Genomic DNA, 247306 nt, shown 5'->3' with positions numbered 1-247306 from the left:
GCCTTCGGAGAAGGGGGGCGGGGTGGGGGAGGGGCTGCGAGGGCCCGCCCCCACCTCGCCCCAGGGCTCAGAGTAAACAGGGACACCCGCGGGGACACGCCGGAGCTTGTCCGCCCGCGTAGGGCTGGGGATGGAGCCCACCTTAGTACCCGCCCCGCCCTGCTCGCCTGGCACCGGGCGCGGGAGGGGCAAGCCCTGGTTTGGAGGGAGGTGAGTCACCAACGGGTGGGGTTGAGAAAGGGCCACCCCCCTTCGCCCCAAGAGGTCTGGGTTCATTTATGTTTGGTTTGGTGTTTTGTTTTGTTTTTTATACCTTCTGGCTGACTTCCCACGAAGTTGGGGTTTTAAATTCCGAGCAACAGGGATTTGGGATAAGATGAGGGACTCTGGACCCCTGCTTCCAGGCCTCGAGGTCTAAGGTGTCTGCTGAGTGCCGGACCTTTGTCCCGGCCCCGAGACCACACGGGAATGCTACTTTGAGTCCTGAAGGCGCCGGGCGGTTCCCAGAGCCCGGTGAATGTGCTTCTGGCCACTGCCCCCTTCTGGGCGGTGTTTTAAGGTTGTACCTTGGGTGTCTGAAAGTCAGAGTTCAGGGACGCAGCAGGCAACGTCTTGGGCTGCCAGAAATTGACGTTAGAGATGAGAGAGGGTTGCACCACCATTCTCACTTTTTAAATTCTGGTGGAGGAATGAATGGGAAGGGCTCCAAGTGCTCACACCAGTCCGTCCCTGGCAGGAAAGGGACCAGCATGGAGGACTTGTCCCATTGATGGCAAGGAGAGTGAGAAGAATCCGGAAAGCACTGGACCTTTTCACCAAACCAGAGCTTCCTCTGGGCTCACTTTGCTCAGAGCCAAGTCCACCTGCTTTTAGTCTCCTAAGCTAGAAACTTCAGACATTTTGCCAATTCCTCATCGGCCTTTCTCTCCTATATCCAATCTTGTAAGCCTGTGCTCAAGGCCTGTCATTTCTCCCTCTGAAATATAGCTCAGATTTCCTCCATTTCCACTGCCAGAGAGTTTCTCTGGACAGGGGTGGGGTCGTGTTCATCTTTTTATCCAGCCCTCATGGGCTAATGCAGTGATAGGCACATTGCAAGGACTCGCTGTTTTTGTTTTGTTTTGTTTTAATTAATTAATTGGTTTTTTAAATGTTTATTTGATTTTGAGACAGAGCAAGCGGGGGAGGGGCAGAGAGAGAGGGAGACACAATCTGAAGCAGGCTCCAGGCTCTAAGCTGTCAGCACAGAGCCGGACACAGGAACCGCAAGATCACGACCTGAGCCAAAGTCCGACGCTTAACCAACTGAACCACCCAGGCGTCCCTGTTTTGGTTTTTTAAAAGTAGGCTTCACACCTAGCGCAAAGCCCAACACAGGGCTTGAACTCATGACCCTGAGATCAAGACCTGAGCTGAGACTGAGTCAGATGTTTAACAGACGGAGTCACCCTGGCGCCCCACTAACTTTTTAATGAATGCCTAGGTTGGTTCCTTCCTTACCTAGGACCCTGCTCCTAATACTGTGGTCCAGGTGAAATCAGGTGAAGCCGACTTCAGGCAGTTCTGAAAGGAAAGAGCTATCTGGAGTGACCATATGTATAGCCCAAGAGAGCTGTGAGGGGCATCTCATTCCTTCTTTCATAAAGGAATCTTCCTAAAATTGCTTTCCCTATGTTTCTTCCTGGCTGGTGAACCTCTCTGCTCAGTATCTGTAGACAACCGAATCAAATGTGAATTCTTTACATTGTGAAACATGGTAATACTTAGTTAAAAAAAAAACAAACTCAAAGAGTATAGAAAAGTACAGAAAGAATATAAGAAGTATAGGAAGGTGGGGGCGTTAAGCATCCAACTTCAGCTCAGGTCATGATCTCATGGTCTGTGGGTTCAAGCTCTGCATCTGGCTCTGTGCTGACAGCTCAGAGCCTGGTGCCTGCTTTGGATTCTGTCTCCCTCTCTCTCTGCCCTTCCCCTGTTCATGCTTTGTCTCTCTCTCAAAAATAAATAAACATTAAAAAAAAAAAAGCCTAGGAAGGTGAAAGTAAACTTGCCATGCTCCAACATCTTATTCTTTAGTCCTGCTCTCACAGTAACCACTACCAAGAGTTTCTTGGGCTTCCTTTGGAAGGTTTAAAAAATTTTTTTATTGACAAAAAAATATAGATAGACATCCTTTAAAACCACAAATGAGCTCATACACTATATACTGTTCTGTAACTTGCTTTTTTCAATTAACTAATTTTGATCCCTTTCCACATTAAACATACACATCTAGCTCACTCTTTATATTGGCTGGTTGGAATCTCCTTGCTTGATTACTTCACAATCTACTGGGATTGTTGGGCTCTTGGGTTATTTCCAGTATGTGAACTGCTGAGGGTGTCTCTGTAAGATGAGAGAATGCATATTTCTACCTGAGCCTTTAATTATACTGTTCTCGCAGCTCCTCCCTACCCTCTTCAGAAAAGCTCTCCTGTCCTCTTCCAAGCTTGCACTCAACATAGCCTCAATACCTAGAATTTAGCACTCAATTTTGGGAGGTCTGTGCCCACCACCAGACCATAAACTCCTTAAGGGCAAGGATCATGTCTGTTACTTCTTTGCATCCACCCAATATGAGGAACTCTTGACTGGAGGAGGCTAACAGGACTGTTAAAACTAGGGGCGCCTACTCAAGGAAAGGAGACAGCCTAACCACTGTCAAATGAGATATGACTATTAACATCTTCTTTCCTGTATTTCTCCTATTGCACTCATTATTCAGTCCTTCTCTGCTTCAGCTTCTTTTCACCCCACTCTTATGCTTAAAAAAAAATTATATTCAAGTAATCTGTACTTCCAACGTGGGGCTCGAACTTACAACCCCGAGAGATCTAGAGTGTCATGCTATACCGACTGAGACAGCCAGGCGTCCCACCCCACTTTTATTATTAAGACGTTTCTTCCATCTTTAAATCCTTGTGTTGGAATTATAACCCAAATATGGGAAATCAAGGAGGAATTCTCTGCAATTCATGATTGGGATACCTAGAATGGTGGCAGTAGGCAAAAAAGTTGGTGTGTAAAGAGGATATCTTCCTTTTGCATCTCCCAGCAAGTTATTAAATATCTCCTTTTCCTGCCTAAGATGGGGTATTAAAGAAGGCAGCTCTGGGACTGAATGTCAGGCCAGAGACTGACGCCACCTAGTGGTCAGTTAAAGAAGGTTAAAGAAGTGTGAATAGGAAGGGTGTCTCTGAAGGGTCTGGTGGAAGGTAGGAAGAGAACCAAGATTTACTGAGCACTTACCATGTACCAAGCCCACTCAATGTATTTTACATGGATTAAGTCACTTCTATCTCAGAACCACCTGTGGCATAGGTGTTATTTCCAGTTTGTAGATAGATATGGCGTTAGAGGCTCAAGGAGATTAAGAAATCTGCCCCAAATCACATGCAGATTGGAGCCCAGTTCTCATTCATTTAATCAACATTTATTAGGTACCTTATTTGTGCTGGACACATTTCTAGGTGTGCACAAGGGACAAGAGATGAAAGCACACAATCTCAGCCTTCAAGAAGTGCACAATTTAGTGGGGTTGCTCAACCTGATGATTGATAATCACAGCACAGTGCCTAATGCCTGTGATAAAGGAAAACACAGAGGGAACCAGAGCCAGATAACTATTCCAAATAAAGAGATCAAAGCAGAGCTGGGCGTATGATGCCAAACTACATGTTGAAGAGAGAGGAAGAAGATGACAAGCAATGACAAGAGATGCATGTTTTAGGCTGAAGGACAGGAAAAGGCATAGAGACATGAAGAAGTTTAAAACACAAATGGCCAATATGGTATGGCTGAAGTTCAAGATACTTGTTGGGCAAGGTAATGGAAGAGGTATCAGGGAACCTAATCACAAAGGGTGGTTTTGGCCACATGAAGTACTTAGAACTTTTTTCCTAAAAGTAGTGGGGAGCCAGGCAAGAAATTGATGAAGTCCTAATGTATCAGCCATAGAACTGAGGAGGAAGAGGACTCCAGACTAAGAAGACAGGATCAAGTATGTTAGTTGATTTATCATGTCAGCCTAGAGAATAGTGACAGAAAGCGAGGACTGGAAACTTTGGATCACATTAGAATGTTCTCAAAGTTCTCATATCTAGACTGCACAATAGAATAACCTGAAGAGCTTTTAAAATTCCAATGCTAGAAGACTTATATCACTTGGCTTCAAGACTTGTAAGCTACAGTAATCAAGACAGTGTGGTACTGGCATTAAGGGTCGACAAACAGATCCATGAAACAGAATAAGAGGGGTCAGAAATAGACTCACACTTAAAGGTCACTTGATTTTTGACAAAGGTGTCAAAGCAATCCACTGGGGAAAGGAATAGCTTTTCAACAAATGATGCAGAGAAAACTGAATACCTATAAGGAAGAAATAAGTGAAACTTGACCCCTCCTTCGTACTATATGCAAAAATTAATTCAAAATGGATCAAAAGGCTAAGGCATACGAACTAAAATGATAAACTTTTAGGTGAAAACATAGAATGACTTCATGACTTGGCGGTAAAAAAATTCTTAAGTTATAGAAAGCAATAACTATAACAGAAATATCAAGATTTAGGGGTGCCTGGGTGGCTCAAATGGTTAAGCCTCTGACTTTGACTCAGGTCATGATCTCACAGTTCATGAGCTCAAGCCCTGCATCCGACTCTGTGCTAACAGTTCAGAGCTTGCAGCCTGCTTCAGATTCTGTGTCTCCCTCTCTCGCTGCCCCTCCCTGCTCACACTCTGTCTCTCTCTCAAAAATAAATAAATATTAAAAAAACAAAAAAGAAATATCAAGAATTAAAACTTTTGTTTATCACAAGACGCCATTAAGAAAATGAACAAATAAGCCAAATAGGTAAGGAAAATACTGATCTGACAAAGGACTGGTATCCAGGATAGGTTAAAAAAAAAATCTATAACACAGTAATAAAAAGACAACTTTTTAAAAAATGGACAAAAGATTTGAACAGATACTTCACAAAAGAACATGTATGAATGGACAATAAGCACATGAAAAGTGTTCAGCATCTTTAGTCATCAAGAAAATGCAAGTTAAAACCACAATGGAAAATTTTCCACACTCATCAAAATGGTTAAACTTTTAAAAACTCACAATACCAAATGTTAGTGAGAAGTAGACCAACTGGAACTCACACACAGTGTTGAGAATGTAAAATGTACTATCGGTTTGGAACAATATGTAACATTTCTTATAAAAGTGAGCATATACCTATGACCCAAAAATTATACTCCTAGTTATTTATTCAAGAGAAATGAAAATGTATACAAACAGATTTGAAGAAGAATGCACACAGCAGTTTTCTTCATAATAGGCAAAAACTGGCTACAGCCAGGTATTTGTCATTTTTTAAAAAATGATAGACTACAATGAGATGCTACCCAGTAATGGACAAACTATGTTGTGTTACACACAACAACATGGGTGAGTCTCAGAACATTCACCAGTGAGTAAAAGAAACCAGACGTATAAAAGCACATCCCATTTTACTCCATTTATATGAGTTCCAGAAAATAAAATCAGAACAGTGGGGATGGGGTAGGGATTATGATCTATATCTTGAGAGGGGTTTAGATGTCACACAGAGGTGGAGTGGTATGGCAGGGATTTGAACCCAGGTGCCCTAGCCCCAGAGGCTATGGTTTAAGCCACCATATTACATTGCTTTGCTGCTGGGATGCTTTAGCCTTGGGTCTGGATGAGATTACACAGGAAGAGTAGCCTTGTGAAGGCGGGACTGAGAAGGAGCACCTAGAGACATAGAGGGAGGACTAGGAGAGAGGAAGCAGGAAAACCAACAAGGGGAGGGCTTAGTCAAGAATGGCTAACGGTGTTGAATACTGCTGAGGGGTCCAGCAAAGACGGGGGTGGGCCAGTGTCCCGAGTACATAGGTAGGCAAAAATGACATGGGCCTGAACAGTTTCATTGGACTGGTGGGGGCAGCCACCGGTTGGCAGTGTCCTGAGGAGGTGGGGAAGGGAAGACCATGAATGTGAATAACTTTCCCAAGAAGCTTGGCTACACAGGGGAAGAGAGAGAGATAAGACAGTAGGTAAAGGACCAGTTAGAGGCCTGGGATTTCCTTGCAGAGGCTCAATCCTGACCACAGTTGGCTCCGTCCAGGGATGCTCGCCCACCCACCAAGGTTGCCACTTTTTCTTCTGTGAGGTGAAGATCTATTGGCCACAGTAAGCCTCTGACAGCCCCAGGGCTCTATTTGGAAACTTGAGATCAGCTGACCCTACCATTGCTCACATCCTGTCATCCTTGGCAAGCCTCAATGGGCGTCTACCCTTCTCCACTTAATCCAGTGCTTCCTCTTCCTGACCACCCTTGCACTGCTCCCCATACCCCTCCTTGTACAAAGCCTGAAGCCACACTTGGCTCAGATTGTCCTTGCCCCTCTTTGCTTGTCTGAAACCTGCTTCTTCCCTGAGGACATTCTTCTTTTAATGAGCTATCACTTATTCTCCCAGGTGCATAAGATGGGTGGTATGGAAACATGGGCATTCAGATGTTCTGGGCTCTCCATTTCCAACAGTCACCTGGCTCCACTGAGGTCTCAGTTAGGGATACATCTAGAAGCAAGTAACACAAGACCCAATTAAAGTAAATGGAACAAGGTGGAGTTCTAGAGCAGATCCAGGGCTGGTTTGACAGTTTTCTACCTCTTCACACTGCTTCTCTATCCTAAGTGCTCTCCTTGGTCGCAACTGTTTCAGTCCTCACATATGGACTTAGCTTTGAAGAAGAACAGAATCTTTCCCAAGAACCCCCTAAGGTCCTAGTGGCCAGGGGAATGGGATTGGCTAGACTAATGAGATTCATCCCCTGAATGCATGGGAGGGGAACACCTGTACAAAATGCAGACTTCGCCAGCAAGGCAGAAGGGCTTGCTACTGAGGCGCTACCATAAGTGCTCACCTTGATAGTCCTATAAATCCCTCTACATTTTAAGGGCCAACAATTCCACCTTCCACTGAGAAGACGTGTAGCATACTGCTCCCGGGCAACAGTCATCACACCAGACTGACTGGGTCCAAATCCCAGCTCTCTCACTTGCCAGGCCTTTGGCTTTAGGCAGGATACTTAACCTTTCCACACTGCAGTTTCCTCATCTGTAAAATGAGGGCTATCAACGCTATCCGGTAGAACTTTCTGTGATGATGGTAATGTCCCATGTCTGTGCTAATATAGTAGCCATTAGCCATATGTGGCTATTGAGCGTTTGAAATGTGGCTAGTGTATCTGAGGAATTTATTTATTTGTTTATTTATTTATTTATTTACTTACTTATTTACTTATTTATTTACTTATTTTTGAGAGAGAGAGAGAGAGAGAGAGAGAGAGAGAGATGGAATGAGGGGAACAGAGGATCAAAAGCAGGCTCTGTTCTGAGAGCAGCGAGCCAGGCTCAAACTCATCAACCGCAAGAACATGACCTGACCTGAAGTCGGACGCTCAGCAGACTAAGCCACCCAGGTGCCTTATTTATTTATTTTGAGAGAGAGAGAGAGAGGGAGAGAGAGAATCCCAAGCAGGCCACACACTGTCAGCGCAGAGCCGCACGTAGGGCTTGAACCCATGAATCATGAGTTCATGACCTGAGCCCAAACCAAGAGTTGGACACTTAACTGGCTGAGCCACCTAGGCACCCCAGGAATTGAATTTTTAAATTAAAATTAAATAGCCACATGTGGTGAGTGGTTACCATCTTGGGCACATAGTTCTATCTCACAGTATTGTTGTAGGATAAAATGTACAGTGTTTAGAATTTTAGGTAGGAATTGAAGTGACACATAAGCTCTCGCTAAAGGTTAGTTCTTGTTATTTTTGCTGTCATCCACTGATGATGTCACGATCACTTTTGCCCACACTCCCTGAAGACTTTGGCATCTGACCTACTGTATTCCTATCCACCTCAGGTCTTTGCAAACCCAGATGGCTTCAACTATGCATGCGGGTAGTCCAGCCAGCACCCTGGCTTCTTGGTTCCTTGCCCTCCTCAACTCCAATGACTCATCAACCATCATGTTGCCATAGCCACTCAGTCCTGGAGCCATGACCTACACAGTGTCCTCCTAGGAGAGCTGGCCTGAAATCTCATCCCCTTGTCTCCAACTGCAACACTCCAGGCCTCTAACTCGTTTTTCCTTTGCTCCCAGTAAGGCTACTCTTTAGGTCTGTTGAGACTTCCAGTTCCTTGACTCTGTTCTTTCCTTACCCACCAGTTCCTCGTGTCTTTATTTCTCTTCCTACCCAGCCTTGATTCTACAATGCTTCACTTCTACTCCTCCATGAAACGGTCTCCTCCTCCATTATTAGTAACCTTCTGAACTGTTCTGTCTTCAGACTTACACTTCAAATCCATTCTCTACACTGTAGCGGGTGGTCTTTCTGAGAAACCTCACCATATTACTCACCTGCCCAAATCTTCTAATGCTCCCCATTGCCAACTACCACCACTTTCCAGAAGGTACCATGCTCCCACAGTATCCATACTTTTACACACGCTAGATTCTCTTCCTGGTTTAACTCTCCTTTTGTTCTTTGCTTGAATAATTCCTATTTTTCCTTCAAGATTTAGTTCAGGCATCACCTCCTACAGGGAGCTCCCTGATCTCTCCTATCTGCTATCTAGTGTAGATGCCCCTCCTATGTGTCCCCATAGCACCCTGTGATTCACTGGATTCACAGCCCTGATTATCCTATAATATCACTGTTTGCTAACTGATCTGACTCCCCCTGTCGGCTGTAAGAACCTGAGAACAGACACCAACAATTTTTACTGACTTAACTAAATACACATTCCAAGCATTGTCTTATATGTTTGCTATCAGTTCAATTTTACCTTTTTAAAGAAGGGGGGTGTTAAATATGTTGGTATATATGCTCAGAGTAAAGAGCTGTAATAATTAGAGAATGAAGTTGGAGATTTGGAGGATCAAAGAGACAATGAATGGAACAGTGCCTGAGGAGACAGAGGGGGTTCCTGAGGAGAAGCATACCTCAGGGAAGAGTAGGGACAGGGACAGGGGCTCCTTGTCCTCTGAGCCTATGGGGAAGGTGCAGTTGCTGATGAATATATGTGTTGGTTGACAGAAGGAAACTGGGGGAGTTTCCAATTTATAGTCTCTGTTTCATCTAATCTAAGTGTTGAGGTGATATCAAGGTGGATGAAAAGTTGGGGAGAATGGCAAAGGCCTGAGAGACAGAGGTGACTAAGTGTCCACAGCAGATTCCCATACTTCTTCTGTGACTTTTTCCTTCTTTCCCTCAATCCTCCACAAATCCCAGGACACTACCCAGTGCTCCGGAACACGGCAGCCACTCATCTTATCTGTGAAATGCACTGAGCTCCTGCCATCAATACATGACTAAGTGTAGTCCTTCTATAAGAGAGTATCTGTAAAACATTTAGCCCAGCACCAGGTACCTAGTAAAGACTCAGTAAACAATAGTCCTTGTCTTCATTAGCAAGAATGCATGTTGTCTTTTCTAGCTGCATAGGAATGTGTAAGTATATGAATCCCCACCCTCTGGGAGCTTCTGTTCTTGTCAGAGAAGAAGGATATACCCCTAAAATAACTAAAAAGCAATGCAAAGTGATACATGATGTTTACCAACATCCAAATAGTGCTTTGATCTGTGATCCCAGTCTGCAATAAAAATTATCTTTTATATCAAGACCTGTAACTCAGATACTTATATAAAACTGAAACAAAAGTTTCATTAAATACTTACCCTTACTTTGTGTGATGCATTCTGATATTTTCTGTTCTATTTTATCCTACTTTGTTTTTAGAAAGTGAAGGGCGCCTGGGTGGCTCAGTCAGTTAAGTGTCCAACTTCAGCTCAGGTCATGATTTCACAGTTTGGGTCATGAGTTCAAGCCCTGTGTTGGGCTCTCTGCTGTTAGCGCAGAGCTCGCTTCAGATCCTGTCTCTCTCTGTCCCTCCCCTGCTCTCTGTCTCTCTCAAAAATAAATAAACATTTTTAAAAAGTGATGGTCAAGGCTCACTATGATGGATTGAACTGTGTCTCTCAAAGATTCATATTTTCAGGGGCACCTGGGTGGCTCAGTCAGTGGAGCATGCAACTCTTGATCTCAGGGTTGTGAGTTTGAGCCCCATGTAAGGCATAGAGCTTACTTTAATTAAGTTTTTTAAATTCATATTTTCATATTGAATTCATATGTCCCTCAAATATTCATATTCATTTGAGGTTTGCCCAGTACCTCAGAATGTAACCTTATTTAGGGATATGGACTTTACAGAGGTAATCAAGTTAAAATGAAGTCATTAAGGGTGTTCCCTAAGCCAATATGACGGGTGTTCTTATGTAAAGGGGAAATTTGGAGACAGGCTCAAATATAGGGGGAACACCATATGAACTTGAAGATGGCCATCTACAAGCCAAGGAGAGATACCTCGAACAGATTTTTCCCTCCCAGCTCTCTGAAGGGACCAACCCTGCCAACATCTTGATCTGAGACTTCTAGCCTCCAAAATTGTGAGACAAGAAATTTGGTGTTTAAGCCAAGCCAGCTTGTGATGGTTTGTTAGGGTAGCCTTAACAAACTAAAACAGTCTTCAGATTGCTTTTGTGACTCACTATTGGCTTGCAAACCGCCCTTTACAGACCACAAAGTTCCTTTTTCCTATGCTTTCTCTCATGTAATCTTTATGACCACTTGGTGGAATGGCAGGGCTTATGGGTGAAGCAAGCAAGGTACCCAGTCCCAGGGTCATGCAAGTGGGGTGCCATTACTGAAAGTCTAGCAGACCCTACAACTGTGCAACCTGAAGATGAGTGCCTCCTTAAATTTTTCTGAACTGTTGTCTCCGTTTGAGGGGTTGACACACAGTCACGAAGCTCTTAAGTGGTGTCGTACCCAAGCCGGATTGGCCTCTAAATTCTGGGTTCTTAAAAATCAGTTAATTAATTAATTAACTCTGGCTTATTCCCATGACACCACAGTGTCCCCATTGGTGCAATCAGTTAGAGAGGATGACAAAAAATATTGTTTCCCTACCAGTACTTGCTCCTGCCTTTCTACCCTGCAAAAGGACCCAAAGTTAGAGACTGCGTTCAATCCTCCCCTTCTCTTGCCAAAATTCGGGGAAACTTGGACCTTCTGAGACCCTTAGGAATTCAGCCACTGTCTGTGGATGTCTGCGGGCAGAGTGGGGACCTGGGAGCATGTGTCTTGAGCACCTATGTGCATACACTGCAGTCCCAGCATTGCTGGTCATACAAACCCACGGACAGATTCCCTACCTGCCATCTCCACCCATACCATCTCCTCAGTTCACTGCCTTCCAGACACAGTCAACACATAAGCACACACACCTCCAATATTTCTGTCTTTGTGGCAGTATTATTACCCCCAAACCTGGGGACCCCTATATAGGAGGGAAGCCCTTCTGCCTTCCTCACACCTGGCTTATTCTGGACCATAAAAAGAGTGCCTAATATTTACTATGTGCCAGGCATTGTTTTAAGCCTTCACATATATTATTGCATCTCACTCCCACAACCTTCTGAGTTAAGACGATCATTTGCTCCATTTTACAGATGGCAAACTGTAACACAAAGAGTAACTTGCCCAGAGTTGTGCAGTTCAGTTAGCAGTGTCGGAGGGATTTGAACCCAAGCAGCCTGTCTCCAGAGTCCCAGTTCTTTGTTTTTTTTTTTTAATTAAATTTTTTTTCTAATGTTTATTTCTGAGAGAGAGAGACAGACGGACAGAGTGCAAGCGGGGGAGGGACAGAGAGAGAGGGAGACACAGAATCTGAAGGAGGCTCCAGGCTCTGAGCTGTCAGCACAGAGCCCAATGTGGGGCTCGAACCCAAGAACTATGAGATCGTTACCTGAGCCAAAGTCAGACGCTTAACCGACTGAGCCACCCAGGCGCCCCTCCAGAGTCCCAGTTCTTAACTGCTACCCTCTGCTGCCTGGCTGGGACCTCCATGTACATGTGCACTCTTGCACACACATGATCATCCACATGGGACAGGACAGGGAGGAGCTGGGCTCTGAGAATCAGTTTAAGCACCAGGGGGCAGCATAGGCCTAGCTTTGGCCCCTCAGCCCAGCCCTGTCTAGGGGAAGAGGAAGGGAGTTGAAACCTCCCATCTCCCACCATCCCCCAGAGACCACTCTTTCTATACACCTTGTCTCTCAGGTTTGGGGGCATGGAGACCTCTCTGGGTCCCTTGGCCTCCTTCGGCTCCTCCTCCAGCAAAAGCTGCAAAAAACAGCCACCAGTTGTGACGATGACTCAGAAGCTGAGCCAGCGTTGTGTATGTGCGTGTCTTATTGTGACTTGCTTGTTGCTCTGAGGGCTAACGTGTCTGTGAGCCTGCCCGCACATGTGTAAGCATGTGTGTGTGTGTGTGCGCGCGCGCGTGTGTGTGCGCGCGCGCGTGCGCGTGTGGTCTTATGGCCAAGGAAATTGTACATGTATGTGTTTGTTTCTGGGTGTGTCTCAGTGTTTACCACAGAAACAGGAACTTTGCCAAGGCTGCACGGCAGATTCCTATTCAAACTTGTCCCTTGGGAATGTGCAGGCAGCAACTCTAGCTTGTGTCGTTTCCCACAAGGGTCTGAAGTGTAGTGCCCTGTAAGGAGGGGGCTGAGATGATTTTCAGTGCATGAGACTCCTCTGGAGTCTTCCAGAATTCTGAGCTCTGGGGTCCCCTCCCCCACTCCCTCCCATCAGTAATCACGCGACCTCTAAGGCGCACCCCGCCAAGAAGGGAGGAGGACTTAGGAGTTCCAGACAGCACCCTGGCTGCTTTTCAGGGTCCTCCACTGGAGGGAGCGCAGAGCCCAGAGGGATTTGCTTTTCCAGAGGCCCTGGGGTGCCCAGTCCCTCCTGAGCCTAAACCGCGGGCCCCTTCACAAGTTTGGGTATGGGAGAGGCAGTTTAGGGCCGCAGGTTGCTGCTTGGTATTATTATTAGGTGACTTTCTGGAGAAGAGTTGATCGCTTTTGAGGGGGTATAATAAGTGGGGATCAGGCTCCCCTCCAGTCTGGCTCTAGGGCTCTGAGCCCCAGTCCTGGCTCCCTGGACACCGTGCTCCCCCACCCGGCACAGGAGGCACACACGCTCACCCCACTTTCTTCCTCTTCCTCCTCCAGCCCACTTTCTCTTCTCTGTGTCGTCAGAGCTCCAGGGAGGGACCTGGTTAGACGGAGAAGCCGGAAACAGCGGGCTGGGGCAGCCACTGCTTACACTGAGGAGGAAGGACAGGAGAGGTTGTGTGTGTGTGTGTGTGTGTGTGTGTGTGTGTGTGTGTGCTCTTTTCGGTGGTGGTGGTGGTGGTGGTGGTGGATGTGGGGGGGTGCCAGCAGAGCCAGCCCTGAACTCGCTGGACAGAGCTACAGACCCATGGGGCCTGGCAGTGCCCGCTGAGAGGGAGAAGACCGCAGAGGGGTTGCCAAGGTGAGGGGATGCCTCGGAGGAGGGGGAGGGGGGAACTCTGATTTGGAGTGTGTGTGTGGGGGGGTGGATTAGCGGGGGTCCTCTCGGGACCCTCCCCTGGGCGGGGTGTATGGTCCCTGAGAAATTGTTTCAGTTGGTTTTGGTAGCTGGTGGTCCTGGGTTTGGGCAGGTTTAAATTCTCACAGAAATCTGGTATGGGTAAGGCCCAGAACTCCCACCTTCCCGCGCGGGTCACTTTTTCCACACCCCCCGCCCCCGCACCTCCAGGGGCAAGTAAAGGCACGGAAAGGAGGGCAAGGAGGTGCCCCTCTGCCCTGGGGGGAGGAGAGGTGGCTGCCCCTCCCTAGAGGGTTGATGCCAGAGGGAGGTGGGTCCTTGACAAGCCCCTATCCTGTCCCCCCCCAAAGGTTGCTGCTGTTCAAGGGTGTGGCTGGGGGTGAGCGAGCCCCAGATGTAGACCTCATGGTGCCCCAGAGGAGGGGGAATTTCCCCCCTCAAAAGTGCTCCACGCTTGGCTGCTGTAGACGCCGAGATTTCCCGGTGGCGGCGCGGAGTTAACCCTCCTCGTGCTGAACTGGCTCCACCTCCCCGCCCCCACCGCCACAAACACATATTGGGCAACTCAGAGAAGCTCTTTTGACTTTTGATCCTGTGGTCCCACGGTCAGAGGGCTGGAGAATGTAGGGATAGAGGTGATCGGGTTTAGGCCACGAAGCAGGCTGCCGCATATCGTGGACGTCCGGGCTCGCCTTCCCGGTTGGGAAGTGTTGGGGAACACTGGCCCCGCCCCCTCGCGCCATGGCTCCTCCTCCCGACGCGTCTTCAGGGGGATTAAAGCTTCAAGTGCCTGAAGTCAGGGCAGGCACACCTAACCTGCTTTTTTGTAGGGTGGGGTAGGGGAAAGTGTGGCCTGCCTAATGCCTGGGGATGGAGTAGGGGAGGAGATTTAAGGTCAGGGCCTTGCTGGGAGGCTGGTCACTCAACGAGGGTTTGTAGAGGAAAGCGGAAGGGGGGTGGGGGGGAGGGGAGTGGGGGGTGGGGGGGCTGCCTTCTGCTTAAAGATTACCTCAGTCCCCAGTTGGGGTTAAAGGTGTGAGCACCATGAGAAACAGGAGAGGAAGAGAGAAGAGAGGAATGGAGCCCTCCCTTGAATTTGAAACACAGACCTAAAGGTGCTTCACTCCAGGGTGGGAGGTGGTAGAGAAAGGCCTATTGGAAGACCCTGAGTGAGGGAGGATACTGCCTTTGAGAGAAAAAAGCTAGAGAGGATAGAAGCTGGGGAGCACGGGGTATGGGGAACAAGAGGGCTTTGGAGCTAGAGTCTCTAAAAAAACGGCCCCTCTGTTCTCTATCCCTTTAGCGGTCTTGGGAGAGAGGAGAGGCTAAAAGCCCACCAGGAGAGCTTGGGGGTACTGGGTTGGGGGAGCCTCGGGGAGTTTCCATGCTCATCTTCTCTCATCTCTAGGAGAGGGGCATTATGGGAAACATGTGCTGAGAGACCCTTGGGAAAACACCAGTTGAACCTCCCCACCCTGCAGCCCACCCAGAAATGGGGATGCACCTCTCCCCCCTACTTCTCCCATCTCCTCCTTCCCTCTCTCCATCTTTTCTCCTCTGCCCTTTGACTCCAGCCCAGCCTCTAGCTTCCTCTCCCCAACTTCTAGGCTCTTCACTCCAGGCTTACTAACCCCACTTTTTCTCCAATCTCTCCCAACCCTCCCAAGTTCCCTCTGCTTTCCCCTTTCCTCCATCTCCACTTCTTCAGCTCTCCTCCCACAGCCCCTCCTCCTTGGATGATGGGATCTGGATCTGGAAGGGGCCCTCACAGCTCGATGTCGGTTACCCCTTGTATTCAAATCCTGATTTCTGAACTCACTTGCTCAGTGGCCTTGGCAAGTTAGAGAGCCTCTTTTAGACTCAGTTGCTTCATCTATGAAAGGGTGTAATCACTTATTTTAAAAATTATTGCAAAACTCTAATGGGATTATGAGCTTTGTGTACTGTCTCATACACAGTAACTGCTTAATAAATGGTAACTGTTATTGGTCTTCCATTCTCTTCTTCATCCATCCTGGTAGTTTTCAGATTATCTCATGGATGCCTGGGATTTTGAAACCTTTGGGTTTCTTCAGGAACACCTTTGGAGTCAGGAGGCTGGGAGAGGAAAGTGGAAGCAGTGGAGTTCCAGGCCAACCGCACCCGCTTTCAAGAGTGAAACTCCAATTTTATACCTTTTATTTATATAATTGCGATTCCACAGATTTAAAACCAAAATTGTTTACTACTTTAAACAATGTTGGAAAGTTCTGCACTTATCCAAGCCTCCTATTTTATGAGATGAGAAGGTCAAGGCTCACAGTGGGGAGGTTCCTTGCCTACAGAACCAGAGCAAGCTCAGAGCTGCAACCTGAGTCCTCTGCCTTCTCTCAGAGAGCTTTCTCTGTCCTCTCCACCTCCCCTGTCCTCCTCTGCCCGCCCCTTCGCCCCTTTGTCTACCACTGAAGGGATGACCTTGTTTCAGACTTTGACCAAAGATGTCCCTGGTTTGAGGTGGTCTGGCTGTGAGTGGTAGTGGCGATGGTCTCTGGGAGGGCCATCTGCAGGAGGTTGCTGGCTGCCCCCAAAACTTAGGCATAGGCCAGCTTTCTTGGGCACCTCTCAGAGTGGCCTTGTTCCTATCCAGCAGGCACCCTCCAAACCCCAGATCATGTCTCTGTGGGGTCTGGTCTCCAAGATGCCTCCGGAAAAACTGCAACGGCTCTATGTTGACTTTCCCCAACACCTGCGACATCTCCTGGGTGACTGGCTAGAGAACCAGCCCTGGTGAGTCCTAGCTGCCCTATGCTGGTCCTCCCAGGTCCTCCCCCCCCCCATTAGATTTTCTCTGTCCCATTTTGGGACTTGAGACCCGTTATCTAGAGTGGTGGCCTAGATTTAACGGACAGTCTGTGCCACACCAACCAGATTATGCACGTTGACACAAGGAGTCCTCTGCCCCCTGAGGGGGCTGAGCTATAGAGGAAGGCGGTCAGGGCTGGAGCAAGGACACTTCCCACAGCAACCGGAAAATTGGGGAACAAAGGGCACAAGGATGAAACTGCAGAGGGCCTGGATGGAGAATAGAACTGGGAAGGAGCCACTGAGCTGTGTGCTGAGGGGTGGAAGGTCAGTAGAGCGAAAGAGGCCCTGACCTGAGGCCTCCTCATCCTGATCTTCCCACAGGGAGTTCCTGGTCGGCTCAGACACCTTCTGCTGCAACATGGCTAGCGCTCTACTTTCGGCCACTGTCCAGCGCCTTCAGGCCTCAGCGGGAAAGCAGGGGGAGGGGAGCACCATCTTGCAACACATCAGCACCCTGGAGGTGGGGGCAGGAGGAAAGGGGACAAGGCTGGGGTGGGGCTGGAGTGGAGCTGGGATGAGCATTGAACATTGGAAGAAATTGGACACTGGAAGCAAATTGGTGTTCCTGTAGTTAGTTGTTAGCTAGTATGCAAATTAGGTTTTAAAAGCATGCAAATGCATGAAAACTTCTGGAGTCTGCAGCTGTGCTGCCTTTTCAGTGTGTGTGCGCGCGCGCGCGTGGATGGAGGCGGGTGGCGTGGATTGGAGGGGGAGAACAACATGGGTAAGAGCCAGGCTAACCTAGTCCACCACTCTTCGTTTCTATAGAGCATATATCAAAGGGACCCCCTGAAGCTGGTGGCCACTTTTAAACAAATACTTCAAGGGGAGAAAAAAGCTGTTATGGAACAGGTATTGTCAATACCCCCGCCTCCCACCCCAACTCAACTCCCTGGAACTTCAGCCTGAGCCATGAGAAACCAGAAGGAATTTGAACTTGAGGAAAAGCTCAACGTTTTAGGCCCTGGATGACCAAAGGAGGTTCCCGGGGTCAGAGTGCACCCCAAGCCAATCTCAGGGAAGCTTTAAAATGAGGGACTGAGGGTAGTGAGGTCCAGGGAGGAGAGAGCAAGGGGTGAGAAGCTGATTCTGCCAAGAGAGAGGGCTTATTCCCGGGAGATTCCAAAAGGTCAGGGAGACCCATCAAAAGAGAAAGGGAGCTAGACAAGAGAAGTAGTTTGTCTCCTTTTTGCAGAGCATAGCAGCAGGCACCTCTTTAGGGAGCCGAGGCCTAGTGTAGAGGGATGGACAGAGTATCTCACCTCTTGGCGTCTGTCCTGCCTGTGCAGTTCCGCCACCTGCCAATGCCCTTCCACTGGAAGCAGGAGGAGCTGAAGTTTAACACAGCCCTGCAAAGGCTACAGCACCGGGTGGGGGAAACTCGCCTTCTCCGAGAAGCTCTGCAGCCCAGTGCCGAGGCTGGCCAAGGTAAGAGGTTGGCCTGGCACCTTAAGAGTGTTCTGGGAAGTGTGTGGAGTGATCCCCTCGTGGACCTCACCCTTGACTCAAATCTGTCTGTAACCCTGATTTATGCCCTCACCCTCAGTGTCTCTGCGCAACTTGATAGATGCTCCTGCCAGTGGAACTGGGCAAAGCGAGGTCAGTGACGGACTGGGAGGTGGAGTTTGAGCTCAAAGTGCAGTTCTTGAGGGATCTCAGTTCTGTGAAGGGATGGAGATTAGGCATCAGAGAGTCACACATGGTGGTGGGGTAGGGGAATGCCCGAGAGGTGAGAAACAGAGCCCTTCCCTCAGGGGCTGGGTGAGGAGACAGGGTGTCCCTGGCTCAGGCCTCCCCTGCCCGCAGGCCCTGGCCACGTTGCTGCAGGAGACTGTCGGGGAGCTGGAGGCCACCCAGGCCCTGGTGCTGAAGAGAATCCAGATTTGGAAGCGGCAGCAGCAGCTGGCAGGGAATGGTGCACCCTTTGAGGAGAGCCTGGCACCACTACAGGAGAGGTTGGGGCAGGGCTGATGGGATAGGAGGGCGGGCTGGGGGTGGGTGTCTGCTGTCCCTGCTGGAGGACCCACAGGTAGGAGAGAAAAACCAGGCAAGCAGGTCCTGGCATGGGCCGAGACTCAGAGAAGCCAGTTCCAGCAGAACTGTTCACACTGTTGTCAGGCGGCATCCTAAACAAGTATGCCCAGCGATGCTTTTCTTTTCAAGCCCTTGCCCAGAGGAATGGGAAGCCTTTTCCTATTAGGTCTATTGGGCGGAGGCACCTTTCAGTTTGTGCAAAAGTACCGTACATGCTGGCAGCTGACCTGGGTACCAGAGTCCTGGGGAAGAGGCAGCTGGGTTTCCACAGGGGTCCAGGTACAGAGAAAGAACCTCCAACCCAGAGTCAAGGCAGGTCCCACAGCCCTTTCAGCCCTGGTGCCTTGTAGCAAGACCCCCTGCCCATCCCACCCCTCCACACACACTATCCTGCTTTCTTTCTGGGTTTAGGGCTAGAGGGGTTAGGCTGGAGCGGGCAGCCTGAATCCTGTGCCCCCTGACCACTGTCCTGGCCCCAGGTGCGAGAACCTGGTGGACATTTATTCCCAGCTGCAGCAGGAGGTGGGGGCGGCTAGTGGGGAGCTTGAGCCCAAGGCCCGGGCAGTGCTGATTAGCCGGCTGGATGAAGTCCTGCGAACCCTCGTCACCAGGTATGCCTCCGTAACCCCCCAGCCTGGCCTAGAGCAGACCCCCAGGGAAGGGAGAGGGTTGGAGCTGTGGGAAGGGTACCAGGAGGGACCCAGCCACTAACTGCCCTGTGTCTTCACTCCTCCCAGCTCTTTCCTGGTAGAGAAGCAGCCCCCCCAGGTTCTGAAGACTCAGACCAAGTTCCAGGCTGGGGTTCGATTCCTGCTGGGCCTACGGTTCCTGGGGGCCCCGGCCAAGCCTCCACTGGTCAGGGCTGACATGGTGACTGAGAAGCAAGCAAGGGAGCTGAGCATGCCCCAGGGCCCCGGGGCTGGAGCGTAAGCTGGGGCTGGAGAAGGCCTGATGGGGTGGTGGAGGCCAGAGGGGCCTGGGGAACTGGTACCGCAAAGAACCAGGTGATGAGGAAGGGGGACCGTGGGGTGTGTGGACCCTGAATGGTCAAGGCAGAGGAAGGCGAGGGACCTAACAGGGCTGGAATGGGATGGGGAATCATGATTTGGCCAAGATGGGAACCCTCCTTAAGAACCCGAGCAGGGAGATGCAGATTTAGGGCCAGTAGTCCACGCCATTCACCCATGGACTGGCCCAGCTGGAATGCGCCCACTCACTCTCTGACCTCCCCTGGCAGAGAAAGCACTGGGGAGATCATCAACAACACCGTGGCCCTGGAGAACAGCATTCCTGGGAACTGCTGCTCTGCCCTGTTCAAGAACCTGGTGAGGGCTTTAGGGAGCAGTGGCGGAGAGGGGGGCAGGGGTCCTCAGACTCAGGGACTGTCCTCAGAGAGGATGTCGGGAATCCAGGAGAAGCCATCTCTGTCCTCACCCCTGCTCTCCTTCACCCCACCCTGCAGCTTCTGAAGAAAATCAAGCGCTGTGAGCGGAAGGGCACTGAGTCTGTCACCGAGGAGAAGTGTGCCGTGCTCTTCTCCACCAGCTTCACACTTGGCCCCAACAAACTCCCCATCCAGCTCCAGGTGAACTGAACCTCAGGCTGCCCAAGCTGGGGCCCCAGGTCCCCTCCATGCCACACTCTGGGGCCCTGAATCCTCACCCCTCACGATAGCTCCATACTTTGTGTGTCCGGTATTCGGGTGCACTGGGGCAAGGGTGAGTGGGAGGAGCAAGAGTGCACATGCCAGGGAATCGTGGTGTGACAGCGACTAGCATTTATTACACATTTTTTTGTAGACCAGGGCACTATTTTAAGTCACACACACACAGTTTTCACAATAACGTTATGAGCTAAGTACTATTATTAGCCCCATTTTACAGATGAATCCATTGAGACACAGAGAGAGATTCAGTAATTTGCCCAGGTCACACAGCTACTAAGTGTTGGAGCTGGCACTGGAGACCTGGAGGTCTGCTTCCATAGCACTGACTTGTAACCACTTCTCTACAGTGAGGCCCTAATCGAGCTTCAGAAAGCATTTGGTAAATCACCGGGAACTTTTAACTATGTTGTGTGAATCCAGTAGCTTCCCTGCACTCTCAGAGATAGCTCCCCGAGGAAGCCCCTTGCTCCAGTAAGAAGATCCCCCTTCTCACCCCTGCCAGGCTCTGTCTCTGCCCCTGGTGGTCATTGTCCATGGCAACCAAGACAACAATGCGAAAGCCACCATCCTGTGGGATAATGCCTTCTCTGAGATGGTGAGGAAAGACCTGGAATGGTGGTGGAGGGGAAGAACAGAGGCACGGTAGGCTCTAACATGGCAGGAAGGGCCGGAGTCAGACATGTTCCAACGGGAGTGGCCTTCACTCCCTCTCGCGGACTTTTTCTGTCTCCTTCATACTCTCTAACCTCATGGTTTTGTACTTCTGACCTCTTTTCATGCGAGTCTTAACAGCTATCATGTTGTAGTACCCTAAACTACTCTTGGAAAAGCACCATCTTTGTGAGCAAGCTGAGGGGGACAATGGCTGGGAAGGGCAGTCTTGGGGAGGTGGGAGGGATGAAGGCCCCTCCTGAGGATGAACGAGGATGATAGCCTAAAGTGCCCTATCCTTCCCGCTTCACACCAGGACCGTGTGCCCTTTGTGGTGGCTGAGCGGGTGCCCTGGGAGAAGATGTGTGAAACTCTGAACCTCAAGTTCATGGCTGAAGTGGGGACCAATCGGGGGCTACTCCCAGAGCACTTCCTCTTCCTAGCCCAGAAGATCTTCAATGACAACAGCCTCAGCATGGAGGCCTTCCAGCATCGTTCTGTGTCCTGGTCACAGTTCAACAAGGTCATTCCCCTGCTCTTCGGACCTCACACCCCTAAGCTATTCATCCCTGAGGCACTCAGGACCTCCCCAACCTCTGTCCAGAGACTGACCACTGGGGTCTTCGCGATGCCCCCTTATGCCCATCAAGGAAGCCTCTGTCACAGCCCAAACTGGAAAACCCTCAGCCCGGGGGGTAAGCCCAGAGGATGCATTCTCTGGCATGCCTCGTGTTTTGGTCTGGGGGCCCTCCGTCCTCCCTCTTTCCCAGTGATTTGCATGACTCATCTAGATTGTGTGTAAACACAGATTCAAAATGACTTTGACCCATTGGGAAAATAGTTCCTATTGCAAAAACCAGGATGAAATCCCACAGGGACATGCTCAGTAATACCAGCTACCATGTACAGCTGACTATATGCCAGGCACTATGTTTAGCACTTTATGTATGTTATCTCCCTTACTCCTCCCAACATCCCTTTGAGGTAGGTACTATTATTATCCCCATTTTACAGACAAGGAGCCTGATGCTCAGAGGGGTTAAGTAGTTTGTCCAACGCCTCACAGCAGGTGAGTGGCATGGCTGGGATGGAACCCCATATTTCTTGCTCTTAGTTAGCTACTACTATATTTTACCACCTCCAGATGAGGTGGCTCGGGACTGGATCTGTTATAAGAACAGGGGAAAAGATCTGGGTGTCTTTCTTGATGACCAGCTGGGTAAATGCAGTTATGTACTGCTCTCTTAGCAAAAAAGAAAGAGAAGTCTACATGACCAGAGAATGTGTTAGCAAAGGGAACAGGACACTCACACCTAGCAAAGACACCTTCTCTGGACTCAGCTTCCACCAGGCCTAATTAAGGACAGGTGGAGCACAGTGGTTATGATGGATCCTGGCCCAGACTTCCTGGGCTACATCCCGGCTCTGCCTCTCACCAGCTGTATAGACCTGGGCAAGTTATTTGACCTTTCTGGGCTTTCATTTCTTCATCTGTAAGTGGGGTACGTATAGGACATACTTCCATAGGGTTGTAAAGATCAGATAAGTTAATTTGTGGAAAGGGCTTGGAATACTGCCTGGCACATGGCAAATGTGAGGATTGGCTATTGTCATCGATGAGATCTCAGATCCAGTTTGGTTCTTCAGCCCTGTGACTCTGCTGTGTGGGCACTCATGGCCCAGTGTCTATCCTAACCAGGCTCTAACTCCGGCCCTCCTGTGTTCACATTAGCTCCCCCCCTGTTCCCCAGGAGATCCTGCTGGGTCGTGGCTTCACCTTTTGGCAGTGGTTCGATGGTGTCCTGGACCTCACCAAACGCTGTCTCCGGAGCTACTGGTCTGATCGGTGAGTCTCTGCCCCAGTGACCTGAGTAGCTGTACCTCTAGCTTCTTCTCCACAGCCAGTGCCTCTACCCCCATCCTCTCCTTCATCCTGGCCAGGCTGATCATTGGCTTCATCAGCAAACAGTACGTCACTAGTCTTCTTCTCAACGAGCCTGATGGAACATTCCTCCTTCGCTTCAGCGACTCAGAGATTGGGGGCATCACCATTGCCCATGTCATCCGGGGCCAGGATGGTGAGGTCACCCCAAGCCAGTCCTCTGTCTCCGTACCTGTGCCCTTTGGGGTTTCTTCTGGAACGGAAATGTCTTGGCCTTCCTTGGTGCCAACCCTGGTCTTCAGGAAGTTCTTCCTTAGATCCAACTTCTCTCCTCCCTTCTGCAGTCTGCCTTCTCACTGTGAGGTCTGTGAGAATGGAGACTGGTGGGTTCTCTCTCCCTCAGGGCCCCCACCCTCATTCTTCTCCCCCTTGCCTTGGTAGATTAAGAATGAGTCCTCTGGTGGAGCTGGGTAGGGGAAAGAGTGTCTGGACAGAGAGGACTCAGGGTCTCATTCCTATTGTAGGCTCCCCACAGATAGAGAACATCCAGCCATTCTCTGCCAAAGACCTATCCATTCGTTCACTGGGGGACCGAATCCGGGACCTTGCTCAGCTCAAAAACCTCTACCCCAAGAAACCCAAGGATGAAGCTTTCCGGAGCCACTACAAGCGTGAGCTGAAGCTGGCAGTTCTGAATCCTTCCTTTGCCCCTCTTTTCCGTACTCCCATTGCCCCTCTCCAGGCACACTGTATGTCATCTCTGACTTACCTCTCCATTTTTGAAGCCCCATTTCTCCTACTTGCCCATCAACTATGCCCACCTTTTCCACATCCCTTTCTCTCCAATCCTGGGGCACTCCATGGTTCTCCTTTTCTTCCCCACAACAGCTGAACAGATGGGTAAGGATGGCAGGGGATACGTCCCAGCTACCATCAAGATGACTGTGGAAAGGTAAGTGTGGGGCTGTGGATGATAGCGGGGGCCCGGTACTACTTGCAGGAACAAGTGGTGGCATCAACTCTTGGTCAGTCACACATACCTCCTTCCCTCCTCTAGGGACCAGCCACTTCCTACCCTGGAGCCCCAAATGCCTACCATGGTGCCCACTTATGATCTTGGAATGGCCCCTGATTCCTCCATGAATATGCAGCTCAGCCCAGATATGGTGTAAGGAGCTTGAGGGACAGGAATGGGAGTGGTCTGTGCAGACAGGCGTTCAGCATGGGCAGCTGGGAAAGCTGGCATTGGGGGCTGAAGTAGAGAATTTTCCTTTCCATAAAAGGGATTCCCTATCTTGAGGGAGGGGCTAGGAGTGTCCGGGAGAAGGGCTGGCATCAGAAGGGTCTGCTTTCTTTCCCCAGGTCCCATGTGTACCCACCACACTCTCACTCCATCCCCTCATACCAAGCCCTCTCCCGGGAAGACGTGTTGCCAGCCTTCCAGGAGTAAGTGGAAGAACCTCTTGGGGTTGGGGCGAGTATATCCACCTGCAAGGGTGATGGGTATTTGCATTTGTTAGGAGAGGCTCCTCTGTGAGAAAGGGCAGCAAAAATCTAACACTCTGTCTCTTCTGTCCACTCCATTGAGGTATTAGCAGTTAAGATCCAGACTTAGCTAGGTTTGAATTCCAGCTCCACCATTTACTGACTTTGGGCAAGTTGCCTAGGTCTGGTGCCTCATCTCTAAAATAGGGAATACTGATAATAATACTAATGCTAATACTAATACTACCTTCCTCATAGGATTATTTTGAAGGTTGAGTTAGTAATACCTGTAAAGCTCATAGCAAGGGCTGTGTTTAGTATTAATATTACCTCTCTTGTCCTTGAAACCCACTGTCATTTATCTGCTGTCTTGATTTTTAGTTATTCATCTGTTGATGAAGTGGCCTAGACATTTTTGCTCCCCAAGTAACACTCTTATTATAATAATTGCAGGTGATTATTAACTTTAAAAAATTTTTTTTTAACGTTTTTTATTTTCTTTTTGAGAGAGACAGAGACAAGAGTGAGAACTGGGGAGGGGCAGAGAGAGAGGGAGACACAGAATCCGAAGCAGGCTCCAGGCTCTGAGCTGTCAGCACAGAGTCTGATGCGGGGCTCGAATCCATGAACCGTGAGATCATGACCTGAGCTGAAGTCGGCCAGTTAACCGACTGAGGCACCCAGGCGCCCCTGGTGCTTATTAACTCTTAGTCAAGGCAGGACATCTCCCCTCCTGGGAGTTGAGGTAGGGTGGAGACTGGGGGTGTTAGAACCACCAGAGTCCAAAGAAACATTAGACATTAGCTAATTCAGTCCTTTCTCCTACCCCCACCCCAATACCCAACACATACACATTTTACAGAAGAGAAGACTGAGCTCACGGCTTACCTAAGACTATGCAGTCAGGAAAAGGGGCTGGAAATTGTTTCCTCATTCAGTGATCTTGACTTTGCAACACCATGTCCTTGCCTAGCCTTCCTTTCTCTGACTCTGCCTTCCTTCCTGTTTCTAGACCTCACCTGCAGATGCCCCCCAACCTGAGCCAGATAAACCTGTCCTTTGACCAACCTCACCCACAGTAAGTGGCAGCACTCCCTCCTGATCCCGTACTCTCCATTCATTTCCAGCCTTACCCACCCCTCTTATTTACTTTTCTGGTCTTGGCAGGGGCCTGCTCCCATGCCCGTCTCAGGAGCATGCCGTGTCCACCCCTGAGCCCCTGCTCTGCTCAGATGTGACCATGGCAGAAGAGAGCTGCCTGAGCCAGCCAATACGAGGGTTCCCTCAGGGCACCTGGTGAGTGGCAACCTGGGGGTGTTGGCTGGGTGGAGGTTAGAGGAGTGGGTGCCATACCTACCCTACTGTTTCTCTGTTTCCTCCTTGCAGGGTCGGTGAAGACATGTTCCCACCCTTGCTGCCTCCTACCGAACAGGACCTCACCAAGCTTCTTCTGGAGGGGCAAGGGGAATCAGGGGGAGGGTCCATGGGAACCCAGCCCCTCCTGCAGCCCTCTCACTATGGGCAGTCTGGGATCTCACTGTCCCACCTGGACCTACGGGCCAATCCTAGTTGGTGATCCCACCTGGAAGGGGAACCCAGAGAGACAGCTCTTCTACCCCCACGGACCTGCTCTGGACACCTGCCCATGCTCCTGCCAAGTAGCAGATGGGAAGGGTGTTCTCCTATCCCCACCTACTCCCTGGTCAGGAGGAAAAGACTGCCAGGAAAATGCACAGTGGGTGGAGCCTATCCACTCCTTCCCTCCTACCACACACCCCTGTCCTCCCCCTTCCAGTGCTGGAAGGGAAATTCAGGTTCCAAAGTGAGACACGCCCCAACACGCCTGCATACGCAGAACACACACACACAGCTCTCCCTGGAAGATGGGGCCGAGTAGGAAGGAGGCCGGTCAAGAGCACAGGTTAGGGCACGGATGACTTCTCTGCCCACTTCGAGCCAGGGCCCAGGACACCCGTGTAGAAATACGCAGACACGTGCACACCTTTGTACTAGAGTCTGGGGACTGAGGGATGGGCTTGGGTCCCAGCTCTGGGCAGGTGGAGAAGCAGTTCAGGAGATCCTAGCGGGGAGAAGGTGGGGGAATCTGTACACCTGGGTTACAGATGTGGGTTATGCTCAGATTAAAAAACAAATTTCAAACAGCCCCAAATTCCTCAGATGGAGGCTTTTGGCTACGTGTAGGAGATTGTGCACAAGAGGGCTGCGTTTCACATACAGCTGTGTGAAAGCGTGCGTACCTGAGACATGTTAATCCACGGATGTCACACACATTAGTTGTTGTGTCCACAAAGAACATGTATCTATCTGACCTTGCCTGTGTCACGACACAAGTTTGGAAGTTTGAGACACTGCACAAAAGACACCAGCAGATGTGCTGGCTTCTCTGATACATGCTAATCTGAATGTACTCAGCTTTAGTATGTCTGTGGCCCCAGTGGGTCTATGTGGCTGTGACATCTGTATGTGGCTCTAGCTTTGGTGGTTCAACATGGCCAATCCTGCCCAGAGGCAGGGGGTGAGTCTGGGACCCAGGCGTGTGGTCCTCTGAGCGTATTAGGGGGCCCTACCTGCTGCTTTTCTACTTCCCCATCCACTGCCAGCCTCCCTTCACTCCCCCATTCCCATGCCACCCTTCTTCCCTCTTAGGGGCCATCGATCCTAAGCCATAAAATAAATTTTATTCCAAAATAACAAAATAAATAATCTACTGTACACGATCTGAAAAGAAAGACGCTCTAACTGCTCAGACAGGTGCTGCGGTCCAGCCCCCAGTTGAGGGAGACCCTGAGTCCAACCCAGGCCTCCTGAGGGGGCCGGTGAAGGGGACCCCACATCCACCCTCCCCCCCAACCCCCATGAGGGCAGGAAGGAAAAAGTTGCTGAGGACTTGGGGGAAAGATGGGGATGGGTGGGCAAACTGCAGCACTTGTTAAATTAAAGAAACAAACTAGAAGCACAAAAATGGGGGAGGAGAGGGGAGAAGGAGCAGGTCCAGTGTTCCCAGGCCCCCAGTTCTGGGGGGAAGCATTGCTTTTAGATGTTGGACCTTACCAGGGAATTTCCCCTTTCCCCCATGTCCAAACTGAATCCAACTGTTCATACCACTGGTTCAAGCTACAGAGAATGGGAGTGTGTTGTGTAAGGGAGGGGAGAACCCCAAATGCCCTGGAGGCAGAGTCCTTGCCCCCTTGCTCTAGGCAAGGGTGAAGGGGCACCACGCACCCTCCTTGTGTCCTCTTGCCAGGCCCCTGCTCGTTATTGCTTGAAGCCCCATAGTTCAATGTCCATGGAGCAGGTGGGGAGGCAGGAGAAGGGCAGCGGAAGGATCCAGGGTCGTGACTAGATGCCAGGGATGGAGAACATAGGAGTCTGTATGAGCCAGAAGTCTGAGTCCCAGGTCTGAGGACACCAGGGTGCCCCTCACTGCCGGCTGGCCTCAGCCTCCACTTTTACACTATTCCTGCGACCTTCCACCAGAGCGGGATGAGGTCCTGGGGCAGGGCATCGGTCCAGCAGCCCTTCCTCGAACTCTGCCGGGAGAAGAGGTAGGTTAGGAGGCTGTGGGGTGAACGATGCAGAGAGGTGGCTGGACGGGAGACAGGAGTAGAGAAGACTGCAGAGGGGCTAGATTTGTTGAATTACTGCCTCCTGCCCGCCACACGTTTACAGGTGTGTGGGGGGGGGGTTCCACACCCAAGTGTGTGTGCCCCCCCTCCCCTTTCTGGCCTTGTGTAGCTCTCTCTCTGTATGTGTCTCTCTCCTTCTCTGTCTCTCCCGCCTCCGTTCTGCTGGAATTTCTGGTTCTGTCAGGAGCTGTGGGGGTGGCTTGGCTCTGACCTCTCCCCCTCCCCCCCCAGGCTCCGCTGCCCCCACTCCTCCCTGGCCCCCTCCCAGGCCCCACCTACCCTCCCATGCCCCTCAAGTTTCTTAGAAGCCAAATCAAGGGGAACACAGGAAGCCAGCCTCCCAGCTCCTCCCCCAAGAAGAGCCCCCCTTCAAGTCCCCGCCCCCACTTCCCACCCACGCACAGTTTAAAAATACCAAGCCAGGGTTGGTGGCTTTGTCTGCTGCATCACTCTCAGCCCAGCCGCTTGGCCCTCTGGCGGACTCCTCCCTTCCCCCAGCCACACACAAAGCATCCCCCTTTGGGCTCCTCTGCTTCCAAGCTGGGCAACCCCACCCTGACTCCTAGCCTGCTGTACCCTCCCACCTAGGTGGCAGTTCTATCTCTGCTTCCCTTCTTGGTTCCTGTTCCCCTAGTCCCCCACTCTCTGTCCCTTTGTTCACCCCAGCTCCCCCTTCACAGATCTCCATTAGGGTCAGACCCTCCCCCGTGGGAACAGCCCTGCCAGATCCTCCCTTCCTCAACCCAAGGCCTGGTTGGCTAGAGCCCAACCATCCTACTGCCGGCCCCCTCTGGCGACTACATCCCTCTTCCTCCCACCTGGCCCCAGGACACCAGGATTGCTGGGTGGGGCCTGGGTGGTAGGGGTGCTTGGGGACAGCACTGCTGCTGCCTCACCTGCGAGAGGCGGCTTCGCAGGCACACAGGGGCTGAGGCGGCCCACGCGGTCGTGGGAGACGAGGCGGGCTAGCCGCAGCCCCTCATCCATCAGTGTCTGCTGCAGGATGTGGCGGCTCCACAGCCCATGGGCTGGCAATGCCAGAGGCAGGTCAGCAGGGGGCGGCGTCAGCCTTGGGCATGACCCCACAGCTGTGGGCATGGGCATGGATCAGGTAAGGGACTACAGTCAACGGAACCCCCACCCTCAACCGCAGAGCAGACCCATAGGCCCAGGCCCCTTTGCCCCCATCCAGCCAGGCCTCCCAACCCTGTTCCAGGCAGTTGCCTCCTGGCTCCTTCCTCCCACCTACTCCACCCCCACAGCGAGGAGAAAAGTGTTCTGATGCACACTCACCCTGCAAGTGTCCATCCAGACTCTCCCCAGACAGGCTGGCGCTGTCTTCCTCCAGGCTGGGGCGGTAAGGGGGTGCATAGGACTCAGGGCCTGGGGGAGGCTGCTGGAGTTCAGAATGACTTTGCTCTCCAACCTGCGGATGCCCCAAATGGGGAAATGAGGACCTAGCAAGAGAGGGGGCTGGGGGAGACTGCACTAACCCCCTACATCCACCCTGGAAAACCTACCTCCTGTTTTAACTTCTTCAGCGGAGGACCTCCTAATTCTTCAGGGTGAAGCCTGCAAAGACAAGAGAACTAAGGAGGGAGGGATACACGATGGGAAAACACAGAATCTGGTGAGAAGCATGCATTACTTTAAGACTCTAGAAAGACGCTGGCTGAGCAAGAGTCTCCAGCTCAGGTACTACTGTTGGCGGGGGATCAGAGAGGACCTGAGACAGATAGGAGGAGGAACCAGACTGCAGACAAGCGGACTTGGCGCAAAGCAGGACATGCGGGTGGACAGGAAGCAGGCCTACATGTACCTGAACTGGAGGTTAGGCCATGACCCAGCTCCTTGGCAGGATTCTAATTTAGAAAGAACCTGGGAGAAGGGAGTCTCACCTGGAGCCCTTCAAGGAAGACAGGTAGGTGCTCTCTCGGGCCACTTGGCGAGACAGAGAGAAGAGCTCCACCCTCCGCAGTAAGAGCGTGTTGTCCCTCATGCAAAACTGGGCAGCAGCCTCATTGATGGTCAGCTGTGGAGGGGGCCACCAAAGCGGTCAGAATCCTAACTCCTCACTGCCTTGCCCAGACCACCTCACACCCCTACACCATCAGACAAATGAAGCCCATCCATTAGATGCCTGCTTAGGATTTGACACTATACAGCTTTCTGAAGGAGGAAGACAGAGGTCAGCACCCACAGCTTCCTGGGAATGCCTGGAGCCTCCTCCACCTGTGGGGTCCTGAGCAGTGTAGAGCAGGACACCTGGGCTCCTGCCTATATCTCTGCTTCCCCCTCAAATGGGGAGGAAAGCATTGCAGCGGCTGGGATTGGGGTGTATGGGGCCTGGGGTCTTGGTCAAGGGGCAATGAAACAGACCTGGGGAGTATGAAGATTCTCCAAAGTCAGTAGGTTGAGGCCTGGGAGCCAAGTGCAACGCTAGGAGAATGGGGTCCTCACCTCATGCAGGCTGAGCTGCTTGCCCTCCCGCCGCTTGGAGTCAAAGCGGCCATAAATGATGCTGTATTTGCGGATCTCCTCCTCCTTCTGGCTGTCATTATCGTCCATCTCAAAAATGTGCCCCACGCTCCGTGCCAGCTTCTTGTTCAGCTTCAGCAGGGACGTTACCTCCCCAGCATCTCCCCTTGGGAAGCTCCGGAAGATCCTCTCCACGCTCTCCACCACCATGCGTACCATCTCTGGCTCCAGTCGATCCGGACCACCCCCAGCTCCAGCTGCTGCCAGTCCCCCAGCCCCAGTCCCCTCAGGGACTCCTCCCGCTGCAGGTGGGGAGAAGGGGGGTGATCCTGCCTCCTCTTCTCCTCCCGCCCCAACGTCAGACTCTGGAGTGCTCCGTCCTGGCCAGATCCGGGGGTCCCCTGCCCCAGGTCCCCCAGGCAGTGGTGACAGCTTCTCTCCAAGTTCAAGGGGGCTCTTGGGGCTAAAACTGCGGGTACTGCCTGCCTTTTCCCCTGGGCTGCTGTGCCCATTGCTCATGCTCCCTTTCCGGGTGCCTGCAGTCTCGGAGATCTTGAAAAGTGGAATACTGGAGACAGGCACAGCAGGCACAGGCTGGCTGAAGAGCCCTGGATTGGTGGCCCATTCTCTCAGTGCCTTCTGCAGGCGCCGGACATGGAGGGGCTTGGTGGCCATGCCCACAAGTGCCATGATCTCCAGGAACTCCTCCTCACCGGCCTCACACAGTTGCTGCACGTCGTCCCCTCCCTGCTGGATGAAGGTCTCATAGTAGGAAAGGAGATTGGCGCGCTGTAGGACCCGGTACAGCTGCAGCTCCCCCAGTGTCCGAGGCAGTGCCATGGCTCGGGCACCGGGCCTGGGAAGGAGGAGCGCAGTAGAGAGAAAGGAAGGCAGTCAGTACAAGTCCCCCTGCTGGGTACCAGCCCACACTCGCAATTGTCCTCTCTTTCCTGCCTGCTTCTCTTCCCCTCCTCTGAAGGCACCCTCTGCCCAGTACCCAAGCCTGCGCACAGACTATGAGAATCAGGCATTACCCAGAGGCATAAACATGCCAGTGCCATCCCAGCCTGGCCACAAGTACCAAAAGCCAGCCCAGTATCTGCTGAAGTCAAAGGCTCTTCACCACCATTCTCAGCTTTTACTTTTCTGGACTAGGGCAAGGAGACCTTGAGCACTGAGGCCAGCCAGCACACCCCTACCATGGCTGGACCTCCTCACCCAGGACAGTCTTCACCCTCCACCCTACACACCCAGCAGTCTCAGCATTATTCAAGGTGACTTTCCACACTGAGGTGAATGTAAGACCCCCTGTCCTGCCCACAGTGGACACTTGGGACCACTGCTAGCCAGTTTCACTCCCTGGTGGCATCCTATCCAGGTGGCTGAGAGGGAGGGGTGTGGTCCTTTCCCACTCAGCAAGCCAGGTGGACTCCTGCTCTGCTCAGCTCCCCTGAGCTGTTCCCAAGGGCCTCCCCTCTCCTCGAGGACCTCCCCTCTCTTCCAGACTGTCCAGTGCCCCTTAGTTGGCTCCTCTCCCAGCAGTGACCTTCCCCACCTGCTGAGTAGGTAGGCCAGTCCCTCCAGCTCAAGCAGAAGGAGGAAGGAGTGCCTCAATTGTTCTGCTCTGGGGCCCGTTCCACCCACACACACTCCCACAGTAGCAGCGTCAGTGGGCGAAAACCGCCCCAGGGGCTCCCGCCTACCCTCCTCTCCCTCATTTTCCACCCACACCTCTAAGTGGAGCGGAGGCGCGGCTCAAGGCCCCTTGAGGGAGGGGCTGCACACCGAAACTCCCCTCCGCCGCGTGCTGCAAATAAAGCTACAGAAAGGAGAGGGACGCCTAAGGCTTGCCCTGCTTTTCCACAGCCCTGCTGATGCGCTTCCTTGGCTTGAAGGCGCCGGCTTCTCCCGGACCCTGGGGCCCGCGTACTCCTTACCAACGTTAGATAGAACCAGGGCAGCGGCCCTCCCCAGCCCTGTTACCAGCCAGAGTCCAGGGCTTCCCCTGGCTCTTGGGGGGACCCCATATTCTTTGCAGGGGGCTCACATGCCGGGTCACGCCGGCAGAGTAAACGGGGGATGGAGAATTAGGTCCTACTCTTTCATATCCAGCTTCATCCGCTCCGTACCTGCTCCCAGGGCCCCCTAATTCGAAGACGCACCCCCTTTTCCATCAGTCTCCACCCTCCACCCCCGTCCCGCTTCCCCTCGTTCTCTCCTCGACCTCCGCCCTCCGGACCCCTTTCCCGAGTCCAGCTCCACCCATCTCCACTCCCCGCCGCTTCCCTCTGCCCACTAACTTGGGTCTGGGCTGCGGGGTCCGGCGGGCGCAGTCTCCTCCGCCCGGCGGCTGCTCGGCTGTGGGGGAGGGCGCTCTGTGCATGGACGGCCAGAGGCCACAGGGGCTGCCCCTCTCGGTGCCCAGCCCTCGGCGCCTGGCGGGCGCTGCCGTGTCCGCCGCTGTCCGGGCTCCGTCCCTCCCTCCACGTCTCCTCTCTCCAAGCCTCCGCGCCTCTGTCTGTGCCTCTGCCCCCCCCTCCCCGGCTGCGCTTGCCGCCTCTCCGCGCCGCCGCCCCCGCAGGACGCACGGGGAGCGAGGCCCGGCGCAGCGCTGGCTGCCGGGCGGGCGGAGGGCGTGGGCAGCGCCGGGGGCGGGGGCCGGGGGCGGGGGGCGGGCGCCCGGGCCTCCGGGCCGGCGGTGAAGACGCCGAGGCTGAGCGACGGAGAGAGGCGGAGACTGGGGGGGGAGGGGGCGTGGAGCAGGCGGCGGGGGCGGGGACTCGGGAGCGGCGGCGCCGAGCCGGGGACTGAGGTGACCGAGGCCGAGCTGTGGAGGGCGGGCTTGGGGACCCAGCGGGCGGGGCGAGGTCGCTCCGTGCCGCCCACGCCGGATGCACAGCCGGCCCTCTCCGCGCCCACGTACCCACGTGAGCGCCCAGCCGGCGACATTCCTACTCCCCCCACCACCCGCTCCTACCCCACAGAGCGGAGAGCCGAGTTTCACAACCACGCACGGGTACACAAAAACACGGAGAAGCGCACGAACGTGCACACGCGCCCCAACAACTACGCGGACGCCCGCTGCCCACACTCCGGCCTCGCGGTGCTGTACGTGTGACTGCTTGGAGTGAGCCGGGAAAAGTTGGCGGAGTCTCGGGGTGCGCGGCTCCTCTGGGGCGTGCATTCCCCTGTCCTAGAGTGTGCACTTAGGGCAGGTCTGTGAGCGTGGGGCTCTGCAGGAATTCCTTGGATATCCCAGCGCTCTTACCCTGCTGCAAAAGGAGTAATCTGAAGGGTCATTTCTCGGAAACCCAAGCCTCCATTCCTGCCTCGAGTCTCTGCCGAAGTTTGGGGTACAGGAATGGGCAGGTTATGCTAGAAACTACCGCGAAGATCAGTCGCGTCGGGTTGTCAGAGCATAGGTCAAGCAGGGATGGGAGGGGTACCCATCCTTCCTCTACTGGTCGCACTCTATTTGCTGAGGATGGGGGATCTGCTGGGTATTCTGTGTGGCCAAAGCTGGGATAGGAAGAATATCGCTTCTGCGGACGTTCGAGAGAGCCTAATGGAAGATGGGCAGAAGGCCGGGAGCGTCCGACGTGGCTCCCTACGGAGGAGTAGGAGGGAGGAGCTCCTTCAAGGAGCCTAGCCCCCCTCCGCAACCCAGCCCCCCCCCCCCCCGTTTGTTTCTCCTAGCCCCATCTGGTTCCCATTACACTCCCGCCCACGGCTGGGAGGGCTGGAGTTGGGGCGGGGCGGGGGGGGGGTGGCAGGCAGGGGCTCTGAAGGCCCGGTCCAGCAGCTCCAGACCCTGACAAAATGAAGGCTGGGTAGAAGGGAAGCGAGCGGACCGGGAGGAAGGTTCTCCCCGAAGTCTGAAACCTCAGTCCCGCCCCGCCATTCCGCACTTCTGAGTGGCTCGGGGCCTGGCAGGGCGTGGGCGGCGGGGGCGGGGGCTGGTTCTACATTCCGGCTCGGTGAGGGGACCTTTCCATCTCCGGTGGGGACAGGAGAGGGGGAGGGCATCACTGGGTGGGATTTCGGTAGCTAACATTCTCCTCTCCTTCCCTTGAAGCCCCGAACACAGTGAGGGGGTTCATAGGAACGAGCAGAAATCCCCTTCCCAATCCCCAGTCTTGCAACTGAGGGGCGCGGCTAGACGGGCTCCCTCGGGGTACTCTCCCCGACCCCCTCTGAAATGTGTGGGCGCCCCCTCCCCCACTCTCCTCTGGTTATTTTGGAGCCTGGGCTGCCAGCCGCTGGCCCCGGGTTTCCACGTGCCTCCTCCCTCCCCCTGCCCACGCTCCCCGTGACGCACATCCTCCGCCCACACAGCCTCTGTTCCAGGCGCCCCCCTCACTCCCACCCGGGCCCCTTTGAGGCAGCGCTGAGCCCCCGGTCCGGAGACGCAGGCCCCGGGAAGAGGGCGGGGTAGGGAGTGAAGCCAGCGAGGGGCAACCAACTGGGCTCCGGGCGATTGGGTCCTAGCGCGAAAGAGGACGAAGGAGGAGCCGATTCTATGGCCTCCACTCTTCGGACCTGGGGCGGGTATTCGGCCGGAGAGGGAGGAAGGGAGACCAATCCCGAGGCCTAGGCTTGCCCATTCCACTAGGAGAGTCGGAAGGGGTCTCTGGGTGCGAACCTGTGTGGTAGAGTGAAACTCCCCAGTGTTTGTATCATTGTTTTTTCAGGGTTGTCGTGAGGTTCAAATGAGAGGATGTAAATGAAAACTCTGTAAAGTGCCAAGCAAATTTAAGACGTTATTGCCAGTTTGTGTCTATGTATCCTGAGATAATGTAGTTATATGTTTCTTTACATCGACTTGTGTATCTGTGGCTCTGTCTCTATCTAGGTTTGTATGTGAGCCCCTATGTGTGGATTTAAAAATACATACATTTAAAAAATCATTGACTTGTGAAGCCCCGCCAGAGGCCCAGAGCGCCCCCGCAGCCGGAGCTGCTGAGATGTCTGTTCTTCGCTTCCCTCCCACTCCTGCCACCCCCAACTCTCCTCCTACTCCCTTCCGTTGAGAACTAGGAATTTCCAGCCTTTTGCAAATGGAGAGACAGAGACAAAGAGACTGAGACTATGAGAAGCTATAGAAAACAAAGATAAAAGATTGATGGGGGGGGGGGGATGATAAAAAAGAGGGTAGCACAACTACAAAAATCTTAATTTCTTCTCTTTTTCTCTGTTGAGCCCCATTCTCCTCAATGTGTCTCGGGACCACTTCCGTACTTGACTCACCTGCTTCCCTTCTCCCCCACCTGAGTGTTCTCAGAGGCACACAAAGAGCACGGCAACGGATTCCATTTGATGGAGGATTAATATATTGTCTACACTGGTCCCTTCCAGGAAGGGAAACAGTATTCCGAGTCCCAATTTTCCAAGAACAGGGGAAACGATTGTGAAGAAAGTGGGTGGAAGAGGAGTGAGGAAATTGCTAACCAGAAGGATTGTCATTCCTGGGCACGTGTAGATTTTCATCTAGCAGACTAAACTGCTCACATTCCCCTCTGCTCCTTTTCTACCGGGCCAAATCCAGCTCATGCAGTGAGGACTGGCTCAAATGTCACTTTCCTGAACCCCCTCCAGGCAGAATTAATTCCTTGCATCCATCAGTGGCCTTGTGGCCCTTTGTACACATTTCAATTATAGTTGCTTGTCTCACCCTCAGCCCAAGACTTCTCCAGGTTAGGTCTAGTATCTGGTGGGCCATCTGAAATGAATGTGTTGATGATGCTATTTCCCGGTCTGAACAATCTTGAAAAGGGCGATTCAGACATTTTACTCCCAAAGGGGCTGAACCTGGGCAAAACTGTTAGGTGGAGAGGTCTCCATTTTTGAAGTTTCCAGTGAGTCTCCCAAGTCTGGCTCTTTGGCCTTCTAAAACGTCCACTGTTGTGGGCGTCTGGCTGGGTTAGTCAGTAGAGCATTCAATTCTTGAGGCGGGGGGCATGAGTTTGAGGCCCACATTGGGCAGAGTTTACTTAAATCAAAAAATTAAAATAAAATGGCTAGTTTCTGGTAAATTAATTCATACCCAAATGTCCAGATGTGAAAGGTAGAAGGCTGCAATCCTTGCTAGTAACAGAAAAATATGAATATAAAATAATGATTCTTCTTTCCTCTTTGTAACATGTTACAATTAAATAGTCTAAAGAGTGTTGTCCTTCAGTTTAGTCATTTTAGAAGAGATGCTTCACCTCGCGAAGACAAATAATCCTAACCTCTGCCTTTAAGGAAGTAGGGATAGTGCAATAATAGGGGTGCAAATAATGACAGAAATATAGGGGGCAAGTGGTGTTTTCTGCCTCTGGTAGAAGTAGGAAACCAGTTTAGACGGGCATCCAAAGGACGTGATGACGTAGCCTAGGATTCTGATGAATGAATAGATTTTCAGAAAAAAGGGACAGTCAAGTCAGGAGAGCAGAATGTAAACTTACACGGAAGTATGAAACATAATGATAATGTTTCCAAAACTAGAAATTATTTGTTATTGCTGGATAGGCTGTGGTGGTGGTTAAAAACCAGCCCAGGGAGGTGTACGAGGCCATTTTATTAAGTGTATTATAGACCATCACTTTTCTATATAGTAAAAGACCAATTCAAAAAATATCAACCTGGGGCACCTGGGTGGCTCAGTCAGTTAAGCATCTGACTTCGGCTCATGTCACCATCTCACAGTTGGTGGATTCGAACCCCGCATTGGGCTCTGTGCTGACAGCTCAGAGCCTGGAGCCTGCTTTGGATTCTGTGTGTGTGTGTCTCTCTCTCTCTGCCCCTCCCCTGCTCGCACTCTGTCTCTCTCTCAAAAATAAATGAACATTAAAAAAAATTTTTTTTTTATAAAATTAAAAAAAATTTCAATCTAGTGGCACCTGGCTGGCTCAGTCAGTAGAGCATGCGACTCTTGATCTTGGGGTTGTGAGTGCAAACCCCACGTTGGGTGTAGAGATTACTTAAAAAATAAAATCTTTAAAAAAAAATTCTAATCTATTGTCCCCTACTTTTATAAAATACTCTACATGTGAATTATTAGAAAAGGGAAATAAAATCTGTATTTTTATTAGATTCATTAAATACAAAAATTTTCTGTTGAATTGCTGGAAAAGTTTCTAAATGCTTACATTTAACTTTGAAATGCTTTCATTACAGATTGGTAACAACCTTTGAATAGCATTGTTGTAGTTAGTTTCTTTACATCTGTGTTTTAGATCATACTAGGAACCCTGGGCTTCATCACCTGAGATGCTATGGAATCATAAAGACTTTATAACATGGGAGAGACATAGGCAGATCTGCATTTAAAAGTAGGATGGGTGAAGGGTTTTAGGGCTGCAAAAACAGCAGGGAAACCAGCTTGGAGTAACCCAAAGTGGTCGATGTGAGAGGTGGCAAGGTGCTAGATTACATGGCTGGCATGGGATGGAAAGGACACATTCACAAGAAAGGAAGTAAACTAAGTAGGACTTGATGATTGGCGAAGGGGTTGAGGGGGAAGAGAAGTTTAGGGTAACTCTTGGACTTCTAGCTTGGGTGACTGAGTAGATGGAATGGAGTGTCTTCATGAAATATTAATTGTCTGCAATCCTCTTCCTAAAATTAAGAAATTATGAAAACCAAAACTCTTTCATAACTCATTTGATACCAAAACCTAATCTGACCTAAACTTATTTTGTGGCGGACCTCTTAAACTTACAGGTTATTTATAGTTTCATTTATCCCTCTTTCATTTATCCCAATACGGATATTTATGTCTCATTGCAGAAAAATTAATTTGTTTGATTACAGGGTGCTGTCCCAGGGCCCATTGGGATTGTTGCTTTATGTGTTCTATATGCACCATATTACCTTTCTAAAAGCCAAAAATATTCTGAAGCACATTTACTCTCCAGATTGTCCACCCCATTTACTCAACAGTCTTGGCCTGAGTTCTTTTGGCTATTTGCATAAATCAGATCCACCTGCAGATAATGAATATTCATTGCATTGTGTGCTATAGCCTCTGAAGATGGTTGTTTTTTTTTTTTTTAATTTTATTTTTAAGTAATCTCTACACCTAATGTGGGCTCAAATTTACAACCCCAAGATCAAGAGTCGCATGCTCTACCAACTGAGCCAGGCTGGCACCCCCTGAAGATGATTCTTAAAGTGTTTTGAGCAGTGTCCTCGTGATTAAAATAAGACTAAAAGCTTCTTCAGTGACTACCTTGAAGTGACAGAACTTATTTGGATGTTAACGTGTAATGTGTTTATGGACAGTAAAGTTTCATTATTGTATACCTCCTTTGCACATGTTTTTGTTTTTTTAATTTTTTTTAAGTTTATTCATTTATTTTGAGAGGGGGAAAGGGACTGAGAGAGGGAGAGAGAGAATTCCAAACAGGTTCCACGCTGTCAGTGCAGGGCCTGACGAGAGGCTCAATCTCACAAACTGTGACCTAAGCCAAAATCCAGAGTCCAGCGCCTAACTGACTGAGCCACCCAGGAGACCCCTCCTTTGCACATGTTAAAAGTTAGTGGTCAGTGATCTACTGGCATTAGTTCCCAAATCTGGAATTAGTTCCTTTGTTCTCTGGCCTTTATTCAAAACCAAAGAGTGAACTCTGCATGGTGGGAATTTGGGGCCTGGTAGAAGTGAGAGTGCGTGCATGTGCACATGTGTGTGTGTGCACGTATACCTTTGCACATGTGTGTGCAAGTTTATTTTTTAAAACTTTTGGATTTACAGAAAAATTGAGAAGATAGTATAGAGAGTTCCCATATACCCCACATCCAGTTTCCACTATCATTGCCTTATATCAGTATGCTGCATTTGCTGCTATTAATGAACCAATATTCATACATTATTGTTTAAAATTTTTTGATGTTTTTATTTATTTTTGAGACAGAGAGAAAGCAGGAACTGGGGAGGAGCAGAGAGAGACAGAGACAGGAACTGAAGAGGGCTCTGCGCTGACAGCAGAGAGCCTGACACAGGGTTCAAACCCATGCATGAGCTGTGAGATCGTGACCTGAGCCGAAGTTGGACACTCAGTGGACTGAGCCACCCAGGCATCCCCATACATTATTATTAATTAAAAGTCTACAGTTATTCAGATATTCTGGGTTTTCAACTAATTTTTTTTTTTCTATTCCAGGATCCCATCCATGATACCATGTTACATTTCGTTCTTGTCTCCTTAGGCTCTTCTGGACTGTTAGGCTCTTTCTTTGTTTTTGATGATCTTGGTAATTTTGAGGAGCATTAGTCAGGTATTTTGTAGTTTGCCCCTATATTGAAATTTATTTAATGCTCTTTTCATGATTAGGTTAGTTTTATGGGTTTGGGGAGAGGAAAACCATAGACATAAAATGCCATTTTCATCGCATGACATCAAGTATACATAGTATCAATGTGATTTATTACTGTTGATATTGACCTCTCCAGATCAGCCAAGGGAATGTGTGTGACACAGATACAGGGTTACTATTGCAGCAGCAATAGCCTAGACTTTTCTTTTTGAAGATGCAATTTCTTGTTTTGCCCATAGCTGAGACCCATTTTGACTTTTTTTTTAAGTTTATTTATTTATTTCTGAGAGAGAGAGAGAGAGGGAGAGAGGGAGAGAGAGAATGGGGTAGGGGCAGAGAGAGAAGGGAGAGAGAGAATCCCAAGCAGGCTCTGCACTGTCAGCACAGAACCCAATGCAGGGCTCGAACTCATGAATTGTGAGATCATGACCCGAGCCAAAATCAAGAGTTGGACACTCAACCAACTGAGCCACCCAGGCATCCCGACCCATATTGACTTTTTAAAAATACCTTGTTTGGGGACACATCTCTATCTCTATCTCTATCTCTATCTCTATCTCTATCTCTATCTCTATCTATAGATAGGTATCTATATCTTGGTTTGAAAGCTTGAAACTTCCCCTGAAGTAACCTCCTTTCCTGAATTTCCTCTCCACTCACTAGACTCCATCATCTCTAGTGTTCCTACCCACCACTATCAGATCCTCTAAAAAAATTAATTGCTTCAATTTCTAGTAACATTAACTGAATACCTGTTTATGTGCCAGGCACTCTTCTAGGTCCTTACACTGTGTTAAATCACGTAATGGGAAGCAGCTTGATGCATAGAAAGAACTCAGTCTTTGGGTAAGACTTGGGTTGAAACCGCAGCCCAGCCCAAATAACTAGGCAATCTTGGGCAGGTTCTTTGTATTAGCCTTGGCTTCTTCAATGGAGATATTTGTCTCACAAGACGCTGTAAGGAATAAAAAACTTTCCCTTAATCCTCACATTCATTTGACTTCCAACTGCCATGGGCGCCTAGCTGGCTTAGTCTAAAGAGCAGGCGACTCTAGATCTCAGGGTCCAGGTTGAGCCCTATGTTGAAGGTAGAGATTATTAAACAAACAGGCAAACAACTTTTAAAAAAACCTCAAAAGCCTCTGCCTACATTTTATTTTATCTTATTTTATTTTTTAAAGTTTATTTATTTATTGGGGCGCCTGGGTGGCTCAGTCGGTTGAGCGTCTGACTTTGGCTCAAGTCGCGATCTCAGAGTTGGTGGGGTTTGAGCCCGACATCAGGCTTTGCACGGCCAGTATGGAGCCTGCTTTGGATTCTCTGTCTCCCTCGCTCCCTGTCTCTACCCCACTTGCGCACTCTCTCTCTCTCAAAAATAAATAAACATTTTTATTTAATGTTAAAAATAAAAAATTTTTAAGGTTTATTTATTTTTGGGGGTGTCTGGGTGGCTCAGTCAGTTGGGTGACTGACTTTGATTCAGGTCTTGATCTCCTGGTTCATGCGTTCGAGCCCTGCATCAGGCTTTGCGCTGACAGCTCAGAGCGTGGAGCCTGCTTCAGATTCTGTTTCCTTTTTTTTCTCTCTCTCTCTCTGCCCCACCCCTGCTTGTGTTCTCTCTCTCTCTCTTTCTCTCTCTCAGAAATAAAATAAAAATAAACATTAAAAAATTTTTTAAATAAAAAGTTTATTTTCGTAATCTCTACACCCAATGTGGGGCTGAAACTCATCACCCAGAGATCGAGCCTCTTGCTCTTCGCTGTTTGGACTGAGCCAGCCAGGCACTCCCCCCCCCCCCCCCCCCCCCCCCGCCTCCCTCCGATTTTTAAGTGCTACAAAAATGCCTACATTTTTAAGCGCTGGTGTTTATTCCCATAAAATACTGACATACATTTTTTTTTTTTTTTTTTTTTTTGGTGACTTGTTTTAAATCACCTAGGGCTTTGGGAGACACATTGTCTTACTTAAAAAAAAAAAAAATCGTCCGTCAGAACCCTACTTATAAAGCGTTTCAAGAGTAAGTTACCCATAACAAAAAGATCATGTAAAAAGGAAAGAAAGATGGGGTATCTAGGTGGCCCTAGTCAGTTAAGCTTCCGACTTCGGCTCTGGTCATGATCTCCCACGTTCGTGGGTTCCGGCCCCGCTCAGGCTTTGCGCGGACAGCACGGACCCTGGAGCCTGCTTCAAATTCTGTGTCTACCTCCCTCTCTGTCCCTCCCCCATTGTGCTCTGTCTCTCTCTCCCAAAAGTAAATAAACATGAAAAAAAAAATTTTTTTTAAGTAAAGAAAGAGGACAGACAATTCTGACAGTTTCGAGGTTAATATCAAATTTGGTAGAGGCCTCGCCCATTCTGATTTTCTATTGGTTAAACTTACCATCAATTGCACCAGTTGTAAATAAAGTGGAGACGGAAGCATGTTGTTAAGGGGTGGGACCTTCCTGTCGCCATTGCTAAGGTGAGGGTCCGTTTTCTAATAGGCTGAAAGCTGCTTTTCCCGCCCTCTCGCAGCAGTTGCTAAGAGGCGGGATTATGGAGTCCGTAAAGGACTGAGTGCTCGAGGCTCCGCCCATCCTATTGGATGGTAGGGGGCAGGTCTTGAAGTGGATAGGCTGCTGGCCCTGCCTGTTCCGGCTAGTTGCTGGGGAGAGGCACGTGAAGAGGAGGCGGCGTGAGGCGACCACGGCGGGAGGAATGAAAGTGGCGGTCTCACCGGCAGTTGGTGCCGGGCCGGGGGGCTGGAAGGCTGGGGGCAATGGGGGCGGTGGGGCAGTGCGGCTGCTCCTGGTCCTCTCCGGCTGCTTGGCCTGCGGCTCAGGTACCGCCGGGGGCAGCAGCTGTCGTGGGGGCGGGTGTTGAGGGGATTATATTTAGAAAAGTGGGGAGTGTCCCCAGGGTGCGGACCGTTATTCTGCAGTGGGGCGCGGGCGTGGTGCCGGGGAAGCAGCTTCGTCTGCAGTGAGGGGTTAGGGCCCTGGGGAGGCCTGGGGGAGCTACCCAGAGTGGGGAGGAGTCTGGAGTCTTTTGGCAGAGACAGGAAGGGAGGCCTGGGCTGGGTGAGAAGCGGTCCTGGGGGCTGCGTCGCGCTGAACAGGCCTCGATTTTCCTGATGAAAAGTCAGGGGCCCCGAGTACCATTCCTGGTAGGCTGAGCTGCCACTGGAAAGGGGGGGATCCCATTCATTCAGGAAATTAGCAACACCTTCTGAGCGTGTGCTCTGTCAGGGCACGGGTTGCTGAATGGATCATTTTCATTCAGTGAAATGGAGTGATTTCTGTGTAATGTCTTCTGTCCTTGTAAGATCTGGCCCCTACCGGCCTTATAGCAAGGACCTGGCGCCGTTAAACTCGCGTTTCCAAAAAGTAAAAAGATACAAATAACATTCACCATCAGATATGTTTCTTTTGGAGACTTGTTCACTTTTGAAGCAAACATTGATATCTACCTATTGCTGGATAATTGGCTTTGGACTCAAATGAAACTGTTTCCCTTTTCCCGCTGTAACTCATAAAACCTAGACTGTTTCTAAAGAACCTCCTTCTACCCTTATCAAATGCATAACAGAAAAATAAGTGAGGTTTCCAAGTTCCACTGGAGACCGTTGAAAGTCACAGGGTTAAGGATAATCATATCTTGTAAACACATTATGCTCTCACCTCTCCCTTCCTTTGCTGCCTATCTCATGCTGTCACTTACAATTATCCTTAGCTGCAGCTTTAAGATTGTCTCAGGATCCGTTGACGTAGTGCCAAATTGTAACGTCCTCCTGAAATGTTTTTTGGGGGGAGACGGTAGGTATCCAGGAAAGTACTTTTCCAGAGCAGGGGCCCAGAGTAACATTACTACTACTACTACTACTACTACTACTACTACTATTACTACTACTTATTATTATTATTATTTTAAGTTTTAAGAGTGTAGTGGGTTTTTTAAAATGTTTACTACTTGTGAGAGAGAGAGTGAGCAGGAGAGGGGGACGGAAGATTTGACAGGGCTCTGCTCTGACAGCTCATGAGCTGTGAGATCGTGACCTGAGCCCAAGTCTGACGCTCAACAGACTGAGCCACCCAGGTGCCCTGAAGCTACCTATGATCTGAATGAACTTGGGTCAGATGGTTAACCTCTAAAATGGGGTTGTGGACTGTGGCTATGAAAGAAAAAATATATGAAAAAAATGTTCCTACCTAGTCAGCACTCAAACAGCAGACACTTTTTCCTTAATGAGAGGAACAGGGGCTTCTTAGCTTCGAGAAGGGTGAACTTGGGATGATATTCTGTGTGGCCTGGTAGATCATGTGTGTGGCAGCTACAAAGACACAATCATGTTATAGAGAAGAACTTTCTAAAAGCCAGAGGCGGGGCACCTGGGTGGCTCAGTTGGTTAAGCTGCCGACTTCGGCTCAGGTCATGATCTCGTGGTCTGTGAGTTCGAGCCCCACGTCCGGCTCTGTGCTGACAGCTCAGAGCCTGGAGCCTGTTTCAGATTCTGTGTCTCCCTCTCTGACCCTCCCTGGTTCATGCTCTGTCTCTCTCTGTCTCAAAAATAAATAAACGTTAAAAAAAAAAATAAAAGCCAGAGGCACCTAAAGATAAAATACAGTACTTCAAAAGGTAGGAAGTTTTTTCTCATTGGAAGTGTTTGATTAAAAAAATAATGTCAGTTGATTTTAGACTATTTGGCAAGAGCAATTAAAGTATAAAGAAGTAGAAAAAAACCTTCACTGTTTATTCCATTCAGAGGCAATCCATTTTAGCAGACTTTCTCCTGGTCTTTTTCCACATTTTTTTTTTTTTTTAATAAAATTTTGGAGGCACCTGGCTGGCTCAGTCCGTAGAGCATGTGACTCTTGATCTCAGGGTTGCGAGTTTGAGCCCCACGTTGGGTGTAGAGATTACTTAAAATCTTTTTAAAAGTTTTTTTGAATTGATAATATATTCATACACCTGTCAACAATCCAGTTCTTTTTCCTGGATCCAACTAGTTACTACTAGAGATAGTTTTTGGTTTTTAAAAAAATTTTTTAATGTTTATTTATTTTTGACAGAGAGAGAGAGAGAGAGACAGAGCATGAGTGGGGGAGGGGCAGAGAGAGAGGGAGACACAGAATCCGAAGCAGGCTCCAGGCTGTGAGCTGTTGGCACAGAGACCGACGCGGGGCTCGAACTCACAGACCTCAAGATCACGACCTGAGCCAAAGTTGGATGCTCAACCGACTGAGCCATCCAGGTGCCCCTAGAGATAGTTTTCTTAATTGATTTTGTAGCATAAACATTTTTTATACCATTTAAAATTCGTCATAATTATTTTTATTTGTATTCTACTCTTTGGACAGATCATTCACTTAATGTTTTTGAACTAAACATTTGGTTGGATATTTGTGGTGTTTCTAGTTTTTCATCGTTGTAGATAACACTTTGTGAACATTTTTGCATATAAATTTTTTACTGATTATATTTTTAGGATAGATTCTCAGATTTATTAGATCAAATGCTAAAACATATTTAAGGCCCTTGAAACATCTTGCTGAAATATTTTCCTGAAAAGGTATTCTGGTTTACACCACTAGCAACACTATTTGCTTATGACCCATATGCTTGCCAGCTTTGGATATTCTAGACTATAACATCTTTGTTAATTTGATAGATCAAAAGTAGTGTCGGGGCACCTGGGTGACTCAGTCGGTTGAGCATCTGATTTAGTGTCCGTCTCTTGATTTCGGCTGAAGTCTTGATCTCACGATTCCTGAGATCAAGCCCTGCATCAGGCTCTGTGCTGGGACATGGAGCCTGCTTGAGATTCTCTTTCCCTTTCTCTCTGTCCCTCCTCCCTTCAAAATAAGTAAATAAACATTAAAATTAAAAAGTAGTCATGCCCCAGAAAAAGACAAAATATTAATAAAAGAAAGTAGTGTCTTAATTTAGTTTGCATTTCTTTTTTTTTTTTAAGTTTATTTATTTATTTTGAGAGAGAGAGAGGATGCATGGGAGGGGCAGGAGAGGGAGAGGGAGAGAGGGAATCCCAAGCAGGCTCTGTACCATCAGTGGGGAGCCCCACGCAGTACTTGAACCCAGGAACCCTGAGATCATGACCTGAGCTGAAATCAAGAATAAGACACTTTACCGACTGAGCCACCCAGGTGCCCCAAGAATATATACATTTTTATAATCTATTTACTTGTTGAAAAATTTTCTTTAATTTGCTTGCTTTTAGTTTTTTTATTGAAGTATAGTTGTCATACAATGTTATATTAGTTTCAAGAATACAACATAGAAGGGCACCTGGGTGGCTCAGTTGGTTAAACATCTGATTCTTGATTTTGGCTTAGGTCATGATCTCAGGGTTCGTGAGTTCAAGCTGTGCATCAGGCTCTGTGCTACAGAGTGGAGTCTGCTTGGGATTTCCCTCTCCCTCTCTCTGCCCCTTCACAGCTTGCTCTCTCTCAAAAAAAAATACATGAATAAACATTAGAAAAATACAACATAGTGATTTGGCAAATCTGTACATTACACAATGTTCACTACAATAAATGTAGATCCCTTTTACCTTTTTAAATAGATTTGTATTTTTATGTAGTCGCTTGATTTTATTCCTCAGACTTATTTCCATTGCATTTATGCTTAAAGAGTCCTCCAAAACTGAACTTATATCATTTTTATGGTATATTTTAAATTTTTTTATTTTACTTTTTAATCTATAATTAATGTCAGCATTTGGTATAAGGTGAGGTGAGAATCTAGATAGATTTTATTTTCCAAATAACCAGTTGTCCCAACATCCCATTGAATGATTCTTTCCTAAGTGCACTGTTTAAGATGCTTGTTTTCAGTAAGGCTTTAAGTACAAACTAAGTTATCTCTTGAAAGAAATGAACAGAGGCTATTTAAGAAATTGTTTTTCATGACTTTTTTGGGTCTATTCCAGTCCTCACATATTATGAATCATTTTCACTGATTCTGCCTGTGGATGTTAAGTGATCAGTGCTGTTGATTAAAGTTTGTAATGATTGTAAGCAAGTATGAAGTTATTAACCTTTGAATACCTGCTTTATGGATAAATGCAATAAGCAACTAATGATTCACTACTTTCCATGAAGGCATTTTCCAAAATCTTTGGGCTCAAAGGCATTTTCCTGAATGTTTAGTTCATTCTACTTTTTAACATTCTGGCTAACTCACTTTAGGGGGGAGGGAGAAAGGTGGTGTATATCCTTTTGCTACAGGAAGCACAAAATTTTAAATGCGTATTCTGACAACTTACATGTGTTTAAGGTCGTTTGGTTTAGTTTTGTGTTCCTAACAGTTTAAGCTACAGTTGGAGTAGTGGTTGTTCCACAAATTATCCCTTTTGGCTGAATTGGTGTAGTTCACCTCTCAATGAGTTTACAGAGATGTGGCTGGCCAAGGTGCTGATTTCCATAGGAGGTTGCTATTAAAGACATTTATTTATTTATTTATTTATTTATTTATTTATTTATTTATTTAAAATCCTTTCCCTTGAGTGTTATGTAACTTGGGAAAAGGAAGAACTAGATTTTAAAAGATGTTGCTTGTTATAAAACCATTTTATTTCTTTAGGAAAATGGCATCAGAGAATTTTAAAATTAGTTTCAAAACAATAATGCCTTTTCTTGGCATTAAGTTTTTCAAATGCCCTCTGCTATTGACATTATTTGTATCTTACTATCTTCTTGAAAATAATAGTGGGCTTAAAAAGGTATAGTGGTGGGGCACCTGGGTGGCTCAGTTGGTTAAGGGTCCGACTTTGGCTCAGGTCATGATCTCATGGTCCGTGGGTTCTAGCCCCTTGTCGGGCTCTGTGCTGACAGCTCAGAGCATAGAGCCTGCTTTGAATTCTGTGTCTCCCTCTGTCTCTGCCCCTACCCCACTCACGCTCTGTCTCTCAAAAAATGAATACACATTAAAAAAATTTTTTTTGTTAAAAAAATAAAAAGGTGTAGTGTTCTATTACTTGGTGCTGTGGGAGAGAAGGGGTTAACAAGTGTGACTCTTGTTTTTGTTTTTTATTGGACAGGTGCATGTTTCTACTTCAGGCTTTGTACATAGACTGGATATTCTTTTAAGGAAGTGATAGGTTCTTGTTCAACAACTTTTTTTTTTAATGCTGCCCAATGTTTTTGCATACCTCAATGAATTTCTCAATACAGTAGTTTTAGCATTCACATAACCTCACTCACTTATACTCTCCAGAAGAAAGTAAACTTTTTTTTTTTAAGTTTAATGTATTTATATAATCTCTACACCCAACATGGGGCTCAAATTCACAACCCCAAGATCAGGAGTGCATGCTCTTCTGACTGAGCCAGCTAGACTCTGCAAGAAAATAAACCATATTTGTGAGTGGATATTCTTTCAGTACATTTGTGTGCTTGCTAGTGAGACAGATGTCAACAGGATTTTGAAAAGGTTTCACTTTATGAAAGATAGGCTAGGAGGAAATCCCAATTACTACTGGATTAAACCATAGTGAGAAGCTGATAGATGGGGGTTCAGGGCATGCTACCCCAAGATGTAGCATCTTGGCATATTATATATTTTAAGCTGAGGGAGTTTAAGAAAGCATCAGGAGCAGGAAGGTCTCTTTGACCTCCCCATCTTACCCTTCTCTGAAACAGACCATAAAATCTTGTGAGAGTTGCCTTCCCTCCCTCCCTCCCTATACCTTGAGGAATTTAAGACAAAGGGATATTGAGAGGAATCTAAGCAAACAGGCCTTGCTTGCTCTGTTTCCCCCTAGTTTACTACAATTGCCACATACTCTTTACCGTATCATATTCCTTCACAGCTGTCCACTCTTCCTCAAACGTAGCATAAAAGTACGTAGCTCTAACTGTTTCTTTGGGTCTTCATTTCCTTATGAAGTCTTTCGTGTCACGTAAAACTTTTATTAAATGTGTATGCTTTTCTGTTGTTAGTCTATCTTTGTCAGTTTAAAATTTCAGACTCAGCCAGGGACCCTAAGAGGATCAAGGAAAAATTTTTCCTCCCTTACAATATTAAGAGTGAATTTTTTAAAAAATTGAGATGTAATTCATGTATAATAAAATTCACCCTTTCAGTGGTTTTTAGTATATTCACAAGGTCGTGCATCCATCATCTCTGAATTCTTGAATTACCAGAATATTTTCATCACTCCAAAATGGAACCCCATACATCTTAGCAGTCACTCCCCATTCACTTTTCCCAGATCCTGGCAACCACTAACATCTACTTTCTGTCTCTGTGGATTTGCCTGTTCTGGACATTTCATACAAGTGGAATCATATGATATATGCTCTTTTTGGTCTGGCTTCTTTCCTTCAGAATAATGTTTTCAGGGTTCATCCATCTTGTAGTATGTATCAGTACTCCCTTTTATGGTTGAATAATATTACACTTATAGGTGGATCTATCACATTTTGTTTTATCCATCAGTTCATAAGTTGATGGACATTTGTTTGTTTTCACTTTTTAGTTATTATGGATATTGCTGCTGTGAACATTCATGTATGAGTTTTTGAGTGAACATATGTTTTCAGTTTTCTTGGGTATATACATAGGAGTGGAATTACTGGATCATAGAGTAACTCTATGTTTAACTTCTTGAGAAACTGCCAAACTTTTCCAGAGAGGATGCACCATTTTACATTCCCAGCAACAATGTTTGAGTGTTCTTGTTTCTCACATCCTGGCCAACCCTGCTTACTGTCTTCTTTTTGATTTTAGCCTTCCTAATGAGTATAAAGTGATATTTCATTGTGGTTTTGATTTGTATTTCCCTGATGGCTAATGGTGTTGAGTGTCTTTTCATATGCTTATTGGCCATTTTTATATCTTTGGAGAAATGTCTATTCAGATCCTTTGCCCATTTTTACAATTGGGTTATTTCTCTTTTTCTTGTTGAGTTGTAGTTCTTTATATATTATGGGTAGTAGACCTTTGTCAGATATGTGATTTGCAAATATTTTCTCCCATTTTGTGCATTAATCTGTTTACTTTCTTGATAAGGTGCTTTGAAATACAAAAGTTTTAAATTTTTATGCACTCTGATTCATCTGTTTTTTCTTTGGTTGCTTATGCTTCCATGTCGTATCTAAGAAACCATTGCCTGGCATGGTCATGAAGATCCACCCCTGAGTTTTCTTCTAAGTGTTTTATAGTTTTTGTTCTTATGTTTAGGTTTAAGAAGAAATTTAACTTCAAAATTGGTCTTAGCTTCACCATAAAACCATTTTGGACTGGCAGGCATCATTGCCTTTTTTTGTGTGTGTAACTTTGCTTTCTTAAAGTTTTGTTTTGTTTTTTAGTTTATTTAAATCTATCCATCTTTGTACCTAGACCAGAGTGATAACTGCATTTCCACTTAGAGTAGCACTTGATAAGTTGGTAAGTACAATATAGAACCCAAGGAAAAAGTTATTTAACTGTTTTGTGGTAAAGAAGGTAGCTGGTACAAACTTGGGTGGGAAGATATGAGAAAGTGGTCGCTTTTAAGCCTTGAATTGGCTGAGATTGAATACAAACTTCTGAATGGAGAATCTTCTGTCTTGGCTGAATGAAAGGGACTGCGTATGTTAATTGACTGCTCTTAAAACTTGAAACAAGACAGTTGGAAAAAACGATTTTGTGATCTTTTAGCATCTTCTTAAAGTACTATATATACAAAAACATTGTCAAGTCTGTTTATCCTATTCAGGAGAAAGAGAAAATAAGTAGATGGGGTTACTTTAGCTCTGCCTTTATAAGGGAAGCAGGACCTGGGTGTGAATGTCAGTTAAGCTATTCACTGGTTGTATGACTCTGGGCAAATTACTTAATCCTTCTAAGCATCAGTTTTCTATTTGTGAAATAGCGATTATGAGAGTGCTTGACTCATAGCATCGTTGGAGAGTTAAATGATAGACAGCATACTATCTTAATAAACACTTAATAGTAGTTTCTATTACTGCCTTTTCTGGGTTAGTTGCTATTTATAACATTTAAATGATTATATTTAATGGAAATAAGACTGCCTTGTTTCTCCTCTTGTTTCAGTTTTCTCTTTTTTTTATTAATTTTTATAATGTTTATTTTTGAGAGAGAGAGAGAGAGCACGCGTGCGTGCGCACAAGTAGGGGAGGGGCAGAGAGAGAGAGAGAGAGGGAGACACAGAATCCAAAGCAGGCTCCAAGCTTCGAGCTGTCAGCACAGAACCTGACATGGGTCTCCAACCCATGAACTTTGAGATCATGACCTGAGCCGAAGTCAGCCACCCAACCAATTGAGTCACCCAGGCACCCCTCTTTCAGTTTTTCTTGTTTCTCAGTCACTGACATTTTAACCCTAGCTTTAAAAAAGTGGTCCGTTTCAATGGTATTGTAATAGCATCATAGGGTAACAGGTGGTAGCTACACTTGTGGTGAGCATAGGTAAGGGATAGGCTCCTGGAATCACTGTATTGTACACCTGATGCTAATGTAACATTGTATGTCAACTATACTTCAATGAAAAAAAAGTGGTTGGTTTAATTCTTTTTATGTAATAGGTTGTAGTTATTAGCTTGTCCTGTTGTCTTAATCCTTATTTCCTTTCTTTGCATAAAGCTGGAATTGACATAAACGTGGTCATGCTTCAGGAATCCCAAGTTTATAATATGAGTGACAGGCAACAGTTCTGTTATAAAAATGTACTTATCCCAAAGTGGCATGATGTGTGGACACGGATACAGGTAATAATTTGGAGGCCCCTGGCTGGGGCGGCTTCTGTGAATATCTGTCTGTGATCAGTGAATACTTTGACACATTTTCCCCCTTCACACACAATTGGAAAAAAAAAAGTATTGTCAACAACCTTGTTAGGGCTCAGATTATCCTGAATTGTGTTTTCCTCAGTACGCATTTATGCTTACTTTGCATTCTTTTCTCTGTTCCCTTAAGTAACTTATAATACTTGACCCTGAGGTAACCTTCCTTCCTCTTTTTCCCAAAGAATCTTCCTTCTCTTCCTTCCTCTCCTTTTCGTATACATACACGTATGCACTCGCACGCGCGCACACCCCCCCCCCCCCCCCTTTCATTTAAAGGCCTTATGCCTTCTTCAGCCAGGAAACTGTTGCGTGCCTGTCAGGATGTAAACTCTTTTGCCTTGCTGTTCCTCTTCTATTTTGATTCTACACGAAATATTTCATAAGCCCCCTGCCTGAAGTTTCCCTTTGATAGGATGACTTTCATTTCATTCATTTCATAACACTATTAAGCCACCTGGCAAGCAAGAATGTCTGGCCGTAATAATGATTGAACAAAATGAGTCCTTTTGGAAAAGCTGCTCCTGCTATAAGCATAGTTACTGATAAGGGCATTGTTGTCCACATCATAAACATAAGGGTGGGCTTGTGGGGTTTTTAAATTTTCTTTTTTTTATTGTCTGATATAAAGATCATATTCCATCTGAGACACATTATAACCAACATTTACCCATAATCAGTGATTTGTGACAGAGGGTTGACCTTCTCATCCTGTCATTATGGGAAACATTTTCAGTTTTCTGGCGTGGCTTTTGCCTGACAATTCTCTCTCTCTCTCTCTCTCTCTCTCTCTCTTTCTTCCTTTCTGGCTTGGCAATTTTCTTAATATTCTGGATCCTTGTTTTGTATGCTTTCTCATAAATAGCTCTAGTGCTAACCCTTTCAGCTTGGAAGTCTTTTTCCCCCCCTGTGTTGTTCTGCCTTAATAGTAGATTCAGCTCATGTTAACAAGACATTCTAACAGCTGCCTGTCTGTACCATGTGCAATATTATTTGCTCAATGATGTTTTAGTTCCTGTATCTCTATATTTCTTATAAGCCTTGTGGAAAACTGGCACTACTACTGATATCTACTCTAGAGTTATTTACTCTAAAGTTTTTTTAAATTGTATTTATGAGAATTTAAAATTTCTACTTCTTTCTGATCCTGATTTCACTTGTGTTACAGATCCGGGTAAATAGTTCCAAGCTGGTACGTGTCACCCAGGTGGAGAATGAAGAGAAACTGAAGGAGTTAGAGCAGTTTAGTATCTGGAACTTTTTTTCCTCCTTTTTAAAAGAGAAATTGAACGATACCTATGTTAACGTGGGTCTATACAGCACAAAAACATGCCTCAAAGTTGAGATTATAGAGGAAGACACCAAGTACAGTGTCACTGTGACCCGGAGTAAGTCTTATCTGTTTTTCTGTGGATTTTATAGTGAAACGGGACTGAGCTTTGGAGAGTGTAACTAGTGAGACAGGGAAGTCAGCCCAAGACAACTAACTCCCTTTTGGTTCTGATTATAACCTGAGTATACCACTGCTCCAGACAGTTGAGAGACCCTCTCCCACATAAAAGCCTTTAGGCCTAGGATAGAGATTTCACCTTGGGTCATTCTGAATATTTCCTTACGGACATTTGTGAAGACTTATGTTCCCTATACTCCCAGTGGCCCTGAACTGATCCGCTTAGTGTTCTTCAGAGTAAGATAGGTTTATTCCTGCCCTCTGGGCACTTCTAGACAAAGTTAGATGTCCTGAAATGTATAAGCCTACATTTGAAGACATGAATGGTATAAATAATAAAAACTGAAGAAAGGTAGAACTGAATATTAATGCTTCAGAAGTAAAAAGATTTGTGGAATCATAAGTCACTATGAAGATCACTCAGTTTATTTAAGGCTTATTCAGTGGAACTGGAAAAGTTTTCCCTTTTCTGAATGTGTCTAAGAACGTTTCACAGAGAACTGGAATCGTCATCCTGTTTTATTTTCTTACTTTTGGTCTCTCCTTGGGTACTACCCATGATTTTTGGATGTTGTGAATAGCAGAAACATTCCTGGGTTTTGCTACAAAGCCCTAGCGTTCCATAGGTGGTTTTTTTTTTTGTTGTTGTTGTTGTTAGTTTTTTTTTTTTGGTTGTATAGGATTTGCCTTTTTTGGGGGGAATGGGGGTATTCCTTTTACATGTACTGATTCCTCTTGCTCCTATTCTGTTTGTGGACCTCCCCTAGACTTAGAGCTCTTGAATGTGAATGCTGTGGGAGTATCTGGTATGCCACTGAGGGGCCTCCACTTGGGCCCCCTGGTCCTGGGTGAGATGTGTTTGAGTGTAGGCTTTTCCAACACAGTGCTTGTGTACCAGAGGGAAGTAGGTGGTGTTGGGCAAGAAAAGCAGCCAGTTAGAGAACAACAGAGGGCCTGGACCCAAAGTTCTAGGCAAATCTGCTGAATCCGAACCCATGAGTGATTTAAGGCATGAAAACCAGAATGGTAGAGACCCCTTGTGGGCAATTACATGAAGCACCGATGGTGTTATGCCTGGCTCCCTCCAAAGCAAAGCTTAGTTTCTTTTAGCTTTAGCATAGGTAACCAAAATAAAAATAAGATCTCCAGAAAAGTACAGGTTAGAGAGACCTACTTATATTTTCTATTTGGAAGGGTTCCCAGGCTTTGTGTGGAATTTACAATGCTGTTTAGGTGGGTTGTTTGCATTTACAGGGGTTGGGGTGCTGGCTGATTTACCCCTTCCCTCCCAGTTGAAAATCTGCATATAACTTTTGATTCCCCAAAACTTAATTTCTAATGGCCTACTGTTGACTGAAAGACTTACTGATAACTTAAACAGTTGATTAACACACATTTTGTATGTTATATGTATTATATGCTGTGTTCTCACTATACAGTAAGCTAGAGAAAAGAAAATGTTATTAAAAAAATCATGGGAAGAGAAAATACATTTATAGTACTGTGATGTATTGTCAGAAAAAGTCTGCATATAAGTGGAACGGGGCAATTCAAACCCATGTTGTTCAAGGGTCAACTATATTTTATTAGCTGACCAATAATGCCAACATTGCCCTTTATTCTATAAAGCGTTAAACTGTTTGTTTTCCTATTAAACAGAAGTCTTTATTTATTTCAGGATTTGACCCCAAACTCTTCTTCATTTTCCTGCTTGGACTTGTGCTATTTTTTTGTGGAGATTTGTTGAGCAGGTAGGTTCCCAGGCTAGAGTGCAGAATGGTGAGGCTTAGACCCACTCTGCTTGGCTTTTATCATGAAGACTTTAAGTACTGCTCTTTCCTCTTCCATGAGCTTTATGGCCAGGCCATTGCCTGCTTGGAAAATATTTTTAAATACTTTAGTAGGTGTTAGGATTTTTGCTATTTTCTTACATTGAATAAGATTGGCAAGAATGAAATTCTCCCATGAGGTTGAGCCATCATGGGCTGGGATTTAGTCAATATATCACCACCCTTTCCATCATTGGAAATAACGTGTTAAGTCCTCATTTTTACAGGGCCATGAGTTTGTTGGTGAGTTTTATACCAATCAGGGGTAAAAAAAAAACCCACAAATACCAACCACTTATTCATTTCCTGCCTTTAGGAACCTACTAGCTAAGCTAAGTGTAACTGACATGTACAACTATAAAGAAAACATACAGATAACTAAACAAACATTGAACAAAGGTAGAATCAACATTAACTTTGCACACAAGTGAAAAGAATATTTCTGGAATAATGAATGAAAGCTTAACAATTGGAGTTTGAAGTTAGGCTGGAGTGAGATTGATAGAACTTGTTCCTAATTTGGGGGGGTCCTGAGAGAAACTCACGGTGGGGGAGGAAAGTCTGGTGCAAAGAGCCTGGAATAGGAGCAGGAGCTCTCTCTTTTCCAGGCCCTGTGTCTGGTTATCTTTCTGGGTAATCAGTTCAGTTCCAGTTTTCTGTCTCCTCTAGGACAGTATCCTTGCACCTTCCTTTTCCCCAGTGAAGCTGTGCAGTTCTTCTGAAGAAAGACTCTCATTAAAAATTGGATTAGGGGAGATGCTGCAATGGGAGTGTGTGACTAAGCAGAGGTTTATTGTTGGGACGTATTTGAGGGCCCTCACTGATACCAGTCCTCATAATCTGGCAGCAGTTACATTGTACCAGTCCCATCAGTGTTGGCAAGTTTTAAACAAATACCTGCTTTAGTCTGAGATTTTTTTTTTCTGTTTTTTGGCTGGGATAGTTGTTCTAGTTCGAATGGTGCCATATAGGAAGAATACACACATAGTCATGAAATAATGTTTCTCTCTGCAGAAGCCAAATCTTCTACTATTCCACTGGGATGAGTGTGGGAATTGCGGCCTCTCTGCTAATCATCATTTTCATACTGTCCAAGTTTATGCCCAAGGTAAGTAGTGGAATCTTCAAATGCAGTCAGGACAAGCTTGGATAGTTAGTTGAGGGACTATTTTGTTGAATAATACAGCACTGAAAATTTGCATTGGTGGTTGATAAGTATATGTCCTACTTTTTCCTTGATTCAGGAGGGTACTTTCCATGATGGAACTTGGAGTCTGATTACATACAAACTCCCCCTTTTATTTAAAATCCTGTGCACAGTGGGGAGTTAAAGTCTCCTTCCTGTTTGCTAATCACATAGCCAGGCTTTTAAGTTACTCAGCACCTCATTTTCCTAGTGTTCTTTGCAGACTATACCATTTTAAATATAAAGGATGTCTTCTTAAGAGATGTGGTTTTTGTGTATTTTAGTAGGTTGAGTTTTTTTAAATCATAGTTCCATTTTGTTTCTTTTATGTATGGAAAGCCTGTTGTAACTTTGTTTTCACTTCTACTCTGTTTTAGAAAAGTCCCATTTACGTCATACTGGTGGGAGGCTGGTCCTTTTCTCTGTACCTCATTCAGCTAGTTTTAAAAAATTTACAAGAGATCTGGAGGTGTTACTGGCAGTATCTTTTAAGTAAGTGTTGTCGGTTTTGCTTTCCTTTTTATATGTTTATGGGTTGTTTTAGTTCATTTGATCATGAAAAGGTGTTGGCTGCTTACAGGAGCTAATAGTTCATGCCATTTTATTAATTTTTAAGAATTGTAGTTCTTTATTTCTAACGCTTTGCAGTTGTCACTTTAAATGAAAATGGTGCTGCCAGGGAGAAAACTTTATTTGGTTGGTGTTTATAAGTATACCTCTCTTTACACAATAGGCATTTTCCTGAAAAACTATACATTGACTATATTAATATAATTGTATTTTAAATACAGTTGAAGACCTTAAGTAAAGGACTCTACATGAATCTTTCTGTAAGGTGAAGATCCTTTGGTTTTACAGATGGTAACCCTTAATCTATCTTTTGAGAGGTAATTAATCTGGATTATCATATGTTAGGCTTTTTTATTTAAAAAAAAAATGTTTTTAATGTTTATTTTTGAGAGAGAGAGCATGAGCAAGGAAGGGGCAGTGAGAGGGGACACAGAATCTGAGGCAGGCTCCAGGCTCTGAGCTGTCCGCACCAAGCCTGATGCGGGGCTCAAACTCATGGACTGTGAGATCATGACCTGGACCAAAGTTGGACGCTTAACTGACTGAGCCACCAGGCGCCCCTAGGCTTTTTTAAACAGACAGTTCTAGTGTTGTTCAACATGTAGCTTTAATCTTCCATTTGAACCAAATAAACTTGGGAGCAACAGAAAGGGTAGAAACTTAAAGAGATAAATATATTTGAGTAATGAAAAAAGTGTGAATAATTGAGGAAAGATCTTGTCCATTTTCCTAATTGAATAGGTGCTATATAGTGAATGTATTGCTGCTCCCTGCACAAATTATTTTTACCAGTTATAGATGAAAAAGAACGTTTTCTGATAACTCTTCTCATAGGCTATGTCCTCACAGTTGGATTCATGAGTTTTGCAGTCTGTTACAAGTATGGGCCCTTGGAGAATGAACGAAGTATCAACCTGCTGACCTGGACCTTGCAGTTGATGGGCCTATTTTTCATGTATTCCGGTATCCAGATACCACACATTGCCCTTGCCATTATCGTCATTGCACTGTGTACTAAGAACCTGGAGTACCCTATTCAGTGGCTGTACATCACCTACAGGTGACTGAAAGGCAATATAACTTTGTAATGAAACATGCAATGTGGGATGTAGTTGTGGCAAAAGGGTACAGAGGTGTTGACCTGGGAACCTCTTTGTTAATGGAGATTTAATGTATTATGCTTCTTCTTTTGTTCCTTCCAAGTCTTTCTTTTTAGACTGTCTATAGGCATTTTTTATAATTTTATTCTAGCCATTTTATATAAAATAAAAGCATCCAGTAAAGTGTCATGTGTTCCTGTGACCACTAGGTGGTGCAGAGTATATCACTTTTATACCACATGCCTCAGGTCACCAGGTTTCAGATTATTTCACATTGGCTCTCAGATCGCTTTGGGAGTTCTAGTGTTCAGATGTATTTGAAAGCATGCTATCATCTTGCATAGTGAACATGGAATGGTCATAGGTTCTGAGGTTATCAGTGGCTGTTTTATTAGATAGTCAAGGTGATGCCTTCAGTTTGGGGAATCCAAGTTAATGGACCACAATGTTATATCATCATTTTCTTGTCGTTTTTCCACTTATTGGAAAATAAATATTTTGTCTATCATTTATTGGGAAATAAGTGAATTTATCCACATTAGTGAATAATATTGATTACTCTGACGTCTTATTCCTAGTCTAACATGTCAGGAGTATATTACAAGTCAAGGTGTCTATAGAAGAAAGGTGGGAATGATGACTCATAATGTCCAGGCTCTCTGCTGTATACTTGGCTCACTGAAGCGAGCTAGAGGGCAGGCTGGATAAAAATTACTGATTAATGATTCATGATGTTATTTTGGTGAGCACAGAAAGATGTGTAAAGCAACAGAAAAGACTGTCCCCCCTCGTCTCCTGACAGAAGAAGAATATCGGATACAAGGAGAGGTGGAGACCCGAAAGGCTTTAGAGGAGCTTCGAGAATATTGTAACAGTCCAGACTGCTCTGCTTGGAAGACTGTCTCTCGAATCCAGTCTCCAAAGAGGTAAACCCTTGGCCAGCTGTGCTAAGCAGCTATCAGGGTAATTGTGACCTTGAGTTTTAACAGAGATCATACTTCTAGATAATCATTTTGTATTGGTGGCTATGTTTTCCTGTTCACCTAGGAGTAGTTGACAGAAAGATACATGTATCATCATATGTTAAGCAGTAGCCTGTTTTCTGCTGCCTCAAGGAACTGTCTACTCTAGATTTGATTGTAGCACTGAGAGGAGAAGACCATATTAAGTTTCCCCTGTGATAGTTTTGCATTGCTCTCCGAGTCTGATTATTTTTTGGGGGGAAGGGTCCTTTTTATTTGGGAGCAATTGTACCAATAAGTATATGAAGCTTCAATTTGGAATCTTGATGGCATACAGTTCATAGAGCCATAAACATGAATAAATGTGTAATGCCCCCTTAATCTTCTCTTATCAGGATTACAGATGACTAAAAGAACCTTGGCACTTTCCTAACTAAAAAAAAAAAAAAAAAAAAAAAAGGGGATAGGCTAGTGCTTATTAAGCAGGATGCCTGGCATTTCAGGAGATATTGTCTTATGATCCCATCTTTCCCTTTCTCTTTATTTCTTGCTTTAGTCTACTTGCCTGCCAGAATAAGGTTAGACTTATTATAATTTGAGTTGTAAGTGTATCAGATGTTTCAGTTCTTATTTTGAAAGGAAACCAGAAAGGGCAGAAGGCAGGTTCTTAAAGAGTATTATCTTCTTTTTTCCAGATTTGCTGACTTTGTGGAAGGTTCTTCTCACCTCACACCAAATGAAGTTTCTGTCCATGAGCAGGAATATGGATTAGGGAGCATTATTGCCCAGGATGAACTCTATGAAGAAACATCCACTGAGGAGGAGGAGGACTCAGATTCTCGGTACCCTACTGTCACACAGCAGATCAACTCCTGACTTAGGTGGTGGTCGGTTATTTTTATGTGGACTGGCTTGGGACCTCGATGGTCCATGTTGTATGTGTGTGCAGCTGCTTCTCAGCTCTTTGAAACGGGGTGAGATAGTACAGAAATTCTCCCACTGAAATTAGAGGTCTGAGCAGGCCTCCCTCTGGCAATGGTCCTGGTGGTCTCTGTGGGATCCCTGAGGAAGGAGATTGGATAAAATATTGAATGCTTCCCAAAGCTTCCCATTGGTTGTGGGCCCACCTTTATGTTTCAAAAACCAAAACCAAAAAAACAAAACAAAACAAAACCCCAAAAACAACCAACCAAACAAAAAAACCTGGATGGCCACAGCTAGCACAGCATTCTAGCTCTTCTTAAAAGTTCGTTTGGTGGTGGCATTTCTGCCACCATAGCTGGCACTCAAAAGTGAGAACTATTATATGTGTGCAGTAATGCTTTCAGATCACAGGCTGCATCTTCCAGAGAGAACTCCACGCATCTGAGCCTCCTTCACTTCTGTTTTTATTTGTCTCATTTTTTAAATGAATATATATTTTTAAATGTAACAGATTCATGTTCCAGAACCAGCAAGTGCTCCAGATTGACAAGCCCATAGGCCCCTATGTTTATTAATATGGATTATCCGTTAAAGCCCCAGAATTGTTGTGTTGAACTTTGAATTAGTTCTCAAAATATGATATTCTAAGTCATGCTTGCTCTTGGGAACATGCCTGTAAACTCTTCTGTATGGGAGGTCTGCAGGCTTTTTATTATATCCCAACTTTTAATTGTATCTTAAAAAGACGTTTGCATTCTTTTCTTCCCATTCCTCCTTGCCCCCTTTGCCCTTTCAGGAAGTGTCTATTTCCTCAACTGTGAAGTATGTACAATTTAGAGTTTGTTTCATTTCTTATATTCTCTCCCTCTTGGTTTGTAGCATTATATCTGCTAGTTGGGAGAAGTGATCGTTTTTAGAGAATTTAAATGCTTTTTACAGGTTCTTCATTTTTCCTGTCAGTGGGACACATATCTTTGAGTTGCTGTGGAACCAAGAAACTTTCCTTTTCCTTTCTCTTCCTTTGTCTGCCCATTCTGCCTATTCCTTTCAGCCTTTCCTTAGCCCCTGTACACCCCCCATCTCCCAATTTGGCTAATTTGTAAGCTCTGAAACTTGTCTGTGAAGTTTCCTTGATACAACATATAAATTGCAGCTATGTAGCTGCCACAATTTGCATTGCCAGGAAACCGACCTCCAGGTAACCTTCATGCCTCTGGATGTTCATTCACCCATCAGGATCAGACACATTTTTCCATGAACTTAGTATATTTATTTGCAGTTCCATTTCTGGCTAGAGATTCATGCTGCCTTTTATTACATTGGCATTAGTTTCACATTCTTTTGCCATTGGAAAGTACCCTTATAAACCAGCAATGTCATTTATGAGGGAACAAATTCCCAAGTCTCTGTCATTTGCTTGGTTCTGTCTTTATGATCTTCACCCTCGTACCTTGTAAGAAGCTATAATTACTCTAGCCAGGAAGCTAGGCACTGAAGTCAGGAGCATAGCATCAGACTCACTGTTTACCATGATCATGGAGAAGGCAGATGAATTTTTAAAAAGCTGCAATGACTCCTTCAGACCAGCCACTCAGCAGATAATCTTGAAAGACCTGGGCTCATTACTGACTTCTAAAATGTCAGCGCTGAGACTCCCCCCACCCCAGGTGGCCAGTTGACTATTACCACCAGTGTTTCCCACAGCTTTACACTGTCCTAGAGTGACAACTACCTCAATTGGCAGCAAATGTACATAGAGTAGAAAGTGAAAAAGCAGTATTTGGGCAGCTGCTGTGGGTTAAAGTTGCAGGGCAAAGGAATTTTATATCAGGAAACCTTTATGCCTTTGTAAATTAAGTACATGGTAAAATTTTATTTCTGTGTGAAGAGCTGTTAAGACCTCTGGGATATATTCTTTTTTGCTCTATTTATAGAGATCAAGATCTAGCATATTTGAGCATAAGTTAATTTGAAAAAAATAGTTCATCAGTACAAGTGGTCTCAGGATTACCTGGAGACTTTGGTGCCTTCCCTCAAATAGCTCCTTAAGGAGGTGGTAGCTTGCCTCCAGGGTAACTTTTCCTGACTCTTTATTTCACTGAGAAAGCACTGTGAAGCAGGGAAAGAGTCTCCTCTTTTTCTGTTTAGTTAAACTCCTGTGAAATATAGTTTCCATCTCCAGACCAGTTTTTTCACCGTGTTTGAATTTGGGGTAAGCTCAAACTCAGTTTATTACTCCATGTCTGGTCGTCGGAGAACTGAGCTGTAGGCAGTGGAGGTGACAGCAGATCCCACAGCATGAGAGCTGCTCTCAGACAGTGAAGGACGGTGCCCAGTGCCTTTGGCGTGCTGTGTGTCCTTGCCCTGCCTGCCTATATGGCTCTGCCCCAGATGCTTCAGAGCCTCTGTGTGCCTGAAGATTGTTTGACTCCATAAACCTTCTCCAGGAACTTCTGTTGTCTCTCTCTTGGCCACTTAGTCTGCTGGCTCAGTCACTACTTGAAGCCCCCATTTAATTTTCTCTGGCAGTTACAGCTCTTGCAATTCAGCATAGTCTCATCTCTCAGACTGATCTCATCAAGAAGGATTGAAGGGATAACCATGGAGTGAGCTGGACATTGGAGCCACGTCTGCTGCCGCGTCAGCGTTTTGCTTGCAAATATCAAGCTGTAAATTGGCCCTCTTTAGGGCCAGGGTCTCTTTAGCATCGGAAATCTATCGCCTCTAATTGGTCTGACCAAGTTATGTAGAGTATGACTGCCATTAATGGGAATATGAAAGCCAGCTGGCCTAAAACATTTCCCCTTCACTTTCCCTCTCAGATTGCTTTCTCGAGACCAATGGAACCAGTCACCAAAAATGAGGACAGTTTAGCAACTTGGATGTCTTCTAATAAGAAAGTCCTATCAGCCACTTCATCCCACCAAAACTAGTTTATTTCCTTTTTTTTTAATTAAAAAAAATATTTCTGTCAGCGCAGAGCCTGTTGTGGGGCTCGAACTCACGAACCACGAGATCATGACCTGAGCCAAAACCAAGAGTCAGACGCTTAACCGACTGAGCCACCCAGGTGCCCCAAAGCTAGTTTATTTCTCTCCCCAAATTCATGACTTTTTGTCTGTTACAAAGGGGATTTTGCTGATCATAGTGTTCGGGCCCCAGTGTTCTATTTTGTGCTGTTACATCCCATTCAAAACCTAGCCCTCTCCTTACTGATGGTGTTCCCTTCAATCCAATTCCCACCTGGCACTTATGTTAGAGAGTTGATGAATGAAAGGGCCCAAATAGGCCAGATAGTCCTCCCTGGCTCTGACATCCATAAAAAGCTTGGGAATGGATTATGCAATTGGCCTCAATCTTTTTGTTCCAGAAAAAAAGACGGGCTCAGATGGATGCCTGCGTAAAAATGGTTCTTAGCTGTGTACTCATAACTTTTCTCTGAATTGAGTAGTGAAAGTTGAAGTAGGAGGAAAGGAAATTAAATGTCCTTCTAGTATTCCTTTGGACTCAGGTCTGACATATGAGATAATAACCTATATTGAAATGCCAAGAACTTTATCTTAACCAAGGAGAGGGCAGTTTGACAGATTTATTATGCCTTCATGTTACATAGGCACTGAAACTAAGTAATAAACACATAAAATAGCCATTTGCACAAGACAAAGGCACCTAAAACCTTTTATGTTTTGATGTAGCAGAAATTGATTATAATTTTTAGAGAAACCTATGCAATTATGGTGATCCAGTGGTGTCTCTTGGTAACTTAGCTTATGGTTTCAGTTGCTGTGGAGTTGGATTCTAGATGGTCACTACCTTGAAAAGGGTGTTTGGTGCCTTATGTGTTGGGAGCCAGAGCCTGCCGGAAATAAAAGTAGATTCATGTCGACATCAACACACACCTTTAGTGGGGGTGGGAATGGCACACAGCCTCCCCCAAATTGGGGACTTGGGCTCCCACATCCCTGCCCATGTGTGTCATCTTCCTCTTTACACTCTTGACAGTAACTTGAAAATGGTGAAATCATCTTCTCTGAACTTTCCTATAGTATGGGCGACATTCTTATCATGTTAACATAATAGATAGCTCATAATGTGAGTGTTAGAACTGTTACAGCCTGCAGTTGCCTCAGTTTCCCATGTTTCTAGAATTGATGGTGAAATAGCAGGGGTAAGGAATTACTCGGTAAGTTTTAGCCTGTGGGTAATGCCTTAGTGTTATTTAAAAGATTTGTCATTTATATTTAAAATAAATGTTCACGAATGTTTGAAAGGAACAAAACGATCAGGGATGGCTCTTTGCCATGGGTCTCATTTTCCCTCTTTTCTGTAAGAAAAAATAACAGTGTCTTATTATATATTTTTTCATTTTTATTGTACAAGTTTGTAAGTAATCCAAATTTTAATAAAGTTTTATAGACTATAGTGGTTTCTCTTAATGAACATGTACTTTTCTTATTTGGATCTTTTGAAACAATTAGCTTCTAAGTTCCATCTTTCTGATGAAGTGGTGGTGATGCCATCTATTTCCTTTCTTTCTTCACCACCACTGCCCAACCTGGGTCTGTCTTGGTCTATTTCCATCCTGGGACTGGGTGATTTGCCAGAATGCCAGATCTCTAAGGGGTATTCTTGCAGGAGGCACAGGTTGTACTACCATGTTGTCTCACAGAAAAAAAAAAAAAAAGTATAGGTTATTCCTAATCCTTGTACTTTAGTTCTTTATTTTTAATGGCATAAAATATCTCTTGTTTTTCCACTGGGGTGAGGGGAAGACCTGTGCATCCAGCTGTGGATATCTGCCAAGAGCTTTGTGTAGGGCGAGAGAGGGAGCAGGGCTGTAGTGCGTATCAGGGGCCATGGAATAAAAACTTCAGTTATGTCTAGGCCCAGCTTCAGTAGGAGAAGGCTGGTACTTTCCACCTTCTTTTATGTTTTAGCTACTTTTCTTTGCTCTGTGGATCCGTTATGGCATTTGCATTAATTCTGTGCCTGTGTCCTCTCTTCTCAGTTATTTAGACTACATGGAAATCTATTGTCCATTTTTCAGACCAGTCATTGAGAGGAAGAATCGGGATGTAGACCATATGTAAATTTATGTAGATTAATGCACACTAATGGCGTCTTTTCTCCTCTCCCCCATCTTTTTTAAAATTTATTTATTTATTTTGAGAGAACACGCACGAGTGGGAAGTGGCAGAGAGAGAGGAAGAGAGAATCCCAAGCAGGCTCCACACTGTTAGCATAGAGCCTGATGCAGGGCTCCATCTCACGAACCATGAGATCATGACCAGAGCCAAGGTCAATAGTCGGAGGCTTAATGGACTGAACGACCCAGGTGCCCCTCTCCTGTCCCTTCTATAACTATACTAGGTAAATAAGAGACACTGAATTAATAAAAACTTAAGGCATAAGTGCTAGATGTGCAACATTGTAGGGTTTTAATGAGGACAAAAAGAGATAAAGTGTGGGGCGCCGGGCTGGCTCAGAAGAACATGTAGCTCTTGATCTCGGGGTCATGAGTTTGAACCCCACATTGGGTGTGGAGATTACTTAAATAAAACTTAAAAAAGGTAAAGTGTGTAAAGGCGTTCTTCTCAAACTTGAACATGCTTAGGAATCACCTAGGAAGCTTGTTAAAATGTAGACTTCTGATTCAGTAAGTCTGGGTTGAGGCCCAAGATTCTGCATTTCTGATAAACTCCCACATGATTCCGATGTGGGGTGTGGACCTCACTTTGAATAGCAAAGATGTGAAACACTTAGCTTGCTTGCCTGGTACACAGTGAGTACTTGATCAATATTGTTACTAATTAACAGCAAATAATTTATGAGAGTCAAGAAGACCCTCTACCACCAAGCATCTTCACCAAATCTGAAAACTTCTGCATTTTTATTGTGTGGCATTTTTAAAAAAGGAATATCCTTGGGAGGACTTCTGCATGTGAATTAGTTTAATCAGATTACTGCCTTCCCAACTATGTTAAAAATCAACACTAAAGGATCTAGAATTGTTTGTTTGTTTGTTTATTTTGAGAGAGCAAGAGAGAATGAGAATCCCAAGCAGGCTTCACACTGCCAGCAAGAAGCCCAATGTGGGACTTGAACTCATGAACCATGAGATAATGACTTAAGGTGAGATCAAGAGTCAGACGCATGTTTAACCAACTGAGCCACCCAGGCCCCCCTAGAATTGTTTCTTCTTCTCCTCTTCTCCTCCTCCTCCTCCTCCTCCTCCTCTTCCTCCTCCTCCTCCTCCTCCTCCTTCTACTTTTTTTTGGCCAGCTGTTTCAAAGTATAATTTATATACAATAAAATTTATTTTAAGTTTTGCCCAGTTTTGACAAATGGAGTTGATTGACACTTGTGTAACCACTACCACAGTCTGATAAAGAGCATTTCCATCACGCCCAAAGTTCCCTCATGCCCCTTATGCAGACTAGAAATGTTAGTGGGGAGAAGAGGAAGGGGGTTTCAGAATCACAGTGGAGGAAGACCAATAAGCTCAAGTTACTTCAGTTTTGCCTGGGGATCAGAAGATCACAGTCTTGCATCCTCCCTGCCTCCTCCCTCCCCACCCAGGAATGCTTTGCCAGACCTTAAAATCCCCACTGACTTGGATGTGTGCTTGTAGCTCATTAATTCAGAGTGACCATTCATCCCAGTTTGCCCAGAATCTTCCCAGTTTTAGTATCCCAAGTTCCCGTGTTCAGACATCTCACCCCAGGTCCCAGACAAACCAGGATGGTACGTTGCCCTAGCTGTGATGTTTATGCCACTGTTTCTCAGTCTGAGGTTGCCATCTCATTTTTTAGAATCATTTTTCTTGTGTGAGCACATAGAAGGCACTCAGTAAATGAGTGTGTGGGTGGACACACAGATAAACCCCAAGCTGTAGGCAGCTGTGGATTCCTGGCCTGGAGAACAGGAGACCTGGGTTCTGGTTCCAGCTTTGCCGAGTTTGCAGTCATGTGATCCTGGGAAAGTGGCTTCTCACCCCAGGTCTGTTTTCTCCATGTAAGATAGGGGATCTGTAGCCCTTTCTGCCTCTGACACAGATACTGCTTCCATTTGTACATGGGGTTGTGTGCCAATGGCACTTCCACTCAGCTTGCTCGCTCTCTCCTTTCCTTGCCTTTTTTCTCCCTTCAGATATATATAGTAGATCAATAAATCATGTAAGGGCAGGTTGATAATGGAGCTGCTGATGGGTCAGGCGTATGCAGGCGTATGCAGAGTGCTTCTGCGAGAGCAGTAGAGTTTGGACCTTGAACCAAGCAGCTGTGGCCGGTAGTTGGAGGATCGAGTCTATCTTCAGCTAAGTGTGTGTAATGACCCGATTCGCTCTTTGTGCATGCCTGGGAGAGAGGATGGTGGGCAGAGGGAGCCTCTTGTTTAGGAATTTTCCTGGGTGGGTGAGGGGATGCCCTGGAAAATAGGATAGTATAAGTTTCTTATCTATTGGAGGCATCTATTTCTAGCTGTGCCCAGGAAGCAGCGTCTCGGGGTCTCATTCAGGTTTCTCGCACAGAAGGATTAAAATCAGAAATACCAAGACTTGGGCTGAAACCTATGGCTGACTTAGAGTCAGGAAGCTGCATTCTGTTTCTGGTTCTGCCATATACCGTCTGTGCAACCTCTCTGAGCCTCAGTATTTGCCTCTAATTTTCCTTTTCAATGGAGTGAGTAGCTGCACTGCCTAGCTCACAGGGTGTTGTGATTCAGTGAGATGATACAGGTGGGAGTCAATGAAACTGACATCTATACAGATGCCAGGTGGTATTACTAACTTTAGTCTTTGGGTCTGTTTGTGGGGGCTGACTTATGGGGGGAGGGAATTTGGGGATTTTGTCTGCTTAGTTCTCCAAATAATGTCATTAATACCCTCTGACTCTCAATGAGATAGGAAGGTTTGAGGGAAGTACTGTTTCTTTCCTAGGAAGACACTCCAGCCTACCTCCCTTTTTGACAAAATTCCTGACTTTTTGGAAAGCTTTTCCTTAGCTATAAATTCCACTCCTGCTCTTACTTCCAAATTTTGGGGGCAGTGGAGCAAGAACTCTACCTGAGCCTCTCAGCTAAGCCCAGCCAGATACCCTTTCCTACCTAGAGTGGACTTTCTCATGTAACCGAGCATCTCCCTCTGGGCCTTCAGGCCTGTGAAGGGTTAAGTGAGCCACACCCTTAACAGGAACAGCCTCGGACTTTGTGCTGAGCAGCCGTCTCTGGCCTCTCTTGGCTTGACTGGCACAGGGAGCCTGAGCTGGAGGAGGCAGCACAGTGGAAGGTCAGAAGAGTGGACACTGGCAAGAGGAGGGCAACCTCTTTCCTGGCCTGCCCGACACCATGGACAGCTCCCAATAACGAAGGCATCTCTCCACCCTTGGTGCCTTGGAACTCCTATGCCCCCTTCCTGTCAAATTGGGATTTCATCCACCATTTTACAAGGGACACTGAAGTTACACCCTAGTTTGTTCCAGTGTTGGGTGAGTCTTGCCTTGACCTGTCCCTGTTCTGCATCTTTTGGGGTGCCCTATCTGGGAGCTGCTTTGTTTTTCCCTTTCTCACCTCCAACCAATCACATTCCCACTCCCCTCAAATCCAAATCCAAAGAAGATGGCTTCTTCCAGCCCTATTTCTGTTTCTCACCCTTGCCTGCCAAGTTACTTAAAAGTTTAACTTCTGTTTTTTAATCTGGAGCATGTGGAATAGTAATAGTTTCTACTTTGTGAGGATACTGTTTGTAAGCATCAAATGAATTAGTATATGTAGTGTTTAGAGCTCTGCCTGGCCCATGGCACCTGATTGTTTGCGATTGCTACTGTCAGTATTCTTATTGCTTCCTCAGTTGTGTCCTTCCAGGAAGTGACAAGTGCTCTCATTTTCTGGAACTTGGGGGAGGCATAGTGAAGGCTGAAGGCAGCCTGTGTTCCCCTCTTGCCCCACCTTCAGTTCCTGCTTCCCTCCCCTCCCCCGCCCAGGTTCAGCATTGCTGGAGACTAGGAGGATGTGGCTCTTTTATTCCTGTTAGGGAGTAGCCCTGACCATTGTACTAATAATTCTGTCCTGCTCCAGGCCACCCCACCTACTCGGTCCCACAGGCAAGACTGAGTAGGGCTGGGCTTCCTCCTTCGGTTACACCTGCCATGTGCCCACTGCGCAGGGGATGAGCCCCACAATAACTCTGTTCCTCCTTGCCCACTCCCACCAGCTGCTAAAAAGCTGGGTGTGTCCCTATGGGGCAAAGTCCGTGCCGGAAGGTTACAGCAATGGGTATAAAAACTGGAGATAGAAAAATAGATACATCCAGAGATCCTGACAGCTACTTGATGTTGGAGAAACCAAACTTTTATTCTCTTCAGGGTATTCTAATCTTTTATGGAGGAACTTCTGCCTCTGTTCCTCTAACTCATCAACTTATCCCATTTAAAAGATGAATCTTGATGTGGCAATGAGAGGGATCTTTGGAAGAGCTTTTGCAATGGTTCTGGGTGGACTGGGTGACTGAAATAGAAGCTGTGAGAGATAGAGAGTTGAGAAGGAGAACTGGGGGCAGAGGGTCAGGGAGTCTGGACCCTGGCCAGGGCCTCAGCGCAGGACAGAGCAAGTTTTCAGAGTTAACCTTTCCTCTCCAGCCCTCTCTCCTGCAAGCACAACTGTGCTTCCCCAGGTGCTACCTGCTGGGTGCCTTCCTTACCCTGGTCAAAGGCAGATGGTCCTGTCCCACCCCTGCCCCTCCCCGCTGGGGAGAGTTTCTGCAGCCTCCCACAGTTAGCTTTGACTAGTCCAGAGGACCCCTAGATTGAGGATTGTCTCTAGGGCCCAGAGTTGGAGAAGGCTCTTTAAGTCCTTCTGCCCTCCTTACACACCCCTGCCCCCCCCCCCCCCACACACACACAGTTACTGGCCCCTAAAGCAGAGCAGACTTCAGCGAACTGACCTCCTTACTCCCAGGACCAGCAGAACCTCTGGACATGACTCTCATGGAAGACTCTGTGGGGGTGGGGGACCTTGTGCTCCTGGAACCCCTGGAGGAGGAGCCTCTGCTCAAGAACCTCCAGCTGCGCTATGAAAACAAGGAGATTTATGTGAGTGCATATGCGTGCCCCCGGCTCTGGGTATGTGGTCAGAGAGTTCATGTGCTCCCACTCCCTTCTCCCCTCTCAGCCTCCCCTAACCCCACCGCTGCTCATTCTCTTTACCTTTTTTGGCTCCAGACCTACATTGGGAATGTGTTGATCTCCATGAATCCCTACCAGCAGCTGCCCATCTATGGTCCAGAGTTCATTGCCAAATACCGGGACTATACCTTCTATGAGCTGAAGCCCCATATGTAAGTAAAGGAACTGAGGGAAGGCTGATAGGGCCCTAACTTCTGACAGTGAGACACCCTAATTTCCTCGATCCTTTCTCCTGAAGGAAGTTCTCCAGCTTCCCCTTCCCCACCGGCCCCAGGAAGACCCTTCCTAGGCCTATCACTTACCTCAGTCTAGTCCAAGTGAGGAGGGTGGATGACTCTGGAGGCTGGAGATTGAGTGGAAGGTAGTGTCTTGGATTAGCCCCACATCAGTCTTCACCTGCTTCCTCCTCCCAAGCTATGCTTTGGCAAATGTGGCATACCAGTCACTGAGGGACCGGGACCGAGACCAGTGTATCCTCATAACGGGCGAGAGCGGAGCCGGCAAGACTGGTGAGGTGCCTGGCTTGGGGAGGCTGTGCAGTCACTGCTGGAACCACCCCCTCATCTCTTTCCGAGCCAGACCTGGTCTTGCCCCACCCCAGAAATTCCTTCCCACTTTTTCTGATTCTGAGGGGTATGGTGCTGGAATGACAGGAGTTAAGGAGAGTGGTGGGGATCCATGTGAAGGTTTCTCTTGCACAGAGGCCAGTAAGCTGGTGATGTCTTATGTGGCGGCTGTCTGTGGGAAAGGGGAGCAGGTGAACTCTGTGAAGGAGCAACTGCTTCAGTCAAACCCGGTGCTGGAGGGTGAGTATCCCAGTCTCTGCCCTCTCCACCCTCCACCCTGCTGGCCCAGAGACACTCAGCCCTACACCCTCTTACCCTGTTCTTGTTCAGCTTGAAAACTCTGAGATTGGCCTGATGACTAGAAGACGTCCTTCCTTCCCCTTCTCTCGAGCCCCTCTTCTTCCCTCAGTTACCTCACCTTCTCTCTCATCTCTGCAGCTTTTGGCAATGCCAAGACCATTCGCAACAACAACTCCTCTCGATTTGTGAGTGACCATCTCCCTGGCCTGGGAGGAGAGGGTGTGGGGGCTTTAGAAGGAGGAATGCAGCACAGACCCCTCCTGGGTGGGGTGGTAAGAAGAAGAGGAAGCAAAATCTCTTTCTCTCTCTGGTCTCTGTAGGGAAAATACATGGATATTGAGTTTGACTTCAAAGGATCGCCCCTTGGTGGAGTCATCACAAACTGTACGTGTCTCCCCATTCTGCTTACCACCTCTCTCTTCTCCCCATCCCACAGTGTCCCTTTCTGGTGATTTGAAACCGTAGGAAGGAATAGTAGGCTACCAGGAGGCTTCCCTACTAGTAGGAACACCAGCGAAGAGGGCAGGCTTAGAGGGAAGCCGTGGAATCTCCCTGAGCTCTAGGACATTATTTTCTAATTCCCTGCCAGACCTGCTTGAGAAATCCCGAGTGGTGAAGCAGCTCGAAGGAGAAAGGAACTTCCACATCTTCTATCAGCTACTGGCCGGAGCAGATGCACACCTGCTGGGTACGTGCCTGCCCAGACACATGGAAGAAGGTCCCCAACCTCCATTTAATCCCTAGAACCTTTGGGCCCCTCTGCACCCCTGCAGCCCTCTTTCCCTGAGCCCTCAGGCTCCTTCTTCCTACATTCCTCACACTGAATTTCATCCACTCATTGTTGGAAACAATCCCCTGACCTCTGTGTTCTCCTCTTTTTTCTGGGATTGTATTGCTAGGAATAAACCTTCTTGTCTCTTGACCTGCTCTTATTCCTCTGTCCTGCTTGGGTTCCTCTTTTCCCAGGCTGGCTTCAGAAATGGGACACTTATTTCCACCTACCATTCTTTCCTATCTTCAATTTAAGGGACTTAATCACTAGCTCAGCAGAAAATCAGACAGGATATTTAAGTGTTAAAGAAATTTTGATGAGCAGTAGTTGAAGTTGTTCTGGGTCTACATCTGCCTCACCCAGCCCCTGTCCTTGATTTCTTCTTCTTAGATGGCTTGATGGAGGTTTCATGTATTCATTCATCAAATATCTCTTGAACACCTACTATTATCAAACATTGTGCTAGCCTCTAGCAATGCAGAGTTGAATAAGATAACATGGCTCTTGTCCTCGAAGAACTTAAGGTCTTCTAGGGATGACAGATATGTTCAATAGGCCTGTGTGGGTGGCTGTAGGAGCAGAAGGCATGGAGACCTCTGCCTTGTCCTGGGGAGCCCTGGGTGCTGGATGGGCCTGAGGTGGTTCTGGGTGGGCATCACTGCAGAGTCTGGTGGGACTTCGGGCCCTGCCAGAGTTTGCCTCCCAATGCCCCCTCTAGCTGTGAGCAGTGTGGGTGTATGGCCCCCAAGGACCTGTCCTTTTGGTTCCTGGTTATTCTCTGCTGGACTTGTGCCTATCTCTTTTCCCCTCCTAGGGATCTCCATGGTTCAAGAGCCCCCACAGGTCTCATTATTCCTTCCTAGCTCAGTAGTCTTGGTTGTGCTCAATTTGTTCGAATCATAGGCACCAGTATCTTATTCTGTCTGACTGTTACCTATTGGCTTAAGCTAAGTCTGGACAGGGCCTCCCTGGTGTCATCATCCCAGGGCCTTTCTGACTCATTCTTTGTCCAGACACCTTTCTTTAGCAGGTTCCTCTTTCAAAATCTGTGTCTCAGGGGAAGCTATCATTAAACTCTAGTTTGAGGGACTTTCCCTGATTCTCAGATCATTTGAATAACAGGTCATTGATATCCCTCAAGCTCCATGCTTAACCTACTTCTTCCCATCTCAGGTGAACAGCTTGGATCATAACCTTGACTCATTTATTAAAAAGAAAAAAGTTTATGTATGCCAAGCAGGCACACAGAAAACAAAGATGAAAAACACAGTCCCAATGTGTTGTTCATTTGTGGGAGAGACAGAAAAAACAAAACCTAGCCCATGTGTTATAGACTGGGATAGAGATCCACCATGGGGGAACACAAGAGAGCCTTCTGGCTCAGCCCCACAATGTCCAAGGAAAGTTTCCAGGAGAGGGGTCAGGATTAGGGAACATAGTACCTGCAACTTTGTTGGTGCTTACTGAACAAATAATGAATGAGCCAATCCAGGCCTAGGGTGAGGTGTTGAGGCTCTGGGTGGGTGGGAGATATGTGCTCACCCGTCTTTCCTCTCTGAGCCACTGAGAACTGAGTAGGATGGAGGGTTGGCTTGTTTGTTTTTATTGTTGAGAACCCTGAGGATGGGAAGAAGAGCAGAATGAGTCTTTTCTTTCATCAAAGTTAGGAAAACCCCCACAATTAAGAATACCCAAACTCTAAATACTGCTTGAAAATTTAGTCTATTATAATGGGAATTAATGATCCCAAAACAAAGGAGGCAGGGGACGAACCGAAAACAAAAATGCCTCCTTCGAATAAATGAGTAAACCAAGCTAGGGCAAGGGCTGTGAGAGTCAAGGCCGGAGGACTCCTGAGAGCCTGGGTACTAACCCTCCTCCCAAGCACTTTAACGTTTTCTAGTTGCCAAAGGATATAAAGTACATGATTAAATGCTAACTCCCCATGAAATCATTGCCTTCCACATTCAGCACAGGGATCCAAGCCTGCTTTGTTTGATGGGAAAGGCCACTACAATTTACTGGTCATTTAAAAGTAGAATTTCTGTTGCCTATAAGAATTAGAGGGAGGTTTATACCCTATGATGCATATAGACAAAAAACCTATCAAAATTCATTATAACTAGTTTGTGAAAATAAAATGAAAGCACATAGTTAGAGTTGGTGACTTTAAAAAGATTGAATGTTGAATCAGATTCTCATACTGACCCTTGCAGAGGCCCTGAAGCTCGAGCGGGACACAAGTCATTATGCCTATCTGAACCAGAAAGTGTCTAGAGTTGACGGCATGGACGATGCCTCCAACTTCAAGTCTGTACAGGTGGGTGCCCAGGGTGGGCCTTAGGCTACCCCCTGAGCCCAGGCTTTGGCTTTGAGAAGGGAGGCATTGAGCTGGCACCACAGTTCAACTTCTCATTTCTGCTATCTCCTCCAGAATGCAATGACTGTGATTGGGTTCTCGGAGGTAGAGATTCAACAGGTGCTAGAGGTGACGGCCCTGGTGCTGAAGCTGGGGAACGTGGAGCTAGCAGATGAGTCCCAGGCCAATGGGACATCAGCAAGTGGCATCCGTGATGGGAGAGGTCTGCACCGCCCTGCTGGTACCCTCTAAGCCGCTCCCTGAATCTCCTACTACAATTTCTGTTCGTCCACCATCTGCTGAGTAACTGACTTCATTCCAATTCAGTCCCACTCAGCCATTCCTGAGTTCTACCCCAAACACACTCATTAAGAATTCCTAGTGAGGCATTTTGGAGTGAGGTTATGAAGTTAGACCTTGGTTCTGGCACATCTCTGAGTCTGAGTGGAGTCTTTGCAAAGAATTTCAGGAGATTCTCCTATTGAAGTAGATAATGCAGGGCACTTGGGTGGGTCAGTCAGTTAAGTGTCTGACTCTTGATTTCAGCTCAGGTCTTGATGTCAGAGTTGTGAGTTCAAGCCCCACGTTGGGCTCCACTTTGGGTGTGAAGCCTACTCAAAAATAAAATAAAGTAGATAATGCATTTAAAGTGTCCGCAGCTCCCTCTCCTCTCCCCAGAGTTTCCTCTTGGGCCATGTTATGGATGGGCTGCAAGGATATCCCCAAGACCTTGGGAGACCAGTCTCCTAGCAGTGTCACTTCTCAGCCCTCCCTCCCTAGGAGATAGCTCTCTTTCAGGCCATGTTGTATTTCCTCATCACTCCAGGAGTCCAGGAGATTGGGAAAATGATAGGTTTGAATTCAGAGGAACTAGAGAAAGCTTTGTGCTCAAGGACCATGAAAACAGCCAAAGAGGAGGTGGTCACTACACTGAACTTCACCCAGGTAAGGGCCTTATGGGAGGGGGCTGATTTTGAGACTATTCTGTGGCTGCCATCCTAACCAGCTGGCTCTGCCTGACAGGCTCAGTATGCTCGGGATGCTCTGGCTAAGAACATCTACAGCCGCCTTTTCAACTGGATAGTGAATCGAATCAATGAGAGTATCAAGGTGAGAGATTGCTCTCCTCCCCCAACACTCTCCTGTCTGCCTCACTTTTCTTGTCCCGGTCACCATCCCTATACTTCGGGTTCTGAGATGAAGAGAGTAAGAAGGATGAAGGGTAAGGTACAGTTCCTTCCAATAGTGTGTTGTTGTGGAAGCATCTCTGGTTTTTGAGTTTGACTGTCTGGATCCCCTGCTTACCAGCTGTGTGGCCTTTTAGTTTCACAGAGATTCTGAGCCTCAGTTTCCTGATTTGGAAAATTGGATGCTAATGCCTACCTCCTTCATAGTGAGGATCAGATAAAATTATGGACATGGTTACCATATAACCCAGAAATTCCACTCCAGATATAGATCCAAGAGAATTGAAAACAGATGTTCACGTAAAAACCTGTACCCAAATGTTCATAGAGGCATTACCCATAATAGCCAAAAAGTGGAAACAACTCAAATGTCCATCAGTTGATGAATGGGTAAATAAAAGTGGTATATCCATACAATGGGATATAAATAAATAAATAGGCCATAAAAAGGAATGAAGTACTGATACATGCTCAACACAGACAAATCGTGAAAACATTCAAGTGGAAGCAGCCAGACACAAAAGGTGATTCCATTTATATGAAATGTAATAGGCAAATCTATGGAGAGGGTGGTAGATTAATGGTTAGCAGGGGCTTGGAGTGGAGGGAGAGGGGAAGGTGGAATGACAGCTAATGGGTATGAGTACAAGATTTCTTTGGGAGATCATGAAAATGCTCTGGAATTAGGTAGTGGTGATGGTCATACACTTTTTTTTTTTTTTTAAGTTTATTTTGAGAGAGTGGGGGAGGAGCAGAGAGAAAGAGGAAGAGAGAGAGAATCTTAAGCAGGGCCTGCGCTGTCGGCGTAGAGCCTAATGCAGGGCTTGAACTCATGAACTGTGAGATCATGACCTGAGCTAAAACCAAGAGTTGGACACTTACCCGATTGAGCCACCTAGGCACCCCCATATGCATTTTGAATATACTGAAAAATCACTGAATTGTATACCTTTAAAGGGTAAATTTTATAGAATGTGAATTAGATAAAAATAGAGGTATTATTTAAAAAATTTTGTGCATGAGGGGTGCCTGGGTGGCTCAGTCGATTAAGCATCCGACTTAGGCTCAGCTCATGATCTCACGGTTTGTGGGTTCGAGTCCCACGTCAGGCTCTGTGCTGTCAGCTCAGAGCCTGGAACCTGCTTCCGATTCTGTCACTCCCTCTTTCTCTGCCCCTCCCCCACTTGCAGTCTGCCTCGCTCTCTCAAAAAAAAAAATAAACATTAAAAAAATTTTTTTTTAATTTTGTACATGAAAATGCCTTCAATTCAGAAGCTACTATGGAAAGGCAACAGGGGAAAATGGGATTTAAAAATGCTTAGCCCCTTTGGAATTTGATCTGTCCATCTGTAAAATGAGAATTATCACACCATATAGGGTTATCATGAGATTTAATGAAGTAAGAACATAGAATTTTTTCTAAATTGCTCTACAAATGTACGAGATGGTTATTTTCCTCAGAAGATTTTAAAGTCTTTCTACCTCGTCCCCTGGGAGCACCATCCTGGAATCTGCTTACATCTCCCTCCTCCTCTCCTCCCTCTGCTTGGCCCCTAGTGTGTAGAGGAGGAAGGAGAATAAAATCACAACTGGTCAAGCTCACCCGAGTTCTGTTTGCCCTCTGCTCCAATCACATCCGCCCCAGAAGGGCCTGGCCTGGTGTGCAGAGGGGGCCCGTCCTCAGATTTATCTTTCCCTCCTCTTCAGGTGGGCAGCGGGGAGAAAAAGAAGGTAATGGGGGTCCTGGATATCTACGGCTTTGAAATTTTAGAGGTGAGAGAGCTTCCCCCAACCGCAGCCACCCTGCATCCCTAGGGTTCGGGTGCGGAGGCTCAAAGGGAGGGGCTTGCGAGGCGTGGGGCTGAGAGGGAGGAAGGGTCTTGGACTGAGCTGCTCTCTCTCTAACCTGGGTCCCCTCCTTCAGGACAATAGCTTTGAGCAGTTTGTGATCAACTACTGCAATGAGAAGCTGCAGCAGGTGTTCATCGAGATGACGCTGAAAGAGGAGCAGGAGGAATATAAGAGAGAGGTGCGCGGAGCCTTCCCCCACAGCCCCTCTCCAAAGTGACGCTGGTGTGCGCGCCACGTCTGTCTTTCTCCTCAATCCCGGTTTCCTCTCACTCGTGCCCAGATGGGAACACAAAGGACAAAAAGTTCCCCTTTCACTGCTCAACAGTGCAGCATTACCAAGAAGCCCTAGTTTTTGCTCTCCACCCCCCAGTCCCCTGCTCCCACCCCAGGCCGTGCCAGCAAGGGGCAGACTGATGGAAGGCTGTGTGGGGGGAGTCCTCACAAGGGTGAAGTGACAGCTGTGCGTGGCCTGCAGCACACTGTGAGCCTGATTTAGAAGGGACATTTCTCCCAGGCTTGTCACCCCACCACATCCATTTTGGTGCTCTTCTCTGACACCTCACAATTCTTTGTCTCCTCGGGCCCTGGCTGATGTCACCATCTCCTCATGTAGCACCCTGATCCCAGACTTCCTCCCCAGAAGTTCCCCATGGCTCAACATTTCCACACTCCTTCCCCTGTTCAGCAAGAAGGCTTGCTTTCTATGGCTAGGTGTTAGAAAAGCTATCTGATTGAGCTAATTCCCCCCAAAGTGTGAATGGCTGAGAGTCTCACTCATCAAAACGCTGCCAGGGATGCTGCCCGTGAGCCCTTGGGAATCTGCTGCAGCAGAATTTCAGACAATGTGGTCACAATGTGTGGGAAAGGTTTTTTTTTTAAGTTGTTTTTCATGTTTTTATCTTAAAATTTTAAATGATCAATACATTCCCAAATGTACACTCCCAAATGAGAATACATTCCCATGCCTCAAAATTCAAAAAGCTTAAAAAGGCATATAAAGAAAGGGCTCTCTCCCAGCCTCTTCCCAGCCTCTTAGTTCTCCAACCATCTAGAGGCAACTAAAGTGTCCCTCTTTTCAGAGGTCTTTTATGTGTAATCAGGCAAATGTAGAAGTTTATTTTCCCACAGAATTTTTTTCAAATGGCAGTGAATATGCTCTGCTCTACCCCTTGCTTTCATCAATTAATGAGATCTTTCCATATCGTATATAAAGATGCATCTTTACAGCTACACAGGGTTGTAAGGATATCATACTTCATTTAACTAGTTGGGGAAAGTGTTTTGGGGATGAAATGGGAAGGCAACTACTTAATTCCACTCTACATTCCCTGAAGATCTGTGAGGGGGTGTGAGAGTGTTCCCCAGCCACACCCCCACACCTGGGAATGGTCTGAGTCTGGGAGGGCTGGCCCTTGGGTGGGATCAGAAGCTATCCTGTCTACGGCTACCCCTAAGTGGGGAACTATTGTCTTTGGGTCTCCTTCTGTACCATTCTTGCTTAAAACAAAAACAAAAACAAAAACAAAAACTATACAGTCCCAAAGTATCAGGTAGATTAGTAGTTCTTAAAGTGTGGTCCTGGACCAGCAGCATCCCTGGAAAGGTGTTAGAAAGGCAGATTCCTAGGCTCTATCCCAGACATGCTGAATCAGAAACCCTGGGGATGGGGCCTAGCAGTCTGTTTTTACAAGCCCTCTAGCTGACTGCCATGCAAGTTTGAAAAGCACTGATGTAGGTCTTTGAAGATGTATCAAGTTAGGTTTGTTGCTTGATGAAATTCACTCATGTGCTTTGGTTTTATTGGTCGTTGCCAGAACAGTGTGGCCTTTGCTCTTGCACACGCTCAAGGATCCTTCCTCACTCCACAGTGGGGCAATCCCTACCCCGATCTTCACCCCACACCACCTACAGGGCTCTCTTCAGCATCTCCCCCTCTCTCACAGCTGCTCTGGGTCCTTTCACGTGTCTCCCACCCCACAAATTCTCCATCAACCTGGAGGGATGGGAACCTAAACAGAAGCCACACCAAGGACTCCTCTTAATTATAGGGCTTTCTGAGTCCTTTGTGGGTTGGGTGAGAGGGAGCCTGAGTCTGGTGAGGTCTTTGGAGACTTGTCTTGGACCTGCTCTTGTAACCTGTCATGCCTCTTCTTGCCAGGGCATACCGTGGACAAAGGTGGACTACTTTGATAATGGCATTATCTGTAACCTCATTGAGCACGTGAGTTATCTTTATGTTATCTCTGAGACCTCCTCTTGCAGACTGCCTGAATATCCTTGTCCTTCCCCCTCCCCTTGCCCCACTTGGTAAGGATGGTGAAGTGGGCAAAGGATGAAGGGGCAGAGGGACAGCAGTGAGGATGTGGACATCTTGGAGGATCAGGTCTAAGTTGGGCTGATCTTGTTCCCCTGACCAGAATCAGCAAGGCATCCTGGCCATGCTGGATGAGGAGTGCCTACGGCCTGGGGTGGTCAGTGACTCCACCTTCCTAGCGAAGCTGAACCAGGTCTTCTCCAAGCATGGTTACTATGAGAGCAAAGTCACCCAGAATGCCCAGCGCCAGTATGACCACACCATGGGCCTCAGCTGCTTTCGCATCTGCCACTATGCGGGCAAGGTGACATGCAGGGCTGGAGGGTAGAAATGGGCCTGGGCATGGGTGGAAGGCAATGGGGGAGGACCTGCGGGGAGATGAGATCTGGGAATACTTCACAATGAGATTGGGAGTGCCAAGTGCTGGGACAAGGTCGTAGACCCTCCAGACCCATAGCTATTCCTCTACAGGTGACTTACAACGTGAACGGCTTCATTGATAAGAACAATGACCTACTCTTCCGGGACTTGTCCCAGGCCATGTGGAAGGCCCAGCACCCCCTCCTTCAGTCCTTGTTCCCTGAAGGAGTTCCCACACAGACATCTCTCAAGCGCCCCCCAACTGCTGGAGCCCAATTCAAGAGTTCTGTGGCCATACTCATGAAGAACTTATATTCCAAAAACCCCAACTACATCAGGTAACATGCTGGGTACATGGGGAAATGCAGCATATGTGATGGCAGATGCAGGGTCCAGCACTATAGAACCTGTCCATTGTTGGGGGGAGGGTGTCTCTGGAATAAGAGTATCAGAAGGCCCTTCCCTCATAAAAAATGAGGAACTGAGAATCCTGTGGCAGGAAGAGCATCAGACTTTAGTAGGAACCACACTATAGTGAGTGAAGCTGGGAAGGCCAGTGTGTTCACTTCCTCTGAAAATAACCCTCCAGAATAGGGTTATAGAGACCAGGATGGTTCACACTTGCAAAGGTGAAGCTCCTCATGCCTGTGCCTTGCACCTCTCCCCCCACCCCAAGGTGTATAAAGCCCAATGAGCATCAGCAGCGAGGTCAGTTCTCGTCAGAGCTGGTGGCCGTCCAGACTCGGTACCTGGGACTGCTAGAGAATGTGCGGGTGCGTCGGGCGGGCTATGCCTACCGCCAGAGGTATGGGCCCTTCCTGGAAAGGTACCGATTGTTGGGGCGGAGCACGTGGCCTCGCTGGAATGGGGGAGACAGGTAAGACTCCTGGGGGAGATGGGGGAGCAGGGAAGGGCAGTGCAGGGAACATCTGGGTGGTGGGGAGAACAGACAGTGCCATGTAAATTGCCAAAACTCCATGAATGGATACTTGGGGAAATGAACTGATCACTTTGCAGAGGCTCTGAAGTCTGTTCAAGCCCTGAACTCCTCTCCCTGGGTATAAGAGGTTGGGGAAAGGTGAAAGAGGATCCTTCTCTGGGATGCCCCTTGGTAGCTTTCCCCATCTGCTCCTGTAGGGAGGGAGTTGAGAAGGTCCTGGGGGAGCTGAGCTTGTCCTCAGAGGAGCTGGCCTTTGGGAAGACGAAGATCTTCATCAGAAGCCCTAAGACTGTGAGTTGGAGGGTGCACTTGTGTTTGGTTGGGGTAGGAGGCAGAAGAGTTGGAGGGTCCATGAGTGAGAGGCTGGGGCGGAGGGGAGCATCTATAACTTGGGATGGATGGTGGGTGAGGAAGTCTGCTTTCTGCAGGGACTTTGTCCCTGGAAGCTGAATCCTTGGGCTCCTGCCCCACCCTGCTTGCATGGCCCACTCTGAGTGCCTCTACCTGTAGCAGAACTCCTGAAGATCAAGGTGATGTGCCACTCATGTCTAAATTTCCAGACCTCACACGTGCCTCTGACAGAGTTAGAATTCAGTAGGTTTCTGTTAAGGTGAATAACACTTAACAGAATAATAATGAGTGAGTGAATAAATGAATGCACTAAGAAGTCAATGGAATGAATAAAACACTGGCTGGGAAGCCCCTGGCACCTGGGCTCTAGGAGGAGAGAGTGCTATTCCCCTAGGCCAGCCTTTCCACCGCACCTTCCACCTCTCCACAGCTGTTCTACCTGGAAGAGAAGCGGCGCCTGAGACTGCAGCAGCTGGCCACGCTCATTCAGAAGATCTACCGGGGCTGGCGCTGCCGCACCCACTACCAGCTGATGCGCAAGAGTCAGATCCTCATTTCCTCCTGGTTTCGAGGCAACATGGTATCAGTTGCCCCCTAAAGTCCCATCCCTTTCACTCCAATAAAAGAGTCGGGGGCGCCTGGGTGGCACAGTCAGTTAAGCATCCAACTCTTGATTTCGGCTCAAGTCATGATCTCCTGGTTTGTGAGATCAAGCCCTACGTTGGGCTCTGTGCTAACAGTGTGGAGTCTGCTTGGGATTCTCTCTCTCTGTCTCCGTCTCTCTCAAAATAAATAAACATTTAAAAAAGAGAGAGGGAGAGAGTGGGAAGTAGGAGAGGTAGTTCAGGGGATGGAGTTTTTTCTAACAGTCCTATTGTTTTTCTGCAGCAAAGGAAGCGCTATGGGAAGATAAAGGCATCAGTGGTGCTGATCCAGGCTTTTGTGAGAGGGTGGAAGGTAATGCGGAAGGGGATAGGGGTTTCCTCCGCACACATGGGTTCTTCCCCCACATGGTTTCTCCTGGATTGTGCCAGCTGCTGGGAGGAAAGAGTAGCAGAAAGCAAGTTCTGCCCACACCCAGGGCATACCTCTGTGTGATGGCATGCCTGCATCTGGGTGTGTGTCTGGGAGTGTGGGTGCGTACTGGGGAGATGTGTGTATACATCTGGGTGTGTCCCTGACTTGGCTTTGAGTGCCTTCCTCATTGCCAGCTTGTCTGCCTTTACTCTCCCTCCAGTAGAGTCTCAGCACTTTATCTAACTGTGCTCTTTGTATGGTTGGAAAACAGTAGAACCTCTGTCTCCTTATCTTCTAGGTCTGTCTATCTTTACTTTGGCTCCTTTCTCATGTATCCCTTCTAGGCCCGCAAGGATTATCGAAAATACTTCCGGTCGGGGGCTGCCCTCACCTTGGCAGATTTCATCTATAAGAGCATAGTAAGTGGTAGGGGTTGAGGGTGGAAGGTGGAGGGGAGGTTGTGGAGGGAGGGTCAGGTTTGGAAAAGGAAGATGAGGGGTTTGAGAAGAGGTGATCAAAGCTTTCCCTGGAAGGGTTTCTTTGATCTGCATGTACTTAATTATTAAGTCCTAGGGTAAGAAGGAATGGGGCTTTGGTGCCTCAGGGCCCAGGGGCAGAATCAGAGTGCACTCCGGAAGGAGTGGACACTGTGGGCAACCTTGGGGCAGGAAGGGGTCCCAGCACACCCACTGACTGGTCCATGATGAATAGGCCCGAGAAGAGACGGGCTGGATGGCTAACAACAGTTTGAAGAGACTGAGCCTCATGGAAGAGCAGAGTGAGGACATAGGGTTACCTAACTCAACCTTCCAAGATCCATTTTACGGTAGGGGTGAAAGTGGAGGGATTGTATCTTTCTTCCGGCTCTTCTGAAGCTATAGCAAGCAAGTCCACAATGAAATCTCAGGAAAGATCTTAATTCTGGAGGACTTGGGACTTTTTTTTTTTTTTTAACTTTTATTTATCATTTTCGAGAGACAGAAAGAGACAGAGCACAAGCAGGGAAGGGGCAGAGAGAGAGGGAGACACAGAATCGGAAGCAGGCTCCAGGCTCTATCAGCACAGAGCCCAACGCAGAGCTCAAACCCATGGAATGTGAGACCATGACCTGAGCTGAAGTTGGACACTTAACTGACTGAGCCACCCAGGTGATCTGACCCCAGAGTTTTAATGCCTGCTGAAGACTGCTTCCCCACACTGTCCCCCCACTCCCCCTAGAGACCTACTGGGGCAGGAGGGCTATATAGGGAAAGGAAAGACTTTCTAGATCTAGAAAAAACAAACAATTAAGAAAAGAAAACCTTCAGAGTTTCGACATCAGTTAGCACATGAGGGATTGGAGGAAATGCTTAGGAATGTTTATTGAATTAAATCAAACTAGACCTGACCAAGTCCCCTTGGGGACTTAAACCAAGGTGTGAGGTGATTAGACCAAGCCTGCAAGATCTTTGTAGCAGAGGAATCAAAGAGCTTGGATAGTTCCTGGAGAATTATAGCAATATACTGCATACCCTCCCTTTTCCCATTTTAATTTTTTTAACCTAATGTGTTAGTAAGAAGTTTTCATAAAAATTCCAAAAACTTGGGGGCGCATGGGTGGCTCAGTCAGTTAAGTGTCTGACTCTTGATTTTGGCTTAGGTCACGATCTCAGAGTTTGTGAGTTCGAGCCCCACATCAGGCTCCATGCTGACAGTGCTAAGCCTGCTTGGAATTCTCTCTCTCTCCCTCTCTTTCTGCTCCTCCCCCACTTGCTCGCTCTCTCTCTCTCTCAAAAATAAATAAACTTAAAAAAAATCCAAAACTTGGAAGTACTCAAGATCAAGCTATTTTCTATACCTTCAATAATTCTACCCCACAAACAAACAGGGTGCTGGGTGTTCCCTGGGATATAAAGAATGGAGAGTCCTTATTCTAGATTGGGGGAGACTAAACAGATGCCATGGGTGATACTTGATCCGATCCTGGAACAGGAAGAATAAGAACAAAGCTACAAAGGGCATTTTTAGAAGTTTATAAAGGACATTAGGAGAAATTTGAGCATGCATTGCTGTTGGATGAGTGTATCCAATTAATGTTTGTCTTCTTAGGTATGGCGGTGGAATTATGATTTGTGTAGGAGAATGTCCTGGTTCTTGGGAGATGCGTGCTTAAGTTTTAGGGAAAATGCCATGACTTCTCTAACCTACTTTAGGATGATATGGTAGCAAAGATTTATATATGTGTGAGTGTGTGTATGTATTTATTTATGCCCATTTGTATACATGTGTGCATGTGTTAGAAAGCCTGCAAATATGGCCAATTGTTAACATTATCAGTTGGTGGATTTAGGTAAGGAATATGTGGCATGCAGATATTCACTGTAATGTTTCTTCAACTTTTATGTAAGTTTAAAAACTTTCAAAATAAGACAGTAAGTTATATGAAATAAAAAAGAATGTAAGGCAGATTATGTCACTCTTCCCCTTAAAATCCTCTAATGGCATTCCATTTCACTCCCAATAAAAGCCAGTGTTCTTACCTCAGCCTACAAGGCCCTTCATGAATGTACTTGACCAACCAATCCTCTGATCTTCTTTCTTCTTGCTCGATTTAATCCAGTCTCACTTTCTTTTCGTTTCTGGGATATGCTACTGCTCATTTCTGGTCTCAGGGCCAGCTTTTTTGCATCATAGCATATATAATTATCTGACCTTACATATATGTTTGTTTGCTGTGGGGTTCTTCCCTACCCCCGGTAGAATATAAGCTCAGTGAGAATAGAGATTTTGTTTGTTCTGTTCACTGCTGTGTATCCATACCTAGAACAGTGCCAGGCACAGAGCAGACACTCAATAAATGTTGTTGAATGGCAGGGGAAAAAACAACAACAACAACAAGAACTCAGCTTGGGATCCAGACTCCCAAGGACTCATTGTCTAGAAGAGGGAAAAGATTTCCACACAGATAATAGTAGTACAAACACAGAAGTATAGACAAAGTGCTGTGGGGCTTCAAAGAAAGGAGAGACAGCCCTGGCCCAGGGAATCAGGGAGGGCTTCGAGCTGTGTCTGAAAGGATAGGTAGAATCTAGATGGGCAGAGCTGAGTTGAGAGCAGGATGGGCTGAGGCACTGAGTGATCATGCCTGGGCTAGGCAGAGGGCTTGATGAGGAACACTACCTGAGAGGTGTGCTGGGATCATGCAGGGGATACTGGGGCATGAGATTGGGCCCTAAATAGAAGACTTTGAATGCCAGGTTGAGGCATTGGGCTTGACCGATCAGGGAGGGGGGGAGGTTTGGTACCTGTCCTATAGCCAATGCAGACAGTGGCAGCCAGCTGTAGGCAGCTATGAACTGAGACAATAGGAAGTCACAGGAGCAAAATACTGAGGCCAGTTTTCATCTTGGTTGCTCTCACCTCACTACCCTGGGCAGCAGGTCTCTGCTTGGAACTAACCCTTCCGTCCCTCCCTCCCAGTCTCCTGTTCACGCTCTCACTGCCCAGCCTTCAGTGAACACTGGACCCACAAGAGATCCAGGAGGTGACTCCCTTCTGACTCCTTGCTCTACTTGTTGCTTCTTACTCTGGGTGGCCTCCGTCCTTTCAGGTGGCAGGTCCTGGATGAGAGTTTGCCTGTTGGGAGGTCTGTCTTCTCATCGGTCCACTCCCAATCCCCCTGCTTCCAATCTAGACGCAGAAGTTCCTGCTGGGGCTGAGGAACAATTTGCCGTCTACCAACATCCTGGACAGAACGTGGCCAGTGGCCCCTTACAGATGCTTCAACACAGCGAACCAGGAGCTACAGCAGCTCTTCTACCGCTGGAAGGTGAGTGGGGCCCAGCACGACTCCTCTCATTTGTCTTTTTTTCCTCCTCCCTCTGATTTTCATCTTCTGCCTCCTTCTTCCACTTTTTTTCTTCATGGTGAAAACAACATACATCACAAAATTGGCCATCTTAACCATTTGTAAGTCCGGTGTCATAAAGCACATTCACACTATTGCGCAGCCGTCACCACCATCCGTCTCTGTATTTCTTTTTTATCAGCCCAAACTGCAACCCTGTACACATTAAGCAGTAACTCCCCATTCCCCACTCCTGTAGCCCCTGGGACTTATAATCGACTTTCTCTGTGAATTTGACTGTTCTCGGTACCTCATGGAAGTAGAATCATACATTTGTCCTTTTCTATCTGGCTTATTTCACTCAGCACAGTGTGCTTCCATTCAGGAAATATGTACTGAGCACCTGTCTAGAGTAGGCCTTGCGCTGTGTGCTGGCATATAGCCCTCCTCCTGGGGCTGACACATTTGATTGTTTCCGTCCCCCTCTCCCAGAGTCCCTTTGAGGGGGGGCAGTGCTCCTCCAGCAGCTGCCCTCTCTGAAGTGCCTAGAGCCTATTCTATTCCCTGTCTCTCCTCTTCTCCAGCCCCTGCCCTCCTTCCACCTCTCAGTGTTCTCCCAAACCCCCACCCCAGGCCTGCCCTCTGCCTCCACGAGCTTAGCCCCTGCCCCTCCCTCTCACAGTGCAAGAGATTCCGGGATCGACTGTCCCCAAAGCAGGTAGAGATCCTGAAGGAGAAGCTCTGTGCCAGCGAACTGTTCAAGGGCAAGAAGGCTTCCTACCCCCAGAGGTGAGGGCCCCGCAGACCCTGCACAGTCAGTTTCATCCAGAGCAAAGACAGGATCCCCCAGGTGGGATAGGGCAGTGGTCCCCAAACTAATGTGCATCAGCACCACTTGGCAGACTTGATAACACCCAGATTGCTGCACCATCCCCTGCCCAGAGTTTCTGATTCAGCAGATCTGGGGCTGGGGCCCAATAATTTGCCTTTCTAACAAGTTCTCAGGGGATGCTGATGTTGGTCCTGGACCATGCTGAGATAGAGGATATGGTGGAGCGTGGGGGAAGGGACATGGGAACTCACTGTGGGGAGGCTCAGGGCCTTGGGGGTCAGTGGTGAGGAACTTGTCTCCACCACATACCTCCTGTGTGTCCTCAGTGTCCCCATTCCATTCTGCGGTGACTACCTTGGGCTGCAAGGGAACCCCAAGCTGCAGAAGCTGAAGGGCGGGGAGGAAGGGCCTGTTCTGATGGCAGACACTGTGAAGAAGGTCAATCGTGGCAATGGCAAGGTGAATGCCTGCACCCTGGACTTCTGCCCATGGCCTGATCCAGAGCCTTGGGACTGGTAGCTGGAAGGGTGGGGTTAATCTTCACCTTTCCTCACATTTTCCTTTTCTGTCCTTAGACTTCCTCTCGAATTCTTCTCTTGACCAAGGGGCATGTGATTCTCATAGACACCAAGAAGTCCCAGGCCAAAACCATCATTGGACTAGATAGTGTGGCCGAGGTGTCAGTCACCAGCTTCAAGGATGGGCTTTTCAGCTTGCATCTGAATGAGGTATCAGAGCTCTGTGGGTGCAGTACCTCATGTTGGAGAAGGTGGTGGGCATCACGGGGCTGGGGTGGGCTGGAGGTGATGAGGACCAGACCTCTCACTCTGGGCCTTCAGTGCCTCTCAGGCTGCTCCTGCAGAGGGAAAAATGAATCCCTTCCCCACTTTTTCCCCCTTCCTAAGATATCATCAGTGGGCTCCAGGGGGGACTTCCTGCTGGTCAGCGAACATGTGATTGAACTGCTAACCAAAATGTACCAGGCTGTGCTGGATGCCACACAGAGGCAGCTTCTAATCTCCGTGACTGAGAAGTAAGGCCATGAGCTGGGGGTGAGGGCCAGCCTGGGGGCAGATGACCAAGCTGTTGGTCATTGTGACCGGGAAAATTCATGTAGTCAGAAAGTGAAGCATATTCTGTCAAGGCAAGGTTTGGAGGTGTTTCTTAGTCTCCCCACTCAGGTTCTCTGGGGCCCTGAGTCTTCTGACACGAGGGGAGGAGAGATGTACTTCCTTTAAGAAGGAGAATGGAAACCATCATGAAAATATGGGAGTAGAGATGAGAGGATGAGGGTACCAGCTTTACCCCTCTGTCTGTTTCCCCTCCAGGTTCTCAGTGAGGTTCAAGGAGAGTAGTGTGGCTGTCAAGGTCATCCAGGGCCCTGAGGGTGATAGGAACGGCAAGCTAAAATGCAAGAAGAAAGGGAGCCGTTGCCTGGAAGTGACTGTATAGTGAAGAGGTGGGGGCCTGATGCAGAGACAGCAGCTTCTCTGGACCTGTGCCAACCCCACCCACCCATGTTTGCAGGAGGATCTGATCGTGGTGTGGGGCTCAGAGATTGAGGAACCCTTGAAGAGGACCTTTCTTCTCCCAAACTCTTCTGGGCCTCTCTCCCTTAGAACTTATCCTCCCACCCTCAGCTGCTTTGCCCACTAATAAAACAAGTGACTTCCCAAATATTCGCTCAGTGTGGGTGAGTCCCTGATCACCCACCTTCACAGTGCTTGTACTTCGGCTACCCCACCCCCTTTCTCCTCCTCAGGTTCCTTGGAGCCAGCAAATGCAGATAATAAGAATGGAAAAGAAGGGAAATTGTCTCCGGGCTCCTTGACCGGCTGAGCTCTGGCGGTTTGGAGACACTGGGGTGGGGGTGGGGCAGCCAGCGATGGGGCTCAGGTCGCAGGTGGCCAGTGGGCTGATTCATTAAGTGTGTCCCTGGAGGGAAGAAGTGAGGATCCCTGTCTTGGCGGAAACTAGGATCCTTTGGAGATTTAGCCTAAAAAGAGGCCCCGGGCTGGAGGGCTCACGTGAGCTGAAGAAGCTGGGGAATGCAGCGTCCCCTGCACCCAGGAGCTCCATTGCCCCCTCCATCCCCAAGCTCATTGCTGGGCTTTGTCACATCTGCCCCCCCAACACCCCCTTCCTTTCCATACACCAGAGATGCCAGGCTGCTCCTGCCAACAGTTATCTTGCTAATCACTGTCCCACAGCTGGGGCCTGCAGCTGGTGGCATTTGACAGGGGGAGGCTCCCTGACCCAGACTCCCCCACCCCTATGACTGACCCTCTCCCCCTTGTCTTCATTTATTTTCCCTGTGTCATCACCATTATTTTCTTTTTCGATTTTCAGCTGTCTCACACCATCTCGTTGTCCCCATTTCTGTGGACTCTAATATTAATACATAATATTTTGTATAATGCTTTAAATATCTCCCCTCTCCCTTTATATCTGTTTCCTCATAGACTGTGTTGTCTCAGCCTCACCCATCCCGGTCTCTACCTTAAGGGAACAAGGAGCTCCTATGTTTGCAGTAAAACGTAGATATGTGCTCTGTGAGAGCTTACAAATGGCTGCCTTTGTTCCTGTCTCTGGATGTCTCTCCCTCCTTTCACGATCCCTACCTTCCTTGCCTCTTCCCTGTCTCCACCACTGAGCTCACTGTGCCTCGAGGCTGGGGTTTCCCTCCACCTCGGTGCTTCCACTGGCTTTCCATCGGCAGGCAGCTCACGGCCCCAGGTAATCATGCCGGCAGGAGACCTGATTAACTTCTCCTCTTGCCTGCAGATCAGTCTTGCTCTCTGAGCACAAGCCCGTGTTCTGGCACACCCTGCTCTGGGCTGGGAGAGGGCCCAGGGAGTCAGTTCTTCCCTGACAGATGGGGGGCTGTGCCCTGAGTGAGGGTAGCTCAGGCTCCCGTCAGCCTTCCGTCACCCCCCACAGCTCCCCCCATCCTTGACTTCTCAGAACCGGCGGAGGAGATCCTGTCTGGCAAGAGGGGGCTGGTTATCAGAGCCTGACCGCCCCCGCTCTCTGCCTCATCTCCTGCTCCCAGGGCCCAAATTGTCGTCACTTTCCCAGTGAAGTGTCTGGTCATTTTCAGAAGCAATTTCAGGAGAATATGCAGCTGCTGCTCCCCATCCTGCTTTTCCTTCCCCAGGGCTGAAGGCACTGTCAGCTCTCTGGACTGGGGAGGGGATGGGATGGGGGGGGAGGGCTCGAGTCCTGGTCTCCCTCCTGTCCCCCCTCCATCAGTCATGTGCTAGTTTGAGGACGGGGCTTGGTTGCCCCACCTGTGCCATGGTGCTTTACAGGGCTCCATCCTGACGGGAGAGGCTGAGGTTCTGCTGCCTCCCTGCTCAGCCAGCCCAGCATTCTCAAAGTCTGGGTTGTTTTTCTGAGGGGCACAAGCCACCCTGGAGCCCCCTAACCCCCATGAGGAGCCATTTTAGCACGTCAGCTCATACCAGCTCGAGCTAGGTCCTCCTGGCTCAGCTCATTTCCTCTGTAGGCTATGAGGGGCTCTTCCAGTCCTCGCTCTGAGGGCTGGCTCTCAGCTGGCTCCTGCCTGCGGGACTCTGCAGGATGCACGGGTTGCCATCCTTCCATTCTTTTCTAGTATCTCCACCCAGTGTCACCTCCAGCCCTGGCCCTTCCCTCCCCACCCCGCAGCACCCCTCCCAGGATGTTGAAGGAGCCCCCATGCTGCACCCCAGTTGTATACATGGTGGGCATATGCGGGTCATCTTGCATACACAGCATCCACTTCTACCCCCAAGAACAGTCCACAAATTCAATCTCAGCTCAGCTCAGTGCAACACACATTTTCCTCGCCCCCCCCCCACCCCGGCAATAAAGGGGAGGAGCTCCAGAGTGAGGGTCTGCTAGGGACCCTCTTCCTCTAGGCCAGTGATAGTCCTTGGAGAGGTGGCTCAAATCAAAAGTGTCAAAGGAAAAAACCCCTACGTGCCCTGTAGCTGCAACACCCACTTTACATGCCATTTGCATATGGTCTGTGGGCAAGATGAAGCCCTGCCTGCCCGAGCCCTTCAAAGCCTCCCTCCTTCATCACCTCTCTGGCTTAGTTTAGCATTAGCTCTTTCAAGTCTTTGCTACTCCCAGAGATCAAGGGGTGATCAGTTCTCCCTGCCATTCCCTTGCTCCCCCCATGCTTGGCTCCCGCCATCCTCTGTGAGATGCTGCATCATCAAAGGACATTATTCATGGTGAACCTTTGCTGAAGCCCGGTTTCCCTAATGCCAGAGCCTGGGGGCAGGGACGGGTGAGTTGGGGAGGAAGAGAGAGTCTGCCTCAAATGGGACCCAGGAGGCTTTAGTCCTTAGCCCTCAGTCTAACACTACTCCTCTTGCACCCCCAGTTCCCTCTAACCTGCCTAGCTTGGACTTCCTTCTCCAGATTGGTAGGGGGAGGAGAGGAGGTAGAAGATGGCTACATCCAGTTGGGATCAGCACTTGATCTTCTCAAAGGCATGAACCTGCCATGTCATTTCCATGTAGACAAGCTCCAGCTTCTTACCCTCTTCCCACCAAAGGGTCCCAACACTGGGTCCTGGCCCATGATTGGCCCAGACAGCCCTGTAATTAGCTGGGTAATGGGAAGCTTTAGATGAAGCCCCACCAGCCTCTCACATAATAAAGGAGCCTTGAGACCCAGCTGCTGCCCTCCCTCAGGGGTGAACGGGGGGCCATGTGCAGGCAGACTTCTCTCAGTATGGACCAAGTCCTAGAGTGGGTGGGGTGTTGAGAGTGTGGAGGGGAGAGACAAGCATTTCAGGACCCTTGCAGCACTTGAAAGGCTCTATGGAGGATCCACACTGTGGGCTGCAATACAAGAAGGAAGACTCAGGGTTCCTTTTTTGTTTTATAAATACATTTTTATCGATCACCTATTATATGCCAAACATTATACAGCTAGGGATTCATGGTAAACAAAACAGACAAAAGTCCTTGCCCATGTGATGCTGACTTTCTGGTGGAGCATGGGGGTAGACAGGCTATAAGTAAAGCATTTAGCATGTTGGATGTAATAAGTGATGAAGAGAAGAAACAGAAGGGGGATATGGGCTATAGAAGGGTGGTCATTTTAAGTAGGGTGATTGGGGAAGGCACTGGTGAATGGGGAGTCTTTTTAGTAAGTACCCAATTGCTGCGGTTCTCTTCTCAACCCACGATGTAGTAGAGTGTAAGTCCCCAAATCTCCAGGTCTCTTAGAGAGGGGACTAACTCTTCCTCTGGGAGAGTTAACTGCTTCCTTATTGGTCAAAATTCATAGCATTGCAGTAAAATGAAAGGGAAGTTTGGAGTGAAAAAAGCCCAAAACTGAATTTGTGGCTCTTCTCCAGAAGCTATGTGTCATGGAGCACAAGACTGAATTTTTTTGTAAGATTTAAAAAAAAAATTTTTTTTAATGTTTATTTGTTTCTGAGAGACACAGAGAGACAGAGTGTGAGTGGGGGAGGAGCAGAGAGAAAAGGAGACACAGAATCCGAAGCAGGTTCCAGGCTCCGAGCCATCAGCACAGAGCCCTATGTGGGGCTCGAACCCACAAACCATGAGATAATGACCCGAGCCAAGTCGGACGCTCAACTGACTGAGACACCCAGGTACCCCAAGATTTTAAAAAAATTTTAGTAATCTCTACACCTAGTGTGGGACTTGAACTTACAACCCCAAGATCAAGAGTTGCATGCTCTACGGAATGAGCCAGCCAGGTGCCCCAAGACTGAACATTTTGAGCCTCAATTTCCTCACCTGAAAAATAGGAAATGCTAAGAGTGACACATGGCTCTGAAGCTGCTTTCACTTCCCCCTACGCCCCACCCCTTTCCCTTCAGCAGCATCTTCTCCTTCCATCCCTACTCTGACTCTCCCCTGGGGTTCTACCTTAGGAATGAAGTGAGCAGTACAAGCACCCTCAACAGAGTGGGCCATTGAAGGAGAGGCTTGAAATGTCTGGGGAGAAGACGCCTGGGCCACAGGGAGACAGACTAGAGTTGGGAAAACATGTAATTGTGAGAAAAAAAGAAGCAATTAAGAGATCAATGCTGGGCTGGGCTGGGCTGGGCTGGGCCTGGCCAGGCCAGGCAAGGATTTGGGGGCAGTTCGGCCACAGTGTTCTCTTCCTCCTTTCCAAGATTATAGCAGAAGGGATAGAAGTTAGAACTCTGAAAGAATGCAACTAAATCAGGCTGATTCAAGGGTTGAGAGGGAGTGGCGTGGGGAGACGCATTCGCACTGAAGTGCTGGGGGGAGGCAGACACGGGAAGTTTCTGCATTCAGTAGCAGGGGAGAAGTACTGACCCTCACTTGGCCTGAGGACCAAGGTGATGGGTCAGCTGCAGCTGGGAGGAGGACAGAGGGAGAAATGAGAATGGGACTGGATGCCAGACTCACCTCCCAATGCTCAGGGGGCTGAACCTAGTTGTCCTGGTGGTGTGGAAGGGCCAGAGAAGCACCTGCCCGATTTTTTTCTGGCCTGGCAGTTGAGTCTGAAGGTTTAAAGGGTGAGGAGCTGGTGGGTGAACAATGAGTAGAAAGAGACTCAAGGACCACACCTATTGAGCTAGATCCCGCATGGGAATTTTGGGACAAAGCGTATACAACATCATTCCTTAGTGTGCCCAGCTCAGGGGCTGTTGGAAAGTGGGCTGCTGGATAACTCCAGCTGACTGCAGGGTTTGTGTGGTTGTGTGTGTGTGTGTGTGTGTGTGTGTGTGTGTGTGTGTGTGTCTGCAGCCTATATCCTCCTTTTTCTCCACCAGCCTCCCCCCTCCCCTCCAGCCACCCTGGGATTGGTGATTCACAGCCCCTCCTCCGGCTCCCCCAGACCCTCCCAGAGCCTTTATCAGGGAGCTGGGCCGGTGTTCCTGCCACATCCTCAGATTCCCCTCCACTCCCTGTTTCTCTGCACGGAGGGAGGCAGCGGCACTACCAGCGTGTGGGGAGTGGGCACTGCTGCTGACCAGCTCCCTGATCCTGCTAGACCATCTGCCCTGGGCTCAAAGCTACTCCACAGGTAGGCACGAGTGGGAGAATGTTGGATGGACTGGAGTTGGCACCAAAGGACAGAGGCCAGAGTTAGGAGGGAATAAAGGAGCGGAGGGAATAAAGGTGGCAGCTTTTGATCTGGGAGCAGGGTAGTGGGAAGGTGAGCGGAAAGCACCGATAGGGTTTAAAAACCAGTAATGTTTGGAGCCTGTGGGTTCAGACTGATCCTTCCAATACTAGAAAGTTTTTGCCTAAGTCTGGGTCACCTAGTGCTGGAAAATAGAATCCAGGATCCCTTCTCAAGCTATGAAGACAGACTGGTGCATGTCCCACGGATCTATCATCTTCCCTGGAAGACTAGCATCTGGCACTTTTGCAACATTGCTCATTGCCAGGTGCTCAGCCTGGGGAGATGTGTGGTGGGGGAGTGGGGAAATTGAACCCAAAGGATGGCCCTCCTGCTCAGAGATACTCTCCCCAGAACAGGGCTTGGGGGGTGGATCTGGGGGCTGGGGAAGCAGGATCAAGCCAGGCTGCCAGTTGCATAATGTCTCCTGCATTTGCACCCATGCCGCATCCTCCCTGCACCCCTGTCCTGTCCCTCTGCCCTCCTAGGCACCATGAGGAGTGCCCTGCTGTTCGCAGCCATTCTGGCAATTAGCCTGGCTCACGGTTTGGGGGCTGTCTGTGAGGACTCACAGGAGCAGGTGGTGCCCGGTGGGGGCCACAACAAGGTAAGGCGCCCCCTCTGGTTGTGCCCACTCTGGCAGAGTCCTGGGCAGCGTCATGAGAGCCGGTGCCCTGCCTGTTCCACAGCTGTTGAGAGGAAGGTGGGGTGGAAGTTACCCGGGTTATCCATCAGAGGGTGGGTTTCTCTGACTCTCTGGCAGTCTCCCGTTCTCAGTGTCTCTAGGGATGCCTCTAAGTGTCTCTCTCCCTCTGCGTGTCTTTGATAGCCCTGTACCTAAAAAGTGCACTACCAATACGTTGTTTGGTTGGTTGATCGGTGACTTAGGGATACTGTGAAGGGTAAGCTAGGGTGGTCCAGCTCAATTGCTATCCTTCTACAGGGGGCAGATCCTTTCCACTCCCTGGATGGTATGAAATATACTCAGAATTTCTCTCCCAAATGGTCATTTATATGCTATTTTACCTATCAGTTACGTGTATTATTTTATTTTCAAAATTCAAATAAATTCCTATATGCTCTGCTCATCCACCCCCAGTAACCTCAGGTGTTCCTAAGCCCTAACCTCTTCTTTCCTTTTCCTCGCCCTGCTCTAGCCTCTGCTTAGTCAGGATAGGAGGTAAAATCTCCACGAAACAGACCAGGCCCCAATTTCCAAAGTTTCTCTAAGAAAAAGAACAGGAGTTGTCAGGGAAGGGGTACAGGGGGAGAGCAGGGAGGGAGTCTTTTCAAGGTTTTGAAATGGCAGCAATTACATTGGTACACATGCTTTTAAGATGATTATAGGTGGAACTCATTACAAATTCAGTGTGTGAAGCCTAACTGCCTCTCCAGCTCAGCTCTGTTTAGCATCTCATTACAGGAGGTGGGCAGAATATTTGAACAATTTGGGAAAAGTGGCTGCCTAGGATGTCGTGCGCAGGGCAAAGAGAGAAATCAGTTTTCATCCATATGTGTCGCGGGGCACGCCAGGCTGGCAGCCTTGCAGGTGGCAGCCATTGTACCAGATCCAAAAGACCAGAAGCAGTTCAAAAATATAAAAAATACACAAGGAGTGCCAAAAATGGGCTGGACACTGTGCTCAGAGCCCACAGTTCCAGCTGGAGATGGTCAGAGTATCTGGCTATATTTCTTTAAAGTGAGCTTGCTTCAAGACCTTGGGCCAGAGGTCACGATCTCGCGGTCCGTGAGTTCGAGCCCCGCGTCAGGCTCTGGGTTGATGGCTCAGAGCCTGGAGCCTGTTTCCGATTCTGTGTCTCCCTCTCTCTCTGCCCCTCCCCCGTTCATGCTCTGTCTCTCTCTGTCCCAAAAATAAATAAACGTTGAAAAAAAAAATTAAAAAAAAAAAAAAAGACCTTGGGCCAGGTGGTCAATGAAAGAGAGAGGTTGCCATCTCACCCCTTTTCCCTGAAGGTCTGTGAGGATGAGGGAAATTGGGGTGAGATGAGGGTAGGGTATATGTGTGCCCGGGTAACTGGTTGGTATATGCAGGGTGCATCTGTGTAAATGTGCTGTGTGTGTGTCTGGGAGCCTAAGGACACCTGGGCTCTGGAGAGAGAGGCACCGCTGAGATTCAAGGTGAGAATCTCCAAACATGATCATTGTCATTGTCTCCCTGCAGCTGCAACTAACTGGCTGTGTGGTATGTGTCCACCAACCTTCCTGCTGTGCCCAGGCTGCTTAAAAAAAAAAAAATCAGCAAGACAATGAAGAGCCCCTGGTCCAGAATGGGGTTCAGTTGTAGAGGATAGGAGGTGTCATTCTGAATGCACTGTTTTCCAGGCAATCTAAATTCAGTGTAGAAAGGAGAGAGGGAGAGACAACCAGAGGCAGAAATCTATGGAGAAGAAAAGAGAATGAGAGGTAGTGGGAGCCATGGGCAGAGAAACATCCACGAACGTACTGCAGAGTAGGGGAATTTCAGGATTGCAGATGTGCCCCTGCTGCCTACGAACACCCATCCTGAGGACTGAGGAATGGAATACAGAGGATGCTTGCTCTGTCCGATGGGCCTTTCTTGGGAGTGGCGGAAATCATGGCTCACTCCCGTAGTGGGGCAACCACATCCTTGGGCAAACTGGTTTCTGATGTGCCAAGAACAGAACCAATGGCCCTTCTCACTGACAGGTGGCAGGAGATGGGAGAGAGCCCTAAGGGACAGTCTCCTTTGAGCTTGCGAGACAGTGACCAACTGTCCCAGTTTTCCCGGGACAAGCGTAAGCCCCGAAAGCCCCACATCCCAGGGAAGCTCTTAGTCCTGGACAAAGCAGGACACTTGGTCTGCCTACAGGGATGCCCACTGTGTTCTCTTTACCAGCGCTTCTCAAATCTTGCTGTGTATATGCGTTGCCTGGGAGCGTGGTTAAAACGCAGATTGTCTTAATAGGTTGGGGTAGGACTGAGATTGAGATTAAGTATTTCTAACAAGCCCACAGCAGTGGTGCTGCTGTTCCGTGGACCACAGTTTGAGAGCCCACTTCTCTTCCAGTGTAAACCAGAGGAAATCCTGAAGTAAACAAAATGTCAGGTTTAGCTGTGATGGGCTCAAGAAGAGGTTGTTCTTTGTGGGGAGGGGTAAGAGGATTAGGTGTGAGCCTCAGCCCTCTTTGTTTCTGTCCCTTAGAAGGACTTGGACCTCTACCAGCTGCCTCCATCTTTGCTCCGGAAACTCTATGACAGCCGCTCAGTCTCTCTGGATGGATTGCTCAAAATGCTGAGCAAGGCTAGCGTGGGTAGGAAGCAGCCTTGGGGGAAGTGTGGTGGTGGGGCAAGATTCTGACCATTAAATAGGCTTGGGAGGAGCCTTCAGGTGGGATGGAGACTGGATATGGCTTGGTGAATAATTGAGGGTTGTGACCTGAATCCCCTCTAACTGTCACTTTCCAGATTCTATTCCCCAGTTACACATTGTTCTTGCTTTCACAGATCCTAAGGAATTGCCACTTCCCCAGAAACGTGAGTAGCCTCTTGTCCCTCCCTGTCTCTGCTGACTGCTTGCTAGCGTTCCATGGGCGTGGGGCCCAGTGACCATTCTGGCTGGCCCCGTCTCAGCTGGCACAGACAATAAGCCAGCTGCAACTGTTCAGCCAGTCTTTCCTGGATGTGAGAGGTCACTGGGAACCAGGAGGAAGCAGGTGTGAGGAGTGTGGTGGACTTTCCCTTCGTCAGCTGGTCATTGGGAACCAAGAGGATCTCTTGGTGGCTGTGAAGATTCTAAGCCAAGCACCTGTGGGGGCAGAGAATTCTTGAGGTGTGGAGGAGGGAGAGGTGGGCAGAGAGGGTGAGCTTAGGGGATAGCCTGTTCCCCTAACTCGGGGGACAAGCTGTGGCATGATAAAGAACCAAAGATCAGAAACCCGATTTCAGAAGTCTTGACACATCTCTCCCCCCTCACCCCACTCCCACTGCCCATTATCACTGTTGGCAATGTTGGTCCTTTTTCTACAGGTGACATGCACGACTTCTTCGTGGGACTTATGGGCAAGAGGAACAGCCAGCCAGGTAGGAGTGTGTGGAGGTACAGTGGGAGGGTTTAGGGTACTACTGGCAAAGATATGGCAGAAGTCAAGTGCCTCATATTCGTCACCAGAGGGAAAGACAGGACTTTTCTTAGCTACAGTGAGGGTTCCTTGGCCCTTCTACCCAATCGGGTTGGATCCATGGTCCAGCTCTCCCTAGGAGCACAATGGGGAGACCTTTATAAGATAGTTCTGCTGCAGCTGGGAAGGAGTTGGGGGAATCTGTTTCCTCCCTATCTCCCAAACACAACGTGCTTCTTGTTCCCGACTCTGTCTTCCAACGCTGTCTTTCATGGCTAGCTAGCCCTTCGCTGTTGGGTCAGGGTGAAGGTCACATTCAAAAACATCTCTCCTAACAACACTGTTTACTTTACCCCAGACACTTCTATTGATGTAAACCAAGAGAATGTCCCCAGCTTTGGCACCCTCAAGTATCCCCCCAGTGTGGAATGAGGTAAGAATTGTTGGTTAGGAGAGGAAAGGGACTGTGGGAGCGGGGAGGGGGGAATGGGGTTACCACAAAGGCATTTCCTCTGATGCTACAGGCACTAATACTCATAAATCTGCCTTAAAATATACTGCCAGTGCCCAGGACACTGTTGGCCAAACACACCATCACTTAGAGGTGCATACTGGTCTGAAAGAACATGCACACTCACATGCACACACGTGCTCACACACACACACCCTTCTTTCTTTCTTCTTCCCCTGTATCACGGACCCTGGCTGACTCATGAGCACGCATTAGTGGTGGGGAATGGGGAGAGAGGGGCTTCTCCTGTGGCTTCTCTGATGGGCAACTTCTGTTGTTTGGACTCCATTCTCTTATTATCTACGTATAAGATGAAGAGACCATCATCTGAAAATTACAGGCACAATAATTACAATTATTACAATTCGTACGTAAAGTGTTCTGCCTCTTAGGTGGGCTAAAACCTTTCAGATCATTCAGAATCTCCAGTGACTGGGTCCGGCGTGTAGTTCTTCACAAGAGTGCTTTAGGAAGAAATGCAAGGAACTCTGAAATTTAACAGGGTGTAACTAGCTTGGTTGCTTTGTGTAGCAAAATGGGTATGAGCATAGCCTGAGTTTAAATCCTAGATCTGCAGCTCACTGGCTGTGTCCCCTTTGCCAAGTTATATAACCCTTCTGTGCCTCAGTTTCCTCATCTGAAAAGTGGGAGGGATATTATTTTACAGGGTTGTGCTTTTGAGGATTGAGCGTAGGTAAAGTCTTCAGAACAGTACCTGGCACACAGTGCATAGTGCTGTGTGTTGGCTGTGTTAGGATTACTGCCGTCTGGAAGGCATGGGTAATGTCCCAGTGTCCCCCCTGCCTGGCTCTGGCCTGTCTGCCTAGAGCTGGCTCGGCTGGACCCTGGGCTTGAGTGGGCTGACAGATCTCTCCCTTAGTGTTCGAGTATGAGAGTCTCCCAGGGAAGCGTCTAGTCAAAACACAGAAACTACCGTGTCAACCCCATCTTCCCCCACACGGCAATAGCGGCCCAACTGATGGATTTCTTTGCATTCTGAAGAAAGACGGTGTGGGGGGAGAAAAAGAGAGGCATCGGGAAGCCTCTGTGAGCACAGAGAGACTCCTGTCCCTGTCCCTGTATCCCTGTTACCCGCAGTCACCGGTCTCAGGGGAGACCAGAGGAGCAAGAGCTCTCGATGGCTCTCGATGAAACTGCCTGTGCATGGCTCCCTGGGCCTGGAGACTAGGTCTAGCCCCCCATTCAGTGTTGGGTGAGAGGGCACAAAGAGCCGTAATAACCGTAACTCGCTGATTACATGGTACTTACCGTATCATTTTGCTCTCATTAGACGGTTATTTCAGTCCTGCCGACCGCCAGATAATTATACGGGCAGCTATATCTGGATGACATAGTCTCCCCCAGCGTTATGCATCGGCCATAAAGATAATTACAGTGCAATTTTGCCATAGTATTTTATACAAATGGTGGAAACAAGTGCATTGTGGAAATCTACTTTTAATGCTCGCTGGTGAATCTAGGCTCTTTCAGAGGGGCCAGTCTCATAATTACAGCCTTCATAATGTCACCACTGATGGAGCATTCTCAACCTGTTAGGTGCCAGGAAGAATAGCACATAAAGTCCCCGGAGGCTGGCATTTAAAGGAGATTAGGTGAGATGGATCAACACAGATCATTGTGTCATCTGATTTCATTCATGTGAAACTGCTAACAAAGGAAGTGATCCCTGGGCCTCTTCTTCCTCTGGGAGGTTTCTGGAAAGAGGAGGAGGGACTGGGGGACCCTGGGGAAGCATCAGCACCCAGGCACGTTGAATGGGGCTATAGTTTGCCTGACTCATGGGATGCTGAGCACGGGAGCCTGCTTAAGATTCTCTCTCTCTCCCTTTGCTCCTCTCCCTCTCTTAAAAAAATAAATAAATAAAGTAAGTAGCATGGTAAACTTGCAGCTGGGAAGGAACAAGCTCCTGCGGCTAGAAGAGTTCAGTCCTCCAGTTCAAAGGCTACAGGGAGAGCTGAGGGCTGAGACTTCTGTTCTCTTTTCCTCCCTTACATACCCCACTGCTTCCCCGACGAGTGGTCGGTGGGAGTTTTACAGGATAGAAGATGTGATTTCATTTTTGCTCCTCAGCACTCCACTTCTGGACTCATGGGCTGCATCATGAAGACACCTGCCCCCCACCTCCCAACCCCCAGCTGCACGTGCTCTATTTCCCTTTCTTCGCCCCCCAGCCCTCCCCCACCTTGTAACACTCCTGTGCTTTGACTCCTTCCCTATCCCTCTACCTCACCGTGATGGAGAAACTGCAGAGTGAGCACCCTCAATCCTAGTGGGCATTGACCCTAGATCCCCTTGGATAATGTAAGTGTCCTACATTTAAAACTATGACATCTCTTTCCATTCCTCAACAATAAAAGATTTTCACATATGACCTAGAGTGATGTATTTATTTGGCTGGTGGGTGAGTTTTTCTCTTCCTTGACTCTTCGAGCTACGTAATATACACATACATGTATGCACACATACATATATCATATATAAATGGAAGCATCTTTATTTGCCATGCATATCAATTTTCCCAACAGTGCCTTCAGCAGTCCTTCATACAATTAGTATGGGAGATTTATTTAGTAATTAAAAAATAAATGAAGGGCGCCTGGGTGGCTCAGTTGGTTGAGCGTCTGACTTCGGCTCAGGTCATGATCTCGCGGTTCATGAATTCCAGCCCTGCATCCGGCTCACTGCTGTCAGCACAGAGCCTGCTTTGGATCCTCTGCTCCCTTTCTCTCTGCCTCTCCCCTGCTCATGTTCTCTCTCTCTCTCTCTCTCAAAAATAAATAAACATTTAAGAAATAATAAATGAATGAATTTGGAAGATGGTTTCTGGTGGTCAAAGACTTTCACAGACTAGCTTCAGATAAAGGAAAAATATATTCTCAATGGCTTGTCTGTATTTCTAGGATGAGCCTAGGAGACATCAGTCCCTGCATCTGACTCTACTTAGAGAAGGAGAGGGAGGTCAAGGCTGTGCAAGGACCCAGCCACAGAGGAGGATGCATCTATTGAATTGTACCATTTTTCTGTCTCCAAATGTCGAGCATGGATCCTGTAACGGTGACCTATACACATTGTTTATAGTGGAGCCAGCGGTGGACAAGCAAACAACGCTTGGTCTTGCCAGGATGGGGTGTGGATGGGGAAGTTACTACGGAGGCCAAGAAAGAAGGGAGCAGGTATCTTCAGTGTCAGCTGGCCATTTCAGTTATTATAAAGGGAAAACATTTGTCTCAGACTCCTCTACAATGCAACTGACACCAGCCCCTGTAGCACTGGTCTAGCAGTCCACAGAATATGTAAGCCCAAGGATCCCAAGGAGGTGTTCTGTACCCTAAGGGAACAGTCTGGGAGATCCTCAGGCTCCGTATTTTAGCCCAGTGCAGGGCCTGGCAGTACCCCCTGAACTACCCTGCTACAACATCAACGCTCCATTCCCCCAAGGCAGTGTAGAGACAGGGCCACGGAGCCAGAGGTCGCTTCCTACAGTTCCTTCACCCCAGTGAAAGTTCTCTCTTTCCAGAACCTTAATGGGGCAACTTTGGACCCACAGCTGAACGGCGGGGATGAGGGAGGAGAGAAAGCTCAACTCAGCATCCCTTAGGTCAGGTTTATTGCTACAGGTCAAAGAATGTTCTTACCCCAGAGCCTCAAGCCTTTCTTCAGTGACTCATCATGTTGGCTTTTCAAAATGATCTATCTAGGTTTTAAAGTGGGGTAACTTTTGCAGAGTCTGGGGAATTTATTTAGGTCATGAAAGCTTCAAGAGTTGTTTCTGCTCAGACTTGGGAGATGGGCGTGTGTGCTGAGATGACACAGTGCTTTGCCAAGTAGGAGCATAAATACAGAAAGGTTGCTCTCTGGTGGGGCTGACAAAAACTGCAGTCCTTGGGATTCCAGGAAAAAGGAAGCCAAATTTTAAGTCAGATTCCTGTTTTTGTACTTGGAGAACGTGTGAAGGAATACTGGCCCTCCTCTTCCTGCTGTAAAGAGGTTGGTGCCTAAGGAGACCTGGCCAATAAGACCTTGACCGGATTTGTGGCTTCTCCACTTAGCTGTGTGTGTGTGTGTGTGTGTGTGTGTGTGTGTGTGTGTGTGAGACTGGGATTGCATGGTGATTTTTACTTTAAAAAGATTTCAGTCTTAAAGTTTCTGGACTAATTCCAACGTGTGTGGAGGTGTGGTTTCGCCACACTAACAAGCAATGCTCTGACACTGTCTACCCAAAGATAATATCAGATTCCACAGGTTAAGAGCTCAGTCCACTGAGACTGCCCCTTGCTTGGGATGCCCTCTCATGTCCAGATTGTTACCTGTGTTCTGACCTACAGGCTCTGGTAATGAAATAAAAAAATATATATTTCTTATTATAAATCACAATATCACAACTATAAACAGTATAAACTTTAATCTACACCTTTAGGGTGGTTTCTTAGCTCGTGAAGTACATTTACTAGGGTCAACACTCCCCCAGAGATAGTTAAGGCATTTGGTTAGGAAGCTTGAAGAGGCCCCAGACTTTTGCAGCCTAACGTCTCAGAGTCATGCTGGAGGTGTGGAGTCTATCAGTTGTGTGAGGGTCCACTTTAGGGGCACACTCGGTCACCTCGTCCAGCTGTGGGGGTTGGCCTGCCACTGGAACGTGTATCAGCTTCCAAGTGACCCTTTCGTGAGAGAGCTAAGTGGGATTGTCTGCCCCCCAAACTACAAGAGGGTCCTATGACCGTTTTTGTATCTCCTTGCTAATAAATATTACATGATTGGCGTCATTTGGTAGAACACTTGTTTTTGGTATAATCTAACACCAGTTAGTGAGGTTGTGGAACGGGGGACACCCAATCTCCCACATGCGTCAAGATAACTGATGGTTACTGAATAGCCAAACTGTCTTAGATCACTTGGCAACTTCCAGCGCATCCTCCTCTTCCCATTCACCCATGGAGGAATTACTGAACTCTACCGTGCGCCTGCTCTGGGGGGGTGTTGTGCCTGGCCGCTTTCTATCATCTGGCAGTGGACAGAATGTGCTGGGAGAGAGGCTGAAAGAGAAGGGTCCCAGAGCCTGAGGGGTTCCTATGTATTGAGGGGAGAGGATGGGATGCCCATGACCGCTAATGTCTTCGGTGGTAATGGTGGTGGAGGGGCGGTGGCAGGGAGGGCAGGGAGTTTTGGTTTGATGACAATTTTTGGGCAGGGGCATCTGAGGAGAGGATTTGGAGGGTAGATGCAGTGCTAAGGGAAACGAGTGGATAGAAGCAGCACAACTGAACTCTAGAAACAGTTGAAGATATAATGGAAGAAAAATAATTTTCCCTCAACCCTTCCAAGTTCTTGGCTGAGACCACCCTATAATAAAAGACTGATTAACAGGAGAAAAACAAACAGAAGTTGAGTAGCCTCAACAGTATACCTCCTGTATACATGGGAGATGTCCAGGAAAACAGAGTCACTCCCTAAAATGGCCTAAGCCATCACCTTAAATACCATCTCTAGCTAAAGACCAAAGAATATACTGGGGGTAGAGAGCCAGTTATGGAGGGTTTTCAGGTCAAGTATGGTAAATAAGGGTATGGTTGTTAGGCAGATTTAAGTCTTGCCTTCTCCATTGATAAGAGTTTCTGGAGATTTAGTCATTTTCTCTTCCTCGTACAGAGAGGGAGACACCCTTACAAACGGAGATTTCCCTTATAAATGTAATTTCTATTCTGCTTTCAGAGCTTCTCCTGTGCCTGCCGTTTCTTAAAAATAAGCGATCTAAAATAATCCTTATGCCAAAAAGGCATATTTGGGGTGGCAAATTCTGCTCGCCTTCAGGGAGGACAGACTGCAGGAAACAGGCTTGGGCTCCCAAGGTGGAGTGGGATCCTGTAAATTCCGTCCTTTGGCCCCTAGGTGGGAGGAGGGGCATCCTCGAATTTTCAGAAGAGCGTGTACCAGGGGCCCAGCCCTCAAGTTCATTCAGTCAAGCAGGCTTTATTAAGCACCAATCATAAGGACCAGGAAGTATGTGGTAAGCACTGCATTGAGTAGTTCTCGAGAAAGAAAGATCCCTGACTTCAGGAAGCTCTCAGCCTAGCTAGCTCACAGCCTAATGGAGACTATAAATTAATCAAATAATCTTACTTTCCCCCCTCTTTTTTGCAAAACCACAATAGTGGAAGTTTTGAGAAGCTTCTGGGACTAGGAGACCTAGGTCAGGGTAGAGGATGAGTGTAGAGTCGGGATAGGTCCGGGTCCCAGGGCGAGGAGGGAATGGTCCTCCACCTGGTAGATCAGAACATTTCAGAAAAACCAGGATCAAGGGAGTTGGAAACTTCCCCGCAGCTGCTCGCGCCGCGGCCGGGCCCGCGGTCCCAGGGCCGCGCGGGGGCGGGAGGTGAGGCCTGGGCAGGGGTCCCGCGGCGCGCGGGGGCCCTGCCGGCCGGCCGGCTGCTGGGGGCGGGCGGAGTCTTGGCGGCTCCGGCCCCGTCCACCTGGCGCCCGGCCCCGCCGTGGGGGGGCGCTGCCTCCTCCCGGGCGGCTGGGGGCGCTGCGACCAAGCGGCGGGGGGCGCTGCCTCCTCCGGGACGGCGGGGGGCGCTGCGGGCCGGGCGGCGGGGGCGGCCCGGGCCGGCGCGGCGAGCGGCGCGGCGGATGGAGAGTCTGGCCGCGGCCGGCGGCGCCGCCTCCTCGTCGGGCCGGGCACGGCGGGCCGGGGCCTTTGTGTGAGGCGGCGGTGGCGATGGTGCTCGGGCCCCGCGGAGCCGGGTAAGCGCGGCCGGGCCGAGGGCTGCCCCTGGCCGAGGCCCGACCCCCCTCCCGGCCCTTCTCTCGCTCTTGCTGGGCTCCCTCCTGCCGGCTCCCCTGGGCCGGACCCATCATTCCCGGCCGCGCGCCGACCCCGGCCGGTCCCGCCGCCCATCCCTTCTATCCCGTCCGGCCCGGCGCCCCGGCCCCCGTCCGGAGGCGCTCCGGGGGATCCCCCGCCGTTTGAGGAGGGACCGAGGTGCTCGGTGGCCCCCAGATTGGAGCACCCTCGCCCGATCCAACGCCCTTCTTCCTGGATTCGACCCTCCAGAGGGGAGACTGCGGCGCCACGAGATTGTTGGGGTGCCTTCTCGGAAGTTCCCAGTCTGCCTCCCTCCCACCCCCCGACTCAGGCTTTCCGGTGCCCCGACCTGGTGTGTGGCCACCAGGGCCCGGGAGATGCTTGACTGGTATCCCAGCAATGCGCAGAAGCTTCTTGGACCCCAGCAAAAGTTGGGAGTTAGTAGGAGGTGGTGAGGTGGAGAAAGGGGCTGTGTCGCGCGGGTGGGTGAGACTGAAGGAGAATGTAGCTAGCTTGTCTTCCTTAGGCATGCAGTACTCGAAAGGGGGGAAAAGTGGGATCTGGGAAGCCTTTAGGAGTCTTACCTATATAATTAGATGCCTTCTTAGAGCATCAAGTACAAATCTGGTAGTTCTGGTCAGTGTATGCATAAGTCCTAAAGAGGGTGGTAAAAGGAAAAAAAAAAAAAAGACATTTAAGTAAGAGTAAATACCACAGTGTATTCTACTTTGCTTTATTTCTTTGGGTCCTGAGTGCTTTAGCTTCATCCACAGCATACAGAGAAGGTGACAGAACACTATCTGGATGGCTCTGGGCTATGGCGAGACAAGAGAGTAGGCAGATAGCAGGGAGAGATGGGAACTCGTGAATGAGCAAGAGGTTTATTGGACTGAAAAGACACAGCATTGATAGGAAACTAAAAGAGCAACCTTATCTTGCCCTCAGTGGCTAATGGAGCTTTGGTAATTGTGTCCCAAGATGTATATGGCATTTGGCAATTGTAAGAGAAGTGAATGTACTCAATGAGATAGGAAAGCTTGTATTCAGGAAGAAATTAGAAAATTAATATGAGTAAAATCTGAGCCGTGGCTCTGGTAATGAAATAAAAACGGTGTCTGAGAGGGTGCCTCTGGCTTGGCTCTGAGGCACTAGCTCCTGTCCAACCAGGCCTACAACCTCTCTTACTGACTCTTAAAGACCAAGCTGTCAGATTTTTTTCAATACTTTTGGATTTTGTTAGGACGACTCTGTGACTATGCAGGGAGAGGGGTCATTGTCCCGTCATTGCGCCCAGCAGCATAGACCAGCTCTCCACGTCCATTTTCTCCTGCTCTTCTCCACCCAGGGCTTGGAAACACTCAGACGGGCGGTATTTTCTTCCGCAGAGCTCCTCGCCTGCAGGGATGTGTGTGGCCATCCATCTCTTCCTTTTGCTATCCGTAGGTGAACCGTGCTGATACAGAGGCAACTTCACAGGAGCTGCTAAGATGGGCATGAGGATCAAACTGCAAAGCACCAACCACCCCAACAACCTGCTGAAGGAACTCAACAAGTGCCGGCTCTCGGAGACCATGTGCGATGTCACCATTGTGGTGGGGAGCCGCTCCTTCCCGGCCCACAAAGCCGTGCTGGCCTGTGCAGCTGGCTACTTCCAGAACCTCTTCCTGAACACTGGGCTCGATGCCGCCAGGACCTACGTGGTGGACTTCATCACCCCTGCCAACTTTGAGAAGATTCTGAGCTTTGTCTACACATCAGAGCTCTTCACAGACCTGATCAATGTTGGGGTCATCTACGAGGTGGCCGAGCGCCTGGGTATGGAGGATCTCCTTCGGGCCTGCCACTCCACCTTTCCTGACCTGGAGAGCACGGCCGTGGCCAAGCCCCTGACCGGCGCCAGTGAGAGCCACTCTGGCGCCCAGAGTTGTAGCTCGGCAGAACCTACCTATCCCCTTGGAGACCTCCGGGCTGGTGGGGAGCACTTCGGTCCTGATAGGAACTACGTGTTACCTAGTGATGCTGGAGGAAGCTGTAAAGACGAAGAGAGAAATGTTACCGGTGACACTAACCATAGCCTGCCTCTGCCACAGCAGCCACTGCCGCCAAAGACAGAAGACCATGATGCTCCTGCTCCTTTCACTTCCGTCCCCAGGATGGCGACTCCGCCAGGCCTAGGCACTGTCAGCATGGGCATCCAAACCAGCACCAGCTGCTGCCAGCCATACAAAGTTCAGAGCAATGGAGACTTCAGTAAAAACAGTTTCTTCACCACTGACAACGCAATTGACATGACCACTGGGACCAACTCCTGTCTGAGCAATAGCGACCACTCCAAAGATCCAGGCTTTGGGCAGATGGATGAGCTCCAGCTGGAGGACCTGGGGGATGGTGACTTGCCGTTTGAAGACCCCACTGAGGAGACAGGCACGGCCGAGGAGGTGATCGAGTTGAGTGACGACAGTGAGGATGAGCTGACTTTTGGAGAGAGTGACAGCCGAGAGAATAAGGCCATGCCCTGCCAGGTGTGCAAGAAAGTTCTAGAGCCCAACATTCAGCTGATCCGACAGCATGCTCGGGACCACGTGGACCTGCTGACAGGCAACTGCAAGGTCTGTGAGACCCACTTCCAGGACCGAAACTCCCGGGTGACCCACGTCCTGTCCCACATTGGTATTTTCCTCTTCTCCTGCGACATGTGTGAAACTAAATTCTTTACGCAGTGGCAGCTGACCCTCCACCGACGGGATGGGATATTTGAGAACAACATTATTGTCCACCCCAATGATCCCCTGTCTGGGAAGCTGGGTTTGTTTTCAGGGACAGCCTCCGCGGAGTTGAAATGCGCTGCCTGTGGGAAGGCACTGGCCAAAGATTTCCACGTGGTCCGGGGGCACATCCTGGACCATCTAAACCTGAAGGGCCAGGCCTGTAGCGTCTGTGACCAGCGCCACCTCAACCTCTGCAGCCTCATGTGGCACACGCTGTCCCATCTCGGCATTTCAGTCTTCTCCTGCTCTGTCTGTGCGAACAGCTTTGTGGACTGGCATCTCCTAGAGAAGCACATGGCCGTGCACCAAAGCCTGGAAGATGCCCTCTTCCGCTGCCACTTGTGCAGCCAGAGCTTTAAGTCGGAGGCCGCCTATCGCTACCACGTCAGCCAGCACAAGTGCAACAGTGGCCTTGACGCCCGGCCTGGCTTTGGGCTGCAGCACCCAGCTCTCCAGAAGCGGAAGCTGCCCGCGGAGGAGTTCCTGAGTGAGGAGCTGGCTCTGCAGGGCCAAGCTGGGAACAGCAAGTATAGCTGCAAGGTCTGTGGCAAAAGGTTCGCCCACACAAGCGAGTTCAACTACCACCGGCGGATCCACACGGGCGAGAAGCCGTACCAGTGTAAGGTGTGCCACAAGTTCTTCCGAGGCCGCTCGACCATCAAGTGCCACCTGAAGACGCACTCGGGGGCCCTCATGTACCGCTGCACGGTCTGTGGCCACTACAGCTCCACCCTTAACCTCATGAGCAAGCACGTCGGCGTGCACAAAGGCAGCCTCCCGCCCGACTTCACCATCGAACAGACCTTCATGTACATTATCCATTCCAAAGAGGCAGAAAAGAACCCGGACAGCTGACTGGGTCCCAGCGGAGCTAGGGGGAGCTCCCAGGCGGCAGCCAGGACGTTGATTTTCTAGTGGCTGTTGGTCCCTCTCCAGCCGGAGTTTCAGTTTGGCCTTGCTAGGAATTCTGTTCTGTCCTGTGTTTAAAGAAGAAAAGAAGAAGAAAGAGCACATGAGCTGTTACTGTATTTGAGAAGCGACGGCCCTATCATGTTTACCTCCTTACCTGTTCTTGCCCAGGAAGGGCTGTGTTTTTTGATTCTTTTGAGGCCGGTTTGGGGATCTGGTCAGGCAGTTGGCGTCAACTAGATCCCCTCTCCGAGCCTCTCAAGTTTTAGTTTACTGATAGGTTTTATGCTGCTAACAATCCAACCAACGGCCTCACTGAACAGAGGAGGTGGAGAGAGGGCTTTTCACTGTGGGTGTTAGTACCAGATTTCCAACTGGGACGCCCAGCTGTGAGAGAGATTTTGGAAATGTGGTCGTTCGGAAAAGACTAGTCAGCAGGGCAGCTCACCTCAGGTTCCCGGCCCAGCCCTCAGCAGGGAAAAGGCAGATGGGATGGAGGTGCCTGCTTTTTGCGACACTCTAATCTGCTGATGGGACAGTAAAATCTTTTGGCAGCTAGATCCAAACTGGGGACAAAGCTTTCTATTTAGGTCAGAACGCTTTGGGATGAATCCTTGCCAGTCAGAAGAGGTGGCCTGCGGTGCCGCCAGAAGTGGCAGCCGGGATGGACAGGAAGGGAGGTTTCTCCTTTCTCCTCAATTCCAAAGAAATACGGTTTTATGGAGTTATAGCCCAGGTTGCTAGGCCTTCCCTTTGGGGTAAAGAGGACAAGGAGCCACTTTGATACAGTCACCTGTCATCTGGCGGCCTCCGTCGAGCTTGAGTTTCCTGGTGGAGAGGTGGGGATGTCTCTGACAGCAGCAGCCTTGCCTTAATTTACATCCAGTCTCCCACCTAGAAGTGTGTTTGACCTGTGGTGTAGATGAGAAGACCCCATGAGGTGGCAGAGTGATGGACTGTGAGCCCTTCAGGATTGAAGGGACCTGGGTAACATGGTGTGTAGCGGGATGCGCGCTCTGTCTGTCCCAGTCGGGTAACCCGTTGTTTACTTTGTACACTAACTGGCCGGGAGCCTTGGCAGCTCACCTTTGACCTGCTGGAATTTATCCTGATCTGTCATTGCATTGCCACCAGGGGGCGCTATTGGAGGGCAGCTGGTTTAGGCCCTCCCTGGGTGGCTGTGATGGAGTCTGCCCAGTCCTTGGGGCTGGTTGGCTCCGTTCTGTGGCTTTTGAGGGGTTTCTGCCCAAAGAAGGCTTGAGGGAGAGGGCCCTCGGATCTCGCATATTCACAAGGTAGCACCTCAGTAACTCATACTACCTCACCCTGCTCAGGCGAGCTCTGGGAGTCCCTGGCCGAGGCCCTGACACTGCCCTTGGTGGGACTCAGCCGCACCCCGGGCTGTTTCACAAGCAAGTGGTTTTAATTCACTCACAGAGCCTTTTTGGACAATAATATTTATTTATTTTTGCTTTTATATACATATTATCCAGCATCTCTTTTGGATTAGTGACTTCAGGAAAATGAGTTTCTCTCCAGCAAGTAGCCATATTCCAGGGGACAATCCTGGCCAGAGATTTGGGAAACAGGGGCTAGAATAGGGGAGAAGGTGTCAAGCCTTTAAACAAGCAAATTCTTTTCTTTCTCTCCACATGGTCTCTTGCATTACCCTTTAGATAATGGATGTAAGTTCTAGAAATTTGGGGCCTATTAAATTCCTAGGCCTTTTATCCCTCTTCCTTCCTGTGATTGAGTAGATTGGGGATTGTGTTGAGGGTAACAAGTTATATGAAGGACCTTTTTGCACATTTTCTCATCCTTCCTAAACTTGGGAAGCTATGTTAAGATATACAGGCAAGCCAAAGCTCCGTCCTTGTTGGACTTGCTGTCTCTCTCCCTAGCCCTAAGTTGATAAAGCCTCCCAGTTAGGGTGCATGACTCTCTGGTGGGGTGACTGTTACACGAAGAGATTTGTACAGGGGCCACTTTTCACCATCTAAACCCAACTTGTTACCTGTTGCCTCAGGTCATTCTTGTCAGGAGAGCAGTGCTGAGACTTTTTTTTTTTTTTTTTTTTTAGTTTATTTATTTTGAGAGAGTACAGTACAAGCAGGGGAGGGGCAGCGAGAGGGAGAGACAGAATCCCAAGCAGTCTCCATGCTGTCGGCACAGAGCCCAAGGCGGGGCTCAAACCCACGAACCGGGAGATCGTGACCGGAGCTGAGATCAAGAGCCGGACGCTCAACTGACTGAGCCACCCAGGTGCCCCAGTGCTGAGATTTTTCACCCCTGGTTGGCTTCTCCCTTTCTTCCCCATGCTGACCATTAGAAATTTAAGGAGAACGTGCAAAAGGCTACCGTCTAGTGTCTGCTAAGCTTTTCAAGGCTGGGTAATTCCCAGACTGTTGATGAGGACTGATTTTTGAATGGTCAGATTTGAGAGAGGTGGTACTTACTGGAACCCAGCCAGGTAGCTGCGAATGGATCAGTGCGCTGGAGAAACCCTTTTCCTTAACGGAGGGCATCATGGATGCTGGGTAGTCTGCATACTTAACCTGAAACTGTGAAGTTTTCCCTTTTTGCCAGTAAACCAAAAAGCAAATCCTTGAAACTTTGCCCCTGAAACACTAAACAAAAAACTGCGTTCCCTGATCCTCCTGAGGTCAAGTGGTTGATCAGGGTGGCCCGGTTGGTTGCAGTTAGACATGTAGCAGGGTCAGTAGCTCATGAGGCTCACTGACCAAACCCTGTTCCTCTGCTTGTCCCCATATTCACACCTGACCCCTCCCTCTGTTTGGAGTCATGTTTGCTGCCTCCAGCTCACTCTTTTCTGAACTGTTTTACTTGAAACTCTCTATTGTGGCAGAGGGCATCTGGGATACCTGGTTGAAGGTATTCATTTTCTTTTGAGTTTTTTTATTTTTTTTCAACCTTCTGTTCATTTGATTTTGTTGCCCCCATGCCCCCCCTTCCCCACCGCCCCCCCTTCCCCACCTTGGAGCCCAGTTTAGCAGTCTGCTGTATTGTTCTGAGGTTCTCTTTGACCCCTGAATGTCTTTTTTTTTTCTCCCTTTTTCCTTTTTCTTGTTCTGACTCAGGACGAGCTACGTAATTTGCAGAGCCCTTTGTTTAAAAATGAAGAATTTCGAGATGGCGACTGTAGAGCATTAAACCAGGCATGAGGCTATTCCCAACCTGTTTCTTAAGGGAAAAAGGTAATACTTGTATGGCACATTGGAAGAAACAGCAGAGGCTGCTTGTGGCCAGAGGAGGGGATCTGTATCCTGCTTCTCCTGTGACTCAGTGATGGCTCACTGATGGCCACAGCACCTGCTGGGAAGCGCTGCTGTATTTTAGTATTTGGTCCTAAACTTTAAGGCCCCAGGGAGTCTCTATAGTTCATGGCTAGCTGGAAAAAAAAGAGGTGGGAGTTGGGCCCACGTGACCTCTAAGAACCAGGAAATGGGTAAAAGTTCTTTTTGACTTTCTTCCTTTCTGTTCAGCATCCCTTGGTCTCCAGGACAAACCTTTGGGCTTAAATACCTTCTCCCCAGTCAGGTTTTGCTACTGATGAATACTCTGTTTTCTGGCCTCTTGCTGTGCCCTATTCTTGAGACTACTCATCTTTGGAAGCAAATTCAAATCCTTTTATAGATGGACACTGATTTTGTTGGCACGGGAGTGGGCTGTGTGGAGAAGTCTGCCCATCTGGAGGTCCCCACACATCCTTTTGCCTCAGTCCTGCACTGAGTGAGTCAGGAAGCACAGGCACACAGCATTGATTTCATTGTGATCACGCATCGTAAGCTGAACACCCGAATGGAAATGAAACTGTTTTGATTTCAATGTTTCTTTAACACCCCTCCCCCTGTCCAGTCTGCCCTCCCCTCCCACCTCTGCTAGCGAAAGTCTCTTACGAAACCAAGAAGAGTTGTTGACGTCTAACTTCCTTCCATTAAATTAATAAGTACTGACCTCCTAATATTTAAGTGTTTACTATCTATTGCTGTAAAGTTTTGTATATTTTGTAAACTTCTTTTCCCAAATAGTAGATGTCTAAAATCGTTGTACATCTGATTCTTTTATATTCCATTGTTCGGCACAAAGTGTGGTTTTTATTTAGAATAAAAAAAAGGAAATTTGAAACGAGAATTCTTTTCCTACTGACTGGGGTTACTGTCCCTTGTTGAGATCAGAGCCCAGCACCCGTTAGCGGCAGCTTTCTCAGCAGCTGCCAGGATTCTTCCAGGTGGCAGCTTCCTTTCCTGTAGCTGGAATCCCCCAGGGCTGACTTGTTGACCTGTTTTTAGTGGGAAATTAAGTCAATAACCCAACCTTTCCAGGGGAAGCCTCCCTGAGGGGATCTTCCGTTGGCTCAGAGAGTAGTGGGACTCTTGCTCATGTCTAGTTGGACAAGAGATTTGGCCTCAAAGTGTCCTGCCAGTGCCATCGGATTCACTGACATGGTATGTTGGAGTGGAGAGAGGCAGAATCAGGGAGGAGGTGGATGTTTGGCACAATCTCACGAGGTCGATAACAAATGTACCTCCACAGAGAAGGAGATAGACCCCAGAGGCTGGGCGTGATGTGGCCCATTTGGTCTCAGCACAGTGGCCAGGCGTGACCCCCAGCGGTGCTCAGTCAGTGCTGAGCCGAGCAGCCTTGCTGTGGTCAGTATCACTGGTTCTCTGTCCTCCCGAGGCCCTGAGGAGGTATTCACACTGCCCTGGGTGACAGCGGTTGCCAGAGAAATCTGTGAGAAGAGTGAGACCATGGGGGGATGGCCTCTGAGGTCACTTGGGATAGGACCGGTGTAAAATTAGGTTCCCTTTAGGAAGCTTCTGGAGCCTAAGTCCGAGGAGGCAGTGATGTAGGCATCAGATTTTGGCTTGGTTTTTATATGAGCACAAGGGACGAGGGTCTTTAGTGCATTTTCTGTATTACTGGGTTAAACCCTTACTGCAACCCCATGTCACAACCTGGACTCTCCCGGTTGAAAAAGCCCTCAGCTCTGTGCCACTGAGCAGCTGTTTGTCACTTAAGACCCTTTGAGATTTGGGCCCAACGAGCAGGAGGATCATAGGGGGATTTCCCTCTGTGCTCCTGATGCACGGGTATGTACACTATTGGAGCACGTGTTTCATGCATCTGGTGAATATGGTTTCAGATTTCTAAGAACAGAGGAGAGAGCACTCTGGGTCAGTGAATGGTTGTTCCAAGTTAAACATTCCAGAAATACTGAGCCCTTGAGCAGAACAGAGGCTCTCAGTGATTATGCCCACAAGCCCTTCATTCTCCACAGCCAGGACTAGGAGGCCAGAGACTTGGAACCAGTGGATCATGTTCTTAGGCCTTGCCTTTGTGGACACGGGCCTAGACCCTAACTGATAAATGAGTCTTTAAAAAAAGATTTTTTTTTTTAATGTTTTATTTGAGAGAGAGAGAGAGAGACAATGCGTGAGTGGGGGAGGGGCAGAGAGAGAAGCAGACATAGAATCCTAAGCAGCCTCCAGGCTCCAAGCTGTCAGCATAGAGCCCAACGCGGGGCTCGAACCCACGAACTGTGAGATCATGACCTGAGCTGAGGTTGGACGCTCAACTGACTGAGCCACCCAGGGACCCTGATAAATGAGTTGTTTACAGAAGACCTAATTTTTTTTTTTTTTTTTTTTTTTTTTTAGGATTTTTAAAATTGTCTTTTATTTTGAGAGACAGAGAGTATGAGTAGGGGCGGGGGGAGGGAGCAGAGAGAACCCCAAGCAGGCTCTGCACTCTCACAAACCTTGAGATCATGACCTGAGCCAAGATCAAGAGTTGGATGCTTAACTGACTGAGTCACCAGGTGCCCCCAGAAGACCTACTTATTAATAAGAAGACTTCATTTCCTATCTATGGGACAAGCATGAATAGAAGTAAGTTGCAGGACAGGAAAATTATGAAAAGACCTGGCCAAGGAGAATGAAGTTTAGCGGTGAGAACAGACTTAGAAGAATACCAGAGCGGGGCCCCTGGGTGGCTCAGTCGGTTAAGCGTCCAACTTCAGCTCAGGTCATGATCTCGCAGTTTGTGAGTTCAAGCCCCACCTCGGGCTCTGTGCTGACAACGCAGAGCCTAGAGCCTGCTTTGGCTTCTGTGTCTCCCCCTCTCTCGGCCCCTCCCCTACTTGTACTCTTTTGGTCTCAAAGATGAATAAATAAACATTTTTTAAAAAGTAAGAATACCAGAACTCTGCCCTGTGACAGAATCAGAAAATTTCTGCCTCCCCATCCCATGCAGGGGACAAGGGCTGAGGGACAGAGCATCTGTCAGTGCCTGCTGCTGGCTGTCCCAAGGTCTGCTCCCAGAATGGACATCCTTTGATATTTTCCTATGATCTGGAGAGAAAGCGCGGGATGGGGATGGATTTCTGATAGCCTCTCTTTCTAGAAGTCTGGAGATGTCCTAGATCTGAAGCCAGGAGCAGGTGGGCCGTGAGGAGCACTGACTCTGGGATGGCTCCTCTGCTTCGGGGGGAGGGAAGCAGGATGGATGAAGGGGAGAGTATCAGCAAGGAAATGGAGCCACTTCCTGGATGGTGGGAAGGGTGGGGAGCCAGACCTCTGCTTCACCCCCCTCCATTTGTCATCTCACTGAGGATGCTAGGAAACGTCCTGCTGAGGCCTCCTGGTTCCTTGGCCTCTGACCTCTTGTCCTCACAGCCTGCATAGTTCTCTGGGAGAACAGCAACACACAAACACAAAAGGAAAGTTGTGTGAGCTCCCTGCGGAGCACACTCCTTCCGGCCAGGGTGATTGCTGAAATGAGTGCGTCTCTGTTGAGCATCTCTTTAGCCTATCCCAGCTGGAAGTACAGAGTTTTGAAAGAGCCAGAGTCATGGCTGTCTCTGTTATTTATTTCACTTTTTTTTTTTTCCTGAGTGTCTTCTTTAGTCCTGAGGACCGAGACAAATAGTACAACACTGAGGACTTGTTCTCGACCCCTCCCTGGCCCCCTCTCCTCCTCTCACCTCAATATGACAGGAGATACTCAAAATTAACCATGAGTGTTCTGACCCTTTCCCCCACACCACCCCCCCAAAAAAAAAAATCTCTCACCTACACGTCTAGCCTCCTAGTTTGCTGATGGAGAAGAGTGGGATCTACCTCAGCTGCCTGGGAGAGGCTGAGGGGCAGGGATGGGCGAGGTAGTTGGCGCTTAGAAGTTCAGGCCTGGGTGTTGCTGGGGCCTGCTGTGGCGGGCTGGGCGCCCTCCTTGATGATGACGATGGAGTGCTGAGTGGAGGAGGAGGAGAGGGAGGAAGCACGTCTGTCCCCCCTGGCCCGGACCTTGGGAAGGTAATGGACCACAGCACTCAGCAGCTGGTCCCGGAATCTCGGGCTGAGAAAGTTGTAGAGGATAGGGTTGACGACGCAGTGGAGCATGGAGAAGCAGTCAATGATGTCGTAGAAGAAGTACAGCAGGTGGACCAGGTAGCAGTGGAGGGAGACGTGGGTGCCGTGCAGCGTGAGCAGCAGCAGGGTCACGTGGTAGGGCAGCCAGCAGACGGCGAAGACGGCCACGTAGGCACACACCAGCAGGCAGTGGCGCCGGCCCTCTGGCCATCCCGCCTGCCGAAGCCGGCAGGCCGTCAGCACATTGAAGATCACCATGAGAGGGAAGGGCAGCACGAAGCCCAGGATGGTGGTGGACAGGGCCACCACCAGGGCCCACGTGTTGTACGTTTCAAAGGGCGCCATGAAGAGGCACATGGGCTCCGAGCTCTCCACCAGCTGGATGTGCACCACCTCGGGCAGTGGGATGACGGCAGAGAGGACCCAGACACCCGCGCACACGGCCCGCCGCATCCGGTGCTGGTGGCGCTGCCAGGAGGGAGAGGTGTTGGTGAGGGTGACGTAGCGGTCGATGCTGAGGCACACCAGGAAGAAGATGCTGCTGTACATGTTGGCAAAGTAGAAGTAGTGAGTGAAGCGGCAGGAGAAGCTGCCCCAGAGCCAGGTGTAGTCCAGCATGACCTCCAGCATCCACACGGGCAGAGATAGGACGATGCCCAGGTCCGCTATGGCCATGTTGAGAACGTAGAGGTTGAGCAGCCCCGCCCGGCCCAGGCAGCGCCAGTTGACGCAGATCACCAGGAGGTTCTCCACCAGCCCCACCACGAAGATGGCCAGGTAGAGGACAAAGAGGGTCACTTGCTTGGTGTCCTCCCTGAGCTCCATGTGGCACTCGGGCAAAGTGTGGTTGAAGAAGTAGAGCAGTTCATTCCAGTTGTGGATCTCCCCAAAGTCACTGGCAGGTGCTGTGGTGAACCCTTCCGAGGGGGTAGGCCCCATGTTTTCCCTGACTGACATCAGGACCAGCAAATGCCTGGTGGGGAGAAGAGAGGGTTGGAAGAGAACGGAGACCTCAAAAGCAGCCTTAAGCCTCAAGTTAGTGGGCTACCGGGACCAGGAGGCTTTGGGGGAAGATTCTGGGTCTGAAGAGGCAAGAAAGGCAGTTTAAATATTCAAACTGTGTATAAACAGTACACAGCTCCCTTGCCAGCTTTGACCTGCGAGCAGAGACATTTTCTTAGGGCTCAGTGGTGGGAGAGACCAGAACTGTTGGTGTCTGACCAGGTTCCTCCCCAGCCTGGCCGGTGCCACCCTATCTCCAGCCCCAGGCCATCTCTGACCTCCACTTCTTCTCTCCTGGCACTTCTCCCCTTGGCCCTTTCGTGTGGGCCTTCCTTAGGAAGTCTTAACTCTGTCCCGCCATCTGGGCTATGGATGTGGACACACACACACACACACCCCTCTGATTTATCCCTGGGAACATTTGTGGATTGTGCAGAAAAGCCAATTATCTTCAAGCCCTGATTCCCTTCTTCCCTGAGAGAGGGTGACACCCACCTGAGTTTCTGTCTGGAGCGCCTCTGGTCCTGGAGGGCCGGTGGTGGGTCTGGGCTGCTGGGGAGCTGCAAGGAGACTGGAGGGACTGTGGCTGTGGCGCTGGCTTTGCTGTGGGCTTCAGGGCCGTCCTTCTCATCCAGGAAGTAGTGTCACTGGCTGAGGCTCTGTGGGAGAGGGTCAGTGTTTTTCCTGCCTTCCCCCAATCCAGATAGAGGGGAAGTCACAGCAGAAGACCCAGTGTGCCAGGGGCGGGGAGGAGTCAGGCTGCAAGTATTAAAATCCAGACTCTTGACTCACTAGCTATGGGAATTTGCCTCCTTAAGCCTCAGTCCTCTCCTCTGCAAAATGGGACGATAATATCTACTAACAGGGGTGTTGTGAGAATTAAGTGAGCCAACAAGGTAAAGTGCTCAGCACGGGGCTGGGCCTGTGGTCAATGCTTTACACACACATGTGCTTTCCACTCTAAATTGGCTTGGGGGGCGCCTGGGTGGCGCAGTCGGTTGGGCGTCCGACTTCAGCCAGGTCACGACCTCGCGGTCCGTGAGTTCGAGCCCCGCGTCAGGCTCTGGGCTGATGGCTCAGAGCCTGGAGCCTGTTTCCGATTCTGTGTCTCCCTCTCTCTCTGCCCCTCGCCCGTTCGTGCTCTGTCTCTCTCTGTCCCAAAAAATAAACGTTGAAAAAAAAAAATTGGCTTGGAATCCCACTCTCCCCTGTCTGTTGATTCCTACAAAAGCAGAACTGGATGTGGGTGGGCGGGCTAAAAGAAATCTGAAAATCAGCCAGGCTTTTAGTCACTCTGCCCTTTGCCGCTGGCTTGCACCCATCCCTTGCCATTCTCCCCAGGCTGCATCTTGGCTCTGGGGTGAGAAGCTGGACACAGAGAGAGGATTAAACGTGGGGTGGGAAAGGGGGCTGCACTGAGCTTCAGGGAGTCTCCTAGACCCGGAGGGGGAGAACAGCATCCTTCCCCCACCGCCTCATACTTCTCGTGAAGTGTGGCCAAGGGTGGCTGAGAGAGAGAGACAGACACCAAGCTTCTCTCTCCTGCCAAGCTAGAGGGCAAGGCTCAGAGCCCATGGATGTGTCAGCAGAGCCTCCTGCTTCTCAGCCTACTTTCACCTCAGTTAATTGTTTGACCCCTGAGATACCCTGTGGTATCCCCTGCAGGGAGAAAGGATGGGCTTTCTCATTTTCTGTTAAGCCCAGAGAGGTAGCCCGTCTCATGAGCTGCGCGGCTCAAGGTGTGTTGGCTGGAGGGGATTGCGTACGCATATTTAATCGAGGTGAAGTTCCCATAACAATATTAACCGGCTTACAGTGTACAGGTCAGTGGAGTTTAATACATTGATGTTATTATGTAACCACCACCCCTCTCTAGGTCCTAACATTTTCATAACCCCCCAAGAGAACCCCATACCCGGTAAGCACTGCCTACTTCCCTCTTCTCCCAGCCCCTGGCAATAACCATTCTGCTTTCTGTCTCTGTGGATTTACCTATCATGCATATTTAACATAAATGGAATCATACAATGCGTGACCCTTGTGTCTTTTTTTTCCCACTTCACATAACGTTTCTGAGGTTCATCCTCATTATAGCACGTATATGCATTTCATGACCTTTTATGTCTGAGTAATGGTCCATTGCATGGATAGGCCACATTCTGTTTATCCATTCAAGGAGGTGATTTTTTTTTTTTAATTTTTTTTTTCAACGTTTATTTATTTTTGGGACAGAGAGAGACAGAGCATGAACGGGGGAGGGGCAGAGAGAGAGGGAGACACAGAATCGGAAACAGGCTCCAGGCTCTGAGCCATCAGCCCAGAGCCCGACGCGGGGCTCGAACTCACAGACCGCGAGATCGTGACCTGGCTGAAGACGGACGCTTAACCGACTGCGCCACCCAGGCGCCCCAAGGAGGTGATTTTTTTTAAGATTGCTAATTAATTTTTTGTTGTAGTGAAATAAACATAACGTCAAATTTACCATCTTAGATATTTTTTTTTTAAGTTTATTTATTTTGGAGAGACACAGAGAGAGAACATGAGCGGGGGAGGTGCAGAGAGAGAGGGAGACACAGAATCCGAAGCGGGCTTCAGGCTCTGAGCTGTCAGCACAGAGCCCGATGCGGGGCTCAAACCCACAAACTGTGAAATCATGATCTGAGCCAAAGTCCTATGCTTTACCGACTGAACCACCCAGGCATCCCACCATTTTAGCTGTTTTTAATTATATAGTTCAGTAGCATTAAGTAAGGGGTACCTGGCTGGCTCAGTTGTTAGAACATGTGACTCTTGATCTGGGAGTCATGAGTTTAAGCCCCACATTGGGTGTAATTAATTAATTATTTAAAGTAATTAATACTTTCATTCATTGGTTAATTAATACTTTAATTAATTAAGGATATTCCCATTGTTGTGCAACTATCTCCACAAGAGGGGATATTTTTAATTTTGCAATTTTCTTTTTTTTTTTATTTTTTTTTATGTTTATTTATTTCTGAGACAGAGAGAGACAGAGCATGAGAGGGGGAGGGGCAGAGAGAGAGGGAGACCCAGAATTGGAAGCAGGCTCCAGGCTCCGAGCTGTCAGCACAGAGCCTGACGCGGGGCTCAAACTCACAAACTGTGAGATCATGACCTGAGCCGAAGTCGGTCACTCAACCGACTGAGCCACCCAGGCGCCGCTAATTCTGCAAGTTTCTTAAAGCCTTCTATAGAAAAACTGTTTCTCTATTCATAACACTTCTGACACCAAATATGTAGGGGTTTTTCTCCAATACCAATTAGTTTTCCAACTCCCGGACACCCTATAACCGTGGGTGTCCTAAAATTTATCAATTCTGGCACCAACCTGAAGTTGGTGTCAGGCTCCACAGGTTTAAGGGCTCAGTCCCACAGGATTGTTCTCACTTTAGATGCCAGTCACAAACATGACTCTGTCCAACATGGTTACAAAGTCCCCATAATCCCCCCACCTCTGTGTCAATAATTTGCTGGCATGGCTCACAAAACTCAGGGAAACATTTACTTTGTTTACTGGTTTATTATAAAGGATGCAAATGCACAGCCAGATAAGGAGTATATAGTGTGAGGTCGGGAAGGGTCCTGAGCTTTGTTCCCATGGAGTTGGGTACACTGGCCTCCTGGCATGTGGATATGTTCACCGACCCAGAAGCTCTCTGAACCTCACAGTTTTAGAATTTTTATGCCTGCTTCAACATAAAGGCATGATCTATTATAAATTATAACTCTAGTCTCTGACTTCTTCCCAGAGGACAGGAGGTGAGGTTGGGCATTCCAGGCATCTAGGCAAGGCTTGGTCTTTCTGGGAGTCAGTCCCCATCCTGAAACTATCTGGGAAATCCCAAGGGATTTAAGAGCTCAGGAATTAGGGGCAGAGACCAAGTATACATTTCTTATCATGTCACACTTCTACTCACACATCAGACCACCCCTAGACCAAGAAATCCGTCATGATGAGCTATGACAATGTAAAATGTGGTTTACTTTGATTTTTCAGACAGTTCTATTTTCTCTCTCTTTTGGATCCCAGTTTCTATCCTATGGATATCGTTTTTTAATAGAGAGCCTTCTGAAAATTCTCACTTCCTTCTCCATACCTTTGACCCATGCAGGTGGAGGCTCTACTAGATCAAGCACCCTTCAGGAAGACCTAGTTCTCATCTCTGTTCTTTCTCTCTACACATTCTGACTCATGGCCATTTCCACTCCTCTCAAGACTGCACTCGAGTGGCTCATGTCTCCTGGGTCTCCGAATCTTTGACCCCAGGATCTTTTCCCTCCCGTATGGAGACATCACCCTCCACCTGGCTCCCCGGCCCCCCTTCCCCCACATCACTGAATGTGTATGTGCAGCAGGAGGAAATGATGGGGTGCCTTCTGGCAGAGGCACAGAGGGAAAGCTGTTCCCTCAGGAAGAAATAAGTGACAGCTCTGCAGTTTTCATGTGGCTGTTTTTCTTTGGAGGGAGGAGGTGTGCAGCTGGAGAGAGAGAGATTGGAAGGAAGGGAAAGACAGAGGGGGCAGGACCCAGGCTTCTTGCCAACCTGAGCAGGAGGGGAGCAGCACACAGCTTTGCTCCAAGTAACAGGAACAGCAGCAGCAAAACAATTCCTGGAAATTTGCTCTTTCTCCTTCCTACCACCTCCCCAACTTTTTTTTCCAAAAAATGTAGACAAGATATTGTAATCAACAATCAGAAAGGAAGGAAGGTACCAGGGAGGAGTTATTGGAGGCACAGATAAAAGCAGGCAGCTTCCCAGGGTCAGGTGGGGGCCAAGGGCTTGTGCCTGGACCCTGGAAGGAGGGCTGGGCAGGCCGTCTGGCCTGTGTGGCCGAGGACCCTACTTTGTGTGTTGAGGGCGGATGGATTGCGGACTGGTTTAGGCTGAGGAGTTTGGCAACGACTGTACTTCCGCTCCCAGCCTAGCTGCCAGCAGGTCACTGAGTACAGAAGCCAAGCCCAGCCACAGAGGTCATTTGGCCCTCCTGCCGCAGCTTCCCCCTGCCAGGGAGGCAGCCTTATCTGCCCAACGGCACCAGCCTGGTCCCCGGGCGTCCCAAAGAAGGATGTGGTCCAGCGACCCTGTCCTTGGCTCTGCTCAGCTCTTTCCTGCTTACTCGCTCTTCGCTGAGGCACAGTGGAGCTAACGCTACTTCGGGGACCAGACCTGACTTTGACACCGTGTTCTGTTACTTAGTAGCTATGTGACTTTGCACAAGTCACTTTACCCTTCTGAGTCTTAGTTTCCTTATATGTAAAGTGAGGTGACTGATGCTTCCTTCAGGGGTTATTGTATGGGACATACGAGATACGTAAAGTGCTTGGCATAAGCATGTTCCTTTCCCACTATTTGGGGATGAGGAAGGAGAGATCCCTTCTTGGGAAATTACGTTGAGATACCTCTGCCCAGTCCCACCACTATGAGCCGTTTTTCTCTCAGCTGGATCGACACCAGCTTCCTCTTTCATTTAGTTGTCTGGTGTTCTGTTTCTCACGTGAAAGGTCAAGAATATTCCCAATGCCACTATGAATTACCACAAAAGCGATATAGCGACAAGTTAGCATTTGTGATTGACATGTACTGTTTGATCCTCATTAAGTTGTTACACTGTCATAGGCAAGGCTTCTATCATGTCGTGAGGCACGGAGAGGTTAAACAACTAGCCTGTGTCACACTGTAAATCCTTATTATAGGGATTCTTGACCTAGATTCCTGGCACCTAATGGCTTTAGGTGGTCTGCGAACTGCCTGAAAAGCATATTCAAAATCCCGTATGTTGTGTTAAGTCATTTTTATGGGGCTTAGAGTCTTCCTTAGATTCTCAAAAGGATCCACAATGTCCAAAAGGTTAAAACTGACCGCCCTCAAAGCGCCTCTTGTGGATAAAAAAGTCTTAGAAGCACAGCATACACTTGGGTGGTGGTGACTCAGCCTTTGGAATTCTGGGAAATTTCTTGAGTGAGAGCAAAGTCCCCTTTGTGGAGGCGGAGAGAAGCATGGGATGACCTGGGGAGGGGTTGAGAAATGGGAGGTGAAATGTCTTTGCTGTCACAAGATGAAGGACAATGTTTCCTCCCTATGATTTCCCAAGAGAATGTATGTGGAGGTGTGCAAGGTTAGTGCCAGGAAGGGGAGGCTCTGAGGGACCGACAGACACTGGAAGGTCCCCAGGGAAACTGGCACCACCCAGCAGCCTCCCAGCATGCCTTCACTCTTCCCCACCCTGTAATTTCCTATCCATCTCCTGGCTTTTGTCCCTCCCTCGGAACTCTCCCCCCTCCACTTCCTGATCCCTAGCACCTCCCCCAGGGTCTCCGTAGATGTGCTGACACTCCTTGTTGATCCCAGATTTAGTCAGTTTCTCCTAACTTTTGTTGAGCGCGTAACCTGGGCTGGACGGCAATGCCCCTTGACTTCTCCAGCGTTTCCGGAGGCCTTGACCTCCTAAGGTTCCCTCTTGACCACGACATAGATTCTTAGACTCCCCGAGAGTTGAAATGGAAAGGACTCACAAGATCATCCTGAACCTCCTCCCTCATTAAGAGGGGAGGAAGGGAGGCTTTGGGGAATCTCAAGGCAGGACAGTGTGAGAAATGCAGGTGAAAATGGAGAGGGAAGTGGGATGCTGGAGGGTCATCTACTTTCGCATGTGTTCATCTTGTAGGACGCCAGGTGCTGCCAGGTACTAGAAAACTAAAACTGGTGAGACTCAGTCCCTGCCCCCGAGGGGCTGCAGCCTTCAAGGCTCTAGTGTTCAGCACATGGGCGACCCATACTGCTTCAATCAGATGAAATCATTTTTTCAGGCTTTACCTGGAGTTTCTGGATTTCTACCATTTCTCTACCCGCCCCCCCCCCCCCAAACAATGCTTATCCAGCCATTCTGTGGCCTCTTGGGGAGAGATGTTCAAGAGGAATGGTGTTTGGGACCACATTCAGATTGTCTTCCCAGAGTGTCAGGGAGCTGTGCACCGGTTAGGTCTCTGATTTCTGCCAGTGCTTCCTGAAGGACACAACCACAGAAACTTATTGAAGGGCTCTGCCTAGGGCCACAACTCAATGGTCCTGCCACAATGGCAGGTGAGCCTCAAGGGCGAAGAGGTCCAATGTAAGCCGGCCTCAATATCCCTTGAACTATTGCATGACCCCCTCCCTCCCAGGCTTCTTTTCTGGGGAAGGAGCTTGGTACATTTCAGTGGATGTAAGCAGGGACTAGAGCCCAATCCTGTCAGAGGCCACCGGGGTGCCCTGAGAAAGCCGCCCCATCGACAGCTGTGCCCATTCTTCTTTTATGATGTGATGTCATCTGCCTCATCCTGAAGCCCCTCCATGGGCAGCTATTCCGTCCAGTCTCCAGTCCTATCTTGAGTCTGCTGAGGGGGCAGCTCCCCCCTCCTCCCCATCATCATTGGGATACAACTGAATGGATATTTTTGCAGTTATGGGGCTTACAGCCCCCCCTGCTTGCGTGAGGTTTTAGGTCCTGTGCAAGCCAGTCTTTTCTGCCTTCTGGGTCTGTGTCTGAAATTCTGGATGTGGGAGGGGCAGAGGGCAATGCAGGCAGGCACCCAGGGCCTGCTGAAAGGGTAGCAGCTGTGAGCCCCGCTTTGCTGAAGTGCTTCCTTTCAACGCTCCCAGCAACTGGGAACAGTCTCTCTCCTGCATGTGCCCACCTTCATTCCCTTCTCCCCCATCTTTGCCTCCGATATCAGGCACCCCTTTAGTCTCCTGAACACCTTTCTGCCCCTTCCCTACTAAAGGGAGGGGACCTTATACTCTCTGCCTTCTCCTTCTAACCCCTCGAGAGGCTGACAGTGACTTAGATTCCTGAGGAATGAACTCTGTGTCCTGAGCCAGATGATGAAACCCAGGCCCAGAGAGCATGTTGAATGCAAATGTGTCTTGAATCAAAGTGTAGCTTCCCATTAAGAACCCTCCTGAGCTTGGGAATGTCAAGGCCCAGCATGCTGGCAGAACAATGAAACAGCTCTAAACCTGGGACCCAGTGCAGAGTGGCCCATGTCACCCCATGTGTAGTCACATGGACACAGAGAGCAGAGGGCAGGGAAAGGGTGAGGGAGCCCTGCTGACAGCAAGCTATCTTTCTGGGCAGGATTTGGGCTTTTCAAGGGCATATGTCAGCACTTACAAAAGTAGCCCAAAGAGCAGACAGGTTGAGGATAGGAAAAAATGTTCCGGAAAGACAATGATCAGGAGGGAAATTAAAGACTTCATGCCAGAGAGCCTGGAGGCCGGACTGCCTATACAGCCATCCTGACTGAGGAGGCCAGACCCTTTTCTGATCATAGCCTGTCTGCCTGTTCCCTGCAAAGCCATGTGGCTGTACCTGGCGGCCCTCGTGGGCCTGTACTACCTCCTGCGCTGGTACCGGGAGAGGCAGGTGGTGAGCGACCTCTGAGACAAGTACATCTTCATCACGGGCTGTGACTCGGGCTTCGGGAACCTGCTGGCCAGGCAGCTGGACCTGCGAGGCTTGAGGGTGCTGGCCGCATGTCTGACGGAGAAGGGGGCAGAGCAGCTGAGAGACCAGACATCAGACAGGCTAGAGACGGTGATCCTGGATGTCACCAAGACAGAGAGCATCTCTGCGGCCACCGAGTGGGTGAAGGAGCGTGTGGGTGACGGAGGTACTGCCCAGATTCCTGTTTGTGCCTCTTTGTTGCTTCTCTCTATGCAAGGGAGACCTTTTTTCTGCTAACTGGGAAGATTCCCAGGATGTTTTCCAGAACTTGAAGTCATAACTAGCTTTCTTTGCCTCACCCAGCTTATCAGAAGAGGGTCTTACTTCTCCACTGCCCCCCGCCTTGAGACCTTGGAGCTCTGGAGTTTTGGGGAGAGGGTGCCCTGATGAAGATGTGCCCTCCCCAAATTCCTCCTCTCTCAGCAGAGGTTCTGGATTTCTTTTTTTTTTTTTAAGAATTTTTTAGGGGCGCCTGGGTGGCGCAGTCGGTTAAGCGTCCGACTTCAGCCAGGTCACGATCTCGCGGTCCGTGAGTTCGAGCCCCGCGTCGGGCTCTGGGCTGATGGCTCAGAGCCTGGAGCCTGTTTCCGATTCTGTGTCTCCCTCTCTCTCTGCCCCTCCCCCGTTCATGCTCTGTCTCTCTCTGTCCCAAAAATAAATAAATAAACGTTGAAAAAAAAATTTAAAAAAAAAAAAAGAATTTTTTAAATATTTATTCTTTCTTTGAGAGACAAAGCATGAGTGGGGGAGGGGCAGAGAGACAGGGAGACACAGAATTCGAAGTAGGCTCCAGGCTCTGAGCTGTCAGCATAGAGCCCGACGCGGGGCTCAAACTCACAAACCGTGAGATCATGACCTGAGCTGAAGTTGGATGCCCAACCGACTGAGTCACCCCGGCGCCCCGGTTCTGGATTTCTCGATGCTGAGTGACTAGGAAGACTCACTTTCTGGAGGAGGAGTTGAGACAGGGGACCCAGCCTGAATGCTTGCTTTGGTGGCTGGGGGCATTGCTGGAGCCAGGTCCTGTTCTCAGCACTTTAACAACACCTCATGGTATTCTATGAAATTGTTTCCTGCATTTTATTCATCATATTCAATATAAACGATGTCTTAGCAAACTTTTTTGTTGTGTTTTGTCCCCGAGCCTTGTGACGTCCTTGCCCCTCTGCCTGTCTGTCTTGCAGGAGGGAGCTCTCCTACTTTGGGGTGAAGGTGGCTGTGATTGAGCCTGGTTTCTTCAACACTGGAGTAACCAACTCTGAGAAGATTTCTAGGGCCATCCAGGAAGCATGGGATCAGGCCAGCCCAGAGGTCAAGGAGATCTATGGGGAGAAGTTTCTGGCATCTGGTGAGTGAGCTGTGGACTGGGGGGAAGGGAGACAAACCCTTGTGGGCAGCCTGAGCCCATCCCAGCTCCTCCTACAGACTGGGTCAGGCCTCCAGGCTCTGACTCAGCCCACACAGTGGGGACATTTAACTCGATCCCCATGGTCCCGTGTGGCCACCTGCTGACCTCAGGAAGAGCCAGGCTTGTTAGACCTAGGGGCCACGCTTTCCTCTAATGCCCTCATTTGGGGAGGAAACTGAAGCCAGAGAGGGAAGACATGCATAGATTCCGGACAAGCTGGCATTAGCCAGCTGGTTTTCAGGTGCTTACATTTCTAGTGTTTGTAGAGACCTCAGTTTCTGCGGAGCACATATTCCCAGGAATAGAGCCAGAGGGGGCGTAGTGTGGAGAGTGTTCCTGTGGGAAGGAGTCGGGACACACTCCGATGACATCCCTGCGTCAGATCCTCACAGTGAAGGCACGGATGTGTCTCTGCATTTTTGCGTTCCCACTCCAGATAGTGGAAGCTGCCTACCTGTAGGCCTGGAAACAAGTTGCACAATTGGTACCTACTTCCTGTCCTTTCCAGCTCCCTTTTCCATCCCCTATGGCTCCCCTCTTCAGAAGATCCACACCCGGTGGAGAGAGGAAATGGGTGGGAGGGACGCGCCCACGGGAAGGCGGTCTCGCTGAGTTTCGGCAGGGCACCACCAGGGGGCGCGCGCCTCCGCTCCAGCGCGCGCTCGGTTACAGGTGCTGTCTGGGGAATCTGGCAGAGTTGCCCCTTTTCGGGGGCGTGCGTGGGGATCTCAGCGTCTGGACGTCCTGTGCAGGATCTCAGCGCAGAGATCCGCAGCAGCGAGTCTCCATTCCCCTGGCGCCCCTGCGGGGTTTCTCGTTCTGGGCCCCACAGCTCCCAGGTAAGTGAGTGGCACCCCAGCCTCTTTCTCTTACTATCCTCTCTGAACTTCCTGTGATTTCAGAGAAATGAACTCCGAAGCTCCTGGCACCGGTGACAGGCGGTCACGTTGTTTTGAGGCTTTACAAGAGTGAAGCAGCAGGTGCTGAGGGCTGGGAGGTGTCTCTGCCACGTGGCCCCTTGAAAGTTGATGGTTGAAGGAATCTGTGGTTACTGAGAAAAAAAATCTCCAATTCCTTACAAGTAAAGAAACACGGCCTTATCCTTTAATGGGGTTTGGACATACGTGTCTCATTGGGTCGCTGAGAGTTTCCAGGGCTCCTTCCTTCCTCCTTGCCTTCTTCTCCACTGCCCTTGAGGAAGCCCTTGTTAGGAGGGTCCTGGCAGTGACCCCCAGGAAGCAGAAACAGGTGAGGCTCTGCAGGACCAGGCCTTGCCAGGCTGCCACCGCTTCCCGCCTTAAGAGATAAATGCTTTCAGGACTACAGTCACCTCTCTGCACATAACAGTTTCAACTAAAGGCTTAATCTGTACCCCTTTCTGTCCTTTTCACCTGCTGGGGGATACTTCTGCAGTTATGGGGCTTACAGCCCTCACTGCTTGTGTGAGGTTTTAGGTCCTGTGCAAGCCAGTCTTTTCTGCCTTCCGAGTCTGTGTCTGAAATTCTGGATGTGGGAGAGGCAGAGGGCAATGCAGGCAGGCACCCGGGGCCTGCTGAAAGGGTAGCAGCTGTGAGCCCCGCTTTGCTGAAGTGCTTCCTTTCAACGTTCCCAGCAACTGGGAACAGTCTCTCTCCTGCATGTGCCCACCTTCATTCCCTTCTCCCCCAACTTTGCCTCCGATATCAGACACCCCTTTAGTCTCCTGAACACCTTTCTTCCCCAGAGAAATACTGTATCTGGAGGGAATCTATTCCTTAAACATTTTGCCTTCTCTGATCTCAGTGAGAGTGACAATGACTTAGTCTTCTCAGAAATGAATTCTGAATTCTTATCTGGCTCAGAAAGGGAAACCCTGGTTCATAGCATAAGCTGGCAGCCAAGGTCACACAGCTGGTTGGTAGCAAACCTGGGTGTTGAAACCACATGCGTCTCGATTCGCAATGTATATATCTTCTTCGTAAGAATCTCCAGTAGGTCAGGGAGACCAGAGGTACAGCCTCGAACAGGAACAAAGTAAGAAGACAGTTCTGAACCATGAGATTTAGGACATAGGGGATTCCAGTGTGTGTGTGTGTGGGGGGGGATTGGGGGGTATGTCTGAGGGAGTAGGTGGGCAGAGGAAAATGGGAGGAGTGGAAGGACCAGGAGAAGGTGACTGAGAAAAGTATCCTCATGTCAAAGGATTCTTTGTGAAATCCAATGGCATCCAGTAGAAACAGCATTAGTGTACCGAAGAGCATGCAAGTTGAGGCCGGAATCAAGAGTACTCACTAAAGGCAGTGACCAGGAAGAACTTGAGGACTCCATGTGAGACAGCCTGGCGGCTGGCCCGCTACTCACACCTTGTGTGTTCCTAAGTCATCCTGTCTGAACACCGGCTACACTCTTGTTTCATTTCAGCCTGTGTGTTCCCCACAAAGCCATGTGGCTGTACCTGGCGGCCCTCGTGGGCCTGTACTACCTCCTGCGCTGGTACCGGGAGAGGCAGGTGGTGAGCGACCTCCGAGACAAGTACATCTTCATCACAGGCTGTGACTCGGGCTTCGGGAACCTGCTGGCCAGGCAGCTGGACCTGCGAGGCTTGAGGGTGCTGGCTGCGTGTCTGACGGAGAAGGGGGCAGAGCAGCTGAGAGACCAGACGTCAGACAGGCTGGAGACAGTGATCCTGGATGTCACCAAGACAGAGAGCATCTCTGCGGCCACCGAGTGGGTGAAGGAGCATGTGGGAGACAGAGGTACTGCCCAGATTCCTGTTTGTGCCTCTTTGTTGCTTCTCTCTATGCAAGGGAGACCTTTTTTCTGCTAACTGGGAAGATTCCCAGGATGTTTTGATTTTCGAAGCCTCAAGCTTTGGAGTTTCCTGAGCAGAAGGCCTGAGTGCCTGAGTCTGAGCCCAGGGTTAAATGAGCCCAGCCTGAGTTTAGGGCCAATAGTCTGAGGAGGTGTTAGGACACTGAGGTTTGCTACGGGGCAGCGTGGGGCTGAGCCAGGCTAGACCCAGGCTCCTGATCTCAGCAGATACACATTTTCTTGTTGGTTCCTTCCCAATGGGCCCTCTGCAGGGCTTTAAGATCAGCCCCACTTAACTTATGAGGACACTGAGGCTTATGAGGGAGCTGAAGGGACTTTTGGTCAAATGTGGGTGAGGGGTCCTATTCTTCCCCCTCTATTATGCTGCCTGCCCTTTTCGGAAAAGAAGACATCATTGATGTCTTTTTTGTGATTAAAAACGTAAAACATGCTCCTTGTATACAACATAGAAGATGATAAAGATAAAAGGAGATTTTCCAAATGTCAGTTTCCGGAGTCAGTTACATAGTTATGTATCCTATGATCAGCATTTTCATTGTCAAATCCTTTTTTTTCTTTTTTAAAAATACTTTTTAATGGTTTTGTGTGTGTGTGTGTGTGTGTGTGTGTGTGTGTGTTTTTAGAAAGAGAATGAGAACATGAGCCGGTGGGGGAGGGACAGAGAACCCCAAGCAGGCTCCACACTGTCAGCACAGAGCCCGATGCAGGGCTCGACCTCACAAATCGTGAGATGATGACCTCAGCTGAAATCAAGAGTCAGATGCTTAACTGACTGAGCCATCTGGGTGCACCTGGGCACACTCTTAACGAAGCTGGGCTTATTGCCCCTGGTATGCCAGGCACTGAGGAGCAGCAAGTTGAGAAGGAACATCCCTGCGGTCCAATAGCTCAGTGTGCGTGCAAACGCTGATGCCCCGTAGTCACTTCATTCTCACTTCCTCTCTTGCACCCTTTTCCTTTATAGATGTTGTTGATGTGGTAAAAAAAAAAAAAAAAAAGTGGATTGGAAAGTGACTTGGAACCACAGTCGTGTCTCACTCAGGCACACGGTGTTGCTCTCTCCCTACCCTGTAACCAGGACTCTGGGGCCTGGTGAATAATGCTGGCATCTCCATTCCCTTGGCACCCAATGAGTGGCTGACCAAGCAGGACTTCATGAAGATACTCGACGTGAACTTGTTGGGGTTGATAGAGGTGACCCTGAACCTGCTGCCCCTAGTGAGGAAGGCGAAGGGCCGCGTGGTCAACATCTCCAGCATCATGGGCCGGGTGTCCCTTCTGGGTGGGAGCTACTGCATCTCCAAGTATGGCGTCGAGGCCTTCTCCGACTCCCTCAGGTATTGGACTGGGACAGAGCCCATCCTTTAAGTCTTCCTGCTTCTGTGCTTCTGGGGGAGATTTTCCAGGGGGTTCAATCACTCACAACCTCAAAGGCTCTTCCTTCCAGATGCCTCTGTCTTGCTTCGTGCTAGGAATTCATTGGGAAGCACCTTCCCGTGTTCTGGGCATTGGGATGGGCCCCAGGCCTATACAGTTGGTTTCACCTATGGTTGCCCTGGAGGAGGGCCCACGGTTGGGAAATGCTTGAGGCAGAATTGGACCTGAGATCATTTGGCTACAGAGCTCATGTCCATAATTCCTATAATATTCAGCTTCAGGGGGCCCTCGACATGGAGGTCCAGCATTTGACTCAGTTCAACAAGATGCTTCTCGGCATTTCTGTGAGTGCACACAAATGTGTCTGAGGACAAGACGAGGTCCCTGACCTAAAATGTCTGACAGCTGAGAAAGGGACAAGAGAGACACAAATGCTGTGACCATCTATCACGATGGTTGTGACTAACTTAGCTAGCTGTGGTGGTGGTGGTGGTGGCCAGTGGAACAAGGGGAGAGTCTTAGAGAATGGCCTGACCTGAGGATTGAAGAAATGAACTTGTAAACCTGGCAAAGTAGGGTCAGAAGGCCTCCTGTATGAGGGAACGACTCGAGCCCAAGCCCAGGGTGAGTAATGGCTGACTGCCTATGCTGTGGGGTCCTCTAGGCTAGTGGACAAGGCCTGGTCAGGCAGAGGGGATGCTGGGCAGGTGGGCTCAAGGAGACACGGGGGCCCCGGACAGGCTGCAAACTTTCTTGCTATTGGCAGCAGGACCCCGTGGAAGGGATTTACTCAGGGGAGCAATGTGGTCAAATCAGCCTCCGGAGAACCCACTGGCCACAGGGCAGAGGTTGGCTCTGGGTGTCGGGGATCTGAGATGTAGGCAGAGATGTTCCTCAGAGGACAGAAGGCAGATGAGGGAGCAGGGTACAGGAGGTAAAATGGGCAAAGTCTGGAGATGGATTGGATGTGAAGGGAAATAGGAAAAGATGGCATGTAAGTGGTGCTTCACAGCAGAAGAGGTAGGATGTGAGCTAGCCAGCACGCGTGTGGACAGTACTGGAAAACATGTGCACACCTTATGCAGAGATACATCATCATTATTTTCTCCCCCTGGATGCTGCTCTTGGAACCTGTCCGAGCTTTTGAGTTTATCCCACCCCAATCCCAAGTTGGGTGTATATCGGGTTTGTTTGTTGTGTTTTGTGCCCGAGCCTTGTGACGTCCTTGCCCCTCTGCCTGTCTGTCTTGCAGGAGGGAGCTCTCCTACTTTGGGGTGAAGGTGGCTGTGATTGAGCCTGGTTTCTTCAACACTGGAGTAACCAACTCTGAGAAGATTTCTAGGGCCATCCAGGAAGCATGGGATCAGGCCAGCCCAGAGGTCAAGGAGATCTATGGGGAGAAGTTTCTGGCATCTGGTGAGTGAGCTGTGGACTGGGGGGAAGGGAGACAAACCCTTGTGGGCAGCCTGAGCCCATCCCAGCTCCTCCTACAGACTGGGTCAGGCCTCCAGGCTCTGACTCAGCCCACACAGTGGGGACATTTAACTCGATCCCCATGGTCCCGTGTGGCCACCTGCTGACCTCAGGAAGAGCCAGGCTTGTTAGACCTAGGGGCCACGCTTTCCTCTAATGCCCTCATTTGGGGAGGAAACTGAAGCCAGAGAGGGAAGATATGCATGGATTCCGGACAAGCTGGCATTAGCCAGCTGGTTTTCAGGTGCTTACATTTCTAGTGTTTGTAGAGACCTCAGTTTCTGCGGAGCACATATTCCCAGGAGTAGAGCCAGAGGGGGCGTAGTGTGGAGAGTGTTCCTGTGGGAAGGAGTCAGGACACACTCCGATGAAATCCATGGATTCAACCTGGAGATGAGTGGGGAGAGGTGGGGTGCTTTTAGAAACTTCTCTCAAGTTGATCCCAAAGCAAGATTAAAATGTGACGATATGTTGTTCCCTTTGGACAGTCAAGAAATCAGTGAAAAAGTTGAAGTCAACATGTTGCAACAATCTGTACTTGGTGACAAACTGCGTGGAACATGCCCTAACAGCCTGCCACCCCCGCACTCGATACTCATCTGGCTGGGATGCCAAGCTCCTCTACCTCCCCATGAGTTACATGCCTACCTTACTGGTGGATGCCATGATCTACTGGATGGCTCAAAGACCCATCAAGGCTCTGTAACCCCAGACTGGGGTGCATGGTAGGAGGGAGCTGGGTACTGTGTGAGGGTGGGAATCCCTCAGGGGGAGGGAAATACAGTGGAGCGAGGGGGTTCTTGTGTCACCAGGGGCACCCATCTCAGCTTCCTCCTCGCCTCCTCCCCAGACTTCCCTGGACATTAGCACTCTAGGAATATTAGGAGGAAAGTCACAAGTTTTGTGATTGAGGAACAGGGACCCAATAGCACACAACCATACCCTGTTCCTTGAATGACCTCTCAAGGCTTGGAGTCTTTTGGCCCTCCTGCCACTTGAGGAATCCATTCTTGGCAGCGTGTTAGCGGCAGGGAGGGGCTCAGCCCCCTCCTGCTCTGCTTCTGTCCCCGTACTCAAGGTGTCCCTTGCTTCTGTCCAGTGTCCCCCTCCTACAGGATGGACATGGCCTGGGGGAGTTAATGCCCCTTTCCACTGAAGATACCTCTGACAGGGATGGAGATGTGGATGGCAACCACCAGCCTGACCCATCAACCTGAGGTGCCAATTCACAGACCCTGGCTGAAAGGACATGTCTGTAATTGGAATCATGACAGAGGATACAGAAACAAACCAGTTGTTGAGTTGTCTTGAAACCTTGATGTCCATTGATTATTTTTGCCTTAAAATAAAAATTGATAAGTTTACCTAGATCCAGTGATTGGAACTGTGGCCTTGGGGAGTGGTGGGATATGAATCCATAAGAGAAGGAGTCAGGTGCCTTCATGGAGATCATGGGGGTGGGATTTTAAGAGGGGAGTTGGATCACTCTTCTTTCCAAAGAAGTGGGGTGGGAGGCTGTTTCTTTTCCAGGATTTTTCAAGTAACACGGTGTCACAGGAAGACCCAAGGATGGATAGATAAAGAGAAGTTGCTGAGGCACTGGCAGACTCCAGTCCCTTTCCTGGGGACATCAGCCTCTCCCTTCAACAGTAACCTCTCCGCAGCCCTCTTTGTTCCCTCTTTTAGAGTTATGCCCCCCATCTGCAGCCATCCCCAGGTTCCCCAGCCCAGATCCCCTTTCTCACATCCTATGGTAGAGGACAGTAAGAGTCACTTCTGGACCCCAGTCTGTTGTTTTCTGCTAACCTTTGTTGAGCACCTACTATATACTGGGCAGGGGTTCCCTTAATTACCCAGCATTTCCCGAGACCACAACTCTCTACATCTCCACTGTTCTGATGATGTTCTGAGTATGAACTGAACAGAGAACGCATTGTACAAAGTGATGTAGATTCCTGGGATGAGGACAAATTGGTGCTGGGAGCTGCCTCATCAGGTGCCTTAATTTTCTTCCCTCAGTTTCAGACTGAGGCTATGGAGACCTTAGGGGGACCTGATACTGTAGAATATCAGTGTTCTTGGTGAAAACAGAAAGCTAGGTCAGATGTGGCAGTGTCATTCATTCTCACCCTGTAGTAGGGGCTGGGGATGGCCTGGAGGAGCTGAAGGCCCCTCTCTGCTGAGGATACTAGTGAACAGACATTTGGGTGGAGTTCAACCACCAGCCTGACCTGTCAGCCTCAGGTGCCCACACAGCAGGGAGACCTGTCATCTGAGAGTGGGGCATTTCTAGCCCTAGGGAAAGAACCCTTCTGTGTGGTCCTGCAGCCCTCCACTGCGTGACCTGCTTTTTTGGGTGTTGGGAGTTTGAACCCAGGAGAGCATTTCCTTGACCATCAGTCAGCAGAGAGGCCCATGCGATGGTGGGTCAGGCCCGGTCCTGTGTTGGAGCAGTTCCAAGTCATCCCTTTCTAAATCCATAGACAATCCCTGGATGTCACCTGTCTTCTCAAGGATTGGGATACCCCTGGGGCTCTTCAGCCCTTGAGTGACCTTGTCTGGCTTCCCCTAGCCAAAATTTCCCTGTTCATTTACCCAGAGGGCAGAGTTAGGAGGTGCCTCCCAGACTGAGTGTATGCGTTGTGCCTTGGGCTTGGTATGCCATAGTTGGGGTTTGCCTCCACTGCTTCCCACCTCTGTCCCACACGGGGTTTGGATCAGCACCTCAGGGGTGTGTCCTTGATCTTACCTCTCACTCCTACCACCCTTGTTATAGAATGACCAACCTCTCTGGTCTTTCTTGAGGTGACACCTGCTTTATTTGATTCTGGAGCTTACCAACCTTGGTAGATAGCACACAGCATAGAGATGCATCCTTGTCTCTTCACCCTAGGAAATTTGTGGCCCCATTTCTTTCAGACTCTTTGAACAGGGAAGGTGTGGGTGGCTGGCTGCCAGTCCCTCGGGATGAGTTGGTGACTAGGCTCATCTTAGGGAATGGTGACTCTAGAGGTTTATTCAAGAGCCACCATAGACCCCAACATCCTTCTGTCCCTGAATCTTAGGCTCCTCTGTCTCATCTCCTTATTTCTTCTTCTTTACCAGCTTCCCTCCTAACTTTTGTGAGTTCTTTGCCCCATTCCCTGGAATTTCTCCCTCCCCTCCAAGTCCTGACCTTGAGACTTTTCCAAGTCTCTTATTCCAGTCTTCTTCTTGGAGCCAAGGAGTTGGTCCCAGGCCATTCCTGCAGCTTCCCAGGGAACTCATGACCTGCCCTTATCATCTGGCTGGACCTCATCTCAATGATGTTCATGTCAGAACTCTCTCGTCTCCTGCCTCTGAATTCTCTTGCCACTTGTGGTTCTACCCATTATCAGCCCCAGTATATTAAAATCCCCCTGACTCCTGGTCTCCCCTACCTCTGTACATCCAATTAGCCACTGTGTCAGTTGACTTCATAATCCCTTCCTTCCACTATCCCCTCTGGGCTCCTCAGATTACTAGATCCCCTAGTGTGTGCTTAGCCCTTGAGGTAGAAAGAAATGCCCAAGGGGGCCCAGCCCTGGGGGAGCTGATGTGTCTTCTGCCATTAACTTTGTCCATTTATCCGGTCACCAAGTGAGGGTGAGAGCTGGGTCTGCCTGGAATGCAGTGGGGGCTCCTCATTGGTGACCTGAGTATCACCTCCCAAGACCCAGGCCCAGAGCCCCTCCATCTTTCTGCTTTCAGAAACAGCCTCCCTGGCCATCCATAAGAGACTCTTAAATACAGAGAACAAGTTGAGGGTTCCTGGAGGGCTGGTGGTGGGGGGGGATGGGCTAGATGGGTGATGGGCATTAAGGAGGGCATTTGTTGAGATGAGCACTGGGTGTTATATGTAAATGATGAATCATTGGGTTCTACTCTGGAAACCAAGACTATACTGTCTGTTAACTAACTTGAATTAAAAAAAAAAAAAAAAGAAATTAAAAAGAAAAAAAGCAGCCTTCCTGCAGAAGGGATCTGCTGCCTCTGGCCTCAGTGGAATCACATCCACCCTGGGGAAAACCTTTTGTTTTTCTTAATCTCTCATAATGGAGATTCACCTAAGGGCAGAGAATTGCAAAGAGCCAGTAACTTGAAACTCATTTCTTTTGGGACTTGGGGGGCACAAAGCCAATTCTGTTTGTTTTACATTAATGAATTTGTCTTAATTTTTTTGCCTGAAAATAAAAATTAAGTTTATTTACATGTCTGAACTCATGACAAATGATTTTGATCCCTGGGCCAGAGGTGGGAGATTCCCAGGGATGCTCTCTGGGCTGAGTCCTCCTTTCTCACCTGGCCTGCTCAGACCACCCAGGTGAGCCACCTCTCAGCATCAGCATCACCAACGGGGTCTTTCCTATCCTTGGCAGCTTCACCTATCAGGGCTGGGGGAGAGCGAGAGGCAGCCACCAGTACTGTCTGAGGTCACAAGGCTTCAGGTTGGACTTGAATTTCTTGCATCTAGGCTAATTGGTATGGTGATGCATCCACCTATAGAAATTATAAAGTGGCTCATCCAGGAGCCCTGTGTCTGTTGCCAGTGGAAGAAAGCTCTTCTCAGTGGCTTTCAGCAGACTGCCAGCTGGGGCTCAGAAGACCAGCCTCTCCAGCTGTCTCCTGAGCCCAATACTTCTTGGCCACCAGCATCCTCTTGCCCTATGGCAGCTATCACGGATCTCTCCTTTATGTATCGATGGTTCAAGAACTGCAATCTGGTCCGCAACCTCTCAGACAAGTATGTCTTCATCACAGGCTGTGACTCGGGCTTCGGGAACCTGCTGGCCAGACAGCTGGTTGATCGGGGCATGCGGGTGCTGGCTGCTTGCTTCACTGAGGAAGGGGCCCAGAAGCTTCAGCAGGATACCTCTTACCGACTGCAGACCACCCTATTGGATGTCACCAAGACTGAGAGTATAAAGGCAGCGGCCCAGTGGGTGAGGGACCAAGTGGGTGAGCAAGGTGGGGCAAATTGCATTCTTTGGCCTTCTTAGTTTATTCTTCTGTCTTTCTCCTCTAGGCATCTGACAGTGATCAGGGACAGTGTTGTTCAGATGTAGTAGGAGAGGTGATGTAGAGAAAGGGGCTGGGGCTTTGGCTCAGTGGGTTTGGAAACTGTTGCTTAGTTTGGTCTGTTCACACAAAAGGGGTGATTTCCCAAGGAAGTTTTTTTCTGCTAGAGACTCAGAGGGATGGGGAAGGTTGCCAGAGGATGTGGGAGAGGGAAGACTTGTTCTGTATGTCCAAACCTCTAAAGATGGGAGTTGCCTCTCTGGGACTTAGGTAGTCCTAACCATCAGTTCCAACTGAAATGTGAGCACCTTTCTTACTGGGAGTGGGCTGGGGAGAGGGAAGAGGGGACAGGAGGTTGGACTCCCTGAGCAGGGACATTTGCTCTCCTTGATTGTGTCAAACTGGAAGGCAGGGGAGACAGAGATCTGTCCTCTTCCTTCACATCATGGTGGGTATTGGGTTGACCTCAAGGTAAGTGATGACATCAGAGTGACCGCTCCTATTGGGAAAGGAGGCCGTGGGCTGGCTGGGCTGGCCCAGGACTACATGCAAACCTGCCCGGGAAGCTTCCTGCATGCAGGGCATGGGCACAGGAGCAGGAGAAACAGGCTGGCTCTGTTGTGGAACAGCAGCCTGGAGGAAGTCCTGGCTCCTAAGGGAACTGGTCTGGGGGCCGGAGAGCCCTGGGGCCCAGGAGGGGCCAAACAGTAACTCTCTGCTTGATTTTTCTCCTTAGCATTTACCACTAATATTCCATATATTTTACTTATTTTTCTTATTCATTGTTTGTTTCCCCCGCTAGAATAAAGGTTCCTAGGATGGGGCGGGGGGCAGGGCTTTTTGCCTCTTTTCTTTTATAGATCCTTAGTACAGAATAGTGTCTGGCATCTAGTACGGTGCTCAATAAATTTTTGTTGAATGAACTAATTAATGAATAATTCAGCGAGAGTCAGTCTCTTTTCTCAATAGGCTGCCTTGCCCTACATTTAGCTGTGAGCCACTTGTGTTAATGAGTCACTGGGTATATTAGTTTCCTGTTGCTGTCCTAACAAATTAACACAAAAATGTAGTGGCTTAAAACAACACAAATTTATTATCTTAAAGTTCTGGAGGTCAGAAGTCCAAAATGGGTCTCACTGAGCTAAAATCAAGGTATCAACAGAGCAGTGTTCATTCTGGAGGCTCTAGGAGAGGATTCATTTCATTGCCTCTCCCAGCTTCTAGAGGTTGCCTGCATTTCTTAGCTCATGACCCTCTTCCTCTATCTTCAAGACCAACAACGTGGGGCCAAGTCCTTTTCACACTTCTGTCTCTCTGGTTGTCTTTCGTCTCCTTCTTCCACTTAAAAAAATCCCTGTGATTATATTGGGTTTAGCAGGCTGATCCAGGATAATCACCCCATTTTAAGGTCAGTTGATAAGCAATTTGAATTCCATCTGCTATCTTCATTCCTTCTTCCCGTGTAATCCCCCGTATTAATAGGTTCCAGGGATTTGTACAGTGACTATTTGGGGAGCCATTTTCTGCCTACTCCATTGGGCAACATTCTTGGTCTAAGAAGTACTAGGAAAGCGGCGGGGCGGGGGGCAGGGGTTTTGGCAAACTTTCTTGTGGCCCCTGAGAGTCCCTGACACAGCCCTAAAGCTATTCACACTGCTCTGATGGTTCTCTAGTTGCTCTTTACAGGAAAAAAAAAAAAAAAAAAAAAGAAGGCTGTCCTGGTTTGCCAGCAGGCAGAGCTGTCTACCAGGATGATCACAGGTAGTGGAGAGTGTGTGTCCCTTTTCCATGGACAGCACCTGGGTTTTATAGTCTTTGGGTCTCAGGAGCCTCATTTCCTCCTCTGTAAGACAAGAGAGCCTCCTCTGGCTGGGGAGGTTTGAGTCCTGCCAGCCAACTGGTCTCCTGGGGTCTCGTTAATTGAGGGAAGGCAGGAAGATACAGTAGGGACATGGCTTGTGTGTGGACCCCAGGCATAGGAGGAGGGTGGACCAAGAGTGGTGTTTACATCCTGACAAGTTATTGGAAGAGAGTGCAGTTGTGCTGGGAGGAGTATCTTGGGGCTGCAGGAGTCAAGGTGGGCTGGGAGGATGAGGGGAGGGGAAGGGAAGGCAAGGCACCTGAGCAGTGGGGTTTTTGGAATCTTTGATACCAAAGGTGTCAAGGTGGAAGGTGTCCTTAGGAATCGTTTTAAGGACTTTTCCAATGTGTTTTTAGAATCAAACCTCCTCCTCCAAGTGGAATTTCACTTGGAAGCTTGACATGTAAAACAAATGGAAGTTGAGACTCCCCTGCATCTCCTGAGCCGGTTCTGGGGTTCAGCCTGGAAGGGTCTCAGGATTGCAAACCCCAGGCTGGAAGCAACTGTCCTGGCCAGTCGATAAAGGACCTGAGGCCCAGAGAGAGGAAGTGACTTGTCCAAGGCTGAAGGTAGAAATAGAACTGGAACTTAAGGATCTTCAGGTGTGGGTTCTTGCAGAGTTGAATGACAATACTTAGCATTATTTCTCTCCATTTGTACCAACTCAACTCAAATTAAATGTTTGAAAGAGAGCCCTTATTACATTTTTTTCATGATTGTTTTATTTAAATGTGTTACACATTTATGAATATTATTTATTTCCTCTCTGGTTTGTGAGTTCCTTGAGGGACAAGATCTATCTTGTTCATTTTACATCCCCAGCACCTTCCTCTGTAACTGACAGAGAATAGATATATGAGTAGATAAATGGATGAATGTGTGAATGGATGAACTCATTTTAATAATGTGTGAAATGGAGTCGGTTTCTTACATTTAGGTGGATAGAGAGGAGGAAGCATGATAAGGGCAAGACTTCAACCATTAATTCATTGGTATGAAAATTATCTCTCTCTTCCCAGAGCTAATAGCTTAGGTGCTATTAGCTAAAGCCTGGATTGTAGCTGGTACAGGGTTCTAGCTAGCACAGTGACAGTCTGTGTGAATCATAAAAAGTGCCCCTTTGGGGAAAACTAATTAGTAAAAGGCATATCTTCCTTTGGGCTGTCATAGCTCCCCATCACATGCCACCAGCCTGCCTTCTTGTGCCTTGTGCACCTGCTCAACCATCCTCAGAAGCCCTGGGCTGGTGGGTGGTGGACACTGATGATTTTCCAGAGATGCTAATGATTTCTGTGTGGTTCTCTCTCCCTCCATCACGCCCCCAGGCCTCTGGGCCCTGGTGAACAATGCAGGTGTAGGCCTGCCCAGTGGGCCCAATGAATGGCTGACGAAGGAGGACTTTGTGAAGGTGATCAATGTGAACCTGGTGGGACTGATCGAAGTGACCCTCCACATGCTGCCCATGGTCAAAAAAGCCCGGGGCAGGGTCATCAACATGTCCAGCTCTGGTGGTCGCGTGGCTATCATCGGTGGTGGCTACTGCGTCTCCAAGTTTGGAGTCGAGGCCTTCTCTGACAGCATCAGGTGACTGGGCCCTGGTGCCAAACCACTCTGGGTCGGAGTCCTGGGGATTTCACCTCAGAGAGAGAGAGCTGGGGAGGGCAGCATGTGGGCAAGGGAGTTCTGGAGGGAGGGAGCTAACACAGTAGCAGGAAGAGGGCTAGTCCTCAGGGAGCCTTCCCCAAGGATCAGGAGAAGGGATGAGGAGAAGAGGTAGGGTGGTGATAGGAGGCTGTCTTCCTGTATTCCCTTCAGCTGTCTCAAAGTAAGTAAAACTATGTTTGGGCCTATGAGGGTAGAAAGGAGAGTATTTGATGCAGACAGAGAGGTCTGGAGGCAGATATGCTCATGGGAGACTCTCAAAGGAGGATTCAGGCCTTACCCAGACCCCCTCACTCCTTTGCCACGTGGGTGTTGAGTATGAGGCTGAGTGGGTGAACCTGGTAGGAGGCAGGGCTTTGGTCTAGATTTCTCTGTTGACTTCCTTCCTGCTGGGTTTGCTAATGCAAACTGCTTGGGCAAGGGCTGAGGCCCTGATTTGCATGAAGGCAATGCCTGGCCTGGCACAGGGGTGGAGGGAAGCACCTCCAGGTTTCCGGGGAAATAAGCCCCTGTAGAGGGATCAGAAGTGACTGTGCCTGATGATCCTTTGTCATCGTAGTGCCCCAGACTGAGTCCAACTCTTCTTTCCCAGGCGTGAGCTCCACTACTTTGGGGTGAAAGTCAGCATCATTGAGCCGGGGAACTATCGAACATCCATCCTGGGCAAGGAAGGCATGGTTTCCCGCATGCGAAAGCTGTGGGAGCGGTTGCCTCAGGAGACCCGGGACAGCTACGGAGAGGACTACTTCCACATCTGTGAGTTCTCTGGGAGGGAGACGAGTCTCTGAGAGGAACAGCGAGATCTTGGTGATCACTGACTCGTTTCATTTCACAGATAATGGGATGGAGGCTCAGAGGGGTTAAGGACCCAAAGTCACACAACTAGTGGCAGGCTGGGATTTGAGAATAGAAGCCAAGGGCACAACTGCTCAGAACAATAGCCTTTGCGGGGAGAGTGGTGGTAGGGGAGATGCTGCCCAGGGACGTTCCCCACTCCTGGCACCTGCCTCCTGACATATTATTAGGCAGGTGCACAGGTGAAAATGTACTGACATGAGTACAGAGAAGTTAAGAGCACAGCTGCTTCACTATAGTAGTTTTCTCTCTAGGAAACACAAAGGGGGTTCATTGGAGTTGGAGGTGAGGGTACTTAAACCACACTGTCCCACCCTCATCAACTGCTCACCAAGTTCTTGCATGGAGAGGTGAATTCTCTGTCTCCCTAGACCATCCCCAAATTTGGACCAGCTATTTCTCCTTTTGTTTTCAAGTTTTAATCCCTTATTGGGATGCCTGACTCTCAGGCACCATTTCCTTCTGGAGTTCTTGGGGTTCTCGTTGAAGTATGAGTCCCAGTGACCCGCCCCCATCCCAGAGTCCTGGGGCAAAGTTGTACATCAGGGCCGGTAAGTGTACCATGAGGTTTGTCTATTTGTGTTGTGAGCCTTGGTAGACTTGGACCACTCAGATGCCTCACACCCATCTTCATACCCATGTACGCAATGCTAACAGAACAGCCCCTCACATTTGTTAGAGACTTACAATGTATCTACCTGTGCCTTAGATCATTTGAGCCCCATAATGGCCTAATGACCAAGGCAAGGGCAGTGTTACAATTTTTTTTTTAAGTACTCTCCACACCTAATGTGGAGTTTGAACTTACAACCCCAAGATCAAAAGTCGTGTGTTCCACCAGCTGTGCCAGCCAGTCATCCCAGCATTACTATTTTTTAATAACATTTTCTTTCTTGCATGACTTTGTAGAAAATATGGTAATTCTGAGACCTTTGTAGGAGAAAAAAAAAAGAAAACAAAACAAAACAAAAAAAGCCTCCAGTAACTAGGAATCCCACAAGCCAGAGAGTAATTTTACTTATTTTCTTCCAATTTTTCTCATGCACTTATATACACTTGCTTTCTTTTCTGTCCTGCTTCACTGTCTACCCTGCTATTATTCATCTTTATTATTCTTTAGAGCAGGTATTATTATTCCCATTTTATAGATGATGGAAGTTTCAGCTCAAAGTCACACAACCAGTAAGTGGCAAAACTGGGCACAGTTCTTCTGATTGCTAGTAGGAATTCAACACACAGTTTTTGAATTCGGGAAGAGAAATAGGATTATTTACAGGGTGTTCATGTAAGGGACAACCTGGAGGGTTTGGTAGATCTGCCTGAAATGTTGGATCTGATGGAAAGGAAGCTTGGATAGAATTCAGAAGAAACCATCTTTTGTGAAGAGCAACAGAGCCTTTGATTTCTGCCCCCTCTTGTACCCTCAGATACTGAGAAGTTAAAAAACATGATGCAGTTGGCAGAGCCAAGGATCAGAGAAGTCACCGACAGCATGGAGCACGCCATTGTTTCCCGGAGCCCCCGTATCCGCTACAACCCTGGCCTGGATGCCAAACTCCTCTACGTGCCATTGGCTAAATTGCCCACTCCTGTGACAGATTTCATCCTGAGCCGGTACCTTCCCAGGCCAGCAGACAGTGTCTGAGCTGGGGAAGTCCAGGTGGTTAGTGGAGTGTGGAGGAGGGAGGGGTATGGCAGAAGGAACTGCAGGGTCACAAGAGGTGGTGTTAGGCAATCGGGGTTCACTTTGCTTGGCTGACACCCACTGCCAGGGAAATATTGGATAACTTCTAGCAGAAGACAAGTGCCTCTTCCCACTCACTGGGGCCCCACAGAAAGCTGCAGGTGCAAAGACCTGAAGCATGGCCCCAAGAACATCTGTCACCCATTAAGGATATGGCTTTTTCTGGACCTGGAAATGTCAAGGGGAGGAAAACAAGCTCCTGCGGAATCATGAGACTCTCTCAGTTATCACCACCACTGCGAAATATTGCAGGATAATCAAGCTCATGGAAGCATCTCAACCACTTTCCTATTGATCTCTCAATATGCATTAGCTTCATTCCCACAACCCATTATTTGAAGTATGTACTAGGGCAGACAGGGCGTGCAAGATTATATCAGGTAAAAGTTTATATTTTCTCTCTCTATACATTTATCTGTTCATTGGTGATTGGGATTCACATAAAATAACATTCATTTATTTAATCATCATTGGTTAATTTTTCAAATATTTATTGTATGCCTATAAGATACCAGGCACTATGTAGGTGCTGGAAGGATGTAGAGATGATTAAATCATGGTCTTGGTTTTTTATTGTTTTGTGGCTTTGTGTTTTAGCACAATATCTAGTAGCAGAGATGGGAACCAGTGATAGAAGAAAGAGAAACCAGAAAATTATTATTTTTTTTATAAAGAGTATGTGAGTATGAATGGGGAAGAGGCAGAGAGAAAGAGAGAATCACAAGAAGCTCCATGCTCAGCACAGAGCCCAGGGCAGGGCTCTATCCCACTACCCTGGAATCATGACCTGAGCCAAAATCAAGAGTTGGATGCTCAACCCACCACCCAGGCGCCCCCAGAAAATCAAATTTTTAGAACTATGAGGAACCTGAGAGGTCATCTAATTCAGTAGTTCCCAAACTGTACATTGTAATCACCTGGTTAATTAAAAATACAGACTCCTGGCCTCAATGTTAGAAAATCTGATTTAGTAGCTTGGGATGGGGCCCAGAAATCTGTGTTTGTAACAAGGTAATGATTCCAATGTCTTTGGCACTTGGGAACCACAGCCGGCTCCACAGCAGTATTGAACACTCAGAAGAAGTGACCTGCCCAAGGCCTCCCAGCATGGTGGCCAAGACAAAACTCAGGTGTTCAGATTCCCAAAGTAGAGTTATAGTTTTGAAGAATACATTTTGACATTAGTTACATTGTCAAGCCATGAAACTAAATTAAAAAAAAAAAAAACACCTTGAACTTCAAAGCATTTGTGCAGTTCTATTGAAAAGATTTCTTTGATCTTGAGGCAGGGTCATGTAATAAAGGTCAAATGTGAATTTTTTTAATTAAAATGTCTCTTTTAATTATTTATTTATTTGTTTAATGTTTATTTATTTTTGAGACAGAGACAGAGCACAGTCGGGGAGGGGCAGAGAAAGAGGGACAGAGAATCTGAAGCAGGCTCCAGGCTCTGAGCTGTCAGCACAGAACCGGATGCGGGGCTCGAACTCACAAATGGTGAGATCATGGCCTGAGCCAGTCAGATGCTTAACCGACTGAGCCACCAAGCACCCCTAAAATTAAAATGTCTTTAATTTGTGCCTCTTCAACATCTGACTGAACTTGAAAATAACAAAATGAAAACTTAATTATCTCTGCAAAGACCCCTTTTCTAGGTGCCCCTTCCTGAAGTTTTAAATTGGCTTTTCTTTCCTTATTCACTTATTCAGCCTCTTAATCAAATTATCTTCACATGTTTTTGTTTTGTTTTGATATTTTTCTTTTTTTTATGTTTATTTATTTATTTTTGAGGAGAGCACAAGCAGGGGAGGGACAGAGAGGGAGAGGGAGACAGAGAATCCCAAGCAGGTTTCATGCTGTCAGTGCAGAGCCTGATGCAGGGCTCAAACTCACCTCGAGATCTTGATCTGAGCCAAAATCAAGAGTTGGATGCTTAACCAACTGAGCCACCCAGGTGCCCCACGTTTTGATTGGATTTTAAGTAGGGAAGTAATGTGATCTGATTTAAATTTTGGAAGGGGGCTCTGTGGAGACTTAAATGAGGGGGCAGTGGTGGAAGAAACGGGACTATTACATAATCCAAGCAAGAAATAATGTACCGTAGGTTAAAGTGGTAGTAGAGGGGATGATGAGAATGGATAAAATCAGTATATAATTTGGAGGCGGAATTACTGAAGGATTTTAATCAGTTATTCTGTCAAAAAGAATTTATCGTGTTCCTACTGTGTTCCAGGCATAGTTCTAGATGCTGGAGTTAGAGTGGTGGACGAGACCAAGTCCTTCCTCCAAACAGTTTATATTTTGATGGGGTGGAGGAATTGGGCAATAGACAAATAAAAAAAATTTTTTTTTAAATGAATGAGAATTTTATATGGTAATAAATGCCATTAAGAAGAGAAAATGTAGTGGAGCACCTGGGTGACTCAGTCGGTTAAGTGTCCAACTTTTGATTTCAGCTCAAGTCATGATCTCGAGGTTCACGAGTTCAAGTCCCACATCGGACTCCACATTGGCAGTGTGGAGCCTGCTTGGGATTCTCTCTCTCTCTCTCTCTCTCTCTCTCTCGCCCTCCCCAGCTCATTCTCTCTCTCAAAGTAAATAAATAAAAGAAGAAGAAGAAGAAGAAGAAGAAGAAGAAAAAGAAGAAGAAGAAGAAGAAGAAGAAGAAGAAGAGGGTCCCCTGGGTAGCTCAGTCTGTCGAGAGTCCAGCTTCGGCTCAGGTGATGATCTCAGGACTTGTGAGTTCGAGCCCTGTATTGGGCTCTCTGCTGTCAGTGTGGAGCCCACTTCAGATCTTCTGTCTCCCTCTCTCTCTGCCCTTCTCCTGTTAGTGCTGTCTCTCTCTCTCTCTCAAAAATAAATAAACATTAAAAAAAAAAAGAAGAGAAAATGTAGTAATATAATGGATGACTAGGGAGGCTGCTTACCATTTTTTTAAACCAATGTTATTGAAGCAAAATTTACATTAAACAAAATGCACCCCTTTAACTATAAAGTTTGATGAGTTTTGACTTAGGAATATACCTGTGCAACCACCACCAGTCAAGATATAGGACGTTTCTCTTATCCAGAAAAATCTCCCTGGTGCCTCTTTGGGGTTAACCCATCCTCCTTTCTGCCCTGGCTCCAGACAACCACTGGTGTGCTTTGTGTCCTTATAGATTTGTTTTGAGGTTACTTATTTTTAAAGAAGATCACTTTTACTGCCTTTGGGGAATTAGTTGGAATGAACCTGGTTGGAGGGATACAAAAGGAGCAAGACTAGAGATGATGAGAGAAATGTACCAATAAGATAATAGAAATAGAAATAATTAGCCTTTCTTGGACAGGACTCAGTCCCAAGCACTAAGTGTTTTAAGTGCTTAGTGTTTTAATTTTCATTCAATCTCCATAACAAGCACTATGAGGTTACCTCTATTGTATAGAGGAGGAAGCTTCAGAAAAGTTAGTGATTTGCACACGATTACACAGCTAGTGAGTGGTAGTTGGGATCCAAGCACCTGTGGTTCCCCACACACTGCAATGGCGCACGCTTACCCAGTGCTTACTATATGCCAGGCACTGTTCTAAACACTTTAACCTGTACAAGAACCTTCATGGGTTCCAGTTTTAATGAGAGGAAACTAGAGGCCTGAAGAGAATAATCACATACTCTATGAGCAACTGGCAGAGCAAGTCCTTCAAGTTCTAAAATCCTATTCTTTGAATGTGTCATTGCTTATTTCAACTCAGGGTACATCTCTGTACACAATTTGCAGCAGGGTTTTCTAGCCAGCAGCTCTGATGAGGCTTGCTTCTTTTTCCATGAACCTTCTTAAACCTCTCCTAACCAGCCTGGCTTGGGCCTGTCTTCTGGCTCTTTCCCTGTGAAGGTGGAGGAGCCTCTGCCCTCCATGACCTCCTCTTCTATAGGACATGCCTGAGGCTCAGCAAGCTCTCTGATCTCCAATGAACCCCAACCCAAAAGTGAGGGGAGGTGGGAGGAGAGAACACAATCCAAAATATTATGGGGCTGGCTGGTCCCTGAACTATTGCTGGCCAGATCATTTGAGACATTCTTGAACAACAAAAGTATAAACACTGCATCTGGATCAGAACAAATGGACACAGAGAATTGTAATGCCAAACTTGGAACAACAAACAAAATGTTGCTTTAGGAATTTCTGGCAGAGGAGCAGGAAGTATAAGGATATTTTAAATTGTGTATGTGTGTGTTTTAATAGTCAGGGCTTCAAGTTTCAACTAGGACATGAAAATAAACTGCAAGTAAACAATTTCAAGGGCAGAATTGAGACTCCACTTAGAAGTCTTGTGTAATCCACTGTCTTGTGTAATTTCAAGAGGGCTTTGAAATAAGGAGGGGAATGCCAACTCTTCTAAATTTGCCAGGAAAGGAGAGGTCTGAATTTCTCCTCGTGAAGAATGAGGAGTACCCTCCCCCCATTTGGCTCCACCACCTTCTGCTCCTGTACCAAGAGAGGCAGGCGATGGGTTAGCCACCTCCAAGACAACTGTGACTTAATTGTGATGTGTGACTTGGGCTTTGGGAACTTGCTGGCCAGACAGCATGACCTGCGAGGCTTGAGGGTGTGGGCTGCGTGTCAGGAGAAGAGGATCCAGCAGCTGAGAGGCCAGACGTCAGAGAGGCTGGAGGCAGTCGTCCTAGATGTCACTAAGAGAGCAACACTGAAGCCACCCAGTGGGTGAAGGAGTATGTGGGGACAGAGGAATGATATAATTTCTCTTCCTCTAGATGTCCTCTTATTCCAAGTACTAGTCCTATGAGAAGATGACACCAGCCTACTAAATAAGAGAGAGACACTAACAAGTTATAAAATTTGCTCTTAATTATCTACTCTGACGGAAAAGAACAGTGATCTGGATCTAAGACAGCAGGTAATTCTACTTAGTCACACTCTATGGTATGTAACCATGAGCCTATAAACGTGCTTCGTATAAGTACAAACTATTTAATAATAAGTTACCTTTGTACAGAACTTCATAATTTTACAAAATTCTTTTACATACCTCATGTCCTATTTAAAGGAATTTGCTTTTGCCCCAGATCATTTGAACATTTTTGAATGGGTCTTGCTCATCCACATTCAAGGTCTTTGCTCATAACTCCTACACACTCCGGTGCAATGGAGTGTGGGAATTGGAATCCAGATACCTGTAAAAAAAATCTGGCTCCACTCTGTATGACCTTAGGTAACTAATTCCTCAGTGATTCAATGTCTTTCCCAATAAAGTAGGAATAATAATGCCTCCTCCAAGGAGCTGTGGTAAAGCATCCATGAGGTAATGTATATGAAAAACTTTGAAAAGGAGAGATGGAGTCAGATAATGGAGATGGGGAGTCACAGGCCAAGCTAGAGAACTAGCAGTCTGTCTTCTGTGCAATGGGGAGCCATAGCAGTTTATGGGGAAAGGTGGTTCTTTTTCTGATCTTTCCTAAATGTCCTTTGTCCCTTCTGAATCCACCTAATTTCTTGGACTTTGGACCTCTGTCTCCCTGAATTATCTGGCAGAGTCTTACTGAGAGCTAGAAAAAGAAGGAAGCCATTGACAAGTAGCTGTAGAAGTAAGCACCTGGGAAAACAAGGAGGGGGATAAGTTTCCAAGAGACAGAGGAGTAGGGCCTAAGGTGCTTCTTTATGGGGGGTTTTCATGAGCTCTGGGCTCAGACCTGGAACCAGGAGACTGAAAGAGCAGAATGGCTTCAGTGGTTCCTGGAATTTCTCATATTGTCTTCTGTTCTCCTTTTCATGAAGAAAGAGAAGTTTGCCAGTCTCAACCATCCTTCCTAGGTATATACTGGTCTCTTTGTTGCTCAGCAGGAAAATGCTCCAGATATCAAGGCTGGATAGAGATCTCTCTGTGATTCTCTCTCTTTCTCTCTCTCTTCCCCTTCCCTCCCCTCCTGCCTCCCTCCCTCCCATTCTTCTTTACTTCTGAATGATTAATATATACATTTGGAAATAACTGCCCTCACTCGATAGCCTCTGGATTGTATACAACAGATCATATTCTTATTTATAGGATATAGTTTCAGCTGCATGTCACAGACATCAAAATTAACAGTGGATTACACATGAAAGATATTTCTTTCTTCCTCATGGAAAAACCTGGCATGGTATGATATCTCCTCTGTATTGACTTCTCAGGGGCTCAGACCTTTTTAGTCTTTCTGCTCTGCTATCCTACAGTCCAAGATGGCTCTAGCCAGATGGAATGGGGAAAAGAAGGACAAGCCTCTATCCTTGAAGGACATAGCATGGATGTTTTGCACGCCTTGCTGTACTCATGCACATTGGCCAGAACTTAGCCACATTGTCAAACCTCACTGCAAGGCAGGCTGAAACTGTGATTCTCATTCTGAGTAACTGTGCATTCAGCTAAAAATTCAATTATTATGGACAAAGGGGAAAATGTGTATTGTGGGACCGCTGGCAGTCTCTGCTACACAGGATAAGTCAATTCTTTTGGGGGATCTTCAGCAACAACTTCTTTCCTTATAGTCTTCGGTATTTGATGGGTTTCATAATTACACTTCTGAATCTATGGGTCAAACGGTTGGGATTTTTCTAGGAAGACTCTAGGAATTCTCCTTTTCTAAGGTACCCCAGGCCTCTCTTAACATCAGAGAACTGAGAAAAGTTTGGAGACATTTCTTAGAATCAATCATCTTTGGTTTTAGGGTTGCTTCCTTTGGAGGGTAGAGATCCTTACCTTTGCTTTAAAATAGTTTTGTTGGGGTGCCTGGGTAGCTCAGTCGGTTAAGTCCGACTTCAGCTCAGATCATGATCTCGCAGTCTGTGAATTCAAACCCCATATCTGGTTCTGCACTGACAGCTCAGAGCCTGGAGCCTGCTTTGGATTCTGTGTCTCTCCCTCTCTCTGTGTCCCTCTCCTGCTTGTGCTTTCTCTCTCTTTCAAAAGTAAATAAACATTAAGAAAAAAAAATTAAATTGTTTTGCTGAGGGGCACCTGGGTGGCTCATTTGGGTAAACATCTGACTCTTGATTTCAGTTCAGGTCACAATCCCATGGTTTGTGGATTCAGCTGGTGGGTTCGAGCCCTGCATTGGGCTCTGCACTGACTGCACGGAGCCTGCTTGGGATTCTCTTCTCCCTCTCTCTCTGCCCCTCCCCTGCTTGTGTGCTCTCTCTCTCTCAAAATAAATACATAAACTTTAAAAAATAGTTTTGTTGAGGTATAATTTACAGAATTCACTTAATTGAATTTAATGTAAGTGTAAAGTTCAATAATTTTTTTTTTACTAATTTATACAGTTTGTGCAACCATCCACAACCCCTCAATAAAAAATTTTTTCTTGGTCCAAAATGTTCTGTGCCTGTTTGAAGTCAATTCCCACTTCCACTGATATGCTTTCTGTCTCTTAGATTTACTTTTCCTAGAAATTCCATGTAAATAGAATCATACAAAATGTAGTCTTTTGTGTCTTGCTTTTTTTTTTTTTTTTTTTTTTTTAGTGTAATGTTTGGAGCTTATCCATATTGCTGCATATCTCAATAGTTCATTCTTTTTTATTGCTGAATTGTATTCTATAATATGGATATACCACATTTTATCCATTCACCAGTGGTGGACATTTGGAGTGCCCCCAGTTTGGAACTAATATAAATACTAGTACTGTAAAATTCAAATAGCCTTTATGTGAACACATGTTTTTCATTTCTCTGGAGTAGATACCTGGGAACGGAACTGCTGGCTAATCATATAATGTGTTTAAATTTTTAAGAAACCGCCAAACTGTTTTCCAAAGAGACTGTATCATTGTACATTCCCACCAGCAATGTATGAAAGTTACGTTTTCTCCATACCCTCACCAACACTGAGCACTGTCCGTCTTTTGGATTATAGCCATACCAGTATGCATGCAGTGGTATCCCTTTATGGTTTTAATTTGCATTTCCCTGATGATTACTGATACTGAGCACTTGAAAAGCTATAAAACTCCCTCTGAGCACAGCTGTAGCTGCATGCTATAAATATTGTTTTCATTTTCATTCAACTCAAGATCTTTTCTAATTGCCCATGTGATTTGTTCCTTTGACCTAAACGTTATTTAGATGTGTATAGTTTGTTTTTTTTTAAGTTTATTTATTTTGAGAGAGAGAGAGAGAGAGAGAGAGAGCAGGGGAGGGGCAGAGAAAAGGAGGGAGAATCCCAAGCAGGTTCGCTACTCAGTGTGGAGCTCAATGCAGGGCTCGATTTCACAAACTGTGAAATCATGAACTGACCCAAAATCAAGAATCAGACACCCAACTGAGACACTCAGGCACCTCTAGATGTATCTAGTTAAATTTCCAAATATTTGGGGGGCTTTCAAATTTTTTCTTGTTGTTTAATTTAATTTAATTCCTCTGGTTATAGAACAACCTTTGTATGACTTCATTATTTTAAATTTTACTGACATTTGTTTCATGGCCTAGCATATCATTTATTCTAGAAAATGTTTCATGTGTGCTTGAAAAGAAAGTATATTCTGTTTGTTGAGTAGAATGTTCTATAGTTATCAGGTCAAGTTGGTTAATAATGTTCAAGTCTCCTTATCTTACTAATTTTCTCTCTGTTTTACCAATACTCAAGAGAGGAACATTTAAATCTCCAATGATAATTCTTGAGTTGTCTATTTTTCCTTTCAGTTCTGTTCATTTTGCTTCCTGTTTTGGGGGGGTTCAGTTGTTACATGCACATATGTAATAAATTTTATACCTTCTGGATATAATGATATTATATAATGTCTCTATTTGTCTCTAGTAATATTTCTATTCTTAAAGTTGATTACTGTTCAAGCTCTCTTAGAATTACTATTTGTATGGTATGTCTTTTTTAATCTTTTTACTTTCAAATCTGTTTGTGTCTTTGGGTCTAAAATATATCTCTTATAGGGGCACCTAGCTAGCTCAGTTGGTAGAGCATGCAGTTCTTGATCTCAGGGTCATGAGCTCAAGCCCCACATTGGGCATAGAGCTTACTTAAAATAATAAAAATAATAAATAAATAAATAAATAATATGTCTCTTATAGACTGTGTATACTTGGATCTTGTTTTTGTATACAGTTCCAAAATTGCTACTTTTGGTTGGAAATTTGTTTTTTTATTTAATTTTTTAATGTTTATTTATTTTGAGAGAGAGAGTGTGTATATGTGTGCAAGTGGGGGAGGGGCAGAGAGAGAGGGAGACCGAAGATCAGAAGCAGGCTAGGTGCTGACAGCAGAGAACCTGTCGTGGGGCTTGAACTCATGAGTCACGAGATCATGACCTGAGCCGAAGTCAGATGCTTAACCCACTGAGCCACCCAGGTGCCCCTACCTTTGATTGGAAAGTTTAATTCACTTACAGTAATGTAATTATTAATGCCATTGGATTTATATCTGTCACTTTGCTATTTATTTTCTTTAGGTCTTATGTCATTTTTCCCCTCTTCCTCATTTACAGCCATCTTTTACGCTAAAAAAAGTTTTTAGTATGCCATTTTGATTCCACTCTTAATTTTTAAAGGCTTAAAAAATGTTGTTGTTGTTGTTGTTGTTGTTGTTGTTTTTAAAGAATAAGAGCAGTGGTCCTCCACTGTGGGCAATATTCCTCCATTCCTGCTAAAGGATATCTGAAAATGTCTGGAGACATTTTTTGTTGTCACAGCCTGGCAGTGCATTCAGAGTTCAGTCAGTTCTCAAATTAGCCTGGGCTTTGGCTTTCAACTTGGCTCCCACAATTCTCCCCACGTGTGTGAGTAGTGCTCCAGTCAGCTGCCTATGTATGGAGAGCTTATTCCAGCCCTTCAATGGCTCTTTTGTTTCCAAGACCTCCCTGCTAAATTTCTGGTTGGTCTGCTGCTTGCCCCAACCGGGGCCATAACCTAAGGTTAGAAGAGCTGTGAGTCTTCCCTGTTTATGTCCTATCAAGTTCCGCTGCTTTTACTGATAATGCTGTGGTGTGTTTCTGTCTTCTGCCTGAAATCAAGCCTGCCCCTTCTGGAAGCAGAGATGCTAATTTTCCAGCCAGCTCTGCCATTCTTGCCTGTTGAGCTCCAGTGAGGATGGGGAAATGACCCCAGGCAAGGAGATCACAGATTCTTGAGGATCTCCCCTGAAGAGCTAATAGTTTTTCATGAATAAATGATTCTCAATTTGTTGTATACCCTTGGTTAATTTCCAGAGACCTTAGCCATCGTTTCTGACAGTTTTTCCAATTTGAACCTTGTTTTTGGAGGAAAGGATTTGCTGACCTCTTCATTCCATAGCTGGTAGTCCCCCCACTACTTTGGAGTTTGGAGTTTGCATCATAAAACTTTATGGCAACTTTAGGGCAGCCACTTTCACCCTCGAAAGGGTAAACAGCAGTCTTGGGGGGATCTGAGTCTATGTTTCTCTGGAAAGCAGACAAAATTAAAGGTAGAAGTTTTTTGAAAACTGTATCCCCTCTCCTCCCAGTAGTCAAGCAAATATTTTTGATCTTTCGTTCAAAATGACTGACTCTGAGCCCCAACCAGAGCTCTGATCCTTGTGGCACAAGTCCCTCAACTGGCTGGTTTAATCCTCAGAGAACTAGTGTTAAGTCTTACACTGTGGTAGCTGCTCTCCTTAACATGCTAGTTTCCCCCATTCGCCCATATTCCCCACTGTATTGCACGCGTGCGTGCACATCCACACCCACCACCCCCACACACCTGAGTGTGCGTATAGAGGTGTATACTGGCAATTTGCTTTCCAGAGCAGTCCAGCTCTGGCTTCAGTGTGACCAATAACCTATATCTGAGGTGTCCCACTGCAGGCCCTGGATGAGGCTGCTAAAGACATTCTATTCCAAGTGCCAAAAATCCAGGGCCATACCTTATCCATTCATTCAACTGATTTGTGTTCAAGCACCTACTGGAGCCCAGTTCTGTGCTAGGGACTGAGAGAAGCTGGGTCACTATGGGGCCCTACGGGGCCACGGTGAACATGACACAGTTCCCACCCTGGAGGAACTCTCAGTACCAAGGAGGAGACATAAATAAATAAGCACTTATAATAAAATGTAATGAGTTTAACGTCAGGAGAGGTATAGACTGTTAAGGGGAACTCATATAAGATAGGAATACTTAGTCTAGACTTAGGGAATCAGAAAAGGCTCCTTGGAAGCAGTGATGTCTGAACCAAGACTAAAGAATGAGTCAGAGTTAGGCAGGCAGCTAGTTGACACTGTATTCTTCACAAATGTTCAACTGAGGCAAGTTTTAACTCAACCTTCTACCCACTCATCTTACTTCTAGATCACCCTTTACTTACCTCCTTGCCTCACTCTACCTATATAATTTGTTTTGTGATCTTCCAGGAAGGCCAGCTTATTTTAATATTCAAGCCAGATGGATTTAGAAAGAGAAGTATGCAAGCGTTAAAACAATCTTTGACCTGATGATTGAGAAAAAAAAGTCCCAAATTTCCTGGCAGCTTCTGAGCATGTTACGTAAAGCTGATTGAGCATCTCAAGAAGAGATTCATGCCCTTGACAGGGGTTGGACTAGATCACCCTGAAATTCTAGTTTTGGTCTACCCTTGATTGACTGGGTGATGTTGGGCAAGTTCCTTGACATCTCTAGGCTCCCTTGGGTTTTTTAATTAGTACAAAAAGAGTGGTAAGTCTGTACCCAGTTGCCTTCCACCTCTAATATGAAGTGAATCAAGTTATTTTGTAAAGTTAAATAGAAATGATCTAGAATGGGTGGTGTCATGAAAAGCAAGCTGAAGTCCCTACTAAAAGGAGAAAGTGTCTACCTACAGTGCCAGACTTAGAGTTCAGGAATGGAACTAGACTGCTTGCAGTCTACCCCAGGAGCTCTCAGGCTTACCCTACACTTTTCTCAGAGGTCTCTTTTCTGCATGTTGCTGAAGAAGGCTTCCACTGCGTCCCTGAAAATTGTACCTATTTATAAATGTTATTCACTAAAGCAAGTCGATCTGTCTGTAGAGACAAACAGCAAGGGGCACATAATTGACTGTTTCATATCCCCACATTTACTACTCTACCAAGTTATGTTACAATACTCTCTCTAACTAGTTTTCCTGGAAGAACCCCCACGTCTAACTGAAACTAGGAAAAGCATGTAGTAAAGTGAGGTAGACCCACTCTATGGTCCACCACAGGGGTCCAGAAGCTATATGGAAGTTTAAGCTAAATGCATTGGTGGTCACTAATTCCAATATAATGTCAGGTCCTGACAAATCTCTCAAGAGATATGATTCAGAAAATTGGCTGAATATGAAGGTCTTAAGTAAGCTTGAAGACTCAATCCAACATTTCCAGTTTCCAATTTCCAGTTTTAGAATAAATGGCTTCCCTTTTAACACTCCTGCTGGGAGTGGAAAATGGTAGACAACTTTTTCATTCAGTGTAAGCTCAGAGGTCTGATACGACCCAGGGAGTAGGGGAGGGGTAGCCCGAGGATGTGAGACATCCAGAGTCAATAGTGTGTGTTTGGGGGTGGGAGGAACAGACGGACAATGTCGGGTTGGTTTTCATATCATTTGGGGCAAATTAAATGTGAATGATAAAGACACAAGGGAAATGTTTACTACAGACTCATTCTAGCCTGACAGTTGTGGGGGGTGTCTTTTTGACTCCCCAATAGAAAAGGATTCTTAAAGTTAGTGTCCAGTCACTAGCTCTTTCAAAGTAAGACCTATTGTCCTAGGTTTGAAAACCTATTGTCCTAGGTTTGAAAGCCTTCAACAATATAGGAGAAAAATAAAATAATACTAGCAGCCAACATTTGTTGAGCCCTTCCTACGTGCCAACTGCTGGGCTAAGCATTTGCATACATATGTTTACATACGTTATCACCTTTAGACTTGCGAAGTATTATTTCTCCTGTTCTGTAGAGGAGGAAACAGACTCAGAGGGGTTACATAACTTGTTCAGAGTCACAGAGACAATAGCCCTGATCTGAGCCAGATTTGTCTGGATGGCATTCTGCACTTTGATCATGAGCAAATACAGGGGTCACTGTCCTGAATGGGCTGGACCACCCCACTGCCCAAGCTGCCACTTGTGCCTTTCATGAGGGCTCATGATACCTCATCTTCTCAGATTGTCATGTCCCACAAGTCACCATGGGTACGATGAGGATAATGATATCTTACCATTCAGAGTCGTTTTGAAGATGAAGAGAGATCATGTTAGCAAAGAGTTTTCCTCACAGCAGAGCGTCATGATAAGCTTGGGCAAAATGGCAGTTTTAATTTTAATTTTTTTAAGTTTATTTACATATTTTGAGAGAGAGAGCAGGGGAGGGGCAGAGAGGGAGAGAGAGAATCCCAAGCAGGTTCCCCACTGTCAGCACAGAGCCCAATGTGGGGCTGGAACCCACAAACCATGAAATCATGACCTGAGCTGAAACCAAGAGTTGGTCCTGAGCCACCCAGGCACCCCTAAAATGGTCATTTTAAACACAATCAAACCTATTACTGATTCCTTGTGGCCTCCACTACCTATATTTATTCCTATCTCTGCTTTTTTTTCTCTACATCAATTCTTCATGAAAGTTAAGACCCTATAATTTGGAGTAGGCTTTTAAAAATCCAATTGTCAGGGTGCCTGGGTGGATCAGTTGGTTAGGGGTCTGACTTCAGCTCAGGTCATGGTCTCGGGGTTGGTGAGTTCGAGCCCTGCATTGGGCTCTGTGCTGACAGCTCAGAGCCTGGAGCCTGCTTCGGATTCTATGTCTTCCTCTCGCTCTCTGCTCCTCCCCCACTACGCTCTGTCTCTGTCTCAAAAATAAACATTAAGAAAAATTAAAAATCCAATTGTATAGGGGTGCCTGGCTGGCTCAATCAGTGGAGCATGTGGCTCTTGATCTTAGGGTTGTGAGTTCTAGCTCCATGTTAGGCATAGAGAATATATATATATATATATATATATATCTCCAATTGTCTAACCACGGCACTCCTCTCATTCCCATTAAATTGAAATGGTTTGCAAATGCACAAATATGATAGGATCTTCGTTGCCCCTGTATTGTTCATTTGTTTTTAGAAAGTTGTCGATGGGAACCTGGGGAGACTAAGAGTTCTATTTCCATAAGACAGATCTGTAGGACAGGTTAGAATCAACCTCACCTTTCAGTCTCTATTCTGGAGACTGAAACCTCTCCTAGGCAACATTTCTAGAAGGGCAAAGCATGTCCTGGATTGTCTTCCACACCCAAGCAATTCCCACTAGTCATTTGAGGGTCCCTTTAAGCATCATCTCCTCCGGAAAGCCTTCCCTAAATCCCTCCCACGTGAGGTGACTGTTTTCTCAACTCCCACAGCCTGCATGCTTGTCAGCCTTTATTGATACCCGCTGAAGCTCTTCCTCTGCGACCCCATCCGTGCTCCTTGAAGTCAGGGACATTGTTTTCATTTCTGTACCCCATTCATAGCACCTGTGCCTTGCTCATAGGAAGTTTGCAATTATGCTTGTGGGATAAATGTTACATTTAACTTGCTTTCTGAAAGAAGAGTACATTTGTCGGGTATACTTTCCCCTTACAGCAATGTTTATGTTGTTCTTGAGCAGATCTCAAAGTGAGTGCTCAATTATACATTTACCTGACTATAGATCCTGAGGGCTCATCTGTTTTTCCCTTTTTATCTTAAGGTTCGTTCGTAACTTGAAACAAACGAACAAACAAGCAGAACACACACACAGTAACATACCCACATATACTTTTATTGTTTCTCCGTATTATATAAGCAATATATGCTCAATGTAAGACATTATAAACATGAATAACAAAAAAGGAGGAGGGGCACCTGCATGGCTCCGCCGGTTGAACATACGACTTCGGCTCAGGTCATAATCTTGCGGTTCACAGGTTCAAGCCCCGCATTGAGCTCTGTGCCGACAGCTAAGAGCCTGGAGCCTGCTTCAGATTCTGTGTCTCCCTCTGTCTCTGCCCCTCCCCTGCTCGTACTCTATCTCTTTCTCTCTCAAAAATTAAACATTGGGGCGCCTGGGTGGCGCAGTCGGTTAAGCGTCCGACTTCAGCCAGGTCACGATCTCATGGTCCGTGAGTTCGAGCCCCGCGTCAGGCTCTGGGCTGATGGTTCAGAGCCTGGAGCCTGTTTCTGATTCTGTGTCTCCTTCTCTCTCTGCCCCTCCCCTGTTCATGCTCTGTCTCTCTCTGTCCCAAAAATAAATAAACGTTGAAAAAAAAATTTTTTAAATAAATAAACATTAAAAAATATTTTTAAAAAGGAGGAAATAATAAATATAATTCTATTAATCAGAGATAACCACTATTAATATTTTTTTGACCACACATGCAGACTTTTCTTTATGTATGCATATGCTTTTTAAATGTGTCATAGTGTTCATATGATACCTTTTTCTCTTAATATGTATTTAAGTACTGAATATGTTTTATATCACTTTTATATCATGTAGTTTTTATTGTGTTAATATGCCACCTTTTATTTATTCTTGGCTGGCTGCATTCTCTCCAATTTTTAGCAATTACCCATAGCACTGCAAGGTGGTTAAATAAGTTGTTATTTTATTATTACCTTAAGATAAATTTTTGAGAATAAAAATGCTGGCCCAATGAGCATACATAATTTGTGTGGGTTTTTAAAATGAGCTACCAAATTCCCCTTAGGCCTCAGTGCCTAAGTACCCAGGTACCTGAGTTCTTGTTAACCTTGGACACTCACATTAAAAATAAAACAAAGTTGGGGCGCCTGGGTGGCGCAGTCGGTTAAGCATCCGACTTCAGCCAGGTCACGATCTCGCGGTCCAGGAGTTCGAGCCCCGCGTCGGGCTCTGGGCTGATGGCTCAGAGCCTGGAGCCTGTTTCCGATTCTGTGTTTCCCTCTCTCTCTGCCCCTCCCCCGTTCATGCTCTGTCTCTCTCTGTCCCAAAAATAAATAAACATTAAAAAAAAAAAAATTTAAAAAATAAAAAATAAAAAAAAAAAAATAAAACAAAGCAAACAAGACACTTGGTCATTGCGAAGTCATTCCTGTTTTACTTGGCATTTCTTTAATCACTAGAGAGGTTAAGGTTCTTTTCCTATGTTTATTGATGCTTTCCTGTTTTGTAAAGTGAGTATTCTCATCTCTTGTTTTTCTATTGAGTAAATTGAATGCCTTGTTTCACATGGGATTTAGATCAGTCCCCAAGATCCCTTGGACTCAGCCCATTTTGTACTGCTAGGTGTTAAATGAGGTTTTGCCTGTGTGCATATGAGATGTGTGTCCTTGAACAAGGCTTTAATGAGGACAAAAGACTTTTCTGGGGCTACTTTTCATGCAGGCAGCCTGGGTCCGAGGACCCAGAGGGAGTTCCACAGGACCAGCCAAGAGGGTCCTTGACTTCTCCCAGGCTAGAAATCCAATGGTGAGCTGGAGAAGTGAAAGTGGAGTTTATTGAATAGCATGAGTGACAGAGAATAGCAGACAAGTATCTAGGAGACTCAGAAAGGAAAGGAGAATGAGTCTTGTCTCCATTGGGGGTTTAGGGTTTATATTGAAAAGGATATGTGTGTTCCTTTAGGAATCCAGGGTGGAGTCCAATCAAAGGCGAGTGACAGATGAACAGTAAGTGTTATCCCATAAACTACTGAAGGTAGGAGGTGTTGCTACCAGCATCAGCCAAGGTTTGTCCAAAGCTAATGCCCTGGAACATGTTTGGGATCCAGCTCTTCTTGGATGTTATCAGGTGTTTGGGGTCTAGGACAAAATTCTTCCTTCCCTCTTGAGTTGGGAACATAGCTTCTTTGGCTTTTTCAGAAGCGAAGTATAGAATACAAGTAAATGGGACCTAACAGAAAAACAGCAGAGACAAAGCCTTTCTATTTTTTTATTTTTTAAATATAATTCATTGTCAGATTGGCTTACATACAACACCCAGTGCTCATCCCAGCAAGTGCCCTCCTCAATACCCATCACCCACTTTCCCCTCTCCCCCACCCCACCCCCGTCCACCTTCAGTTTGTTCTCTGTATTTAAGAGTCTCTTATGGTTTGTTTCCCTCCCTCCCTGTTTGTATCTATCTATTTTCTCCACTCCCTTCCCCCATGATCTTCTGTTAAGTTTCTCAAGATCCACATATGAGTGAAATCGTATGGTATCTGTCCTTCTCTGACTGACTTATTTCACTCAGCATAATACCTTCCAATTCCATCCATGTTGCTGCAAATGGCATGAGTTCATTCTTTCTCATTGCCAAGTAGTATTCCACTGTATATGTAAACCACATCTTCTTTATCCATTCATCAGTCGATGGACATTTAGGCTCTCTCCATGATTTGGCTATTGTTGAAAGTTCTGCTATATACATTGGGGTACATGTGCCCCTACACATTAGCACTCCTGTATCCCTTGGCTAAATTCCTAGCAGTGCTATTGCTGGGTCATAGGGTAGTTCTATTTTTAATTTTTTGAGGAACCTCCACACTGTTTTCCAGAATGGCTGCACCAGTCTGCATTCCCACCAACAGTGCAAGAGGGTTCCCGTTTCTCCACATCCTCGCCAGTATCTGTAGTTTCCTGATTTGTTCATCTCAGCCACCCTGACCAGTGTTAGGTGGTATCTCAGTGTGGCTTTGATTTGTATTTCCCTGATGATGAGTGACGTTGAGCATCTTTTCATGTGTCTGTTGGCCATTTGGATATCTTCCTTGGAAAATTGTCTATTCATGTCTTCTGCCCATTTCTTCACTGGATTATTTGTTTTTTTGGGTGTTGAATATAGTAAGTTCTTTATAAATTTTGGATACTAATCCTTTATCCGCTGTGTCATTTTGCAAATATCTTTTCCCATTCCATCAGTTGCCTTTTAGTTCTGTTGATTGTTTCCTTTATAGTGCAGAAGCTTTTTATCTTGATGAGGTCCCAATAGTTCATTTTTGTTTTTAATTCCCTTGGAATTAATTTGGAGCTGTGTCGAGTAAGAAATTGCTGTGGCTGAGGTCAAAGAAGTTGTTGCCTGCCTTCTCTTCTAGCGTTTTGATGGTTTCTTGTCTCACATTGAGGTCTTTCATCCATTTTGAGTTTATTTTTATGTATGGTGTAAGAAAGTGGTCTAGTTTCATTCTTCTGCATGTTACTGTCTGGTTCTCCCAGCACCATTTGCTAAAAAGACTATCTTTTTTCCATTGGATGCTCTTTCCTGGAGACAAAGCCTTTCTAAAATGGAGTCCTGGGGCTCCTGGGTGGCTCAATCAGTTAAGCATCCTACTTTGGTTCAGGTCATGATCTCACGGTTCAGGGATTCAAGCCCCACACAGGGTTCTCTGCTGTCAGCACAGATCCTACTTCGGATCCTCTGTTCCATTCTCTCTCTGCCCTTCCCCTGCTTATGCTCTTACGTGCATGTTCTCTCTCTCTCTTTCTCAAAAATAAATAAATGTTAAAATAATAATAATAATAATAATAACAACAATAATAATAATAATAAAATGGAGTCCCTTCATCTTCCCTACATCTCTTTGGTTATTAAAATTAGTGTCTGATTTAGTGTAATTAAAAACATTTTTCTTTAATAGTTTGTTCAATTTATAGACCTCATTTTATCTATATAATTTAGAGGTTTCATCAGTTTTTAAGGGAGAGTTTGATTAATATTTGATTCTGCTATTTAAACTCCCTTGAGAAATTTAAACTGCATTCAAAAATTTAACATATTTAAATTTCTTTTTTAAAGTACATTGACTGTTACTGATAAACCTTAAATAAGCCTTATAAAGCAAATAGCAACATATAAATATGGCAAAGTCAAATCATCTTAATTTTCTCACAGGTTTTATGTATTTAAAATACTAAATAGCTATAGAGTAGTACCAGAGTATTTTAGTTCAAAATAGTAATAATTCAGAGTGTGGTTTACTTGACCATCTCTATACTTAATTCTAAATCTCTTAAAAACCATGAAGGAGGAAATTATTTCCTCCCAAGTAATTTGAAATTGCTTTTTTGGGTAGCTGGGAATGCATTTAGATATGAGACTTTGGTTGGGATAAGAGTATTTATAGATGTAGACATTATCAAATGACAAAACTAACAAGTTTGATGTCCTTTATGCAAAGGAAGACAATCCGTGGATTGAGAGAGTATAGTCCCTCATAAGCAGTGAAGCACTCTTCCCAAGAGATTTTGGACAAGAGTGAATTTTGTAGAGCATTAAAAGTCCCAACACCAAAAGAGGGCATGGTTGGTTGAGGTTGCATATCTGACTTGGTTTAGAAAGATCAAGGAACAAGGAAATAATAATAGAGTCCAGAGTTGGCTTGGCGTTTGGTGATTGGCTGACTGGACACATTGCATTTCTGGTAAAACAGAGCATTTATCAGAACATGAAAGTTGGGTTTGTTAACATGGCACCCTGGGCAGGAGCGGCTCCATCTTGGGCCTACAAGTTCATTTCAATATGTAAGATGAGTTTTCTCATTATGATGGAGGCCAAGTACTACTAGAAGTCTCTCTCAATATTTTTATGCCAGATAAGGGGATTTCATACAATCTCCTGACACCATATTTGAGTGCATGACCCCTAATTTTCACATCTTATTTAACCCCACCCATGTTTCACCAATTTATTGGATCCAGTAGATCATTTCCAATTATATTCTAATTATAATCCAATTATATTCTAATCTTTTCATATCTTCCCTATCTATAGTACTACAAATCTTAGATATTCAAGTGCATCTGTTTGGATTCTGTTAAATTCACCTCTGTGTTACTCAAGGGCAACAATCTGTCATTCTTTTTTTTTTTTTTTTAATTTTTTTTTTCAACGTTTATTTATTTTTGGGACAGAGAGAGACAGAGCATGAACGGGGGAGGGACAGAGAGAGAGGGAGACACAGAATCGGAAGCAGGCTCCAGGCTCTGAGCCATCAGCCCAGAGCCTGACGCGGGGCTCGAACTCACGGACCACAAGATCGTCACCTGGCTGAAGTCGGACGCTTAACCGACTGCGCCACCCAGGCGCCCCTGTCATTCTTGTAACAACAGAACAACAAATTACTTTTTTTTTTTTGTAAGGCAGATAAAACAAGATAAGTACAAAGGCTTAAAGTGAGTTGAGTAGATAATTGCTGGCAATTACACAGGTTTATCTCAACCACAGAGTCCTCCCTTCTTCTTTTCCTCTCTCTTTGGCAAATGACCATAATCACATATTATCACTTCACTTATATTTTTTATTTTATTTTTTTATGAGAGAGAGAGAGAGAGAGCAAGCAGAGGAGGGACAGAGGGAGAGGGAGACACAGAATCGGAAGCAGGATCCAACTGGGGGCTTGTCCCACAACCCTGGGATCAACCCTGGGACCTGAGCTGAAATCCAGAGTTGGAAGCTTCACCAACTGAGCCAGCCAGATGCCCCTATCACTTCACTTATAAATGTTGAACCTCTGCAGCCCCTGGGTGGCTCAGTCAGTGAAACGTCTGACTTCAGCTCAGGTCATGATCTCATGGTTTGTGAGTTCGAGCCCTAGTTGGGCTCTGTGCTGACAGCTCAGAGCCAGGAGCCTGCTTCAGATCCTCTCTCTCTCTCTCTGCCCCACTCCGGCTTGCGCTCTGTCTCTCTCTGTCTCAAAAAAATGAGTAAACGTTAAAAAAACATTTTTTTAAATAAATGTTGAATCCCCTGTTGATGCATAGGAATCTATTAGCTTTAAGTGGGGAGATTTCTCAGAGGGCTAGAAATAATGTCATTCTCTGGATGTGGATGTGTCATATTAGATGTAACCCTACCCAAGTGATGGTTTGCTAATGTCGCTCTAAATTGTCATGACAATTTCCTGAGTTTCAGTGTGGCAAGACAAGTCACCAAGAAAGCCTGGACTGTGATATGTGCACATTGCATGCATGCATTTGAGACACTGCAACAGGCGTGAGTATGGTAGGGCTCTAACAGGGGTGATGGTTTACGTGGAGCATGGGAGAAAATAGCCAAAGAGGAAAGCCATGCCAGATGGTCTGCTGTCCCATCCCGGAGACAGGCTGTTCTGGACCTAAGGGGTCCAGAGCCCCTGAGGGGCTGCTGAGCCCCAAAACCCCATATTCCTAGAGTGGAGAGAAGGCAGTTCACTCATGGTACTAACTTGTTGGCAATATTCTTTAAAAGCAACTAATTCCTGGTGCACCTGGGTGAGTGTCCGACTCTTTATTTTGGCTCAGGTCATGATCCCAGGGTTGTGGGATCAAGTCCCATATCGGACTCCGTGCTGAGCATGGAAACTGCTTAAACATATTTTTTTAACATTTATTTATTTTTGAGGGAGAGAGGGCATGAGCAGTGAAGGGGCTGCAAAAGGGAGACAGAAGATCTGAAACAGGTTCTGTGCTGTGAATGCAGAGCCCGATGCAGGGCTTGAACTCACAAACCAACTGTGAGATCATGACCTGAGCCAAAATCAGGAGTCAGCCACTTAACTAACTGAGCCACACAGGCATCCCAGCATGGAGACTGCTTAGGATTCTCTCTTTTCCCTTCTGCCCCTCTCTCCAACTTGCGTGCTCTTTCTCTAAAATAAAATAAGATAAATAAAATAAAAAAGCATATCATTCCTTGGCTCTACATCTGTCTTCACTAAACAACATCTTGATCTAAGATCCAGGGGTTCTTGATCTCACCCAGAATAAGTTTGTGTCCTGTGAAAATGCCCTAGATAGGTTTTACACCCAGAAGTAGCTTCCCCTGTAAATTGGGTTCTTGGTTTTTAAATTAACCTCTTCCCAGAGTTTGATCGTCTTGGATAATGGCTGGAATTAGATGTAAGGACTTGCAAAACTAAAATACAAAATTGGCTGAAGGATTCTTTATCATAAGGGCCCACTACAGTCCTGCCCTTACAAGACCCCCCGTAGATGCCTGAAATTGTGGATAGTGACAAACATTTATATACTGTCTTTTCCTATGTATACATACCTATGATAAAGTTCAACTTATAAATTAGGCACAGTAAGAGATTAACAATTATAACTAATAATAAAATAGAACAATTATACCAATATACTGCAATAAAAGCTATGTCAATGTAGTCTCTCTCTAAGTATCTTATTGTGCTGTATTCACCCTTATTGTTATGATGTGAGATGATAAAATGCCTATGTGATGAGATGAAGTGAGGAGAATGACATAGGCATTGTGACAAAGTGCTAGGCTACCTTGACCTTCTGGTGATACTCAGAAGGAGGACAGAGATTGATCAGGGGTAACTGAGACTACAGAAAAAAAACCATGGATAAGGGTGGGGGGACTACTATAATGGTGTTCCATCTGAGGCAGGTGGCCAGTTGACCTCCTTGCTGACTTGTCTTGAGCTATACTTTGGCTATGAATTCAGTGAATATAGAATTCAGAATTAGTAGGTTCTGGGGGTGCCTGGGTAGCTCAGTCGGTTAAGTGTCTGACTCTTGATCTCAGGTCAGGTCCTGATCCCAGGGTTATGGGATGGAGCCCCGCGTTGAAGCCTGCTTGGGTTAGGATTCTCTCTTTCCTCTCTCTCTGCCCCTCCCCCTATGCCCGTACACACACTCTCAAATGAAATAAACATTAAAAAAAAGAATTAGTAGGTTCTGATATTTCTGTGGAATAAAACTAATTTTGGTGGAAGTGGAAAGAAAAATTCAGATAGGGAGGAAGCTGTGTGGTTGTGTGGCAGCAGAAACACCATCACACTGGGAACCGGTGAGTCTTGTTGAGGCTTGGTCAGTAATTGGTTTCTATTAACAGCAGAGACAAAAGGAAGAACAGTAGCACTTAAAATCACATGTTATTCCTAAAAGAACATGCTCTCTGAGGGCAGCCATTGTCATTGCGAAGCACAGGAAGGCTGGAGCCAGCATTTCCAGAACTGAATGCCAGCATTTCTAGAACTGAATGCTGGCTCCACCACGTACCAACTATGTAAACTTAGATATGGAACTTAACTTTTCTGTGCTTTGGTTTTATTAACTGAGAAGATTAAATGATTTGATGTACACAAGGCTTAAAGCTGTGCCTGACATTTGCTAAGATACATTATTATCATCTGATACTAATTGTGGAGTAGCTTCCTTCTCATGAATTAGATGGGAAAGACAACCAACCAGCAGCTCATTAAGAAGCTGGCATAAAATAAGGGAGAAATGATAAATGGTTACCTCTTTTTAAAAAATTTTTTAAGTTTATTTATTTTTGACAGAGACAGAATGTGAGCATGAGCTGGGGAGGGGCAGAGAGAGAGAGAGGGAGACACAGAATCCAAAGCAGGGTCCAGGCTCCAAGCTGTCAGCACAGAGCCTGACGCGGGGCTCAAACTCACAAACTGTGAGATCATGACCTGGGCTGAAGTTGGACGTTAACCAACTGAGCCACCCAGGCGCCCCAATGGTTACCTAACTCTTAAGTCTGTAATCTTTTGTGAGTAGTAAAGGGCATCAACTTTTTTTTTTAGTCCATTCAGACAGGTTTTTTTTTTTCTACTCATCAGTAAATCCTTACATAGCACCTCTTAGGTGCAGGACACTGGTCTAGGTATGTTACAAATACTAACTCATTTAATCTTGACAACTCTTAGCTGTTATTAACATGCCCATTCTACAGATGAGGAACCTAATGAGAGGAGAGCCAGGCTTTCTGCTGCAGCAGTCAGGCTCCAGAGATGTGTGCTGCACCGCCGTGTGAGGCCACCCATCTCCCCACTTCAGACGGGACTGCAGAGCCAGTGGCCTAAACAGGCTGGAGCCCAACACCAACAAACAGCACAGTGCCAGCTCAGCTGCTTGCCTTCTTTAATTTTTTCCTTCATCAGACTGCTATAAGACAAATTATGGCTTCCTAACTTAATTGGGTTTAATAGTTCTATTATTTGGAGGTCACACTTTTTCGGTTCTCCAAGTGTTTCTTTTTTAATAGCATCCTCTTTTTGTTTCACGTACGCAATATTTTCTCTTATCCCTCTGAAGATATTGAGAGTGTTTTGTGTCCCTCTTGCATCATTTTCTGCTTGCTGCAGGTGACTTTATTCTGTTGGCTCATTTTGCTATCTTCCATACTTGATGTTTTCTTTTAATATCTGTTAATCCTTAGCTAGTTGCTCACATTTAAGAGGAGGGAAGTAAAGAACTGCAAATTGGTAGCACTTATCATTTATGATCTTCACTGTTTTGTTGTCACTGGACTATTTCAGTGGATCCCTGATATCAGTGTCCTAGAACTTCTGTTTCTCCTGGATTTGAGAGATTTCCCAGAGAGGCTTTTTCAGTCTCCCACCCAGTGGGCATATGTCTTGTGCCACCATTCAAGTTGTCAAATATAGAAAGGAGGGGTGCCTGGGTGGCTCAGTTGGTTAAGCATCCAACTTTGGCTCAGGTCATGATCTTGCAGTCTGTGAGTTTTATCCCCACATCAGGCACTGTTTTGAGAACTCAGAGCATAGAGCCTGCTTCGGATTCTGTGTCTCCCTCTCTCTCTGCCCCTCCCCAACTCATGCTTTGTCTATCTCAAAAATAAAATAAAATAAACATTAAAAAAAAATATATATATATATATATACATATTCTATAAATATATATAGAAAGAAGACTGAGCTCAGGGTTTTAGCACTCAGTATGTACATTTTCACTTCAACTCATTTCCAGAACAATATCTATGCCCTTAACCCTACAAAATGCAGCCCCCACTCTCATGTAGATATCATTGTTTTTACCCCCTCTTCCCAGGTATGAGAGGGACAGTTGCTATACATATTTGGGAGGGAGTCTGATGGTCTGTTTCTTATATAGGTTTTCAAACAATCCTTCTTTTCTCAGGCCCTCCTTTACCCCCACTTCCAGAGATGTCTCGGGCCCCAGTTCTTGAGCTTTTGGGGAGTTCTTCAATTAAATTGAGTTGCTTATTAAGTTCCCCACTTCTGGCTTGTTATTCAGTATTTTCAATTCTGATAATCATTTACCAACTGTCCATTTGCTTTCTTCTAAAATGTCATTGCTATATGTCTTCTCTTTTTCCTTGTGAGTTTATTATCTCATTTTAAAAGGTATTTTACAAATAAAATAAAATAAAAGGTATTTTACTATCATTTTAGTGGATTTTCAGTAGAGAATAGATACTAATTGATGCGCTAAAGCTGCCATTATTTATTGCTTTTCTTACTACCCAATTTAAAAAGTCACAATGTGTATACAAACAAGTTCTGGGAAACTGCTTTTTTTTTTAATTTTAATGTTTTATTTATTTTTGAAAGAGAGAGACAGAGTATGAGTGTGGGGCGGGCAGACAGAGAGGGAGACACAGAATCCAAAGCAGGCTCCAGGCTCTGAACTGTCAGCACAGAGCCCGATGCGGGGCTCGAACGGGTGAACCATGAGATCATGACCTGAGCAGAAGTCGGATGCTCAACCACTGAGCCACCCAGGGGCCCCAGGAAACTGCTTTTGAAGGTGTTCATGACACCTACCCTGAACATGCTGAAAAGCAGGGAGAGGCTGCTTATCACACAGTCCAGAACCTTGCTATTCAAAATATGTTGTGTAGACCAGCACCATTGGCATTAGCTGGGAATTTATTTTAAAATGCAAAGTCCCAGATTCCATATCAGACTTCCTAAATCAAAATCCACATTTCAACAAGATCCCCAGTTAATTCATAGCCAAATGAAAAGTTGAGAAGCACTGGTCCATAACAATAGCCCTTACCATTCCATTCAGCAGTATTAAGTTATGTTTGAAAATCAATTGGCCAGGATCTTTCAACATAAATTTATACAACTACCCTTAGGGATATGACTTAAGGGAAGCAATGGTTAGTCACACCATGTGTGATGGTGCAGAACAGGTCTAGGGACTTCAAGCTCTGACCATAATTATGCCAATTAGCAAGGGAAAGACTGTCTAGGTTACTCAAAAGAATGCCAAATACAGACGTAGTTCACTTTAGTGGAAAAAGTATAAAGTGATGTATGTCTTATCCATCTTATTGGGAATCAAATTTTAAAAAGAAAGAATAGGTTCTTATTATAAGAGATGGTAACTAAGTGATATTGACAAAGATTAGAACAGTCAATTCACCCTTGCTTTTGCTGATATTTGACTTCTAGGTGTTAGAGGGAAGCACCTGCTGCCTTGAAAATAAACCATCTATTCTCTCAAATCCAGGTCCCTTCCAGACCCAAGAGAGTAAGCCTCAGAAGAGAAGCTCACAGGGTGGAATTTGATCACTCGATGCAAGGAGGGTGAGGAAGTTTGCTCCAGGAAATCCCCTAAGGCTGGATGCATGCAGCTATGAGCTCTATGCCATTTAGGAATAAGGGATTATAGCTACAAATTGAGTGCACTGACCTTCAATGAGCAAGGCTGGCACCAGTGAGCCAAAGGCTAGTAAGATTAACCCATTATCTGGGATAAGGAAGTTTGTCAGGCTTGCAGGACAAATTAATGCCATGGGGACAGAATCCATAAGAGTTAACTGGCTGAGGTGAATTACTGCAAACCATGGCTGCAGTAGAGAGTAAAGTATTTGCATAGATTTGGTCTGTAAAATGCAAGCAGGGAGAGTGTGTGAATAGAAGTATTACTGTAAAACCACATAGGGGCATTGTCAGTGCCCAATCCTGCCACATCAGCTGGATGAGATCACATCAACAGAAAGAGAACCGTGTCATTTGCAGAAGAGTGCTGAGGCTGGGTTTGTGTGGAATGTTAAGTCAAAAAACTGATGCCAGGGTGCAGCTGAGTAGATGAGGCAGAGGAGAGCAGCCAAAGCCCGCGTTCAAGGAATGTCAGAGGGGTGTTGGACCAGGTGTGAGGAGATGAGGAGAGTGGCACAGAACAAATACCAGGAATGGTTTCATTTGATTCCTGTATAGGCTGCAGTAGCTACTTCAAAGAGAGGGGGTCAGATGGGGATTTCCACTGGACAAGTTCCAGAGAAGAAGGGAATGCTTTCTTAGGATAGGATCTCTAGTTGGGGCACCTGGATGGCTCAGCCGATCAAGCATCCAACTTGAGCTCAGGTCACGATCTCATGGTTCGTGGGCTCAAGCCCCATGTTGGGCTCTGTGCTGACAGCTCAGAGCCTGAGGCCTGCTTCAGATTCTGTGTCTCCCTCTCTCTCTGCCCCTCCCCCCCAAAAATAAATAATCATTAATTTTTTTTTTAATAAGTGATCTCTATTTGGGAAAACAGCAGTTTGGTCAACATAGCATTATATGAATGGAATAATCACTATGAACTCACACCTGAAGCTTACTGAAGCTATTTTTCAGAGACAAACCTGTTCAAAATAGAATCCCTTTCTCTCTTGGAAAATGGATAATGAGTTGAGTCCTCACTCTAATGGGGCATATGATAGGGGTGAAGGGGAACTTTCTTCCAGAGGATACTGTACTTATCACCCAGGGATGGATACGGTGTCAGAATTCGGTAAAGGTGAGAGAATGAGAATGTCTTCATTTGTACAAAGGAAAGTTGCATCTTACCACCCAAGGCATAAAGTTGTTTTGATCTTTTATAGAAGTTCAATATACATAGAAGGATTGAGTGGATGCTGAGTAGCCAAAGAGATGGAACGTGCTGGTTATGACCTATTTTCTCTAAGCTTCAATCCTTCTGTGCCCTGTTTTATGCTGCCTGGAATTCTGCAAACCATGTTTCTTTCTTTTTTTTATTTTTAAATTTTAAAGTTTATTTATTTATCCTGAGAGAGAGAGAGAAAGCGCAAGTGGGGAAGGGGCAGAGAGAGAGAGAGAGAAAGACAGAATCCAAAGCAGGCTCCTCACTGCCAGTGCAAAGCCTGATGCGGGGCTCAATCTAATGAATCATGAGATCATGACCTGAGCCGAAACCAAGAGTTGGACGCTCAACCGACTGAGCCACCCGGGTGCCCCAACAAACCGTATTCCTCTTCTGCCAGCTCTCCCTGTTAGGATCTTCTTTTTTTAATCTTTATTTATTTTTGAGAGAGAGAGACAGAGCACAAGCAGGGGAGGGAGGGGCGGAGAGAGAGGGAGACACAGAATCCGAAGCAGTCTCCAGGCCCTGAGCTATCAGCACAGAGCCAGACACAGGGCTCGAACTCATGAACCGCGAGATCATGACCTGAGCCGAAATCAAGAGCTGGACACTTAACCGACTGAGCCACCCTGGCGCCCCCCTGTTAGGATCTTCTAATAGGGGCTCTATAGGGAGATGAGAAGGCTGGATAGGTGAGGGATTTATTCCTTCCTGTTTGCTTTCTGCTTCTGTCAGTGCCACCCTAGCAACCATTCTTCACCGTGCCATCAACACTTGGTTTCAGCAGCAATACTTGATTGCAGGTGTAGTTCTTTCCTACACTCCACTCCCTAAATGGGCCTCATTATGTCCCTTCAGAGATGCTACTACCAGCCAGCTGGCAGCTTCTCCCCACAGATCTGGGTCCTTGTGCTGCAGAGACCTCAGAGCTCCCACTGCGCCGACACCACCCAGCCAGGGCCCCAGCCAACTCCCTGGGAGTCTCTCTTTGGAGCGTGAAGCTCTACATTATCCCAACATCTTTCCTTTCTCAGCCCCAGGAGAGGCAGCAGCTTCCTGAAGTTCCACCTCCAGAAAATGTCAATGTTCCCTTTCATCTTTTCAATCTTTTGGTCACTGGTTAACAATTCTTTATGTTAAATTCTCTCTCTTAAAATAAGTGCGCTGGTTTCTATTTTTCTACCCAGGTCCTAACCGATGCTTACACCCCTGGGCTTTCTGACATAGTCACACATTCTTTTAGGAAGTTAAACCCTTTCCCCAGTTGAACTCACGGCTGTAATTAGGCTGCCCACATGCACCAGTGTGTCTGGAGCAATACTGTTTATGCTTGTTGTCCTGACATAATTGTTAATAGTGTAATGAAATACATAGTTCCCTTGGAGGGTAGGAGCCACTGTTATTCAGGAAAATGTTTGCTTTCTCTCAGGTATATTGTGGAGCAAGAAAATAAGAGCCAGTGCTATAAAGGTATAGTAATCAAAACAGTATGGTACTGGCATAAAAACAGACACATAGACCAATGGAACAGAATTGAGAGTCTAGAAATAAATTCATGCATATATGGTCAAATATTTGATAAAGGAGCCAATACTCAATGGGGAAAGGATAGTCTCTTCAATAAATGGTGCTGGGAAAACTAGGCATTCGCATGCAAAAGAGTGAAATTGGACTCCTGCCTTACACCATTCACAAAAATTAACTTGAAATGAATTAAAGACTTGAATGTAATACCTTAAATGTAAGACCTGAAACCTTAGAACTCCTCAACAAAAATATAGGGGAAAAGCTCCTTGACATTGGTCTTGGCCACAGTTTCTTGGATATGATACCAAAAGAAACAACAGCAAAAACAAGACTGTGAAATACCAGCAGGAGAGGGATAAGGGTTCACTGTCAAAGCACCTGGCAGAGAGGTTACACCCAGAGCTGAACCTCCGTGAGCAGTCCAGACATACTGTCTACCAGGCTATAATTGACCAGAGAAACTTCTGGTTGGCTGGGAAACCGGCTTGCAAAGATACCTCTGTACTTTATCATCTCCAGAAATAAGTTCAAAGGTAACAATCAGTTACAGGAAAATATTATGATAATTATTTTGAAATGTTTGAAGTTGACACAGAAAAATGCATGGTTCAGACAAGCCTATTTAATAATTGTGTTAAAAGAAAAATGAGTTTTAAGTCCACTACAGAAATTACATAATGAATGGAGAGAGCAAACCATGATAAAATGGAGGGCAGTAAAAATGTCTCTCAAATAGAGCATTAAATGCAAATGGATTAACTCTCATATACAAAATGAAAGAGTTAAAAATAATGTTTTTAAGGAAGAGTTAACCAGGGATACTTTTAAGAGATCCAGTAATTTGCTGTCGACAAAATTCACAACTTAGAAAGACATTAACAAGAATTAGGAGGTCCAAGATCTAGCGTGTCATTATAACTCAGGAAAGTCAGGTATTACCATCATAAACGTTTTCTCTTTGAACCGGGTCCTGTGTGCCAACATCTTTAGGGTTTCATTGGTAGTTTCTCCATTATCTACACTGGAATGTTCCTGGACAGAGCTGGGAACCCAACCCTTCAATGTGCTACCTAGAATTGCACAATGGGGTAGCCTTACTCAGCTAACCAAAAACTTGTTCTGTGGGATACTAACTAGAATTTGCAAAATCTCTTCTTAATAAATGTTTATCACATCCTCCTTCAATGTGATTGTGTGCTGTCAGTATGTGGATGTCTTGCTACCAGTGCTGTTTCACTCCCACTGCTCTGGGTGGAATGCTTTGACTGCTGGCCTAGATGCACATGATTACTTGGTCTGTGCCCTTGCTGTTTTCCCAGTGTCTTTGTACTGTCATATAATTTCCCAACTATATGAGCCAATACGTTTTCTTTTTACGTAAGCCCCTTTGAGTTGGATTTCTGTCACGGGCAAACTAAGGGGCCTGACTAATCCTCCTGGTAAGCCTTGTTCAAGGTCTCAGTGGCTTTTCTTAAAATGGAGAGAGTAAAATTTTAAAGATTAACATATATTGTTTGCTTGAATGTAAAATTATTCTTTTAAGTTTAGAATGCTAACACATCAAACTAATAATAGTAGGCTACTTCTGGAGACAGAATGGGCAGAGAAAATTGGGGACAATGAACAAGAGAGACTTTGGTTTTATCTGTAATGCTCCACTTTAAAAGATAAGAATGTATACAGCTGAGGGGCACCTGGGTGGCTCAGTCGGTTAAGCGTCCGACTTCAGCCAGGTCACGATCTCGCGGTCCGTGAGTTCGAGCCCCGCGTCGGGCTCTGGGCTGATGGCTCAGAGCCTGGAGCCTGTTTCCGATTCTGTGTCTCCCTCTCTCTCTGCCCCTCCCCCGTTCATGCTGTGTCTCTCTCTGTCCCAAAAATAAATAAACGTTGAAAAAAAAATTTTTTTTTAAAAATTAAAAAAAAAAAGAATATACAGTTGTCATTTTAAGTTAGTAATAAAATAACAATTGCTTTGAGTTTATTTATTTATTTTGAGAGAGAGAGAGAGAGAGAGAGAGCAGAGGAGGGGCAGAGGGAGAGGGGAGAGAGAGGATCCCAAGCAGGCACTGTGCTGCCCATGCAGAGTCCAATATGGGGCTCGAACTCACAAAACCATGAGATCATAACTTGAGCTGAAATCAAGAGTCAGATGCTTGACTGACTGAGCCACCTGGGCATTCCTAAAATGACAATTTTTAAAAACAAGGTTCACTTTTCCTCTTCTGTACCAGCCTGCTCCTGAATAATTCAGTCCTAAAGCAAGGTAGGCATGCATGCTGGGTGGAGGTAGTGGTGTATAGCAGGAGCCATAGAAGCCAGAAAGAAACGTCAGGATCCGAGCTAGTTAAAGAGGGAGTCCATAAAGGAAGGCTGCCTGGTGTGAGGTCCTGGAGCCCAAAGAGGGGTGTGAAGGGAATATGCACACAGGAAGGGGCAATGGAGAATTGTCATATACAAGCGTTTTGCTCAAATAAGTAAATCTACTAAGGAAGATGAAAACAAGTGTTCCCACCCAGAAGGGAGTAAGAATTACAGAAAAGGTGAAAACTAGAATGAACTCTGAGATGTTGGACTGTAATTGAAGGTATCTGAGTGAAGTCAAGCTTTTCAATAGATGATAGATAGATGACAGATAGATAATAGATAGATAGATAGATAGATAATAGGGATTTTTTTTTTTTAAATCAACATTTATTTGCTTTTGAGAGACAGAGACAGAGCACGAGCAGGGGAGGGGTAGAGAAAGAGGGAGACGCAGAATCCGAAGCAGGCTCCAGGCTCCAAACTGTCAGCACAGAGCCCTACACAGGTCTCACACCCACAGTCAGATCGTGACCTGAGCTGAAGTCGGCACTCAACCAACTGAGCCACCCAGGCGCACCGATATAGAGGTTTTAAAATGAGTGTGTTTGAGACACGCCTGGGTGGCTCAGTCAGTTGAGCACCCATCTCTTGATTTCAGCTCAGGTGATGATCCCAGGGTTGTGGGACTGAGCCCATGTCAGCGTGGAGCTTGCTTAGGTTTCTGTCTCTCCCTCTGTCCCTCTCTTCCACTAGCTCTCTCTCTCTAAAATAAATTAAAAAGTGAAAAAATTTAATAAGATCAGTATGTTTGTGTATGTGAATATATGCATATGTTCCCTAACTCTCACTGAGAGGGCCTGGGACCAGCAACATTCCAATAACCACAAAACCCCTATAGCACCCAGACCCTGACTCTAAATACCATTCTCCACTACAAGGAAATGAGATATTGATTTCAGGGTTGAGGCAGCCAAAGTACAAGATAAGCCTGGAATACACTTTTGTGCCAGAAAGTAAAGCAATGCTCAAAAAAAATGACAAGGACACAACAACTGGACACAGAAGGTGGTTTGAAGTGAGGGCTCACTGGCTGAACAGGTGAAGAACTGAACATCGAAATAAATACTAAAGTTAATAGAAAAGAACCAGTTGAATAAAATAGGAAACCATGAGTCCATATTGATATTCGCTAGTTAATGGGCAATAGAATATTTACACATTTCCACAGTTACCTCCCCACAAAAATATTTATTAATTACCATGGAAAATAAAGTAACTTTATAGTGGAGAAGTTTCTCAGACACCACCTGAATCAAGTAATGGAAGTGAACTTTGTCAGTAATGGGACAAATTGAAATCATACACTGCCTGAGTGGATACAGTGAGAGGAAAATAGCTTCCCCTGCGTGATATTCCTGCCAATGAAGCCTGGTGTGGATCCAGCCCTGAGGAAAGAGCAAACATACCCAAACTGAAGTGCGTTGCACAGCGGAACTGATCTGTAATCTCCAAAAGTGTTTAGGTCATGAAAATCAAGGAAAGACTGGGAAACTGTTTCAGACTGAAGGAAACTAAAACAGGACAAGTAAATATGAAATGTGATTCTGAGCTGGATCTTTGCCTACAAAGAACAATATTGGGACAATTGGCAAAAGTCAAATAGGGTCTAAGATTAGATGGTAGTAAGGTAACGACGTCAATGTCCTGATACTGACGGCTTATATAGAATGGTTATGTAGAATGATCTTGTTGGTAGGAAATACAACTAAAGTATTCAAGGGTGATGTGGCATCATGTTAGCAACTTGCTCTCAAATAATTCAGAAAGAACACAGTTTTTTAAACTGTATTTTCAGCTTTTCTGTATGTTTGAGATATTAAAAAAAAAACAAAGTACACAACAGAATGTGCCATAAAGCAATATTTATGTTATCCAAGAAATTAGTAATAGTGATTGCTTCTAGGGAAGAGAACTGGAGAACTAGCAGATAGTTCTGAGGTAAAAACTTACTTTTCATTGTACATCTCCTTTATTGAATTCTTTTTTTTTCACTGTGCACATGTGTTTTCCATTAAGTTTTTTAAATTAAAATTTAAAAATAAATAAATAATAAGTACATGGAGGAGAAATGTGACCACAAATTCCATTTCTAGGTATGTACTATTTTTTTTTTTTTAAGAAATCTCTACACCCAGAATGGGGCTTGAACTCACAACCCTGAGATCAAGAGTTGCACATTTTACCAAGTGAGCCAGCCAAGCACCCCCTTTTCAAAATACAATTTAATTTTTTTCATTTCTAGGTATGTACTAGAAAATCATTTGCACGTATATACAATGAGGTTTATAGAAGGAGGCTCACTGTAGTATTGTTTATAATAATGGAAAATGGGAAACAAAATTTCATTGCCCCCCCCAATGGCATGTCAATTTAATGGAATACTATGCAGAAGTTAAAAAGGACAGAGTGAATCTACATGTTTTAATATGGGTAGATTGATAAGCTATATTGCTGAATAAAAGTGGCATGATGTGGAATATGAACCAAAAGATACCCTTTATGTAAAAAAAATCAACTGTACATATTCTGAGTGTATGTGTCTTTGTAAGTGTATGTAAATGAAAAGCAAAAGTTTGATAGCAATGGTGTTTATCTGACAAAGGGGTGGCCAAGGGGCCATGCTTTAGCCTTGTTATTTATGGCCAAATTGTTTTACAGAAGTATCAAGTCAATCTATTACCCCAACAATGTATTCCTGCAAATTGGGCAAAGAAGAACATAGACCTGCCTGGTAGGAGGAGGAGAAGAAATTAGTGGAAAGAGTATATAGCAATCTATATAATAAAGACCTTGGGGTGGAGAGTGAGGATGGGGAAAGAGAGAATAGAGGAGGGTATTTGAATTAGGGGATCAGAAGATAGAGGAAGTATTAATGAGAGAATAGAAAATTGATCAGTCAGGGTCACTGAGGAGCTGAAAAGGTGGGCTTCATGGCCAGGATGGCAGAAGAGAGATTCCATTATTCCCATCTCCTGTGGAGAAGCCAACAAGCATGAGGAGCTGCTGACAAGTAGGTGGGATATGGGGAGGGAAACTGAGAGATCCAGACCAATGACTCTGATTTCTCAGTGAATTAGAAGGCAGAACTGTCTCCTTAAAGGGAAGAAAATGGGTGGTGGGAGTTGAGAGAAAGGGGAAGAATGAGCATGTGAAACAGGTGTTTGGGAATATGACAGGAGCCTGAGTAGAGACCTAGAGTAGCATTGGACAGCTGAGGTCCCAACTGTCAACTTTAAGTGATATTGACCCCCCACATATAATATTCCTCTGTCAGAGCTTAGGAGTGGAGACTATAGCAGAGAAGAGGGTCAATGAGAATGAGATTTTCCTTGGCAAGTGGCTCCAGGATGTCAAAGATATTTGCTGGAGGATTTGGGTTAGGGCTTCAACTGGTCAGGGAAGAACTAGAAGAAAACTAAGGGCACATTCTGGTTAATAATTTTAATTAAAAGCCAATGAACCAGAGATAAACTAGTGTAACTAAACACAACAGGCATTGTATATTAGTATAATTCTTTAAAAAAATATTTTGAGAACACTCATCAAGATCCTTCATGTTTTACCATTTGCATTAGCCTTTTTACTTTCTGTAATCCAAACCTTAAAAATATACAAATTACAAAATACACAATGGCACAAAAATTTTCATTGAGCCATTATGTATATAGTGAAATGTTGCTAATTACCTAAATGGTCCACAGTAGGTTAAAAAGTGTATTGACTTATTAATAGATTATTACACAGCTATTAAATTCATGACATGAAAAACTAGGGATTTAAATGGGAAATTGCTTATGTGAACTGAAAAACAGCAATATATAAAACTATATATACAGTATGAGTTCAACTATATAAACATAAGCATTATAAAGAAATCTGGAAGGAATATACCAAAATTTAAATCATAATTATCTAGAGGCGCCTGGCTGGCTCAGTCTGGAGAACATGCAACTCTTAATATAAGGGTTGTGAGTTCAAGCCCCATGGTAGGTGTAGAGATTACATTTAAATAAACAAACAAACAAACCCAAAATTTAAAAATATATATATTTATAAAAATAAAAAATAAAAATGGGGTACCTGGGTGGCTCAGTCAGTTAAGTGACCCACTCTTGATTTTGGCTCAAGTCATGATCTCGTGGTCTGTGAGATTGGGTTCATGCTGACAGTGTGTAGCCTGCTTGAGCTTCTCTCTCTCTTCTCTCTCTGCCCCTCTCCCCACTCACTCTCTCTCTCTCAAAGTAAATAAACTTTAAAAATAAATAAAATAAAATAAAAAATAAATCATAAGTATCTCTTGCCGATAGGACTGTAGATTATTTTTCTTCATGACTATTCTGTACTTGCTATATTTTGTACTTTTTAATTTATTATTTATTTTGAGAGAGGGAGAACATGTGCCAGTGGAGGAGGGGGAAAGAGAGAGGGAGAGAGAGAATCCCAAGCAGGCTCCATGCTGTCAGCCCAGAGCCCTACATGGGGCTGGATCTCATGAATGGTGAGATCATGACCTGAGCTGAAATCAAGAATCTGATGCTCAACCCACTGAACCACCCAGGCACCCCTGTATTTTGTATTTTTTGTAATGCATATACAAAATGTCATACATAAATTATAATTAATACAAAATATGCTTTATTTTAAAATCAAGCAATTTGGGGGCACCTGGGTGGCTCAGTTGGTTAAGCGCTGACAGCATGGGGCTTTATTAGGATTCTCCCTTCCTCTGTCTCTGCCCTTCCCCCACTCACTCTCTCTCTTTCTCTCAAAACAAATGACTAAACACTTAAAAAATAAAATAAAGCAATTTCACTTTTAAAAAAAGAACATACAGTCAGTTCTGTTGTAACACTTGTTTTGAAAATGTGAATTTATTCCAATGAGATGAATATGTTCTAGGATAATTAGGACAAAATCCAAATTTCCCATTTGCTAATGCACAATGTCCTGTGCCAGAAACACTAGGTGGACACAGAGAACTGCATCCAGCTGAACCCAGCTGTGTAGGAATACATGCACACAAACAACAATCATGAACACCTTTCCAATAATCAAACCTAAAGCACTATCTAACTATGAAGACGCTAGTGAGAAAATCACCAAATCCTGCAGACGTGGCTCCTTTGAGTGGCTGGTTTAGTGGGTTCAGACACCACTACAACTTCCATTCAACTGTCTGTGCAGACGAGAAAGCCACAAAAGGATTTCCAGCAGTGATACAGAGGTTAATGGAGCAATTCTACACATTGGATCAAAAGGTCAATTTCTGTGAAACAGCTATTTATTATAAATGCATGCCTCAAAGGACCTACATTTCAAAGTCAGAAAATCATGTCCGAGGATTTAAGGCCAGAAAAGATGGTTTAACTGTCCTGTTCAACCTCAATGCCCAGTCAAGGGCAATGAGCCACAGTCCTCCACATCTGGTGTTAGAACTTTCCATCATATTTCACATGATCCTCCTACCATCATTTACAATAACTCACAAGCTACAATCCTTCTACAGGCAAACTTCAGGTCTTTCTCAAGGTGAGATGCCATATTTATTGCAGTACCTATATATTTCTTAACGATTCAACTATGTTATAGTTTTCATTAGGCTCCTCTTTTTAAGAAACGTGTTTTGAAAAAAGAGTTTCAGCGTTGTCCCTAAACCCAATTCCCAATAAACCCTATGGATTGCACCATGTACTTGTGCATAGTACAGTGATTTTTAGGGAGCTATATGGAGTTACTGCAGAACTGAATGTCCCTGGACAGGAAGACACACACTTATCATTCTGTCAAAAGGAACTCACAAAGTTAATGTAGTCCCATTCATAATTCAAATTTTATTTATTTGGGATCTTGACAGATTGATAATAAAGTTAATCTGCAAGGCTTTCTTAGCTTTGCCACAATTGACATTTGGGGCCAGATAATTCTTTGTTGTAGGAGGCTGTTCTGTACATAAAAGGATTTTAGAAGCACCTGTGGCCTCTACCCACCAAATACCACTAGCCAGCCCCTCTCCACTGTGACAACCAAAAATGCCTCTGGACAGTGCCAAATGTCCCTTGGTGGGCAAAACTACCTCCTTGAGAACTACTGATTGAAAAGAACAAATTTGGGGGGCGCCTGGTTGGTTCAGTAGGTTAAGTGTCTGACTCTTGATTTCAGCTCAGGTCATGATCTTATAGTCATGAGACTGAGCTCTGCCTGAGGCTCTACACTGAGGACATGGAACCTGCTTGGGATCTCTCTCTCTGTCCCTCCCTTACTCACACACCCAAGCACTCTTTCTCTCAAAATAAAGAAATAAAACTTAAAAAAGTAAAATTGGAGTGCCCAGGCAGCACAGTCAGATAAGTATCTGACTGAATCTTGGCTTAGGTCATGATCTCACGGTTTGTGAGTTTGAGTCCTGCATGGGACTCTATGATGATGGTGTGGAGCCTCCTTGGGATTCTGTCTCTCCTCTTGGGACTCTGTCCCTACTCTTGGGACTCTGTCCCTCTCCCACATGTGCTCTCTCTCTCTCTCTCTCTCTCTCAAAATAAATAAATAAACTTTAAAAATAAAATAAAATACAGGGCACCTAGTTGGCTCTGTCAGTTAAGCATCCAACTTTGGCTCAGGTCATGATCTCGTGGTTCATGGGTGCAAGACCTGAATTGGGCTCTGTGCTGACAGCTTAGAGCCTGGAGCCTGCTTGGATTCTGTGTCTCCCTCTCTCTCTGCCCTTCCCCCACTCACACTCTGTCTCCCTCTCTCTCTCTCTCAAAAATAAATAAACATTAAAAATTGTTAAAAATAAAATAAAATAAATTTGGGAAGAAGGAAAGGGGAAGGGTTGCCTTATTAATCAAAACCATAAAATTATTACTAAATATATATTATTATTATTAAAATCCTATGGCACTATCTCAGAAATTGACAAATACCTCTGGAGAACAAAACAGAGTCCCTCAAATAAACCCACATATATATGAAAATGCAGTACATTTCAAATGAGTGGAAAATACTGATTTTTCAGTGAATGGGTACTGACACAATGGGCTGTCCAAGTAGGGAAAAAGTTTAGATCCCGATCTCACACAATACACAAACATACCTTTCAGATGGATTATATAAAACATATATGGGATAAAGGAAGATACAGACAGTATCTACAGATAGACTAAAAATTAAAATCTTCTTTCTTGAGGGTGTGGGGGATAAAAAAAAAATCTTCTTTCTTACCAAAAAATACTCTAAACATAACCAAAAGAAAATTGGAAGGAAAGATTTCAATATGTTTAATAGACAATGAATTAACATCCCTGGCACACAGGAAAATGCATATAATAAATAACACATGGAAGTCTCCTCAGCTCTAAGTACAATTTATAGAAAAACATCACTAGAAAGTAAATGTAAAAAATATTAAACATTCTTGTTATTGAAGAAATGGATCTTAAACAATAGTGTGATTGTATCTTCTATTCATCAATCAAATGTTTTTTTAAAGTCATTTATTTATTTTGAGAGAGAGAAGAGAGTGTGTGGTGGGGGGGAGGAGCAGACAGAGAGGGAGAGAGAGAATCCCAAGTTGGTTCTATGCCCTCAGTACAGAGTCCAACGCAGGGCTCAATCCCACGAACTGTGAGATCATGACCTGAGCCAAAACCAAGAGTTGGACGCTTAAACAACTGAGCCACCCAGACACCCCATTAATCAAATGTTTAAATGTGAACATACTTGATATTCATTAAGTTACAAATTATGATTTATACATATAAGGGAATATGTAATCATCAAAATTATTAGAGAAATATATTAGAGAAAAATAAAGTGACATAGAAATAACTATTGTTTGTTTTTAACGTTTGTTTATTTTTGAGAGAGAGAGAGATAGAGTGTGAGTGAGCAAGGGGCAGAGAGAGAGGGAGACACAGAATCCAAAGCAGGTCCCAGGCTCCCAGCTGTCAGCACAGAGCCCAACATGGGGCTCGAACTCACGAACCGCAAGATCATGACCTGAGCCGAAGTCAGATGAAGTCAGACGCTTAACCGACTGAGCCACCCCGGCGCCCCTAGAAATAACTATTTTAAGTGAAAAAAGATAGTCATAAAACTTGTTGCACGGTACGATCATATTTTTGTTTTTAAAAATGTTTACAGAGGGTGGAGACATAAAAAGAATGTATAACACAACATTAACAGGCGTTATCATTAAGTGGTGGGATTTCTTTTGATTTTTCTTTTCTTCTTCATCTTTAACTAGAGTTCCCATAAATTTCATGATTGATGTATTGATAAGTTTTATTGGAAACAAAACCAGTACTTTTAATAACAGTTGGATCTTGCTTTAGAATATATATGCTTTGAGGGGCACCTGGGTGGCTCAGTCGGTTAAGCATCTGACTTTGGCTTAGATCATGATCTCACGGTTTGTGGGTTTGAGCCCCTCATCGGGCTCTGTGCTGACCGCTTGGAGCCTGGAACCTACTTGGATTCTGTGTCTCCCTCTCTCTCTCTGCCCCTGCCCCACTTTCACTCTCTCTCTCTCTCTCTCTCTCTCTCTCTCTCTAAAGTAAATAAACACTAAAAATTTTTTAACAAAAAATAAAAGAATATATGCGCTTTGAAATGCTAGTAAGGATATGCCCCTCCCTCCAATACTAGAGATACATGTCACATAGCGCCCTCTTGGGGGATTTTCCCCCATTTATTCAGAGAATCTGCTCAGTCTCTACCAGTGGACTTTGGCCACATGATCTTGCCCCTCTGTCCCCAGCTGGTTGCACCATAGGTAAAACTGAGCAAAACCCACAAGATTCTTGAGAACTCTATTTTAGCAGAAACACTTGCCAGCTTGGGCTGAAAGGGATAGAGAGACTAATGAAATGAAAGAAGACTGTCAAACCCCAAATTTCAACTGGCAATAAATTAGCTGAAGCTATTCAGCTGCAAATGCATGCATGCGAACTTTTATAAGAAAAGGAAAGATGACTCATAGGGTGAACCACAGTGCCCAGAGGGTGGTGCCAAGAGCACAGAGTATGGAGAACCCAGAGCCACAGAGGATTATGCCCAGGCCTTGAGACCTAAGCGGGTTTGCCTGACTGCATTTCAAAACTGCTTTGCCCTGGTGACTTTTTTATACCTTCCGTTTTCCCTCTTTTTGAGCCAGAATTTCTATAAATGTTATCCTATGACCAGACCACCATTCATTTTGCTTTGGGAACAGATAACTTCTTTAATTACATAGGTCTCCAGATGGAGAAGAATTGTGACCAGACAGCTCATCCACACCTGATTCCATGAAATAAGATGTCATGAGATTTGGAATTTGGGAGCTGATGAAATTTAGAGGAGATTTTGTGCTTTGAACTGATGCCGTAACAGGATGCTACTTTGGAGACCTTGGGATGGGGTTGCACGTGTTTAGCATGTGGGATGGACACAAAACTACAGTGATGGAAAACAGATCAGTCGTTGCCACTGATATGGGTGGTTCAGGGTAACTCTAAAAGGACAGCATGAGGGAATCTGGGGGGTGATTGAACTGTATCCTGATTGTAGCGATTTGTTCTGTATCCTGATTTGTAGGCTATAATAACCGATGTAGGTGTTAAAATCCACAGAACTGTACACAAACAGAAAAGTTAATTCTACTAAATGGTAGTTAAAATAATAAAAAAGAGAAAAGAAACGGAAGGAATAGAGAGCTCCAATAATTTATGAAGTCCTATTATATGTGAATAATGAACATTGGGATCATCTAGAGAAAGGAAAGCGAAAATTGGGTCCCAGCCTCTTATCTGTTGCTTGCTTTTTAGCAGTAAGTTTCTGCCTATTCAACCTGAGTTTTCTGAGGGTAAATTTAATCTCTCCTTTTCATGAGGTCCCAGGCCCACAATATCTGAGGATATTGGTGGATAGAGCATATATCTCCTTTTATAATACAAAGTCCTTTAGGGGGAAGATCATAGGAAGGCACTCAGAGCCAAGTGGCTCTTAGATTGCTGGCTTTGGCCATCCACCGGACAGGGAGAAGGAATTGGGCAATGAATGGGTCTTGCCCCCTTGGAGGAAGTGTGGAATGAAATGGACAGCATTGGTTGGTTTTATAGGAAGGTGGGACTTCAGGGTCCTGACTTTGGAGAAGTGGGTTAACTTCCTTATGGTTCAGATTCCTCCTCAGAGATAGCATCTGGCTTGTTACCTCACAGAGTGGTTGTGAGAAGCACGTGGGATAATGTACCTGAAAGCACTTAGTAAATGATAAGACATTATTCATACAAGAGCCTTATGTTCTTGCTATTGACCATGGACCTTGAATAATAATTCTTACAATTCTCAGATTCTAATTTCCCAACTGTCTCCTCCAAAGAGCCATTCTACTCAGTCACTTGTAAGATCTCTTTGCTTCTACCTTTATTACATGTAACCCAACCTCCTGGATCGCAGCTTGGAAAGCTTGCCTGAAATAAGCTGAGTTTGCTTGGGACCTACTTTTTCCTCTGAAATGATGATGAATCTCTTTTCCTCCTTTTCTGTATTATTCTTCCTTTCATTGCCAATGCAGCTCTAGGACGTCCAAGCAGCCTGGAGCTGACATGAAAAGCTACAGTTGACAGAAAAGGGAGTGTGAACAAAAGTTTCAAGATGGGGGGGAAAGGAGCAGTGTGAAGTCAGGCATATGGGGGAACGTGAAGAATGTTGGGTCTGTGTTCTGCTCCTGGCTACTACTCCCATCTCTGATAAGGGCAGCTTTTGGCAACTGTTTTATCAAAATCCCTGCTGTGAGGTATGTGAAATAACAATTGAGGAAGCTGACCTTCTGCTGTTTAGGGAGCCTCTGGAAGATGCCATTCCCTCTCTCTGTCCCCTTTGGTTTCCACATCTCCTTTGGCTGAATCATTTCTGATTCTGGTCTCCCCAGACCCTCCTGGAGACCACTTACTGGCTTCCCTGTAGGAACATTTTATAACTCTGGCCTGTTTTTCAACCTCTGCCTATGTACGTCTGGAGTACCTCAGGAGGCCCATTGCCTGCACTGGACCTGACTCATAACTGAGCTATTCTCCCTCTTTGTCCCTCTTCTTGGTGGACCCTGACTTCTCAGCAAGTCCCATCTTCTCATCATTCCATTTACAGCATCACTGGCCTTCTGTCTGCAATTAGCAGCTGCTCTGTTATTGGCCCCCACGTTCCCACACTCCTTTTGTTTACACCCAATGATGGTCTTATCCACACTGCCTTCAGAGCCCCCCTTGCCCCTGGGCCTTCCTAACCTTCATTTATCCTCCTTTTGCCCCCACCGTCAGCTTTCTCATCTTTACCACCAAGATCCCCCATGCCCTTGGACTGTATCTACCCCAAGGTGCCCCTCACTTCCTCTTAACCATGGGATTCTCTCTGAGTCTTTTCACTGCTAAGCCCAGGCTTATCTTGCTTACCTTTATTTCATGCTCACCTGAGGGTACCTGAGGCAAGACTCAACAACCAGGCTTGTGGAGGCCGGTAGCCTTTTTCCTCAGCCCTGATTTTATTTTACTTTTTTTAACGTTTATTTGTTTTTGAGAGAGAGAGAGAGAGAGAGAGAGAGAGAGGACAGGGCATGAGCGGCGGAGGGACAGAGAGAGAGGGGGACACACAATCCGAAACAGGCTTCAGGCTCTGAGCTGTCAGCACAGCTGACTCAACTGACTGAGCCACCCAGGCACCCCTCCTCAGCCCTGATTTTAAAGAGCTTCTGGAGAGATAAGCTTTCTTGGAAGAAGAAAGAAAAGGAAAAATCACTTCCAGATAACTGAGGCTAGATTACCATCTGAATTCTAACTTGGAGCAGGATTTGGGAGAGTGAATCCCAAGCACAGGGCTTGATCCCATGACCCTGGGATTATGACCTGAACCAAAATCAAGAGTCAGATGCTTAACCAGCTGAGCCACCCAGACACCCTGACGCTACTGACATTTCAGACTGGATAATTCTTTGTTGTGAAGGGCCATGCTGTGCAGCATTCCTGGCCTCTGCTCCCTAGATGCCAATACACACCCTCAGGTATAACAACTAAAAATGTCTCCGGACGTTGTCAAATGGCCCTCGGGGGACAAAGCTGCCCCCTATCGAGAAATACTACTTTGGAGTCACATGATGACAAGCAGAATGCTTCATGCGGTTCCTCTTGGAGGAACAAAAGCAAACCAGAGGCGGCACGACACTTGGCAGCACCAGGATGCCAAGACCTTGAGGAGAAACATCTGCAGAATGTTTTAGAAATAGGCCAGACTTTGTGGGGTCTCCTCTCTCTGCCTAGCTAGTCGGGTAGCTACTGTCTGGTGTCTTGTAGCTGATTTCCAAGAGGCTCTCCCTCTGTCTCATTCAAAGAATCTCTCATGACTTTCCAAGTTCAAATGCGGGCTAAAGAATCCCTGTTGCTTCCCCAGCTCCAGAGCCAGCACACCCTACGGCCTAGCCTCCACCCTTACAAATTCTGCCCCAAACCAAGCCCAAAGCTCTGGCTCAGGTCTATCCAGGCCCACCTTGGATCCTCTCTCCACTCCTGCTCCTTCTCCTCCCCATTTAGAACCAGCTGTGTGTCCTTCCCCATAAATCAAAATGTGGAATAGTCTCTCACCCACACTGAAACTGAACACTCAGAACGGCACTGCTGCAGAAACATCTGGACTGTGTGTGGGATTTACCTTCTGTGACCCCAAGATCTCAGCAAGTCTTTAGTCTTTCACCTCCTAACCCCTTCCGATGACAATATGGACTCTTATGGACCAGCCTCAATCCTTCCTGGAACGTTAACTCCCAGCTGGGACTTCTAGAAGCAGCTGCCTGGTGGGAGCTGGCCCATAGGACCCAAGAGTCTCTGGCACAGGTACGGTATCAGAGCAGATTTCCAGAGATATCACAGCTCAAAGCAAAAATGGACTCTTGCTTTTTTGGTGAAGGACCAAAGAAGCAAAACTTCAAAGGTAATATTGTTGAGCATTTAGGAAACTGCCATGTGAGCCACCCAGGAAATTTCCAACAAGGAAACGACCTGGGGAAGGTTCTAGGGCAAGTCTAGAGAAATGCCCAACAGATCACCTATGAAGGGGCTCAGAAAGCTATCCAATAAGGTTTCTGGGGGGCTCACTCTGAAAGAAGGCAAAAAGGGATTTGGTGTGTAATGGAAGGAGTAATTCAGAGAATGGCTTAGCAGGGTCTCAAAGAAGACTCAGAGCGGAAGCAGCAGGAAAATGTCTTCATGGTATATTCTGAATTTGGGGCAGATCAACCACGGGGAGACTGTGCCACTCCTGGCATGTGGCCAGCTGTACATTGCTCTCCCTGGGCAGACCCATGGCCCCTTCCAAACCAGAAATTTAGTCTTGTTACTGGTGGGAACTTGGCCTGAATATAAAATGAGAGGTTTCCCCCCTTGATCCGGGCACATGATAGGGATTAGAAACCCTTATTGTGTGGCTTGGGTGTGGCAGATGTGGGGCTTGGCCCTCAAGCTCCTTGAATCCATAAAACTATTTCAGTTGAAGGAGGCTCAATCCTGAGCCCTTTCACAGTTTTCTTTCCCTCCTTAGCCACTGATGTGTACATTGAGTATGTTGGTGCCACCGTGACCTCATGGTCTATAGCTAATGGTCAACTCCAACAACACCTGGAACTAATGTATTCAGTTATTCCGTAGATATTTAAGTGACTACCATGTGCCACACACTCTTTGAAACACTTGGGACACTTCAATGAACCAATGAGACAAAGCCCCCAGCGTCATGCAGCTTAAATCAGCCACTCTCTCATTTAGCTAACTTCCTCTCCCATCATACTAAACGATTTCAAACCTTCACCCCTTTTTTCAACCTTTTGCCCTCAATCTTCACATCAGATGTGCTGGGCTCCCACTTCACAGAGGAACAAGAAGTCATCTGCAGAGAACTTTTCATTTAAAAACCATAAAAAGGAGGGGCACCTGGGTGGCTCAGTCAGTTAAGTGTCCGACTTCTGCTCGGGTCATTGTCTCATGGTTCGTGAGCTCGAGCCCTGCTTCAGGTTCTGTGCTGACAGCTGAGAGCCTGGAGCCTGCTTCAAATTCTGTGTGTGTGTGTGTGTCTCTGTTCCTCCCCTGCTCTCATTTTTTCTCTCTCTCTCTCAAAAATAAATAAACATTAAAAAAAATTTTCTTTAAACCTTAAAAAAGGAAAATGACATTCATGCGAGCTGGGTAGGGAAGTCTTTCCTGGCGGTGGAAGTAACAGGTACAGAGGAAGTAGGTGCAAAAGGGTATGGACTGCAGTGCTCCGTGGCTGGAGCATGAGATAAGTAAGTAAGAGTCACAGGAGATGGCATCAGTCAGGCACTTGGGGAACATAGCATGTAAGGCCTATGACTTTCTTATGTTGATAGTAGGTGGTCATCAGCTATTTAGTCAGGGTGGAGCATAATCAGAGATTTTTAAGGTGAATGCTCCCCAACTTTAAGGAATCAGGAGGAATAATAGGCTTTTTAAATTTCTGTAGCTTCCCCTTGTTTATTTTTATCTTTTTCTGTTATGTGTTTTCAAAATGATTAAAAACTCTGAAATACACACACACATAAATAAATCAAGAAATCAATAAATACCTTAAAAAATACTTGCACTCGATGCCTCCTTTTCTCTTGTCTTCCTGTTTCCGTGCAAGTCTTCCAGGCTGGGACTGGTGCCCTTACTTCCCCAGTCATGCACTTTTCACACTGTGTTTTAACTTGTGGCTTAATTATCTATCGCTCCTGAGATTGGGGATCCTGTCTATCTTTCCCAATGCTCTATCTCCGGCATCTGGTACTTAACGTCCAGTTGACACTAAATCTCCTGGGAGAATGAGTGTCCTCAAGGGAGCATATCTGGGAGAGAGGCCAAACTCTGGGGGTGAGACCATTTCATGAGCAAGGGCAGCTTCCTAGAGGCACCTCTCTGGCTTCACAGCTGGAAGCTGCCTCGTCTCCATGGTTTCCAGAAGGCTGGAGTTGGAGATACAATCTCACTATTGAGGTTCTGTCAGAGTGTTACAGATCCCTGAGGCACCCTGAAGCTTCCTTTGCCTGAAAGACTCGGGTGGGCAAGACTGACCCCAGCAGGGCTCTCCAGAAAATCTACTCTGAAGTTCCAGGTTGGGCTAAATACCCCTTTCTCTGTTCCATACCATACTTCTCTTTATCCACCTACCTATTTTACTAAAATAATCTTTTTTATTATTATTATTTTAGAGAAAGAGAGAACAAGAGTGGGGGAGGGGGCAGTGGGAGAGAGAGAGAAAATCTTAAGCAGGTGCCACACTCAGCACAGAGCCCAACTCAGGGCTCAATCCCACAACCCTGGGATCATGACCTGAGCCGAATTCAAGAGTTGGATGCTCAACTGACTGAAATTATCTTTTTAAGTGTCAATCTTTCTGTAGTAGAACTCTTTTTTTTTTTTTTTTTTTTAATATGGAACGCTTCACGAATTTGCGTGTCATCCTTGCGCAGGGGCCATGCTAATCTTCTCTGTATCGTTCCAATTTTAGTATATGTGCTGCCGAAGCGAGCACTAGAACTCTTTTAGAGACAAGTGGTAGAAATTCAACCCAAACAATTTTTTTTTTTAAGAAGGAAAGAAAGAGGGGCGCCTAGGCGGCTCAGTCGGTTGAGCATCTGGCTTCGGCTTAGGTCATGATCTCACAGTTTGTAGGTTCGAGCCCCGCATTGGGCTCTGTGCTGACGGCTCAGAGCCTGGAGCCTGCTTCGGATTCTGTGTCTCCCTCTCCCTCTGCTCCTCCCCCACTCATGCTCTGTCTCTCTCCTTCAAAAATAAATAAAAACATTTAAAAAAAAATTTAAAGAAAGAAAGAAAGAAGTAGGGAGAGAGGAAGGAGAGAGGGAAGGAAGGAAAGAGGGAGGAAGGTAGGAAGGGAGGAAGGGAAGAGGGGAGGAAGGGAGGGAGGGAGGGAGGGAGGAAAGAAAGAAAGAAAATATCCCCCACAGTTATCCCCCCAGGGAAACCCAGGGAGGTAACTAGCTCCTGACCAACTGGATCCAGAGGATCAAGTGAAGTCTTTAGGTTTTCTGATTCTAATTTTCAATTCTGCTTATCACCCCTTGGCTTTATTCCTTCCATGTGGTAGTCAAGATGGCCACCAGTAGCCCATATTTACATCCTCCAGTTCAGGGACCCTAGTAAAAATGAACTTTTCATTATAGCCACATATCAATTCCTTGTAATGATCTGATTGACCTTACATAGGTTGTGTGCTAATCCCAAAACCAAAGACTATGGCTAAGGAAATGCAGTTTTGTGACGAGTCAAACAGATCATTAATGTCAGTATGGCTCATGGTTTACTGTTTGGATCAACTGACTAAATACCTGTTATTTTCAATTTTTATTTTTAATGCTCAAATATTCACATATTTGTCTAGTGGGAACCCCTACAATCTAGCTTCTATGTAATTTTGACAAATTTTTCAGTCTTTGAGTACTTTCTTCCTTACTGCTTTAACAAAATGTTCAAGCTTATCTTGTACATTACCAGCACCTGTCCTGTAATCAACCAGTTCTCCAAGTAGCCCTGTTTCCTTTTAGTGGTAAATGGTATTTGGAACTCAATATCTGGGTGCTGGGTGATCTGGGTGCTGATTGCTATTGCTATTGTGTTGCTTTTCTCAGGCCCTACCATTGAACAGGGCTAGGGAATATATTTATGTATTTATGTATGTACATGTGTATACATGTATGTGGGTGTATATATGTATGTATATGTATTTAAAACCACATCTATTTCTTTATCTATATATATTGAAAAATATACTGGGGCACCTGGGCGGCTCAGTCGGTTAAGCGTCCAACTTCGGCTTAGGTCATGATCTCATGGTTCATAAGTTGAAGCCCCACGTCAGGCTCTGTACTGACAGCTGAGAGCCTGGAGCCTGCTTTGGATTCTGAGTCTCCCTCTCTCTCTGTCCCTCCCTGACTCGCTCTCTCTCTCTCTCTCTCTCTCTGTCTCAAAAATAAACATTAAAAAACAATTTTTTTAATTGTCACAAGCGACTTGAGGACTAATGGTTACTTTTAGAATATTTGAAGCATAATGTCTCTGAACATCCTCCAGGAGAAGGAATAACCCACTTCTGAGCACCTTCATTTATCTTCTCTTTGAAGTCTTGGAACAAATCTATGGGGCACTGTTATTCTCCTGAAGAGATGAGAAAGCAGGCTCAAGTGGTACCTTTGCCCAAGGATGCACAATGGGAGGGGAGCAGAGCTGGGGCCTGACTTCAACCCTTTTTTTCTTCACAAGGCTGGACTCCCTGCACTCAACCTACACCCCCAACACTAAGGAGGAAGGTGACACAACTGAGAAGAAGTGGGTGAAAGAAAAGAGAGAGGTTGGTCAGTGGCAGAGCAGGACTCAAAAGCAAGGCAAGGATTACGGGAAGACCTTCAGAGAAAGAGTTACAAGATGGTCACTGCCAAAGAATCCGGACAGAAGTTACATCTGGGTATTTCAAGAGTTTAGAAGAAAAGGACTAAGTTACTTCACTTAAACTTCTTTGAAAAACTAATTTAATGATTAACTTATGTAACTTTAAGACAACTAAAATGTAAGGGTGCCTGGGTGGCTCAGTCAGTTAAGCATCCTACTCTTGATTTCAGCTCAGGCCATGATCTTATGGTTCATGGAATTGAGCTCTGTGCTATCAGCACAGAGCCTGCTTGGGATTCTCTCTCTCTCTCTTCTGTTCATGTATTCTTTCTCCCCCCCCCCCCCCGCCTCTCTCTCCCAAAATAAATAAATACACTTAAAAAATTCTCCAAAAAAAGAAAACTAAGGTATAAAAATACTGCTGAGAGGAAGTTATGTCTAAAATAGAACACCATAGGGGCACCTGGCTGGCTCAATCAGTGGAATATGTGACTCTTGATCTTGGAGTTGTGAGTTTGAGTCTCATGTTGGGTATAGAGATTACTTAAAAATAAATAAATCTTTAAAGTAAAATAAAACAGGGGCACCTGGGTGACTCAGTCAGTTAAGCATCTGACTCAATTTCAGCTCAGGTCAAGATCTCACTGATCATGAGATTGAACCCCGGCTTGGGTTCCTCACTGATAGCATGGAGCCTGATTGGGATTCTCTCTCTTCCTCTCTCCTTGCCTCTCCCCCACTCATTTCTCTCTCTCTCTCTCTCTCTCTCTCTCTCTCTCTCTCAAAATAAAAAATAAGCTAATAAAATAAAATAACACCACTAATAACATATAATTTTCAAGTTAGTACCCGTGACCTTGCACACATCTTTTATACCATGTGATTAGGAGATCTCATAGCCCTGGGAACTGTAATAGTTCTTCCAGCAGAGTCATCCTGCACTGGTGTGATCTAGCTATGATGGGGGTACCACGAGGCAGGAATTTGTGTTTTATATGTGCATAAATCTTAAGCACTTAGAATAGCACCAGAAATATGGGAGGTGCTCACCAAGTATTTTTTGAAGGAACAAATCCAGGAATTTGTGAATTAAAATGTGGCAAGGCCTCTGAGAACCTGGTGGAACAGAAAACTACATGTTCCCCTGGTTCTTTCTCCTCTCAGGAGGAAAACCTGGCTGGTTGCCCCCCCACCTAGGAACAGGTTGAGCTCATAGACTACACAGAATCAGCAGGCCTGATCAGATCTGCAACAAGACTAAGAATAAAGTCTGTCCCAGATGTTGATAAATAAGACAGAGGGAGAGTAAACCACGTGGATCCCAGCAGCTGCAAGCCACAGTAACTGAGCACAAGGAATGTGGCCAGTCCAACTGAAATGTTGAAATGAATGTAAAATTCACATTGGTGTCAAAGACTTAACATGAAGAAAGAATGTGAATAAAATAGGTAAAAGTGTCTGAGAAGTACAAACTTCCAGTTATAAAATAAATAAGTCACAGCGATGTTTGATTGATGATGGTTAGAACCAGATTGTTAGCAACAGCAGTAGCAAAAAAGAACTCAAAGTCTGAACAAATTTTAAAGACACAGTATAATCTTCTGACTTTTCTAATATAGTGAGAGAGCAGAAAAGTTGTCAAAAATGACTTCGCTGAAGTAAACAACAGAATATAGTTACCTATAACTGAGATGAGAAAGGTTTGGAGGCAGGCAACAATCAGGAGTTCCGCTCACTAAGGTTAAATTTGAGATGTCTCCCAGACATTCAAGTGAAAATGTAGAGGAGGCATTGGGTATTCAAGTTTAGAGCTCAGCAGAGAGGTATGGGCTGAGATAGAAGGAGAGGCACACAGGATGTGCAAGGACTGAGCCCTAAGGGCACTCTACATTAAGGATCTGGGAAAAGAGGAGGAACCAGCAAAGGAAACTGAGAGAAAATATTGACATAAGAGGAAATAAGTTCCAAGACAGTGCTGTTCTGGAAGCCAAGAGAAGAAGGTGCATCACCAAAAAGAGATGGGGCACCTGGCTCGCTCAGTTGGAAGAGCACGCAACTCTTGATCTCGGGGTTGAGAGTTCAAGCCCCACATTGGTTGTAGAGATTACTAAAAAAAGAAATATAGAAAGGAAGGAAGGAAAGAAAGAAGGAAGGGAAGGAGGGAGGAAGGAAGGAATACTTCTATGTAAAGTAGTATAAGGACAGGAAGCAAACCCTGACAGTTGAGGTGGAGGTCACTAGACACCTCAATAAAAGCAGTTTGGGAAGAGTGGTGGGTATGGGTGCATGAAAGAAATACTTTAATCAAAAATGGGAAGAGGGACTAGGGCAATGAGTATAAACAAAACCATAGAGGAATTTTGTGGCAACAAGAAAAAGATATGGTGGTGCTGGTGGTGGTGCTGAAGGGACAGCAAGAGGGGAGAAATAAGTAGTGGAGAGCCAGAAAATGATGATTTAGGAGAAGAGGAAGAGAGTGGACTTGCTGCATTGAGTGCTGAAGGGGGCCAACGGGGCTGTGCTCTACTGCACACGTGCACGGACAGGACTCACACAGAGGGAAAGAGGGCAGGCTGTGCTGTCACACACAATCATAATCATGGCTGGGAGGGAGTGGGAGGGGTCCGGGGAAATTCTTCTCCAAATGCTTCAGTTTTGCTCAGTCAAGTTGGTCATCAGTCCAGAGCAAGGACAGGAGAGGACGAGTTAGAGGAATGAGGAGAGAGGAAAGGTTTGCAAAGGTTGTCTGTAAATGGGGAGAATGCATTGACGATGGCCATATCCAACAGCATAATGGCCCACTGGAGATCTGTGGTCATGAATTTTTCATGGGACCAGTCATCCTATGAGTTTTGTTTTGTCCACACTCAACCCACGGCAGGCCTGGGGCAGTGAGAGATAGTATTACACAGGCTTGTGGTTTTGCCAAGCGAGTACCCCTGAATGAGAGAGGTGGGCAAAAGATTCTCAGGCATGCACAGTGGGGGGATCATAGTAACAGATCATGCAGTGTAGGTGAGTAATGAAGGAAGAGGGAAGAGCAAGGGATGAGGGTTTGTGAAAGGGTAGTTGGGTCAGTGGCACTGGAGCCCTGGTGGGCTCAAGAATTCTGGGAATCTGGGGGAGAGATGGAGTGAGCTGGAAGGAGTAGAGGTGGCGGTTGCAAGAATGGAATGTGTGCACCTGAGATGCCTCAGGTGTCAGAGAAACTAAGGAGACAGTAGGCCTCAGCCTTATTGCTTTGTCTTTGCTTTACAAACCTTGCAGACCTCAGTTACCTAGAGGACTAAGGAATCATTTACCTTGAAAACCATTGAGCTTTGGGAGCAATATCCAGAAGAAGAATGTTATCATGTCTCAGATATTAACTTTTGCACCCTCCCAAACCTGGTAGATGATAGGTACCATAAATGTGCAATTCCTGGCAGTGTTAACTGGGATCCCTTTCCTCCCTTCCCATTTCAAAACTGTATTGGAATGTGAGTGACCTACAGTGAGTGAGATCATAGATATTCTTTTTTTTTTTTTAACATTTATTCATTTTTGAGAGTGAGAGAGACAGAGCATGACCGAGGGAGGGGCAGAGAAAGAGGGAGACACAGAATCAGAAGCAGGCTCCAGGCTCCGAGCTGTCAGCACAGGGCCCGATGCGGGGCTTGAAGTCATGGATTGCGAGATCATGACCTGAGCTGAAGTCAGACGCTCAACCGACTGAGCCACCCAGGTGCCCCAGTCATAGATATTCTTAATGGTCCATGGTCCATTGCTACAATCACTGATTAACAGGAATCATGGATAGTTGTGATGGTTTTATTTTAAATTCCATTTAAAAATACTTTTTTTTTTAATTAAGTAAACTCTACCCCCAACATAGGGCTCAAACTCAGCACCCTGAGATCGAGTCATATGCTCTGCTGACTGAGCCAACCAGGTGCCCCTTAAATTCCATTTTTAAGTAAAACTTTATTTTAAAATAAAACTGGCTGGGGCACGTGGGTGACTCAGTAGGTTATGCATCTGACTCCTGGTTTTGTCTCAGGTCATAGTCTCAAGAGTTCATGAGTTAGAGTCCCCAGTCAGGCTCTGCGCTGACACTGCTGAGCCTGCTTGGGATTCTCTCTCCCTCTCTCTCTTTCTCTCTCAAAATAAATAAGTTAACTTTAAAATATTTATATATTTAATTAAAAAAAACTGGATGAAACAAGGCAATATCACATGCTCTTTTGGGCAACCATGAAACTCAGAAAAAAGATTTAACTGGTTTCTTGTCTTGAATTTAAGCTAGAAAATGATGCTGCTCTCACCAGTTGTGAACAAGCATTGTTGCCAAAGCCCCACAGGAAGACATCTAACTTTGCCCTGAAAAGGGGCCCCAGTGCCTTTTACAAAAAAAAAAAAAAAATGATGGTAACGTGTTGTCTTCCTCCTGACCTGCAGGAGCCATTGGGAATGAGGAGCCATTGGGAAGGATCACAAGACAGGGCCAGAGAGAATGAATTCTGCATTTCCTTCTGAGCACTGGGAGTGGGAGGGCCCTGCAAGTTAGGAGCACAAGGAGGAACTTGAGTGTGACTTGCAGAAAGCAGCAGTTCCCTCACCAGGAGCATAGCAGGAGGGGGACAGGCAGTTTGCCCATTTCTAGTCCCAGCCTCTGTTGAGGATCCCCTGTGCTCCCACTTTTTTTTTTTTTTTTTTAAGTAAGCTCTACAGCCAAGGTGGGGCTTAAACTCACAGACCTGAGACTGAGTCACAAGCTCTACTGACTGAGCCAGCCAGGGGCCCCTTACCACTCAGAGGTCTTACCCAGTGTGCATGGGGCCTCGGCCAGGTGAGTGCAAGGATGGCAGAGAAACTCCTACAGCTGCTAGTTTCTAGGATGCCTGCTGCAGCTGTCTCCAGTGGATGACCCACCTCCACACTCCACATGGTCCACCCTGGTCTTTTCTTCTAGAAAACTGGGAAATTTTACTGCTCCCTTGCCAGAGGTCAGGAACCTATTTAGGCTCACAGATAGCCCTCTCTGCTACTTGCCTGGGCTTCCTCTGAAACGCATCCCAGGACTGGTAAGAGGGGAAAGCACAAAGAAAACATTGGGCAAAATATATCAGCACATGGGGGCACCTGGGTGGCTCAGTTGGTTAAGCATCTGACTCTTGATTTCAGCTCAAGTCATGATCCCAGGGTCATGGGATCAAGCCCTGCATTGGGCTCCATGCTGAGCCTGGAGCCTGCTTAAGATTCTCATTCTCTCTCCCTCCGCCCCTCTCCCCCAGTCATGCTCTCTGTCTCTAAAAAAAATTTTTTTTTAATCTTAAAAAAAAAAAAAAAAAAAATATATATATATATATATATATATATATATAGCAGCACATGAATATGGAAGTAAGCATTAGTAAACACCTTGAAACAAAACAGGTCTTTTTTTCTCTGAAAACTATAATGCCAAGAATTTTCCCTTTCACACCAGTTCTAATTTAGGGCCATGGCTGCTGGAGAGTGTATGAAAGGAATCACCTTGCAGAACAGAGAAAGCTCTTGGGCAAGATGACCTGGTTTATAATCCTGTTTTTATCACTATTTGGGTTATTGGAAAATTAACACAATTTCCCTCACTGTAGTGTCCTCGTCTGTAAAAAGTCATAATTGTCTCCCTTGAAGTGTTAATATGCAAAGGAACTCAGTAGTTGCCAGAGAGCTAATTGGAATGGGGGGAAAGAAGGTCCTTAGCAAGAAGAACAGTAGATAAATCTAGAACCATTCCTGGCACACAGTGGTGCTCAGGAAGTTTTGCTAAATTAATGAATTTGCCTTCCCTGCTCTGATGGTATTGAGGGCAATTTCACAGCCTTCCAATTATGTGTCCAAAGCTGTCCCTCACCACCAGGGACACTGGACTGCAGACTCCTCAAGTATGTCCTATATAAGGTCAGGGCAAAAGATAGATGTTCCAAAGTTTCCTCTGTTTATGAAATTAACATGAAAACCAAAAGGACGAGCTCCCTTCTGAAACACAAAGCAGGAAAATATTAAGGGAACAGCGTGTGTCTGTCCAATAATCCCATCCTGTCCTCTCAAAGATAATAAAGACAAGTCAGCGTAAAGTCTGGGAAGACGAAGGTATGAATCCCATGGTAGCTGGGGATGTCCAAGGATAGCATAAATGGGGAAATTAGCTGAATTATATGTGGTTGCCATTTTAGTAAGTCAAAGACAGTTGCAGGTGGGTAACGAACCAAACCAAGACACCTACATTTCTTACTAGAGCTGAAGATGCTTCCGGTGGAGGGAGACATCAGGACTGCCTCTTTCTGGTTCAGTTTGGTGTCACTCACACTAATCCACCTTACACCAAGTCCAGGCCTAGTGCTTCTGGGTCTCTGGACACCTGAGCTGTCTCCTATCCACTGTGCCTTTACATAGACTATACCCTCTGCCCATATCAGCCTGCACCTCGTTGCCCGCCTTCTCAGGCTATGACGCAGCTCCTGTGCTACGCCTTCCCTGATCCCCTGCCCTAAAATTGAACTAGTCACCTCCTTATGTGTGCTTCCCTTGCACTTAGTAAAGTCCCACGCATTCAATAGACATTTATTATGCACTTGGGAGCCAGGACTTTGCAAGATTCTCAATAGTTCATGCCCATAGGGAGATACTAAAGGGGCTCACACAGCATTTTTTGCTGTATTATAACTAGCTTCTGACCTGCCTGTCCATTCCTCAGGCTGGGAGGTAACGTGTCCTCACCCCCTCCCTTTCCAAAGACACGCTGGCTTAGACTAAAGTCGCCTAGCAAAACAATTACTGGGAGTAACCACAACTGCACAACCAGAGCAATCATTGTAAAAGTATTATGAAAATAATAAAGTTTTAGTGGTAATGTCTCTGAAGTTACAGGTTAAAGTGCCTCAGATCTTAACTTTTTCCTGTTACCACACCTGACAAGTGATAATGATATAGTAAAATCTTGGATTGCAAGTAACTTGTTCTATGAGTGTTCTGCAAGCAAACATTTCTAATAAATTTTAACTTGATAAACAAGCGATGTCCTGCAATACGAGTAGTACGCGACGTCAAATGTCACATGAACACAACTGAGTCAGTGGTTCTCTCTCTCACTGCGGGATTATGGATGATCGTCTCCCATGCTCAGATGCTTGGTCTCAAGCCACAGTGTTTGGCAGAAGTCAGTGATTTTTCAGAACATTGGAACGTGCCCACGACTGGCACTAGTGTATTTTTTGTCACTTCAAAGCACCTATGGACAGTCCTTTGCTTTTCCATACATGAGTAAGCTTAGGAATGTTTTGCTTCATTCTAGGTCAGGCTGCCTGCAGATATAGAGCCCTTTGCTCTGATGCCTCATTGCCAGTTACATTAAATACAGTATATGACAAGAGTTTATTAATACTGTACTGTAGTCAACATCCGTGTGAGTGTATACAATGGCTCCCAAGCAGAAAAAGATCACTGAGCCAATAGATAGCAGTGATTCCGTTAGTGATAGTGAGAGTCATCCTACACAATAACCCTCCTCTCTTGTCTCTCTCACACCAGCCACGAAGGTTTTCAAAGGTGAGTGCAGATTAGTTTATTTTTCTTTATATTTTGTATTTTCTTTATTATTTTGTATTATACTACAGTATTATAATCATTTTTATATGAATATTTTTGGGTTGTGGAACAAATCATCTGAGTTTCCCTTATTTCTTATAGGGGAAATTTGCTTTGATATACAAGTGCTTTGGATTACAAGCATGTTTCCAGAACGAATTATGCTCGCAAACCAAGGTTTAACTGCACATATTGCATATCCATGGATGTACTTTTGCTTCATTAGCTTTAACTACAATGGCCATATTATGCTATCATTCAAACGATTCCCTGTGTTCAGCCTTGACCCACTAACTGCAGCTTCTCTCGGGGTTTTCTGTCCTCCTTCCTTCAGAGAACTTATCCAGGGTGCCAAAGGAAAAAGGAAAAAAGGAAAGTCTTTCAGACTTACCCAGTTAGAGGTTTGGTTCGCTGGAGTGAGAGCCCCAGCTGTCAGGTGCCTACATGTGTCATGTCTTCTGCCCCACCAAGTTATTCTGTAAAAAATAACACTTCATATAATCCTGAGGTGACTCATAGAAGGTGTCAGATAATTCGGGTCCTCTGAGGACTCTATTTGAAAAACAGAAGAGCAATGTAATTCTTCCCAGATTAGTTGTGACTTTTACTCTGATTTCATTATTTTAATACAATTTTGGCCATAATTTACTTGCAGAATGGCAGAGAACAGAGACCTATCAGGTAGGAGGAAAATGAGACAATTTACTTAATAACGACCTCAGAGTGGGGTGTGGGCATGAGAAAGAGCCAAGTAGAGGAGAGAACAGAAGGGAGGATTTGAAACAGGGGCTCAGAGTGGCAGAGATGCCAACACAGGGCACAGGATTGGCCAGGCAGGCTCGCTGAGGAGACTGAAGGGGTGGGCTCCACAGCCAGCAATGGGAGAAGAGGGATCTTGTAGTCCCTTCTTCTGTGGAGAACCAATATGCATGAGGGGGGTGCTGACAACTTGGTGGGGCACAGGGAGGGAAACTGAGAGAGATTCAGACCGATGGACCTGATTTCTCAGTGAATTAGAAGACGAAGCCTCCTGAAAGAGAAAAAAAAGTGGGTGGTGGGATTTGAAAGGAGGGGAGGAGAAAACATCTGAACAACTGTGGGAAAATGGGAGGAAGCTGATTTGGGATATGGAGTAGTATTGGTCACAGGTTGAGAACACTGAGCTTGTGGTAGCAGCAATCCCCACAGAGAATAATTTTACTCTTGCAGAACTCAGGACTGGGTAGTAGAGGAGAGAAGGGGGCCAAATGGCTGACCCCAGAATTGAGGTTTTGCTTGGTGGGTGGCACTAGGATGTGAAGGTACTGGCTGAAGGACTTTCCTAGGAGTGATAGCCTGTGAGTCTGCACTTAGAACTTGGAGGGCTGGGTGACAATGAAGGGCTGGTGTGGTTAATATCTTTAATCCATAAAATACATAAAAAGCTCCTACCCTTTAATTAGAACACTGTGAGTAAACCTTTGCCTTCCCTTAAAACAATAGACATAAGTCATGAACAGGAATTACAAATAACCTAACAAATATATGGAGAATGTCTGACCTCATTAGGGGTCAAAGCAATGAGGATTTAAATACAGAAGTATCATTTTTCACCCACCATGGTACAAAAAAAAAAGCCTACTTTCGAAAAACAAAAACTTACTTCATGCTGATGGATGAGAGGAAAACTATAGGGGTATAAATTAATATAAATCTTTAAGAAGATAATTTGGCAACAATTTCTAGAAGGCTTAAAATTTCTCCCCCTTGAATTAGTCATTTTATTCCCTGTAGTTTATACTAAGAAAATAATACAGATGAAGAAGACTTTTACACAGACTATTTTTTGTAAGTTCACCTGGAAGAATATGTTTTGAAAAAGAATAAGAGGGGAGCCCATGGGTGCCTCAGTCAGTTAAGTGTCCAACTCTTGATTTTGGCTCAGGTCATGATCTCCCCGTTCATGAGACAGAGACCCGCATCAGGCTCCACACTGCCAGTACAGAGCCTGCTTTGGATTCTCTCTCTCCCTTTCTCTCTCTCTCTCTCTCTGCCCCCCACCCCCCCACCAAATAAATAAATAAACTTTAAAAAAAGAATAAGAAGAGGAACCTAACTTAATAAATATCAAAACTATAAGCTATTGATACTAAAACTACATGATGCTGGCACAGAAATTTCCACATTGCTCTGGAGAACAAAATCAACCCAGAATAGACCCAGATACATATGGAATAGGTAGATTATAAATCAGTAAGGAAAATCCTGGCTTTTTAATGAATGGTGTTGATACAATGGACTATACAATTGGGACCAAAACAAATTGGATTCTTAGTTCACATCATAAACAAAAATAATATATTGATATATGATAATTACAATTGTTTTAAACTTATGATTATTAAAAGAATATATAGGAGAATATTTTTATTATCCTTAAAGTACAGAAAACCCAAACATTACACAAAATCTAAATAGGATAAAGGTAATAAACTATCGATTTGAATAAAAATTAAAACATCTTTATTAACAAACACACCCTCAAGAAAATTAAAAAATGATTCAACAAGATGTCAAGACAATTCAATGAAGAAAGAATATTCTTTTTACCAAAAAGTGTTGGGACCACATGTATATACCCTGTATATCTACATGTAAAAGAAGTATTCAAAAAACAAAATGATTAGTTGATAAATGAAAGTTATAAAATTAATATGTGTAGTGTATTTACATTTTTTATTTTTAAAATGTATACAAAGGGATCCAAAAGCTAGAAGGATGTGCAACCTATAAGTGGTAGTATTTCTTTTTATTTTAGTTTTGTTCTATGTGTTAATTTATAGTTTCCATAATTTCTACAATAAATATATATAGCTCTTACAATCAGAAAAAATGATATAGTTTTAGAACACTCAATGTTAGCTCAGAATATACATGCTTTATATTATTGTAGGAAAAAATATACCAAGTACTAAAGATTCGTGTCATATAACTGCCTCTTGAAAGATTTTTTTCCCAACCTGCTCTGAATCTTCTCAGAGTACCAGCTGAGTGGATAGTGGGCCATGTGGTTCCACCCCTTTGACCACAGCTATTCGGACCAGGGGTAAACTTGACCCTGATCAGGCTATGAGATTATCTCCCAGGACTTGTAATTTGGACTCAGAGCCTCTAGTCAATTCTCTCCTGAGTTCTTGGACTAAGAGACCAGGTAGGGATAAGGTAAACATTTAGGAAGTCAGTCCTCATAGAAAAAAAGATCAATATAGAAGAACAAGCAGCTGGAGAGAACATGAAACATTTAAAGACTGCCAGTATCTTTAGTAAAGGCTACATTGCTTACTAATTCTTTTTTGTGAAAATGAATCTTTCTGGCTGACTTCTATGTCTGGTTTATGCAAAACACTATGCAGGGAAACTCCAACTGAAGACAGAGGAGACCCTGAGAATACAAATCCCTGAGAATTAGCAAAAATTCCTGAAAGATTTTCAAACTTTATAAGTCTTTAAGGGGCATCTGGGTGGTTCAATCGGTTAAGCATCTGACTTCAGCTCAGGTCATGATCTCACATTTTGTGGGTTCAAGCCCCTCATCAGGCTCTGTACTGACAGCTCAGAGCCTGGAGCCTACTTTGGATTCTGTGTCTCCATCTCTCTCTGCCCCTCCCCAGCTCACTCACTCTCTCTCTCAAAAATAAAAATAAACAGAGGGGAGCCAAGATGGCGGAACAGCATGGAAGTTTTTTGTGTGTCTCGTGTCCATGAAATACAGCCAGACCAACACTAAACCATCCCACACGCCTAGAAAACCGATTGGAAGATTAACACAACAATCTGCACAACCTGAACCACAGAATTCAGCAGGTACGTGACAGGAAGAGCTGAACTTGGGGAGCGAGAAGCCCCGAAAGGTAGGGAACCCCTTTTGTGGGCAGAGAGAGGACGGAGACTGGGGAGGAGGGGAGCATACGGGAAAAGCACCCCTCCCAGAAGCAGCTGGAGAGAAAGTGGAAAATTGGAAACAGCCACAGGGACTAAACTAAAAAGGGAGAAAGGAGAAAGGAGAGGGTTTAAATCCCATTAAGACTGTAAACAAGGGGAGTGCAAAGGCTGCAACTCCGCAGCTCAATACCTGGTGGTGCTCTGGTGGGACAGGTGAATCCCCAGGAACAGAGTGGGGTCCGGGAGGTTCTCGGGCCACACAGGGAAAAGCGGTTCCACTGCTGGAAGGACATTTGAGAGAGACTGTTGAAGCCACCTGGTCACAGCAGACCCCGGAAGGCAGCCACATTCACTGGTGCTGGGGCAAGGTCGTTGAGGGTGAAGCCTGGTGTCAGATGTGGGTTGCAATTTTCCATGGTCCCTGAAACGCTGAGCCTACACTGTCTCGCGATTTGGGGGGGGGGGGGGGGGCAGGCACCTGGCTGCAGCCTCAGGGCGCCGGCAGCAGCAGGGTCCAGCAAGAGTTCCTGGGTGCAAGTGACAGTCGGCCATTGCTCATTTGGCTGTCGCTTGGTGAGACCCTCCCGCGGAGGGGCGGAGCAGGTCAAAGCCGAGTCCTTTGGAAGTAAGGGGCTGGGGGAAACAGCCACATCTGAGACAAAACTTGGGAGAGAGGTACCGCCTGGGGCCTGGTCACGGAGAGTGGAAAAGCAGGGAGTGGATGAGAGTTGAAGGCGGAGGACTGGTGCGCGACTGCTGATCTGGGAGAACAGACTGGGTGGCTGGGTGGCGCCATTTTTCACCACTCCCGCACATGCGCATGTGCACCTACGAGCACCGCAACAATCCACCCGGGTAGGCTAGCAGCGCCATCGAGGGGTGAGCGGAGCTGTTACACTGAGCCCCGCCCAACTGGGCCAACTTTGCTCTTCAAGAACACAAGTCTCACCGCCAGCTTAATTTATGGACTATAAAGAGCTACATGGACTGACCTCTAGGGGAAAACAGGAATTTCAGTCCTATTTCAATCTGTTAGCAGGTTCATCTATTCAATTTTTTTTCTTTTTCCTTTTTCTCTTTTACAATTCTTTTCTTTTTCTTGAATACAAAAAGAGAAAAAACTCAATTTCATTTTCAATTTTATTAAAAATATCTGTCTTTAATTTTTATTACTATATTTTTTACTTTTGTGTAAGTTTTTTCAAATTCTACTTTACCTCATCATTTTATTTTAGTCTACTTCGGTGTACTCACCTTTCCAAATTTTCAAACAATTTCCTTTTTTTCTTTCTTTTTCTTTTTTCTCTTTTTCATTTCTTTTCTTTTTCTTGAATGCAGAAAGAGAAAAACATCATTTTTACTTTCAATTTCTTTTTAAAATATTCTTATTTAATTTTTATTACTATATTTTTTGCTTTTATGTAAATTTTTTCAAATTCTATCTTACTCCATCATTTTATTTCAGTCTACCACAGTGTATTCACTTTTTCAAATTTTCAAGCGATTTTTTTGTCTTTTCCCTTTTTCTTCTTTTATCTTTTTTCTCTTTTTCATTTATTTTCTTTTTTCTTAAATACAGAAAATGAAAAAAATCATATTTATTTTTATTACAAATATTTTTCTATAATTTCTTTCTACTATATTCTCTACTTTTGTGTATTTTAATCTACTTTAGTGTTTTCATTTTTTCAAATTCTCAAACGATCACCCCCTTTTTTTGTTTGTTTGTTTCTCTAATCTGTCAAACCACTTTCTACACCTAGACCAAAACACACCTAGGATCTAGCATCATCTATTCGATTTGTGTGTGTGGGTGTGTTTGTTTTTAATTTTTAATTTTAATATTTTTTTAATTTTAATTTTTTTAATTTAAATTTTTATACCTCATTAATTCCTTTTCTCCCTTCAAAATGACAAAACGAAGGAATTCACCCCAAAAGGAAGAGCACAAAGTAACAACAGCCAGGGGTTTAACCAACACAGACACAAGCAAGATGTCTGAACCAGAATTTAGAGTCATGATAATAAGAATACTAGCTGGAGTCGAAAATAGATTAGAATCCCTTTCTGCAGAGGTAAACGAAGTAAAAAATAGCCAGAATGAAATTAAAAATGCTATAACTGAGCTGCAATCACGGATGGATGCAGTGGCGGCAAGGATGGATGAGGCAGAACAGAGAATCAGCGATATAGAGGACAAACTTATAGAGAATAATGAAGCAGAAAAAAAGAGGGAGATTAAGGCAAAAGAGCACAATTTAAGAATTAGAGAAATCAGGGACTCATTAAAAAGGAAAAACATCAGAATCATAGGGGTCCCAGAGGAGGAAGAGAGAGAAACAGGGGTAGAAGGGTTATGTGAGCAAATCATAGTGGAAAACTTTCCTAACCTGGGGAAAGACACAGACATCAAAATCCAGGAAGCACAGAGGACTCCCTTTAGATTCAACAAAAAACTACCATAAACAAGGCATATTATAGTCAAATTCACAAAACACTCAGGCAAGGAGAGAATCATGAAAGCAGCAAGGAAAAAAAAGTCCTAACCTACAAGGGAAGACAGATCAGGTTTGCAGCAGACCTATCCACAGAAACTTGGCAGGCCAGAAACAAGTGGCGGGATATATTCAATGTGCTGAATCAGAAAGATATGCAGCCAAGAATTCTTTATCCAGCAAGGCTGTCATTCAAAATAGAATGAGAGATAAAAAGTTTCCCAGACAAACAAAAATTAAAGGAGTTGGTGACCACTAATATATATGTAAAATAAATAAATACCAAAAGCAACAAAAGATTAGAAAGGACCAGAGAACACCACCAGAAACTCCAACTCTACAAGCCTCATAATGGCAATAAATTCGTATCTTTCAGTACTCACCCTAAACGTCAATGGACTCAATGCTCCAATAAAAAGACATTGGGTAACAGAATGGATAAGAAAACAAGACCCATCTATATGCTGTTTATAAGAGACCCACTTTAGACCTAAAGACACCTACAGATTGAAAATAAGGGGATAGAGAACCATCTATCTTGCTAATGGTCAACAAAAGGAAGCCAGAGTAGCCATACTTATATCAGACAATCTAGACTTTAAAATAAAAACTGTATCAAGAGATGCAGAAGGGCATTATATCATAATCAAGTGGTCTATAGACCAAGAAGACCTAACAATTGTAAACATTTATGTACCAAATGTGGCAGCACCCAAATATATAAATCAATTAATCACAAACATCAAGAAACTCATTGATAGTAATACCATAATAGTAGGAGACTTCAACACCCACTCACAGCAATGGACTGATGTAATCAAAATATCAACAAGGAAACAATGGCTTTGAATGACACATTGGACCAGATGGACTTAACAGATATATTCAGAACATTTCGTCCTAAAGCAGCAGAATATACATTCTTCTCCAGTGCACATGGGACATTGTCCAGAATAGACCATATACGGGACACAAATCAGCCCTAAGTAAGTACAAAAAGATTGAGATCATACCGTGCATATTTTCAGACCACAATGCTATGAAACTCGAAATCAACCACAAGAAAAAATTTGCAAAGGTAACAAATACTTGGAGACTGAAGAACATCCTACTAAAGAATGAATGGGCTAACCAAACAGTAAAGAAAAAATTAAAAAGTATATGGAAGTCAATGAAAATGATAGCACCACAACCCAAAACCTCTGGGATGCAGCAAAGGTGGTCATAAGAGAAAAGTATATAGCAATCCAGGCCTTCCTAAAGAAGGAAGAAAGATCTCAGATACACAACCTAACCTTACCCCTTAAGGAGCTGGAAAAAGAATAGCAAATAAAACCCCAAACCAGCAGAAGACAGGAAATAATAAGGATTAGAGCAGAAATTAATACTATCGAAACCAAAAAAAACAGTAGAACAGAGCAATGAAACCAGAAGCTGGTTCTTTGAAAGAATTAACAAAATTGATAAACCACTAGCCAGTTTGATCAAGAAGAGAAAGGAAAGGACCCAAATAAGTAAAATCAAGAATGAAAGAGGAGAAATCACAACCAACACAACAGAAATAAAAACAATAATAAGAGAATATTATGAACAATTATATGCCAATATTATGTGCCAATAAAATGGGCAATCTGGAACAAATGGACAAATTCCTAAAAACATATACACTACCAAAACTGGTGGGAATGCCAACTCATGTAGCCACTCTGGAAAACAGTATGGAGGTTTCTCAAAAAACTAAAAATAGAACTACCCTACGACCCAGCAATTGCACTACTAGGTATTTATCCAAGGGATATAGGTGTGCTGTTTTGAAGGGACACATGCACCCCCATGTTTATAGCAGCACTATCAACAATAGCCAAAGTATTGAAAGAGCCCAAATGTCCATCGATGGGTGAATGGATAAAGAAAATGGATAACAATGGAGTATTACTCAGCAATCAAAAAGAATGAAATCTTGCCATTTGCAACTACGTGGATGGAACTGGAGGGTGTTATGCTAAGTGAAATTAGTCAGTCAGAGAAAGACAAAAATCATATGACTTCATTCATATGAGGATTTTAAGAGACAAAACAGATGAACATAAGGGAAGGGAAAAAAATAATATAAAAACAGGGAGGGGGACAAAACAAAAGAGACTCATAAAAATGGAGAACAAACTGAGGGTTGCTGGAGGGGTTGTGGGAGGGGGGATGGGCTAAATGGGTAAGGGGCATTAAGGAATCTACTGAAATCATTGCTTCACTATACACTAACTAATTTGGATGTAATTTTTAAAAAAGAAAAAGTTAAAAAAAAGATTAAAAAAGAATAAAAATAAACATTAAAACAAAAAAGACTTCAAAGCTGTGGATTTAGTAGAATCCAAGCTGAGCACTCCTAAAGATAAAGGTTGACCTAACTAATATCTTAGTTAAAGGTGGAGCACAGAAATTGCACTAGGATTTTTCTATGATACAGTGAAAGAGGAGAAATGGAAAAAGGAAGACACAGAGTATAGGGGAGAGACTTACTAGGCCAGATGGTAAGAGAAGGGCTGTGGCTTCACCTTCTTTTTTGTCCCCTCTTTCGCCACTAAGAACTGTGAAGCAGGCCTGGAATTCTAGTCTAGTATGTACATTTGTAGTTGGCAGAGTCAGACAACCACTGTTACCCCATTTTTCTGAGGAGACACAGTGCCATGGCTGAACTCAAGCCCATCTCTTTATGGAACTGATTCTACCTTCTAGTTTCTGGGGGGTGGGGGGAGGGTGTCTTATTTCTCTTACTCTACTACCTATGAGGAATCAGTCTTTACCAAACTTGAGGAAACCAGAGACATCAATCGGGTAAGGGATCTGTAGGCCCAGCCCCAAGGATTGACTCCTTTTTCCATTTCTTTCCCATTTCTTTCCTGTTTGTCTCCCTTCTTTTTTTTTTCCAATATATGAAATTTATTGTCAAATTGGTTTCCATACAACACCCAGTGCTCATCCTAAAAGGTGCCCTCCTCAATACCCATCACCCACCCTCCCCTCCCTCCCACCCCCATCAACCCTCAGTTTGTTCCCAGTTTTGTTTTGTTTTTTAATTTTTTTTTCCAACGTTTATTTTTGGGACAGAGAGAGACAGAGCATGAATGGGGGAGGGGCAGAGAGAGAGGGAGACACAGAATCGGAAACAGGCTCCAGGCTCTGAGCCATCAGCCCAGAGCCCGACGCGGGGCTCGAACTCACGGACCGCGAGATCGTGACCTGGCTGAAGTCGGACGCTCAACCGACTGCGCCACCCAGGCGCCCCTGTTCTCAGTTTTTAAGAGTCTCTTATGCTTTGGCTCTCTGCCACTCAAGCCTCTTTTTTTTTTCCTTCCCCTCCCCCATGGGTTTCTGTTAAGTTTCTCAGGATCCACCTAAGAGTGAAAACGTATGGTATCTGTCTTTCTCTGTATGACTTATTTCACTTAGCATCACACTCTCCAGTTCCATCCACGTTGCTACAAAGGGCCATATTTCATTCTTTCTCATTGCCACATAGTACTCCATTGTGTATATAAACCACAATTTCTTTATCCATTCATCAGTTGATGGACATTTAGGCTCTTTCCATAATTTGGCTACTGTTGAGAGTGCTGCTATAAACATTGGGGTACAAGTGCCCCTGTGCATCAGTACTCCTGTATCCCTTGGGTAAATTCCTAGCAGTGCTATTGCTGGGTCATAGGGTAGGTCTATTTTTAATTTTCTGAGGAACCTCCACACTGTTTTCCAGAGTGGCTGCACCAATTTGCATTCCCACCAACAGTGCAAGAGGGTTCCCGTTTCTCCACATCCTCTCCAGCATCTATAGTCTCCTGATTTGTTCATTTTGGCCACTCTGACTGGCGTGAGGTGATATCTGAGTGTGGTTTTGATTTGTATTTCCCTGATGAGGAGCGACTTTGAGCATCTTTTCATGTGCCTGTTGGCCCTCCGGATGTCTTCTTTAGAGAAGTGTCTATTCATGTTTTCTGCCCATTTCTTCACTGGGTTATTTGTTTTTCGGGTGTGGAGTTTGGTGAGCTCTTTATAGATTTTGGATACTAGCCCTTTGTCTGATATGTCATTTGCGAATATCTTTTCCCATTCCGTTGGTTGCCTTTTAGTTTTGTTGGTTGTTTCCTTTGCTGTACAGAAGCTTTTTATCTTCATAGGGTCCCAGTAATTCACTTTTGCTTTTAATTCCCTTGCCTTTGGGGATGTGTCGAGTAAGAGATTGCTACGGCTGAGGTCAGAGAGGTCTTTTCCTGCTTTCTCCTCTAGGGTTTTGATGGTTTCCTGTCTCACATTCAGGTCCTTTATCCACTTTGAGTTTATTTTTGTGAATGGTGTGAGAAAGTGGTCTAGTTTCAACCTTCTGCATGTTGCTGTCCAGTTCTCCCAGCACCATTTGTTAAAGAGGCTGTCTTTTTTCCATTGGATGTTCTTTCCTGCTTTGTCAAAGATGAGTTGGCCATACGTTTGTGAATCTAGTTCTGGGGTTTCTATTCTATTCCATTGGTCTATGTGTCTGTTTTTGTGCCATCTCCCTTCTTTACTGTAGAACACCAACTAATAAGCATAGAAGAAATTATGGCATTAGAAAATCGCCATTTTGCAACTATCATAATTCATTCAAGTAAGAATTGTGAATGGATGGTAAAACTAAGAGGTGAAAATTTGATGAGAATTCAGGTATGTACATACTCTCAAATGTTTCCCAGAAAATACTTATTAATTACAAAGATAAAAATAGTAAATTTTACAGTTGAGAAAATGGACAGGCAGAATACCAAGTGATCAAAGTTAGTATCACCAATAATAGTATGAATTCACATTGTGTGCTTCCTGATTATGATGCATTAAGAAGAAGGCAGTATCACTTCTGTGGCATTTCTGCCCAAAATGTCTGCGGTGAACCCAATCACAAAGAAGTATTAGGCAAATATAAATTGAGGAATATTCTGCAAAATAAAAGGGTTATACTATCAACAATAGCCAAAGTATGGAAAGAGCCCAAATGTCCATCGATGGATGAATGGATAAAGAAGATGTGGTATATATATATATATATATATATATATATATACACACACACACACACACGCACAATGGAGTACTAGTCAGCAATCAAAAAGAATGAAATCTTGCCATTTGCAACTACGTGGATGGAACTAGAGTGTATTATGCTAAGTGAAATTAGTCAGTCAGAGAAAGACAAAAATCATATGACTTCACTCGTATGAGGACTTTAAGACACAGAACAGATGAACACAAGGGAAGGGAAGTAAAAATAATATAAAAAACAGGGAGGGGGACAAAACATAAGAGATCTTAAATATGGAGAACAAACAGAGAGTTACTGGAGGGTTTGTGGGAGGGGGGTTACCCATTACCCATGGGCTTAATGGGTAAGGGGCACTAAAGAATCTACTCCTGAAATCATTGTTGCACTATATGCTAATTAATTTGGATGTAAATTTTAAAAATTAAATTAAATTTAAAAATAAATAAGTAAAATAAAATAAAAGGCTTATATTCTTCATAACTGAAAGACATAGAAGCTAAAAGACTCAGAAACTATTACAGATTGAAAGAAACCAGAGAGAAATGACCACAAAGTGCAATATGTGATCCTGGATTGGGTCCTGGAGATAAACGCAACACACATACACAGATACGACTTTGTAAGGACAACTAATAATATTTGAAAGGGAAGCTAGACAGTAGTATTGTCTTTATATCAATTTCCTGAATTAGATGGTTTAACTGTAGGCATGTGGAAGGATTCTTTATCCCTGGAAATGTACCCTAAAGTATTTAGGGGTAAAAGGGCATCATTACCCTCAACTTAGCCTCAAACAGTCAGAGAGAGGAAGATAGAGAGAGAATGATAAAGTAAATACAGTAAAATATTAAGAATTAGAGAATCTGGATGAAGGGGATACGAGTGTTATTTGTACTATTCTTGCATCTTTTCTGTGGGCTTGAAATTGTTTCAAATATTTTCTTTAAAAAGAGAAGTAATCTGGGGTACCTGGGTGGCTCAGTCAGTTAAGCATCCAACTTCGGCTCAGGTCTTTATCTTGGGGTTCATGAGTTTGAGCCCCGCGTCGGGCTCTGTGCGGACAGCTCAGAGCCTGGAGCCTGCTTCGGAATCTGTGACTCCCTCTCTCTCTGCCCCTCCACTACTCATGCTCTGTCTCTCTCTCTCAAAATAATAAAAATAAATGTTAAAAAAATTTTTTGTAGGTATTTTTTTTTTTTAATTTTAATGTTTATTTTGAGAGAGAGAGACACAGAGAGACAGAGTGCGAGCAGGGGAGGGGCAGAGAGAGAGAGAGAGAGGGAGACACAGAATCCGAAGCAGGCTCCAGGTTCCGAGCTGTCCGCACAGAGCCCAACACGGGGCTCGAACCCACAAACTGTGAGATCACGACCTGAGCTGAAGTCAGAAGCTCAACCAACTGAGCCACCCAGGCAGCCCTAAGAAAAATTTTTTTAAAGAGAAGTAATCACACAATGTACAGCTTCTCTTTTCTTTTTAATTTTTCTTTTTACATTTATTTATTTTTGAGAGACAGAGTAAGACAAAGTGAGAGTGGGGGAGGGGCAGAGAGAGAGGGAGACACAGGATGGGAAGCAGGCTCCAGGCTCTCAGCTGTCAGCACAGAGCCCCACATGGGGCTTGAACTCAGGAAGGGCGAGATCATGACCTGAGCCAAAGTCAGACGCTCAACCGACTGAGCCACCCAGGTGCCCCTACAGCTTCTTTTTTTAAGGTTTATTTATTTATTTTGAGAGAGAGTGTGTGAGTGGGGGAGGAGCAGAGTAAGAGGAAGAGAATCTCAAGCAGCCTCCTCACTGTCAGCACAGAACCAGATGTGGGACTCCAAGTCATGAACCGTGAGATCATGACCTGAGCCAAGATCAAGAGTGGAACGTTTAACTGACTGAGTCACCCAGGCGCCCCTAAATAAATAAACTTAAAAAAAAAAAAGAAAAGAAAGAAAAGAAAAAAGAAAATGGCAATTTATTGCATGGAAAACTAGACAATTTGACTTCTGTAGACTTCAAGTTGGGACTCTTTGTGTTGAGCAATTTCTTCCTGCCTACAACATTACCATTCTTTACATAATTACAAATAATCAGCAGCCAAAAAACCCATCATTGTTAAACCAGATAGACCACAAAATGACATTCTGTGGTCAGTATAATCCAGAAGGAATTAGTTTCCATTCTTGTATTTACATTAATCCTCAAAGATTGTAAGATTAGGCAGCGTACATGTACCACCTCCAGTATTACATGATAGGAATTATTTTGATAGCTGTCACAATAATAGCTGGAACGTAGAACAGATGACAATTAAATTGCAGGCACCTGCGATTTGGGCCTCTAACTGTGGCAAACCCAAATTCTAACTGTGTGAGTTTAGATTTTCCCTCTGTCTTAAGGCAGAGGAGACCCCGGCCATGTGGTTCGACCTGGCCTCCATGGGCCTGTACCTCCTTCTGCTCTGGTACTAGAAGCAGGTGTGACTTCATCACCAGCTGTGACTTGGGCTTTCAGGAACCTGCTGGCCATGCAGCTGGACCTCTGAGTCTGAATGTTAGCCTGAGAAGGGGCCAAACAGCCAGATCTCAGGCAGTCTGGAGATGGGGATGCTGGGAATCACTGAGACAGAGAGCCTCACTGTGGCCACCCACTGGACAAAGGAGCACCCGTGGGAGTCTGTCCATTATACAGGCTGCTTACTCCTCAATGTTTTCAGAATCACCAGATAACATGCCAGGTGAAAAGTGTCAGAGATCAGGATGGAGATATATTGAAGTTATGTTTTGTTTTGTTTTGTTTTGTTTTGTTTTGTTTTTTTACATGAGGACTCACAGATACATTAGTATTTATGAAATAAGTATTTATAATTGGGACTTCCCTAAAAAGGGGGAGTTGTGTGGAATATATATGCCTCAGGATGGATGATAGAAGGAAGTTAACTGGCAGTGAGGAAATAGGTTTAACAGGCAAGAATATGTACCTGGAGAAGGGTTCCTGGGTGGCTCAGTTGGTTAAATGTCTGACTCTTAACTTTGGCTAAGGTCACGATCTCACAGTTTGTGAGTTCGAGTCCCACATTGGGCTCTGAGCCAGCAGTGGAGAGCCTGTCTGGGCTTCTCTCTCTCTCTGCCCAGCCCCCCAGCTTGTGCTCACACTCTCTCCCTCTCTCTCTCTCAAAATAAATAAATACACTTCATTTTTTTAAAAAAAGAAGAAAATCGTGAGGAAACTGCAGGAAATGGCAGAAGGGAAGTCAGGGAGACTTCGTGGTGAAAGATACTCAAGGTGCTGTTGCCAGCTCTGAGACATGAATAATTACGGGAGACAGGCTTCCAAGACTTTATCCAAATCATAAGCATCTACACAGATAGGCTCTAGGAGCAAAGACTGGCTCCTGAGTGATAGCCAGCAAGGAACTGAAGATCTCAATCCTATAACTACAAGAAAGTGAATTTGGCCCACAGATGAAAGGGCTTGGAAGCACATTCATACCCAGAACCTCCAGTGATCCTCTGATGATGGGCTCATAAATATTTACAAATATAATATCCTTAGGTCATACTAATAAATATTGAGCCACATTTTTATTCCCACAAGGAAGATGAGATAATGTCAGACCAAATGACCCCACCTCTGGACTGAGATGGTTGTGGGAAGCAATTCTTCTTTGCCTATGAAGATAAATGGAGAAGCATGTAGCCTTGGTTTTTACTGAGCATGAGGGGAGTCATGCTGAAAATGAAGTCAGCCACCGGGCCAAAGTACAGGGATTTGTAGAGAAATGGATATTAGAGATGGAGCCCTGACTAGCCTATGTGTGAGGCCTACCCTTGGATTTTTCAGACACAGAGGAGGACTCTATTTTCCAACTCCCCTGCAGATAGGTTGGGGCAATTGTTGGCTGGGACTGCAGTCATCTGATGGGCCAACTGAGATGGATGACCAGGAAGGTCCACGCTACGGGCAGCTGATGCTAGCTGTCTGCTAGAAACCCAGCTGTGGCTGTCAACTGGAGTACCCACATGTGGCCTTTCTATGTAGCTCAAGATTCTCTTAGCGTGGTGCCTGGGTTCCAGGAGGAAGCATCTTGTGGTGTACATCCTAAGAGGCAGGAAATGGAAGCAGCTAGCAAGTTAAGGACGCTATCTGGGGCGGCACAGCATCATTTCCACCATATTTTATTGATTAAAGTAGCCACACAAGCCTGCCTTGATTCAACTGAAAAATAATCTCTGCCTCTTGATGGGGGAGTGGCAAAGTCACCTCGCCAAAGAGAATATGGTATTGGTGACACCGTCATGACCATCTTTGGAAATATAATACGGCATATCTTCCCACCAAATTCTTCACTGGGCTATGACATGAAGTAGACATAAAATTATATTATCTTAATATCATAAAATTATATTAATTCACTGAATTAATTCACTTAATTATTTTAATTCACTTATTAATCTTATTCTGACTACCATACACAATATTTAAAAGAAAGTTTTTGAAGGGTGCCTGGATGGCTCAGTCGGTGAAGCATCTGACTTCAGTTCAGGTCATGATCTCACTGTGTGAGTTCGAGCCCTGTATCGGGCTCTCTGCTGTCAGTACAGAGCATGCTTCTGATCCTCTGTCTCCCTCCCTCTCTGCCCCTCCCCACTCACTCTCTCTCTCCCTCCCTATCTCTCTCTCTCTCTCTCAAAAATAAATAAACATTAAAAAGAAAATAAAATCATAAGAAAGGGAAAATACATTTCCAGTACTGTACTGTATTTGTTAAATCAAAAATATTTGTATATAAGTAGATCGTGAAGTTCAAACTCATGTTTTTCAGGGGTCAAATGTACAGTTAAGATAGCTGTGAAATGTGTCTAGCACCCGTTGCCTAAATCTCTGCATCTGAGTTGTGTATTGAGGCTGCTTCTGTGTCAAAGTGACTCAGAGGCAAAATAGGATATTTATTCTTACTGATACAATTTTAAACAGCAAAGGTTTTGACAGTCGATGCTTTTCTAGAGAACAAGGTTTCTCAGTAAGTGAAAATGCAGTAGTCACTCAAACAAGGGGGTTATTAAGACAGTTGACAGTTGCAGTGCATCCTTTGGATAAACCTTTGGCCAGAAATTTGGCAGAAATTTACTTTCTCGGTTGAAGTTAATATTTACTTTCTCCAGGACCAGAGCAGGACACGTGGGATGCAGGGAAGCAGGGGCAAGTGGTGCTGGGACTTGATTAATCTTTTGCTTTCTTTGCAATTCACTTTGTAGCGCTCTTGCGTTTTCTTTCTCTACATATCCCTCCCACTCCCAATCTTGAAAAGAAAATGGGGAATTAATATTCTCCCCCAAACACTGCAGTCCTTTCATCTCTGATAGCCCTGAGCCCCAAGCATGACACAAAAAGTGAACATTTTAGCTTGGGGGCTCTATCTGTTTGAGGAAAGTAAACTATCTTCCTTTGAGACTTGGCAGGCAAAGCCTTTTCAAAGCTGTTGATAGGCTGTCCTACAAAAGCCACCTTCTCCTCTGACACCTGCAGGATGGTTCTAGCCTATGACCCTGCTCAAGACCCTTTCATATTCACTCATTATCAGTTAACACTTTCTGTACTTGTTTAATATGCCCATTATTTCAGGTAAGTTGTAATCTTTCTGAGAGAAGGAATGTTGCCATAAATGTGTGTGTATTTAATATGCATAAAAAATCTTTTGGTCTTTCTCAGGAGCTCCCAGTGGTGTCTAGTACAGAAGAATCAGCAAATACCTCCTGCCCAGGTTGGTGCTGGCACAGCACCAAAACAAGACCCCTTGTCCTTTCCCATTTGAGCAAAAAAGTCGGTAATAGGTAGGAGGGTATGGAGAGTGTTGAACCAAAACCATGTATTGTACAAGATGCTACCTTCTTGGCTTATGAATTCTTAACTCTTAAAAAATGAAAATAGGGAGGGGTAGTTCATTTTAAAATGAAAGCAAGTCTGGGGGTGGCAGTCACCTGAGGGCATCCTCAGCCTGAGAACGAGTGACCATCCTGAAGGGGTACAGGATGAGACATGCCAAAATGCATCACTTTGGTATAAAGATCATTTCGAGTTAAAAGTAATAAAAACCCAGCAGATACCAGAAAGGCTTTCTGCCTCCCCCATAACTGCCTAAATTTACACTGGAAAGGAGAGCCTGCAACAGAAAGAGAAGTACTAACCGAGACCCCTTTTTACCAAGGGAACTCCGCTGCACGATAGAACAATCTTGTTTTTCCAAGCATCTCTTCTCACCTTCTGGGCTAATGACTTTCCTCCCCTTTGTGGCCTCAGGGCCTTAGCTTTGTTCTTAGCTCATGTAGGCTTCATGTTGCTCATTATCTTCAGAATTCCATGTCTGTGTGGATTCCCCGTACATACACGCATTAAATTTGATTTTCTCCTGTTAACCCGTCTCATGTCAATTTGATTCTAAGTCCAGTTAGAAGGACCATAGGACAGAGGAAGGTCTTCCTCCCCAACAATCCCCTACCTTGTCAGTCGTAAGGAGGACAGATGTTATGGGCTAATTGAATGTACATGAGGATAAGGATCGTGACTGATCCCCACTTGTCTCCTTCATTTCCTCTTCCTCCTTCTTTGCCTTCTCTTCCTCCTCTTCTACTTGTTCCTTTCTGCTTCATCTACTTCTTCCTCTTTTTCCTCTCTCTTCTTTCTCCTACATCCTTGTGTAAATCCCAAAGTGTTTCCCAAACTCACTGCCCAACTGCTGTGTCACTAACATCCCCACCCTGTTTCCTGGGAGAGTGACCAGTGATGTGCTCTAACAGGGACCTCAGAAAGCACACTGTGTGCCGCATCCAGTTGCTGGAGTGTCAAGACATTGGTTAATAAAAAGTAGTTATGGTATCACACTTTCACAAAAGACTTGATCTTTGACCTCTTGGCAATTTTCTTCTTGCCCATGGCAACTGTCATGTTGCACGGAGAGTGGTCAATTCCAGCCACCAGAGCATGGTTTAAGGATGGTCTGAGGTGCCATCATCAACGTTCTTCATGATGACTACTTTGCATCTGGACTAACTTATGGCCAGGACCAGGACCACCTTCCCAGGTTTCATGAACTTGCCCATCTCAACAGCAGCCACTTGAGCCTACAGCAGAAAGGAAGAAATGACACTGCTGCTTGGACAATCATTTTAATCACTCCCTCATTTATTCTCAACTCACTTGCCTGTCTTCAGGAAAAGCATCCTCACTCAGCCAAACTACAACTCTGGTTGAATCCACCCTGTGCCTGCTCCACACGTGGAACATGGCTGAAGAACAGCTAAGCTGATGCATATTTAAATTGACAAACTTCCTAAAAACAACAACAACAACAACAACTTTCAAAAAAGAGGTGCCTGGGTGGCTCAGTCTATTGAGCATCCCACTTCGGTTCAAGTCATGGTCTCGAGGTTCGTAAGTTCGAACCTCACATCAGGCTTGCTGCTGTCAGCCTGTCAGCACAGAGCACACTCAGATCCTCTGTACCCCTCTCTCTGCCCCTCCCCCACTTATCTTTGCTCTCCCCAAAATAAATAAATTTTTTTTCTTTTTTTTTTTTTCAACGTTTATTTATTTTTGGGACAGAGAGAGACAGAGCATGAACGGGGGAGGGGCAGAGAGAGAGGGAGACACAGAATCGGAAACAGGCTCCAGGCTCTGAGCCATCAGCCCAGAGCCTGACGCGGGGCTCGAACTCACGGACCGCGAGATCGTGACCTGGCTGAAGTCGGACGCTTAACCGACTGCGCCACCCAGGCGCCCCAATATTTTTTAAAAAACACTTTAAATTGACAAACTTCTATTGGGCCCTGAATGCTGCCCAACTAGCATATTATCCTTCCCCTAGCCCATTCTGTCCCACACTCTCAGGCAAATACTTTACCCTTTCTTCTCTTTCCTCAAACTTCCAGTGTGTCCCCCAGCTCACTTTGAGGAAGCAGTCTTGCTTCCTACTTTACAGAGAAAATTGAAGCGTTTTGAGAGAACTTCCACCACTCCCAGTACCTCAGACTCTCAGTGTCTTTGAGAACACAGGCTGCCTTCTCACCTATCCTCAGAGATGAACTCTCCATGTGCATGTCAGCCAATCCTTGCACCTGTGCACCAGGTCCTCCTGCATATGACACTCACTTCCTTCTCACCAACTTGAGCCAGCCTGTCAGCACACAAACACAGTTATTTCTCTCACCTTAAAAACAAAACAAAACAAAACAAAAAACAAAAAACATGCAAGTAAGAAAACTCGTGCCTCTCCCCCACAGGTACCACCCATTTCCTTGTTCTCCTATAATAATCACTCCTCCAAAGAGTACATGCTGTCTCTGGTTTCTCCTTTTCCCATTCTTTCTAAAAACCCATTCCAACCAGGCTTTGCCTCACAATGCCCCTGTAAGTGCTCGTGTCAAAGCCACCAATAACCATGGATAAATCGAATAGCCCTTTATCAGTCTTCATCTTACTTGACCTATCAGCATTTGACACAGCTGATCATGCCCTGCTTAATATGCTTTGTTTCCTGGGATCCAGGATGCCACACTTCACCTGGTTTTCCTCCTTCTTCCCTGGTCTTTACACTGGTGACTCCTGCCCTTCTGCCCAACTCCCAGTGTTGCCATGCTCCAGAACTCAGTCCTTGGACTTCTCTATCTTCACTCACTCCCTTGGTGAATTGATGCACTGACCATATCTTGACAAGTCCCAAATTCATATTGTATCTGTGCCCACACCTCTCTCCCCAACTCTAATCTCAACTATTTCAACTGTCTCCTCAATCTCTCAGATTTTACATTTCCAAAACCCAACTCTTGATATTCCACCTCAGACCTGAATAAAAGCAAATTTTTTTTAAAAAGGACTTGGGGGAAAAAAGGAACCTGGTGAACAATGACATGCTTATAGACAAATTTCCAATAATATATGTATATAAATTATAAATAAATACACACACATGGGGGTGCTCAAATGTCAACCTGATTAGTGTCTATAACCAAAAGAATTTGGAGGCCACTATCTTAAGTCATTAATCTTCACTCAAAGTTTTCACGAAGAAAGAAGCATTATTCCAAGTACTTTCTTTACACCTCACAGCAAGTCAGTGTGTTGTGTGACATTCTTCCCATTCATTCTTGTTCCACCGAACAAGAACTTGAGACATGAGAAACTTTTCTGATAGTGGGGTCATGGAGGTAGCTGTTAATGTCCATCACAAACACATGCCTCTCTCTATAAAGAAGAGTAAATTGTGTGACCAATTATCCACAGATGGTATGAACTCCTTCCTGAAAATTACTCTCTCAGATTTTCAGGGAAGCTTTTAATTCATTTACTCAATAATAAACCAAACTTATAACTGACACTATAATAAAAGGCAAATACCTTACACCGTTCCTGCAACAAATGAGCCAAATGGCATTTTGATCAAAAGCATAAATGGAAGTTGATGATCTAAGGCCTTCATGTGGGGAAATTATTTTTCCAGACATTATCCAGTAGTCTAGACAAAATTCAATTTCCCTGAAAAGTAGTCAGTTTATAAGGTGTAGTTAAAACAGTGATGATTAATATTATTGTTTCTAATTGCCAAGTACATTTGTCCATGTTCCAAATACAGATCTCCATGTTCTCCCAGTTCATTCTTACCCTCCCAACCTCCCCTATCTCATTCAAACAAACAAACAAATTTAAAAGGGTTATGACTTTGCTTTTATTATCTAGGTTAGGCAATTGTTCCCCAATTTTCCATTGTTAAGAAACTAAATTCAACCAAGTAAATTTGAAGATTTAATTGGTTTTATTAAGTGATTCATGTATTGGGCAGCATCCCATCTAGCAAATACAGGGGGCTCCAAGGAACTGTACAAAAATGGAAGATTTTTAAAGACAGAGAAGGGGTGTAAAAAAAAGGAATGTATTATTACCAAGGAATGCATTGCTTTAGGCATGTCACCATCCTAAGGGGAATCAAACGGGTCTACTAGGAAATGACCTACTAGTGTTGACAGTTTGGGTGGTTAAAGCCTACATTCCTGGGGTGAGTATTGAAACTACTAAGTATTGGTTTAGTGACATGGGGCATTAACATAAGTGACACCATAGGCCATCTGGTTGGCTCAGTTGGTAGAACATGCGATCTTGATCTCAGAGTTGTAAGTCTGAGCCCCACGTTGGGTGTAGATATTACTTAAAAAATAAAACATTTTGGGGCACCTAGGTGGCTCAGTCAGTTAAGTGTCCAACTCTTGATTTTGGATCAGGTCATGATCTCCTGGTTCATGAGATTGAGCCCCATGTCAGGCTCTGCACTGACAGCCTGGAGCCTGCTTGGGATTCTCTCTCTCTCTCTCTCTCTCTCTCTCTCTCTCTGCCCCTCCCCTGCTTGCTCTCTCTCTCTCTCTCTCTCAAAATAAATGAATAAACTTTAAAATAAAATCTTAATTTTTCTTAAAAAACAATAACTGTTACAATTTTGGGCCTGTGGTTTTCTTTTTACACCATCAAGTTTTAATTTTGCCAAAGAAACATAATTACAGTCCTTTTAAAATCCCATCCAAAGTAGTCATTTTTCCATCATGAATTTATTAACCACCTAGTTCTTAAGGGTTAACCAGCACAAAATTCTTTGACTCATTCGTATTTGCATTTAATGAAAGGTCATGCTGTTCAGTTTCTGAATATTGATATGAGCTGGGACCAGGCTTCACTGAAGATCATGGATGGTGGAACTGGTTGGCCCTGAAAGACCTCTGAGCTCCAATGGGAAGGCATATAAAAGCAGGTGCAAGACTAACCCAGAAGAACAGCCTGTGTTTCAGAGCAGATGAGTCAAAAGATTGGACATCGATGGTTCTGTGCTAAAGTACAATTGCTTCCCCAAGGGAGATTTTCTTCCTCTGACCCTTTCAGATTAGGTCCTAAAGCTTCAAAGAGAATGTAAGATTTAACAGAACAAAATAGGTCAATCACCACCTGGACTCAAAACCACATAGATTCAAGACAGAAAGGACTTGCCCTTGAAAAACCCAAGCAGAAACAACTGAACATCCAAGATGAGTTTGGCTCATCAAGAGGGGAGAGGTAGAGAGAAAGAGCCCGAGCTGACATGAGGCTCCTGAAGACAACACCACCTTGGCCAAGGCAAGGGTAGAAAAATTAGTGGATAAATTTAATATCCAATCTGTGTTTATGTTATGCTTATTCATGTTGAAGCTTTGGAATATTTCTTCCTTTAATCTATTCCTTTTTTTATTACTTAAATACATTAATCTGGCATTTTGTGAAAACATTAATTCTGAATGTTAACCTGTCCACCCAAGATAAATATTTTATATTAAAGGAGTCTCTTTAATTCAAATGATGACTGTGATATCTCTGCCCAGAGCAATGTGACCCATGACTAATGCTGTCAAAACCATCTATTTCAATTCATTTGTCAATATATCATGTTTGCAAAAAGATGTCAGTGTTATGTGTTATAAAAGTTGAGCTAGATGTTTTCCTGGCTGGATTTATTGAGTTTTGTCAGATAGTTAACATTTCAGGCCAACCTCAAATTATTTTCTCTTTCAAGAAAAAGAAGCAAAGAAATTGGTTTTCATGTACACACACTAAGCAATTTACAAAAGTGCAGAATTCGTATCTATAAAATGAGAATCATGATGTTGGTAAAAAGAAACACCTTTTAATCAAAAAGCATATATTAGGAGCACCTGGGTGGTTCAGTCTGTTGAGCATCCGACTCTTGATTTCAGCTCAGGTCATGATCTCACGGTTCGTGAAATGGAGCCCTGCATTGGGCAGTGTGGAGCCTGCTTGGAATTCTCTCTCTCCCTCCCTCTCTGCCCCTCCCCCACTCCCTCTCTCTCTCTCTCTCTCTCTCTCTCTCTCAAAATAAGTAAATAAACTTAAGTGTGTGGTAAACACCTGATTGCTCAAGATAATTGCACTTGATCCATTTTAGATCACTGTAATCTTTATTTACTACTTTATATAACCAGTCACCAAGTCCCACTCATTCTTTCTTTGCAGTGCCTGTAGGTTTCATCCTTTCTCTCCATTTCAAAATAAGATAATGGATTTTTAAATATTTTCTATAAACTGGAAAATACTATACAAATGCAAAATATTACTACTATTTCCACTATGGTCTCCTTCCCCAAGCCATTAACATTGTCGTCTCCTCTTTAGATCCCTGTACCCTTCTGATTCCCCTTTCTCCAGTCTTACCCCTTCCTATTCCCACTAATTTCACATTAAAGACCATAACTATCTTGATCACAATAATCTTTCCTCTCTGGGACATAGAAGCAATAGCAAATATGACAAGCAAACACCTAACAGTGTGTCATACAAATGTCCACATATATTGGTAAACAAAAACCATCAAGACCTCATTAGATAAAAGAGCACAGAATTGGGGTGCCTGGGTGGCTCAGTCGGTTAAGCATCCGGCTTCAGCTCAGGTCACGATCTCACGGTTTGTGAGTTCAAGCCCCCCGTCGGGCTCTGTGCTGACAGCTCAGAGCCTGGAGCCTACTTCGGATTCTGTGTCTCCCTCTCTCTCTGCCCCTCCCCTGCTCACACTCTGTGTCTGTCTCTCAATAATAAATAAACGTTTAAAAAATTAAAAAAGGTGCTGGGAGAACTGGACAGCAACATGCAGAAGGTTGAAACTAGACCACTTTCTCACACCATTCACAAAAATAAACTCAAAATGGATAAAGGACCTAAATGTGAGACAGGAAACCATCAAAACCTTAGAGGAGAAAGCAGGAAAAGACCTCTCTGACCTCAGCCGTAGCAATCTCTTACTCAACACATCCCCAAAGGCAAGGGAATTAAAAGCAAAAGTGAATTACTGGGACCTTATGAAGATAAAAAGCTTCTGCACAGCAAAGGAAACAACCAACAAAACTAAAAGGCAACCAACGGAATGGGAAAAGATATTTGCAAATGACATATCGGACAAAGGGCTAGTATCCAAAATCTATAAAGAGCTCACCAAACTCCACACCCGAAAAACAAATAACCCAGTGAAGAAATGGGCAGAAAACATGAATAGACACTTCTCTAAAGAAGACATCCGGATGGCCAACAGACACATGAAAAGATGTTCAGCGTCGCTCCTTATCAGGGAAATACAAATCAAAACCACACTCAGGTATCACCTCACGCCAGTCAGAGTGGCCAAAATGAACAAATCAGGAGACTATAGATGCTGGAGAGGATGTGGAGAAACGGGAACCCTCTTGCACTGTTGGTGGGAATGCAAATTGGTGCAGCCGCTCTGGAAAGCAGTGTGGAGGTTCCTCAGAAAATTAAAAATAGACCTACCCTATGACCCAGCAATAGCACTGCTAGGAATTTATCCAAGGGATACAGGAGCACTGATGCATAGGGCCACTTGTACCCCAATGTTCATAGCAGCACTCTCAACAATAGCCAAATTATGGAAAGAGCCTAAATGTCCATCAACTGATGAATGGATAAAGAAATTGTGGTTTATATACACAATGGAATATTACGTGGCAATGAGAAAAAATGAAATATGGCCTTTCGTAGCAACGTGGATGGAACTGGAGAGTGTGATGCTAAGTGAAATAAGCCATACAGAGAAAGACAGATACCATATGGTCTCACTCTTATGTGGATCCTGAGAAACTTAACAGGAACCCATGGGGGAGGGGAAGGAAAAAAAAAAAAAAAGAGGTTAGAAAGGGAGAGAGCCAAAGCATAAGAGACTGTTAAAAACTGAGAACAAACTGAGGGTTGATGGGGGGTGGGAGGGAGGAGAGGGTGGGTGATGGGTATTGAGGAGGGCACCTTTTGGGATGAGCACTGGGTGTTGTATGGAAACCAATTTGTCAATAAATTTCAGAAAAAAAAAAAAAAAAAAGAAATTATAATAAAAAAAAAAATAAAAAAAAAAAAATAATGAGCTTGATACAAGTGGATATTGAATTGTGTCAGAGGCACTGAGTTGCTGCATCATCTTCATTTTCACACATTAGAGCTGGGCATATTGCAAGCAATTAATCATGTACTTGTTTATTGTTTTGAATTAAATGTATTTTTTACAAAAAAAAAAAAATAAAAATAAAAAAAAAAAAATTAAAAATTAAAAAAAAAAAAAGAGCACAGAATTATGTACTGTGGGACAGAAAAGAAATGGATCTACAGAGACCTCAGTCACCTTTGCTATAATTTAGAGGAGTTTTTCTATCTTCAAACTACCTCTTGTGGAGCCATGAAAATATTTATGCTCCCTGACCTTCTCCCAAAAATATAATATAGTACAAAACACAGATCTAAAGTCCCAGTGATACAGCAGTATTTACAAACACAAATATTTTTAAACAGAAATATCCAATTACTAGAAGTTACATGAATTATGAATTATAATACAAGTCATTAAAATGTATAAAGATTATAGGGCCACCTGGTTGGCTCAGTCAGTTAAGCATCTGATTTCAGCTCAGGTCATGATCTCGCAGTTTGTGGGTTCAAGCCCCATGTCAGGCTCTGTGCTGACAGCTCAGAGCCTAGAACCTGCTTCAGTTTCTGTGTCTCCCTCTCCCTCTGTTGTTCCCTGACTCATGCTCTGCTCTCTGTCTCTCTCTCAAAAATAAATAAACATTAAAGAAATTAAATGTATAAAGATGATGTAGAGAGACAGTATATTAAGTGAAAAAAGGACATTGTTTTGACACTATAATTAAAATGTTAAAATCATGTCTGCATAGTGAAATGTGGGAAAAAAATCAGTTTGATTTGATAGGATGACTGAACTCTGGTGAGTTGGATTATTATCTTTCTTTCATTTTCATTTCCATGAATGCTTTCATGCAGTTTTTAAAATTGTTTTTTAAAGAATCTAGCTATTGATGATTTAAAAACAAAGTTGTTTGATCTTGGATCCTATTATCCCCTCTGTAATATAGGGATAATAATAATACACTCTTAGAGGGATTTTGGGACTTAATATTAGATGATGTTTTTGCCAGCATTTTGGAAACTGCCCCACATTAGGCAAATGTTAAGTCACATAAAAAGCTAGTGAAAGGAGTGCCTGCGTGGCACAGTCAGTTAAGCATCCGACCCTTGACTTCAGCTCAGGTCATGATCTCATGGTTTGTGAGTTCGAGCCCCACATCGGGCTCTGTGCTGACAGAGTGGAGCCTGCTTGGGATTCTGTCTCCCTCTCATTCTGCCCCTCTCCACTCACTCTCTTTCTCTCTTTCAAAATAAATAAAAATAAGCTTTAAAAAAAACGCTAGTGAGATAGATCAAATCACAAGGATGTACGCTTTAAATATCTTACTTTTTTTTTAAATATGAAATTTATTGTCAAATTGGTTTCCATACAACAGCCAGTGCTCATCCCAAAAGGTGCCCTCCTCAATACCCATCACCCACCTTCCCCTCCCTCCCACCCCCCATCAACCCTCAGATTGTTCTCAGTTTTTGAGAGTCTCTTATGCTTTGGCTCTCTCCCTCTCTAACCTCTTTTTTTTTTTATTTCCCCTCCCCCATGGACTTCTGTTAAGTTTCTCAGGATCCACATAAGAGTGAAATTATATCAATTATAACTCATAAGGGGTGCCTGGGTGGCTCAGTCAGTTGGGTGTCTGACTTCGGCTTAGGTCACAATCTCAGAGTTCACGAGTTCAAGCTCCGCATAGGGCTCTGTGCTGACAGCTGACAGCCTGGAGCCTGCTTCAGATTCTGTGTCTCCCTCTCTCTCTGCTCTTCCCCCACTCACACTCTGTTTCTCTTTCTCAGAAATAAACATTAAAAAAAAATATAACTCAATAAAGCTGAAAAACAGTTAATGGATTATAAATGTGAGAGAATGAAACTAACATTCACTGAACATCTGCCACTGTACTGAGATTTCTCCATCCATGTACATGTGCACACGTGTGTGCATGCACACACACACGCATACACATGCAATCTCACTTAATCTTCAAGCAGTTCCTGCCCCCTATAGGCCCCACCTTTTCCATCAACCTGATCTCCCACTAGGGTTCCTCAGCATGAACACTCTTTAAGGAGGGTCCTGCCCACACACACCCCTGCAGGAGGCTGTTCATACACTTTGATTCACATTGTCTAATGTAACACATACTTATTGAAGAGCTAGCAAGACAAAGGATATAAATGTATAGAAGGTCGAATCCTTTTATATAAAGAGTTACCTATCTCTAAGTTCCTGGCTGGCTCAGTCCATAGAGCACATGACTCTTGATCCCAAGGTCATAAGTTGGAACTTTGCCCTGGGCAGTAGAGCCTCCTTAAAAAAATAGAAATAAAGAGTTATCCATCTCATTTGAGAAAACAAGTAGACTCCAAGAAACTAGCTACTTAAGAGAGAAAATCTGCCTATAACTTGGAACATATAATTTATTGTCCAAACCAAGTCATTTTTGAAAGCGTGAAGAGGGGTATTAATAATTATGCTGAGGGGCACCTGGGTGGCTCGGTCGGTTAAGCATCCGACTTTGGCTCAGGTCATGATCTCACGTCCCTGAGTTCAAGCCCCGCGTCGGGCTCTTTGCTGACAGCTCAGAGCCTGGAGCCTGTTTCAGATTCTGTGTCTCCCTCTCTCTCTGCCCCTCCCCTATTCATGCTCTGTCTCTCTCTGTCTCAAAAATAAATAAACGTTAAAAAAATTTTTTTAATTAAAAAAAATAATAATAATTATGCTGAGACAATACGAGTAAAAGCTGGGCAACAGGACATATATACCCCATAAAGAGATTAGATCTGGGTAATCCTTTGTTTGCTGAGCACCAAGAGAGACATGGGTTTGCACACCTGGAACAGGAAGTGGGACCAAGTTAAATCAATCTGCATGACAGAGAATTTGATGTTCCTGGGGGACATGCCCAGAGCAACGGGAAGAAGTCAAGAGGCTGGGTGCAGGTGGAAAAGCAGCAGGAAGAGAAGGCCCTGTGATGAAGGTCAGCAAGAAGTTTGGGGGATCAAACCAGTAATGGATTTTAAATTGCTTTCTTCAAGGCATGGGATCACCTTCCAGTTCCTCCCCTACAAAATCTTCAGTAAAAGCTATGCTGCACACCACTACTCTTTTGTAAGTGGATTCTTTGGGGGGAAACTGGAGAGATTCTGCATTCTGCCTTTGGGTTTATGTGGGGCAGAAACAGACATGGCTATCAGAGCTAGAGCACAAGAGACCACCATATCTGGGTTAATCAACAGAACCAACTCTTTTTGAGTATATCCTCTATGCTAAACACTAGAGGATTTATATGCATTTTCATTCATCTTTAAACAGGTTTCAATCCCTGTGCAATGTGAAGGTGTGTGTGGTATAGACCACGAGTCTCCTTACCTCCATGACCCCACTGCCTGGCTCAACGGAGCTCATTTGTGTTAAGTGGGTACGGATTTGAAAAATAAAAGCTGAAGGAATATTTTAAAAGTTAAGGGATACCAGGTTTTTGGGGTCTAAACTAAAGACACCTCAGCTCTGGGTAACTTTGTTATGCAATCACATCAGTTTTTCGTGGCACTGTTTTCTATTCATTTGCCTCTATGCCCTACGTGTTCCACGTAAAACTGCCATCTTATCACCACTTCCACCCACACCAAAAACCTGCAGCATATCTCAGTGAACAACTCTTCATATCTGTGAAGTTCTGAAGTGTCTGTCTCTGCTTTCTCATTCAATGAATATTTATTAAGCAACTATTATGTTCAAGGAACAATGTCTTTGGACGTCCCCCGCAGCCCTCTTAAGACCTGATGTAAGAAATAAACAAAGGCACTATTATAAATGTACACCCAGACGCTGAATAATAACGGGGGGAGGGTACATCCAGCTTTACTTCTGCAACTTGTACTTTCAAAATGATTACGTCCTGTACTTCTTGAGTCCCAGCTTTCCCTGTGCCTTTTCAACTTTTATAACTTGGGCTGTCAGTACAATACAAGCCATCTGGAAACAGCATTTAAAAGTCAGGTTTTTAAAGTTTAGGAAAACTTTATTGTCCGTGGTATGTTCTCATTTCTGCTTCTATGGCTAATGAGAAGTGACTACAATACCTGGGAAATTAAATGTGTCCTTAGACCAGCAGAACTGAAGAACTTGTCTCCTCTGACAAATGGTATCACTCTTCCCTCCTAAAACCTAATTGCACAGACATAGAAGTACAGTTTCCAACTCAATAAGGAAGTTCACAAAGTTGGTTCTATGTAGAGAACAGGGCCGGTATGGGGCGGGGGGGGGGGGGGGGGGGGGCTGGGGACACAGAGGATGGAGCCCTCCTCAGAGGAGACTTAGGAAGGTGAGTTAAGGAGAAATCTCAAGAGAGAGGGACCAGACAAGAGGCAAATACCATAGCGAGGTCAGTCAATGTCAGAGCTGACTAGCATCCATTAATTTTTTAATCTGGAGGTTACAGGAACTGGCAAAGAAAAGAGCTAACTTGCACTAGATTGAGGAGAGCACAGGGGTAAAGAAGTGGAGAGGGGGAATATAAACTACTCTTTTTGAAGAATTTGAATTCAAAGGGAAGAGCAAGACAGGGCAATATCTAGAAAGAGATGCCAGAGTGCAGAGGGAGTCTTTTCAAGATGACAGATGCAAGTGTGTCTCTAGAGTTGGGGAAAGAGCCTGTGGACAGGAGAGGTTGAGGACCCAGACTAGGGAATGAGTAACTGTGGGAGTAAGATGCAGGAAAGGACTGGATTCAGATCAGGGGAAGGAATTAGCCTTACAATAAGAGGAGGGACACTTATTCCATAAAACTACAGGGAGGAAAATTATGTTGGTCAGTGGGAAACACGGGAAATGTAGGGTTTCCTCATTTGGTACCTTCAATTTTCAGTGTAACTAGTGGATTGTGGTGTTGGAGTATTGAGAATAATGGTGAATATTTAAATGAACTCCTGGGGAAATGGGAGACAGCTAGCTAGGAATATAGACGATGCTACAGTAGTTCAGTGTAAGACCACAAGCTCAGTATTAGAGTAGCAAGAGATTGACTGCTACAATGGATCATGGGTGGGTCCTCTCCTGGGAAAAAAGTGAAGGCAGGAGCAGCAGTTGATAGATTGGAGGAAGTGAAGGAAAGGGTCAAGGGACCTGCAGTAAATGAGGCCAAAGATCAGGGATTAGGGGGGACAAAACTGAGACACCTGGAAATATCATACTATGTGAAAGAGAGAAAGAAGCTAAGGCTTCAGAGAAAGAATGCCTCTGAGTGTTACAAGTCCAGATTGAGGTGATGACCTGTGGCTACCTGAAACAGAAATAGCTGCTAAAGTTGGGGAGATCAAGAAAGTGTGAAACTAGGATACTGTATCAATGTCATGGGCACTGAAGACACCAGGACTGATGCAGAACTGTGACAAAGAACACTGTAAGTCAGATGAAAAAAACATAATGGATATGGTGGGCATTTGGGTTTTGACCACCCAACTTCTAATTCTTCTTCTTTAAATATAGCACCTTGTGGGGTGCCTGGGTGGCTCAGTTGGTTGGGCATCCGACTTCAGCTCAGGTCATGATCTCACAGCTTGTGAGTTCAAGCCCCACGTCAGGCTCTGTGCTGACAGCTCAGAACCTGGAGCCTGCTTCAGATTCTGTGTCTCTGTCTCTCTGTGCTCCTTCCCCATTTGCGTGCAACCTCTCTCTCTCTCTCTGTCTCAAAAATAAATAAAGATTTTTTAAAAATTTAAATATAGCACCTTGAGGGGTGCCTGGATGGCTCAGTGGATAAAACACATGACTCTTGATCTCCAGATTGTGAGTTCGAGCTCCATGTTGTATGTAGAGATTACTTAAAAACAAAATCCTTAAATGGGGTGCTTGGATTAAGCGTCGGACTTCAGCTTAGCTCAGGTCATGATCTCACAGCTCCTGAATTCAAGCCCCGTGTTGGGCTCTAGGCTGACTGCTCAGAGCCTGGAGCTTTCTTCAGATTCCATGTCTCCCTCCTTCTCTGCTCCTCCCCCATTCTCTCTCTCTCTCTCTCTCTCAAAAATAAATATTTTTAAAAAAATTTTTTTCAACGTTTATTTATTTTTGGGACAGAGAGAGACAGAGCGTGAACGGGGGAGGGGCAGAGAGAGAGGGAGACACAGAATCAGAAACAGGCTCCAGGCTCTGAGCCATCAGCCCAGAGCCTGACCCGGGGCTCAAACTCACGGACCGCGAGATCGTGACCTGGCTGAAGTCAGACGCTTAACCGACTGCACCACCCAGGCGCCCCAAAATAAATATTTTTAAAAATTTAATAAAATCTTTTTTAAAAAGTTAGTTATTATTTTATGAAGACTGTACCCAAAAGCAAAGACTTAACACCTGCAACTTCAGATGACACATTTACATATCACTTGATGAAGAATCACTTTTCATTTTGAACAAATGACAGTTTTGATTCCAAGTTTTCTTGTGCACATGTGATAAATAAAGCCAAAGCTGTTGATGTGTCAACTCATTAGCAGAAGAATTTCACAAATGGCTAATAATGCCACTTTATGTCAGTATTATCATGTGATTCAAGTAGAAAATGAATTCATTATAATAATGCTTTGATTTTTTTATCCAACTATTAAAATGAAAGTAAAGTTTTTGAAGTTAATTCTGTCAAAGATGAAAACATGCAACATTGTAAATGTAAAAGAAAACTCAACCTCAAAGTTCAACATTGAAGATAAAGTTATCATTTTGGCAGTAATAATTGCAGGTACAAAAGCTGATAGAGTCCAGTGTCATAATGAGAGAACAATGTTTTCAGTAAGTTAAAATTCTGTGCAGGAGAAATGCACTTGGACCTGGTTGTGGTGCATATAGCATTAATGATTGCTTCCAACCAAGCTGTGATCTTCTACCAATCAAAGCAGAAGTTTTATCTGTCAACTCTTACAAATATTTTAATTTATATTCAGAGTAACTGAACTACAGACTTGTTGTGGGAAAACTGACGTTAAAAGTAAATACTTCAGGGGCATCTGGGTGGTTCAGTAGGTTGAGCATCCAACTCTTGGTTTTGGCTTAGGTCATGATCTCACAGTTTCATGGGTTCGAGCCCCATGTTAGGCTCTGTGCTGGCAGCCCAGAGCCTGCTTGGAATTCTCTCTTTCTACCTCTCTCTCTGCCCCTCCCCTGCTTGCACTGTCTCTGTCTCTCTCAAAATAAATAAATAAACTTAAAAAAAAAATTTTAAGTAAATACTTTGTTCTAGTAATTCCACTACTGAGTATCTTGCCCAAAGAATACAAAACGGTAATTCAAAAAGATATTTGCACCCCTATGCTTATTACAGCATTATTCACAACAGCCAAATTATGGAAGCAGCCCAAATGTCCATCAATAGATGAATGGATAAGGAAGTGGTGTATATATATACAATGGAATGTTCCTCGGCCACAAAAAAGAATGAAATCTTGCCACTTGCAACAACATAGATGGAGCCAGAGAGTATAATGCTGAGTGAAATAGAGAAAGACAAATACCATATGTTATCACTCATGTGGAATTTAAAAAATAAAACAAACGAGGGGCACCTGAGTGGCTCAGGGGGTTAAGCATCCGACTTTGGCTCAGGTCAGCTCACAGTTCGTGAGTTGGAGCCCCGCATAGGGCTCTCTCTGTGCTGACAGCTTGGCCCACTTCCTATTCTGTGTCTCCCTCTCTCTCTGCCCCTCCCCTGCTTGCACTCTGTCTCTCTCTCTCTCTCAAAAATAAATAAACGTTAAAGAAAGAAAGAAAGAAAACAAAGAAAAAAAGGCAAACTAAGAAACATACTCAACTATAGAGAACAAACTGATAGTGGGGGGGTTGTTAGGATGGGTGAAATAGGTAAAGGGGATTAAGAGTACACTTATCTCAATGAGCACTGAGTAATGTATAGAATTGTTGAATCACTACATTGTACACCTGAAACTAATATAACACTGTATGTTAACTATACTAGAATTAAAATTTTTTTAATAAAATAATTTTTAAAAGACGATAAATAAATAAATAAATAAATAAATACTTTGTATAAAACTTAACCTTACAGTAGGCCATAAAACAAGTCAAAACAAATATCAAAACCCTCTGCTGATAAAGTTCTCTCACCAAAAGATAGTTATTCTACACAGCCATAACCAAATGTTCTACAGATCTAACAACCAAGTGGTTGTTAGAAAATCCTCGTGAGTTTGAATACACAGTAATGACAATGAACAGACTACTTCCACGTACAACACGACAAGCAAATCTGGTAAGCATAATGCTGATCAAGAGAAGCAAGATATATAAGAATCGAGATAGGTAAAACAAAACCATATTTTTTAGGAATATAATCACAGATAGCTCTTTAATATCTCACTTGTGTGTGGAATCTTAAAAACAAAAACAAACACAAAAACTGAGCTCATAGAGAGAGAACAGATTGGCATTTCAGGGGTGGGAGTTGGGGGGGAGAAGGGAGTGGGATTCCTAGGGAAATGGGTGAAGGGAGTCAAAAGGTACAAACTTAGTTATAAAATGAATAAGTCCTAGGGATGTAATGTACATCATGGTGACTATAGTTAATCATACTGTATTGCATATTTGAAAGTTGCTAAGAAAGATCATAAAAGTTCTCATCACAAGAAACAAAACTGTGTAATTATATATGGTGATGGATGTTAACCAGACTTATTGTGGTGATTATTTCACAATATATACAAATATCAAATCACGTTGTACACCTAAAACTAGTATAATGTTATATGTCAATTATCTCTCTCTTTTTTTTTTTGAGAGAGAGAGAGAGAGAGAGAGAATCTCAAGCAGGCTCCACACTCAGTACAGAGCCAACTCCGGGCTCAATCCCATGACCCTGGGATCATGACCTGAGCTGAAATTAAGAGTCAGGTGCTCAACTGACTAAGCCACCTCAGTCCCCCAATTATATCTTAATTTTTAAAAAGGAAAGAAAATTGTAAGTAGTTAAACTAAAAAGAAAACCATGGAAATTATTTTAACAAAAGTCTGGATAGTGTTTACCTCTAGATGGTCAAAAGAAGATAGTATACATTGGGGTGGCAATGTTTCATATGTTGACCAGAGTGAGAGTTGCAAGGGTATTCACTTTATGGTTACTTATTAATATATATATATATATATATATATATATATATATATATATATATGTGTGTGTGTGTGTGTGTGTGTGTGTGTACATATATATGCATTTCTTTGTATGTACATTATATTTCACAGTAAAAAAATTTTAAATTAAAGGAAATAAAGAAATAAATACTTTGAATGGGCATGGGGTTTCCTTTTAAGGTGATGAAAATGTTCTGAAATACTAAGCACCACTAAATTGTATATTTTAAATGAGTGAATTTTACAGTATATGAATTGTATCTCAATAAAATGATTTAAAAAAACACTTCAGCATGGAGGGACACCCTTCTTGTCTTTACTGCCTGTCATTAATTAGATTTTAGAAATATGAGAGACTTTGAATCTTGTAAATCTACCTGTGCCTTACATTTGTAGCTTTTTGTAAATGAGTCTTCTAAATCTTTATTGCATTTTCTTCAAAATCAGTTAGAAATGTGGACTCAATATTCAACAAATGAAACACCATTGCTGAAACTTTTAGCAAATTGTAATTATTAAAAACAATGTAAATAGCAAGATATTTAAATTCATCTTCTGCAAAAGCAACAGAGGAATAGAACAAGTTAATAATGAGAACTCAATTGTGTATGTCTGATTTTGAAATTCTGTATTCCATAATTACATTTTGGACTATATGGGTTTATGACAAGAACTTAATGGAACTTCTATTTTTAATGGGTAAACTTATATTCTATATTGGAATGGAGTAAAATTGAGAAGCTCTCTGACTTTGCATATCTAGATTTAGTGAAACCGTGGAAGCAAGTTTTTTTTGTCAAAAATTTATTTTTTGAATGTAGATACATATGCTTTTCAATACCAAAAAAAATGAAAATAGGCTCCATTTTGTAGAATTTTCTCTGAAGTTACTAGGTACTCAGCACTTGTAGCAAAAGTATTTTCTCATTTAAAAATATTATGGATGGGGTACTTGGATGGCTCAGTCGGTTGATAGCTGACTTTGGCTCAGGTCATGAACTCACAGGTCATAATTCAAGCCCCGAATGGGGTTCTCAGCTGTCAGTGCAGAGCCCACTTCCGATCCTCTGTCCCACTCTCTCTCTGCCCCTCCCCCGTTCATTCTCTCTCTTTCTCTCTCTCTCAAAAATATCTAAACATTAAAAATATATATATATTATGGACTACAGGGGCGCCTGGTTGGCTCAGTCAGAAGAGGGTGCAATGCTTGATCTCAAGGTCGTGAGTTCAAGCCCCACGTTGGGTGTAAAGGTTACTAAAATAAATAAATAAATAAACAAACTTTTTAAAGTAAATAAATAAATTATGGAGTACAGAAAAGAGTAAGTTGATGTTTGTCAATAATTTCAAACGTATTAATCAATTTATGTAATTTTGGGGTGCCTGGGTGGCTCAGTCGGTTGAGCGTCTGACTTTGGCTCAGGTCTTGATCTCATGGTTCTTGATTTCGAGCCTCATGTTGGGCTCTGTGCTGACACCTCAGAGCCTAGAGCCTGCTTTTGATTCTGTGTCTCCCTCTTTCTCTTCTCCTCCCCTGCTCATACTCTGTCTCTCTCTCAAAAATAAATAAACATAAAAAAATTATATGTAATTTTATGAAAAGGTAAAAATAAGACCACATTGAAAAGAATACATTGTTCAAAAAAAAGAAATCCTAGTAACTCGGTAGAGTCAGATACAGCTAGTATACTGATTAAAAGACATAAATAAGTACCAACAATAAGAATTCTGATTAGGCTAGTTAGATGTTTGAATAATCAATATAAAGAAGATTTTATGTTTAATATTCACAGATCTATGTTACAATTTTTAGAATTTTATTTTTGAAAATAGATTTGAGTAGATTTATTATACATATTCTAATAAATTAAAAACTAATTTATCTTTTAATAAATATTTCAAAATGTTAGTAGAGTAGATTTATTATACGTATTCTAATAAATTAAAAACTAATTTATCTTTTAATAAATATTTCAAAATGTTAGGGAGCATCATTGAAAAGATGTGACCACCAGTTGACCTGAGAGCTGGCCCTGGGTGATCAGAGGATCCTTACCCCCTGCCCTGTGTTTGGTATGTGGGTTCCACTTGCCTTTCCCACTCCCAGAGACTGCTCCAAGGACATAGCCTTGAGATAGTGATGTGGTGCTGAGAACACCTGAACGGTATATGTGACTAAACCCAATTAGGTCATCTTTATAAACTCTTAAGGTGCACTGGGTGGGTGCAGGGATCCATTCGCCTTGCTGCCTCCCTAGTGTGTAAGTTCCCTTTGCTTATTAAAACTGCCACCTCCCAACCTGGAGTGACTGCCTCTTTCTTCCTCTCTCCCTGCCCTCTGAGTATGGAGCCTTTTTTCAGATTTCACACGGGAAGCTCCTGAGAGGGTTTCAAACCAATGAAAAATATATATAATTTTAAGTATTTCAGCACCAACTTTCATTCCCCGGAATGTCCCAGTTTCAACAATAAATTATTTGGTCACCCTATATTTGGAATCATATACATTTTGCATGTGTTTTCTTTTTCCAACTGACATTTTATGTTTAACATTTTCCCATGTTACAAATCTTCAAAACATCCCATGGAGTTTTCCATTTAAGATGGGCCTGTCCATCACTCTGCACTTGTCCCTGTCCTTCCTTAACAAGACTTTAAATAAACAACTCATCTTGAAAGTCAAAGACAAAGATCTAATATGCTTTACCATGTTAAGATTTGTTCTTTTCCATTGATGTATTGGCGCTAGAAAATTGTTTCTATCCACCCCTCCCATGAATATTTTTAAAATGTTTATTTCTTTGGGGGAGGAGGGGCAGAAAGAGAGAGGGACAGAGGATCTGAAGCGGGCTCTGTGCTGACAGCAGACAGCCCAATGTGGGGCTTGAACCGCAAGATCATGACCTGAGCTGAAGTCGGTGGCTTAACCGACTGACCCACCCAGGTGCTCCCTTTACTTGATAATATATTTTAGACAGTTTACTATGTAGATAAAAATTTGGCGATTTAGAGGTTTTGCTTAAGCAATCCATTAACAGGAAGAGCAATGTTTTGTTTATCCTATCCAACACATCTATATGAATGTTTAGAGCCTTCCAGTTGTACAAAAGAGTGTAGGCCATGGGGAAAATTCCTAAACACACAGAGAGAGTTCTCACTCTTCTGAGTGAGTCAGCAATTTAAATTGATTTTTTTCCCCAAAGTTGCTAACTTCTTGGGAAAATCTTTCCCTCAAAGTTTCAGAAAAACAGGCTTTGCACTTCACATAATTTTATATATCCTATATTTGCTTCATTCAACAAATATTTATTTAATGACTACTAGATGCAGGGTCCTAGAGATTAAAATCTTACTGACACATTTATTGTTTGATTTCCTCCTCAAGGCTAAGTTATTTTGTAATGCTGGTGCCTGCTAAACATTCTACATTTCACTAAATCAGATGACAGGATAAATAGGACTTCCAGTTAATGATCTATTTGAACACATTTTTTAAAACACATTTTAAAACACATTTTATTGGTCGCCATAAAATTTCCAATAATATCTACTAAAATGAGAACATAGAAAAGTAGACTCCAATTATTACTCCCTATTGGAAAAATGTGGTTTGTTTTTTACATTCAACAAATGCTTTTTGACTGTTTACTATATACAAGGTATAGTAATAGGTGTTTAAAGATGTAGTTCTTTTAGGTTAAGATTATACAGATTATGACTTTTTAAATTTTTATTTTTTGTTATGAAATATTTGTGTCCTACAAGACAGAATGAAGAACATTAATTAACACCTACACTTACATATCTAACACCTAGCTTTAAAAATATAACATCACTTGAATTGACATCTCCAATATACCTTTCCTCAATCCCCAAAGGTAGCTACCATCAGCAATTTGGTGTTTATCATTCTCACAAACATGTTAGTATTTCTACTATACACATTTATATCCATAAATAATATATATCCCTTTCTGCAAGTTTTAACACTTTATTTTTTTAATATAATGTATTGTCAAGTTGGCTAACATACAGTGTATACAGTGTGCTCTTGGCTTCAGGAGTAGATTCCCATGATTCATCTCTTACATACAACACACAGTGCTCATCCCAGCAAGTGCCCCCCTCAATGCCCATCACCCATTTTCCCCTCCCCTACACTCCCCCCATCAACCCTCAGTTTGTTTTCTGTATTCAAGAGTCTCTTATGGTTTGCCTCCATCTCCGTTTGAAACTATTTTTCCCCTTCCCTTCCCCTATGGTCTTCTGTTAAGTTTCTCAAATTCCACATATGAGTGAAAACATATGGTATCTGTCTTTCTCTGACTGACTTATTTCACTTAGCATAATACCCTCCAGTTCCATCCATGTTGTTGCAAATGACAAGATTTCATTCTTTCTCATTGCCCTCTAGTATTCCATTGAACATATAAACCACATCTTGTTTATCCAATCATCAGTTGATGAACATTTGGGCTCTTACCATAATTTGGCTATTGTTGATAGCACTGCTATAAACATTGGGGTACATCTGCTTCTATGAATCAGCAATCCTGTATCCTTTGCATAAATTCCTAGTAATGCTATTGCTGGGTCGTAGGATAATTCTATTTTTAATTTTTTGAGGAACCTTCACACTGTTTTCCAGAGTGGCTGCACCAGTTTGCATTCCCACTAATAGTGGAAGAGGGTTCCCATTTCTCCACATCCTTGCCAACATCTGTTGTTTCCCAAGTTACTAATTTTAGCCACTCTGACCAGTGTGAGGTGGTATCTCAGTGTGCTTTTGATTTGTATTTCCCTGATGATGAGCAATGTTGAGCATCTTTTCATGTGTCTGTTAGCCATCTGGATGTCTTCTTTGGGAAGGTGTCTATTCATGTCTTCTGCCAATTTCTTCACTAGATTGTTTGGTTTTTTGGGTGTCGAGTTTGGTAAGTTCTTTGTAGATTTTGGATACTAACCCTTTATCTGATATGTCGTTTGCAAATGTCTTCTCCCATTCCATCGGTTGCCTTTTAGTTTTTTTAATTGTTTCCTTTGAACACTTTTTTTTTTTTTTAGTGTTTATTTATTCTGAGAGAGAGAGAGAGAGAGAGAGAGAGAGAGCAGGGAAGGGGCCGAGAGAGAGGGAGAGATAGAATCCCAAGCAGGTTCCATGCTATCAGCACAGAGTCCCATGCAGGGCTCGATCTCACAAACTGAGATCATGACTTAAGCTGAAATCAGGAGTCAGTTGTGAAAGAAAGAAAGAAAGAAAGAAAGAAAGAAAGAAAGAAAGAAAGAAAAATGGACAGAGGAAATTAAAATCTGAATGGCTAATAACTATACAAAATATACTCATTTTCACCAGTAATCAGAAAAATGCAAAGTAAAACCACAGAGAGGTACAATTCCACATCCATAATACTGCCAAAAAGCAACTGACTGAGCCACCCAGGCGCCCCAAGTTTTAACACTTTAAACAAAAGATATCATACTGCTGCTCGTATCTTCTGCAATGTATTTTTCTCACTCATTACGTTCTTAAATTGTACTCACATTGATATATATTGATATATACAACTTAATCCTCATGAGGATCCATGTTAACCATCAGGTGGATGGATGGGTAGATAGATGATAGATAGATTAAATCAACCATTGTATGAACATAATACAATTTGTCCATTATCCTCTGAATTGACAGATAAGTTGTTTCCAATTTATCATGATTCAAACACTAGAATAATGAAGATTCTTGTAGAGGTCTTCTTGTGTACATGTATGATATTTATGATCTGTATCTGGGAGTGAAATTGTTGAGTTACAGGGCAAATGCACTTCAAGTTTATCAGATATTTCCCAAATTGCTCACCAAAATGGCTCTACAAATTTAATCTTGCACAGAAGTGTAGGGTCTGCTACTGATCTACTGATTCCCTCTTGGTATTGGCTGACTTTTAATTTTTGGCAGTGTTGTGGATGAGGAATTGTACCCTCTCTGTGGCCTTGCATTTCACTGATTACTAGTGAAAATTAGCACATATTGTATTTTTATTAGCCATTCAGATTTTCATTTCCTCTGTCCATTTTTATTTCCTTTTTTTTAGAGAGAGAATTAACAATTATATTGAGTATATATACTATAAACACAGTATATCTCTCTATTTATATTTAGGCCTTCTTTTATTTTTTTTAATTCCAGTATAATTAACAGTGATATATTAGTTTCAGGCATGTAAGATACTGATTCAACAATTCTATATATTTCTCAATGCTTATCAAGATAAATGTACTCTTTTTTTTTTAATTTTTTTTTCAACGTTTTTTATTTATTTTGGGACAGAGAGAGACAGAGCATGAACGGGGGAGGGGCAGAGAGAGAGGGAGACACAGAATCGGAAACAGGCTCCAGGCTCTGAGCCATCAGCCCAGAGCCTGACGCGGGGCTCGAACTCACGGACCGCGAGATCGTGACCTGGCTGAAGTCGGACGCTTAACCGACTGCACCACCCAGGCGCCCCGATAAATGTACTCTTAATCCCCTTCACCTATTTCACCCATCCACCAACCCACCTCCCCTCTGGTAACCAACCACCTGTTTGTTCTCTACAGTTAAGAGTCTGTTTTTTGGGTTTTCTCTCTTTTTTTCCTTTATCCTCTGTCCATTTTTTTTTTCAGATTTATTTATTTTTGAGAGAGAGAGAACACAAGTGGGGAAAGGGCAGAGAGAGAGGGAGACAGAAGATCCAAAGTGGACTCTGTGCTGACAGCAGCAAGCCTGATGCAGGGCTCGAACTAACAAACCGTGAGATCATGACCTGAGCTGAAGTTGGTCACTCAACCGACTGAGCCATCCCTGTTCCCCATGTCCATTTTTCTATCATTGCTTCCTTTCTTTTTTTCTTTTTTTAAAGTAATCTCTGCACCCAATGTGGGGTTCAAGCTTATGACCCTGAGATCAAGAGTTGCATGCTCTACTGACTGAGCCAGCCAGACGCCCCTGTCATTGTTTCTTTTGCTTATAAATTTTGAGTTCTATTTAACAATAAAACTTTGTGATATTTATGGAACCACAGAAGACCCCAAATAGCCAAAGAAACCTTGAGGAAAAGAAGGGAGGCATCACGTTTCCTGATTTTGAGCTATACTATAAAACTATAGTGACTAAAATAGTATGGTACTGACATAAAACTAGTCAACTAGACCAATGGCAAAGAATCGAGAGCCCAGAGACAAACCTAAGCATATACAGTCAACTTATATTTGACAAGGGAGCCAAGAATAAATCAACGGAGAAAAGACAGTCTCTTCAATAAATGGTGCTAGGAAAATAGGATATTCATACATAAAAGAATGAAGCTTTACCTTTATCTAACACCACCCACAAAAACTAACTTGAAATGGACTAGACTTAAATGTAAGACCTGAAACTATGAAACTCCTAGAACAAAATACAGGGAAAAGCTTCTTGAAATGGGTCTTAGAAATTATTTTTGTGGGGGTGCCTGGGTGGCTCATTCGGTGAAATGTCTGATTCTTGATTTTGGCTCAGTTCATGATCTCATAATTCGTGGGTTTGAGTTCCACATCAGGCTCTTCACTGACAGCATGGAGCCAGCTTGGCTCCTCTCCCTCGTGCAAGCACACAAGCACATGTGCTCTCTTTCTCTCTCAAAAATAAACAGTTTTTTAAAAAAGAAATAATATTTTTTGGAAATCACACCTATAGCACAAGCAACAGAATAAAAAATAAATAAGTGGGATTACATCAAACTAAAAAGCTTCTGCACAGAAAAAAAATCAACTAAGTGAAAAAACAACCTATGAATGGGGAAAAAAAACCCACATTGGCAAACTATGTATCTGATAAGGGGTTAATATCCAAAATCTATAAAGAACTCATTCAATTCAATAGCAAATAAATAAATAAATAAATAAACCAAATAATCCAATTTTAAATATGGGCAAAGGACCTGAACACCCATTTTTCCAAAGAAGATACATGAAGGGCCAACAGGTACATGAAAAGATACTCAACATCACTAGTCACTAGGGAAATGCAAATTAAAACCACAATGAGATATCACCTCACACCTATTAGAATGTTCATCATCAAAAAGACAAGACATAAATCCTAGCGTGGATATGTTTAATATCACTAGTCATTAGGGAAATGCAAATTAAAACCACACTGAGATATCACCTCACACCTATTAGAATGGCCATCATCAAAAAGACAAGAGATAAATGCTAGCGTGGATGTAGAGAAAAGAGAATCCTTGTGACCTCTTGGTAAGAATGTAACTTGGTACAGACACCATGAAAAACAGCATAAACAACCAAGACATGGAAACAACCTAAGTGTCCATCAGTGGATGAATAGATACAGTTGTGGTACATAGATACAATGGAATACTACCCAGCCATTATGAAAACAAAACAAAGCAAGGAAATCCTCGTTTTGACAAAATGGATGAATCTTGAAGGCAGTATTCTAAATGAAATAAGTCAGAGAAAGAAAGACAAATACTGTATGATCTTACTTATATGTGGAACTGGAAAAAAAGAATCCACGAAACTCATAGAAAACTGATCAGATTTATGGTTATCAGAGGCAGGGATGGAGGGTGGGGGAATTGGAGGAAGGTTGTCAAAAGGTACAAACTTCCATCACCCCTATGTTTATTGCAGCATTATTTACAACAACCAAATTTTGGAAACAGCCCAAGTATCCACTGATAGATGAATGGATAAAGAAGGTGTGGCCTATATACAATGGAATATTATTCACTCATAAAAAAGAACAAAATCTTGCCATTTGCAGCAACATGGATGGAGCTAGAGAGTATAACAATAAGTGAAATAAGTCAGAGAACGACAAGTACTATATGATTTCACTCATGTGGAATTTAAGGAAAAAATGAACAAAGGGAAAAAAACAGACAAGCCAAAAAATGGACTTTCAGCTATAGAGAACAAACTGAAGGTTATCAGAGGAGAGGTAGGTGGGGTATGGGTGAAATAGGTGAAGGGGATTAAAAGTATATTTATCCTGATGAGCACTGAGTAATATATAGAATTGTTGAATCATTATATTGTACACCTAAAACTAATTTAATGCTGCATGTTAACTATAATGGAATTAAAATAATTAAAATTTTAAAAATCTCTCTTGGATGAAAAAAAGGTACAAACTTTCAGTTATAAGATAAATAAGTACTAGGAATATAATGTACAACATGATTGCTGTATATTATACATTGCTAACATTGCTAACATTGCTGTGTATTATACGGTAGTTATTAAGAGAGAAGATCCTAAGAGATTCAACCACAAGGAAACTTTTTTTGTTCTTTTTATTTTATCTACATGAGATGATGTAACTAAACCTATTGTGGTTAATTATTTCACACTACATGTAAATTAAACCTTCATGCTCTATACCTTAAACTTATCCAGTCACATTTGTGAATTATTTCTCAAACTGGAAAAAAAATAATTTTAAATAATTTGTGGTTATCTATGATGCAAATATACTTCCCAATTGGTAGCTCGTCTTCTGGCTTATATAAGGTGTATCTGATATAGAGAAGCCCTCCTTAATTTTATTGTAGTCAGACTTAATACTCTTTCTGTATGATTGTGTTTTTGTGTTTCTTGTTTAAAGTCTTCCCTATCCTAAAGACATAAATATGCTCTCAATGTTTTATTTTGGTAGATTGAAAGTTGTGCTTTTTACATTTAGGTATTTATTCCTCTGGAACTTATTTTTGTGTGTGGTATGGGATAAGTATCTAATTTTATTATCTTTCCATAGATAATAATATTAATTCTCCAAGAAAAAACTGTTGTCCTATGTCTGCTATTGGATTGTTTCCCCACTACCTTGTTATGATACTGTCATGTCAAGTTTCCACATCTCAACTCTCACTCTGCTCTTTAAATCTATTTGTCTATCTTTGATTTGCATCTAACTGCTCATGTTATTAATATTATAGTAAGTAATGCTCAGGGGAGGCAAATTTCATTCACTTTGTACTTCAAAATTCTCTGGGTTGTACTGCTCCCTTGCTCTTACAATTAAATTTGAAAAACAGCTCCTCAGTTTGAATAAAATGCTATTGGGATTTTAATTGGATCAAAATCACATTGAATTTATAAATTATTTGAGGGAAATTGATATGTCTTTTTCTGATATTAAGAATCCCTATTAATAATAAATATTGTATGCTTTTACATTTACTTAGGCTTTCTTTAATGTCTTGCAATAAAATTTTACAATCTCCTATATGAAGGTATTGCACATCTTTTGTTAAGATTACTAGGTACCAGGAGAGGGGCCAAGATGGCAGAGCAGCATGGAAGCTTTTTTGCTTCTCTTATTCCTGAAATGCATCTAGATCAACACCAAACCATCTTGCACACCTAGAAAATCGATCTGAGGATTAACACAACAATCTGCACAACTTAAACCACAGAACTCAACAGGTATGCAACGCAGAAAGGTGAACTGGGGGAGAGAGAAGCTGCAGAGGATAGGGAGCCATTTTTGCTTGCAAAGAGAGGACAGAGACGGGGGGGGAGTACAGGAAAAGCACTCCCCCCCCTAAAAGCAGGTGGAGAGAAAGAGAAAGAGTGGAAACACCCATAAGGGACTTAACAAGAAAGAAAGGAAAGAGATGGTCTAAATACCGTTAAGACTCTATAAACAGGAGTGCAGAGTCTGAAACTCCACAGCTCAATACCTGGTGGTGCTCCGGTAGGAAGGGTGGATCCTCAGGAACAGACAGCGAGATCCAAGAGGCCCTTGGGCCACCCGGGGAGAGGCAATTTCCCTGCAGAGAGGACATTTGGTAGAGGCTGTGTGGCCTCCCCACAGGCAAAGGTCCCAGTGGACTCCAGAGAACAGCCACATTTGCTGGTGTTGGAAAAAAGGATGTTAAGGGGAGGTGAAGCCTAGCACCAGATGTGTGTTGTAATTTACCATAATCCCTGAAATGCTGCTGCTACACAATCACATGAACTTTTTCTGGGCCAGGCTGGCATCAGGCTGTAGTCTCTGGGCGTTGGCAGCAGTGCTGTCCCACAAATGTTCCTGAGGGTGGGCTGGCACCCAGTCATTGCTCGGGCAAGACCCTCCCCCAGAGGGTCTGAGCAGGTCAAAGCCACAGGGCCCTCAGAAGTAAGGAGTTTGGAAACACAACCAATTCTGAGATAAAACTTGGGAGGGAGATGCCAGCTGGCAGGCTGACAGCTTGATTGCCAACAGTGTAGAAGCGGGAAGTGGATGGAAGCTGGAGACAAAGGAGAGGTGCTTGACTGCCAGTTGGCAAAAGCAGAGTTCTGATACCAGAGACTGAGTAGCTAGGTGACGTCATATTCACCTCTCCCGCACATGCACATATACACATACACGTGCCACAGTGATCCACCCCAGTAAGCTAAGCAGCACCATCTAGTGGAGAACAGAGCCATTACACTCAGTCCCACCCAACTGCACCAACCAAGCGCTAGAGGAACACAAGTCTCTCTGTCTGCTTAGTTTATGGATTGTAAAGTGCTTCATAGTTTGACTTCTAGAGGAAACTTGATATAATTTCAATCATTTTTCATTCTGTTCGCTGGTCCATCTACTCAATTCATTTTCTTCTTCTTTTCTTAGTCTTGAATATAGAAAGAGAAAGTTTTATTTTTATTTTCCATTTTAATAAAAAATATTTTTCCTTAAATTTTTCTACTATGTTTTACTTTTTGTAATTTTCTTCCATTCTATTTTACTTTCATCATTTCATTTTATTCTGTTTTATTGTACTCATTTTTTAAATTTTTAAATGTTTTCCTTTTTTTTCTATTCTCTTCTTTCCCTTTTCTCTCTATGCTATCAAGCTTCTTTCAACAACCAAACAAAAACACACCTAAGATATAGCATTATTTATTTTATTTGTGTTGTTTTTAATTTTTTAATTTTTATTTTATTAATTCTTTTTCTTCCTCCAAAATGATAAAACAAACGAATTCACCCCAAAAGAAAGAACAGGAAGAAATGACAGCCAGGGACTTAATCAACACAGTTACAGTCAAGATGTCTGAACCAAAATTTAGAATCATGTTAATACTAGCTGGGGTTGAAAAAAGCATAGAATCCCTTTCTACGAAGATAAAATAAGTAAAATCTAGTCAGGATGAAATTAAAAATGTTGTAACTTAGATGTAATCCAAATGGATGCCACGGTGGCAAGGATGGATGAAGTAGAGCAGCGAATCAGTGATACAGAGGACAAACTTATGGAGAATAAGGAAGCAGAAAAAAAGAGGGAAACTAGGTAAAAGAGCACAATATAAGAATTAGAGAACTCAGTGACTCATTAAAAAGGAATAACATCAGAATCATAGGGGTCCCAGAAAATTAAGAGAGAGGAAAAGGGGCAGAAGGTTTATGTGAGCAAATCATAGCAGAAAACTTTCCTAACCTGGGGGAAGACACAGACATCAAAATTCAGGAAGCACAGAGAACTCCCAGATTTAACAAAAATCGAACATCAATAAGGGATACCATAGTCAAATTCACAAAATACACACAAAAGAAAAGAATCATGAAACAAGCAAGGGAAAAAAAGTCCTTAACCTACAAGGTAAGACAGATCAGGTTCACAGCAGACCTATCCACAGAAACTTGGCAGGCCAGAAACGAGTGGCAGGATATATTCAATGTGCTGAAATCAGAAAAATATG

The 247306-nt window shown here is 45.3% G+C and overlaps 9 protein-coding genes and 1 non-coding gene across 20 annotated transcripts; 7 read left to right on the top strand and 3 right to left on the bottom strand.

The window, feature by feature from the left end:
- The first annotated feature begins 13213 nt into the window (after positions 1 to 13213).
- On the top strand, positions 13214 to 26862 carry STAT6 (signal transducer and activator of transcription 6). 2 transcript variants are annotated; one of them, XM_047868136.1, is made up of 22 exons: positions 13214 to 13505; positions 16189 to 16328; positions 16728 to 16866; positions 17175 to 17258; positions 17696 to 17834; positions 17953 to 18005; positions 18213 to 18361; positions 18920 to 19051; positions 19178 to 19366; positions 19678 to 19765; positions 19903 to 20025; positions 20609 to 20701; positions 21074 to 21280; positions 22509 to 22603; positions 22699 to 22835; positions 23164 to 23310; positions 23528 to 23591; positions 23697 to 23807; positions 24002 to 24085; positions 25137 to 25202; positions 25292 to 25420; positions 25511 to 26862. In XM_047868136.1, exons 2-22 carry the CDS (start codon positions 16213 to 16215, stop codon positions 25698 to 25700), a joined length of 2535 nt encoding a protein of 844 aa, XP_047724092.1. In that variant the 5' UTR covers positions 13214 to 13505; positions 16189 to 16212; the 3' UTR covers positions 25701 to 26862. The 2 variants fall into 2 exon arrangements, with proteins under 2 accessions (XP_047724092.1, XP_047724093.1); XM_047868137.1 differs by having other exon boundaries at positions 13373 to 13505; positions 16192 to 16328.
- NAB2 (NGFI-A binding protein 2) lies at positions 26802 to 32884 on the bottom strand. Of its 2 annotated transcripts, XM_047868138.1 has the most exons (7): positions 32550 to 32881; positions 30232 to 31105; positions 29670 to 29803; positions 29292 to 29343; positions 29065 to 29197; positions 28668 to 28859; positions 26802 to 27675 (listed from the first exon to the last, which is right to left on the bottom strand). In XM_047868138.1, exons 1-7 carry the CDS (start codon positions 32630 to 32632, stop codon positions 27566 to 27568), a joined length of 1578 nt encoding a protein of 525 aa, XP_047724094.1. In that variant the 5' UTR covers positions 32633 to 32881; the 3' UTR covers positions 26802 to 27565. The 2 variants fall into 2 exon arrangements, with proteins under 2 accessions (XP_047724094.1, XP_047724095.1); XM_047868139.1 differs by lacking the exon at positions 28668 to 28859 and having other exon boundaries at positions 32550 to 32884.
- Positions 32885 to 41966: 9082 nt separating this feature from the next.
- Positions 41967 to 63771, top strand: NEMP1 (nuclear envelope integral membrane protein 1). The gene is made up of 10 exons (XM_047867332.1): positions 41967 to 41979; positions 42188 to 42367; positions 51129 to 51253; positions 52497 to 52716; positions 54457 to 54529; positions 55622 to 55715; positions 56171 to 56285; positions 57198 to 57423; positions 58216 to 58389; positions 59121 to 63771. Exons 1-10 carry the CDS (start codon positions 41967 to 41969, stop codon positions 59299 to 59301), a joined length of 1401 nt encoding a protein of 466 aa, XP_047723288.1. The 3' UTR covers positions 59302 to 63771.
- A 3448-nt stretch (positions 63772 to 67219) lies between these two features.
- Positions 67220 to 87868, top strand: MYO1A (myosin IA). 5 transcript variants are annotated; one of them, XM_047866976.1, is made up of 27 exons: positions 67220 to 69434; positions 69564 to 69679; positions 69942 to 70036; positions 70229 to 70333; positions 70532 to 70578; positions 70714 to 70777; positions 70983 to 71081; positions 73382 to 73485; positions 73600 to 73747; positions 74351 to 74469; positions 74548 to 74634; positions 76419 to 76484; positions 76636 to 76740; positions 78721 to 78783; positions 78980 to 79180; positions 79348 to 79574; positions 79913 to 80113; positions 80374 to 80467; positions 80958 to 81107; positions 81416 to 81484; positions 81889 to 81963; positions 85218 to 85352; positions 86053 to 86159; positions 86529 to 86661; positions 86778 to 86930; positions 87108 to 87235; positions 87531 to 87868. In XM_047866976.1, the coding sequence occupies exons 1-27, from the start codon at positions 69321 to 69323 to the stop codon at positions 87652 to 87654; spliced, it is 3129 nt and encodes a 1042-aa protein (XP_047722932.1). In that variant the 5' UTR covers positions 67220 to 69320; the 3' UTR covers positions 87655 to 87868. The 5 variants fall into 5 exon arrangements, 4 of the variants coding, with proteins under 4 accessions (XP_047722932.1, XP_047722931.1, XP_047722933.1 ...); XM_047866975.1 differs by having other exon boundaries at positions 69942 to 70333; XM_047866978.1 differs by lacking the exon at positions 67220 to 69434 and having other exon boundaries at positions 69664 to 69679; positions 70231 to 70333.
- Positions 87869 to 93093: 5225 nt separating this feature from the next.
- Positions 93094 to 100223, top strand: TAC3 (tachykinin precursor 3). Of its 2 annotated transcripts, XR_007154011.1 has the most exons (8): positions 93094 to 93234; positions 93822 to 93940; positions 96518 to 96626; positions 96820 to 96849; positions 97342 to 97395; positions 97792 to 97866; positions 99502 to 99557; positions 100036 to 100223. XR_007154011.1 is itself a non-coding variant. In XM_047866983.1 (7 exons), exons 2-6 carry the CDS (start codon positions 93827 to 93829, stop codon positions 97863 to 97865), a joined length of 381 nt encoding a protein of 126 aa, XP_047722939.1. In that variant the 5' UTR covers positions 93094 to 93234; positions 93822 to 93826; the 3' UTR covers position 97866; positions 100036 to 100223. The 2 variants fall into 2 exon arrangements, 1 of the variants encoding a protein (XP_047722939.1); XM_047866983.1 differs by lacking the exon at positions 99502 to 99557.
- Positions 100224 to 104024: 3801 nt separating this feature from the next.
- Positions 104025 to 112798, top strand: ZBTB39 (zinc finger and BTB domain containing 39). Of its 3 annotated transcripts, none has more exons than XM_047866981.1 (2): positions 104025 to 104335; positions 106211 to 112798. In XM_047866981.1, exon 2 carries the CDS (start codon positions 106255 to 106257, stop codon positions 108388 to 108390), a length of 2136 nt encoding a protein of 711 aa, XP_047722937.1. In that variant the 5' UTR covers positions 104025 to 104335; positions 106211 to 106254; the 3' UTR covers positions 108391 to 112798. The 3 variants fall into 3 exon arrangements, with proteins under 3 accessions (XP_047722937.1, XP_047722935.1, XP_047722936.1); XM_047866979.1 differs by lacking the exon at positions 104025 to 104335 and adding an exon at positions 104575 to 104706; XM_047866980.1 differs by lacking the exon at positions 104025 to 104335 and adding an exon at positions 104581 to 105119.
- A 2710-nt stretch (positions 112799 to 115508) lies between these two features.
- On the bottom strand, positions 115509 to 117507 carry GPR182 (G protein-coupled receptor 182). Its single transcript, XM_047866997.1, has 2 exons — positions 117333 to 117507; positions 115509 to 116808 (listed from the first exon to the last, which is right to left on the bottom strand). The coding sequence occupies exon 2, from the start codon at positions 116790 to 116792 to the stop codon at positions 115647 to 115649; it is 1146 nt and encodes a 381-aa protein (XP_047722953.1). The 5' UTR covers positions 116793 to 116808; positions 117333 to 117507; the 3' UTR covers positions 115509 to 115646.
- A 7649-nt stretch (positions 117508 to 125156) lies between these two features.
- RDH16 (retinol dehydrogenase 16) lies at positions 125157 to 133781 on the top strand. 2 transcript variants are annotated; one of them, XM_047866861.1, is made up of 7 exons: positions 125157 to 125508; positions 126527 to 126690; positions 129151 to 129485; positions 130640 to 130898; positions 132191 to 132354; positions 132900 to 133136; positions 133511 to 133781. In XM_047866861.1, exons 2-6 carry the CDS (start codon positions 126632 to 126634, stop codon positions 133115 to 133117), a joined length of 1035 nt encoding a protein of 344 aa, XP_047722817.1. In that variant the 5' UTR covers positions 125157 to 125508; positions 126527 to 126631; the 3' UTR covers positions 133118 to 133136; positions 133511 to 133781. The 2 variants fall into 2 exon arrangements, with proteins under 2 accessions (XP_047722817.1, XP_047722818.1); XM_047866862.1 differs by lacking the exons at positions 125157 to 125508; positions 126527 to 126690 and adding an exon at positions 127429 to 127589.
- A 3300-nt stretch (positions 133782 to 137081) lies between these two features.
- On the top strand, positions 137082 to 143471 carry SDR9C7 (short chain dehydrogenase/reductase family 9C member 7). Its single transcript, XM_047867863.1, has 4 exons — positions 137082 to 137397; positions 140635 to 140893; positions 141564 to 141727; positions 143254 to 143471. The coding sequence occupies exons 1-4, from the start codon at positions 137097 to 137099 to the stop codon at positions 143469 to 143471; spliced, it is 942 nt and encodes a 313-aa protein (XP_047723819.1). The 5' UTR covers positions 137082 to 137096.
- A 46927-nt stretch (positions 143472 to 190398) lies between these two features.
- LOC125171364 (U6 spliceosomal RNA) lies at positions 190399 to 190505 on the bottom strand. Its single transcript, XR_007154283.1, has one exon. It is a non-coding gene; the product is annotated as a U6 spliceosomal RNA (small nuclear RNA).
- Between the last annotated feature and the right edge of the window lie 56801 nt (positions 190506 to 247306).

The sequence above is a fragment of the Prionailurus viverrinus genome, chromosome B4 (assembly GCF_022837055.1).
Source record: "Prionailurus viverrinus isolate Anna chromosome B4, UM_Priviv_1.0, whole genome shotgun sequence".
NCBI lineage: Eukaryota > Metazoa > Chordata > Mammalia > Carnivora > Felidae > Prionailurus > Prionailurus viverrinus.
Note: the sequence above shows the minus strand (reverse complement) of the source record. Positions and strands in the feature narration are given on the sequence as shown.

Excerpts from the sequence above, each read along its gene's own strand:
- STAT6 (XM_047868136.1), top strand. The coding sequence starts at position 16,213 with ATGTCTCTGTGGGGTCTGGTCTCCAAGATGCCTCCGGAAAAACTGCAA. Across the intron at positions 24,086-25,136 it reads GTGTTGCCAGCCTTCCAGGA|ACCTCACCTGCAGATGCCCC; the intron begins GTAAGTGGAAGA and ends TCCTGTTTCTAG. Across the intron at positions 25,203-25,291 it reads TTTGACCAACCTCACCCACA|GGGCCTGCTCCCATGCCCGT; the intron begins GTAAGTGGCAGC and ends TGGTCTTGGCAG.
- NAB2 (XM_047868138.1), bottom strand. The coding sequence starts at position 32,632 with ATGCACAGAGCGCCCTCCCCCACAGCCGAGCAGCCGCCGGGCGGAGGA. Across the intron at positions 29,198-29,291 it reads TGAAGAAGTTAAAACAGGAG|GTTGGAGAGCAAAGTCATTC; the intron begins GTAGGTTTTCCA and ends GGGCATCCGCAG. Across the intron at positions 28,860-29,064 it reads TCTGGATGGACACTTGCAGG|CTGTGGGGTCATGCCCAAGG; the intron begins GTGAGTGTGCAT and ends CCATGCCCACAG.
- NEMP1 (XM_047867332.1), top strand. Across the intron at positions 42,368-51,128 it reads CTGCTTGGCCTGCGGCTCAG|CTGGAATTGACATAAACGTG; the intron begins GTACCGCCGGGG and ends CTTTGCATAAAG. Across the intron at positions 58,390-59,120 it reads CGAATCCAGTCTCCAAAGAG|ATTTGCTGACTTTGTGGAAG; the intron begins GTAAACCCTTGG and ends TCTTTTTTCCAG.
- MYO1A (XM_047866975.1), top strand. The coding sequence starts at position 69,321 with ATGACTCTCATGGAAGACTCTGTGGGGGTGGGGGACCTTGTGCTCCTG. Across the intron at positions 76,741-78,720 it reads AGGAGGAATATAAGAGAGAG|GGCATACCGTGGACAAAGGT; the intron begins GTGCGCGGAGCC and ends TCTTCTTGCCAG. Across the intron at positions 81,964-85,217 it reads ATTTCATCTATAAGAGCATA|ACGCAGAAGTTCCTGCTGGG; the intron begins GTAAGTGGTAGG and ends CTTCCAATCTAG.
- TAC3 (XM_047866983.1), top strand. The coding sequence starts at position 93,827 with ATGAGGAGTGCCCTGCTGTTCGCAGCCATTCTGGCAATTAGCCTGGCT. Across the intron at positions 96,850-97,341 it reads ATTGCCACTTCCCCAGAAAC|GTGACATGCACGACTTCTTC; the intron begins GTGAGTAGCCTC and ends CTTTTTCTACAG. Across the intron at positions 97,396-97,791 it reads CAAGAGGAACAGCCAGCCAG|ACACTTCTATTGATGTAAAC; the intron begins GTAGGAGTGTGT and ends ACTTTACCCCAG.
- ZBTB39 (XM_047866981.1), top strand. The coding sequence starts at position 106,255 with ATGGGCATGAGGATCAAACTGCAAAGCACCAACCACCCCAACAACCTG.
- GPR182 (XM_047866997.1), bottom strand. The coding sequence starts at position 116,792 with ATGTCAGTCAGGGAAAACATGGGGCCTACCCCCTCGGAAGGGTTCACC.
- RDH16 (XM_047866861.1), top strand. The coding sequence starts at position 126,632 with ATGGGATCAGGCCAGCCCAGAGGTCAAGGAGATCTATGGGGAGAAGTT. Across the intron at positions 130,899-132,190 it reads GCCTTCTCCGACTCCCTCAG|GAGGGAGCTCTCCTACTTTG; the intron begins GTATTGGACTGG and ends TCTGTCTTGCAG. Across the intron at positions 132,355-132,899 it reads GGAGAAGTTTCTGGCATCTG|TCAAGAAATCAGTGAAAAAG; the intron begins GTGAGTGAGCTG and ends CCCTTTGGACAG.
- SDR9C7 (XM_047867863.1), top strand. The coding sequence starts at position 137,097 with ATGGCAGCTATCACGGATCTCTCCTTTATGTATCGATGGTTCAAGAAC. Across the intron at positions 137,398-140,634 it reads GGACCAAGTGGGTGAGCAAG|GCCTCTGGGCCCTGGTGAAC; the intron begins GTGGGGCAAATT and ends TCACGCCCCCAG. Across the intron at positions 140,894-141,563 it reads GCCTTCTCTGACAGCATCAG|GCGTGAGCTCCACTACTTTG; the intron begins GTGACTGGGCCC and ends CTTCTTTCCCAG.